This window comes from Mesocricetus auratus, unplaced genomic scaffold (assembly GCF_017639785.1).
Source record: "Mesocricetus auratus isolate SY011 unplaced genomic scaffold, BCM_Maur_2.0 Super-Scaffold_100027, whole genome shotgun sequence".
NCBI classification, from domain to species: domain Eukaryota; kingdom Metazoa; phylum Chordata; class Mammalia; order Rodentia; family Cricetidae; genus Mesocricetus; species Mesocricetus auratus.
In genome coordinates this window covers 6,218,626-6,506,983 of record NW_024429208.1, presented here as the reverse complement: position 1 = coordinate 6,506,983, position 288,358 = coordinate 6,218,626, and the positions used below count along the sequence as shown (strand labels likewise).

Here is a 288,358-nt window from a genome sequence, read left to right as displayed (position 1 = left end):
CTCTACTCATCCTCCACCCCTGCCCTGGGATTTCTCTGTGTGACAGTCCTGCTGTCCTGGAACTCACTCTGTAGACCAGGCTGACCTTCAACTAAGAGATCCATCTGCTTCTGCCTCCCAAGAACTGGGATTAAAGTCATGTGCCACCACCAGTCAGTTGACAGGTTTTTCTGGTACCACTGTCACTGCAGGAGTCTCTGAGGACAGTTAACCTTACTCAACTGCTCATCTTTCTGTATCTTCTCCATGTCTGGTATCCTCAAGGTGGTCTCTTTCCATGAAACATTGTGAGATCTGGTTAGATTCCGTCCCCCAGGGACCGAGTGGTTTTATTTGGGTACCTTATCAGACGCTTACTCATAGTTACCTGGGAGGACAGGGGGCTGTGATGCTCTGGTCCTCCATTAATAATCCCGAGTCTTAGTGAAAGAACCAGGTGTGGTGGCACAGGCCTTTAGTCTCAGCACTCGGGAAGCAGATCTCTGAGTTCAAAGTCAGCCTGGTCTACAAAGTGAGTTCTGGAACAGCTAGGGCAACACTGAAACCCTGTCTCAAAACAAAACAAAAGCTCCAAGAATCCTGGCGACGGTTGTCTGCAGAGAAACCTGTTATTAGAGCTATACGGTAAAGAGAACAATTAACTTGAGATTTCCCCTTATGTGTAATAGAGAATGACTGTTATTTGGTAGCAAGCAGAACTATGGAACAAAGAACCAAAGGGAAAGGAACTGGGCCTTGGGGACAGGCCTGTCATATTAGCTGCTCAGAGCCCTGAAAGGCTAGGGGTTCAAAAAATTTAAGACCTTCCTAGGGTTACCAGGTGAGAGTTGAAGTCCTGCCCTGGCAGCTTAGATCCTGCATCAAAAGGCACAGTAAGAGGGCTGTGAACATAGCTTGCCTAGCCCTGGGTTAATATCCGGAAACAATCACAGCAGCAGTAATTCTCTGCGGTAACCTTACAAAACTTCTGCAAGAATTTTCATTGACCATAATTGCAGGATTAAAGAAGACCCTAGGAATGGGGTTATGAAGTAGAAATACAATTTAGATACATAAAGTGGGAATAACAGAGCTGGGCAGTGGTAGCACTCTCAAAACAGAGGCAGATGGATCTCTGTGAGTTTGAGGCCAACCTGGTCTACAGAGTGAGTTCCAGGCTCCAAAGCTACACAGAGAAACCCTGTCTCTAAAAAACCATAAATAAATAAAGTGGGAATAACAGACCTGGGTTTTGATCGGGATCCAGGTTGGAATCTTGCATCACTCATGTGCTGACAGTGAACTTAAATAAGGTACTTACAGCCACAAGGCTCACATCTACCATCCGTATAATGTGAGGGGTGCCATCATGCTTGCTAAGAGGATACTCAGGTGGGTATAACAGACCAGACTGCAGAGCTCCTGACGTGAGGCCTGACCCACATAAGCATTAAAGAAACGTGGGCTCTCATGGTCATCATTGTTACTGCTCTGTCTGCCCAGCTGGCATCCACTGAGCACTGGCTCAAAGGGAGAAGCTGTTCCAAGCTTTGAGTGCAGACACTATTTAGACATGGGCACTACATTCAGGGTGCTCACTGCTATGGCTGACTAGAAGTATGTGTGTACGACTTCCTGTTCAACATTGGGATAGTTCATAGTTTGTGTAGGCAAAGACGGCTGAGACAGTTACAGATTTCACATTGAGAGGCTCGGATTCTGTTTTTAATTGAAGAAGCACACATGTAGAGTGTGTGGGTCACACATCTTTTGTGCATAGCTTGATGAATATTTACATGTTCCTGCAGCCATTGACTACCACTGAGATCAAAGTAGCACATCTCTGACCTTCTAGAAGTTGCCCTCATCCCATTTCCCAATCAATGCCTTCCTTAGAAGCTATTCTGAAACTGGTAGGTAAGCGTATTCTGCTTTGAACTTCATGTAAGTGGACTCATAGTCCATTGACGTCTCAGATGAGCAGAAAGAGAGCTCAGAGCAGAACCAAGGTAGTAAATTCCCAGATAATGACTGTTTTCTGGTACACTTGACCCTCACACACTTGGGGCCCATGTAGTTGAACACTCATTTAAATTTTTTTGTTTGCAAAAAAGGACACAGTTTTTTTTTCTTGTCAATTCCTTTAAAAATACAGAACAAACTATTTACATGACATTTGCTTTATATTGGGTATTACAAGTAACTTGAGGATAATTTGAATTATGAGGAGACCAGGTAGGCTGTTCATAACCCTATAAAAGGAGTCCTTAATTGGTCTAGATAATAAAAGGCCAGAGTCAGATATAGAGGGAAATGCTGAGAGATCAGAGAAGGAGAAAGTCACAGCACACCTTACCTCCTAAGCGTCTCAGCAGAGAAGACAGTGATTACCTCTTTGTCCCTGCTTATATACTCTTACTACCCAGCTACATCACTTCCTGCCTGTCTGTACAGACCTCCAGACCTCTATGGTTAGCTAGTAGAAAGTTCCATTCTCTGACACCCAGACAGGCCTTGTTTGTGCAAGAAAGATATCACCACATAACCCTGTAATCACAACACTTGAGAAGCAGAAGCAGGATTGTGGGCTCATTGGCTTAACCTACACCACAAGACCTTGTCTGTGGAGAATGTGCACATAAACATAGACACACATCTTTGTATGTGTATGTATCTATCTACCTGTGTGAATTTGTATTCATGTATGTCAGAGGTATGTAACTATATATGATTGCATAGATTTTTTATAATAAAATATATGTAATATCATGTCACTGAAGGACTTCAGTAACCACAGACTGGGGTACTAGGACTGGTCTCTCATAGACATTAAGGGATAGCTGTATTTCCACATCAGGTAATCTTACCACGGTCATGTGGAAACGATATAAAAATGAGAAGAAAGCAAACAGGGCAAGTGCTTGATAGCACCTGTTGGAAAGAGTCCCTGAGCAGTGTTTCTGGGTTGCCACCCTCAGCTAGCTCAGACGCTACCAATGACAGCTGGAGAACCTGAAAAGATGACACAGGACTTTCTCCCTCCTGAGCCCGTCTGAACTTTGCTGCTAAAGGGACAGAGGTTCCCTGGGATTGGGTGGCGAGTGAAGCAGACTTCCAAAGAGTGACCCAAAGCCTGACCCCAGCCCTTTCCTCGTGTTGTCATTGGGATTCACTTCCTTCTACAGCCTGGGTACAAGGTGGGACACAGGTCCAGTTAGGACGCAAAGATAATGTAGTGTTTTCTCTTTGTTCAGGTTATTACTCTGGGACTGTGATGATCGAAGCTACAGTTACTATGTTGAAGTTTCCACCAATCAGCAGCAGTGGACCATGGTGGCTGACAGAACGAAAGTATCCTGCAAGTAAGTAGCATCTGCTCACTGCAAGGGCAGCCCTGTGTGTCAGAGGCCCCTGGGAAGATTGATGCAGCCACCAGGGAGGTGAAGTACATTCCCATGATCCTCTGGTTCAATTTTGGCTGTTAAGAATTTAAATGAGAGTTTACTTGCCGTGCCCAAATAAGCTTTACCTGTGAACTGAACTTGAAAATGACTGACATGTCCAAACAGGGAAAGTAAGAGATTCCTTGTGCAGTCCAACCTCCATCCTCTGAGTCCCACACTATCCTTTTAGGAACTTTACTTCCTCAGAGAACTTAACTGCAGTGGTGAGTGTGGGGCTGTCTCTTACTCCTCACCTAGTGCCATTTCTCACAGCAGACCTACCTCATCCAGCCCTAAACTAAGGAAGGCCATGAGCCTTAGGTTCTCATGGCCTTCGGCACTAGGTGTCTAGTTGAGCTTACCTGGCTATGGGAACACCTAGAAAGAAGGGGTCTGTGGGATCTGGCCAGCCTTTAACCATGATGCATGAAGAGAGCTTGGTGCCTATTGGGGAAGAGTTTCTTCTAGGAGACAAAACAGCAGAGCCAAGATTTCATCTTTAAAAATCAAATTACCATCCCGTACTAGTCAGACCTCCATCCCCATGACACAGCACTGAGAAACAACTTTCACAGATGAAAGTTTCATCTGAGCTCCTGTTTCAGAGGTTCCTGCCCATGGTCATGAGCTTTCCAAGGGGCCTCTGGGGAGCTGGAGGAAAGGAGGTGCTGGGACCCCAGTATTACCTTCCAGGCCATGCTTCTGGCCACCACCTCCCAGGACCACAACACACACGTGACCAAACTAGCCTTTAGCACGGGCCTTTGAGGAGCATTTTACATCCAAATGATAACGCCTTCATGTGTTCTAAACTCACACTCATGAAGTATGCATTCACAGGGTTGTACAACCATTACTCACTGTCCAGTGTTGTGCAATGGTTTCAATAAGCCCTCCCCCAAATAAACCTGTTTCCCTCCAGCTGTTCCAACATCTAGTGATTTACTTTGTCTCTGGATTTGCAAACTATGGGAAGCCTGTGTAAATGGAATCATGTGCTGTATGATTTTCTGTCTTCTGTGTCTTCTCCTTGGTGTGTTCTCCAGTTCATCCTGGAGATGGATTGTGTCGTACATGAAGATTTTCTTTTGTCTGGGTGAATAATATTCTAGTGTGTGACCTTATTTTCTTTAGTTGTTCATCCAGACAGACATTTGAATTGGCTTTTTCCTCTTTAGCTTTAATGAATAAGACTGCTTTGCATATTCCTTATAGGAGAGTGTGTGGATATACTCTTTAAGTATTCTTGCATGTATACCTAGGAGCAAAATTGCTGCATGACATTTCTTGGTGGCATCAATGACAGTGTTGGACTGCTGTTAGACAAACTGTGCTTAGCTCTTTGAAGAACTGCTGAGCCACTTTGCTTGGCCATCAGCAGCATGTGAAGGATCAGTTTCTCATTCTTACAAGTCTTGTGAGCCACAGTCAGGCCTAGGGGAATGAATTGGGCCCCTTGAGGCTTTGATTTGTATTTCCCATGGCTGACACTGCTGAGCATCTTCTCCTAACGTTTATTTGGCTATAATTTCTTTTCTAATGTCTCCCTTTGTGGTTGATTGGTTGGCTAGTTGCCAGAATTCTGCTAGGAAGTTGTTCCACTAAACTATGCAGCTGGTCCATGACTTCTTAATGCCATTGATGACAGTGTGTTAGACTCCATCAGTGTTCAACACCATCAGCACTACTATTAGTTACCACACAGCTTGTTTTATGGTGAAGTTCACATTCAGGGCTATAACAAATAAGCTTCAGTCTTTAGCCAACTTCATGTAACAGTGTGATTAGCAGTCCACATGGGTGTTCCTGCTTGTCAAATGGCCTCTTCTTGTGGGTTCCTCATTGCTTGGGGGGGGGGTCATCACTGTCTTCTACATCTAGCAAATACAGGTCATGGAAGCAGAAAGAAAAGTGACAGCTGGTTCTAAGAAGCTCTGGCTTGTACAGTGTGCATTCCTTCTAGTCACACGCCACTAGGGACAAAAGCAGCCTCTCTGGTGTATCTCGACCACCACTTCTGAAGGGAGCATGAGTCCTGTGAGCACCTTGGCCAGAGTGTAGAGAACAAGCTGTTTGCTAACTAGCATTCCAGCACTTTCCTATATTGTATCTCATTGTCTGGATACAAAGTGCTTAGTGGGCTGTTGCCCTCATTTTATAAAAGAGAAAATTAATTTGGAGAGAAGAAGCATCTTTCCCAAAGAACAGAGGTCAAATTTAATCCAGGACGCCTTGCTACTTAGCACATGCTGTACAGAACCCAGGTGTTACTGAAGAACACCAAACCACCTTGGGTGGAGAAACAGGAAAAGGGGACGGGGGATCTTGTTCCCAAACTGCTGGAACCCTTTACAGACAGTGGCAAGTCTCTAGGCCCCATGAGCCACCTGCCCCATTCCTTTCTCCGGAGCCAGCTGTTGAGCACAGCTCACTTGACAGTCCCCTCTGTCACTTGTACTTTTCTTTACAATCTCCATCCAGGGAGCTCCTCAAGCCTTCGTCAAGAGTGCACTCATTCTGCACAGATGCCTGCCTGCCCTGATGGTTTGTATTGAGCTCACTGGGGTTGTGTGCCTGGGGGCTCTTCTGTGTTCAGGTTGCCTCCATGCCTTTGCATGGCCATCAACATCTTATTGGTTTGTTTCCATTAATTGATGGACTTAAATAATTGACAAGATTTCTACTTCGATTTTAGCACTCAGGTTCTCCAGGAGCATTTTACATATTAATAAGCTATGGATGAGTCATCAGAACAAAAGAGAAGGAAAAGGAAGGCAAGATTCTGTCCACTCCATTAGAGTCTGTGGAGCCATTGGTTATGATTTTACATTTATAGATGTACCACCACACCTTTAAGCATAGTGCTTCAAAAGATGTGCAAACAGTTCTCTTCACTTACGTCTCAGAGAAGATGTCACGGGGAGGCTCTTTAACTTCTGGGACTGTAGCCTGCTTGTGCTGAGAGGTAGCATGGGTAGGGGTGGTCGGGGTACACAGAGATCTTAGCCCTTGTATGCTTGGCCCTACTCTTGCTTGCTCTCAAGGTAGAGGATTATTCCTATTGTGAGTAACCATGCTTTGGTATTGACAGTTTTAAAAAAATGTACTACTTCTCAAGGTTTAACCTTTAGTCTTCAGCTCTTACATTCGAAACGTGATTCTCTTCCTCTGCTCTCCTCCAAATTGTTGAACCCTAATCTTTTCCAACAAATGCAAACAGCACAGAGAACATCAAGCAATACCAGGGGATGTAAGCAGAGAGCAAAACCCGACCTTCACATCTTCCTGTGCACCGCTCAGAGGTAGCTGGGGCTTTTAACTTGCTTGTAAGGCTTTTGTTTTGTTTCCTGTTGACTGCCATAGTATCAACAGTATCTCATTCATTATTCATTTACCAGCTCCATTAACCTCCTACTCATTTCCGGGTTATGTTTTCTTTTTAGCTCTACTATAATGCAGTTTTTAAAAAATAAACAATATACCTGATTTGTGCTTTCTGGTCCCTCCTTTAAGGACAGAACCTCCTGATTTCCCACTATGCTGATGAAGAAATGGATACCCTGTGCATGCTCTTTCTTTCCTACTTCTCGTTTTTTGTCAGAGGACAGCTTGCATGAAGGAGTCCATGGAGGGAACCCACCATGTAGGGCTGGGGGATCCAGCTCAGGTCCCTAGGCTTGCCAGCAGGTTCCTTTACCTGCTAAGACATCTCACTGGCCTAGTTTGCTTGATGTGGACTCTCACCAGGTAGGTCTCCCTGGCTAGATTGGAACTTACTGTGTAGACCAGGCTGGCTTCAAATTTGTGGTGATCCTCCTGCCTCTTGAGTGCTAGTATGACAAATGTGAGCCACCATGCCTGGTTTCCCTTTGTAGTTCTTTGAAGCTATATTAGAGGCTTTCAGAGAAAAGTAAAAATGTATGTAGTGTGTGTCATCTTGCATCTAAAGTCCCCCAAATGCTGCCTGGCTCCCTTGGGGTCAGCTGTTGGTAGTCCAGTGCCTTGAATTGCTTTCTGTCTTTTTCTCTGCCTAACCTGTCACACAGCTGTCTTACTTCCTGTTGGGGTGTATTTCTCAAGTGCTGACCCTATTGTGTCCACATTGTAACCATCTCTTTGTCTGACAAAGTAGTAGTGACCTTAGCCATCTCCTCTCTCCCAGACCAGTGGCTTGGCAAGCATTTTGGCAAATGGAAAAATTATGTCTTATGAATTGAGCGGTGATGGGAATGGTATCTTGTCATTGACAGGAATCTGGTTGTAATCTGGGACCCCTGGCCTAACTCGGGGGCACCAGAGTATTGTCTGCCTGCAGATTGGCTGCCCAGCTCCCTTCTGAAAGGGTTTTCCAATGTAAGAATTCGTTAAACATGGTGTTGCAGAGAGAAGCGGTATACACCAAGGATGATAAAGCAGAGTTCGAGGAGTGTAATCAGAAGAAGGGGAAGGCGATAAAAACCCAGAGGAACCATGCCACCACGGTGACAGTATTGCCCTTCTGCAGATGTTATGGAAACTATCTCTAATTTTTCTCTATTTTGACCAAGTCACACATATTCCTTGGAAAAATACTTGTAGAAAAAGCTACATTTGAGGAAACGTATTTCTTCTTTTTGTTTGTCCCCCCACCACCCCCTTTTCTCCCTTTGTGTTCAGAAAGGGCAAGCCTGCCATGGATAACAACAAAGCATGGCCCATCAGGTTGCATTAGGACTAAGCTCCTCCCCTTTTAAGCATGGCCCATCAGGTTGCATTAGGACTAAGCTCCTCCCCTTTTAAGCATGGCCCATCAGGTTGCATTAGGACTAAGCTCCTCCCCTTTTAAGCATGGCCCATCAGGTTGCATTAGGACTAAGCTCCTCCCCTTTTAAGCATGGCCCATCAGGTTGCATTAGGACTAAGCTCCTCCCCTTTTAAGCATGGCCCATCAGGTTGCATTAGGACTAAGCTCCTCCCCTTTTAAGCATGGCCCATCAGGTTGCATTAGGACTAAGCTCCTCCCCTTTTAAGCATGGCCCATCAGGTTGCATTAGGACTAAGCTCCTCCCCTTTTAAGCATGGCCCATCAGGTTGCATTAGGACTAAGCTCCTCCCCTTTTAAGCATGGCCCATCAGGTTGCATTAGGACTAAGCTCCTCCCCTTTTAAGCATGGCCCATCAGGTTGCATTAGGACTAAGCTCCTCCCCTTTTAAGCATGGCCCATCAGGTTGCATTAGGACTAAGCTCCTCCCCTTTTAAGCATGGCCCATCAGGTTGCATTAGGACTAAGCTCCTCCCCTTTTAAGCATGGCCCATCAGGTTGCATTAGGACTAAGCTCCTCCCCTTTTAAGCATGGCCCATCAGGTTGCATTAGGACTAAGCTCCTCCCCTTTTAAGCATGGCCCATCAGGTTGCATTAGGACTAAGCTCCTCCCCTTTTAAGCATGGCCCATCAGGTTGCATTAGGACTAAGCTCCACCCCTTTTAAGCATGGCCCATCAGGTTGCATTAGGACTAAGCTCCTCCCCTTTTAAGCATGGCCCATCAGGTTGCATTAGGACTAAGCTCCTCCCCTTTTAAGCATGGCCCATCAGGTTGCATTAGGACTAAGCTCCACCCCTTATATTAAAGGCTGGACAAGATACCCAGTATGAGAAACAAGTTCCCAAAAGTCAGCCAAAGCATTAGGGACAGCCCCGCTCCCACTGTTAGTCCCCTCAGTAGGCCAGACTATACAACTGTTACATATATGTAGAGGGCCTAGGTTAGTCCCATGCAGGCTCCCTGGTTGTTGGTTTAGACTCTGTGAGCTCCTATGAGCCCAGCTTAGTTGATTCTGTGGGCTTTCTTGTGATATCCTTGACCACTCTGGCTCATACAATCCTTCATTCCACTCTTCAGTAGGATTCCCCAAGCTCGGCCTACTATTTGACTGTGGGTCTGTCTCTGCATCTGATGAAGCCTCTCTGATTACAGTTGAGCTAGGCACCATTGTATGAGGAAAGCAGAGTATTGTTACCATCATTACATTGACATCCCCACCCCCACCCCTGTAGCATTTGGTGCTATCCTAGGTCTCTAACCTGTCCAGCCTCTGGATTCTAGCACCAGAGACGGTGTCAGGGGTGGGCTCACTCTTGTGGAATGGGTCTCAGGCTGGACCAGTCATTGGTTGGCCACCCCCACAGTCTCCGTACCTCCCTTACCCCAGCACATCCCCTAGGCAGGACAGACTGTAGGTCAAAGGCGCTGTGGCTGGGTTAATGTCCAGTCCCTCCTCTGGAAGTCTTGCTTGGTCACAGGAAATGGGTAGTTCAGGCTGCATATCCACTGTTGCTGGGGAGTCTTCGCTGGGGTCATCCTTGTAGATTTCTAGGAGTTTCCTTTGCACCAGGTTTCTACCTCACCCCAAATGTGCCCCCTTTCCAGTCGTCTCTTTCAGTGTTCTCCCCTCCCTCCCCTGCCAGATCCCTCCTGTTCCCATCCCCACCCATTCCCAGTACACCGTGAAATATATTCTATTTCCCTTCCCAGGGATACCCAAATGCGCTCCCTTGGGCCCTCCCTGTTACACAGCCTCTCTGGGTCTGTGGATGTATATGTAGCATGGTTATTTCAGTTTTTCTATATTTTTGACCAATTTATGCATGTTTCATGGAAAAATATTCTCAGAAAAAAACTTCATTTGAGGAAACTTTTGTTCTTGCCACAGACATAAAAGCTCGGTAGCCGTGTGCTCTTGCTGGCATTTGCATAGCCTGGGCTGGCAGAGCAGCCTGCTTTCCTCTCTGTCAGCACTAAATCAAGGAAGTGGGTGTTGTGTGAAGTTCCATCCCAGCAGCTCCTTGGGTCCTTGACACCAAGGGCCTAAGTAGCACCCTGCTCCCAGACCTCCTGGAGGACCGGCCAACCTCCAGCCTGAACCAGGCTTGAGCCTACAGTTTGTACAGCATTCTGATATGAAATCTTCTCCATGACTTCCCCAGTGAGCGCCTCACAGTCCCTGTGCCTTGCCAAGACCTGCTCAGGGCTCCCCTGGTCTGCTCCCTGCTCTACCATGTATGTGATGGTACCCACAACTGAGGAGCTGCATGCCCCTAGCTGCAGGTTCAGACACTCAGACCCCAGGAAGCACGTGCCTGTCAGGGCTGTTCCTGTAACTGCTGTGTGTTCACTGGGTAGCTAAGAACGAGGAATTTTGTTTTTTTCTTCCAAGTGCTTCCCTGGCTGAGGACAACAGGACGTTTTTGGGTGGAGAGTTACAGCCTCAGAGTCTATTTGAGAGCGTTGTAAGAACCGAAAAACTGCTCATTTCAATTTAGTGATTGCCTTCAACTTGCTTTTTCTGTATCATCTTTCCCATTGTTGGTGACAAAGTTTATAAAGCAATTTCCCCACCTATTTTATCTCTTAGCCAGAACTCAGCATAACAAAAGCCTTGAGTTAGTTCTAGGAAGTCATGGCTAGGCATGAAATTTGGAGTTGCATATAAAGTGCTCATTGCCACAAACATACCAAAAGATGGGTGTTTTGTTTGTTTGTTTGTTTGTTTTTATGTGTTTGGATGTTTTTCTTGCCTGTAGGCATAATGTATACCTTGTATGTGCCCAGCTTTCTCAGATCAGGAAAGGGGCATCACATCCCTGGAACAGGAGTTATGGGTGATTGTGAACCACCATGTGGGTGCTAGGAACTGAACCCAGGTTCTCTGCAAGAGCCAAATGTACTCTTTGCCACTGCAGCTGACAAGTGGGTTTGAAGAGGGTAGTGTCTTCACCGTTCCTGCTGCTGGTGAGATGTTCCCAGTCAGTGCCAGGTTCAGTTTTCAGGGAAGGGCTGTTACTGAGACCCTGTTGAAAGTCCAGGCTCCTCCTGCTTCTCATTCCTGCAGGATGTGGACTGGGGAGCTTGTTTACTCCTTCCTGAGCTGGGAGCCAATTAACGGTTGCCGGTTGTGTAATTGTCAGTTTCAAACAGCTAGATGAAGATTTTGTTTTTCTCTCGTCATACTTAATTCCATTTTTTTTCACATTTTGACAATGAGAAAGCCAGTCATGTTCTTCTTTTTCGTTTTTTAAAGGGCAAACTCCAATGTTAATCTTTGTCAAGACTTTAAGATCTTGGACAGAGAAAACATATCCTTGTAAGAGGAACACACCCCCACCTGTAGCAGGTCTAGTTTCAAAGGGGCAGATTCCTGAGCACTGAAGCTCATCTGTGAAGAGCCTGTGTGCTCACAGACTCAGAGGCACCTTTGAGCCACACATCTTCTGAGAGAAGAAAGGACTGCTTCAGAGACGGAAATACCAACAGGCAGGCAGGTGGCCACACCTGTGCTTTTAAAGAGGATTTTTTACATAAAGTGTTTGTGTAAAACTTCATCCGTACGGTGGAAGACTTGTGGGAAACAGATTGGGGGCTGAGTATGTGGAGTGCCTGAACACTCACTTGGGAGCAGTCTTCGAGTTGAGATGAGAACCCTCCCTACCCAGAACGTTTGACAGCCCAAGGAAATGGAAGGAAGTGGTCATGTAGAGTAGTAACCGAGCGTCTCCACGCTCTCGTTCTTAGCCACAGAGCTCCATTATTCTGTGAGGATGATAACTTTCCATATGCCTCTTATTTTAAAAATGAAGCATACCTTAATGAAACATTCTTTATGAGCTGTGTGAGCATACTTACAGTGTGCATGATCAGAAAGATGCTTTTGTCATGGGATAACTGTCATATTAATGCTCTATCTCAAGTGACAAAAATAAATCCAGGTCACACTAGTTCAACTGCCAACATTCCCCCAGCTGACTAATTGGTCTCCCCACTTTTCTTGTATACTCTCTGCAGATAGACTCCACGTGCTATAGGCAGAGTAGACTTCCCAAGCACAGCTTTATCGTCTTCCCTGCGCTGGAGCCTTTGTTCTTCCGTAGCTGGGGCCCTCTCTATTGGTGGGCTCTCCCCCGCCTCTCCACCCACCCTACTCCCCACCCTCTGTTCTGTCTCTAGCTTCCTTTCCGTTCCCATCACACAGCGTGCTCTGTCCTAGCTCAGCTCCCTTGTACTTGTGGTGATGGCCCAGTCTGGAGCCCACGCTGTTGCCTTTTAACTGGTTCATCACCGTGACATAGTCAAGACTCTCCGTTTCAAGAAAAAGCTGACTTACCACCCACCAGATGACTGAGAGGTCTCGTAGCATTCATTTGCCTGTAGTTAAATTGCTGCTGTTCTCCACTAGACAAGCTCCAAGAGAACAGATCTAGTCCCTTTCCTCACTCTCTTATCCATTAGCGCTTAGCCATGACCTAGCACTCATCGAAGGCCCATGTTTTCTAGTCTGAGTGAATATATGTGGAAGTACCGTCACTGTCTCCCGATCTGCACACATACTGGCTTCATTTGCATGGCTATACTATCTCCACACCCTTTAACTGTCATCTCAGAGTTTCACCAGAAAGTCCATGCGTCCCAGTTCAGAAGCCAACAGGTAGAGCAAGATGAGCTTGTGGGAGAGGGTAAGAATGGCCCTGAGAATGTCATTTTTGTAGATTTGATAATCTCACCAACTTCTCTTCCATTGTCCTTCTGCCGTCTTTGATTTGGTGGCAGCCAGTTCCCCAAACTCTATTTCATTGTTGCAAGGGCTCAGTATTCTCTGCTCCCCACATATATTCATCCCCTCAGTTTATGACTTGGATCTCCCAGTAACAGTGTTTCATTTGAGATCAGTTATGGGCTAGAAGTCCATTACTTCTCTCTTTAGCTACTGTTAAAAAAGAAAAGTTTCTTATGGGAGGCCAAGTGCTTTTAGAATTTGTGCCAGCTGTGCCCCTTTCTCTTCAGAGATGGATTTGATTTAAAATCCCAACTTTGTCAGGCTAATAGATTTCAATGGTTTCTCTGAATTTTCAAAGTAATAGGTTTAAATGTTTTTTTTTGTTTTGTTTTGTTTTGTAGAACACTGACCTTGACCTCTGGAGAGGGACTCAAAGCCACTCAGGACATTTGTGTGCCTCTTCTTTCACAGTAGTTGGTTTATTTGTTTCTTTGGGGGTGGGTTTTGGTTCTTGTTTTGTTTTTCAAGGCAGGCTTTCTCTGTGTAGTCCTAGCTGTCCTAGAACTCACTCTATAGACCAGGCCTTGAACTCAGAGTTCCACCTGCCTCTGCCTCCCAAGTACTGTGATTAAAGGTATGAGCCACTACTGCCTGGCTAAATAAATAAATCTTTAAAAAGATATAGAGGTATGAGTCTGAAGTGGACTGAGTTCTAGAGTTGCAACAAAGGCCACAGACTACAGAAACCTACCTACGTTTTTATATGATTTCCTGTCTACAATCACTATTCCTTCTTCCACAGAATGTTAATTTGTACAGCCTAATAGATGTATCATAATTCATATTTTGAAACTGGCATTTTTAAAGTACAGTAGCTACACCAGTATTTAAATCTGGATCACCCAGGGGTTCATTATCCAGGCTTTACAGCATATTAGCCACTGTTTTTCTTACTTTTTCTAACTGTTACCTACTTTAAAAAAATCATTACACTGTTCATTAGGCCATTTATTAAACTATTTCCTCCCACTGAGTGGGACTTGCATGTGTGTTTTTCCTTTTGTTTTAAGCCAAGACCCATAAAGCATATTTCCCCCACAGTTGACATTTTCTTTTCATGATCTCTTGGAATGGAATCTAAGTGAATTTCAGCGCCTTGTTGTAAATTACGCACTGAGTATCAGTAATAAACATTTCTTACGAAGTTTCGAGTGTAGTTTCGGGGTGGTGATCATCTGGGATTGCACACATTTGCCAGCTGCTGTGGGTGCAGAGTGGGGAGGCGCTCTCTTCACAGACCGTGTTTTCGCTCTCTTACCCAGATTTATATAGCAATACAGGGCCCATATTACAACCGTACACAGTACAAAAGAATGCCTGTGCCCTAGTGACATGGCTTGGCTACCTGGACCTGCTGAGTGGCCATTTAGTTTTTCCTTCTCCCTCCAGACATCATCACACATTAAAATTGCCCCGGAGAGCCCATGCCGTCCACACCACCAACAAGCCATCTTCATGACTCCTACTTGCCATCTCTGGTGCTCAAAGCCTCCCTCGGGTGGCTCTGCTTCAGCACAGGGTGTCTTGCAGGCTGGAGCAGCACTGCATGGCTGTGCCAGGCCCGAGCGGTGGGTTGGGTTTGCCAGGGAGCTGCTGCATCTTCCGACTGAACAGCCTTCTCCTCTAGGGTTCTCTGAGAGTGAGGCGAGGAAGAACCCTGGAGCCTGCTTATTTGTCTTCCGTTTCTCAATCTTCCCAACTCAGGGTTTTCTAACTAAAGATCCAGTCTTGTGCCAACCTACTGTTGAAGTCACAGGTTTAAGCAAACAGGACTCAAGTTCATGCCCCCACAGCGCCATTATAGCCCCTGTTTCCAAAGCCTCTGCCTGCTCTCAGCGGGTGCTCTGGCAGGCAGGCTACTGGCAGCCCCCGTTGTGCAAAGATGACTCTGTTGCCCAATGACCAGAGAACCCTGTAACACCAAGCAGTAGTCAGGTTCTTTGGAAGGAAAAAAACAGCCACAATCACAGAGACATTTGTGGACTTGTAGTCTGATTTCAGATTTATAACTTCATGTCACAGTGGTATGATATTCCAACATTAATATTAATTAACTATAAATATCTGAGGAGATTCAAAGGGACTAGAAGACACAGCCCTCTTAAGACTTTCACATTTGGGAAGAGAACTGATACTGCCAGGCAGTTTTTTCCTGTTGCCACTTTCTAATTAACATTATAATTCAGCAGATACTGACTGAGTCTCTTCCCAGGCTAGGAACCCCAGTCAGTGAGGCATGCGGCCCAGGGTAGCTCAAAAGTCTGACACTAACTTGGCAGATGTACTCTGCCATTGCTTTAGGTCAGGCACTGAGCTGGCACCTACCCTGTGGGCTCACTGCTTAGGCACACTCCAGGGTTAGGACCCTGCCGGAGTAAGATGCCATGATCCAGGTGCAGTTGGAAATTTTGTGATTTCAGACACACAGGCAGGCCGAATCTTCTCAGTTGAGTCTTGAGGGGTAAAGTGCATGAGTAACCAGGAATTGTGCATGCAGCACAGGCAGGTGGGCTTGGCCTGGGCAGATAAATACAAATCATCACCTGTCTCCTGCAGCTTGCTAGAGGGAAGTTCAAGTACGCCTTTGAGTGCCCGTTGTTCCAGAGATGGCAGGATTGCAGCCTGCACTCTGCCATTTGGCTTTTTGTTGGTTTGTACTGAAGCTGTTGCTCAGCCATGGGGAGGCTCAGTAATGGATGGTGTTTGGTTACACTCCGGCCCACCATCCTGGCTGCCCTTTCTAACAGTCCATTTGTAATGAGCACTTGTACTCTATGTAAACTGTGACCCTGTGATAAGGAAGATGCCATTTTCCACTTTGCTTGAAAACAAGGGTGTTCTGCATGACTTTAGTTATAGCCGAAATGTGGGTGTTTTCCCTTCACAGCAACATGATATAGTTTCATAGGCACATTTTCCCCACAAGATAGATTGACAAATCAGCTTTCCAAGTTTGTCCAAAATGTGTAATGGTTACTCTTGCCCCAAACTGTCAAAGGCAAATGAAACAGTTCTAGAATAGCCACATGTAGTTAAATGACGCTGGGCACTGTTGAGCTGGCCTCCACTGTCTCCTGACTTTTCCTCAAGGGATTAGTGTTTCTTGAAGCTAGCTCAATAGCTTGGATCATAAAACTGTCAAGTCTCAAGTTATTGTTTTGAATTTCCTCTAAGAGATTATATCTTATGTGTAAAGGGGACTTGTCCCAGGGACTCAGCACCCTTCCTGAGAGAGAGAGGGAAGGAGGGAGGGAGAGGGAGGGAGGGAGGGGGGAGAGAGAGAGAGAGAGAGAGAGAGAGAGAGAGAGAGAGAGAGAGAGAGAGAGAGAGAGAGAGAGTCTCTTCATGCCATGTCACATGTTTTCAGGACTGGATGGGGTGATCGCACTGATTTTAATTTTCTTACCCACCAGAAAATACATTTAAAATGTAGACAGAGCTTTGTACAGTTCCCTTCCTCACCTCTGTGCCAACATGTCTTTGCTTTCCCTTCCTGATCTCAGTACCATAGACTGCACATCTTTCCTTAGTAATCTAAGCTTGCCTTCTCACTTAGTGCCTGTCTCTCCCCTTTCTGGGGTAGAGCTCATATCAGTTAGCCATGCATTTCCTTCTGGAGGTCTCTTGATGGTTCCACCCTGAGCAGGACTCACAGGTGATGATTTTGTGATGTCAGAGAGGGCTTGTGGATCCCTGTGGTGGAGCCCTGGTGTTTCTGTGGTCGCTGGGCACCGTTGTCTGACAGAACCTTCCTGCAGACGTCTGTCCTAGTGCTCCCCTTCCTTTGTGAGAACAGTTGCAGTGAGATGCAGAAGTTGTAGCTGACAGCTGATTTAAAATGTGACCTCACGCCATCTTGCCTTTTTGGCCCAGTCAGTCATATTTGTTCATTAAGAGAAGTTGATAACCTCTATGTGCTGGAGGAGCTGTGAAGAAACGGGAAGATAGAACTGTCTGAGGTGCTGGTTCCTTTTCTGTTGCTGCGATAGCATACGTGAACAGCCCAGAGAAGAAAGGGTTTCTGGTTTATGGTCCCAGAGGGACAGAATCCTTCATGGCCAGGACACATGGCATGGCAGCAGGAACAGAAAGCTAGCTAGCAACATTTCACCTGTTTCCAGGGAGCTGAGAGAGAGCAGAAAGCAGTCTGAAGTTAGAAACCCCAGAAAGGCCGCCTCTCTGATGCACTTCCTCCAGCAAGGCTGCACCTTCCAATGGTCCCATGACCTCCTCAAACAGCCCCGCCAGGAGGACCCAGGGTTTCAAGTGTGCGAGCCCATGGGGGACTGCCACACTTTCAGACAACATGCACTTCACAGAAGTCTCCTGCCCACTGCCCCTTCTTAAGTTTCACCTCACAGCAAACTGGATTTGAAGTGATCACTCCTAGTGTCCAAAGAGATTGCAAGGTCAAGGAGGATGGGGGTGATGTGGGGGTGAGCTCGGAGAGACCGCGAGGGGAGAAGACAGCTTCTGTGTCTCCTCTCATCCAGGGATGCAGATTTAAGCACACAGAGAGAGCTGGAGAACATGGAAGCAGAAGCAGGAGAGAGCCTGAGAGGGGGAGGAAGAGGACCTGCATTATTAGGGGAAGGAAGGAAAAGCGGTATCTCGCTCACAGGATAAATGAGTAGATTTACAAAGACAGCTATGAGAACTATAAATAGTAAGCAGATTGTGGCTTTTCGGGGTTCAGCTGCTGAGCGGTGGGGTGGGATGGGTGCCCCATGGCACCCGTGATTGCATCCAGCATTTGCAGGGCTGCTCAGGGATGTGCTTGCCATCCACCTGGCCGTCCCTCTCCGAAGCGGGACATACCATCTCAAGACTGGGAATCTGCTCTCCGCCGCACATGCCCTGACCCAGGTGGAAGCACAATTTTAATCAAATGTCCATAGAACAACTCATTTGCTGCCAGGTCCCGAGAGTCCTAGTGCTGTTGGTAGCCACATTTTCACTTGTTTTCTGAATTTTGATTTCTAGCCCAGCCTGTTGCCTTGGGGGGGAGGGTGCAGATCATTTGAATAACATTTGGGATTTCCAGTACGGTTGTTTTGTGTTTTTTTGTTTGTTTTATTTTGTTTTTACCTCTTGAGGCAGAATTTCACTGTATAACCCTGGCTATCACGGAACTGTCTCTATAGACCAGGCCAGCCTTGAACTCACAGAAATCCACCTGCCTCTGCCTCCCAAGTGCTGGGATTAAAGGAGCGTGTCACCATGCCTGTCTCTAGTTCTTTTTCTTAAAGATTATTTTTATTTTTTACTTTATATGTAGGGTTGTTTACCTGCATGTATATCTGTGTACTGTTTGTGCCTGGTGTCCGTGCAGGCCAGAAGTGGGCACCAGGTCCCCTGGAACTGCCGTTACAGACAGTGGTGAGCTGCGGTGTGGGCACTGGGAATTGAGCAGGAGTCCTCTGGAAGAGCAACCAGTACCCTTAATTGCTGAGCCTTCTCTCCAACCGCAGTTCTTTTAAATATTTCTGTCTTGTGTGTGTGTGTGTGTCTGTCCAGCTGTCTGGGTGATTGTGTTCACACATGTGTGCACATTCGGAAGCTAGAAGAGGGCATCAGGTTCCAGGAACCAGAGTTACAGATGTTTGGGGCATGCCTGGCTTGCTGTAGTCCTCACAACTGCAAGAAGCCCTCTTGCCTGTTGCTGATCTCCAGTGAGAGCCCCATAACACTGCGGGTAGCGATGGAGCCAGCTCAAGCCAGGGTCTTTCTTCCAAGCAGGTGGGGGGCATTTCATTTGGTCTTGTTAGGATGTGGTTTTCCAAGTTGTTCAAAACTGTCAGCATTCTTCAGAAACAGCTGAGTCATGTGGTTTGTTAATGGCACTGCAGAGGGAAAGTAAGGAGACACTCTGAGAAACCTGTAATTCTAGAGAGGACCAAAGGGCCTGAGGAGTGTGTCCCCTAGCCCCCTCCAGCCCCCCCCCCCCGTCGGCGCCACCCCCGGCCCAACCACTTGTAGGTTGCCTAATGTCACTGCTTCCTGAGCGAGGTCCTTCTTCCCCGCCCAAGAACATCTGGCTCCACAGACTCAGGTTCCTGGCTGATGTCCTGTCACGTGCAACAGTGTTACCCAAGTGACAGGCCTGTCCTTCAAGTCCCTCAGGGCTCCTGCTGCATCGCTGCGCCTGAGATGTCTATGGACGCGTGTATTTCGGTATCATTGGTTTTCCTGCGGGGCTATTTCTGTGCATTTGAAAGCATTCTGAAGAGTGTGTAGAGTGTGTACAGGCCTCTTCAGACATCCAGAGAGATCCCCAGCACTGCAAGGGGAGACCTGCAGGTCAGACAGATGCTCAGCCTTGGATGAAGCAGCAGGTGTTGGCCCTGGCTGTCTATGTGACTGTCGTTCCTTTGCATGACTTTCCTGTGACGTTTTCCGTATGTGTGGATATCTGAGGTCAGGAGCTGTTTGCTGTGGAGATGAGCACGCCAGTCTCATTTCTGTCACTGGCCTTCTGTGGTGTTCTCAGTAGTTAACAGTGTGCTGAGAGCCACATGGTCTTCATGGTGAGACAGCCTTCCCACATGTCTGGTTTCAGTCATTTCTCTCCAGCTCGGTTGCAGCGATCCTCTGGAAGACGCAGTGGCAGTGAGCCCACACTCGCGTTGAGGTGCACTCTAACCCCAGGGACGGACTTCCTTTTAGGACCCCTTTTCTGCCCAAACGAGAACTTAGTGCCTCGCAGTGCTCTGTCCGCCCAGTCCACCTCAGAGTGTCCACCATGAGGTCAGCTGTGCCAGACAAATCCTGACCATCACGTTAAAGAGCCTGTGGGGGGGGGCTGAGGTTTGCAGCTGCCTGTCGACTATGATAAAGTCCAGGCTTCCCTTCGGAGCAGAGCTGTGCAGCCCCCCTGTGGCTGCGGATTTACTGTATATCTCCTTATTGCACAGATGTACAGATAGCCACAGACATGTATGCTCCATGTATGTGTACATGTGAACATTAAACACTTCCGTGTGAGGGAGAACACACTGCTCTCTCCTTATCCCCATGTGTGTACCTGAGCCCAAGCAGCAGCAGGACCACAGAGCAATGCTGCAACCCCAAACAGAAGGACAAACGTACCAACATTAAACACCTTGGTTCCTGAAATGATGGTGGAAACTGAGAGTCAACTAACAACCCCAAACAGAAGGACAGACTCACCTCCATTAAACACTTCGGCTCCTGAAATGATGGCGGAAACTGAGAGTCAACTAACAACCCCAAACAGAAGGACAGACTCACCTCCATTGAACACTTCGGCTCCTGAAATGATGGCGGAAACTGAGAGCCAGCTACAACAGTGCGTACAGCTGCCAGCACACAAGGTGGAGAGCTTGCTGTACAGAGGTCAGGAAGGTCACTCTGTCCTTCTGAACTCACAAGGGCAGCCTCATGCCTGGCTGCTGTTTTCTAATGAAATATTAACACGCAGTAGGTGTTGGGTTTGCATTATAAAAAACGTCCTAGCATGTATATTTTTAGCTGGGACACAGTGGTATCAGTTAAAATAATTAGCCCCAGCCTGTAATCTCAATGCCTTATCTCTCTACTCTTGCTTTTTTAGAAGGCAGATGTTTTAAAACTGATTTGAAAATCAAATTTGCCCTTCAGTGATTTCATTTGGAAGAAACAGAGAAGTAAACATTATAAAGAAGGCTTCTGGGCACATTATGCATGCAAATGTGTCAGCCAGTCCTTCTCCAGGAGAGGTGGGTGACTGCTCAGGATGGGAGGTTGAGTTGTTTAAATGAATACAAAGGTCACCAGCCCTCAGAACTATGTTCTTCTGTCACCGGTAGCGGCTCATGCTTCATGTTAAACTCCACCTGCCAGAAGGAAGCAGTAAAGGCTTCAGCAGGCGAGGGAGGTGTGAGGAGGGCCACTTCCGCCGCCTCACTGCTCCTGTCTGATTAAAGCCTGCTGCAGTCTCTCCCTGATAGACTCCAAGGTCTGTCTGGCCTTTCTTCAAGGGTCAGTTACGGACTGTCTGTGCAGCCTAGAACCGCGGCGCCTCCCACCCCACAGGCTGGAGTGTATTAGGAGCTGAACAATAATGTCATGAAAATAAATGAACAGTTAAACTGAGGAATGAACCAGTGAGTAATTAGACTTTGGGTACTGTTTTGTCTTTTTTATGGAGTTGCAACATGGATTTTGTCACACTAATAGTAAATTAGATAAAGGTTATTGCTGTGGAAGAGTAGAAAATGAGATTTACGCTAACCCAAACTAAATTCATGCTCACTATCCTGAAGATTGGAAATCGGAGTCGTCTTTCAGGTCTGGATAGAAGGGCTCTGTCACTAAGGACACTGACTGCCCTGCCTGAAACTGCCCTCCTGGTTGGGCAGCTTTCCAGAAGGCCCTGGAGCTTCCCAGGCTGGCTCGGCATTCTCGGGGAAGGCTAACTAGAGAGAGCCAGCCAGCCTGGGCTTCGAGAAGAGCTGGCCTCTTCATGTGGTGTTAACCCATACTCTCAGGAGCCCTGGTAAGGGAGGTGCAGCCTGGAGCCTCCGGGGAAGAGCTTTATGCAACAGTACAGTTCTTGGGCATGTTTCCCTGTTTTTCCCTTTGGAGATCTTCATCACAAGGTCTTGATGCATGCGATAAGAACTTCTGTGGGCTCTTCTGCGTTCTCCCTTCCTTCCCAGCCTGGAGACAGTGCTCTTCAGGGGGGAGCATGTATTGCAGCCTGCATACATGAAACAGCTCACCTCTGGTTAGAGCCGCTGCTGCTGACTCCAGAGCATCTCTGACTATGTCTAGTAAGGCTATCTATTTGTATGCCTCTAATCACTTTCACGGAGAAAAGGGCTCTTCTCCTTCCTTAAGCAAGCGTTTGAGCGCCTGCTGGAAGTCAGACAGTCAGCACCGCATCCATGCTCGTGCTCTGCTTAGGCTCAGGTTGAGTACTTGCTCGGCTCAACTATTGAATGCTGGAAAGTGAATTTTCTGTGCCATCAGCCACCCTAGGAAGTCTGTGGAAGCAACAGTCTAAGCAGCCACTCATGGGGAAAAAGTAATTTAACCAAAATCATAAGTGATCTCTGGCTGTCTTAAGAGTATAGCTGTCTAGCATCATGGGCGAGGTATTGGGAAGAATATAAAGAGCTGGAGACTGTGAAACAGTGTCTTCTGGACATGGCATGGCTGTTGCCTCCAGGAGTCCGCAGCAGCGATGGTCTTCTGTGGTGTAGCAACTGGCCAGTTTCCTGTTCTCACGGAAATGGCAGCAGCTGCACTCACACAGGCAACCCTAGCACAGGCAACTTTAATTCAATTCATTTGGCCAAAAGGGGAGAAAGGCATGAAACTCAGACAGGGTCTCATGGGTAAAATGGGATCCACAGGGGGAGTGATGAGAGAGGATAATGTCTTGGAATATGAGCAAAGAACGTTGTATGTGACATTGTGAATGACTAGATTATTTTTAAATTTTTAAAAAGAACACAACTATTCAGGCAAGAAAGGGGCAGAGGAACCTGAGGTTTACCTGTCCCCCCATTCCCAACCCCCTTGTGGAAGACAGGAAGAAAGTATGCCAGCCTCACTGCACAAGCTCACATGGAAGACAAACGGGTCTGCTGCAAATAAGAAAGCATGCTGGCCCCATGCACATGTGCACGGCCTTCGCCATGATGGCCCCAGGATGGTAACAATTCGGATGTCCCTGGATAAGAAGGGTAAACAAAACATGGTATGCCTATCAAATATTATCTGGCGACTAAACGGAATAAAGGACCAGTGTGTGCTTCAACACGATGACCTTGAAAGTGTTTTGCTGAGTGACAAAACCCACAGTTATAAAAGACCCCTGACTGACTCCATGATTCCCTGAACACAGAGCATCCAGATTACTCTGCAAGTCCAGGAGAGGAGAGCAGTTTGCCTGTGCGCGGTTGGGGAGGAGTGCCTGTGACCGACGACTCAGTACAGACTGTTTTCTGCCACAGTGTGAAGGTTAAGCTTCTGGAATTGCTTGTGGGGATAGTAACAAGCTTTAAAAAAAAGTGGTGGTGGGGACATAAGAGTGGGTTTCATTGCATGTGAGTTAGATTGCAGTTCTTACTTAGAACAGACATGCTCCAGGGCTGACACTGCCCTGCAGAGACAGCCTGTGCCAGGGATCAGGGCAGCTCAGGCCACATTTGATTTGCTGTGTGTGTGCTGGATATTTAAGGAGAGCTCCTCCCCTGCCTGCCCCTTAGTCCCCATGATTTTACTCCTCCAATGTGAGTGACAGGGTTCCTTCTTACACACATTTCACTCCGTGTTCAGATCCAGAGCTCTCAGTCTGCTGCGTTTGGGTGAGGGGAAGGCAAAGCATAGGCCCCTATGCCCTCCTATCATGGAGCTAGGCTGCTCAGTGAAATTTGGCACATGCCCTGCCCGCCTGGCTCCTCGTGGCCTTTGCAGCCCCTTTTACAGCCCACTTTATGTGTTGGCCAGTAGATTATTGGTGTGAGCCCCCACTGTAAAGAGAGTCTTGCGCTGACATTGTAATGGTATTCTAAGTCAATGAAAGTCAGATTTTAAAGTCAGAGCGAGCTGCCCTTGGTGTTACACTGGGCATAAATGTATATAAATGCAGGAGTTGGAGGCATTTGCATGAGCTTGGCCTAACTGAGCAGTAGCTCTCTTAAGTAGTTCTTTTGATATGAAAACAGTCTGATTCTTCAGCCACAGAGCTGTACCAGCAAAGTAAAGGTCCTTTGAATGTGGTTATAAATGGCATGTCTGGGTTAGCCCACATAATGCAGCTTTACTACCAAGTATTGTCTGACCTAACTCGGTGCAGGTAATTCAATTTTATTCCTTGATGGCATCATAAAATATTGATAAAAAGTGGATAATAATAGTGGCATAATAGTTGGAACCAAGAGCCATTTTTATTAATGCCATTGAAGTCCTAGATAGATTTGAATTTTACCATTCAAATTCTCACCACCATGCATTCATTCTCCAAATAATCATTGGGTATCTGCTAAGTGTTGGGCACCAGACAGGACAGACAGTACTGTCACTTTCCTAGTTTACATCTAATGGCAGAAATAACCAGATAAACTTACGGCTATTGTTAAATTCTATGAAGCAAGTAAAACAGCAGATAGAGAGTGACCAGGCAAGGATGGGCAGGGCCACCTTAGTCCATAAAGGCCCCTCTGAGATACTGGAGCCAAGATGAGTGTATTAGGGTTACTATTGCTGTGAAGAGAACCCATGACCAAAAGCAACCTGAAGAGGAAAAGATTATTTCACTCAAACTTCCATATAACAGCTCATCATCAAAGGACTCAGAACAGAAACTCAAGCAGGCAAGGAACTTGGTGGCAGGAAGGGTGCTGCTTACTGGCTTTCTCAGCCTGCTTTCTTATAGAACCCAGGACCACCAGCCCAGGCATGGCACCAGTCATGATGGGCTGGGCCCTCCCCCGTCAGTCACTAATTAAGAAAATACCCTACAGGCTTGCCTCCATCTGGGTCTTATGGAGGCATTTTTTAAATTGAGGTTCCCTTCTCCTGATGACATAAAACTATGCAGGACAGTCAGTGACAGACACCAGCCTTTCAGGGCTCAGGAAAGAGCTTCGGGTGGGCTACAGTCCTGAAGCAAGAATGAGCATGTCAGGACAGCGTGGAGACAGCTGAGGCTAGGAAGCCAAGGGTGACATGCAAGCCAGGGAGCAGTCGGATCCAAAACAGCATTTAGGTCTTGGTGTGAACTAAATTTTGTTCAAAGAGCAGTGGGGACTTGGGGTGGCAGTATGTGAGGAAGTGCTCTTTTGTTTGTTTTGTTTTGAAACATGGCTCCCTTTGTGGCCCAGGATGGCCTCAGACTCTCAAGCCTCTTCTTCAGTCTGCTAAGTGCTAGGATTGCAGGCATGTGTTGCAATGCCTAGCTTAGTTCTGTTTTCAGATTATTGGTGCGCGGGACAGAATCCAGGCCCCTGATCCTTATTAACGTATGTGTTCTAGCCCTGAGCTATACACGCAGCCTATTTTGTCTTTCTAAAGTTGGTTGTGGTTGCTGTATAGGGACTGTTTGGATGGGGCTAAGTGTAGAACTGGGAGCCCGTGAAGGAGACGGTGGACAACCTGTATAACACATGATGGGGTTTGGGCAAAGGCAGTGATGGTGGAGATGGTGGAGGAGTGTTTGCCTGTGAAGTACACGGTGCTAATAGGTTTGGCAGTCCAGGCAGGGGTCCAGCAAGGAGAGAAAGGTCTTGCATGACTTCCTGCCCTGTCCCTGGTCCTGAACGTTTTATTGTTATCCATGCTCAGAAAGCATGTCCCTCAGGGTTCTGCATAAGACAGGTTGGGGTTGGGAGGGGGAGTGGGAAGGATGAATAATGTGGTAGATGACAGATACGATTTTCAGAATGATCTCTGCAAGCCCTGAAGTGGGACCAAAACAACAGGATGGGGCTTAATGGGGATAAATGTGGTGCCTTCCATTTAGGTTCAGAAAATCAATTCTCTAAGTACAGGATGGGGCAGCAAAGCTGGAGAGAGGTTTATAGGCAAAGAGCTAGCCACAAATTCAATATAAACTAATAGTTGCCATGGGCTGCCACAAACCCTGAGTAACATGGTGTCCTTGTACCCATATGGCTTTCCTGTTGGACCTTTGTATGGATTAGGACACACCTGGGCACCTGTTAAAGAGCAACATGGAAGGCCAGATGATGAGAATTCAGTACGGAGATAAGATCCAGGTAGGTCCCCCGAAGTGTTGTAAGGTTATGGCCGTTAGCTTTAAATGTGTGTAAAACTACCATATGGGGTTGAGATCCTAATTCTTTGTAATAATCCCAGAGGCCAGGACCAAAATTTGTTAGTCTCACACCTCAGCACACTTAGGGAGTGGCCCTCTTCTCTGTGCTGGTCATTGTTTTGTTTTTGTGTCAAAGTGAGCTGAACATACAGTAAGAAAACACCTCCTGTAATCCCATTATCAGAAGGCAGAGGCAAAAGGGTCTCAGCTTCCAAGTCAACCTCAGCTACATAGCCAGCCTGGACTACAGAGTAAGAGTCCTGTCTTTTTAGGAAGCAAAACAAAATCTAGCATGTAATGCTTCCTTTAGAGACGGCTCTTAATAATGTTAGGCTTACAGCAAAAGCAAAGACAGATTTCCTGTATCCTCTGCCTTCAGAGCAAAGCCCAGCCTTCATTCTGCAAGTGCCCACTGTGAGCAAGTGAGCGAGGCCACTGTTCTGTCTGTCTGCTGATCAGAACACGAGGTGCCACACCTCTCAGCGTGGGAGACTGCGTACCTGCACCGCCTTCTCCATTCCTCTCCACAAATTGTGCGTCAGCAGTAGGAGTTGCAGGCATGAAGAAAGCGATCCCGCATTTGCTCCTGGGCTGGAGCTGCAACCTTCAGCAGGCCTCTCTGAGACACTCCTGAAACTCTTCCTCTGTGTGATAACTCAGCCTGCCACTGGGCCAGCCCAGCTGTCAGATCGCTTTCCTTCCCTGCCATATCAGGGCAGGGAACAAGGACAGGAGTGGGATTCTTTGCCGGATGGTGACAGTCAGTCAGACTGCTCTGAGCAGCCCCACAGCTCCAGCTGGTTTTAAAAGGCTCCTTGTTTAAGGCCTTCAAAAACCCTCAGAAGGCACCTGAGGAATTTGAAACCAAGATGCTGCGGAGCAAGAATGTCATCTGTGAGTCACCTGATCACCATGTGTCCCTAAACAACACCAAGTGGCAGCTCTAATGACTGCTGCCAGGACTTCAAAGTGCAAAGCCCCAAAGTGGGCTCATTTGGAGAGAAATCCAAATCCCAGAATTCTCAGTAAACTTGAAAGGACATTTCTCTGCCTCTCCAGATGATGCTCTGCATCTCCTTGCAGTAGAGCCTTTAGGTTCCCTGATAAGCAGCTTTGAACCAGGGAGACATAGGGGCAGGCTGCATGAGAGCCACTCTGGGGCACTCGTGTTAAGTGGTAACCCTCACCTTGCCCCAACCTCTGTCTGAGCTGTAAAATCCTCGGCCAAACTGTGGTTACTAAGTCGATTGCTTCCAAAACAGCCTTGCTGTCTTTGAGTTGGGGTTGCTCTGCCAGCTGCAGGCTCTGCTTTGATAGGCCACAGCAGTGCGTTTCGTGTCTAACTAGTGTTTTAATGTTTATGAAGAACTGTGGTTAATTGGATCCCCATGGTACCTCAAGTGTCTTTAGAAGCCCCTTGTGCCAAGGAAAAGGGTGTTGTGCTGTGCATGCACACATGGAAGCCCTCTGTCTGAGCAAGCAGCACAAGGTTTACATGGTCTTGGTGATGAAGGGAATTTGTTGTTGTTTTAAAGGGCGAGGCTCACAGTTTGAGGGGGTTCAGTTTATGGTTAGCAAGGTCCATTGCTTTGGGGCCCAAGGTAGGAAAGAAGCATCATGGCAAAGAGCATGTAGTAGAGCCAAGCTGCTCACCTCCTGGTGGTCAGGAAGCAGAGAGCGAGTTAGTTTTAATGGGTATGTAATAATTGGGAACAGTGTGGTATTTCAACATGTGTATGTTATATAGTGATCAAATTTGCGTATTTCGCTTGCTTATACCTCATGTATTTATCATTCCATGTTGAGAACATTAAAAATCCTCTCTCCTGATTATTTTGAAATAGTCAAAGCAATTTTATTAACCCCCACAGCACTCTAGGATACCCACCAGCATGTAGCTCCCCTCAAGTGTGACTTTGTACCTACTGGCCTATCTCTCTGTCCTCTCCCCAGTGTGGTCTCCTTTCTCCTCCTCTCTGCTTCCGTGATATCAGCATCTTCGGGTCCCATACAGAAGTGACGTCATGCAGCATGTGTCTTTCTGTGCCTGACCTGTTTCACTTTCATGATGTCCCATAGGTTCACCCATGTTGCCATGGTTCCATTTCTCTTGTGGCTTACTCTAGTCTATTATGGTCTACATATAATCCTAATACTTGTTTTTCCAAACTCCAGGTCTTGGCCTTTCTCTGCTGCACTCCGGGTGAGTGGAGCTGCCCAGCTAAACTCGTGGTCTTTACCTGCTTTGCAAGCACGGCTGTCAGGGTCATCTGCTGTCCTCGTGGCTGTTTCCTGGTGACTCCTCCTGCAGAGTTGTAGCACACACACTTCCATCTGTGTCCAGGAAGACCTGTCACACTCTCACTCCCCTGCTCCATCTTAAAAATGGTACCATAATTAGCTATGGTCCCCAGGTTGCCATGCTTTGATCGTCCACACCTCTGCCCCTTCTTTGAAACCAGTGTCAACCTATTCCTGGTAACTTGAAGGTGCCTGTGGTTGGGGCAGAAGCTCAGAAAAAGCAATGTCAGATAGGTGGTTTTTGAGACAGTAGTGAGGTAGTAAGAACTGAGCGCTGGACCAGATTACACTGAGGGACCTCAGGCTCGGGGTCCCTGTGAAAGAGAGATGTTGATGGCCTCAGCATCCATCCCAGGTGGTAGATACCTGTCAGTCATAGCTGTCAGTGAAGGGAATATGGCTATGTCTGATGCATCTGCAGCTCTTAAAGTCCATGCTTGCCTCCCGGTTCTCAGTGGAAATCTCTGATGTTCCATGAGTGACTCTCCCCAGCCAGACAGACTTGGTCAGTTGTCCTCAGCGCTGTGCTCTTTGCCGTCACTGCGGCTGTCTGTATTGGTAACCTTACATTGTTTTTAACCTATTTCATCCCCATGAAAATGGAAGCCACAGCTTGTTCATATTTCCCTTCTCGGCCCTCCATAATGTCCGGTAAATATGAAATCATCGTCCTAAATGAATGGCTCCTGAGAAGGACATCCATAAACTGTCCCCGTAGATCTTACCAGGCCCTTGAGTCGTCACCATTAGGTTCTGTGTGGCCAGCTTTCTCACTGTCACCTGGACATTCTGCCTCTCCCTGCTGGTTACATGGCTCAGGGGAACCTCAGTTTGTAGGACACACCATCAGGCAGGAAGTGGCACCCTCCCCACTTACTCCTGGTGTGGTGGAAGAAGGGACAGGTGGCCTTGGGACCAGATGCAGAGAGATGGGCGTGTGGCATGACTGAGTACCTCTGCTCTTCAGAACGCTGGTATAAAGACAACGGTGTCCTGGGATAGCCACGGAGGGTCACTGCCGTGTGTGGTAAGGCATGTCAATGTCTCACAGGAGAGCCCATTCAGGCATCATCCACTGTAGGCGGCAGAAATCCCACTGGAAAGTGGTTCCTTGATGCTCCATTTGCCTTTCTCGTCTGTTTGTGGGTCTGCCTGATTAGAAGGTAGAACTGTACTTGTGTTCAAGGCATTGCAGTTGTGTTCTGAGGACCAAGCCCTGGAAATGAGCTCGGTGTGAGCTGAAGCTCTGCGGTGAGTAATGCTGGGATAAGTGATTGAATGTGTAAGCATGAAAATCCACAGTGGGAGTACCGGGTCTGCCCGAGCATCAGTATGCTGCTCCTGGGTGCGCTGTGGAACTAGCCATCTCTTGATGTTCTTGGTCTTAAGCGTTTCCCTTTACACGTTCCCTTTCAAGTTCTGCATTCCCTTCTGACTCTGACTTTGCAGTAGGCCAAGCATCTCCATCACTCTAGTTTACACATGGAGTCTGCATGGCTGGTAATCTCTAGAAAGCCTTTGTGTGAGGTGTTGAACTAATGCACACATTCAGTGTTGGTTTTGCCCCAAGGATCCTCTTCCCCCAGGCAGTGGTGTGGGGTTTGGAGGGTCTTGTTCTCTCCTCACAATGAGATGGCCTCATGCAGAAGTGTGCATGTGTCCCAGCTGAGCAGACAGCAAGCCCAAGAAGTTCCAGGCCACGGGACTTGAGGTTCACCCTAGACGTAACCAGACCTTTGCCTGTAACGAAGCTGCGGTTACTGCAATACTGCGCAGAGCAGTAACCCTGGTCAGTATTTCCAAAGGCAGGCGAGTGCAGGCTAAGGCTTGGGGAAGTTGTTGGGATTGAATGTGACCAGGTTTCTTTTTAAAGAGGAGGAGAAAACAACAAAGGGAATCCAAGAAGACGCCTGACAGAAGTGTGAAGCTGATGAGCATGTGTGGTTTGGGGCGGGCAGATCTGCTGACCTAGGCCCCGCTTCAGCTTCTGTGAAGGACTTGGGTTTGCTTGTTTGAGATGGGTCCACATCTGCATCCCTGACTGGCCTCAAACTCATGGTCCTCTTTCCTCATGCTGGGATTACAGACACACACGGTAATTGTGGCCTGTCTGGTGTTTAAAGGAAGGTCATTGGTGCCCTCGTGGGACTGACAGACCTGAAGGGGGGGTGTTCAGTTGCTTGCTGTGGTCTTTACCTCCAGATCTAAGTCAGAACCTGAAGTTCGTTTCTGCAAGCTTGTCCGAATTCATTATTTTTTCAAGAGAAGAATAAGTTTAAACAGTAGCAAGATGGGGGCTGGAGTCTTCTTCCAGAGAGAACCCTGTGGGCATCCTACCACGTGTCCTGAGGTCACCCACCTATGCCCCTTGTCCATATCTGTCTGGTGACCTCTGCATCTGAGATGTTTCCATTTCTGAGGACAGCGGGAACCGTCAAGGCTGTGCCACAGCACCATGTAATCCACCCCCTTATCTGTGAGTAAACGAGAAAGGTAGCAGGGCTAAGCTAGTCTGTGCTAAAGCTCCATTCGTGTGATTTTGGAAGCATTAAGAGCGTTTTCATTTGTCTAAGTGTCAGGTGTGTCTATCTGCCTCGTGCTAGGTGCTCAAGCCAGCTCCTCCGCCCCTGATTCATTTCTTCTGGAATGCCCTCTCCTCTGTAGGGATGTGTGAAGGACAGACGAGGCCATCGCTCTAACAGAGTCGTCATTGTTGTTGTCTCCCAAGCGCACCCACGTCATGCCTGTGGCACCTACTCTCTGGACACAGAGTCTGTGCCCTGGCTGTGCGCAGGGCCCACTGTGATTTGGGCAGGGGGCAAGATGGTGGTGATGGCTTCCTGTGGGGAGACTTGGATGGAAGAGGCCGAGTAATCCCAGGAAGGCAAGTGCTGATTTACCTGTTTGCTAGTTTATTTTCTTTGGGGAGTCAGTGTTCCAATTTACTGCATCCCTTGGAGTTTTGACATATCAATTAGATATTATCGGCAGTAATAGAGGGGCAGTTGCTGTAAATGTGAAGTTTTTACTGGTAGGCCATGAAATGACACCCCAAGGGACTGTAACAGAGAGGCATGATAAATATCATGTTACCTAAGTGCCGGCAGAAGGCCTGATTAATAGGGGAGGGTGACTCTGTCTCCAACACTAAAGTGGTATTTATTCATTTGCTGTCAATCAAACCTTCTGTTCTAATTGGCTGAAAGGCTAAATCAACAAGATCTGCTCATAAACCAGGTTAAGGTAGGAAGAAAAGCAGAGGTAAATCATAATCAGTAGCTTGTTTATTTACTGCAGTGGTGCATCGGGATGACCTTGAGAGCCGCTTGTACCCTGCAGACAGAGTAGCAGCTCTGACCCAGCCTGAAGCACGGGTGGGGAAAGTGCAGGGAAGAGACGGCGCCACGCCCGGCAGCACAGGCGACCCGGAGACTGGGCCCAGCCTGCACGGCAGTGCCTCCGTGAATTAGACCACCGTGTCTCTCTGCTGTGTTCTTAATGCGCGACTCTTGTTTTGCACGCACTTGTAAAAGGAAGAATTACTTTCGAAAAGACAAATATATTTCCACACTAACAGTTTTATAAAGATGTCAGCCAATAAGTAGGAGCGTCATTAAATCACATTTTAAAGGCAGACACCTCGTGATAAATCTGCATTATCAGGTCTCATTTCTGAAATGAATCATACATTGTAAAACTTTATGAGGGTTGAGGAAAAGATCACTTGTTGGCCAGAACGGTGTACATTTTTAACCACACAGGATGGATAGCATCAAACACCACTGAAAACACGAGACGGGGACACCCTTCCTTAGCGGCAGTGTGTCAAGAGCAGGCTTATTCGGGGAAAACGCCAGTAGTAAATTCCGGTACAAGAGCTTTCCATCCTGCTTGCAGTGGAGCAGCTGGCAGAGATCAGACTCTGGGAACCACAGTAGGAAGGAGCACACCGACCCTTTAGGACAGCTGCCTATGGGCCAGCCGCCAAATGCCCGTCTTCCTGCGCTCCGGCTCACCTGCAGAGCACTTGAGCTGGGCACGCACCCCGAGGTCACCAAGCTCAGAGCCGTGGTGCTCCATTCTTACCCTGAAGCTCAACCAGCACACAGCTCGTGCATCTGCCTGCCATACTAAGCAACACGGACACCATCGTATTCCATCATATTAAAATACAGTAGCCAAAGAGGTCTAGTTGTCAGCCCCTCGAGAGAATCTCGGGGACAAGGACAGGAGATGGTGGGGAGTGTGGGAAATCTTGGGTCATTGGAGTGTAGAACGGCAAAGTAAATGTTCACAGGTGGTTTTGGTGGCAAAGCCACACTGAGCCTGTCCCTCGTGTGAATGCTTACCTCACTGTGCAAAGCCACGCTGAGCCTGTCCCTCGTGTGAATGCTTACCTCACTGTGCAAGCAACACTCCCTGCACCATCGACCTTTCCTTATGTGTGTGCCTGAAGACTTCCAGAGGGTACTGTTGTGTTGTGCAGTAAGATGGCAGGTCACCAGAATCCTGGACAGGGCGACATGATGGAAGAGCCAGAGGTCAGCAGATGGGGACTCCGGGTGGCTAATTCAATAGAGAGAATGATTGGCCTAAGAAAAGTAAGAGCCAAAGCAATGATGAAATCCTGTCTCTCCTCACCCTGCCTCTAAGGCAGTCTCACTGTTCTTGGCAAACCAGACGTCTTCTTAGATGCTGTACAAAGGGCTGCTCAGCCTGGAGAAGTGTTGTCAACACAGGGCAGGAGTGGACAGTCTATCTAAAGTCATGCTCAGTAAGGGATGACTTTTCCACACCAGATAAAACCCCGTTTACCACTAGAAATGGTCACTAAGTTCTTGTGCTAAGAAACACAGTTTATTGATCAATTTGTGTTCAAATTAAGGAGTATTAGATGAAGCCAAACCAGCACCATATTTCTGAAATTGCCCTATAGTGTCTTCAGTTTTTGCCAAGGTCTGACCCTGCCACACTCTTAAGCTAAAGGTCCTTGGTAGTCAACTCCAGACCAGGAGAGTTGGGACATAATGGTTGGGCCTCTCTATGGGGACAGTCTAGTTTCTGTATCACACAGGGCAAAAGCAAAATAAATTGTCCTGGGCAGGGAAGCCTGCCAGGGTCAGGAGTCTGTCCTAGAAATAGCACAGCCCAGAGACTGGTGCTCCTGGAGAATTCTGGCTAGTTGTGGTCAGAACATGAGCTTGAGACAAGACCCTGTCTCAAAACACACATACCAGACAGAAACCCAGCTACGGACTGGAAACCCAGGGCAGGCTGGAAAAGCTGCCTTTGATGAGTGTCCTTCTGTTGCTGTGAAGAGACACCGTGACCACAGCGACTCATAAAGTAAAACATTCAATTGGGGTGACTGGCTTACAGTCTCAGAGGTTCAGTCTACTATCATCATGGTGGGGAGCATGGCTGACTTGGTGCTGGAGCTGAGAGTGCTCCACCTTGACTCAGAGGCAGCAGGGAGTTGAATGACTGTCACACCAAGTGAAGCTTGAGAAAAGACCTCAAAGCCCGCCCCCACAGTGACACACTTCCTCCAACAAGAGCACACCTACTTCAACAAGACCACACCTCCTAGTAGTGCCACTCCCTTTGGGGGCCAGTTTCTTTCAAACCACCACAGTGAAATTCAGGGTTGAATGGAGCCAGGACCAGAGCCACCACTGTCTCCATTGTACAGGCCCTAAGCTAGGATGGTTTTTATATTCTTAAAGGGTTATATAAAAAATTAAATAGTATGTGACACAGACCTTTGTGTCCTTCAGAACTTTAAATACTGGCCCTTTGGGAGACAGTTTGCTGACCTGGGGGTAGACTTAGTTGTAAGTATAGAATGATCACTGCAACCTTAGAAAGAGCCAGATTCTACAGACCCAGCTACCCAGGCAGGACCCAGGCCGAGGCCCAGCTAGTGACTGTGTCCCTGCTGTACTCTCCTAGAAGAGCCTGGGGCAGGATTGGCACATTAGGGACGTCATCTGGGGCTGGCAAATGCAGGCTATTCTTCAAGGACACAAGTGGGTAGCAGCAGACATCTAGAAGCACCTCGCCTCCCGTCACTCATGACTGCCTGCAGGAATCTAGGGATCACGTGACTCAGCCTATGCAGGCAGCTATAGAGGGGGCAGATCCTGGGCCAACACCCACGAAGACTCTAACCCTGATTCCTCTCCTTTTCCACTGCCGCTTCCCATCCCAGAGACCCTGAGTGGACTGACCTCCACACTCCACCAGGAGTTCTGCCTGCATGCCAGCGACCCAGCCGCTGTACTAAGGTGCCTTCCTAAGCTTTGACTTCCTGAGGCAATGCCTCCAGCTTCCTCCTCATGGGCATGTCATGTCAGGCTCTGCTCTGTTGTGGACTAGGTAGAGCTTCTCAAACTATGCCCTCCAGGCCAATAATACCAGCTAGGAGCATGCTAGAAACATGCCACCTTTGCCTCTTCTCCAGCCTGTAGTGACCACTGTCCTCCCCTACTACAAAACCAACCTTTTTTACTTCACATATGAGAACAGCCGGCATTTGGATACTGGAAACCAAAATGCAACCAGAGAGGAGAAAGCTGTTGTTGTGGTTGGTGGGTTGGTTGGTTTTTGGTTTTTCGAGACAGGGTTTCTCTGTGCTTGAACGCACTCTGTAGACCAGGCTGGTGTCAAGCTCACAGAGATCTGCCCGCCTTTACCCATCGAGTGCTGGGATTAAAGACTACCACCGCCTGGCTGATAGGAGAAAGTTGAAAACAACAAAGTGTATGATCCCAGCCTGCAGTCCACACCTGTGTCTGAGGGTGGAACCGTCCATCTATGTCTAGTACACCCTCCACATTGAGCCCCTCCCCCTAAAGCTTGAGCCTGAGGCAACATCAGAACATACATGGCATTAATGTACAAATGGTCCATCCCAGGGCAGTGGGAAGGAATCCCAGGCTATACAGCAGCACCAAGGGACTCTCTGTGGAAGGTGGTTACTCCTCTGGACATTCTTGTGAAGTTCACCGGCACAGTGGACCATCTCAGGAACCCGTAGGGACTGGACTGCCACGGCGAAGCCTTCCATGCTCTCGTAGGTGCCGAGGCACTGTGGACTCTGGAGAAATGCCAGCACTCAGGTGTATGGAGCGTAAGCCTGCTACAAGCGTGCAGGAAACTCTCCCAAGGCACCTGTGTGTTTGCTCCATCCATGGATAGGAAGTTTTTGTTTGGGGCCCTGCCTGTTTTGTTTTGGTTTTTTTTTCTTTAGTGTTTTATTTGTAGTGATGGTGTAAAGCCTCCTTGGTATATAATCCCACATCTAGACAGCTGCTGACTTGGGGAAAGCTGAGCTGTAGAACTGCTGAAATCCATCCGTCTGTGTATCTCACACCCACAGGCCTGCAGGACCGCCCAGAAGGACCCCCACTGACCCTGGCGCCGCACAGCCATGGCCGGGGCCAGCAACATCATCTGGCCGCTTTAGGAAAGTCTACTTTGTGCTTTCTCACACTTGGTTGAACTTTTCAAAAATATTGACTAAGCAACTTGCCAGCTGTGATTACCAACAGCTCTATTTGACAATCTTTGACAGAAAGCCAATGGGCGCATTCGACGTCACCCAGCACTAACGGGGCCTTCATTAGCAGCTTTGGAGGAGATGTGCGCTCTCCTCACCCTGCAAGAGTAATCGCTGTCCCCTGGTGCTGTTCACTGGGGCATTGGCAAACCGTTTGCTTAGCGAGCTCAGAGGCAGACATGCCACCCGCCTATGTGTCTCCATCGCTCTGAGAGTTTATGCTCTGATCTCCAGGAACACAAATAATGCTCTTTCGAAGCTGCTCCCAAATGCACGTGATAGGACATATCATGGCAAAGGTGAATTGCCAGACAGTAAGCCCTCATGACCGAGCGCTCATTCATAAACCGCTGACAAATTTATTGCACACATTCACGGCTGCCTTTCTGACATTAATAGCTGATGTATCTGATTTTAGGGCCTGACAATAGAATCAGAAAGAGTTAGTGGTCAGTCTTCTCACACACCCCTTTACCCAGCAGCCCTCCTCTCCAAGAAATAATGCTGAAAAATAAGCTGATTTAGCTCCAGCAACAGCCTCACAGTGTTTGGTTGCACATTTCCATGTGCCAAAGCTGACTTTTAACCTTGCTGAATACAACTTGACTTTTTGGCATCTGCCTTCAACTCTGGGCACCCCCAGGGCAGGAGGCTGGCGTGGTTGCAGGGCCAGGGATAGACTCAGAAGGAAACCATATTTCTGTGCATCTTGTGGCCATTTGCTTACTGTGTAGTAGTAAAGAATTCATTTTTGATGTCTTAGCCTTGAGGGCATCAACAGATCCAAGCAGGTGTTGAGAAATACATTGCATTATATCTTGGCACACTCACAAATGGGTACCCCAGTGTGCAGAAAAAATGGGGAGTCTCTGAGGTTGCCAGCCCAAGGGATAGGATTTCTTAAAAAGAACAAGGCATCCCACGCAGGGTCCTTAGGTGGAGAGAAGCTGGCAGCCCTCTAACCTATACATGTGGTCAATATGAGAAATGGAGAACCTAGCTAACCCCCACCCCCAATCTTGGCATCTGCTTCTGTGTCACAAGTTAATTTAAATCATTTAACTTTATTAGCATGCCATGTTGTTGCCTGTCCACAGTGTCTAGATGCGTTGTGAACTCACAAGGAGCCAGCAGGCTGCCCTGGTCCTTCTTCGAGCTGGCATTGAGAACTGCAGGCAGAAACAGTTTCCGAGAAGCCAGTTTTGGCCTGTGGCTAGGCAGTGCCAGCAGGAGCCTGGGAGCAGCTGGGGATTGGTTGTGAGCCAGGTGCTGGCAAACAGGGCCCTCCAGGGGGGCAAACCTGGGCCAGCAAAGGGGTGACCCAGAAACTTGGGTGCACCAAGGTTGGGGGTAGGCATGTGGTGTTCATTTGTTTATTTTCAATAAAGTGTTTGAAAGGAAGGGGAGATTGAGATAGGGCCTTAGTTTAGGGGAGACTAAGGTAGAACTTAGTGATAGAGCACTTGTTAGCAAAAGCTCGGCCTGCCTTCCACTCCAACACCATGAAAAAGGGGGCAGGTCTGTCTTAGAGTTAGGCCTGGGTTGCATCCCCTAGTTTGTAGGCCGACCTCTGTGTTCCATGTTCACATTTGCTGCCTTGCCTTAACTGTGCCGACTGTGCCCTTAAACAGTTCTGGAGGGGCCGTTATAGGACCTGCCTGGAAGACTTGTCACCCCTTTACTGCCTGGAAGACTTGTCACCCCTTTACTGCAGCACTAGGATTCTGAGAGCCACTGCATCAAATAGCTCCAGGCTAATCTATCCCTGCCAAGAGGCATAGTTCTTTTCATCATATAGACACATTCCTTGGACTCCAGGGAATCAATCTTGCGCTCTCTCTCTCTCTCTCTCTCTCTCTCTCTCTCTCTCTCTCTCTCTCTCTCTCTCTCTCTCTCTCTCTCTCTCTCTCTCTCTCTCTCTCATCATTCTCCTAGTGCCTCCAATTTCTTTCCAATTAGTTCAGCTGCAGATGCCTAGGTCCTTAGTAGCCGGGGAGTCTAATTTTACGCTTTACTGACTGTTCTTCATGTTAGGTGCTGAGCACTAGGGTGTCATCAGGCCTGGAGTACCCACAGGGCCTTTGTGTAATTTTTAGTTGTAAAATTGATCAGGATTGCTTGTGAAAAGGCCTGGCAGTCTGTTTAGAAGACCTCTTAGTTGCTTAGTGGGTGTGGTCTGGGTGGCTCCTGAGCTCTGACAGAGTTTTGTTTGGCCTGGGCTCTGGGGTGTGCCTTCCCATAAAAGTAGTACTGTGTTTTAAAAACCATAACTTGGGGCATTTGGTCCTCCCTGTGCTCCAGATCCCTTCGGTATTTAAAAAGCTGGGAAATGAAATTGTCACATTTGTAACATTTAAAACTGGCTCCTGCCCAGGTTCTCATACCAGCCTGAGTTTGGGAGAGGGTGTGCCTGGGAAACCAGGGGTGGTGCAGGAGGGGAGGGAGGAGGAAGGGAAGGGGGAAGGCAGTCATCAGAGACGGCGGCCTCTTAAGAGTTAGAAGGCAGAATAGAATAGAGGCACTGTCATCACTTAGTCAGAACCTTGACTGAACACTGTTTGCCAGGGACAGCAAACTCACTGGGCAACGACAGACTAAATTTGTTCTCTCCCTTCTCAGTGGGGACTGAGACCCTGGCTGCTACTAGATTTCAGGCACGTTTAAGCAAGACCTGGCTCTTCCTAGGCAGGCAGAGGGAGCAAGCCTAGGACGTTCCTTCCTAAGTGGCATGAAGCGGAGGAGAGGTATATGGAGCCCTGCTAGGCCCAAAGATGCTGCCTTGCCCCTCTCCAGCCACTGATGCTGCCCGGTGTGGGCCTGGCTCAAAGTGTGTGTCCCCAGCAGGGACTTTGCACATGGGAAAGAAGTCACAGCCCAATGGGGCTAGAGTGGGCATACCTCCTGGTCATAAGTCCTGGTCGTCTTACCTAGCTATCATGGCTAAGGAAGGGGGTTGATTACCTACAGCCTATGTCATAGGGGAGAGCCCTCGGTCTGAGGAGTTATTCCTGGACTCTGCTTTGCTTGGAAATAAGAGTCCATGACCTCTTCTCCTGCTCACTACCTTGAGTGGTTCCTAAGTTTTCCAGGGCAGAGATTATAGCTCATACCACACATCACTGGTTTCCCTTTTCTGCCCATCTGATGGGGGAAAGTCCTGTGTATATGTCAATAAAGCATTGTTGGCCAATAGGGAAGCAAGACAGGTGGGACTAGGAGTCCAGGAGGACTCTGGGTAGGAGAAACACAGGGAGTCAAGATGTAGCTGTGATAAGGGTAAGAAGTTCGGAACTATTCTCCGGTAAGAGAAATACTTAGATTAACAATTATGGGATAAATACTTAAGTCAGAGCTAGCCAGTAAGAAACAAGCAAGGCCAACAGCTTCATAATTAATATAGCCTCCTGTGTGTTTATTTGGGACTGATGCAGCTCTGGAACCAGGCTGGCGGGAAGGCTTCTCTTTACTCCCATCAATTAGTTTTAGGCCAACCATGTGAGCAGTCATGTGAGAACAGTCAGACTGGGTGGTACACACCTGTCATCCCAGGCAGGAAGATTGCACATCTGAGCCCAGACCCCAGGGTAGATAGCAACACACTCTCAGTAAACCAAGGCTTAGCCCCAGTGGTAGGGTGCTTGCCTACATGGGTTGGATAGACCAGCACACACCCAAAGGAAGACCAGACTAGCATTGTTGGTGGCACAATGCTGATTCACACACTGATTTCTGGAGTGTCGAAATGTCCCTTAGTTTTTAGTGACACACACTCCTGTTCCAACTCTTAACTGTCCCACAGTACAGGATCTGCTTGGTAGTAGCATTCTTTGGAGGGAGAAGGAGGAGTTTTAGCTTCTGTGTTCTGCTGACATAGCGGGTGACTTGAGTAACAGCAAGTGGATAATCCTCAATGTTGGCAAGGTTGAGCCAACAGAATTTTTTCTTGTTGTTTGGAGTTTTGTTTGTTTGTTTGTTTTGGGTTTTTCAAGACAGGGTTTCTTTGTGTAGCCTTGGCTGTCCTAGAACTAGCTGTATAGATCAGGCTAGCCTCAAACTCAGAAATCCACCTGCCTCTGCCTCCCAAATGCTGGGATTAAAGGCGTGTGCCACCACCCTGCCAAAGGGAATTTTTTTATGCAAAATCCACATTGACTGGAGTCTTCTAGAGCTCCAGAGACATGGACAAACCCCAAGAATGCAGTGGTGATAAGGTAACTCTCCCTTCCATCACTGGGCTTTGTAAATTGTTTCTTGAGATCTGTTTCAGACCCTGTCTAGATCCTAAACCCTGAAAAAGACCAGCTTAGGTGGAAGCCATCCCTGGTAAGGATGTGTGTGAGGGGCACGTGTCTGCATGCATGTGGGGGTCAGACACCTCAGCTGTTGGTCCTTTCGTTCCAGACAGTCTTCCACTGGCCAGTGAGCTTGAGGACTTTGCCTGTCACTGTCAAGCTAGTGCTGGGAATGCTAATGCAGACCACCACACCTCGTATTTTATGTGTGCTCTGGGGATCCACACTCAGGTTCCCATATAGTAAGGCAAGTGTTGACCACCTGAGCCGTGCCTCAGCCCCCATAGAAGGTGTTTCTGAACTCCTTTTCCCTTATTCGTTCAGGATCTTCTTTGATGTCTGAATTTTACAACATATATCTGAGAGAGAGCTCAGCTATAACGAGTTTACTAGAAATGCTGAGGAACAAAGTCCTGAGGTCTTCCTCCTCAGCTTACAGGTCTGTGTGGGGAAAGGAGAGCCAGCCTTTAGGTGGGAACTCAAGTGGCCTATGATGTTTTAGTGGCCCTGGGACTTGGACGAGTAGTGGTGTGTGTTCAAGACACACAGTCCATGGCAGAGTCCCTCCTTACCTGACAGAGAAACCTGATGACAGAAACGCTCTGACGAGTGTCTGCTGACATGTAGGAGTATGTCAACAGAACTTGGTGGTAAGGAAGCCGCTAACTTTCTTAGAAAGAAATTCAAGACCAGGAAGGTGCTCTGCAGGCACTCATTTGCTTGACTAGATTGCCTCTGTGTTTGTGTCTCACAAAAACTGCTTCCCAGGCAAGTGCACACATGCACACCCACATGCGCACACACACACACTCCCACCGCTAGTTTTACACAGACGTGAATGTGCAGACAGAAACAGAACTCTTTGCGGGCACCCCCCCCGCATGATACTCCAGCTCACTGCACACTCACACAGCTGTGGCTGCAGGAGAGGGAGGCCCTCAGCCCAGCGTCTGTTTATGTGTTTGAGCCGAGAAAGTGATTTTTGTAGCAGAGAGCTCTAAGTGAGACAGACAGAGTCAGAGAATAAGAGAGTGAGATAATTATCTAAATTATGTTCGTGCTATTATCGAAGACGAATATAGTTAAAATGTAATTAAATATGACGGGCTAGCAGGATGTAAGCCAAGCTTTGGAATGCTAATCATCAATTACCACATCCCCTTAGGGGAATCAAGGAGTGCTCTCTGGTAGAGTGGGAGCAGGGAACTGGGGGTGGGCAGCTGAGTGAGATATGGAGTATGAAAACAGACACCCCCCAAGCTCATTCAAACACTCCTTGAATGTCCCTGGACACTCCGTTTCTGAAACTGCCACAGGCGTTAGGAGCTCTCAGCGCAGGTTCGTAGGCTGAACTGGCAGGAGGGTCCTGACCTTTTCTTTGAGAGGAAACGCCTCTAAAAGGGAAAATTATGATCTGAGCAGAGGAGGTAAAACCCAAGGCCAGTGTGTGTTAGGGTAGTGAGTGCGTGTGCATTTACAGGCAGACGGCATGCTCACCCAAGTCTAGGAGTCCCTACTGGGGCTAGCTCCAAAGATGCCACTTGTTTCTCCCCTGCACAAGGTCCCTCCTAGGGCCCCTCCACCCTGTCTGCACATTGAAATTCCCTGAGGAGGTGAAAAGGACACCCCACCACCACCACCACCAAAATACAACCCCCAAGGACTCTGAGCTTTATTTGACCTGGCTTTGGTGCAGAATTAGCTTTTGGTATGTGACCAGGGTGGTGAATGGTTGGTCTGGCTGAACCCAGCTTCAAAGCAGACCTCGAGACCAAAGAGCTGGCCAGTTCCATGCTTTTACCAACTTCACTGCCCGTGCCTTGAGGCCAAGAAGAAAAAGGGGGGGATAGGGGAGCATGTACACACACAGCACACATGCATGTGCACACACACAGACACACATGAACACTCTTTATTAAGAAAGCTGAGCTATGGTACCTTGTGGTTGTAGATGTCGGATGTTTGCACTTGAACCTCTCAGCTGAGTGTCTGGATGCCTCCTCAAACGGTGACTAAGAAAATAAAGCAGCCAGGCTCCAAGGTGAAAGCGCCACAAGCCAGGGCTCATATGCAGCTTCCCTGATGCTGCGTCTTCTAATTTTCTAAAACTATTTGAGTGGAATGTCTCCCAATTTATAAATGGATGCTAACTCAACCTGTAAAATTACCCAGGAAATGAGGAAACTAGGTCTGTGTACTTTCTCCACTCCTGGTGAGCACAGGCCTCAGAGCAATTCCCTGCCACCTGGGGGTCTGTAGTAGAATCAGGCAGATTCATCCCAGTTTTCCTCAGCCTGACAGCTAAAGGCTCTTAACAAATAGTTGTTGAAGAGACAAACAGGGAGGATGGATGGAGGCCAGAGTGCCCAGGAAGTCTGGGCAGTTGAGATGGCTGTTACATCAGTGGAGTGTCAAACAAAATAGAAGCCCTTGAGACTTAGACCCAGACCTGCCCATGAGGCCTAGTGTTAGATAGTGTTGGACACCCAGGCCTTGGAGCTCTCTAGAACGAGAGCTGTGGCTCGGTGTCTGTGAGGAGGACACATTCTCCAGTGTTGCCTCTGCAGAGCCAGTAGGCACAGGCATGCAGGCCAGTGAAGGCTGATGGAGCAGGCAGATTCCTGCTTCCCCCGTTGTGGAAGGGCTCTCTCTTCCTCACCTCACAGGGCCGTAGATCATCTCTAGATACGATTAAAGAGAGGAAATGCAGTCCTTGGCCCATCAATAGCCAGACAGTAAGCACCATGTGTGTGAGGACTGGCAGGCAGCCCGTGGGGTCAGCAAGACACACTCATGAAGAACTGTCAGAGACATCTCCCCCTGAGTCTCCATGCTCACTCTCAGTCTTAATACCTGTCACATCTCAGTGCCATCGGACTGGGGAGGGCACTACTGTCACCACCGGAAGCTCAGTTGACAGGGGGACAGCCTCTATTGTTTCTTTCCTTTTCAAGAATCTTTCCCAAAGGCTCGTGGTTGCCTTCTAGCCCTGCTCTCCAAAGCTGTAAATAAATGTTTGTGCCTTCCTGGTCCTCGTCACCATTGCCTGAGCATCCTCTCTTGACCCTGCTAGTTTTTGTTTTGTTTTTTAAATTTTCAATCACATTTGTACATGTCCACAATTTTCTCATTCAGTCAGAACCCCAGGACTTAGCAAGCAGAAGCAGCAGTCACCCCTCCTAACCCCAAGTCTCCACAAAGGAGACTGCTTACCTTTTTCCTGTTTTAGAAGACCTGTACTATTTTTAAAGGTGATGTATTTAAAGAAAGAATGCATTTTAAAACAGCTTCAGAATAAAAGCTCACCCATCTCCTGCCAGAGACTTAGAAATAAGTTCGTGCCCCCCATTTCTTTCTGCCTGCTGGCAGCTGCCTAGTCCTTGTGGGGAACATGGATGCACTGTGATCCACTTAGCCAGGTTGTTCCTGTCCACCAGGGGGAGCACTGCTTTCAGAGTGGGAGCCTGCCCTCTACTGAGGGGTGGGGCCACTAGCTTGAGGGACCAGTGCCAATAACTAGCGGGGGGCCTTCGTCAGTTCATATTTCTCATCCTTCTGATAGCACCTCAAAACGCTTCTGAGCCCCCTTTGTGCAGTGTCAGCTGTTGTCTCTGACCATCAGATGGACATGTTCATTCCTGCTATTCTTTGGTGCATAGTGTGACATTTCTCAACTGACAATGCAGACTGGAGCATGGTTCAGAAGGTAGCGTGCTGGCCACTCGTGCAGAGGACCCAGATTCTGTTTCCAGCGTCCACATGTTGGCTAAGAACCGTCTGTACCTGCATCTCCAGCAGATACATGTGGTACACAGACATACATGTAGGCAAGAATCTCATACAAAGAAAATTAACCAGTTTTTTTAAAGTATTGATCTGCTTTTCCTTCACTGTCAAAATTCTCCACTGCCTTCCTGCTTCGGGAGTTACAATTCCCTCTGTTGCCCTTCCTCCCTCTGTCCCTGCTGCGTGAGATGCAGCTTCACTGTCTCTGAAGTCAGGTTGGCGCTAAGGCCCGCAGCTGCTTTGAACCACTGTGCTAACCCTTTCTCCCGTCCTTGTCCTGGAAGTAGAAGTTGCCTACTTTTCTGTGCCTGTCACCCACTTGTTTTCAAGGCACTTTCCCTGGTCCATCCACCTACCATTGGTATGAACAACACCGGTTGCTTCTCTCGAGGTCTTTGGGGAGCCTTCCCAGAGTAACCCTGCTGCACAGCACTCTGGGGACCCCCTGCCCACCACCCACTCCCTCTTCCTCTGCCTTGTGACATACTCTGTGTTCTGGATCCCATGACTTTGCACTGTTGGAGCTGAGTTCTTTGGCTGAGCACCTTTTTCTAGTAGCTTGCTAGTAATTCTTGGAGTACATTGTCTAAGATGCACGTAAGGAACATCGTTCCTTCTCACACTTGCCTGGCAGTTTGTCTGGGAACTGGCTTTTGTCAGCATGAGGAAGAAGTGCCCCTCCATCCTCTGACTCAGTCTGATTCCATCTCCAGTTGACCCGGGTGTCAGTGTTCAGGTGTCTGTACTGGCCTTTTCTCGGGGTCCTGACAGGACACGCCCTCAGCTGCAGCCACTAAGAGCACCACTGTGCACATTCACTGTGTTCCCTTTTAAAAGGGCCCCGCCCACTCCCATCCTTTCCTCTCTCCGTCCTACTCTCTCTCCCTCTCTCTCCCCCTCTTTCTTCTCTCCTCTCTCCTGCTGCTCCTGTCCCCCCTCACCTTTCCCCTTTTATGATCCCTTTCCCTAATTAAAAAAGACCCTCTGCTTGAACCCTGTCTCATGGCATCTTTCTCTCACACGCTGCTTTTCTTCAATTACAACACTGGCCTCACCCCAGTGTCTCTGGAAACACTGGGGAGGTTCTCAGAATGGTAGCATGCCTTGGTGTGGTTGCTCCTCATTTACCTTGTGCTATGGGGGACTCGGCGACCTGGAGACCTCTGACCTTTGTGCCTGGGGAAGACCCTGTGTATCTGTACCTTTCCCAGCTGGTATTTTCCATTCCTTCTCACAGGAGCATCTGACTTGAATAGCGACTCTCCTCTCTGTCTCTGTCATCCTGGGACCTTTTTGTTTATTTCAGCTGGTGGTTTTAATTTTTACAGCAGTGTTTTGTTGTTTGTTTTGTTTTCAAAAGGCCCTTTTCGTATCATTTTATTATTTCAGAGGAGTAATGTTTATTTTCTCTATCTGATGATAACAGGGCTTTCCGCCCTCAAGCTTTGTCCTCCGTATTAAATTGTGTCCACACCCTCTGAGTCGTTTCTTCTGTTTGTTTTCAGCGTCTGTGCTGGGTGCCACAGTCTATTCTTTGCTGATGCTTGGTGGGTTAGTCACCTTTAAATACCTTCCACTGAGAGGGCGGAAGTTCTCTGTCTGCAGATAGGTTTGTGGACACCATCAGGCAGGGGCTACTGCGTCACTGGGAGACCCCTGCCACCCAGTCAGGATAGCACATCACCGCCTCCCTGTGGCTTCTCACTGGAATGCTCTTTGACATGCACATGACCTTCTCCATTACATATGCAGGGTTAGGTAGCTCAGCTGCCTCTACAGGAAGACCCTACTGATCCGTGTCATCTACACAGCGCCCCTCTTAGTTCCTCACACTGGTGTACTCTGCCAGTGGCACACCTTTAACTGGGATCACCTCGAATGTGTTGCACGAGTTCTAGCTCCTGGAGGACAGTACCCATGAAACAGTGTTTATAGGAGGGAAGAATAGGGAAGAGAAAATTAATTGGGTAAGTGATTCTAGGTCTTTACTCCAGACTCACGCTGATGTCTAAGTCCAGATTGCAGGGGACTGACAGCAGAAGGCATGAAGAGGGCTCCGATTGTCACCACTGGGTATTCACTCCCAACCTCTGGCCACCAAGGATCCACCCTGTACTGTGTCTGTAGAACAGAGGCTATGGAGGGGGAGGAGGGGAGGGAGAGGGAGCTGGGATTGACATGTGAAGCAAGCTTGTTTCTAATTTAAATAAAAAATAAAAATTTTAAAAATTAAAAAAGAACAGAGGCCAGACCTCTTCTCCTCAGGGTGAACTACATCTTCTGCGAAGGCGGGAGTCTCTTCTCCACTGTGCGGGAGAAGTCTGGAGTCTGCCTCTGTTTCTTTCACGGCTGTCAGCCAATCTTCTGCCTCCAGCTCTCCCAGCTGGTCAGTGACTCAGGTCCTGGGCCTGCCATGATTCTGAAGTGTAATGGCAGCTCAGCCACTGCGTGCGTGTGTGTGTGTGTGTGTGTGTGTGTGTGTGTGTGTGTGTGTGTGTGTGTGTGTGTGCGCGCGCGCCCGCACGGGTATGTGTCTGTGAGATGTGAGGTATACGTGACCAGCTTTTTTACTTCCTTTTAGTGGAAGGAGCAAAGATTAAGCCATTAGTTCTCTGTGTTGTGTTACACTGCCAGTCTGGCCATGGCAAACTCATCTGAACTGTGTCCACAGGTCTCACAGGCCTGCTGTAGAAATCGCTGCCTCTGCTTCTGCTTAGACCAGAGCAAAGAAGACCAGGTACCCTTGGCATAGGAAGCACCAGGGACATCTGGGTGGAAGTCCTCTTAGTGTCTCGCCCAGGAGCAGCAGCACCTAAATCGTGCATGTAAATAGAACCCCGCCCTCCACACCCCTAGAGTCTTTTCGAGGCAGGGTTTCTCTGTATTGTTTTGGAGGCTGTCCTGGAACTCGCTCTGTAGACCAGGCTGGCCTTGAACTCACAGAGATCCGCCTGCCTCTGCCTCCCGAGTGCTGGGATTAAAGGCGTGCGCCATCAACATCCGGCTCCCCTAGAGTCTTATATTTGCAGCTGAGTTAATTCCACCTTCCAGCAAGTTCTCTTTTACAGAAATACAGATACTGTATTAAGCCCTTTCTCTGTTTCAAAAGCTGTTTAAAATACACAAAGAGTAAAAAGTAATATAATGTTGGCCTCCATTCTCATTGCTCAGGAGTGAGCGTTGTTAATATTTCTCACACACACTTCCAGATACATTTTAGTTTTAATCAGACATGAAATACTGCAGTTAACATTGACATTGCCTTTGCTCCTGTCACTAGTCCCCTTCTCTGCTCTCTCCAGAGAGCTCAAATTTAGCACATGTATTTCCGGAATATTTTAAAATATTTAAGAAACATGCACATTTTCATGGATCATGTGTAATCATTGCAGCTCGGATGGAAAAGTATCATGGCATTCGGGGGCCAAGGAGTACCACAAAGTCACCATAAACATAGCGTACAGCTCACTCCAGGGAAAGGTTTTCCTAATGCAAGTGTAACGACTCTGTCACCACAGGGAGGGGTTTCCAGCAAAGTAGTTACAGCTGTGCTCGGCTGGGCTGGAGAAGTGTTACAGCTCTGTTCAGGTCGCCGGAATAACAGCTCTGTCCCACTAAGGGCGAGTTCCCCAGCGAAAGTGTTACAGTCTGCTTCACTTCACTCGCTCTGTTTGGGCAAAAGTTTTACACCTGGACTCCACTCCAGCAAAAGCGTCACACGCATCACTCAAGACATTTATTGGGAAGGAAGAATCCAGGAGGGCGGCTGCCTCTACGGTGAGAAGCTGCAGCAAACTGGACAGAGCACAGAGCTTATGTAGGTTTCTTGAGGGGAAGGAGCTTTCCAAGGTGACTTGGGATTGGTGGATTTTTGTGGTCCAATTCTGGGACAAGCTCAGGGATCGGTACAATTTCAAGTTCTGGTCCTGAGGTCAAGTCAGGGACAGGGTGTTTTTCCTTGGCCCTTTTCACCCTACGTCATGTGCAGCTTTCTTGCTGGTGGTGAGGGCTGAGGGGGTCTCAGAGTTCTTTAGTCATCATTTCACAATTCTTGTCACCAACAGAAAGAATTCAGAGACAGGCAAGAAGCTGAGAGAAAGGAAGTGTTACTACATAGTAAAAGTTCAAAAGGGTGAATGTGAGCTCTGGAGAGAGAGAGGCTGCTGGGAATGTGGGTGTCTCTGCACATGGCCGACTTTAATAGAGGAAGGAGTCTGTTGAGTTAAGTGAATGCTAGTTGAGGTATTCGAGGAGTAGGCTGAGGCTTTTCTCAGAATAGGGTTCCCTTCTACCTCTCCTCTATGGGGTCTTAGAATGTGTCATGGCAGCTTCTGCCTGATGGAGCAGCTAATTCCACAAGGCTAATGATGTGGAGATGCCATTATAACAGACAAAGGACAGTTGATGTGTGGGCCCCTGCTGGTTTGGGGTATATTGTTTCCTGTCACATGGCAATACTGTTGTGCCAGTACAGAAGCCTGTAGACACTGTGTAGTCTGTATATATCCCTGTGTCTATGCATGCTACCTCAGTCTTGTGTGTGATATCACACCCGATATGCTACCTGCCTGGGCCTGGCTCGTTAGGGTGCTTTCTGGCCTTGGATCTGGCTCTGACAGTGCTGGCCTTGGAGGGGGCTACAGAGCCTCTTTAGTGAGCAGAGAAGAAACCACGGGTAGGGCTAGGGCACTGTCAGAGGGGAAGCCATTGCCTGACAGCCGCGGGTCCAGCCCTAACTCTGCACACGTATAAACCAAGAAGGCTTGCTAATAATAGCCGACAGCCACTGAGCTTTGATCTCCTGCCACACTGCTAGTTTTCGAGGTTGCACACACACAACCTTAACGGTAAGTGCTGTACAGCAGTCGCCCATTCCACATAGTAAGTGAGACTTCAGGGGGAAACTCTTTCCTATAGCCACCGTGGGGTCCACTGTATGTGCATGTGTGCACACGTGTGGGAACATGCCCCATGTCTCAGACCTTATGATCTCCAGCACTGGCGTAGTAACACAGCTAAGTACAGTTCAGTAGCTTGGGGGGGCCCAGGAATAAGAGCCAGGAGGACGCCGGTCTCCAGCCACAAAGGTATTTGGAAGTCTCTATTGTGCCCCTGGGTGAAAAAGACTCGCTGATTGTCGTTAGGTCCTGCTTCTGTTGTTGACCCTGCATTGGCAACCAATGAGGACACATCACAGCCTCCTTACGCTGTCCAACCTCCCCTTCCTCAGCTCCATACTGGGTTCACAGCACCGCCTTGTCCCCCAGTGACTCATGTCAGGAGCCAGATGAGGTGGAGGATGGTGACCCACACTTTTCACTCCGTGTGTTCCAGCTTAGCTCTGGCTTGGTGCGCGTGGTGGGTAGCAATGCTCACTCCTTAACGGGCTGCGGAAAGATTGCTGTAGCCCTTGTTTGGCTGACTCGTTTAATCACCACTGTGGTGGCGCCATCATCATGTCCCCTTTCTAACACTTCATATATGTAATGTTTTAGCCTAATAGTGAGTGTTGTGGCTGAGCTTGGGAACCTCATCAAGATGTATAGCTCTGTTTGATTGAAAAATCACCTTCAAGTGTCACACAAGTTATGAGGGGACTTTTAGAACACCAGTTTGTGCGTTGGGACCTCTGTGCTGTTTGTATTGTTCTCTAATTAGTGTGTGGAAGGATGTTAATCTCCCCCAGTGAAGTAATAAATGCCATAAGGGCTGCATTGTCTGTGCATGGGTCCCTGGACACCCAGCAGGTGCAGGCTCAAGGATGCATTCATAAATACATTTAGTTCCTCCGAAGCCCAGCTGCTTGTCTGCCTCAAAGGAGGGGGTGCTGATAGGAGTAGCCTTGGGCATCCTGGTGCCCAAACTTGAGGGTTCATAGACAAGGCATAGGGAAGCAGTCTGTCTTGCCCATGTTCATCCTTGTTTAGGATTTAGTAAAAGCTAACACTGTCCTGGGTGTTATGCAGTGCTTAAGTCCTCATAGACATGTTGTAGACAGCTGTCATTATTCCCACTATGTAGATTAGAAGGCAGGCCGGAAACTTACTAAAAGTTCAAATTGAGGGATGGGTGTGGTGGCGCATGCCTTTAATCCCAGCACTCTGGGAGGCAGAGACAGGTGGATCTCTGAGTTCGAGGCCAGCCTGGCCTAAATAATAAGTTCTAGGGACAGCTCATATGGTTAGGACTACATAAAGAGACCTTGTCTCGAAAAACAAAAACACCAAAACCCAAACCAAAAATATTCAAGCTGAGATTCAAATCTAGGTGCCCAGCTCCAAGGCCCAAATCAAGCTAGGGTCACCAGCAAGCCTCTGTGCTGGAGACAGTACATATGGTGACACCGTGGACGCCACATACGGTGACACCGTGGAGTGCTCTCACTCTTGTGTCTTCCTGCCTCGTGGCCTCTGTTAGCTCCTCCCAGCAGGCGAGGTAGATGCCTGATTTTAATGGGTGTGTATACACACTACCAACTGTACACGAGGTAGATGCCTGATTTTAATGGGTGTGTATACACACTACCAACTGTACACGAGGTAGATGCCTGATTTTAATGGGTGTGTATACACACTACCAACTGTACACGTGTGCTGCTGCCACCAGTCTGTGTCCAGTGCTCATGCAAAGGTCTGAGGACAGCTTGCAGGAGTCGTTTCTCCCCTTCCTGAGCTGCCCGAATAGACGGTCTTGATCACCAACATGGCAGTCACCCCATACTTTCCCTGAACACATAGGAATCCCATGCAGCCCCCCAGAGGACAACACTGAGGCCTCATTCTGGTTGTGTTCTCAAGTGAGGGTTCCGAGGACAGTTGGGAGACGTGTGCTGTGTCTCTGTGGAGCCTAAGGATGGGTTTAGAACTGCAGGTGTGGGTGGGGTTTATGACGTGTAGTAAATCTCAGAATGAAGACGGGGTATCTGCTTTTGACCTTAGTGCTCCTGTTCAGATCCTTCAGCCAAGCCTATACAACTCTTGGTACCATCCTAGGGAGATCTGAACAAACAAGCGTCTCCTCAACCTCACACAAGCCCAGCTTGGTGAGCCAGTGAGTTTTGTGGGGTTACTTAAGCAGCATGGATGAGGGTTACTTACAGGATCAGAAATGACTCAGACAGCCGCATCACCAAAGCCCACCCCAGAGTGTGTGGCAGCTCACAGAAGGGAGCTTGGGGACAGTGCAGTCACAGGCAGGTAACAGGCTAGAGAGCGTCCTCTCAGATGCCTGAGCTGGTCTGAGCCTCTTCCAGGCAGCTGAGTCTTGTAGTCTGAGTGTCTGAGCAGTCCTTACTGATTTTAAATACTTGGGGAGGGAGGTGCCTTTTGAATCTGGTCAGTTTCAAGGATTTCCTGGAACCTTGGGGTTGTTCACTTCCTGAACTTAAGGCCCTTCCCTGAGAATGAACTGCCTCACGTCTGTAGAACCTAGTGTTTTCCTCATGGTGAAGGGTTACCTTGGAAGGGACTGCTGCCCATCAGCCTGGCTTGGTTAGGTAGGCTGCCACCCTGGCGACACCTTGACCCTTCCTGAGATGTGCTTCGCAAGGTGGCCATTGAGCAGCCGTCTCTAAAGCTCACAGGAATGGTCGTAGCCTTGGCTGATACGGCATCCTGGTGCTGGCTTTCTTGGTTATGTGAGGGTTTATTCCGAGTATTGTCCTGAGTCATGCAGCAGTTATGACGAGCAGCTCAGATGGCGTTCCAAAGCTCTCCGTTTCCTCACAGGACATCACTTGAAGTGGTTTTGACAAAGTCTACGGAACACACTCTGGGGAGGGGTTGGGGTGGGGGTGCTCATCCCCGAGTCCAGGCAGCTTCCTCCACTCTGCTCTTTGGATTGGTGTCTAGTTCTGTTGGAAATGAGATCATATATTCAACTCTCAGGCTGTGTTAGTGAAAATGAACTCTAATGTGATTAGATACTAATGCAATGTAATGGAGGATCAGTATTAGATTGAGACCTTCTGATCTTATTACTCCACAAACTCGGGCTCTCTCCTGCTCAGCTGCTGCCCTGCCCCAAGCCCCAGGCCAGGCAGAAGCCTCAGTGGGAGAGAAGAAGCCAGGAACCTGCCAGGAGCAAGACCTGTGTGCCAAGAGCACTCCAGGGGCAGACCCACTTACAAACCGTGGCAGAGGCGGCAGGGCCTCAGGCCTGATGGTGGCCTGCCCACAGGCTTAGTGCTCTGTGAGGCCTGAGAGGTCTCCCATGGAGTCTTACCTTACATTCAAAGTCTCTTGAACAGTGACCGGTGCTGGCTAGAAAGCCCCCTGCTCCGTGTCCCTCCCTCCCTGGCTTCCTCTCAAACCTAGGGATGGTTACAGGCTCCTGTGTGTCCCCATTCCTGGCATGAAGACTGAGTCCTGATGCCTCACACAGTCTTCCACAGCCTGGCCTGTAGAACCCCCACAGCCTGGCAGACCTCCCTGCCCACAGACTGTCTCCTGCCTGGCAGGTACCCCAAGAGCAGAGGTCTTGGAAAGTAGGAGTCGCCCACTGGGAAGCAGGGCAGCGAGGCATGCATGGGGGATGGGCAGGTGGGCTGTCTCTAAGCGTGAGTAATAGTGTTTTCACAGAGAAAGTGATTTTTCTTACTCTGTTTTCAAAAACCTACTTCCGGAGGCAAGCCTTTGTGCACAGGATGGTAATGACTTTTTAATGACCTTAAGAGGACTGGTGTCCGGGCAGCGGAGCATCAGTCTCAGTGGGAGGTGCGTAGTGAGAAGGAAGACGGAGCACCTGAAGCCAAATGGAAAAACAAACTGCAGACACATGTATTTCCTCTACTAGCATTCCTTGGTAATTAGACAATTACTGGAAACAGCTTCACAGCAGCTGCATTTCTACAGTGCGGGAGGAGGGAGGGACAGCGCAACGGTGAGCTGCTCCCATGGACTCTAGAGGATGGTCCCGGGGTTCGCAGTCACAGTGCACGCTCTCGAGCTGAGGCGAGCCAGGCCAGGGGCAGGGCTCCTCCTGCACCCATGTGGGCTTCTAGGTGAGCTGGCGCAGCCCAGCCCGTGGAGGAGCACTTGTCTTGGGAGTGTCGGGGTTGCAGCTGGGGCGATGGCTCAGTGGGAATCGCCGTGCAAGCTGGAGTGAGTGGGGTTTGGATCCTAACACCACTTAAAGGGCAGGTCCCGCCCCAGTGCTGCTGCAGGAGGGGTCCGGAGGCAGGAGGATCTCCAGAGCTTGCCAGCCAGCTACTCTGGCTGAAAAAGGCATGCTCTGGGTTCAGTGAGAGACTTGTCTCCGGGTTCGACGAGAGATCTTGTCTCAAACAATATGGTGGAAAAGTAAAGGAAGATACCTGGCATTGACCCCTGGCCTCCCCGTGCACACTGTACATACATGGGGAGGAAGGGAGAGGAAAGGGGAAATAAATTGAAATAGAGATTGCTTTGGAAGCCACTGAGAGACGGGCCAGCCCTGAAAGGAAGCCTACGGTGCCTGCAAGGGGCCAGCTCTGCTCCAAGTGACTCCTGCAGCTCCAAGCTCAAGTATAGGACCTGCCTCACCCTCCCCCACCCAGCCACCCCACTGCCCCGGTTCAAAACTCTCCTCCCAGCAGCTTCCGGTGCAGTTGCCCACCCCTGACTCGGGTTTGCATTGTGTTGACTCTCCTGCCAACCCTGCCAGCAGCCCGATGAGCCAGGCCTGCCCAGGTGTAAGTGAGGACACCGGCTGATGATGTCTATATCAGGCACACTCTTTGCACCGGGCACGTGCGGTCCATAGTCTTGCTTTGCTTCTCGATGGCATTCTAAGAACCCTGAGTCACAGTTACACACAGTGGTGGTGCCTGCTCCCAAGACATCATGGGGGAAGCCCCATCCCACCCCAAACTCATCTCCCTGTCGTCTGGGTCTCCTGGCACAAGAGCCGACATGACCCATTGCCAAACCGTCAGCCGGGCCAACTGCACCAGCTAACCAGGAAAATTGCTGTTTCCTCACACACAGGTCCTGGCAATCGGTCACTTTTGAAAGACAGCCTGCCTCCTTCATCCGAATCGTTGGAACACACAACACAGCAAATGAGGTAAGGGCTCTGTCTTGAGACGTGGTACTTCATGATAACCAGGTAGCCATGGACCCCCGTCCTGGCTAAGTGGATCTCTCTGCCCTGCCTGATAATGGCTTGTTGTTACTGCAGTTCATTGTAAAGAAATCCGCGCTGTTCACTGGCGAGAGACAGCCAACAGCTGCTGCTTGGATTCTTCCGCCAGCCTGGGTGGGAATAGCATAAGAGACCCTGAGAAATCGGACGCCCTTCTCTCCTCAGATAACAGTGCTGTGGCAGCATCTAGGAGGTGGCTGTGATGTTGGCGCTGTGTGCTGTCACCGTCTTACCGGTCCCCATTACACATTAGTACATAGTTCTGAAAGGCTCTGGTTAAAGACAGACAGCGAGGTGGAAAATGAGAAGTGAGAGATAGTGACTGAGTTATACCACGCCATGGCCTTTTCGGCTTCTTCCAGGACTGGTTCATGGGTGTGCCACCACGGGGGCCTCTGTGCTTGGGACGTAGCTAGTGTGCTCTGAGCTCCTCCTGGAGGTGTTTGGTGTCTTCACTGTTGGTTATATTACAGAAGGGAACCCTGCTGGCATTAGACCACGCCAGTGCAGCCTACGTGCTGGCCTCCTGCCCTTTGCTCTCAACAGGGTGACTCATGTGAGTCTGGGTAGGGTCCTGGAGAAGGCCAGGGCTGCAGTAGCCCCAGGCTGTCCCCACATATGAAGGAGAAACACATTAGGTGGCAAATTGAAGAGCATGGCACTTGAGAGACTTGCTGGGGCAGAGGGGTACCCTCTGCTTCTGACACACAGGCCTCTCCTTTGGTCACTGCACCTGCCCACATGGGGAGAGCTGGCCCAGATGTGCCACTGGTTTTTGTGGTGTCCTTTATCCCAGAAAATATCCACGTATGCCTTGTGCTTCAAGAACAGGTTTAGAAGTGGAAATGGCATTGTAATTTAGATCCATTTTGCCTTTTTATTTCTTTAGGACAATAATGATTCATACCTACAATGTGTTTCCTATAGGGACCAGCTTGTAAATAGACCCCAACCGTTTTCTCCTGCTTCCAAAACTAACTTGAAATTTTCAAAATAGCAAATCAATGATACTTTTACAGACGTCTAAACTTCGGGTCATAAGCAGGTATGGTGGCCAACTCCTGAAACCCTGGCACTCAGAGATCAGGGCAGCAGAACAGCTGTGAGCCCAAGGCTGGGCTGGGGACATAGGGAACACCAGGTAAGCCAGGACTGTCCCAGCGGGACTGTCCTTAAAATCCTCAGGCCACTTGTCTTGGTGTTTTATCAAAAACAAATTTGAATTTGCATTTAATGTTTTGTTTGCAAATTAATAGTTTTTAGATTTGACCAATAAGTTCCAATTGCATGTGAATACCTTCAGCTGCAGGTAACTGTACTTCGAGGCAGTTGTGAGCTGCCTGCTCTGGGTGCTGAGAACTGCACTAGCTTCCTCTGGAAGAGCAGGAGAGGCTCATAACCACCGATCCCCCATCTATGCAGGCCTGAGTTCCAGTATTTCTTACCAGTTTACTATCTATACCAATAACAAAACTAAAATATTTCTATTCAAAGTCTTTCTAATGCAGTGAGCCCCTACCCCCACAGGAAGTCTAGTCTTCTGCATAAATGCCTAGATGGAGCTCCATGACGAGGTGTTATAACCAAGGGGTTCTCAAGTCGGGCTGGAGGCAGGTGCGGGGCTCTCCAGGCACACAACAGCACCATCAGCGCTCTGACCAAAGCAAGGGAAAAGAACCTTGGACATGGGATTTCAGAGTGGTTCTTTCTCAGGCCTTTCCCACCACAACGCTATAAAACAGGGTGCAGGGTGCCCCCCAACTCTCTTGGATCACCTGGCAGGGCCTGGACAGAGTGTTGGTGGGCAGCCTGACATGGTCGGTCAGCTGCCTCATTTGGCTGACGAGAACTTCCCTAGCTGCTTTCCAGGGTCACTATTGACTGAGAAAATAAAGCCTTAGTAGCATAGTGTTGCCAATTGAAAACATCTTAAATCATAAGATACATGATGAACAGGGCTTCAGGATAGAATCCATAACTGTCATTCCCAGAGTGCACTGGAGAAATAAGCAGGCTGCATCTCCCTGGGCGTGGATGATGTGGCAGACTGCCAGAGAGAACGTCCCTTGCTGTCCCCGCTGGGTTTTGGATATCTCTGGAAAGAGGATATGACTGGCTGTCGCTTGTCAGGACAGAGGACTCAGGGCTGGGTGGGCAGAACACCTGGGCGCAGCTCTGAAGGAGAACTGATGTCCCAGGCAGGAGTGTAGAGCTGACGCGTGGGACCCGACCAGGGAAAGGGAGCTGGGATGGATGTCCAGGATGTTCTCTCGGCCCACGGGAGCCAGCAGCATGCTGTCATAAACAGGGCTGAGGAGAAGCAGCGTTTCCTCAGCTGCCGCTGCTCGGCTGCAAGGCGACTTCAGTGGCATTCCTAGCCCGCACTGCTGAGGCCAAGCCCCACCAACTGCACGGCTGACAGGACGGACACTTGTCTCTCACAGCTCAGGGACTCACCTTCCCGGCCAGGGTGCACACCCTCTGGCTGGTGGTCGCCCTTCTTCCTTTGCGTGTCTTTCTTGGAACACATACCTGGAAGGGAGTCGATGAGATCTGGTTCCCCCTCCCACAGGGCCCTGGCCCACGGTCACGTTTAAACTAGTAGCCCTCAAAGCCCCTACCTTCTAGTGCGTGGCACTATGACCTGGGGACCTCAGACACGCGTTCTCACAGTGGCCTTCCTGTGAGAACAGCTCTTGTTCCCTTCAGCTGAGTGCTTGTACCCCCGGCTCATGCTGCTGCTGCGGCTGTCAAGTTGCGTAGGAGCGCCTGGCTTCCGTGTTTGTTCTGTGTGTTTGCTGGTCACGGAGTCTACAGTGGTGTATGTAGGAAGGGAGCACGAGCGCTGCGCCGTCCTGCCGGGGAGGTCTGCAGAGCAGGACACGGAGAGAGGGCCGTGGGGCGCCCACACGGGCTCCTGAGAGTGGGAGAGCATTCGCGGGGACAAGGTGTCCGAGTCGGGGTGCAAGCGGCCACTCACGCTGCTTGTTTACAGCCTCTCTGTACTCTCTATAGCCTGGAGCCCAAGGTGACAGCTTTGCAACTCTGTGCTGGATTCTGCCATGACATCCAGTGACCGGCTGGCTCAGGGTAACAGATACCAGCAGGGCTGGACGAGGCTTCCAGGCCCAGGCAGGTTAGGATTCTGTGTCTGCTCAGGCTCTGCTGTGTCCAGAGGGCTAGCATGTGTCTGCCGTGGTTAGCCTCTCCTCCCTCAGATCTAGGCCAGCTGTTGGAGCACTCTGATTCCTCCACCTTCCCTGCTGTCCTCTGGGAAGTGATGCTCCTAGAAGCGGGGCTCCTCCTCCCTGTCGGGCCCAGTGCTCACTGCCCACAGAAGAACTGACAGACTGACAGACAGCAGGGCGTGTCCCATCCGTGCTGGGTGTGCACCTTAGTGTGTAGGAGGACCCTTTACACACGCTTCAGACCAGGAGAGATGCTGCAAGTGATAAAACTACGGAGGGAAAGGGCCAGGGGTCAGGGCTGTCTCAGCCAAACTGGAGTTCCTGGGGTAAGAAGGCTTGGGTCAGGCAAGTGGAGAGTCCTGCTCTTCACCCTGGCTGTGGCTAGGTGTAAGTATTCTCACAAACTGCATATACCGTTACATGTAAAATGTGCCACCATGGAGCATATGTACCGGGATACATATTTGCTGGCTTCAGGAAATCCTCACTAGACTACAGAAGCTCTCAGGGCTCCTGCGCCATGATGGTGAAAAGCCATTTTCCTAAAGGTAGGGACTTTAAGCTGGCTCTTAGCATCTGACTCTTGTGTCTCCCAGAAAATTGTGACAGTGGTGGGGGCTACGTGGGCTCTCAGGCCCATACCTCGGGTAATTGCATCACACTCTGGTGGGCTTGCTTTGTGCTCCAAGTATGCTGGTCTAGGAGAGACTGAGAGAGACCCCTTCCTTATAGGGACTGCAGCCTCTGCCTGGCAGTGTACCCCTCGAAGAGCCCTGTACTTCAGGTGACATTTGTACCTCTAAGTCCTGTGACATGGCGGATGGCGGTTCAGGGGCAGCTGAGATGACCCAGCGTGGGTGGGGCAGGGATGGTGGAGGAACAGACTTTGCTCTCTAAAACAGCGTGTGGAGGAGGGGCATGCAGACTGTTCCACACTCCGCCAGGTGTCAGCGACTGTGACCAGCCACGCTCTTGCTGTACAGGCCAGCGCCAGCAGAGCACGATCTGCATGTGAGTGCTTGAGCTGCCTAACATGCTGAGGTGGGCTTTCCTCACAGGCTCCATGAGACAGTGAGTGATTCTGGGATCCTAGTGCCTCCTCGTTCCCATAGCAACATGCAGCTTTAGTGGGAAATTAAAACCAGGAAAACAGACTCTGGAAAAACTAAATAAATGCTCCTTGCTGGCCTGGAGTAATTATTTTCCAGACCCCCTGTGGAGTGTGCCCTGACCCTGAAGGACTGTCCTTCCATGTTCTCTCCAGAGACATCAGCTAGGCCCAGAAGGTGTCTCGGAGCAGCCTGGTCTCAGAATTCCCAGGGCCACAGCAGACATGCACCAAGCAGCAGGTGGTTACAGACTCAGAGAAAGGAGACAGGACCAGGGACAGCTCCCTTTGCAGACCGCTCTGCTCCTGGGGCAAGTCTGGCCCTCCTGGAGTGTTGTGTCTCAGTGGCCAGGGAAAGAGACAGCATGAGCTGACCCCAGCACACAGGTCTCCTGTGGCACCATGGGCAAGGTTCTGTGGGCTAGGATAAGTTGTCGGTCGAGACAGACAATGGTGTAGATGTTGGGGAAGTCCTGTGCATTTGTCAATAAAGCACTGTCTGGCCAATAGGGAATCTAGATAGGTGGGACTAGGAGTCCAGGAGGACTCTGGGAAGGAGAAACACAGGAAGTCGAGATGTAACCGCCATGGGGTAGGAAGCCCGGAACTATTTTCCGGTAAGAGAAATACTTAGATTAACAATTATGGGGTAATTACTTAAGTCAGAGCTAGACAGTAAGAAACAAGCAAGGCCAACAGCTTCATAATTAATATAGCCTCCTGTGTGTTTATTTGGGACTGATGCAGCTCTAGAACCAGGCTGCAGGAAGGCTTCTCTCAAGAAAAAAGCCTCTCTTTACAAATGGTGTCCGGAGTGGGATTGAATTTCCACGCAAAATAACAAAAGATTTAAAGGAATTTTAGAAACAGAAGAACGGAAAGAAGCACAGATTTTTGGTAGCAGCATTTTCTCAGGTGGGCTCTGTTTTGCTATCGACAAGCCAAGATTCACGTGGCTCGCTTACTGGAGTCTTCCTGACTCGGCATAAAAAGCAGTGGCCGGGGTGCCCAGACAGGCTTGGGCAACAGTCCCAGCAGGAGGATTTGACCCAGTGCCCAGTCACTGTAGCGAGTGAGGGTGGAGGGCGTGGCACGGCACACAGCAGCCTTTCCACAGGGCTCCAGGAGTCAAGGGAGTCCGCTCTCAACAAACACTATTGACAAGACTAGGAGCAGAGAGCACATAAGCCTGTGTGTCCCCTTGTCCTGGGGGGAGAGCTGTGGTGCTTGTGAGAAAGTTCAGGGCTGTGTAGTGGGGAGGAGACAGGGTGGGGAGCAGCCGCACGTGAGAGAAGTTCAGCAGACGTGAGCAGTACACAGGCGTGTGCAGTCTGAAGAGGATGGCGAGGCCTGGAGACAGTAAGAACACTGACGTGTGACAGGGAGGAAAAGACAGACCACGGCCACCTTCACCTCCCTCCACTCCAAGACCCCAAGTTACTTCACCTTCATCCTTTGTAGAGTGAGCCCGGATTAGGCCACGTCTCCCAGGACTCAGGCGTCCTGAAACTGGGGAGCAAGGGCGCCCTCCACTTCTGTTCCATAGGTTGGGTTTTTAAAAGAACTTGGAATAACCCTGCCAAACTCATAACAAACAGACCCTCCTAACTACCTGTGTCAGTCAGGATTTTTGTGTCCTCTGCCTAGGTGTTACGAGAAACCACTCCACGCCGGGCAGTGGTGGTGCACACCTTTAATCCCAGCACTTGGGAGGCAGAGGCAGGCAGATCTCTGTGAGTTCGAGGCCAGGCTGGACCAACAGCCTCCAAAACAATACAGAGAAACCCTGTCTCATAAAACAAAAATAAAAACAAAAAAAAGAGGGAGGGAGGGAGGGAGGGAGGGAGGGAGGGAGGGAGGGAGGGAGGGAGGGAGGGAGGGAGAGAGAGAGAGAGAGAGAGAGAGAGAGAGAGAGAGAGAGAGAGAGAGAGAGAGACCGAGACCAATCCGCACCCAGAAGGACCGGTGTGGAGCCTGGCCACTTGGCCATGCGCACTCACACGTGGTGGCAGGGTGTTCGCGGTCAGGGTGTGTCACTGCTTCCCAGTTAGTCCTGTCTGCAGAGCCTTCACAGGCACACTGAGCTTAGATGTGCCTCACCAGTCTCCTAGGTGACTGATTGTACAGCCAGTCAAATTAGCAGTAACAGTTAACTCAGAAACGCACACGCATTAAAGACCAACCAAGACAACATAACAACAACAAAAAACAAAAAGGAAATTCTAGGGCCACCTAGGGAAAGGTTTTTTCTGAAACTTTCCAGACAGAGTTGTAGTTATGAGGGCATTAAAGTAGTGCCAAGTGTGTAAACATTGTCACAGATAATCCCATGCCTAGGGGGAAATACTCATGAAAATAGTACTTAGCTTTGTAATACTGAGGTGTGCGCCCGTAATCCCAGCACTTGGGTGGGAAGTAGAAGCAGAAAGATCAGGAGTTCGAGGCCATCCTCAGCTATATAATGAACTTGAGGCCATCCTGGGCTTCACTGTACAGGCTGCATACTTCCCAAAGTGTCGGGACGGCGCACATTTACTGTATGGGCTCGCAGAAAGGAACATGCCAGACCATTTCAGACACGTCCGGATTACAGCTTCTACAGAGGCCTGGGCAAGGCGATAATAAACAGCAGCCACAAGAAAGGGTATGCGGGCGTGAGGAAGGCTGGGTGTGAGTCATGCACATGACTGTATTGCAGATTGGCCGCCCCTCTCGGGGGAGAGATCCTGTGCTGCTGAAGATGGCTGAGCGAAGGGGCCCCTTCGTGAACAGCAGCAATCAGACGGGCTAATGGGATACACGGCTGCCTAAAGCTAAGGGAACACCATGTGCAGGCCATGCTAATGGCTCTGCATAAATGAGAAGTGGGGCTCTGCCCCGTGTGTCTCATTGGCGTTTGGTCACATCCTTTCCGAGGAGTGTTGCAGTCTGGGGAGGGTTCAGAGGGGAGAGATGGAATCGCCAGCTCCCAAGCAAAGAGGAAGCAGGACTCAGCCATTTATCTCATGGGAGCCCCTAAAGCGCATGGTAGGAAGCGGGCAGGAGAGGATGCAGGGAACGGTGGTTAGCAGGGACGTGTTCCTATGTGATTGTCACACTCCCTCAAGCCCTTAGCTTCCTCCACCAATGTCCATACAAGCTGCAAAACCAGAAGGCCACCTTCCCTTGGGTCTCGGTGAGGCCCTGACTGTAGGCAGCCTCAGGTCCAGCATGGCTGCCCTAAGTGTAGGGGTTTCTCCTCCATTTGAGAAGGGAGGCCATCAACTAGAAGCCCTTCCAGAGGTCCGTGTACAAACTGGAAGGGGTTTGGGGTCAAAGGGAGGGGCCCTGCCCTGTGTATGGCGATGCTGGACACTGCAGGCCCCGCTGTGTTTACACAGCATCAGTAAGCATCTTGGGTAGTGCAGGAATTGTGTGCATATGACTTGCCCTGGGCTGGGGGCATCGCTGAGGTGACTGAGCCAGGCACACTGTTCAGAGAGAGGTGACAAAACCAGGAGGAAAGCAACTGCCTGGGTGAGATTCTAGGGCTAGACCTGGAATCCCCTCTGTCTCCAAGGCCACTCACCCTGTCTGCCTCCCAGCTCTCTGGGGCCTGGCCTGTGAAGTCTTGTCTGCTACAGGGAGCATTTCTCTGGAGTACTCCCTAAGGTCCACTCCAGGCACCGTGCTCCTGAGGCTGCCTCAGTCTCAGACCCTGTATGTGGTAGGCACCCCGTGAGCTAGGCAGGTTCCCCTCTCTTCGCCGTGGCGAGTGAACACGCCCTGTGATGTGTGCTGTGTGCCGCCCTCGGCAGGGCCGCTCTGGTCAGCTGGTGCTCAGTAGTTGCTGTGAGCATCTATGGGACCCTTGGAGAGGGACTGGGGGGGGACTGTCTGCAGGTCTCTCAGGTCCCACAGCTTGCCTGAGAGTCCGAGGGTCACTGCAGGACCAGTGGCTCTCTGTCAGTGTCTCCAAGTCCCTGTCCCATGCTGCGGGCTCCTTTCTCTCTTCTTCTTAGTTTGCTTTAAGTGTGACTCCTTTCTACTGATGAATTGCACATGGCTGCGTTACCTCAGGGGACCCAAAGGTTTGTCGTCTGCTTTCTTTAAGCATGGCATTTGAATTTGTCACCACACGTGTGTTTCTTCTGCAAACTTATAGAAGTTTGGTTTGCGGGAGTCTGCTGTGGCTAGAAGTTTCTGGCTGCATGCAGTCCTGCTCCAGGTCAGGGACTGCCCATCTTGTCAGCCACTTCCTGCGCCTCAGCCCCAGAGCCCCCGCTCCATACACGCAGTTCCCGGAGCTAAGCAACAGCGGCCAACCTCAGTCCTGTTTGTCATGCAAGGCCATTGTCCTTCCTGGCTTGTGCTGACCTCCTGGGTTGCTGGCTGTGCGTGCCCATGGCTCCTGGACTGTCCCAGTGATCCCTCACGCTGTCACCCTAAGGCATATGTCGCACTCTCGTTCCTCTCTGACCTCCGTCACTCATTCTGAGCCTGCCTACTGCCACTTTTGTGTCCCCCCCCCCCCCGTGGTATTTCCTCTCGAGACCGTGAATGACATCCTGTATGTCATCCTGGCCAAGGCAGCTTTCACCTGTGTGGCTCAGGGTGTGCAGAGAACAGCTGGGGTCAGGGGTCACAGACTGCAGGGTCTCTCGGAAGCCTCAGTTCTTCATGTCTGGTGACTGGGCAGGAAGGTTCAGCCTGGGTCTTTAACTCAGGGGCTCACATGACTTGTGTGGCCTGGGGAGAAGTGGGTGTGGCCTTTGTGGATGAGGAGTCCTGAGGGAAACAGCCCTGGGTGCTGACACGTGACCTGACGGGGTAAGACACAACGTGATGCAGGGGTGAAGTGGAACCGGGGTGGGGGCAGCGATCATCGGGGAAGCTGGCAGCTGCTGTGCCGCCCTCCACAAAGTGCGGGGTCCAGCCTTCCCCGCCTGGGCAGAGCCACTCCCGGGTCCCAGTTTAGGGATGAGTTGTTTTCCTTGTAATTACTCCTGTCAGGGCAGGAGGGCTGCTCGGCACGGGGCTGCAGAGCCTGGGTCTTTGAGTGCAGTGGGAAGTTGTCTGTCCCCAGAGAGGGACTGAGGGTCTCCCTGACCTGAGGGGAGGCAGGCAGAGCAAGAGAGGCCAGGGGGAGGAGGAACGAAGTCAGCTGGGTCAGGGATGGCTGTTCTCACTCTGCTGAAAGGAGGCAAAGCTGCCCGGCCCGAGATCCTCCTGCCTCAGCTTCCTGAGAGCTGTGACTGTGGGTTAGGTCAGAGCACCTGGCTGAGAAAGAATTTAACTGCCTTATGAGTGAAGCAGCCAGAACCTGAAGCAATTATGGAAAGGTTTTAGCTTGGACACTTGAACACGTTTTCATAATTCTGGAAAAATCTTATTTACATTTAAATAAGAACTCACTGTGCTCTCCTCCCCTCCGTCTCTCTCCCCCTCCCTCTCTCTCCCCCTCCCTCTCTCCTCTCCTTCTCTCCCCTCCTCTCTCTCCCACTTCCTCCTCCCTTATAAATATTTTTAAAAAGAATGGTTCCTAAGGGAGGAAGAGGTCGGAGGAGAAACGCCAGTGCTGAGCGCTCCATCCTGGGCACTGCTGAGACACCCATGTTGGGCGTTTGTAACTTTGGAATCATCCGTCTTTGTGCATTCGCCATGACTGACCACCTGCATCCAAAGCCTTGTTGCTTTCAGTACCTGAGACAGGAGCGAGGTGCCGCTGGGCGATTGCCCACACTTACCCAGCATTCCAGGGTGTGGCATCGTCTTGGCGCCAGGCTGAGCCGTCTCACTGGTCTTTTCTTTCTCTTCCCAGGTGTTCCACTGCGTCCACTTTGAGTGTCCGGAGCAGCAGAGCAGCCAGAAAGAAGGGAGCAGTGAGGAGCCGGGCACAGGGGACCCCAGCACCCCTAGTCAGCAGCTCGACCCTCATGCGCTTCGAGCGCCCAGTGCCAGCTCACAACCCCCGAGTCCAGGTCCCAACTCACGCTCACCCAACCAGCAGCACCAATAAAGGAGGCAGAGGACGTGGTGTGACTTGGGTGGGCCTGGGTGGGGTAAGGGTGTGCCCTCCTCCATCCCCTGGAGGAGCAGACCTGGCTGCAAAAGCCACCCCTACCAGGCTCTTTCCCTCAGGGGACAGGAGGGCACCCATGCTCTTCCAGCCTTCAGGAGTCTCCAAGGGCAGGAAGTGGGTCTTGATTCTTCAACTCCACCATCAATTCCTACCTCTAATGTTACCAAGGTACCAGGCCCAAACTCAGTACAAAAAAGAACCCTAGGCCTTGACCACCAGAAAAGGGCCCAGGCCTGGCTGCCTGGGAGCCCCAGCCCTGGAGTGTCCGTCTGCAGCACCATTGCCCTGGCTCCTTGTGGTTTGTGGTGTGTAGTCGTCTCCGTTTGCTAAGTCATGGGTGTCACAGGCTTGTAGAACTGCTCCAGCCCTCCTTAGGCGCCAGTGCTTGCGCGCAGACAGCGCAGAGGCCGTCCCTCCTCATGAGACCAGATGCAGCTCCTCATGGCGCTTAGCCTGGCCAGAAAACCCTTGCAGTCCAAGCAGACACACAATGTGCAAGCCAGCCCTGTGGACCCCGGAGTTAATAATTGGTCAGACTGCCGCTTTATTCACCCGTCATTCCTGATGTGTGCGAACCTTCCAGCCTGGGAGGCCGGCGTGGAAGCAGCTCCTGTGCCAGCGGCTAAACAAGCAGTCAGAGGCTGTGTCACAGGACACCGCTCAACCCTAGGCTGACCCCGCTGGGTCTCATGGCTCACCTGCCCTGGTTCACCAACAGATGGGGTGTCAGGAGCATGCCCCCCCACCCCAGTGTCATCCCCCCGGGACGGTGACCAGCAGCTCATAGGAGCTTTCATCTTTGACTACTGCAGCTCCGCCCCCTCCCTGTCACTTCCATGCACAGCTCCAGCTTCCGCACCGCCCTGCAGCATCCCGAGGCCCTGTGAGGTCACCTGAGCACTTCCTGTGAGGGGGTGGGGGCTCCAGGTCCGTCCTGTTCTAGAAGTGAAAGGATGGACTTAATCAGAAGGGGTTGTCCACACGGAAAGGTGGCAGCGTGGGGCCTCCGGCTGCAGTGGAGGTGACCTCCCTGATAGTTCAGGTGTGTCAGCTGGTCCTGGGCTGACCATTTGTGTGTGCAGCTGTCTCTGGTAAGAGGCTCCTAAGGATGGACAGCAGGGTGCAGCCACTGTGTGTGGTGCTGATGTTGGCAGCATCCCGCCCCGCCTGTCAGCCTGGAGAACTGCCCAGAGCATCTCCAGTCAGCAGTGCACGAGGAACTCAGTCCTGTGGAGACTCGGTTTGTATCTCTGGGAAGGTAGTGAGAGCTTGTTTGTTTCGTTCTTGTTCAGCTATTTGCTTAAGACAGAGCCTCCCTCTGTAAATACCTAGGCTACACTCACGGCAATCCTCTTGCGACAGCGTGTGAGCACAGCCAGGTGGGCTCAGCGTGGCGAGTGTGGCTACCACGAGATTCAGCCTCTGCTGCCAGCCGTGAAGTGACGCCTGCTCCCAGGCGAGCTGTCCTTTGATCATGTCCTTTAGGATGGCAGGTGTCCTCATTGGGGCTTTTGGAAGAAGTGTTGAGTGTCACCCGTGGACTCCTGGGGGACCATTTGGGGTGCTGGACAGGGCACTTTGGGCTATGGGGTGGAAGGCAGCTGCTCTCTGTATAGCAGTCACAGGTGGTCTCTCACTCAGGCCTGGAGTCTCCTCAACCCTCGGTACGTCTCCTGTTTGGATGTTAATGGAGTTACAAGCCCATTGTAGAAGTGGGCTCTCCTCAATGGCTCTTTGAACTGTCACTTTTTCACTCTTATTAAATGAAGTGTCAATCCCTGACAAATACACACGAGTTTTTATTCCTAGAAGTCTTAGGAAACGAAGTCTTTGCAGCGTGAGGGGTGGTGTGTTAGGCTGATTCCTTGCCCTCCACGTGAGTCTTGAAGCCATCTCCACAACTGTCAGCCCTCTGTGTGCACAGCTAACCCAGTGTGCCGTTCTCTCTGGCTTAGAAGATACGGGAGGTGTAACCATGGCCCCTGCAGGGCCGTGGGAAGGGGGTGAATCCACAGCCAGCGCGGGGCATGGCACTGCGGTGACTCAGCCCTGCCTGGGACTGCAGTGTCCTCTGGATGGGAACAAAGGTGCCGGGGCAGAGGGCCGCCTCCTCTGTGAGGCTCCTTGTTGAGCTACTGCTGTCACCGTGCCTCCCGTGTGGTGAATGGAGCCTCAGCAGTGCGGAGGTGGCCCGAGCTGTGGGCACTGGCCATGCCCTGGTTATTTTGCAGTACGATCGGCCATTGATTGTGAGTGTTCACCCTGGCAATGACTCTGGCAGGAGGTGCACGATTCTTAGTGGCCCCAGGCACTACAGTGCCCTATGCTACCAAGCAGAGCGCCCATGCTCAGGGTCCTGGGCTAGCCAGAAGGGAAGGAAGTGGCTGAAGTAGCTGTGGGCTGCTGGAAAGCATCTAACTCTCCCTGGATGGGGCTTTAGGCATCCCTGTCCCCCACCCACCCAGTGTCTGCCCCTCCCCCACACCCAGTGTCTGCCCCTCCCCCACACCCAGTGTCTGCCCCTCCCCCACGCCCAGTGTCTGCCCCTCCCCCACACCCAGTGTCTGCCCCTCCCCCACACCCAGTGTCTGCCCCTCCCCCACACCCAGTGTCTGCCCCTCCCCCCACGCCCAGTGTCTGCCCCTCCCCACGCCCAGTGTCTGCCCCTCCCCCCACACCCAGTGTCTGCCCCTCCCCATCCTGTTTCTCGTCCCTCACTTTGACAAACGCACAGGAATGAATGCTCATTCCAGAACACACTTTCAGTCTAGCAGAGAGCAGGACTCTGCCTCTGGCCGAGCCACTCCTGGCCTGGGTCTGTGGCATCTCATTCTCTTCTGTCCCCACCCCGTACCATGCTTCCCAACCTCTGCCACTAGAGGTCAGACTGAGTGGACCTTCTGGACAGACAGATCCCACCCAGCCAAGGACGGTCACCCCTCTAATTTAGGTTAACGTCCTCTTGGCACTTGTCACCTGGGGCTGGAGTATTACAGCCCTGGGCAGTTAGCAGAGGTGGCCTGGAGCCCACCTGTCCCCGCCATCGACTCCAGCCTCAGTCTTCCCAAGGGCTAAGAATGTCACCTTTGAAAGCAGCAGCAGTGGCTCTTACTACTTTGGGGGTGGCAGAACAGGGTCCCCAGCCCACTGGGGGAGACCAGCACCATGTAGAGACCTGCAGGTGGGGTGCTGGGACAGGTGTGCTCAGAGCTGTGGGCAGATGTAAGCCGAGGCTCCCCCACAGCCCCCGATGGCTGCGTCAGGTCCGTGCTCCACCCCCTCCTATTGCAGCTTGACACGGGGACAGTGCTGGTGTCCAGCTGTCACAGGGTGAGTCCCTCTAAAATAGGCTTCAGGCCACACAGGGAAACTCAGTCAGGGCTGCTGGGGTCTTGGGAAGCCAGGGCTAGGGCAGCTGTCGGTCTCAGGATGGCCCCTTGTCAGACTATCCTGGGACAATGTCCCCAAGGCCATTTTATAACTTCACACCTATCCCAGTGCCTGGGAAAGCAAGGTGATTGGCTTGGGTTGTGCCTTTAGAGTAAGGACAGGTGACAGTACCCCATTGGTGTGGCAATGGACAATCCCTGTGAGCCACTCTGACCAAACTTGTACAGACTGGATTTTCCAGAGAGGAGGCACCTCCCCGCCATGGTCACCATTCCTGAGCCTGTGAAGATGGTGAGTGCTTCCCATCCTCCTCCCAGGGTCTCTTGGAGGATGGGCAGTAGGGGTCACGCTAGTCCTGGGCATATGGCTGAGGTAGTTCCCAGGGCAGTGTTTGGAGTGTGTCCCTGCAGCGCCAGGCTGTGCTGTGTGTGCGGTGCCACCGTGGGCTCACCATAGAAATAAAGCGGTGACTTGTACACCCGAGTTTGTGCCTTGCTTTCTCCTGACTCGCCCTGCAGCTCCCCAGGATCCCTAGCCTTGTCTTCGCCACAGAACCCTGTTGGCGTCCTGGTGTCCCCCCCAGCCCCCAGCCCAGCAGCAGCAACTTTCAGGGTGCAGTGACCCCTCCAGCTCTGGGGCACCTTTTCTGGCCGCCCCGTGGCCTAACTGATTCTGTTTTACCTGTCACCACTCACGGGCCCTCTTCTCCAGCACCAAGGGACATCCAGACCCTTGCAGAACTGAGGACGGGCGTGGTCACAGAGACCTCAGTGGGAGTCATTGGACGGGCACCACTTAGTGCGTCCCTAGGGACCCTGTACTCAGGTGAGTGCCTGATGGCGTTCCTCGGGTTGGCCTGGCAGTGTGATCTGGTTATACCCAGGCCCGGGTGGACTCCCACAGGTGACTACTGAGCTTAGCTGAGTGAGGTCTAGAGGCAGGAGGAGGCCCCGCCTGGCTGATCCCCAAAGTGGGGGGCAGGGGCACCAGCCCCAGTGTAGCAGATCGCCCATGGGTCATGCCTACACAGGTCACTAAAGGGGACAGGAAGGGCCCACTAAGAAGCTGTGAGTTTGTGGGGGTACACCCTGCATCAGCTCAGAGGGAAAGCAGACCAGGAGCCCCCTGAAAGCGCCAGACTTGAGGGGCACCAGCAGGTACTTCCGGGGAACCACAGGGATGCTGTGTGTGGTCAAGTTCACACTGAGGGGATGGAAAACTCACTTCCTCAGGTTACTCATGACCAGATGCTGCTGCCAGCCTCCACATAGCGTCAGACGGAGAGTTCGAGTTTGCAGAAAATGATTGCCTCCGTGCCTTGTCAAGTTTCCGCTTGGGCCCAGTTGCTGCTTCCCGTAGGAGTGCAGCCAGGCAAGGCTTCCGTATTGTTTCTGAAAGGCTGGCATCACCCTTGCAGTTCATCCGTACCAGCAGAGGCAAACCGCAGGTGAGCCCGTGTCCCATGTCCCCACTCATTACAGCCTCAACACAGTTGAGAGCCCACCCCAGGCCGGCCGAGCTGGGGGTGCATGGCCGAGAGGAGCAGGCAACAGAGAGGGACACAGGCTGAGCCCTGCGCGGCAGCAGCTGGAGCGGGACATCCTCCAGCATTTTAAGCGTCACTTGCTATAGGGCAAAGACAGGGTTTGAGTACACAGCGCTCCCCTGTGTTGGTCTGGATGAGGATGTCCCTCATAGGCTCCTGTATTTGAACGTTTGATTCCCAGTCGTTGGACTGTTTAAAAAGGCCTAGAAGGTGTGGCCTTGCCGGAGGCGTGTTACCGGGGTGCACTTTGAGGTTTTAAAGGCCCTTGCCAAGCCCAGTTTCACTTACATGTCACCACCGATGGATCAGGATGTGAACTCTCAGCTACTGCCCCAGCACCGTGCCGGCCACCCTTCCCGGCTGCCGCGATGGACAAGGCCCTCTGAAACTGTAAGCAATGCAAGCCTCCAACCCTGCTGCTTTCCAAGTTGCCTCAGTCATGGTCTCTTCGCAGCATCCAACGCGGCTGTGACAGAAGCCGGTAGCAGGCTGCAGGTGTTGCTGTGACAGCCCTGACCATGCTGCTTGTTTGGAATTAGGAATGGATTTGACAGCTGCTAAGTGGGGCATAATAGCCATGCTAGTAGGAGTGTGGAACTGATGCTGAGGGCAGCGTGGAGGGGCCCACATGGGCACCTGGGTAGAGACCATTCCTGTGATATTGTGGCAGAATGCGGCTGCTATGGCCTTGTCCTAATACGTCTGCTTGAGGCTACATTCCAGAATTCTGGGTTAATGACAATGCCAGAGGAGGCTAAAAGCTTAGTTTTGACTGTGTCACATGGTTATTAGAAGTTACTCTTATGCAGATCTATAACGAAAAAGAGCACATGGGACAAAAGATAAAAATGTAGTTTGAGAATATCTGACTTAGCTTCCTCTCCTGGATTTGGGAGTCGGGGGCCATGGAGGAGAGAGGCTGGTTGGTAGGTGCTATCTGTTAGACTCCATGAGGTTGTGCAGTATTTGTCTCCATGCCTGGCCTATTTCACTGAATGTGACACAGACCCATCCATATAACCATGAGCTCTTGGGCGCTCATCTGCAGATGGACACTGGTTGGTACTGGGCTGTTGCAAACGGTGCCCCAAGCACAGGCGTGCAGGCAGCTCTCAGACACCAGCTTCACTGCAGCAACGTCTGTCTGCAGGGCTGTTTGCACAATGGCTGTACCAACTGGTGCATCCTTGTGGTTTGGGTTTGCATTTCCATCATTTTCTCACCCGTTGGTCCTTCTACATCTTCTGAAAACCATCTAGCCAGGTAGTTCACTCATTGAAAACAAAAAGCTGCTACTGTTTTCATCTAAATTTGACATTAAAAAAAAGCCATCAAGTAGCCTCTGTCTATGGGGCCACACATGCATCTCGATGGGCCACGTGCGCTGAGGTTTTGAATGAGAGTACTCTATTCCTGCAAGCTGAGCATCTCCCATCCAGCTGGCACATTTGTCAGCATCATGCCCTGCTCCGCAGCTTCTGCTTTTGTTGCCCTTGATTGTGGAGCATGCCTGGTTCCAGCTCTTCAGTTGTGCTGGCTGTGAGGCTTGCTCCTGCTTTCACGGGAGACCATCCTTTCTCTGGCGGCAACTGTGTTGAAAGTCTGAACTGTGCTGTGTTGTGGTCGGGGCTGAGCAGGAGTTTGTCTCAGCTACACTTGCGGGCGCTGGGTTGCCTCGCTCCCCACCTGTCTGACACATGCCCTGTGGGACCTGTGTCTGAGCATGCTGGCCTGCAGTGGCAAACAGTGAGATTCCCAGAACATGAATTTCAACATTTAAAGGGACAATCCAGGAGGCCCTGGGTCCCGCCTCAGCCCCACATGCTCACACAACCCACTCCCCCTGTGTGTCCACCAGGGCTGACGCATCCCCACAGCTGCTGACTGCAGCTCACCACCCTGCTCTGGGTGGTCTGGGGCTGCTGGGCCACGAGGGAAGCATCCCATTTTTAGCTGCGTGGACACTTTGCATCTAGTTAGCCCTCAGCCCTGCAACTTATTTCCCCTAAAAAGTAACTGTCACCACCATCCTGGAATGCGGGGTCTAGATGGACAAGGGCGGCAGTGGCGGGAGGGGACAGTCTGGACTGTTTCTTCCTCTCATCTGTTTCCATCTCCTCTCTCCCCTGCTACTTTTCTGTTCTGTTGCCCAAGCAAGCCTCCTGCCTCAGGGCCCTCCTGAACAGCTGGTGTGTGCCCAAGTGTGCGTCCCATGCTCCTGCTATGGAGTCCTGCCCCAGGCAGGCTGCTCCAATCCATAGTACAGGACTCCATTCTGATCTGACACAAGGAAGGACGTGTTCTAAAAGGAGGGCGTCTTCATGACGTCCCGTCACCCACAACAGTGCTCGCCCATGCGACTGCTAGAGTCATCCCCCTGCTTCCTGCCTGGGACATGTTGCTAGCTAAGGAGGTTGTCTTCCACTCGGCAGCCATGCCAACCCCCACCCCCCCACCCCGAGTACCGTGAACCCAAACCATTTCCCAGGTGCCACAGGGCCCGAGGTTCCTAACAACACAACACTTGGAGCCTCTTCAGGAAGAGTAAAGGGGCTCAAAGGCCCAATGTGTGCACAAGACCTGGGGGGGTTCAGTCCTTAGAATAAAAAGTGAAAAAAAGTCTAAAACTAAGTGAAGCCAAAGGTGAATGAGGAATGAAATAATTCACAAGTTAGTTTAAAAACGTGACAAACATCCAAACGGATAAAACTGAATAAAGGCAAAGGCACATGGCTTCCACATGTGCTGCTGTGTCCTGTTGCCTGGCTGTGTCCTCCCATTATGCTTCTGACTTCTGGGCTAGGTTTAGAATCTAACAGTTGTGAGCCCCGGGCATCCTGCCAAGCCATGTGTTCAAAACTGCTGTCCAGGGTAGGGCCGTTCCCATGTCCCTGAGCACGCTTCCTGTGGGCTGTCATGGGGCAGCAGACATACTGACTGGAGTGGACTCTGTACTGAACATGCTTCAACCCTCAGACCTCCCCACACCTGGCAACTGCAGAAGCCGCCAGCTCCGGCCTGCAGCTCTGCTTTCCCAGGCTTGCTGCGGCCTCTCTGGAGGGGCTCAGGGTCAGGTCTCTGGTTTTAGACAGAGCCCTCTTGGGAGATCTACAACATATACCACCACGTAAAGAACTAGGGGACGGTGGTCACACAAACACCGAAGTCACTGTTTGCGCTGTGTCTTCTGCACACCTGGGTGATTAACATCAGGTCCCAAGTCTGTTGACTGCCACACCCTTACCTGTGTCCAAATGGATAGGGAAAGGAAGGTGGGGGTTGGCCCCAGTGTGTGTGCGGGGGGGGGCACCTTTGGCTCCTATCACACCAGCTGGCCAGGAGGGAAGGTAAGTGTTGGCAGACAGCACGAGGCCCTTCCCATTCCCATAAGGGTGTCTTCACACTGGGTACAAACACAGGCGCTGTAGCCCAAGCGGAGCTGTGGCACCTCCTGTGGTTCTCAACTGCCCATCTTCTGCGCCACAGAGCACCTAGTGTTTGCACTCTCGAGGCTGGGAATGGGCTGGTCCCAGAGCAGGCAGGAGACATCCCTACCTCTGCAGAGGCCCCAGACCTCGCCAGATCACCATGTGCACACTGTGGAGTCATCGCACAAGATGGAGGGGGCTATAAAACCGTTTTACTTAATATTCTGCATATATTTCAGGATCTGTGACTTTCCCTAGACCTTCTCAACTGGAAGTACATTAGGTGCCAACTCTCTTCAGCTCAGGACCTCAGAACTATCTCCCTGCCCCCCTCCCCCTGGCAGGCAGTCGTGAGTGGACCAGCAGAGGGACGAATCCCAGTCCTGAAGACTCCTTGTGTCTCTGCAATGCCGGGGGGGGGGGGGGGTTCTCATAGCTTTTCCAAGTCTTTCTCCTTCCGCGGCCATCAGAAAGCCTGGCCTGGCCTGGCCACACTCGTCACCAGACAAAAGTCCTTGCTGCCTGCTAGCTTGTTTCCGGCTCCGCACCAAGCACTCTGAACGTCCTGAGCATTTTCTCATCACTCTCTGGAAAGTGTGAGGTGTTGGGTAGGTGCCATTCTTCTGTCTGACATAAACCTTTCACAGAGTTTGTGTACACTGCATGCCAGAGCCGCACGCTCACCCGTCCAGCTGCCCTGGAGGAGTGGGCGGCATTCACCCACCTGCCCTCACCAGTACTAGACAGATCCAAGTCCCCAGGACCCAGGCACCCGACCTTCCCTTACCTGGGGTCCTCAGGGATGGTTCCAGAGACACACCACCCCCTGCAATACCTGCACTAGAGCCTCCAGACCTCAGACCCAGGGAAGCAGCTACTCACTGGACAGATCACCCAAGTACCCAGCAGTCACAGGCCAGGGCGCGCTGCGTTCATTTCCTGGCCATGGGGGGGGGGTGCTAGGAGAACCACCAAAATAGACAAATCAAATGTCTGTACGATTGGTTTAATTTTTTTCAGCAGGAGAAAAAAAAGAATAAAGTTACAAGATTCTTTTAATATCTTCACAATGTTAAACTAAAACTGAGCTCTAGGCTATGTGTGTAAGTCAATCTAGGACACAACGGGTTAAATAAGATTTCCTCTTTAAAGATACAAGAATCTCGGCTTCCCTTACATGTAACAAACTTCACAGAACAGACACTGCAGGGAACAAGCCCTCCCTCCCTCCCTCCCTCCCCAGTTCTCCCAGGAGGCTTGAACCTGGCTGTGATCCCTGGGTGCACGGTCCCCAGCACCCCCTCCCAGTGCTGGGGCCCTGAGGGACTAGGAAGGGCACGTGGCGCCTCGCTGAGGATGGCCATGCGGCCAGAGGGCTGTGGCTTAACAACAGTGGTAAACGCTGGGCAGACCTGGCCCCTGAGCCCTGGGCTGCCCTAGAGGGAGGCGCTGGTCTGGGTCCTGAAGCAAGAATTAAGGCTGGCGATTGTGCCGTGGGTCCCGTGGAGGGGGGTGGGGGGAGGGGTGTGGGGGAGGGGTGTAGGGGGGTGAACATGATTTCCTATTCGGTATTTTGGATCGAGGCATTGTACCTGCAGATGCACGGTTCATCTGGAGAGTAGACCTTGCTCAACTACACAAAGGAAAGTCGCTGGGTAAACCATTCATCAGCAGACAGGCATGGACAGCCCTGTGCCAAGCCACGGGCTGGGACAGATGACGTGTGTGTGTGGCAGGCACTTAGACCTGATCCAGGCTTTCAAGGGAATCCCAGCATCTACGCAGCCCTGCCCACCTGACTGCTAACAGTTTCTAATCAGCCCCACGTACCTGCTTCATTCAGGCCCCGGCTGACCGCTGCTTCCCACCAGACATTCTAAAGACAGCCACGCCTCGGCCCTGTGCAGCCCGCCGTCTGCCCTCCCTGAACCTACCCTGAGGTGGGCGGCCTGCTCGTCCTCAGACTATGGCTGCAGCAAAACAAGTGGACACTCCTGCCGGGAAGGGCAGCCCCCGGCACCCACTGATTCTTGTGGCTACGAAACACCCTTTTAAGAAAGTCCAAATGCAGAAATCTGGTTGCCAAGGCCCAGGTGCAGGGCTCAGCCGCAGGGCTGTCAGGAGCAACACTCCTGCCCTTGTCAAGCTGCAGCCAGAGCCGGTGGGCCATGGCCACGGATCCTGTGCAGAAAGGGTGGGGAGCATGCGTGGACTAATCTTGAGTGGAGCTAATTTTAAAGTGAAGTTGTCTTCCTGTGTAACGAGTTTCCCCATAACATCAGGCAAAAAGCTTCCTCCATTAGAATCGGTCCCCACCCCCCACTCCCAGCACTGAGGGAGAGCCAGGCCACTGCCCAGCCCAGCCACGTGGCCAGTCTCAGCAGCCTCCCGTGGCCAAGGCACACGTGGCCATCAGGTCCTGCTGGGACCAAGCAAAAGTGAAGAGGTGAGAGGCCGGACACGAAGAGTTCCTGTCAAAGCCGCCCGCGGGGCTGAGGCCTACGCCTCCTCTAGTGACTCAGTCCGGTCTGGACACTTTCCGCTTAAGGCTTTTGTAAGTTGGACTCCAGCAGTGACAGGTATGTGTTGTTTTAAATCCACTAGCCATGCTCAAAAAAAAATATTCTTCATGTTTTAATTTTATACAATGGCTAGCAGGCACCTTAGTAACCAGCCAGAAATCAATTTCATCCACCATCAACCCCTAAACTACAGTACCAGGATGGCTGGCTAAAGAAAGGAAACGGCCGGCTGTAGTCTGACGCGTGCCCAGTACAAGGTGTCTGGCTGACTTTGTCCTAATAAGGCTAACATTAGTGAACTAAGAACAGCGTCGTGTGGTGGCCCTGCTTGGCCTTCAGGAGCACCCCTCCCCGATGCGCTGGCAGGAGCGCCCCACTTTCCGGTCCAGTTTCACCATTTTCATGATGGCTTCCTCACGGCCGCGGCCCATGTGGTCGAACGTACAGTCGTGCTGCTCAGGGAGACGGTGTAACATACAGAACACGTAACCTGCAGGCAAGGAGAGAGGGGACAGGTCACTAGGGGAGACACAGCAGGCAGGGGGTGTGGTCTGTGTGCAAGGCTTCATGCTGCTCGGTACCCCCCCCTTCCAGCATGGGCCCAGCACTCCCCCGCACAGCCTCCTGGTACAGTGAGAACTGCAGCTCGCCTATCTCCTGGGCACGGTGTAGGCTCTGCCCTTGCCCAGTGCAGCAGGTGCCAAGGTCAGGAAAGTGGCTTGCACCCATGCCAGCTCAGAAGCCCTGGCAAGTTGTGGTCGTCACCACAGGACAGAAGGAGTCTGCACAGCTAAGGCCTGGAGGAACTGGCTTGGGGAAGAATGGGGTGTGTGTGTGTGTGTCTGACTGTGATGTCATCTGCAAGGACCCTACGCTCTAACTCCCTGAGAGGCAGCTGTAGTTCCAAGGGAGACCCAGGTCTGGCAAAGAGAAGAGGCCACAAGAGCAGGGTGCACGAGTAGACAGGGTGCTCTCCGGGGATGGAGGCGGCAGCCTGAGGTCAAGATATCAGCTCCCATCATAAAGGAGAAGTCAGGGTATGGAGCCAGCTGCTCCTCCACAGTGAACTCCAGAAAGGCTGAGGTGTGTGCAGTCCTCTCCAGAGTCCGGAGGAGACTCCTGCAGGAGGACTACTGCCCTTCTGTCCTCATCTGCACCATGGGTGTAGCCACGCCTCCCAGACCTGCGGGCCTCGGCAGATGGCAGGCATGCCCTGATGGGTCCCAAGGCGTCCCTAACCTGTCCTCCCTGTGTCTGGAGCAGTGTTCGGCGGTCGCCCCTCAGCCTCCATCCCTCTGCAGCTACAGAACAGCTGAAGCTAAAGACCAACTAACTGGCCAGAGAGGACAAGGCCCTGCAGGGGGAGGGGTAACTCAAGGTTCAGTGGCCCTAAATGTAGCGATTCACCTCATTCAGGCAATCTTGGGGGGAGATGTGTGTGGAAGGGGAGGAGGAGTCTTTAGACACGAATGACCGTCCCCCGCCTGGCAACTGCTTGCTTACACTATGCACAAGGGCATGTGCTTCCAGCGGGTGGGTGAGGGGTACAGCCTGGGCCATCCTCTGTTGGAGAAACACATTGTTAACTGCTTCCCAGGGAGAGAAGGGCAATGTGTTTGACTCTAAATTGGGACTGGGTTTAAGGAAAAGAACAGAGATGAAATCTTTGTCTCCCGAGAAGCCGAGCTCCCACTTGCTGGAAAAGCAAAGTTAAGATTAATGAGCTTGTGTGTTAGAGTTGCTGATAAGTTCATTACTTCAGATATTGGACACTAGTTGTCTGTCTCCTGAAATCCCACAGCAGAGCCCGTGCCCTCGGCACACACCCTCCATGTAGCACGCCCAGTCATCTTTCAGGGATAAAGCCTCACCTGTGAGGGGAAGCTGCTGCCAGCCTGGGGCACCAACGATATTTCTGTCACTAAGCCATAGCTCTGCATACTGCACCTACAGAAGGCAGGGTTCCTGCTGCCCCTCTATCAGGATGGTGGGGTTAGTCAGCTCTCCTCAGCTGGTGGAAAGCAGGAGCAATCGGGTCACCTGGAGCCTCCGGGCTAGCTCAGACCCCTCACCCTCCTACAGGCGCCTCCTGCCTTCCTCTGGCAGCCCCCTGTCCACCAGGGTGCTCAGAGTCAAGAGTCCATTGCACACCCTGGAGCACCTGTCAGATGCAGCCGAGACCTGGCTCTGAGCTCTGCAAACTGGAAACTTGGTGAGCAGCAGCTGCAGTTCAGGAGCACAGGCAACACGGAGAAGGACCTGGGGAGACGCATGGCCACTTCCCATAGCCACACCGAGGTTATCAGATGTACAGATTGTAACGGGTCACTTGTCAGTGGAAATTACAGGCTGGAGATGCCCCTGATACTGTGGAGGCACCAGTCACAGGCAGCACTGAATGCATGCTGGTGTTGGTGTGAAAGCGCATCCTGCACTGTGGACAAGCGCTATCTGGGAATAACTAGTGAGTGGAATTCTTTTTTTTTTTTTAAACAAAGGAAAGCGGAAAGTTTATTACAAGAAAGAACTGCGGATGACGCCCAGGCAGAGCAGCTAGATAACAAATCTCCACCTTCCCTTCTTGGGAACGGCACAGACCTTTCCAGAAACCCCTGCAGGGGTCTCACACTTTGCATTACTCTGGAGAAGGATGCTCCTGAGTGACAGACAAAAGGACTTGAGGTCACTGCCTGCTTTCGGCTTGTAACTTCTCTAAGTCATTCTTTAGAAACCAAAGGACGGGGCAGGAGGGCTGCAAATTCTAGGAGTCTCAGAAGCCGAGGGAGGAAAAGCAGTTTTGGATTCTTTCTTGAAAAGGTCAGAAAGTGGCAACAGAACTGTGATGCCATGGCTGTTACTCCCAGGACGCCCACCACACAATCCTTGTCCTCTCGGCTCAAGTGAGACTCACTTCTGTTACACAGAGCCCTGTCCTCAGCAGCAGGGAGTTTTGAAAGCAATTTCAGTGTACTGGCTTATTGTCACTATAGTGTAAGTGCTGAGAGGGACTGGAGCGACTGAAGATAGTTGGTGCTCACCCCCAACAGAAGACCGAGGACAGTGTTTGTAGACACGGCCTGAAAGTGCAGTCCAACCCCAACATGCAGCAGGGTGCCTGTCCTGCTCTGCAGAGCCCAGGAAGGGGAGCTCCTTGGACAACAGCTTGAAGCTGGCACTCCTCCAACGGCCTGAGCCGTTTTCAACAGAGCTGCACCAGGTGCTCAGGGGCTCACAACCTAGGATGTGAGCTGCCGGGTGTGCAGAGGGGCTGGGCAGTCCTGCTCTCAGCTCGAGAACACTCTCAACTCAGCAGGCAGCATGGGAAGATGAGTGGCCACATCATGCCAGGGTCTGCCCAGACTGCAGCTGTGGGAGGGGAAGCTCGAGAGGACAGGAGGTACCAGAGGCTCGAGGCAGAAACTTCTGTCTAGAAAGAAGCTTGCCAGGGCGTAGACAGCAGGGGCCATCAAGTGGGAGGAGATGGAGGCTGGAGTGACGGCTCATACTGCTTTTCCAAAAGAGGATCAGCAGCAACCATGACGGCTCGTAACTGTCCACAGTTCCAGGGGATCCGATGCCCTCTTCTCAACCCCAGGAGCACCCGGAATGCGTGTGGCAGACAGACACATGCAAGCAAAAGGCACCTTTTTTTTTTTAAGTGAAAGGCGATGCCAACGGAGGCCCAGGTCTAGCATATCTGGATTTTTACACAGGACACATGGCTCCAGCCAACCCTGTGCTCCGGATGTGAAAACAGTGTCCCATGACTGGTGTGAGGACGCCATCTGTTAGGAGGCCAAGTTCTACTCTGGCCTCACGGCCTTTAGCGCTCACAGATGAAGCTCACCCAATTAGTATTAATTTGGGGTGCTCTTGGCCACAGCTAATGTTCACAAGGGGTAAATGTTCTGAGCCTGGGCACTGGGAGCATGCACAGATGCCACAGTAGGCAGACAGGCCATGGTGAGAGCCCTTGTTAGAAGAGTTTCCAAAGCAGCAGAGTAGTACTCCCTGCGTCACCCTGAGCAAAGACTGACATCTCTGAGGACCACCCAACAGTACAGAGGTGGCCTAGGGCAGAACAAGGTAGCCACCTCACAGTGTGTGTGTGTGTGTGTCGTTCACAGGGATGACTACTACAAAAAGGGCAGGCAGGGCTGGGAGCCAAGCCAGCATCTCCTCCTACCCTAGGATCTCAGCAAGGGTCAGTGCTATTTCTCCTTGGGATTTGCATTTACCCCACACCAGGCAGGAAGGCACCTACTGGCCTCATCTGGGAGTGAGCACACCATTTCAAGTTGGCAAAAGCAGGTAGCTCCGAACTCTTGGGTTTTAATTAACTAGGCACTTGCTTTCCTGCAGGCCCCCACATGGAGCCCCTCATGCTGTTTCATTAAGACCAGGACAGGACAAGCCTCAACTGCTCAGTGTGTCTACCTTACTTTCACACTTCCTTCCTCATCTGAATTTCAAATTGTTAAAGGTTCAAGCAGATCGTAAAAATACTGACAAGCCGGAGGACAGAAGCATGCAAAAGCCTCTGCTGGCGTGCAATCTGAGGTAGCAGTGTGCAGGCTGCCCACACAGAGTACACGCCCACGGGTCCCCAGACCATAGTACAGCACTGTGGCTACGCTTAGGCCATGCCATCCAGTTGAGACTTAAGTCATCCTTACATGGGCACAGCAAGCAGAATCTGTGCAGGACCCCTCATGCTCCATGGGGCCACCTCCAAATCGCAGCACAGCATAAAACCAAGCATGGTGGCGCATGCCTGTAATTCCAGCACTAGGAAGGTGTAAAAGGATACGAAGTTCAAGGTCATCCTTGGCTACATGAGACCCTGTCTTTAGGGAAACAACAACAACAAAAAGAATCAACCAAAGTAAATGCCCCGACTTCTCTATCTAAAGTGACCAGAAAGCTCCTTGGAAAAACCAAATCCCATTTTTGCAGCAAGGGAAAGTTTAAGCCTCAGGAAAGCTCACTGAACCACTAGCTCATGTGTAAGTGCATGCTGGGAACATCAGCTGGTACAGCAACACTTGGTGGAAAGCATTAGCCACTTACAGTCCACCAGCAGAAATTCCTAGATTACACCACATCCGCTCACCCAATGCCCAAGGCAGAATTTGTAGCTGAAATGCATTAAAGGATCTCAACGCATTTATTTCATCAGGCTCCGGCACACGGGAAGCAGCTGCAGGTGTTCGGGGAATGGAATGTGTCTGCTTTACATTCTCTTCCACCCCTGGCTTCACACGGTTGAGGGAAAGTCATTATCCAAGAACCAGAACTGGGGTCCAGCTCAGTGAGCTGGGCCTGTGCCCGCCTGCAGAAGAAAAGCATCGGCTGGCCAGGCGTCAGCTGTCCAGAGCCCTGGAACCAAAGCCCCGATGACCATCGAGCAGTCCTCCGAGGAAGGCCACCAAAAGTGCTGAGCCCCACTGGGAGGCTCTATAGCAGAGCCATGCACCTGCTTTCCCCAAATCAAACGCCTGAAATGTACAAAAAGGGATTCGAGGATGAGGAGACAGACGCCTGAACTCAGCACAGGCGTGCACTGGGGGTGGGGGGTGGAACCAGCCTGGCACATTCATCTCAGGCCTGAGAGTGCCAGCAATGGAGGCAAACTGTCCGGGCCAGCTGGGTAAATATTCATTTGAAAACGGCAAGCCCCACCCCACTGCTGGCTATGGCTACTGCTTCTCCACAACTCCAGTCATAAACCACTCTCTGCCCTGTCTCAGCAGCATCCTCACCGTACCTGACCCGTCTCTGACCTCCACCTGCCACCATGAGGGAGGGGCTGAGTGGCCACACCATGAAGGATGCTGCTGCAGCTCATGAAACCTTTCCTCCAAGCAAGCCTTTTGGTCCCCATGCACAAGAAGGAAGGGGCTATGGGGCTCGGGCGTGTAGAGCTGAACGTTTATCATCAGGCATTGGCTCCAAGAAATTCCTGCCACAGGAAGTGACTACCTTCTCCAAGCCTCTCAGGAGCGGGGGCATTAGCTCTTGGAAGCTCTCACGTAAGGTGGTTATTCTCTCACCGTGGCCTGTATCTGGGCCTACAGTAGAGCAATGTAGGTTTGCAAGAAGCCTACTTTGGGGTGACCTACTTGCTTTCAGTGGGCGCTGATATGCATCATCTCTTTCTGAACCTCCTTGTTTCCACAAGACAGTGGGTACAACAGCTTCCACAAGGCTGGCTCCCAGCTGCAGTGCAGGTGAGCGGAAGTACGACCCGTCTAGCCCAGACCCTGTCTTCCTGCCGACTGCACTGCAACCGTCAGGACATCCCTCATGGCTGCCTGTCACACACTATTCTAGACAAGTGCCTCCCACATGATCTTCCGCTCACTCAGGCCTCTGCTGCAGGGTCTCTTCCTCGTGAGAATCCCTAGATTCTCATGGCATCTCAAACTACTGCAACTACTTGTTACAACTGTAATTTTAAAGCTACTTTTGCAAATGTTTTCATTTCAATGGTCTATCTGGCTAGACTTCATGAAGCCAGGGACCATAGTTCCGTATTTCCTGCACACCAGGGCACCTCAGATAGTACTTGTTTCTTTCAAAGTAACGAGGCTGGACAAAGGAGCAGAGGTCACAACAGCACAGTGTCCTCTCAACCTAAAGGACAAGCAAAGGCCAACCCTGAGTTTGAGGGGATGACTGTGTCCGCACCCTCTCCTCTCAGCTGGCTCCTGGTGTATGTGCTTGTCCATGCTCTGTCACCCCAGTCAAGCTGGCCAACAGGAAATGCCCCCGTGCCATGCTCAGGACAGAACCAAATTCTCAGGCCTACACTGACTGACCTACTCTTCCCTGCTTCATAAATGGCAAATCCCCACCTAGCTGCAATTTTTGTCAGATCCCAGATTCCTCTCCTACCCTTATTATCTTCAGGAGTGGCTTCTTCAGACAACCTCTAAGTCATGCAAAGCTTCCATGGCAGGAACACACACAGCAGACTGGAGGAATAGGAAAAGGGGGCTGGAATGCAGAGAGGCTCCACCATGGTCTGCCAGAGGCCCCCCTCTTACAGCATTTAGAAGGACTCTGGGACATACTGGTTGACATTCAGTGTAACTAGGCTGAGATATACTTGTTTAATATTTGTTAATTCCTCTTTGGATATAATAATGGAATATATTAATATAATAAACTTGAAATTGTATAAAATAACAAACACCAAAAAAGTCATCTCATTTTCTGTTACCCCTCCCTAGAGGCCAAAGCCACCACAGCCATCAGCCTGTAAGTATTCTTGAGAGCATACACACACCATCATTTCTGCTTCTCTCCCACAGTGGTATTTTTAAAATGTAAATCACATCATGTCACTCTTGTGCTTAAAACCCTTCAATGCTAGGAATAATAAACTTGCCAAGGCCAATAAGCCCCTAGCTGGGCACTGCCCCCCCCCCGTCCCACGAAGGCACCCTGTCTTCCTGGCTCAGGGCGTCTCCTACCACCCACCCTCGTCACCCTTACCATATGATACCTTGATGACGTGTCTACTTGACAGAACGAGATTGACCACCATGTCTATCCCGTGCCACACGCCTCCCCCAAAGAGTAACAGCATAAGAGGCAGACAGAGACTCGCATTCCATTCTTCTGAGGAACCGAACAGCAAATAGCTTTAACAGATGACTCATTAAAAACAGGAAGGATGACTTCTGCATGAAGGGACGTTCAATGTTACCGAAGGTGCCCTCTCCCACTCCGAAGAGCAGCACAAGCACTTCTAGCTCTCAAGTGACAGGTGCAGCAGGCACCACTACTGACTGATATGGGCGTGTGCCTTTGTGCACAAGCAGATTGCTCTCCACTGCTGTGACTGATCCCAGCTTCTACTCAGATTCACACGTAATAAAGAAGGATGGCGTGAGAGACTCCCAGGGATCACAAGTAAGCGAAGAACTAACCTCATCACGGGCTTCCACTGATGTTTGCTTCTCCCTCTCCCCAGTATTTCAGTTAGTTATTCCAGATTCAACAGAAAATTAATCCTGGTACAACAGTTCAGCTCCAGGGAAGAGCAACTTAATTGAAGCAAGAGTATTAACATAAATCTGGGCCCTTACCTTGTAAATGTAGAGCCTTCCCTCTGCTCCTGGATAAATCTGTGACTTGGCAGGGCACAGTACAGAGGCACCTTGCCCCATGTACCACTGACAAGGACGCAGGAGTCTCACCATGCTGACTCAGCTGTCCCCTGCCAAGGGCCAGGGATGACACAGATCAAGGAGAAAGGATGTCGGAAAGCGTGGGACAGCCTGGTGATCAATGAGAAAGAGGCTTTTGGGGCCTCACTTTTAAAAACCCCACTGGTAGCTGTCATCTGCCCCTGGGGTCCAAGGGCTTGTCTTTAATTGCAGCACCCCCACACAACCTAGAGCCAGCCATTTCCTCCACAGCAAATGTGGGTATCCTGACCACTAAGAACTCAACAGAAACTTCTGGCTTGAGGAGAGCATTCAACGTTGGCATGGACCTGTCCCCTACAGCCCTGTAGGACCTTCCTAGAAGACATGCCTGAGTGAGTAAAGCCTCTAGAAGGCTACAAGAACAGCCGGGGGTCGTCACAGACCAATGTGAGCTGACTTCCAGGCACTGTACAGTAGCGTGTATGGGTGACGAGACCTCTGATCAGTCTGACAGTAAGAGTCTCTCTGTAAAAGCCAACCCTGGGGTACTGGTGACACCCACACTGAGCAGCTATCCTGCATGCACTGCTCTGTCCGCAAAGCCTCCTGGGAGAAGAGGAAGAGGGTAACCCTGTGCCCATGGGTGTGGCAGGGAAGGTGCTGAGAGGCCAGCTGCCCGACTGTTCTGAGTAGTTCAGTGAAGCACAAAGCTGACACAATCACTTACGCTTTGTCTCAGAGCTCCGCCGTGTCAAGTCTCTCAGCAGACCTTCCCCATCAGTTAGGGAGAAATGCAGCTTCCCAGCCACCCCAGCCCAACCCTCTCGTCAGGCTCCAGAGTCTCAGAGACAAAACAGCTGTAGTGACCATAACACCCGGCACCATGAGAGCCAGCAACCCAGGGACACGTCACACAGTGATGGGACTCAAGTTCATGGAAGACATACTGGCCTTTAAGATGCTCTCAGGGAAAGCACTTTCTGCAGCTATTACCATAGGATGGTGCTCTGTCTCCTGCTGGCAACAAGATGGGAAAGCTGAAGTGGCTGCCTCCTTGGAGTCTGTGTCTCCAGGACCTATGTGTGTGACCTCAAGACCTTGGTCTGCTTAGGTAAAGGCAGTTTCCAGAGTAAGACATGAATTTCACTGACACTGACCTCGAAGGGAAGGCGGCAGCAAATATCCCATCTAACAAACAAAGGAGTCAACAGTGTTTACTGCCCAACTGCACACAGCATCCATGGTCTATGCTGGCTGAGCAGAGGGAAAAGAAGCCACCACTTCTTGTGGCTAAAGAGCTCTGAGATGCATGGAGGGAAAACAGCTTCCGCTCATGGGAAGCAAACCAAGACACCAGCTGCAAATAGAAGCAATACAGTCAGGCCATGGGTAATAAACCAGGGCATCCAAGGAGGTCAACCGCACAGGTACCCTGCAAGGAGGTCAACCGCACAGGTACCCTGCAAGGAGGTCAACCGCACAGGTACCCTGCAAGGAGGTCAACTGCACAGGTACCCTGCAAGGAGGTCCATTTTCATGGGCAGCGAGGACATGAACCAGTGCGGGGAAGAACAAGAACACACAACCCCAGATGTGGGGGAGGGGGGGACAAGAAGGGCAATGATATAGACCTTATCCTCCAAAAATACTGTATTTAGATAAGGTTTCAAGAACATGACTTAATAAACAGCATGGGAGGGTGGGGTCTGAAGACATGACTCAGTGGTTAAAAGAAGAACTTGCTGTTCTTCCAAAGGACCCAGATTCAGTTGCCAGCATCCACATGATAGCTCACAGCCAACTATACCTACAATGCCAGGGGATCCAACAGCCTCTTCTGGCTTCAGTGGGCACCAGGCACACACACAGTGCACATACATTGTGCAAGCAAAACACTTATACAGGAGGTTGTGGACACCACATAGTCCAGCAGAGACCATGGGGCCGTGGACACCACACAGTGCAGGTCCCTGGGGATTTCAGAGGATGGCACAGGAAGAGGAAGGGGACAGAGGAAGGGAGGCTGATATTAAGCCAATACTCAGGAAGCAGAACTTACTCCAAGTGAAAGGGAATAGAAGCGATCAGTTCCTCCAAAGTTCATGCATGGGAGTGATGAGGGGGAGTAAAAACTCATACTGGAACTTAATCTTCAAACTTACACATTAATGTTACTTTGGAGAATAGATGTTTGGAACGCGGATCATTCCAGGCCATGAGGCTGGCCTAGCAAATGAACCAAGTCAGAACTGATGCAAAAATCTCATGTATTAGATTTCTACTCAGTTGAAAATTCTAGAAATTGTTTCAATTACTTTTCTGTTTCCTATGACACGATGAGCTTACTAAGTACACTGGGCTTTGAATGCATCAGGATTACCTCCCCAGGAATACATTGCTCTGCTGAGGAGAGTAACAATAAGAACACTGGAGTAGCTAGTAACAGATACTCAAACTAGCTTTAAATACACACAAGAAGCCCTGGAAAAGATACCTTGTAAACATTTATGTCATTAATCTGTAAGAAAAAGAAATTTATAGCCCATTATTTTTACAAAATATGATTTCACACACATATATGCGTGCGTGTGTGTGTGTAGAGTAGCTAGGTGCTGGCTGGTGTTATTCTGCTGCAGAGACCACGTACAGGGGTCCTGGGTCTAAGCAGAGATTCAGAGAGACTAAAGGGCACGACTGAAGAAGACACGTTGGGTTCTGTGTGGACAGAGGGAAGGAAGGGGTAACATGGAGGTGCACTAACAGGCTGAAATTCTGGTTGAGGGCAAGAGGGGGCACTGCCAGAAGCAGTCAGCAGCCACAGTGTAATCCAGGAAGTGATCATCTTCCACAGACACAAGTGAAGCCTAGGGCTGGCAAAGCCCGCCTACACGTCACATGGTCTCCTCTGCTAAGCCATCTGCTGTTGCAGGCGCTGTGAGGGTGTTTCCCACACTGTCCCGGACACATTCCTTAAGTACAACCCCTAATGCTCACTATGGTGAGAGAAGCTCACCTTACTCATACTGAACCCTGAAAAGAATCAGCTTCAGCCTGGGACAAGGGGAGCAAGGGCACTGGAGATGCACACTAGCATTTCACCGCCAGCTCCCTCCTGCACATCTACTCAAGACACAGGAAAGAGATGGCGCCTAAGGCTCTCAACTATGTGTGTTGCATACACTGAAACAAAACGTAGGCAAATTCTGCTTTTCTTCTTGACCGTATATATCAGGCCATAAAGGTAAAAATTGTAGTTGTATTAGTTTAGGCTTACTCACGGTTTTCTTATCTCTATTTTTATTTCCAATTTTTGAAACATGGTCTGAGAAGAGCTGATCTGTGGGACAGAGGTGACCACACAACTTACATGAATTTACAAAAACTTTCTGGAAAAACAGTCAAAATTACTTATTATTAGATCAAAAGTATAAAATATCAGTAACTCTTTTTAGAATAATCCCCTCCTGTCTGCAAAATGCAGTCTAGGGTAAGCTGTCCAGCAGGCTCTAATACGCTGTCATGGTGTTGTCACTGTTCCTAGGACTACCACAGAAGTAACTCAAGCTGCTACTGAGAAGGAACCCTCCATGTCAGGAGATGGGGCGCCAGCGGAGAGAACAGGCAGGTGGCACAGGCGGTGCTCTCCTCCTCCCCTCCTCCTCCGGGGTCTGTCTCTTCATGGCTTTAGCTCCGTTCTGTCAGCTACAGTACCGCACTGTGGTGCTGGCTCGGTGTCCCCCAGCTTCTCAGTAAACATCATCTGACTCACACATACCCCAGACAAGCTCTCCTCCACCTTCTGTAGTGAGCCTAATAGGCATCCTATAGAAAATACTCGACAATACCCTGATGCCCTGCTTTCCTCAAATGCCTTTGAGAGGCTAGGCACTGTGGCAGGGCAGTGCAAGAGGCAGAGACCTCACAGGGTCAACAGGCACAAATGGGACATGGGTGGTGCCCTGGGAATGGCTGGCCTGAGTTCCCTGAAGTAGGCTTGTGCTGCCATGACTGCCTCTGTCTGTGTTCCCAGCAAACAGTTTACTAAAGGGAAGGCTAAGTCGGTCACAACTAGCTTAAATGGCTCGGGGATGGGGGGGGAGTATTTCCAAATAGAGCTGAAAACAAGACCTGGGTACCACTGCTAATTTGTTTGGAGGGGCCCAGAGAATCACTTTTTGAAAAGCTTCGAAGACTGAGGGGTGTCCAGAGTGTCATTAATAACCACCTGGGACTTCTTTCACTAACTACAACCTCTGAGAGTGGGCCAGCAAACATGCCCCGACACACGGCACAGCTAGTTCTCACGGGCACCACACAGAGCCCCAGACTATGAGCTCACCCTGTGTGCCTCTTACTCCTCACACAACTTACTAAATGCTTTGAGAACATATCAACAAACACCTGTTACTCTGGTCTGACAGTGAGTGACAGAGGCAAAATGACCACAGAGGTGTGTGAAGACAATATGCTGCAGAGGCCCAGCACAGTTTCTTGAGTTTCTGAAATAAACAGGGAAGTTACTCTAAAGACCATGAGGTCATAAAAGCAGCACTGGCCATGTGGAGTTGCCTAAGCCAGCACATACTAAAAACATGCAAAAATGTACCCAGTTCTTCCACTAGCACCAGACTAACTCTGTTGAGAAGTAATGCACAGCAACCACGAAGCCATGCTATGACGCCACACACAGCATTCAGGTACTGTGCATGGTCCAGTGACAATGGTTGACTTAGAACACCCTCTAGTGACCTTAGGAGACAAGACTCCGCCAATGGGAATGATCAGGTTTTGTCACCCTGTCAGGTAGAAATGAACAAGCAAACCTACTCTATGTGAGTGTCTTCCGTCCCGAGAAGTTAGGCTGAGGAAGACGCTCTAGGATGCAGGCCCATCCCACCCACACCACACGCCTTTTCTAACTGGCACGCAGGAAGATTGCACAGGAAAAGGGCGTTCCTTTAGTATTGTTGACTTAAAGGTTATCTAGTCACAGTGAGGCAGAGGAGAGAACTCATCTTCAAAATTCATCCCCTTATGGAAAGCTCAGGGAACATCCTGGCAATTAACAATTCCTATCACCTACAGCTGTCCTATGTGAGAAGGCTCAGAACTCGCCTTACAAATTGCTCTTTTGAAGATCAAAGGGAAGCTGAATGTGCCTGTGTGTGCTCTGGATGAGACTGTAATTTAATGGAATTTTTAGAGAAGGCTTTGCTAGCAGAGCTTGGATGACAGCCCCCAGGGCAGAGGATTCAGGGGAGCTTGGCCACTCTTCCCTTTGGAACGTCTCCTCTGCCTTTAATTGGCACCTCATTAGAAATTAATGAAAATGACATCCTCTGTTCTTCCTGCTCTAGGCATTGAATGCTACAAAAAGGCCCATCACAATTCATAACACATTCAATTTATATAGCAATGGCTCTTAAGCATTATTTATGAGATGTGAATTTCTTGTCAGCAGTTAATAACCTGTGCAGAATGGAAGAGAAGATTGCAAACATATACAGATGAAGACTTTTTTGCAGTGGAGAAGTGTTATGTTTTGAGTTCAATTGCTTTGAGTCTTCACTTTCAGTAGTAAATACCATGTTTCCCTCTAACACCTTCCAGGATAGTCAGCATCTTCCCGACATGCCATGTGCCCTTAAAAAAAAATCAGCACTCAGCCACCCTTTCCTAGACGCCTAAGCAGGCAGGCAGGAGGGAGGAGCACAAAGCAGTTTGTCAAAGCCAGCCCCAGAGTGTATGTTCCCCTGCTGTCCTTCATCGTTTAAACAGTGGTGGTCGTATTTTTGTATTTTGTTTTGTTTTCCTGGCCTTGTGGTGTAAGTTCTGGGTGAACCAGAGTGAACTCCAGCACTCAAGGAAGGCTTCCTCTGAAGAGACTTTGATCTTGGAATTGGACAAGGGACTACATGTTGTTAGGTAACTGAGAAAGAATGCAGGGCTACAGTGAGCCCTACTTAGAGACTCAGTCTTGTGACCAGGAGGTGAAGAGCTTGTGGCTTAACCAAGACACTTTCAGGGTACAGTGAAAGGGTGTTAGGACCTTTGGAGACTGAGTGGTTTGCATCAATGTTGCAGGGTAAACACAGAGATCTAGAGCTCCGGAACTACTCTGAACTCTCCCTTGCCTGCCTGAGGAGGAGAGGAAGCATTAGTCAGAGGCAATCAGCAAGAGCCCCATGGACCAACTGCTTCACCTGTCTCAGCAAGTCCTGCATTCTACCAAGGACCCAGTTCCTTCTGAGGAGGAAACAGGAACATTTCTACCATTCTACCCGAGAAACAACCAGCCTATGTAATAAGGACAACAGAACAAATGGCCAGGGAGGATTCTCACCAGGGCTAACAGGATGAACCACTGGAAGTCACCACAGCTGACCTCCACACAGAAGCAAGAAGCAGGAACATACAGACCTTTCAAGATGAAATGACGCCACCAAAACTTCCTTAGCTGCCACAGAACCTACCCCGTCTCACCAGAGCACACCACAGGCTTCAAATATAAGCTCAGTCTAAAACCCAGCAGACAGTGTCTGCTCTCGCCAACCCCAACTTTGCTCTTTATAATTTTCCATGCACGTTTCAGAGCATAACTGAATGCCATACCCCACATCCCTGGCCCCACAGCTGAATGTATACCAGGGAGGGAGGGAGGGAGGGCGGGCGGGAGGGAGGGAGGGAGGGCACAATGCCAGATACAGCTGTTCCAACCTAATGTCCACGAGAAGCCACCCCCCCCCCCGCTTTCTCATTTCCACAGCACAGAAGACAGACAATGCCCCCAAAAGTGCAACTTTACAACCACAAGTGTACCGCACAGCCCCCCGTGCCAGCAACCATAACATAGGACAGTCCAAAAGTGAAGGAAGGTTAAATCCACTTTCTAGAATAGAAGATGGAGAGTTCTCAGAGGCTAAAGCCAGGCTCAGAGTCTGCCAGATGACAGCTCTGTCCCATTGACCAGCTCTTATCAGACCATGTTTCAAAAATTGGAAATAAAAATAGGGATAGGAAAACCGTGAGTGAGCCTAAACTAATACAACTACAACTTTTACCTTTGTGGCCTGATATATACAGTCAAGAAGAAAGGCAACACACATAGTTGAGAGCCTTAAGAGGCGCCACTACGCTGAATAGAGGAGGGAGTGACATTCCAGCTGCTTCAAGGTGTTAACTCGCCAGATCAATGAGGGTTCCAAAAAGAAAGTCCTCTCACCAGACTATAACTGAAAAGGGCTAGGGAGAAAGCATCTGTTATTAAAAGCTCATCTGAGAAGAGTTTAGTCTCTGAGTTTTATGGTACATAGCACAGACTCTTGCTAGCTTGGTTGGAAGGCAGCAGAGTGGAGAGTAGGGAGGCAGTGGAGACAGTCAGCCATGTCGAGACAGCAAGGCATCAGGCGGTGCCTTAGGCAGGGTGCTTACCACAGCGACAGGATCCCAGTTCCTGCTGCACCAGTTCCAGCTTGGTCTGGCACTGGAAGCACCTACGCCGACTCTTCTGCTTCGACCGGCTGCTCTCCTCAGGCCGCTCGGTGCTCTCAAGTAGTCTCGGTCGTTTCACAGGTGAAGCCTCGTTCTCAGACTGTGAATCTGACCAAAATAACACATTTGGGGGTCAAGATCAGTGCCTGACTGGGCAGACCCAACTGTCCAGAGTAGTGCCGAGCACATTTCTGCCCGTGGTATGCTCCTGCCCAGCAACCACAAGAGCTGATGTGAACAACACTGGGACCAACTCACACCTCAGAGCTGGCCCTGGCAAGCCAGCATGAGTTGAGGGGAGCAGTAGTTCAAGAAAAAGCAACTCTTATGCTGGATTTCTGGAACTAGATGTCCTCCCCAGGAGAGCATTCCAGATAGAGGTGGGACCCCGCTTCACAACACCCCACTTCACCAACCCCAGTGCTCACCTGTACTGGCCAGTGCCCTATTCTTGGGCATTTGCTCGTCCTCAAGTCGGCCACAAATTTGCTATGCATTAGAGCAGTGGTTCCCAACCTTCCTAATGCTGCAACATTTTAATACAGTTCCTTATGCTGTGGTGACCCCACCATAAACTTATATCATTACTACTTCATAACTGCATTCCTGCTACTGTCACGAATCATGATGCAAATGTCTGATATGCAGGATTTCTGTCTTTCAACCACTGTGGGGGAGAGGTCAAAGGAGTCATGACCCACAGATTGAGAACCTCTGTATTACATGACCTTGGACTTTGACCCTCTTAGTGCTACCTCCCGAAGGCAAAAATTATAGACTCATGTAAGTTTATGCAGAGCTGCAAGACAAATCCAGGGCTCTGTGTGTGACAAACACTCTCTTAACTGAGTTACTTCCCTGCCCCCAAGACAGCAATTTTTTAAAGATTTTATTTTAAACTGGGGGAGTGGAGGGCAGGGAGGGGTTGCGCATACCTTTAATCCCAGCACTCAAGGGGCCATGGCAGTCAGATCTCTGAGTTACCCAAGACAATCAGGGCCACATAAAGAAACCCTGTCTAAGCCTGGTAGTGGTGGTGCACGTCTTTAATCCCAGCACTCAGGAGGCAGAGGCAGGTAGATCTCCATGAGTTCAAGGTCAGCCTGGTCTACATGAGTGCCAGGACAGGCTCCAAAGCTACAAAGAAATCCAGTGAAATTATTTTAATTATTGGGGTGGGATGCACAGGACTGTGGGTGCCCATGAAGGTCAGAAGAGGGTGTCACTTCCCTGGAGATAGAGTTACAGGTGGTTGGGAACTGCCTGATGTAGGTACGGGGAACTAAATCCGGGTCCTCTGCAAGAGCAGTGTACAAGTCTTTTAATCACTGAACCATCTCTCCAGCCTCAAGACTGTAACTTAAAAAAAAAAAAAAAACCGCCACACTATGCTTGTTTCAATCCCAACGCCTTATAGTAATTCTATACTCCTAAATGACCTTTTATGGGTGAGTGGTAACCCATTCTAGTGAAGTTTCTAAGCACACACCAGCCAGGTTCTAGTACTGATGTATGCCCTACTCGACAGACAGGAGTTCTGCTTGTTCAAGAGCAATGTCTCTGCCTGCACTGGGTGGGAAAGGGGCTATAGAGGCACAATTTGGCACCACAGACCTATGGCAGCTGTAAGAAGATGTGATGAATGACAGTTTTATCCTTACATAACCTCGGAAAGTAACTAAAATGCAGCCAGGTTTACATAGCTCCTGTCCTGGGCTCAGGCCGGCTGGTCAGAAGTCAGAATCCGCTCTGGGGTGCACACTTGTTCCAGTCATGTTGCCCCCACACAGAGCTTCCTGGGAAGGCACCTCTGGTCAAAGCTCCCCGGGAGTGCGTTCTGTCAGCAGACCTCACCTACTTGCTGTGGTTTAAACCAGCTGCTGCACCCAGCCTAGACCATCAAGAACTTCCCTGATACTACCAGCCCCCCCCCAAGGGCAACGTCTAAGTGTTATCAAGCCCCCAGGTGCTGCACAGCTGGCCCTTCAAAGCTCTTTCTTTCCCCCACTGGGTCTTGCAGCTTTCTTCCGGTGCCCCACCCCCATTTTCTATTCTCTCTGCACAACACTGCTCACCCAGGTCTACATAATCCCTTTACATCTCTGCTCCTGAATTATCACATGTGGGTCATGTGACCTTGTAGACCTGACTGGATGACGGGGATTAGCCCAGCACACTCTGGCTGTGTGTGTCAGGCAGCTCAGACGATCTTCACTAACAGTTCTGTCCACTGTTCAAACTGTGGAGACTGGGTGAGAAGTGGTACAATTGTGGAAGACAGGGTCTGGCTACAGAAGGAGGGGGGCTGTGTCCCCGTGGGAGTACCTTCCCCTGGACCCTTCCTGTCTGCCAGGATATGAGCTGTTCCACTGCCCTCCCTCCTGCAACAGACTGAAACCACGAGCAAACTAAATCCAAGAGTCTTGCCTGCTGGATGTCTATCACAGGAATGAAAACCAAACATCCCTTAGCTCTTCTGGGGTGGGGGACACACACACAACCTGTTCACCTGCTTATTGATGGACAAGCCTCCCACTGCTACACTAAGCACTGATTGGATGAGTGAATCCTCTCCTGGCAGTTCCTGCTTTCTACTTGAAGGGACTTTCTGAGAAGCTGCAGCATGGTGGTATGTTGGCACAGGCTATCTCTGTGCCTTCCCCCACCCTGTTCGGTGTGGAATGGATGCTGAGCTTTACCAGAGTCTCTGGGCTCCAACAGCAACAGGAGGGCAGTGTGTGGTTCCAGCCCCGCCAGTACAGCAGAACAGCAGTGTACAGACGCGCTGCACCATTCCTCACAGGGCAAGCTTCATTGCTCATCTCCTTCAGTTCTTCCAGTCCTGTATGATATTTCCCCCAACACAAACCAACTAAATAAGCCCTCCAACAAAAACAATTGAAAGCATGTTCAGTCTATTTCCTAGCTCTGCTGAGTGAAGCTGTCCAGACCCAGTTAGTGTGGTTACTAAGGTGACCACACAGGCTAGCTGCCCCACCCCCCTTCTGTCTCCACAAGAGTAAAAAGCAACAATCTAAATGTAAATCATTGTAAAGCAGCCAGCCAAAAAGAATTCACCTTGCATGAGCCGCACTGTTCTCCTGGGGGTCCTTTCCCACAAAAATGGCACTATTTGTGATAACAACCCTATTTAGATACCTAACAAAAACCTCTACTGCTTGTCCTATTTGAAGTATCTTTTTAAGAAATGTCTCTTATCCCGGGATGAGAGGTGTGGTCCATACAAGATGGAAGTTGAAAGCTTCTATATTTTAAAATTATTTTGAGGGGGGAAGAGGCAGAGAGAGAAGAGGGGAGGGGAGTGTGTGTCTCCAAAACTACATGTATGTAGACGCTCTTTGATGTCAGAAGAGGGCATCGAACTCCTTGGAACTAGAGTTATAGGTTAGAAGTTATATGCTCCTGTATGGTCTTACTGACAGGGTCTTCCCTGAGCACCCACCTACTTTAATAGGGTCCCTTAAAGTCAGGATGGTCCATGCTGGATCTCCTTTTCTCTTAATTTCAACTAATCAGACTGTATGCATGCCCAAGAGTGTCAACAACACCACTAGGGAACAAATCTACACGGATCATTCTACTTTGACCACTGAGAAGTTAGTTATATGCTCCTGTAGGCAACAGAAAGGAGGTATTCTTGGAATAACAGATCTAAGGGAAGCCTCTGATGCTACCAACAGTTTCTGGCTACAATGCACTGGCCAGAACTAGTTATTCCTTTGAGGGTCTGTATCCCAGCATCTGCATCCAGTTGTTTAATCCCAAAGGGGTCGTGACCCACAGGTTGAGGACCACTGCTCTACACTAAGATGAACTGCCTAGTAGACTGAGTATTCTCAGATTAGGGATTTCCCAGATACTAAGAGTTTCAGTGTTAAAGCTCTGGAATACATTGACTTTCTCTGCCCTCACTGATGGTCTGCGTTAAATGGAAAGAAACCCTAGAGTTCTCTAATGTTCCCTAATGTGAGGAGTGGAACGAAGTTCCCCAAACTGTCTGCTGCATGTTGCCATCCAGGTGACTGAGCTTTATGTCACTTCTTGGTGAAGCAAGTCATTCTCTGACATTTCCTCACAGGTCAACTTGGTGTTTTAATTAGAAGCTAATGAAATAAACAGGAGTCTATAGGCTCAGCATCGTGCCTATGGAAGAATTTTATCTCCTCTGCTAATTATTTAATGATCCCTTGTGCCTGGGGTGAGTTGCCTAAATAAGAGAAACAGATGTCTAGTGTAGGGATTCTAATTACATAATAATGAACTAAATAATTCAACTATTCAATTATAAATTTTCAGTCAGTTAGAAAAAGACTACCAAACATGGTTTAACATTAAAAGAGTCATCTACTGCTCACCTGGAACCAACTGTGATTATTTACCATCTGCTTCTAAGACTGGGCCCCTCTAACTTGAAGCATTTTCAGTTTGGGGAACAATGACAGAAACCATCTAATTAATCTATTTGCATATGCTGAACTTGGGCAGTAAGGGTTAAATGTGGAGAGCAAGGTGAACAGAAATAACTCTCACACTCAGCTCTGACTGTCACAAGACACAGGTCCTATAAAGGAACACGCTCATTAGCTGCAGGAGGAGTTGCAGTGGCAAGCTACGCACAGCTCCCACCCCAGGAGTTAGCAGTGACTTCTAATTAAGGCCCTTCATAAAGAGCCAACAAAGCACATTTTTTTTTCTTTTTCAGAGTGCTTCCTCTTGAGAACTACTCCAGGCTGGGTATACCCACACAGGCTGCTGCACTCCCACGCCAGGCTCCAAGATCTCAGCACTTTCGACCCTCTTTCTCAGTGTTTAACATTGACAAAGACACCATGCGGGATCTTCTAAGGAAATTTCACCTATTTTACCTGTGTCCAATTTCTTGGTCTGAAGAGAACCACTGCTCAACATGTGACAGAGGAAACAAGCACAGTGTTTTTAAAAAACAAATATCTACAGAGAGAAATTCCTGTAATTGGACTTTGCTAGCCAAGTGCAGACAGTAACTAGCACTGAGTCTTTCAACTCAGGAATACATTTACAACGGAAGCCTGACGGCAGCAAACAGGGCTGCTGCTTCTCGAACTGTTTTGTCTCTGACAGAGATCCGCGTTTGTTCCTTACTGTCACTGTTCTTGTCTTTATTACTCATGTTCTCTCCTGAAATTTCCAAATGAATTGTGTCAGGCCTGTCAAAACTGCAATCCGGCTCTCTTACTCTCCTGGCACTGTGTAGCTGCTGGCCCACGCCCACCCCAGGCTGCTGACATCTCAGGCAGACACGCACCCTCTGCTCCAGCCAGTCCTCAACACAGAACCCCAGAGCCAAAGACAAAGTGCAACAAAGAAGCAAGCCTAGCCCAACCCCTCCGCCCATGCCTTCCACACCTCTGAAAAACAGAGGAGCCCGTTTAATCTCAGGCTCGGTGGCAGCTTTTGAGGTACTCTATCAGTTTTTTTAGAACCTATCACAGTCTCTTGACAGACTGGCATTTATGATCCCAACAGTCTGTGCAAACATCAGTAAGAGCAATAATTAATGAACCCTCACACATCACTGCTGTCTCTCTTACCATTTAAAGGAGCTTAAGCTGATAAAATCTCTGTCCATGCAAGCCACCACCCTCCCTGGAACACTAATAAAGAGAGACTTGAAAAGGTCTGTTTTACAGGTTTCTTCCTATACTTTGCTCTTGGAGCATGTGGAGGGATTAGATTCACCTTCTCCAGGCATTTTACTCTGTGTATCACAAAAACTTCAAATGGGACTTTCTTGTCCTTTGTTATATTTCTAATGACCTTAGAATATTTTCAGAGTAACAAGTTAAAAAAAAAAGTCAACAAAACAAAAACATTGCACAGTGAGAGAGTGGGATTCTAGAGGCTGATGACTAGAATCTTGTAAAGAATGCTTTCATCTCTTATGGAGATGATAACAGCTCACAACCTGCTAGGCAGCACAATGTTTAGCCGCAAGCCCCACCCACCTTCCAATCTCACTCCTCACTCCAACCTATTTTTTCTGGCTATCTATCTCCTATGCTCTTAGGTGCACAGGGTGGGCTCATCCTTGCACACACCTTATAAACTGAACACAGACCCCTGATTCTCCTCCTTGCTGGTAACAGAAGATGGGGGAATTGGGTGGGAAAGCATCAGTAGACTTGAGAATGCACCAAGCTTTGAGGGTCTCCACCCTCAGGATGACTAAAAACCAAACCACAAGAGAAATCTTCTAGGGGGTAAATGCTCTCATCTAACTGTCCACATGGCAGCAATGTGGAAGTGTTTCTGTAAAAATGCTTTATTATCAATAATACCCCTGAACATACTAGAAAAGCTCTATCATTAGGCTGCCCCATACTGCCCCCAGACTTCTCCTGACTAAAAGACATCATTTACAGTAGCAGCACACAGACTTTGTTAGTTTTTCTGTGGAATGTGCCACATCCCAATTCATTTTGTTTATGAACCTATATAGGATACTATCAATTAATTTTTAAGAAAGGAGATTTTTAATTATACTTCTTCTCTATTCACATTCAAAACCAAAACTAAAAAACCCCACAAATCTCAGCATGTACTCAATAAGCCTCAAGAGAGCGCGCAAGGAACCACCCAGGTCCTCTGGAGTCCTGACACCCTGAACATGGGTAAGGAAGGATGTAACAGTCTTTATGAGCTGACCTAACTACTAGCACTACTTACTCATCATTCCTTTCAGTCTGATTGTATTCTCTGTAACTAATGTTGACCCAGGGAGCCATGCAAATCATTCTAAGTCTCCCCTTTCACTTGGCCTGTGGAAGACTGCCGTTCCCCTCCTAAGAGAGGCAGAGGCAGGCAGATCTCTGTGAGTTTGAGGCCAGCCTGGTCTACACAGTGAGTTCCAGGACCAGAGAAACCGCACCCCCAAAAACAAAACGAACAACAAAAACAAAAACATAAATGGAAAGCATAACAAAGTTCATTCTCAAGAATTACAATCTCATTCAGCAAAGCCCCCAGTTTATTTGAGCTGTGTAACTGATCAGGATTCTAGACTAATGACTTGACCACTCTGTGCAGGCTATGACAAAATCAACAACCAACCATCCATCCATCCATCCATCCATCCATCCATCCATCCATCCATCCAAGTAAATGGTTATGAATATATGAATAGAGTGCTAAGAACACAAACAGTAGAAATCCTACACTTGAGTGAGGGAAATTGATTAAGGGAAGAAAGGAACGATCAGAAAAGGGCATCTCCTGAGTGAAACCTTTAATGTGATCAGGAAGACAGGTAGTTTTGGTTTCCATGTATCACCCTGGCCCTCTTCTGTTAATGCCTACCTAATGCACTATTATCCATAGTGAGCTATCACTCATCTTCTTTTTATCATAACATCTAAGTGGAGTGTTTCACAGAGCCTGGAGAAAGGCACTTGTAGGACACATCGGAGGGATTTTGCATGTTTGTATGTTTGAAATGAAAAATGAAAGTTTTGGTTCTCTTTTCCCTTTGATAGACACCACCTAAGTTTAGTACCACCCCCATCCCACTCCCGGAGCTTCAGGCATCTCATTCAGTGTCAATGGTCAGCTCAACTTTCCTTCTGTGATGTTTGACATATTGATCTTTCCACACAGGCACATAAATGGGTTTCATCACCAGTTCTTCTCTATCAATACTCTTCTTAGACCTTTTTACACAGTTGTAAGAAATAATAAAATGTCAATGTACTCTTTCTTCACCCACTTTCCCCAGCCAAGCAACTGATGTAGATGGATATTTTCAGACATGCAATATTTCCATAACCATAGGAACCCTTCACGCAGCTTGGTTTTCTTACAGAATTTCTCTGTGTTGTCTAAAATGACCTCAAACAAAGGGCTGGAGTCACAGGCATGCGTTACTCCACCAGGCTCAAATTGCTATTTTAGAACCATGCCTACTTCCAAACCCCCTTGCCTGTTGTCTTATTATTACTTATCTGTCCTCCATTTCTATATTTCAGTTATTTCAAGAATGCTTCCAGACATATACACATGGGCATCTGTCCAAAGCAATATTTTTGTTTTGTTTGGAGACAGGGTCACACTGTGCAGCCCTAGCTGGCCTCAAACTTGCTATGTATATATACCATGTTGGCTTTGAGAACTTCATTTACAGAAATTCACCCATTTCTGCCATTTTCATACTGGAATTGAAGGTGTATACCACCACACATGCTTATCCAACATAATTTTTAAAACCATTCTAAGTAGGCAGATACATGACTGAAGTGACTGCTTTTGTTACGTTTCTGCAATAACAGCAATCAAATGCTAACATAAAAGAACATACATGGACACATACATTCTGAACATTTAAAATTTTTTACTTACATTAAAAACAATCTTATTTTACATACTGATCTCAGTTCCCTCTCCCTCCCCCTACCACCACCCCACTCCTCCTATCCACTCCTTAGGGAGTGTGAGGCCTCCCATGGGGGATCATCAAAGTCTGTTACATCATTTGGGGCAGGACGTAGGCCCTCCCCCATGTATCTAGGCTGAGAGACTCTTCCTCCATAGGGAATGGGCTCCCAAAGCCCATTCATACGTTGGAGGCCCCAAAGCCTGCCTAGGCCCCCAACTGACAGTGTTCTGAACGTTTTGCATATGTTAACTCATTTACTTTCTGCAGAACTTTAAGGTAGGCATTACTATTTCCTGAATCTCACAGATGGGGACACCAAGACACAGAGTAACGGAACTTCCCAATTCTTAGCTGCAACTCTCTGTATAGCTGGATTCTGAGGCAAGGAAGCCTGTCCCATAATCATTATGCTATCTCGCACAATGGATGTTACCCACGTAGACTCTACGTTGGCTCTTCCATAGGGCAACACCACACGGATGAGTTTCTCCTACTCTCAACACACACAAAGGCCCAGTGGTCCCTAGAACAAAAGAGGGAACAAACTCTGGCCCAAGAGTGGAAATGAAGACAAGCTTCTCTCACTGTTTCAGAAACCTGACCACTGCCATCATCAATACTCTGAGATAGTTATCTGTCAAGCAACTCTGTCCACTGCTCTGAGAATGCGATTCATATGTCTGTCTCTGTTCTTCCCACACCCGCTAATGACCCTCTGGATTTCTGTAATTACATACAGTAACTTAATTTATATAAAATCATCTTTCTTGATGTAGTAACTTGTACTATCTGTCATATCTTGGCCTTAATAACGAATTTCAATCAATGCCATGTTTCTGTAGGAAAAAAAATCCACAATCATTCTTTACTGGCTGATTACTTGTAGAATGGTGTAAAGTACTCAGAACCAAGTTAGGTAACTTCATTTGAAATTCTATTTTAACAGCCAGGAAAGGCAAACCAAGTCACCGCAGCCTTCCATGACTCCCCACAAATCAAAGGTGCTTCAACTCCCTGACAGCTCTTCCAGCTTATATACCAAATGGCTTATAAACACACACACAAAGGACAGTAGCCCACAAATACATAAACTCCTAGAAACCTGTGTGTCACCATCTTGGTCTGTGAAGTGTCACTTCTATTTACTAAGAGGGCATGATCAGGCACTAAATCCCAAGAGGGGGCTAGTCAGAAGAGTCCATGAGCCAGCAATAAATACAGAAGTCCTCTTCTGGGGCTGGTGCTCAGCCAAGCACCACTTCCTGATTTGGGCATCTTCATTAGCAAAACCATTCCTGCCAGCCCAACTGAACCTATATTGCCATAGATTCCACACTTCTTATTCAGACTACTAAATAGCCCTCAATATACAATCTTTTCTTTTTATGACCTACTTGGGTATCTTACAGTTTTTAATGATTTTTAAACAACTATCAGCATAGTAGAACACACCGCAGAATAAGGAACACTACTAAAGAGATAAAGACAGAGAAGAAAAACTGAGACACTCAAGAAGCTAGGGACATAATTCAGTAGAGCGTTTTCATAGGATACACAAAGCTCTGGGTTTGATCCCCAGCACTGCATAAACCCGGTACAGCAAACATATCTGTAATTTTAACATTCAGGAGGTAGAGGTCATAGGGTTAGGAGTTCAAGGTCAGCCTCAGCTATATAGTGAGCTTGAGACAAACCTGGGTTACATGATACCCTGTGTCAAAAGGAGGGGGGGAAGAGGGGAGGGAGGGAAGGAGGGAGGAGAGGGGAGGGGAGGGAAGAGAGGTTGGAGAGATGGTCCAGCAGATATGAACACTGACTGCTCTTCCAGAAAACCCAGGTTTGTTTCCCAGTACCCAACAGTGGCTCACAAGCATCTGTAACTACAGTTCCTGGGGATCCAATACCATTTTCCAGTCTCCTTGGGTGCCAGGCATGCATGTGGTACACAGACCTACATGCAGAAAAAAAATAACCATACATCTTAAAAAATTAAAGACACTCAAGGGAGCTGGCTATGGTTGCCCAAGTTAAGAACCCCAGCATTCAGGAAGTAGAGGGAGAAAGGGAAAGGTAGAAAGGGGAAGGAAACCCCAAGAGGAAGAATTACTATGTGTCAGCCACATTCCTAACTGCTATTTTTTTTTTGCCTACAAATCAGGGACAAGGATGAAAATCCAAAGACCTGGATTCATGAGAAGAATCATCTTCAATTTCTGCTCTGATATCTTCTTCAGTACTACCAAAAAGTAAGATTCTTTAATCTTCATGTATTCAAGGAATAGATGCATCCAGACTTAACTGTCATGTAATTATGTACAGGGTAAATAATACTGTTTGCATTTAGTTTCTCAAAATGCAAATTTAAGGACTAAGCTTCCTAAAAACGTGGAGCAAATCTTCTATGATCCAATCCCATTAAGTCTAGAGGTTTTCATAGTAGGCCTCTTGAGTTCTGTAACTCTTTTCAGATAGTGGGTAATTCTAATAAATACAGCTACTTCCTCCTATTGCTGCCTATTTTAAGAGGGCTAGAGGGTACAGACAGAAACAGGTGTCTTCAAAGATCACACCCAGTATCTTGGTCTCCAAAGCACCAATGACTTGTCTTAGGTGTGAGCCTAAGATGTTTTGTTTGTTTGTTTGTCAAGAAGACTGACAACCCATCTTTTATACAGAAACACTGACTATAGGAGTTTGGTAAATGGATGAAGATAAATGAGATACTATACAAGTTTCATGAATTATTAACACTTCCATTTAAACCATCTCACTTTTCCTTCCGTGGAGGGCTTTTACCTATTTGCCTTACAATGCAAGGTTCCAGGTAAGGTACAGCATCAGCTACACTGCTGGCTACATTGGTGCACAAAAAGCAATAAGGAAGGAAGAGAGGGCAATGAAGGAAGCGGGGAGTTGACTTCTGTAAAGGCAAGTTCCTCATGATGGCAATCTTGTTATGAGAAACTGGCATCCAGGAGATGTGCGCTACAGGTTTATTTTGCTGTTTAAAGAAAATCAGCCTGAATGCATGACTGAGTGGATGCTAAAATTAAACAGCTGATTTGTTTTTAAACTATTTTTGCTTCCAATTTAGCATTGAGCTGAATTCAGTTCAGTTCCCCTTGTAACCTATCAGCTTCTTCTACCCCAAATCTAGTCTTTGACTCATTAGTGTCAAGACAAATCCTTAAGTCTATAAATAAATAACCTAAGTGCCACATTGTAACAACTTCTGAAGACAGGCGACACTGAACCTAACTTCAGATTTCTCCCTTGTGCCCAGAAAGAACATTGTAGCATTTTCTCAATCAGAGCAAGAGGAACAGGTATTCCATATTTGGGGTTGCATCAATGATGGGCTCTTCCAAAGGTACCAAGGTCTTAGGAGAGCTGGAGAAAGCCACCTTAAAAAAACAAAAACGCCAGTGGTGATGACATCTTTAATCCTAGTACTCAGGAGGCAGAGGTCAGCCTGATCTACAGAGTGAGTTCCAGGACAGTGAGAGTTACATAGTGAAACTCTGCCACAGACAGACAGACAGACCGACTGAATGACCAAAACGACAGTTTGTAAACGAGAGAGAAATAACTCCATATTTTAAAAAATCTGCTAGGAAAGTAGAGGTGAAGAATTAATAAAATTATTATTATGAAAATTGTCATACATATTTGAAACACGAGAAGACAAAATGACATTTAACCCTCATTTCAACTGACTGATTCTGCCCAACCCTCTTTGATGAAAGATTCATCCAGCTGGTCCACACTTGGAGCAATCATACTAAAAATACTATGTCTTAAAGTTAAATTTTAAGTTCTGAAAACTGTACCATCATCAATTCTTGGCTTTAAGGAAATTATACATTAAAGATTTTGTATGAAAGCATATTTGAGTCTGTGACTTACTCTAAAATAAGGGATATGGATGTATGTATAGAGACAAACAGGTAGTGGGAGAGTCCCTGTGGCTAAAACGTTAACTCTGAAGAACTGTATGCAAGGTACTTGAGAATTTTACACCATCTTCTAACTTTTCTGCTAACCCTGAAATTATGTTCAAAAAGAGAATACCACACGTAATTTGAGCAGAGTAGCCAAGCTTGCAGATGACTGGCAAGAGAGTCTTCCGTACTTCTTCCCAGAAACACTGACCCCACTTATGGTCTGATGGTAAAATCTGTGACAGACAGTTGGGGCGGATAATCAGCAGGGAGACTGAGACTCATATCTTCCTAGGTTTGTGAAGCCCACTCTTACCCCTAAGTATTCTTTATGATGTCAGACTTTGATAGGTCACTCCAAACCCAATAAGGATCAATTTTTAATTATGTCAATTACTGCACCTGCTGTTCTAGGAATAAGGATGGCCAAGACATTACAATGTGATTTTACTCTTCTACAAATGCAGTTATCAGCAGCTGTCATGGGGATATGTGGAGCTGAATCTTGTCAGTTACAGGAACTACCAGTTTGTGCCAGGATAGAAACAAATGCTACGGTGAGTACCAATCATTCAACTGTGATTGCACAAATCTCTCCCCAACCATCTATCTTTTAAAAGCCACCTTGTATATTTAGACATGGAATTCAAACTATGATGTAGTACCATTATCCTTGGAGAAGAGTTCAACAGCTGCCAGTGCACTTTCTATCAAGTGAACGTGTGCCACATTCAAGGTAAAAGTCCTCAAGACGGTGTTACATCCTCTGCTCTTCTTGGAGTAGCAGAAAATGGACACACTGAACTCAATGCTCTACTTCTAGCTTATACATGTATGCATTTTTAATAAGTTCTGAAAGGGCAGATGAATGTGGGAAATGTATAACAGGTAACCAATTCCCCCATCTGTAGAGCTAATAGAGATGTGGTTTATTTAAAATTCCAAGTTGTGGTTCTGCTATTTGGGAATGGCTTTCTGAAACTCTGTGGGTGGATAGTGGTAATGAAACAGAGAATTCAGAACGGCAGGGAGCATAAGGGCAAACAAGCTTTTATAGCAGAGTATGTGCATGTACCAAAGATAATTATACATGTACAGTGGGAGGCTGGTTAACGGGGTCCACAGTGGCACTTGGCTGTTCAGATAACTAATCACAATATGAGGGCCCCCACTGCAAAAATGTCTCCAAGGTTAAACCTTCTGATTTTTCAATCACAAACAACCAAATTTATTGGCTAAAGTGTTTCTTCGTGTTGCTGGTTTGTCTTCTTTTAAACCATGACTTTAGCCACACAAAAATGAGTAATTTTCGATGGGCCCTAAATTGTGATGAACCCCACAATAAAAGAGAAATATGCAAGTATACATAAAAAAAACCAGAGCCCGAGAAATAAGACATATTTATCATTGAAGAAGGCAAGCTTGTGAAAACTCTGAAAGAATTGCTTTTCATTAATATATGCAGTAAAATTAATTTTTGTTTCTTGCTTTTGTTTTTCTGAGACAAGGTTTCTCTGTGGCTTTGGAGGCTGTCCTGAAACTAGCTCTTGTAGACCAGGCTGGTCTTGAACTCACAGAGATCCACCTGCCTCTGCCTCCCAAGAGCTAGGATTAAAGGCGTGCACCACCACCGCAAGGACAAAAAACAAAAACAAAAACAAAAGCAGAACACAATAAACAAAAACCTGTCTTAAAATTAAAAGCCATTAAGTTGGGGATATAGCTCAATGGCAGAGCACTTGATGGGGCAGTGTGACTGTGGTGACACTTTGTTTATCATCTACAAATAAAGCTTGCCTGAAGATCAGAGTGCAAAGCTAGCCACACTAGTTAGTCATAGAGGCCAGGCAGAGGTGGTACGTACACACCTTTAATTCCAGCACTCAGGAGACAGAGGTGGAGGAGACCTGCTAGTTCAAGGGATACACGAAATCTATCCAGTCTAAAAGAGAAAAGGCTCACACAAAGGCGATCCCAGCCCTTGGAGTGATATGCCTTTAATCCCAGCATTAAGGAAGGGAAACAGTTGGGTGGAAAGAGAAATATAAGGTAGGAGACAGGGGATCAGGGAAGTCTGAGACAGCAGTCTGGGGCAACAATTTCAAGACAGGACTGCCCCTTTGGTCTGAGCATTGGTAGGGGTGAGAACTCTCTAGTAGCTGGCTGCTTCTCTGATCTTTCAACTTTTACCCCGATAGCTGACTCTGAATTTGTATTATTAATACAATTACAATTAAAAGCTACAGATGATGATACGGGACAGGACAGGGATGACTACCATACAGCCAAATGTATATTCTGCTTCTTTCTCAGATAGAATCTGAAAAAATTTTTAAAAACCCACAAAGAATGAATCAATTTCAATAAAATAATTGTATGTATTTAACATTTTAACAGGCAGGGAATGTTTTTTAAGTTTGTATGTGTAAGCCTGCTTGCTATCTACAAGTGCCCACAGAGACCAGAACAGGTAGCTATGGGCAGACGTGAGCTCCCTGACAGGCTCCGGAAGAGCAGCAAGTGCTCTTAACCATTGAGCCATCTCTCCAGCCTCAGCAAAGAAACTTTAAACAAAGTTCTACAGATGTTCTCAGTGGGTTACAAAAGAGATTACAGCTGACCTTGGTGGCTACAAGTCACTATGAACAAAGAAAGCTCAGAATCTGGACTCAGAAAAGGCAGGAAGGGGTAGAGATGGGGGGGGAAGTAGGGCAGAAAGCCAGGGAGCCACTCCAAGTGCTGTCTGCAGAAGCACTGTGTGAGTCTGCAGTGCTGTGCTGGCACCCAGCCCGCTGCCTGGAGAAGCTCTGGAGAGGCCTTCTCTAAAGGAACTGAGCGGGCAGAACAGTGTGCCTATGGTCTCTCAGACTCCCATTCTCTTCCTCAATGTGAACACCTAATTCTGCTCGTCAACATACGTCCTCTTGGTACACAACCCACCCTCTGCACTAACTCAGGCCTCTGTCTTAGATGCCAATGAGAACCAGACCATGCAGACTAAGGTAAACTGAAAAATGTCCTCGAGACAGGTCAGCAAAAGAACAGCTGCTACCAAGTGCAGAAGGGACTGTGTGATCAACTATGTCATGAACAAGAACAGAGCACTACAAAGAAGCCTCAGAAAACCCTTGGCAAGCTTACCAAGTGTCCCAAGTATGATGACTGGAATAAAACCCCTAGAAGGGTTGAAGTATAAACAATTGACAGTCAGCCAACACAGAATGGAGAGAAAGGTAATCAGCCAGCCACCCCAACACCTAAATTGTGAGTCCCAGAGAGAGGACAAAGCTGGAGTTGGGGACTATCAAAGACATCCCAGAGTGGAAGAGTGACACTGGACTTCATATGAGCAAGCTCTCAACATCTAAAATTAAACAAAAAAGATAGCCACTAGGCATTTCATTATAAATTCTGACACTAAAGATAAAAACACGACTCTACGTATTATAAAGTGATAACTTTCCAGATACATTACTTGTAAAAGTTAAGGCCAGTACCAGCTGACTTCTCAGTAATAATATGAAATGCCAGGAACCAAGGAGGCTGCAGTCATGGGGTGTCAGGCACGCTCTCTAGGGTAGCTGCAGCAGGGAGGACACTGCCCAAGCTCCTCTGCTGCCCGACCTCGGTGCTGTACTGGGGCACATAAGGGGATGAAATGGGGCAGGAGCACGGATAGCAGCTCAGGGGCAGCACACCAGGCTTGAAGACCACCACATCCAGGCAGAAGCTAAAAGGCGCAGAGCTCTAGAAGGCGGGTATCCGACAAATGAAGAAACAGACTGAAGAGAAATCTGGCCTGGTTTCTGAGGAAGTGATGGAACGTAACAGCGAGGGTTAGGTTAAACGTTCTTTTTCAAATGTACAGGTACTATAATATCAGAACTACAAAAAATGAAATGTATTTCTGGTATATAACCTGGTAGTCTGACAGGGAACATTCAGAGAGTTACAACTATGCACATGATGACATTGACTGGATTTACTGTTTTATGAACAATCTGTGACAGCATGGCCGATCTGCATGTGGTATAGAGCTGAACACACAAACACACATGCACATGCATACACATTCACGTGACAAAGTGCAGGGAACAGGGCTTCTCTAGTCACAAGTACAAACGGGCTACAGAAGATGGAGCTGAACTTGACAGGTGATTAACCAATAAATGGAAGAAGGAGGGAAGGCAGAGGAAAAGAGTACTACACTATAAGCACCAGGATGAGGACCAGTGCAAGCTCAATGTCCACCAAAGCAGGGCTGGAAGAAACATTTCTCCCCAGGTTGTAAGGTTCTCTGCATATGCAGTAGTAACACACAGTCTCCAGGAAAGACAGGCTGGCTGTGCAGAGTAAGACTGCCTGTAAAATGTTGCTCGCTCTCCTGATTAAAACGCAGAGGCACGTATCCATGTTCCTCTCTCTGCTCCTTCTTCTGGGGAAATGCCCATTTGGTTTACATAACTTACATCACTGAATCACAGTCTGGACCAGCTACTGCTTGGAGATGTTTCCCCACTCAGTCCACCAGTGTTTCCTGTAGCTACTTCTTGGTTGATGGTTCTGTCTATACCTTTACTCAGAAAGGAATGGTCATGGACAAGCTTTGGCTTCCCATTATACCAGACAGACTTCTTTCTGTCAGTCCATCCAGTGGTCTGTGAACTGTAAGAACAGATTTCCCTAGTTCCCTGCCTCATGACTCTTTTCATGAACCTTTCCCAACCCTTAGAGAGCCCTTTCCTTTCTCTGTCTTCCTTAACTCTCTGACATTCTGTCCTTAGTCCTTTGTTCCTTGTATTCATTCCCTTAACAATCTGCATAGCTTAATTATTGTTCTAGATTGATAATTCCTCAAATAGGCCACTATTCCTAATTGTATTACTATCTACAACAGTGTTTCTCAGCCTTTCTAATGCTGCATGCAACCCTTTAACACACTTCCTCATGCTGTGGTAACCCCCAACTATAAAATTATTTTGTTGCTATTTTGTAACTACAATTTTGCTACTGTTATGAGTCATACTATAAATATCTGATATGCGACCCCCAAAGGTGTTGAAACCCACAAATTGAGAACTGCTGATCTACAATTTATAAGAAACCAAAAAACAATACCAACCATTTCCCTTTGCACTGTCTCCCAGTGCACTGTCATCAAGCCCAGTCTTTCCTTGGTTCCTGAGTTTGCTTTACATTCTTTATCCAGCCAACTCTTACCACCTGTCAAATCTTGTCAGTTACTCATAGAAACATCTTTCCCAGAGTCATCACCCTTTCTTCATTCTACTGGCCACTACTCAGAATACCCAACAAATTAGGATCAACTCATGTTTTTTGACAAGTAAATTTTATGGTCTGTTCTTTGCTTTTTGTTTTTTGTTTAAATAGGGTCACCCAGGGTGGCCTCTAATTAATTATTTAGTTAAGGGCTGGCTATGATCTCCTGATCTTCCTGCTTCAACCCTCCAAACGCTGGGATTGTAAATTTCTGTCTCCAGGTTCAAATCTTACTTTGTATAGAAAAGGGAAAATCTACATTTGCCCAATGGCAAAACATTTGTAGACTGAAGGACTCACCTATAACATTACTTCAAAGTTTGCTTGGCTTCTAACTATAGGACTGTCATATATCAAGTGTCTTTACCTACTCCATAGCTTAAGGCATCAAAGAAAAAAGTGACAGTGTCTCCCTTCAGCTTGTATTTATATAACAAAACTACAATTTCTCCAGCAGCAAGAAGTCTCCTGGTTGTGACAAGGAGTTGAACAACCAGAACACTTGAACTCTGGGATCATCCTGGGAAGCCCTTCTCAAAAGCACTCCTTTGTGCTCTGTGCCGTTTCCATCACCAGGCTCTGACTGCTGTGGTTGGGGTGCTCAGAGCTGAGCACCACTGCATCGTCTCAATTCCTCAAACGCAGGTTGCTTACACAACACTCAGAAGTGCTGCTGTGCCTCAGGTTTCCTATTCACACAAACCACATCCCTGCCACTAAGTCTTTTGACTGTACATTCCAGGGCTCTGAATGCTAAGACTTTCCCAAGGAGAAGTCACCTCTTCAAAGGTTACCTCACATTATGCTTGCTCCTGTGACTGGCATAATCTCAGTCCTCACTTAAACACTATCTTATTTTATGTGTGTATGTATGCAGCAGTCTGCAGAGGCCAGAAGAGGACATCTGATCCCCTGAAATAGGTGTTAAAGGTGATTGGTTCCCAGCACCCATATTGGGTGTCTCACAAACTGAGGTACTATGCAAAAGCAGTCAAGAGATCTTGATCACCGAGCTATTGCCCCAGCTTTGGTCTGCTGCTCTCTAAAGCTGCAATTAGCTGTATTTGTTTCTGAATTTAACCTGCTCTTTGTGGGTGGATTCCCAGGGACAAGCAACATCACTTTTTTATGTTGCAGATTCAACTACGGGACTCTTGTCATAGTGGTTGTTTAATAAAGCGATAAAGCCCTACCGGAACCTATATGCCATAGAAACACCCTTTCTGAAGATGCGCTCTACCAACACCACAGCAAGAAATCCAGTGAGATCACGGTGTTAGTTGGCCGCAATGATGAAGTATTTCCAAAGGTGTTTATCTCATGAAGGTGATGTTTTACAAGTATACACAGGCACGAGGAGTTCAAGACAGCCCATCCACTGGCAGGAGAGGCAATGGGACTGTCTCCTTTGAGATAGATGAGCAAGTAGGAAAACAGATAACACAACTTGTCTTGAAAGCAAGCAGCAAGATGAAGCAGTAAAACCCCATCAGCATCCATCATCCTCTCATGGCCCAGTGTCATCCCAGCCTCTATTAGCTGCTGCTGCACCAACGCAAGTCCCACACACTTTATCCTGTTTATAATTGCTGATGAGCAGTAATAAGGCCTCCATGCCTCAGCTCCGTCCGTTCCACTTCGGTACCCACCTATTAGGTAATAACTTTTATTTACAGCCTTGCTTGATGTGCTGTTCTATTAGTATAGCCAGGAACCGAGTAGGGCAGGGGAAAAAAAAAAAGTCTCCTTAATGGGCAGTATCATTGCCAGGCGCCCAAGATTTATACCTCAGCTTTGTGGCTGTTCTATGGTGCTCATTCTGGTAAGAGTGTTGGAGCTGCATGGCTACAATTCCTGTCCTAACGCCTTCTAACAAGCAGCACCTGAACAGCACTGCCTAGACCAGGCAACACCCAAACAAACACAAAAACACCAGAGGAGGAGTAAGGTTGTTAGGCTCAGGCATCTTGTACCTGTGGAGCAATAGAACAGCCTCTTTTCTCCTTGGTAAACGTGCAAGCTATGATGAAATAAAGGACCATAAAAGTTTTTTTAAATGTCCTAAGTGTATTCATGAGTATGAGCAAACTGAATTTGCTCAAAGCACAGGGACAGGAAAGGTTCAAATTCAAGGGCCAAGTCCATCCCATCCCTCATGCCATTCTAAAACAGCAACAAGCCACATCCCACGCTAAGATAAAACACAGACACATGCAACTGGTGGCAAGAGGATGTTGTTCCTATTTAGGAGGAAAGTCATAAACAAGGAAGCATTCCTGGGCCTTTTCTGAAATCTGTAACCATATGTGGCTTTCAAGCTCAAATGCCCAGCATCAAGTCATCCCCATAGCAAGTACCTTAGTCCCTCATTCCATTCTCTAACACAAATAACTGAGGCACAATGACTAACAGAAAAACAAACCAGTAACAACCAATACAAAGCAAAGCATAGACCATTTCCCTTTCCCTCCTCAGCTATGAAACCCACATCCTGGCAGGAGTCAGCCCCTGTGACATACCATCATAGATTTCAGTGGGAAGTACTTATTTTATTGGGCAGAACATGGCAACGTGGTGCCTTTTCAATTAGGAAAAAAACCTGCAGCTTTGTCAAATATTTTATATTCACTTTGCCCACCCCACCAACTCCAAGGATCAAATGAACTCCCTGTGAAAGACCTAAGATGATGAATGCACAGGGTAAAAATTTTTAGTATTTTTTGCCTTGCCATGGCAGATTTATCGTTTTGATCTTTCTTCTATGGTTACATTAAATGCAAATAAAAAAGAAAGGTTTATATCTTCCCTAATATTCTACTGATGGGAACTTGCATAATACATAAGTAGGTCAAATTTCTAATTTTCTGTCTCAAATGCTGAGACTGCAGACTTAAGGACGAGCTCTATCTGAAGGACCAACAAGAAAGAAAAAGTGAGTTACAGTTGAGCTAACCCTGGGAGAGGAGTGGGGGGAGGAGGAGGAAAACATGTATTTTATAAGTCCCCCCAGTTACAAGTTTGCTTTCTGTCTCAGTTTGAATTGTGTTGACTCTGGTAAGTCTGTGGGGGTCTCTGAAGTTGGACTGAATATGTTTTAAATTGTAGGCTGGTTATTGTCTTTAGGGACGATGCTATGGCCGCAATCTGAAATGTACCCTGTGGGCTCATGCTTTCCAAAGTCTCCATCACATGTGCTATTTGAAAGCTGTGGCAACTATTTTAGAGTATGGGTGCGGAAACCAGTCACAAGTAGAAGGCCTTTGAGGTCTTGCCCACATCTGCTCCTGCCGGTCTCTGCCTTCTGGTACATACTATGTGAACAGGCTCTTCCTCATATCATGGCTTCCTTGCTATAGTGGACTGAAAAGTTTCTGAAACCGGGAGCCAATATAAATCGCTCTTCTCCTAATCTATTTCTGTCAGATATTTTGATAACATTAAAAAATAACTACTGCAGTTATAAATAATACAACAATGGACAATTCAACATCTACTATGTGAGCTCTTCTTACATTGAAGAAAACAACAACAAAAAAACACACATTATATAAATGGCTAAAAAAGCCAGGTGGTAGTGGTGCATCTCAGGATGCAGAGGCAGGTGGACCTCTGAGTTCAAGACCGGCCTGGTCTACAGAGTGAGTTCCAGGATGGCCAGGGCTACACAGAGAAACCCTGCCTCAAAAAACAAAACCCAAAACAACAAATCGGAAAACCTAACCAGGTTTTAGAAATTGTATTTTTAAACTGCATTACTAAACACGGTTTTCCCAAACTTCAATCAATGACATACTTTTCTATTATAGGTGGTGGGGAGGGAGCATACACTAAAAATGTGGTACGTAGTAACGCGATATAATATAATACAACAGGTCTTTAGCATCTGTAGGACTGGCATTCAAGTCCTGTCCACACTGCTCATGAGCAATCTTACTCAGGAACTCCACTCGAGTACTGAGAACCCACCATCATTTCCATCTATGAGAGAAGAATGAGAATCATCTTGCAGAACTGGTCTCCCAACCTCCCACTAGGCAATGAGGACAATGGACCTCACCTATAGGGCAATTGGTCTGCACCTCAATCAGGCAGAGAAATGTACAGGAGTAATGACAGCATGCCAGGACTGTCACATACACCTGCCCCAAAGCTGGCCATCAGGAAGAAAAGGGTAAAATCCAATTCTTTAAGAGTTCTGCACGAAGACAGCCTACACAAACACCCACAGCACCTGTTGGGATTTACAGGAGCTAAGGCTCTAAAGCTGAACGGCAAACTGTTTCTGCTGCTGATGTTTCAGAGTTTAAAAGGACTGAATTAAGTTATGAAGACCATCTCAACTGTGACCTTTAAAAACCAATATAATGTGAATACAAACCTTGAGATATTTTAAACAGCAGGTAGCATTACTAGAAAGGCAAACCATTTTAAAAAATTAAGCTATAGGCTTAGGGAGCAGTGGGCATTACAGAACTGCTTTTTAAAGGGCTACAAGGTTCATGACTTGGTGTTTAATAAAAATGTCACAGATGCAAAGATGTTTGGGGCACATCCATCCGAGAAGACAGATTTCAGCAGACCCTAGGATTTTAACATCAACACGTAATTTCCCAAAACTTGCAAGATACTATAACAAGTCAGTACATATGAATGTTTCTTTATGTTTTCATCATTATTTAAATATTGTTTTTAGGAGATCAAGGACTTAGACAAATGGGCAATACTCTGCATTTCATACTTGTTTTTAAGTCTTAACATCCTTGTGATATTAGCAAGTTGGTAAATGTTGCTGCCCACTTACTTGGAACTAGTTGCCAGCAGTATTCAGTCAACTTGACTCCTAGGAACATCATTCTCACGTCTATCCAAACTCTACCCAATCCCAAGTACAAAATACATCATTGTGCAACTGATTAAAAACAAAAACAGAAACTAGACAATCCCCTGGGCCACGCACACCAAGTAAGTTAGAGACGATGGCTAATTTCTGGAAGCACTCAGGTGAGGATGGAGCACATACCTGCCCCACAGGGTCTTTTGGTTGGTGTGATCAACGAGACATGAGCTGCATCTGTGCATGGCCCACCTAGAAACAAACACACAAAAACCAGACCCATTAGTCAGGTACCTTCCACATGCCCATAGCTGCCACCACCAATAAGAAAGAGGAACCTACAAAGGACAGTATCTTCCTGCAGATATGCTGGGAGTGACAGCAAGAAGGTGATAACCGTGCATGGATTCCTTTAAAGAGCCTGTAGTTTCGCTTAGCAATGGAGTCCACAGAGTGCCAGTCTTTCTACAGAGTAATGCACCTTTCATAAAGTACTCTTAAGTCTCACACAATGCTGTGAGCCTAAAAATAAAAATTTTAGCCAGGGAGTGGTGGCACATGCCTTTAGTAACAACACTCAGAGGCAGAGGCAGGTGGATCTCGGAGAGTTCAAGGTCAGCCTGGTCTACAAAGATAGTTCCAAGACAGCCAGTACAGTCACACAGAAAAATGCTGTCTTAAGAAACAAAGCAAAACAAAAATTTAATTTGAATTCAGATCCAAGAGAGAAGAAATTACCCAAATTTTGAGGAAATGAGTTCTTCCACTAAGCAGCCAGGCAGCCATGTCTTTTTCAATCTCGGTGGTTATTGTACTTTGAATTTACTGTCAGGCTGATCTTACTTAAAGAAGGGCATTCCCTAAGGAATAGCAAAGGGCTTATCAGAAGAAACAAGGACTGCTTTAGTATATTAAAAAAAATACTGCTATCAAGGAAGGACATTTAGTTTCTGCTAAGAAGCATGGATGAGTGAGTCTTCATGGGATCTTGGCGGGCTCAGAGATCTGATACACAGAGTATGAAGAGTTTAGTTAGTAGATGGCCCTTGAAAAGCAGTATTTCCATTCTGCAGGATAAGGACTATCAAGACAACATGAAGTTTATACTGACCTTCCTCACCAATGACTATGTCCCACCTTTGAAAACAGGAAGCTGCTGTAAGATATATTTGCCAGTAACTCTCAACTTGCCCTGAGAAAGCAGTATTGGTGACCACAAGGAACAGAGCACACAGGCCAATGTTAGGTTATTCTGAAAAGGTTCTTCAGGTGACAGTAGCAAAGGAAAACAGTTACTTGGAGGCATGTTCTATATCACCTATGACAAGACTTTGTATCACTGAAATTACCCATTGAAAAGAAGTAATGATGAGAGAGCCCTGAGACCTGTCGCTGGAAATGACCACTGAGACATGGGAAAAGGGACTTGAGAGAAGCAACCTAAAAGGCCTACTAACAACCCATTCTTTCCTAGTCCAAGGCCATCGTGACAACAACCTTACACAGTAGAAGTCACATAAGGAATATACTTAAGGAAGGAAGAACCAAGTAAGGGTGCTGTAAACTTCCAAAGGCACTTGACAAATACCAAGGTGTGCCACATAGGTTAGTCCCACAGAGTTTGCAATATTATTAGGACAGGATTTGTGTACGGAAGAATGATACACAGCAGCAGTAAATGGCTGAATGGAGAAGAATTCAGGGCCAGAGCATCAAAGAGATAATGAATGTCACATGCAATCAAGAGGAAGGACATTCATCACTTGCCAACATCACCTGGAATATGAAAGAATTTGAAAATGAGGCTAGAAAAATGCAAAAGACCTCTCAGAGGGCAGGGTATTTCAACTGAAAGTTTATTCCTACAAAGGTCACCTTTCCCCAGGGAAGGCTTAAATATAGTAAAATCTGAGACGCTTAGACAGAAGGGCAACTGATACTTGAAAATAAGCAACATGCAGGGGCAGTGAGCCAAGCTGTACATAGAGCAGACAGTGGCCAATTTCTCTATACTTCTGGACCCATGGCTCCCCACAATATTGTGGCTCCTGCTTCTGTGTACTTTGTTGTTGTTCCTAATGACAGCACTGCTGTTTCTGGGACACAACAGGCTTTTCTCAAAGTTGACAGCTGCCATTCCTATTTCTTACACAATAAAAAAACAACAGTGACGTTGTCACTAGCCAAAGGGCTCATGGACTATTTTGGTAAAAAGGCTTCATGAACTGTGAGGCTTTCTGTTGTATATCATCACATTCTTATTCATCAAAATACACTTGTCATCTGTCACTGTCATCTGTTTTGTCATGACTATGTGGAAATTGGGCATTTAATTAGGGAAGCAAACAGATTTTTAGAACGTTTTAATGGAGGTATAATATAAAGGGACTGCAAATAATGGAATGCAGGTTGAGAATCCTTAGGATCAGAACTGCTTTGGACTTGGATGTTTTTGGTGGATGTTAGACTGAACTTCATACTCCATTATACTTCACTCAGACCTTGTACACATAACCTGAGCTAACCACACACAGTATCTTTAGTGGCCGGGATATGAGATCAAGTATGGAAGTGTCTCTTGTGTCTCCCAAGTGTCTGATTTCGGAGCACCTTGGGTGTTTGGATTAAGGGCACCGTTTTAACTAGTTTTGTCAAGTTGATACAACCTAGAATAATTTAGGAAGAAGAAACTTCAGCTGAGAAAATGCCTCCACCATAACAGCCAGCAGACAAGCCTGTGGTGCATTTTACTGATGGGTGATTGATGAGGGAAGGTCCAAGCCCATGATGTGGACCCCCAGTCCTGGATGGTCCTGGATGGTATAAGGAAGCAGGCTGAGCAACCCATGAGGAGCTAGCCAGTGAGCAGCATCCTTCATGGCCTCAGCATCAGCTCCTGCCTCCAGGTTCCTGCCTTGAGTTCCCTGTATGGTAAGGGGCTCAAGCTATAGCATGAAATAAATCCATTCCTCAGGGGTTTTTGGTCATGGTGTTTAATCAGAGTATTAGAAACATAAATTACCACAGATGCTCAAGCTGTACTTGAATGAATTATATAATAACCATCAGACTAAAATATTACAACATCTTCTGAGATACTGGGGCTGGAGAGATGGCTCAGGGGTTGGCAGCACTTGCTGCTCTTTCAGAAGACCCAAGTTTGATTCCCAGCCAGAGGATCTAATACCCTCTTCTGGCCTATGTAGGCACTAGGCACATATACAGTGCTTATACTTATATGCATGCAGGCAAGTCACTCATACATACAAAACAGTTTTTTTTTTAAATATAGGCACTAAATATGGAATCCTTGATGGAATGAGACAAGGTAAGCAGGAAACTTATGAATATTTTTAAGTCAGTTGGATACACCATAAATATTAACAGTTCAGTGATTTATAATGTATGATAAATTTTTAAAATTTCCTAGCTCAGTATCTGGCCAGGATCAAGGGTTCCCACAACACAGTGTGCTGTGGAGAGGAGTCAGTGAGAGTGCTTCAGGATGCTTTCTTAAAGGACATCAATAAGCCATCCAGGAAAACAGTGAGGAAGAGATCGTGGAATCAAATCAATGAAAGAAATGTCTGGAACTCATGGATTAACACCCCATGTCTTTGAATGCCCAGGTAATTAACAAATTAAGGAAATTTTACCTCACCTGAAAGTTAGGAGTTTACCCTTTAAATTTTTTAAAATTTAATTTCTGCAGGCTTTAGCAAAAAAAAAAAAAAAAAAAAAAAGCAAATAACCTTCTAGCTACAGAGCATAGCTCAACATGCATCACCATACAAGTGTTCTCCAGAGGCTTGTTAAGCTGGCAGCCTAATCCAATGCATTCGCTCCATTACAGTGAAGTACAAACAGAACCACAGTTGAGCCAAGAAAAACTGACAGCAACAGTAACTGGCAATGATAATATACCCCAGCTTTGATAATTAGGCAATATTATGGATGGATAACTTGGAATGAAGTTACTGGCAGACAGTAACCTATGAAACACTTTAAAACACAGATCAAAAGCTGGTGACTACCACTCATGCATCCTATATTAATTGCATGTCATCCAAACCACATACTCTTGAAGGAAAAAGTAAAAATAAAAATATCTGCTCTTATACAATTAATTCTAAATCAACTGATAAAATGAATGTAGGTAACTATGGGAAGTGCTTCTGTCAAAAACAAAAATATGGTATGTGTCCCATATGGTTCCAGTAAACAAAATGGTATTGAGAACTGATGGCAAGGGTCAAAATGGAGGTGTCCACTCCACCAAAAGCAGGACCAGTGTTCCTGTCTGGATTCTCTATGCCTAAGAGAGCCACCACGTGCACCGGCAGCACACTGGGAGCCCTGCTCCGTTCTTGAACATCTTTACTCCCACCAAGAAGCAGGATAGACTAGTAAAGAGGTGTGGCTGGGTGGGCGGCACACGCCTTTAATCCCAGCACACAGGAGACAGAGGCAAATGGATCTCTGTGAATTCGAAGCCAGTCGTGTCTACACTGCGAGTTCCAGGACAGTCATAGAATGCAAAAGAGAAAGGTGAGGAAGCAGCTGCATGACTGTGAGTTACATGGGTGAAGATGGGAAATACAGAAAATAAATACACCGTTAAGCAGAGGAAATTGAAACCATGATGCTGTGAACCACAGAGGCTCAAGACAACTGGTGATGCCAAAAAGGCATTAATTAATTAATTAATTAATTAATTAATTAATTAATATTTTGTGCTTACAAGACAGGAAGTCCAGAGCGTGTCCCACTGAGCAGCTCAGAGGACCCTTTACAGGTAAAGGAGGAGGTTTAGTGCAGGGCACAGAGCACCTCTGTTGTAGGAAACTCAGCATGCTGCTCTCTGGGAAACCAGGAGGCTCACAGAATAATCACCATGGTACAAGCTGCAGTCACTGCCATCAAGCTTGTGTCACATATGCAGCCTGGATTATGGCAACTTCAGAAAGACAACATTTTAACTGTGCCTATATTAAAAAAAAGAATCACAAAATTTCTGGTTTAATATGTTGGACTCTGTGCAGACTAGTTTTATGTCAACTTGAAAGGAGGGAACCTGAATTAAGAAAAAGCCTCCATAAGACCAGCTATAAAGGTATTTTCTTAATTAGTTATTGATGGGGGAGGGCCCAGCCCACTGTGGGTGGGGCCTTCCCTGAGCTGGTGGTCCTGGGTTCTATAATAAGAAAGCAGACTGAGCAGGCCAAGCAAAACAAGCCAGTGAGCACTACCCTCCATGGCCTCTGCATCAGCTCCTGCATCCAGGTTCGTGCCTTCAGTGAGCTCCTGTCCTGACTCCCTTCAGTGATGAACTATGATGTAGAAGTGTAAGTCAAATAAACCCTTTCCTCCCCAACATGGTGTTTCATCTCAGCAGTAGAAACCCTGACTAAAACAGACTCTCGGGGAAGCAAATGATCCCCAAGCTTAAGGAACAGCACACACCCATAATCTCAGCACCTCTTGGGAGGCTGAGAAAGGAGTGTCTCAAGTTGGAAATCAACCTAAGCTATATACAGCAGACCCTGTCCCACAAAAGCATCCTCAACTGCCTTTCGGCCAATCATCGGGTATGTTCTTTGATTTCTTTTGCTAAAGTGAATAGCTAATTTTTCCAAGAGCCTTCATTATCCATAAGTGTCTAATAACAGACTACCACACTGCATTTGATGCTATAGTCGGAGGCTTCCTTTCTAAAATGCCATCTTTCTCAATTTACTTGTGATTTACAAATGAATAATGCTTGGTGGAGCCTGTGATTTATAACCAGAAGTCTGCATAGTCTTTCTGTTTTTCCAGGCTGTTTCTATGCTGGGACTAAAGGTGTCACATGTAATGAGGGCCACATGTGAAATCTCAAGAACACTATGAAATGCTATTCTTCAGCTGTACGCCCAACAAGCAGAAACTTTTTTTTAAGTAGCAAATCCAACAGAGCAGTGGATCTTCCTGGGGAAACTACTGATTTCAGCTCTGTGAGGTTGAAGACATGCAACAAATTTGCATAGTCACTTCCCTGTAACCCAGTGATTCTCATCCTTCCTAATACTGTGATCCTTTAATACAGTTCCTCATGCTGTAGTGACCATCTCCAGCATAAAATTATTTTTGCTGGTATTTCATAGCTGGTAATTTTGCTACTGTTATGAATCGTAATGTAAATATCTGGTGTTTTCCCATGGTCTTAGGTAACTTCTATGAAAGTATCCTTGGATAACTTCATGAGGTCATGACCTACAGGTTGAGAACCACTGCTGTAACCTGTAAAAATCAGGACTACATAAAAGTATGCCATTAACTATCAACATTCACATTTCATTTCAAAGTGAAGTATCAGAATTCTGAATTTTTTCAGTCTTCTATAGTTGTTGAGCATCAAAAGGCCATGCTCAAGATATCACAAAGTGCAATCAATTCCACAAGTGAGCAGGCTACTGAGACTCAGGGAAGAAGATAGCACTGGCATAGAGAATAGCTACACTTGGACTAGCACTGCTCTCCAGAACTCAAAGCCCAAGGCAAAACAAATATGAAAACTAGCATTTATCCTTTTCCTTCAAGTAGAGAGCAATCTACTCTAAAAGGTTTTGTTAAAGCAGCTGCCATGGCTGCTTTATTTGGTCCTGCTCCCAACAAGCCTTCATTGCCTGTAGTTAAACCATGTGCTAAAGCATCGATTAGAAAAAAATGGACTGTCAACGAGTCAGTCAGCTAAAATTGCCAGAATCTCAATAATCAAATATTCTACTATCGTCCTTCCAAGGTAACTGCAAAACATTAATACACAAAAATAGGCACTCCTCGAGCAGATTTACAACACTTCAATTTTCTTGCTTAATTAACATGACATTTACATAACAGTATCTAATTAATTTTCAACCAAAGGCACTGTGGGCTTATTAGAAATGTATCATCCATTTCTACCCAGCTGGTCAGTTTCACTCAGTCATAATCCACACACTATTTACTGTGTAGCAGCTCACTCTTTCAGACTCACCATTCTAAAGGTGACCTCAGATAGCTCCAACAGCCACATTTCTCTCTTATCTGAAATTCAGAACTGCTTGCTGATGAAGCCTTTCAAAGAGGTACGGGGACCTGAGCAAGGCAAACACAGACCTGTACCTTTCTGTGGTCATGTTAAAAAACTTCAAAAATACTCAAACAATCTACTTCTTGAGTAATAAAGTAGTTCCTCTCTGAAAGCCTTCAACTTGTATGCGGTGATTTTAAAGTAGCAAAGAACAGATGGTACTGACAACCAGGGACAGACCAGGCTGCAGAAGAACCACTCACCTTTTCAGAGAAGATGCTCCCACCTTCCACAATCATCCCCCACCTGCAATTCATGAGTTAGCAAACACCGGGAAATGTGTGTGCAGTTACCACTGTGCTTCCTCACTAGAAATAAAAATTTCCCCACAATGCCTTCCCATGGAGCAGTGTCAGGAGTACAGCTATGTTGGGAGTGCTTCCCACGTGCCCAGACTCATGGATACTCCAAGGAGCATTAAGGGCAGCCACACTAGGATCAGAGGCGCTGTAGCAGGACCACAGTCTCCTAACCTGAACAGCACTGAGGTCGGAGCCTCACAGGCAGAGGTGGTCTAAGCCATCTCCATTCAAAGTGTTCAAAGACAGTTCTACACCAGATGAAAGCAATCCAAGATAAAAACCATGGATCAATGGAAGGCCTGTCATACTAATTAAAACAGTTAATTTTTTTTACCACATATACATGCTAATCTAACATGGCAGATCCTAAATTTTCTGTCCTCGAGTAATCTTTTCATAATTAAAATGAATGAAGATCACAAAGAACTTTGATTTACATGCACCATATTGAGTGATACAGTTACCTATCTGAAATCAAAAAACACAAAATATTCTCTCACTTAAATTAACAAAACAGTTACACATGAATATAAGAATATCTTTTATGAAACACAACAATTTAAAAAAACTTAGAATCCCAGGTTATAAAATGGCATTCAAGGTTTGCACCTGTATCTACAGCACATCTGCTGCAGTGTCCCTGCAAAAGAACACACTCTTACACAGACCGGTAAGGAGTCACAATGACCTCCGAGACCCTGGGAGGGACACAACAGGTTCTCAGACCCCAGTTTACATCTTCTGGAACAGAAAACAACAGTGACCCTTAAGGTTAACAGATTTTTCCAGTTCACCCACATTTCTCTTAAGACAGCCCTCTCAAATTACTCTTGGCAGAGAGTAATCCACACTTGCAGTGTAAGTAAACTATTTACTTACTCTAAAACTATGTTGACATGTAAGTAAACAAAGTCAAGAGACATAAATCCATAGTCACCATTTTCAATCAGGGCACTGTTTTTGCTGTTTACCTAGGATGGCTACAATGTTTCAGGGAGCTCAATTTGTTCTATGTAGGCAGCTACATGTGTTCAGTATCAGATCTTCAGGGTGAGAATGTGACAAGCCTAAGAAAAGAAGCAGTCAATTGAGATGTCATCTTGGGGATCAAAACCATAGCCCCTTTAGGAAAAGTTTTTTAAAAAAGTAATTTCTAATTTTAGACACACTTTTTTGTTTCCTCATGACAAAGCACATCTAATATGGATATGAAATCAGGGACTGTCACCATCTAATTTGGGCTTCCATTCTGACTATTTACAGGCTCACCCGAGGCCCAACTGGGATCTGAATATTTGCGTTTCTATCATCAGCACAAGCATGATTTTCATAACACTGATGGAGAAAGTTGGCATTGGGAGTTTTTTTTTCCTTAAAAAAAAAAATCTAGCCGGGCGGTGGTGGCGCATGCCTTTAATCCCAGCACTCAGGAGGCAGAGGCAGGAGGATCTCTGTGAGTTCGAGGCCGGGCTGGACTGACAGCCTCCAAAACAATACAGAGAAACCCTGTCTCGTAAAACAAAAAACAAAACAAAACAAAAAAAAACAAACAAACAAAAAATCTAACAGGCTGAAAAAATTGCTCAGAGCTCGGAGGTTAAGAGCACTTGTTGCTCTTGCAGAGGACCTGGGGTTTGGGTCCCAGCACCTCCATAGTGGTTAGTCACGACTTTCTTGTTAACTCCAGTACTAGGGCTATCTGATGTCTTCTGGCCTTCACAGACACTTCCATGTACATGGTATACATGCATACAAGCAGGCAAAACACTTAAACACATAACATAAAAATAAAGAAAATATAAACATAGGTAGTAAGACTCTTCTCATAAATCTTGTCTACACTGGAATTGCAAAAAGTTGCCGAGTCCTCCTCACAAGAGGACATGCTTTGTGTGTATTCTTCCTAAGAGGCATCAGGAAGAATGCTGTCCCACGGAATTTGAAAAAGAACCAAGTACACAGGGACCCTTCTCTACCTCACTGCTCAGTCCCTCCAAAGCACACTGTCCTAGCAATAGCGGTATCAAGAGGGACATGGAACGAAAGGCACCACACAGTTCACTGACAGGTCTTAGGGAGTTTTTCTTTGTCACGAGTGGCTAGAAATGTCATAATTTGAATTATGTAGTCAAAGGGTTGTACTGGTATTTTGAAATTTTGCAAATCCTTGAAAGTGGTATCCCTGGTGATGAACTGAAAAGTGAAATGCCTTATGGAGGAAATAAATATGAAATGTAAAGTGATATGGTTAGGTTTTTTTGTCCTGACAGGCCTGAGCTTTCAGAGAACTGCATAAACACAAACTATGTTTCTAAACAGTTAAAATAATTACTTTTAACATATTCAAGTAGGGACCTCTCTTATGATTTTTCAGCCAAATATTTTGCCACAAATAAAGCTGGGTTTAGTTTAAAGTTACCAGTGTCGTCCATTTCCTGTACCTATACAAAACAAAAACATGTCAACTGCAAAAGATAAGCTGGTGTGACATGACACGGTGTTCACTCTGCCCTTTACCTTGAGACAAATGAAGAGCATTTGCTCTAGGAGAGGACCCTCTGAGTCTGCGTGTGAAGAGCTGCTCAGTGGCAAGAGCACATCAGCACTGAGCCAGTCTCACGGTCATCAGGGAAGACTATGGAAACAGGCCTCAGACAGCCTGAACACGAGTATTAGAAGCTTGCTAGTTTTCTCTCCTGCAGAAGAGGAATCTAAAGGGGGCAATTCAGAAGACAAAAGAAAGACCCCTGAGCAGAAACTTCCTGAGGCAGGTGGCTACCCACACAGGGTGAGTCAGGCAGAGACACTTGTTACTAATACTCTGAGATGAACTGACGCATCACATACACAAACTTCAAACTTTTATGTCTTCAGATTACTTAATTCTACCATTAAACATTAAATGTCATTATATATTAATACATTAAATAACAGCTATTTAAAATTCAAACAGTGAGACCTCTAATGTATCAAAACATAAAGTAGGTTTTTGTTCGTTTGTTTTGTTTGAGACAGTGTTTCTCTGTGTAGCCCTGGCTATCCACCTACCTCTGCCTCCAAGTGCTGGAATTAAAGGCATGCACCACCACCCAGCCATATAAAGCAGTGCTAAGAAAATACCAAATTAACAATAAAGCTTCTCTACATCTTTAAAGAATTGACCGAGCACTGCCTGGACAAACACCACATGAGGCCCTCTGAAGTTGAGTAGAGCAGTATAAACAGAGGCTTTGCTGCTGCAGAACCTGAGACTTTAAGCTGGTAGAGAGAGATGAGAATCCAAGTCTGAAAGGTAACAATAAAGACAGTTTGAGAGCAAGTGTCACAGATAAGTGCTCCAAGAGTTTCTTAATGGGAACAGTCAGGGTAAAGGAATGATTCTGAGCTGGACCTCAGGGAGCAGGAGTGGAATGGCTCCATGAGTGCCAGGCGGTTTCTGGGCAAAGAAAAGCTCAGAGTGGTTCACAATCAAGCACTAGGTCAGTCACACTGAGGCTATGGAGGAAGACGTCTGACACAAGATTAAGACTCTGAGAGGACATGAGTTTGGGAGGGTGATGTATTGGGAAGTGGAAGATTTGGGAGAGGGCAAAATGAGAAGTGGGTGTGATCAAAATACACTACATGCATGCAGACAATCTTCACAGAATAAAATATTACTTTAAAAAATCTGGATGCTCACACTGGAAGCAGTAAGTCAACAAGAGAACTTCCTTTTCTAACATGACTACCACTGGTGAATTCATCTGGCAGGTTGTTTTGTACTGGGAAAAAGCAGAAGCAAGAGGAGAGATTCAAGATATAATCCTATTTAAAAAAACAAAAACAACAACAGAGTGGCAATAGCAACGTCCCAGACTTAAAAATTTTCCAGTCAATCAACTACTTACAGGATAATAAACAAAGGCAAACTAAAAACCATAAACAACACTACAGGCAACTTAAAATTTAGGGCTGGGGAAATGGGTGGTTCAGTAGTTCCCTAGCACCATTTAAAAGTAGGGTTGCCACAAGAGCTTGCTTATAATTCCAGCATGCAAAAGGCAGACACAATCCTTGGATCAAGCTGGCTAGCTAGACAAGCAGAACAGGTGAGCTCTGGGTTCATGACTCTTGCCTCAACATATAAGACAGAGCACAAACTGAAGATGTCAATCTTGGGTCTCCACATGTACCCCATCCACCAAGCACCCAAATATACCATTTACCCATGTATCATGCAAGCATACGCCGCCCCCACACAGTCATCTGTAGTTTGTATAGCTGTTGTAATAATATAAAGTTTAGAGTACCTTTAGTGGAAGAAATTTTTAAAAAGAATAACGTAATTTTTTCTTGATAATTTAGAAACCTAGATAAATGGACAATGTTGTATGTAATATAATAGTCCCTCTTATTTGCAGGGCTATCCTTATAAGATCTCCCAAAAGATACCCTGGAACTGCAGACAGCATCAAATTCTATCGCTGTGTTTTCCCTATACATATCCACAGTGGAATTTAATTCGTAAATCAGGCCCAGTAAGAGAGTAACATATACTGGCATATTGCAAAAGAATTGCCAGTACAACTGTAATCGGTGCTGTGTGGCTACCAGTGAGCACACTGAAGGCTACTGTGGCATAAGCACTAGTCCACGTGATAAGCGGGCCTCGGTGCCTACAGGAGCAGCGCACAGAGCATGGTCAAGTGGACAAAGAAAGGACTCCCAGGCAGGAGAAAGTGGGACACAACAAAACACACAATTGGAGAACTGTTCACTTCTACAATTTCCATTTTTATATTTAACAAAGACTTATTATCCAGACTATATGAGGCATTCCTACACATGAGCAAAGTAGGGGTAGCTAAATAAGCAAAGAATATGGACAGGCAAATTAGTCATTTCTGTTAACCTAGAATTTAAAGATGCTGTCATACTTCATGAGACTACTTGAAGGCAATATTTGAAGATGAAGAAGAGCATCAGGTGAGGAACTTGAAAATGATGGTTTTGCTTTAATTGGGCTCTTATTTTGACAAGTTAAAGGTCAAATGATACTGCAGGTACATGAACAAGGTAGAGCAGAAACCAACAGTCTGTATAAGCAAGTCCTGCATCCTGACAAGAGCTAACTTACAGATCATCCACAGCGATTCCTGCGTGAGAGCTATTTGATTCAATAAAGCACATAATGGACATTACTAAACTGCAATGCAAAGTATCAATCTTTTCAGAACAAGGCCCCAGTGAAAGCAGCATGCTTTGTAGAACCAGCCTTAGGATTAATAAATAAACACACTACAGAAAAAAAGCTTTAAATTAAAATCAAGAGACATTTAAAGTTTGGGCATTCTTTATTAGGGGAGAGAATCTTCCACTTTGAGACTATTATATATCAGAAAAGCTCCATCTGTTGTATAATTATCTCTGATAAACGGCTTGATGCTTGGAGCTTCATTAGAGAAACGGGAAGAGAAAAGGCACACACAGAGAGAACTGTAAATAAATCGTTCCTCCATATTTCACTTAAAACCAGCCCAGCAGGAAGTCATAAAATATTTTTAATAGGTAATATTTTCCAAACACATTTCTGGAAGCTCCTAGCCTGTTCTGCCCAGTATCTGCCCTCCTACAAAAGCCAGTCTAAAAAGGGGCACACTGGCTCGCTTTAGAGATCACTAGAAATTTAATTGGAAAATCAAATAAAAAGCTTATCAACTTGGTGGCAGTAATACTCACTTTGTAGAGAGCAGATCAGGCTTCCCTAGAATCAACAACAGACTATAAAGGATATGGTAAAAGGCATTACAACCTAGGAATGATGATTTACCTCTATAGTTCTAACACTCAGGAGGTGGAGGCAGGAGGATTGCAAAGAAGAGACAAATCCAAACTCAATGGTGATATTTGACGACTCCCACCCCCATTTTTTAATCCCTGGTGAGCTAAGGCATTACCAGAAACCAGTTTCCAGGGAAACAAAGTGCACCCTGCTCAACCAAACTACTTTAGGCACAACTCAAGAATGTTCTCATTGGCGCATTCTGGGAATTGGTGCCATATATTAAAGGAAAACTCAAGAGTCTAAGACCAGTCTGGGCAACTTGTCTTAGTTTAGGGCTTCTACTTTTAACAAACTACCATGACCAAAAGCAAGCTGAGGAGGAGGAGTTTATCTGTCTTACACTTCCACATTGTAGTTCATTACTGGAGGAAGCCAAGAACTCAATCAAGCAGGACAGGAACCTACAGGCAAGAATTGATTCAGAGGCCATTGAGGGTGCTGCTTACTGGCTTGTTCCCCATGGCTTGCTTAGCCTTTCGTATAAAACCCAGAACCACCATCCAAGGGATGACTCCACCCATAATGGGATGGGCCCTCCCAAATCAATCAATAATTAAGAAAATGCCTTACAGCTGATTCTTATGAAGACATTTTCTCAATTGAGGTTTCCTCTTTTCAGATGACTCTACCTCGTGTCAAGGTGACATAAGACTAGACAGTACAGCAACACAATGAGATCCTGTCACACAGCAAAGCAAAACAAAACTCAAACCATATGAAGACATGAATCAAACAACCTGGCCAGATAACTTAAGGAGCTAGAAAAGCAACAAACCAATCAGAAATTATTAAGGAGAGGAGTAACCAAAGCAGAAACAAACTTAAGGGGGGGGGGGTGGAGCACAAGAAAGTAAAAATCAACAATATTAAAAATAAGGGGGAAAAGTATAACCAAATAAAATCAGAGACAATAAAAGGACTTTTTAAAAAAATTACTGTAGGGATGAGCTCCATAAAGCTGTCCGCCCTAGGTGCGAGGATAAGGAAATTTAGGATAGATAAAAGGAAGTGAATGAGTAAGGACTCTCTCTTCTTCTCCTTCTCCTTTGGAAGAGGGACGCGCTTCTGACCCTCAATCCTTTGTGTGTAAGTTCTTATTCTGGTAAATAAAAACATTATATTCCCTATTGCATTGGCCTCTCTCATCATATTACAAATGATGACCTACAAATACAAAGGACTACTAGGAGCCATTACAAGTAACTATTCACCCACAATCTGAAAAACCTAAAATGATGGATAAAATTCTAGATTAAACCATGGAAAAAATAAAATCTAAGTTAACCAACAATGAGCCAGCAAAATTTATCAACAAAAAAGAACTGGATAGCATCACTGCTCAATTTCTCCAAACCTCTAAAGACCATAGCACCAAACATTCTTAACACACTCCAAAACCTTAAAAGAGGAAGGAAATCTCTCAAACTCCTGTATAACATTATATTACCTCAACACCAAAACCAGAGAAGGGCACATACACAAAAAGTAATGGCTATGAGTTCTCATGAACATAACCTGTAACCTGGGGTGATCTTACTTATGATTTAATAAAGCTACTGGAGATCAAAATGCAAAGCTAGCCACAGCCATTAAAGCCAGACAGTGGTGGAACACACCTTTAATTCCAGGACTCGGGAGACAAAGGCAGGTAGAGCTCTGTTAGCTCAAGGCCAACCTGAGCTACACAAAATTGATCCTGTCTAAAAGAGAAACAGCCTACACAAAGGAGATCTCAGCACTTGTGATTCCATGCCTTTCATCCCAGAGGTATTTAAGATAGGAGTGGGGCATTCGGGATTCACTCTCAGAAATTTAGTCTCCAGTCACACTGAGGATAGTACAGCCCTTTCAGCCTGAGGTAGAGGAAAGAGCTAGTGGCCGGCTGCTTTGCTTCCTTGATCTTTCAGCTTGAACCCCAATATCTGACTCTGGGTTTTTGTTATTCGTGTTACAGTAAACCTTCTTAATACTAGCAACCCCAACCCAACCCACAGCACATCAGAACCATAACCAAGACCCAAGCTCTGGGTACAGAAGGTTCCAGATGTGCAAGTCAATGAGTCTGTACATCACGCTAGCAGAACAAGGGACAGTAAACAATGAAAAGATAGTTAATAAAATTCAACATCCTAACTAGGCATGGTGGTTTACTGATGGAGGACTGTTGTGAGCTTCATTAGCTTCAGATCAATAGGGTTAGAGAATGAGCCTCTGAAAAGAACAACAAAAATTATTTTCCACAATAAAAGCTCTGATTAATTACACAATACAATTAAGGTCATGTGTACCAAACACACAGCCCAGCAAACAATATAACCAATGGAGAAAAGTCAAACCACTTCCCCTGGGATCTGAAGACAGACAAGGTGGCTCTCCACTTCCACCTCTCCATGGACCTGTAAGCTCTAGCCAAAGCCATTATGCAAGAGAAAGACAGACCATCCAAACCAGAAAGGAGGGAGGAAAATTAGATGGCATGACCTCAAGCCTTCATCCAAACAATTAGAATTGATAAATTCAATAAATGTTCATGATACAAAATCAATTTTTAAAAACCAGTAGTGATTCTGCATCAATAAGAAATTTGCTGAGAAAGAAAGCAATCTACTCACAATAGCTACAAAACAAAACAATGTAAGATCTAGAAATAAATTTAACTAAGCATGTGCATAAGCTCTACATTGAAAGTTATAAAACACCAATTAAGGAAACTCAAGAAGATACACAGAGGAAGGAGAGAGAAAGAAAAGACACCTCCTCTCAGAGAAAGATACCCCATATTCATGGGCTGGAAGAGCGTTGTTCAAATAGCCACACAATCTCTCCCAAAATACTAATGGCATCTGTTTCTTCACAGAAATAGAAAACAAAACCAGAAAATTCATAAGTAATTCACAAAGTATCCACAACAGTCAAAGCAACTGTAAGCAAAAAGAACACCTGGAGGTACCATATACCCCTAAACCACCCACTCCCCAGTCACATGTACAGGCACAGACCAACAGGACAGAATAAAGAACTCAGAGAAAGCACACACGGCCAGGTAGTTTTCCATTGTTCAGAGAGAGAGACGCAGGGTGATCACTACTTTTTGCCATCCTCTGATTTAACGTAACAAATATATTCAATGTTCCTGCTAAATAATAAATCCTCTACAGATCTTCTTTGTTTTACATTCTCAATATAACTCATGAAAGGATTTAATAAAATATTTGCTCCCTTCTAACCCTCCCCAAATTAGTACACTGGATAGCCTGATCTACCACATCTCTAAATATTCATTAAACTTGAAACACTAAATTTCAAAGCAAAGCATGAGAGGCAAAAACTGCTATGTCATAAAATCTTTCTAAATTTGAACAAATATTATGAGTTACAGTTGTGCCCCAAAAGAAATAGTTCTACCATTATAAAGGCTAAACAGTATCTACATATCACAAACAAAAGAGTAACAAGAGGACCAATGGTATGGCTCAATAGATAGAGGCACTCATTCACAGGCTTAACTAAATGGGTCCAATCCCCAGGCCCCACAATCTAACAGGACAGAACAGTCATGCCGGCTCCATGGGTCCTCACATTCTACATGTATGCACGTACTCACACAATACAACAGCCACCAAAATATTAAACAAAAATAAAAGAAAGCATCTTCTACTTTCTTCACAAAGCCTGTTTTTATTATCCAAGTTAAACACTAGTCAAGGCCAGTTAGCAGAGGCAAAGTTCAAGCTAAGGCCCCTGGGTCCTAAATGCTTCCTATCCATTAGAATTCTCTACCAACTTAAAAAGCAGAGTCTCTGGGCTTCCTTCCATTTGGACAAATTACATTAAGCTCAGGGAAGATAATAAAGACAAAGTGTTCTTTAAACAGCAGAGAATGTTGTGATAGCCCAGTGGGTCCAGGCACTTGTACTAAGCTTCAGTACCTGAGTTTTGCTCCTGGGACCCTGGTGTAGGCAGACAATGGACTCCTGAATGCTGTTCTCTGCCCTCTGGGTGCAGCATGGCAAGTGTACCCAGACACACAAATAAATCTTTTAAAAATGTATTACTCGCCGGGCGGTGGTGGCGCACGCCTTTAATCCCAGCACTCGGGAGGCAGAGGCAGGCGGATCTCTGTGAGTTCGAGGTCAGGCTGGACCGATGGCCTCCGAAACACTACAGAGAAACCCTGTCTCGAAGAAACAAACAAACAAACAAAAAAAAGTATTACTTTTTTTTTTACACTCCCAGCAGATTCCAGGTGAGTTCAAAAACGTCATGTCCTTCTGTAAAAGGCTATTTCCTAAGACCTTACATTCTATGGAATGCCTGACACTTCTTCTCGAATCTGCTGAGCACTAAACAGAACCTAAGGTTAAGCACTCATGCAAAGTTCCTGGGCTATTCTATGACTCTTATGTCTAGGGACTTACATTCCTCTTTACTCGGTGACGTTACATTCAGTTCTGTCGGAAGCGACTGCTGGCTGGGACTAAGAGTTGGCGTGGTTATGGAGGTATTGCTGTTGTCACTGGTGGTCTCTTCAGAAAACAAATCTGATTGGCTGTTACTAGTACTTGGGGCGGAATCATCGTCTGGTTGTTTCTTTTGAAAATCTAAAGAGAAAAGAAGGTAAGAAAGCTGGTTTAATTGAGGAACTTACAAAGTAGTCACTAGAAACATTTATGTTAGTATCAAAGTTACGTCCACCAGCAACAAAGACTAAATGTGGGTAAGTAAAAGAAAAGCATAGAAGTAAATTATCAATTAAAAAAACAAAAATATAACCAAATGCACGATTTGTAGAGAGTGACTTTAATTTCTTGTTAAGATGACAGTAGGCACTTATTTCAATACTGAGCTTTGAAAACCAAAAGATGCATGATAGCATTTCAAGAGTAATCAGTAGAAAGGAGGAAAAAAGCATGAAAGTGACTGACACTAACAGGTGAGAGCAGAAGGAAGATGGCAGTACAGAAAACAACGCAAAACCCAGAAAACCCATTTAAAATGGCAGGAATTGGTGAGTGCATGTATGCTATCAGTAATGAAGATAAATATAAAAGAAATAACATAAGAGCAAAGGAAATGGGTTCCATTCAGTTTACAACAGACACAAATACACAAGGAGGGTAGTTTTCTAATTAGTGATCTCTTTGATTTTTTTCAGTTGAGATGGGTATACAAATGTAATTGTTACACTATTCTCTGTATATGTTCATGTAAGTAGCTAACTCTTGTATGAAGTATAGACTGCATTTATCAATTTGAAGACATGACCTTCAGAATTCCACGTGGTCTTACCTTGGAAGGAGAGAAGCCACAGCTATCCGGTATTTAACCTTATCAGGACTACTGCATCTTAACTTATTCTTAGCATAACAGCTAGCATTTACGACACAATGAGTATGTCTGCACACTACTTAATCTGTAAGCAGTTAACAGCAAGTGCAGAGCAGAACAATTTGAGCTGAAGACACAGCACAGGGTAGACGGAAAGCACAGGCCCAGACCAGTCATGCCCCACCCATTTCCAGTACGGTTTCTTTTATTTCTCCTAGTCACTTCTCTTATTCAATGTTTTGACATTTCCAAAATGATTATTTATCTCAATATTATTGTATAGCATTTATCAAAAAAGTGATATAGGTAGAATAAAATATTGTTCCTTATATTTTATAACATAAAGTATAAAAAAATTTATACTATCTCATTTGTAGCCCCCTGCTATGTCAAAGATTACTGTGCCTTTTCCACAACTGTGTGCCTACCACACAACTGAGAATGTTATAAGGCCTCAAACGCATGAAATAGAATCTAGTACATTGAAATGGAGTCTGGTGCATTCCTCAATTCCTCAAGACACCAGCTCACTGCAGCACAAGCCCCGCCCCACTGGTTAAGCATCAGTTCTCCCTGCTGGCTCCATGCCTGCTCAAAGCATCACTTTGCTCATTCATTTCATCCAGCACCTACTTTCTCCCAAATGCCAAGAGAAAGCAGGGCTGGAGCAAGGGACTCAACAAGCCCAGAAGTCCACTCCAAAAGGGAAGGGGCAGAAAAAGGCAAAAAGGGAAGGAAAAGTCAATTGAGGTCAGAGACTGCCTCCTAGAGTTCTGTGTGAAGGCAGTGAGAATGAAAGGTCCACAGACTGCTGCTACATCTAATCAGGGACTAAAAGTATGGTTCACTTGTTTTTCTAAAATTCTGAAGTAAATGGGAAAAACAGAAATCTCCAATACAAATCCACTGCAGTACATGAGAAATAATCAGGAGTAACTACCCATGCTTTACTGTACTGTCAACGGTGTATTCTCTAAGCAGGGAGAGCATGTGGCAGGAGATCAGCTGGGAAGGAAGGAGGCTCGTTTTTAAAGGTTGATATATGACGTAGATTCTCACAGCACAGCACCCTGTGAGTCCCCACAGCCCACCACACCCATGTATAAGAAGCATGGTACTTTTCTGTCATTTATCAGCATGACAGAAATACTCTGTTGAGTAATTGCTGAGAAAATCCAAAGTTCAAAAGGAAACACTAAATTTGCACATAATGCAAGTTATACACAAGCTTTGATGGGAGGATGGAGGAGGGAACCTGAACAAACCCTTGGACATAGATGTACGATGACAGAAGTCTCAGCAAAACTGTGCCTCCTGCCCCATTTTAGGCCTAGGTCAAAACATCATTAAAATTATTTTTTAATGATCTTTTTATATAATTCTTTTAAAAGATGGCTTTTTAGTCAACTAAGTAAACTGAGCTTAAATAAAATAGCTGCAAGACACTGCTTCTTGTGAGTTTACAATCATGTAACTTAAAAAAAAAAAAAAAGACGAGAATCATGGTTAGACCCATCAGTCTTTCACGGCTTACGGGGTCACAAGACAAAAAATGGGGCTTGAGGAATGTCAACTACCTAAGTGGACAGTCAATTGAGATTCTCCCCTTTCCTACCTCATCACTTCCCTTTGCCTTTTCCCTCATCACGAGTTGGGCAGCTCAGGTTGCATGGTAACGTAGTGGCCCACTGTCAAATATTCAGTTTCCACTAATGTTGAGTAGCAGGCCAAGAGTTGTCTTTAAAAGGGAAACTAGTTGAATACAGATGATGGCAGAACCTTGCTCCAAAATCCCAAAAGTGTGTTCTGTGAATAACCATATAAGGGTCTGGGCTCAGAAATCTTAGGAGGGACTTTCTTTTTGACGTTTTTCACTGCTTACTCACCGAATCTACTACCTTTATGGGTTGCTGAATAGGTTAAGTGCTCTCGATTCCACTTCTGTGGTGCTGGGAACACACTAAAGGTCCTGTGCACACTAGACAGGGACTCTACCAGCTGAGCTACATCTCTAGTCCCAGGACATGTCTCAGGGCAACATCAGTCTTCAGCAGTGTTCAAGAACCTGAAGCTCAACAGCCCCAACATGAACTTGAATGGAGAGAAACTCCATTCAAAAAAGCTAGGACTGGAGAAATAGCTGAGCACTTAAAAGCATTTGTTACAATTCCAAAGGCTCACAAACATCTGTAACTATGGTTCCATGAGATACAACACTCTCTACTGGCTTTAGCAGGCACCAGGTACACACATGGTGCACAAATATACACACAGGCAAAATACCCATACACAAGAAATAAATCTAAAACAACATGCCACTATTGGGTCACATTTAAAATACCTATCAGTTATTACTGTGAACCACTAACAATTCAGTGTGCCTTTATAGGCACTCCTAGTTTCTTTTGGGTTAGCATTTCTACACATGAATGTGCAAAGACCATGAATCTCTATTTCCATCATCAACAGAGTTGAGAAACTCACTACATCATTCCAAGTTACTCAGTGAGATAATCTGGCTTGCTGTTACAAGGCTTCTACATCATCACTGTAGACTCTAAAACAGAGGTGGTTACATTCATTCTCCTAATACATGGGACATGGTGGGGATGGACAGCTAGCTGCGAGTAAGTGCTGGAGCTGGGTCTTGGACCGGGCTCACCCTCGACAGCAGTACCACTAGAGAAACCAGAAATGCAGTGCTTACAGGAGGGGTTCTGCACATTCCCACATTTCCTCTCCTGTCTTCAAACCTTAACTTCCCTTCAGCACAGACCGCATCTTACTATTCCCACTGGAAGTTATTTTGTGGTTATTTCATAACATAAAGTATTTCATGTTTCAAGCAGTTAATTAAAGAAAATAACAGAATGCTGCCAAGAGTTTTGTCTCAACTCACTTACAAATAAAATTCATTTCCTGTATCTCAGAAGTTTGGTTCATGCAAAGCACTGCATAAAAACTTCCTTTAATAGAGCAGAGTTCTGAGCTTCCTCCCATCTTCCCAGTTTCTATCGGAGGCTAGAGCCCTCATGCACTACCAACTTGGGTGTCTTACTTTAAAAAGGTATAAAACCGCCCAGTGTTGGTGGTGCACAGCTTTTGTCCCAGCACTCAGGAGGCAGAGGCAGGTGGATCTCTGTGAGTTCGAAGTCAGCCTGGTCTACAGAACCGAGAGTTAAAAACAATAGTTATAAAACCTTGCAATGTAGCCACCTTGTATCCTACTTAATTTAAAGAGAAAACAGATTTTACTGAGGCTGGGCTCATTTAAGTGCCTTCCACGAATAATCTCTTATGACTTTGTTAATGATGAAGAGGGAAATTCTGGGCCAGATTCTTACCTTCTTATGCTGATTAATTTCTCTGTTTCCTACAGAGGCTGTGAACCTCAGAACAGACTAAACAAAGCTGTTTTGCTTTCTGCAAGCTTCTAGAAGGGTTAAACACATCCTACACAACCACACCCAGAGAGGAACTAAGGGACAGAAGCAGGCAGGCAGGCAGACTGATATTGATAAACAACTCCTGTGGTCTTTGTGGGGAGCAGATCAAGTATTGCATGAATATGTATTTTTGACATAGACACAGCCATGTCTAAAAGTTCACTGCCTTAGATCCAAAGAAATGGCAAAGCCTTCCTCTGGTCTAAAAAGATTGACTTTTATGTGTGAAAACTAGCAAGTGCAGCTTCTTTCTTCTTCCCAGGTACCTGCAACTTGAGAGTGCTTCCCTACAGAGACCACTATGCAGACCAGACAACCCCTCCTCTTTATGCTGCACTTAACAAAACACTGGGTTCTGAGCATCCAGGACACGCAGCAACTGCCCTCTGTTAGAGGAAGCATAGCCCACTTCATTCCCACTTTCTGTATGCTTGTCTGATCACCTTACACTCTCACGTCTTCATTCCCACACTGTGCCTGCCCTGTTTCCAGACCAAGTCACATAGGACACAGCAGGTCCTATCTGTGCACTTTCTCGAGAACTAAAATTAACTGTTTTCTCTTCTTCCTATGGTCTCATGGAACTAGCAACAGCATTCACCTAGAGGCTGAACACAGAACTCTCCTTCTCAAGGCCTCGTCATTCACAACTGCTAACACTCTTGACCACATGTACGTCTCTATTCTGTCCCAATATCTCACCTGCCAGATTCCATCAGCTCAACTTAGCAGAGATCTTTGTGTCCTCTCTGGGCTCACTGTAACCCATTCTCCACAAAACAATCAGAATACTTGTGAGAAACAAAGAAATAAAAACTCCCATTAAAGCCCAAATTTTGATGTCATTTCTGTACCTAAACGCTTGAATGCCCCTCTCCACCCCTCTTGCCTCTACATTCAAATCTAAACATGGCTAAAAAGTGGAACGTCCCCTCAAGAGAACACTTGTGGGGCAGATGAGCTGGCTCGCAGGTAAAGCATTGCCAGGAAAGTCTGGTGATCAGAGGAGCCTGATTCCCAGAGTTCCCCGTGAAAGGAGAGAACTGGCTCCTAAAAGTTTCCTCTGGCCTCCACACATGTACTGCGCCATACAAACCCAGTGGCATAAGCATGCCCCCACTAACACATCTCACTTGGCACACAAAAAGAATATAAAATGTGAGGGAAAATGGCTTCTGGCCACCTTTCCATCTCAAGCTATAGATATCCTCACCTATCCCTGCCTTTCCTCTGGCTTTGGTTTTCTCAACACTCTAAGCTTTCTCCACATGGCATGATGGAAACCTAACCCAGGCATCCATACTGGCACCCCCCACTTATCTTTAGCACTCCACACAAGCACTACTTCCTTGGAGTCCTCAGATCCCCTGTGGAGGATGGTAATATAGCTCAAGGTGTAGTCTTATCTAGCCTCCACAAGCCCCTGGTTACAAACTCAGTGCAACCGAATGTAAAGGTTTTAGCCATGTGCAGAAGGCACTTAGACAAATGCTAGATAAATGGACGTCTCAAGCACTGGAGACCCAGCCCGTAGCACATTGCCTGACATATAATAAACAACCTAGATTTGTTGAGTTTAACTTACTGGATTCTGGTGAATACAAGTTAAAGAATATTAGTTTTCTAAGACACTAATGGATTTTAAATTGCTTATAAAATTTATTTATAGGAAGCAAGAATGCTTCCACAGTACAAACATTAAGCATCCCTGTCAATAAGCAGATGTCTAGCTTTACAAACTATTCCTGCCCAACCCCCACTCAAAAAAATCCTCAAAAAAGTATTCCCAAGTACTCAGTATGGGTAACTGGTCCTGACAGAACCCCAAAGTTCTCTAAAGCTGCCTCCTGTGTGCTCAAATTCAAACACGAAGCTGCAAACTTGCATTGGAGAACAGAGATAGCATTAGATTTGCTCTCAAAACCAGTCCTCAAACGCTGTTTTCAAAAACAGTCAACAATATAAGAGGCTGACAGAGTTTGTTCAAGTGATTTTATAATCTGGATTAATCACTGAAATTATACATGCCAGAAATTGTTCCCATCTAGGCAGGAGAGTTCACATCGAGGCAGGAGATGTGAACTACCACAAGTGTCTGCAGGAAAATCTGCTCCTTACACAGGCATTTACTGTATAGACTATACAGCTTCTCATTTACAAGGCATAAATTAACATGACATTACAGTCCATTGGTATTATTGTAACATACACCAGAGATACACTTACCTCTTGGTTTAAGAAAAGTATGTACCAAAATTTTTGTAGGCATTGAAAATACAAGTTTTGACTATTAGGACATTAACTTGGTTTCAACAAAGTAATAATATATGGATACTTACATACAGCTCAACAACACACCAAAGGGTAAAGTAGGAAAGTTAGTAGAAATGGTAAACAGTCAAGGTAAAATCTTAAACTGCTGTGTTTTGAGACTTTTGTTTAGTACTGAGGATGTGGCTCAGTGTACAGCACTTGCCTTCATATGCAATGCCCTGAGTTCCATCCTCAGGACCAACATCCCCTCCAAATAAATTATTCATTTGTTTTCTTCCTTAATCCACTAGTTGACATCATCATTAGCAATTGAAATGGCACAAGTGCAGGATGACCTAACAGCTGCAGAGGTTGGAGCCCCAAAGGTTTTTGTCAGCCCAAGCCTAAGGCTTCAAATGTACCACAAAAAGTGCTCCAAAAAGAATTAGGAAAGCATTTGGGAATAAGTTAGAAATGAGAGGTTAGTCCTCTCTGCATATCAGTTTTTATAACTGTATTGTTAGCCTTCATTCTGATAGAACTTTATTTTGTTTGCTTAAGACAAGGTCTTACTCTGTAGCCCAGGCTCTAGAACCCAAAATACAGTCTTGAACTCAGCATCATTTGTCTTGCTTTAGCCTCCCAAATGCTGGAATTAGACATGCCACCACATTTAGCTTAGCCCTTCCTTCATTTGACCATGTACAAGTGACAGGAGAACTAACAAAGTAATCTCCATGGGTATGTCCCCTTCTCTGGAGAGGGAGGTGGTGGTAGTAACAGGTATCTGCAGGTATCCAGTATCTGTTCACTAGTGCCTCCTCTTTACCCTTCATCCCTCTCTCTAAGATGTGGGTCTTGACTTGAAGATCTCCATTCTCAGTCCCTCTTCTACACCAGTGCCACAAGACACATCTTCAGTCTTCTCCATCCCACTGGGGCCAGCATTCTCATCTACTTCCCATGAAGTGGTGGGTACTTCTGACATGCACTGCCACCCAAACTTGTGAAAAGTTCAGCACAAATTACTATTCAAACATGACCAAGCATGGTATACCTAAGAACAAGCTTTTTTCCAGAAATAAATAGGCCAATTCTGTTTTAAACTGAAAGAAACTACTTTAAAGGACGAAATGTTATGTTTGCTAACAATTTTCCCCATGCTCTTATTTAGAAAGTGAGGGACAGTTTTATCTTTTATTATGACTATATAGGTTACTGGGGTTTGTTTAAAAGAAAGCTACCATGATTTTCACAGTACCAGGGATAACTGTGTTTTACTAGTGATACCAAGGTGGCAAAATACATAGTCTATGAAATTCATAATCCCAGCAAGTATCTAGTAAGAAAGAGTTCCATTGTAGTTACAGAGAGACAGTAGCACAGAAAAAGAAAATTGTCGCACCTGCTGTGCGGCCTGCATCCGAGAATGTAGCAAGGTGGTCGGGATAGATGACACAGAGACCGGTCGGTTGCTTTAAGAAAAACTTTAGGCTTCCCAAGTCAGCTTAGGAGGAGATTCCAAGTCAGCTTAGGAGAGAGAAGGCTCTCCAAGAAAAAACACTTCCCCTTTTTAAGGACTTCTGCCTTCCATCTACATACAATTCTTTCCAGACTTCTCACCCTCCTGGCTGGTGGTTTAATCTCCGGCCCCAGAATCCCCCAAAATCGGGGAGACACAGCAGGGGGGACAGGAAGAAGCATCTAGCCGTAGGGGGGGTCAAAGTCATGGTATTTCAGTGAGCAAGCCCTTATCTGAGCCCTATCAAGAGCTTTATAGCACTGAATTGTTTTCAGTAAACATTATCCCACAGCTGCCTGCTCCCAGGCCGAAGGGGAAGTGGGTTTCTGCTCAAGGTCTGGTGTCCCCACAGAAAATGTGAATTTTTTTCAGCTGAACAGTCCATACTTAAAGTGGTGAAGAAAACTGGTGTACAGCCGGGTGTTGGCGGCACACGCCTTTAATCCCAGCACTCGGGAGGCAGAGGCAGGCGGATCTCTGTGAGTTCGAGGCCTGGCTGGACCAACAGCTCCAAAACAATACAGAGAAACCCTGTCTCGTTTAAAAAAAAAAACTGGTATACAATTATTTTACATCTCTCTGCCCTGAAATGGTATTTAGGAATGTGGAGGCAAGAGTTCAAAGCCTAGTTCTTCCTCTCCAAAGCTATGTGTCCTCAGGTAAAGCACTGAACTTGCTGTCTCGGTGATCTTCTTACCTGAGAAAAATCACTATGAGGGGAAGGTGGGCCAAGCATGAAGTGAGAAAAGTCTTCTGGCTGAAGTAGGGGTGTATATGGACAAGCAGCCAGTGTTTTCAGCCCAGGCCTGCTTTCTACAGAGACTCCTACAAGGATCAGCTAACCTCCCTCCCCATGTGCTGAATCTAATACACACAACACTGAGGTTCCAGTGCTGGCAGGAATACCCTCTGTCACAGGTGGTACATCCCACCTGATCCCATCTTCCCTGTGTCTGTCCTTTCCTCATTCCCTCACCACTCCTAGTCAGTGTTCTAGGACCCAAGCTCCCAATGACCAGTACCAAGTACCAAAAAAGTCATTTAGGTTTTGAATGTCTAAGAACCCCAAGGTTCTTACAGCAGTCAGTCTAAGCTAACTTAACAAATGACTTAAAATACAGGAGTTTCCTAACAACAGTGGTTTGTCACTGATGCTCGTATCACAGACCCACAGATGGGGACAGAAGTTCTACTGTCTGCAGTCTAGGCCAGGGAAATGAGTGTTCCGATCAGAATGTTCTGAACAAGGAAAGGAAGACACATGGGACCACACCATTGCTCATGAGGTTTCTGGTCTTAAGTGACATATGGGCTTCTCAACTCAACTTTACTGCCCCCTCCCTCAAAGGTCAGTGCTAGTGATATCACCATAATTTACTAAACCAACAGAATCCCTAACAACAATCTCTAAACATGTGTCCTATACCCACAGATAAGTGTAGTCTTCACCCCTCATCAAGAAACTTCTCTTGGTAACAGACAGAATCAGTGTGTAGCTGTGGAGTCCAGGCCCAACAGACACATCTACAACACATCTAAAGTTCTGGGACATGGTGGGAAAGGGGGCAGAGAGGCTCTAAAGAGCCAGAGGATCAGGGACTTTGCTGTGAGATTGATTCTATCCCCTAGTAACATCAGAAGCTGTACTGGTTAAAGTCTCATCAGCATGGCCGTCCAGATGTGAGCTGAAGAAGGGGAAAACAATGAACTTGCAAAACTGGAGGCGGGGTAGGAGGTGCCCACCAGGCCCCAATCCTACACAAAGAACTGCGGGCAACTGAAAAAAGCCGGGGGCAGGAGGGGAGTCCCCACCAAGGTGAAGCACACCAACTGGCTACCCTGTGCCAAATGGTCAGCCCTGAAAGCATACATGTAGGTAACATTACACTGACTGAACAGGTTATATTTGGGAATATATATGTATAGATAAGTCACATGTCCAGACCTGATGGTGAAGGCCTGGAGACGTGAGGTACTGAGAAGAGCAGCAATTACAAGGGAGCAGCAGCAGCACAGCGACCTCTGCAGAGTCTGAATAACGACTACACACTATGCTGTATGTACATGTAGGCACATCTTTGACTGTTCCATGATGTGTGGACAGGAGGATCATTAAGTTCTATTATGAACTTGTAACATCCAAGCATGTGAGTGTAGTAACCCCATACTACACCAATGCTTGCTCACTAACAACGATGTCTCATTTTCAACGACTGTAGTGTCCAGGCAAAAAAGAGCGTGTTGTGAAGTCTTATGAGTCTGTAACTGAGAGCCTGACTCTAACTCTAACTGTGTGCTTTAGCTTTAGTCTAACTGGCTGTTCAAGCTTCTAAATGCATGCATTAAAACAGTCACAGTTCACTGTAAAAGATAAGCAGGCTGTCAGATGCCTTTAGATACTAAGGACCTTATCCCATCACATAATCCAATCTCGTTTATCTAAATTTCACTTAAAACTACTGAAGTTTGGTTAAACTAGTACTTGGGACCATTATTTTATTTGCAAGAATGGACAATATACTCTGACTGGGAGAGAGAAAGGTAGATGCTACCCACCTGAAATTATCTTTAAAATATTGGTGGTGTGTAACACAGGCAAATTCCTCTTGATGCCAATGGTGCACAGAGTGACTGTATTCTGTGCAGGTTGAACTCTCAGTATCTCTCATTCCTGCTCAATGCTGCCCAATAGCTTAAATCTTGCATCAAGATACAGTGCTTAACAGTAATTCTGGCTAGAGAAAAGTAAGGTGCTTTTCAGTTCTCACCATCAGTCCTTAGCGTTCACATACAAGGCCCCTGGTTACTAATGAGGGATGGCATACAGTGCCATTTGAAACAAGTCATTTGTTGACTGTTTCTAAAAACAAATGTTCACTACTAATCTCTCTCTCTTTAAAGCTCGCACGATGGTCACATCATTAAAGTGTCTGCTTTTGCTCTCAAACCTGGGAAGCTCAGATGTCAGCTTGCACTAACCCTGATGATTAGACAGACATCTATGGCATGCATTTCTGAGTCAGAATCTTCTCTTCATCTTGTGTTACATCTGAATTTTCCCTTTGTGCAGCAAACTTCATTTAAAAAGAAAGTCATTGTTCTCACTCACAAACATATGAATCACATACATATACATTTAAGTATTTTTTTACTTGTTTTAAAAACAGACTGTGATTTCACAGAGGAAAGCATCTAAAATGGTCCATATTAATACCTGAAACTATATTTAAATGGAGATTAATGATGAACCAACAACTGATCCTGGGAACAGCCTTGGAGCACCTACACAGGGGGCCAGGGCTACACAGTCCATTGTCTCTTCCAGAGCAGAGCACACACACAGAATTAACAACTAGGGTGTTAGGATTTCTAAGGAGAGGCCACAGTTATGGGTGACTCTTCAATGTACTTCACATTTCCAGGCAAAGAGTACAGGCAGAAGCAGCATCAGCTAAATAGAACTGAGTAGGTTTTGAGTCAAGATGTGTCAGGTTAAGTTATGGACTCAGAAATGGTCTGAGAACAGTGGACACACAACTCCAGGGCAGCTGAGCAGTGCAGTTCCCTGCGCACAACCCTCTCAACTGTCTCGGCACACATCATAGACATCTAAAACATAATTACCTTTGCATCTTCAAATACCAATCAAAAGAAAAAGAAAACCTCCCAAACACAACCAGTCCCAAAGCTCCATCTCATGGATGATTCCAAGTTCACTTGGCTGTGTGTGAATAACGCTACAGGGCAAACTCAGGGGAAAGGGCTAGCTAGCAACATTCCCAATTTCCTTTCTAATTTGAATTTATCAGTTTGATAAATTCTATTCATCTTTCCTCTTGAAAACTAAACAGAGAATGGCAAGGAAAATCACTCTCTCTTCAGCAAAGTCCTTGCTATATCATTAAAGAGTCAGTGAACTGAGGCTAGACCATTCAAGTGGCTAAGTCCTTCTGAGAGACACCCAAAGACCAATGTCACTTAGTTCAGACAGAAGACATGTCACCCCACAAAGCTAATGGAGACTGCTTATCAGCCCAGATCTTAATCAAATTAAAATTGCAGCAATAATTTTTAATGTTATCAATCATATGCACAAAGCAGCCATCACAAACAGGAGTGTAATACTGTGTCGTGTACCAGGCTGGCTTAACCAGCAGAGTTGGCAGTAATGTGCCCTTGGCTAGCCTGTGTGGCCATGCAAGCTGTTTCCTGAGCCACAGAAACACACAGGAGTAAGAGTAAATGAGAGGGGCCCCCTTAAAGACTTTGAAAGGGAATTTTACACTACTGGTTTTTGTTAAGATGCCCAAATTATCTACATATTAAAAGTTTTTATGACTAGCTGTCTGACCAAATGATTTCAAAAAATATTTTCAGCAGATTCTGAAGCAAGTAATTTATAGGATTATCTACAGCAGTGTCTTAGTTTGGGCTTGGGGTTTATTTTTAATCTAAAAACATTATGGAGAGCACCATCCTCCTTTTAAATAAAGAGAACAGACAGAGGGAGAGTAGAGAGGTGTCTTGCTGGTTAAGAGTACTTATTGCTCTTGCAGAGAACCCAAGTTGGCATGGTAGTTCACAACCACCATAATGCCAGGTCTACGGATCCAGCACTCTCCTCTGACCTCTGCAGGCAACAGACATGCATGCAGTGCACATACATGCATACAGGCAAAGCATTCATGTTTTAAATCTTAAAAAAAATATTAAGCGAGTAGGACAGAAAAAAGTGTAAAAGTGTATTAAACACGAAGTTCCAATTCTGTTTTGAAGTTGTTGTTTTTTTCCAAAGATTTATTTATTTATTATGAATACAACATCCTGCCTCCATGTATGTCTGCACATAAGAGGGCACCAGATCTCATTACAGATGGTTGTGAGTCACCGTGTGACGGGTTCCTGGGAATTGAACTCAGGTCCTCTGGAAGAGCAGTCAGTGCTCTTAACCTCTGAGCCATCTCTCCAGCCCCCTGTTTTAAAGTTTTATTATGTACTTGAAGTGGTTAAAAATAAGACAGCTTTAGCATCAAATAACAAAACTGTAATGGATCATAACCAAATAAAACAGAAGCCTATGGATTTATACTGGTCAAACAAAAAGTTCTTCCTTACTATCAAAAACATACTAACAAATAGAAATTGTCTGGCTAATAAAATGCATGAGTGGTGCTAACACTAGTGGTAAAATTTCCATGAGGAAGAAGGTATGTGCATGAGCTCAAAATATTTTCAACAAATTTCTTGTTAATTAGAAAATCAATGCAACGGCTTCACAAGGTAGGCCTTTGTGGATGCCGCCTTAGTCATATGTCTTCTGACATGATGCCCTTACTCTTTCCTATGAGAAGTCAAGAACAATAAAAATAAGCTGAGGTAACACTGCATTTAAAAAGGTTTACAGAAAGATGACAACTGAATACAGCCATGGACACACGCAGAAAGGATATTATGGAACAAGTGGTAAAGCTTATTGACAGCAGAATTGTACCAATATTTGATTTCTGGTTTTGATGCCTATACTGTGGCTGTCTAAGAGGACCCCTTATTCTTTAGAAAATAGAAAAGAATTAGAGATAAAATGACATACCAATATTTGATTTCTGGTTTTGATGCCTATACTGTGGCTGTCTAAGAGGACCCCTTATTCTTTAGAAAATAGAAAAGAATTAGAGATAAAATGACATGTCTTCAATTTATGTTCAAATGATCAGGAAAAGATGCCTCTGTGTGTGTACACACAGGAAAAGGAAACAGTTAAAAAATTGCTGAGCCTGTATAAAGGAGGTATAGGAGGCAACTTGATGGGTTTCGTTGTTTTTTGTCACATGGAAGCAACTTAAATATCCATTGACAGATAAAATAAAAACTGTTACATACATACAATAGAATGCTGAACAGACCTAAAAGAAAAAAGATTGTGTTCTATGCTATAATGACTGAACTTTAAGTGAAATAAGGCCCTCCCCCACCACCGCTCCAAAACACACACAGACACACGCTCGACAAATAGTGAATGATTCTGTTTACAGGTGGTACCTAGAGCAGAGAAGCTCAGAGGTAGGAATGATACCAGTCAGGATCCTGTGAAAATAGAGTAGGGAATTGTTTGATGTGATGTGATTTAGTTTTGCATGGCAAAGTGTTCTGTCGGCAAGTTGCAACATGCTCTGTTAAGATGACAAATTCATCTTTAAGACAAGTAAGCTTTTGTTTATTTGTTTTTAACATAAGTCTAACAACATTGTCTTTAATGCTAGCAACCATAATGTTCTGTAGAAGAGGCAAATAGGCATGCACAGAAAATGGCAAAGTAGGAAATGCAGGCTTACAAAGCACTATCTTTAATATACTACTTTTGAAGGAACAGTGCTTTCTTTAAAGTTATGTGATGACTGAGAGGTTTTTGTTGTTGCTATTCTTGTTTCTAAATATGCATGGTCTTCAATACTATTTAAAACCAAAACAATATGACAAATATCATTTGTCCACAACCCAAAACTAAACCTGGTATCCGCCGTATTTGGAAGGTACATATGCACTGTCAGAAAGCTGTGGTTGCCTTCCCTAGTACAGCCTTACCTTATAAAAGTCATTACCGTGACTTTGGAATGTCTCCCTGTAGGCCATGTATTTTAGCTGCATTATCTTGCACTTTATTTGTAATGCAGACATTTTACAGAAATGGTATTCTACTGCATGTTGCTCACTAAAGCTAGCTTTCTTCAATGCTGGATTTTATATACATGTGTACTAAAACAATACATAATTTAATATACTCAATTTAATTCCATTTCATGAATTTATCACACTCTTCTTGCAACTTCTGAAGCAAATCATTAAGAAAACTAAAAAAAAAGTCCTTGACAAAGAAAGAATAAAAATATGTATAAAGCCAGCGGTGGTGGCACGAATCTTTAATCCCAGCACTTGTGAGGCAGAGGCAGGTAGAGCTCTGTGAGTCTAAGGCCAGACTGGTCTACAAAGCAAGTTCCAGAAGAGCCAGGGCTGTTACACAGAAAAACCCTGTTTCGAAAAACCAAAGCAAACAAATGAAATGTAAAGAGTGAAGAGGCCATTTAAGTCAGCATGGCCTGTGTATGTTATGAAGCTGGTTATAGACTTTCAGGTTTCAACTTGCTAGGAACCAATATCAGACAAAACTCTGAGATTCTACAAACTGTTAGATCATGCCATTCTTTCCAAATAATCTCTATTTGTCCTTTCATAAGGAAGTGAATTTCAAAAAAAACAGTGTACTTACAAAGGCAGATTTTTAAAATCCTCTTTTAAAAAAAATATAGTTTAACACTATATAAAGAAGCAAAGAGAAATATGTAATCGGCAAGCTCTGTGAAATTTAGAGACCTAAACCATGGAGCCTGTTGATCCCAGACTGAGAAACTGGATACTTTTTTTCCAGCCTGCCCCAAAACTGTCACTTTAAGCTCTATGGTTTTACATTCACTCTAAAAGCAAACTTAGCCAGATCAAAACTGGTCTGATCTTCAAACTAACCAATTCTAAACTAGGATGTGACCTGGGCTTCAACAAACAGTGTGAGCCCAAGGAGAGCATAAGACTGTTCTGTGGTCTGCTTCACTTTCAAGACCTGCATTGAGAATGACACCTAGAACACTGAAGACTGCTACTATCTGCAAAGATAAGCAGCTAACAAGATCTCTACTGATATCACAGAGGAACCACTGACAGTTCTACATCTTGTAAATCATGCCAGAAATTATTCAATTAAAACATCAAATGGGGAAATGACTTCCAACTGACCTCTCTCAGATGAGATTCTTTGGAGACTGTTCAGAAAACCATCCATCCTAAGAGCCTAAGTTTACCTCTGTCATTTGAAAATATCCCAGATTTCTAATTTCTCTGCGCAGTCCTAATTAAAATGGTACATTTGCTTAAGCTTCAGTTGGAAAGATTCATTTCAAGTTGCTCTGTTTCTCCACTTTGATTGCAATCAAATGGCTGCACTGTTATCAACTTTTACCTACAGGAAACAGCAAAGTCAACAGGCTAGAGAGAGACAGGCTCCTTCCAACAGTCCCCCTCTGAGGATCCTATGGATCTTCAAAATGACAAAAGGAAAAATGGGCAGGATGACAGGTTAAAACCAAAGCACCTGGATATAGTGACTGACCCGTTGAAATCCAGTGTCACTGATTTTTAACTGCCACTGAACTGTTCCACCACATGGACTCCGCCTTTATGCCCCAACCTTTCTGTTATCTTGCACTTGCAATGTCTCCTGTCCTCCCACACATCCCCTAACAGCTAATACATTTAGATCTTATGAGGAAAACCCACCCCTGTAAGCAGGAATAAAGTATATGCACCCTATCTCTGATTCACTCAATGGTTGCAGTTAAGCATTAAAGAGCTGAGCGAAAGGCTGTTGTCAATTAAACACACTTTGATTTGGTTGTTGTTTGAGACAAGGTCTTACCTATCTCACCCTGGCTGTCCAGAAACTTTATATAGACCAGGCTGGCCCTTGAATGCTGGGATTAAAGACACATGTTACCACACCTAGTCCACTTGCACAGGCATATGGCTAGTCTCCAGAACAACTACAAGAACGGCTGCACGTCCACCTCTAAGGATGTGATTCTTAAAAGGGCTCAAGAAGTGTCAGCAACAGATTATCCCCTGTGGGAACCCTATCTGGATCCATCCTAAAGAAAGTCACAGTGGTCTAGATATGGATGATTGATTCCTTTATCAAAACTAAAGTTACATATCTTCTACCTGCCTACTGTAGTCTTTCAATTATTTTATCAGTATCACTCAACTTCACTATTTGTTAACTCTGTGAAGCTGTGTTAGCGTGCCTGTCTAAAACACCTGATGAGCTGGGCAGTTTGGCGCATGCCTTTAATACCAGCACTTGGGAGGCAGAGGCAGGTAGATCTCTGAGTTCGAGGTTAGGGTTATGTCTACAGATAATCCCTGGTCCAGGACAAGTTCCAAAGCTACAAAGAAAAACCCTGTCTGGGGGGGGGGGGGGTGAAGAGACAACCAACACCTGATGGTCCTAATAAAGAGTTGAATGACTAATATGGAGGATAGGGAGGTAGGAGCAAGAATAGGAGGGGCTGGCAGGCAGAGTGTATAAGTAAGATTACAGAAGAAAGAAAAGGAAAAAGCCCAGAGGCAAAAGGTAGTTGTGATAATTTAAATTAAGAAAAGCTGGCAAGAAACAAGTCAAGCTATGGACGGACAATCCTAAGAATAAGCCTTCATGTGATTTCTTTGGTAGCTGGGAGGCGGGCCCCTCAAAAAGCAAAGAGAACAAAAACAACTATCAACCTGGATCATGAAAAAAATGTATCCGAAGTTATTCAAGGGGGCAGGAAGAATGGCTCAGTCGGTAAGAGGATCTAGGTTCGATTCCCAGCACCTACATGGCAGCTTACAACTGTAACTCCAGACTCAAAAAAGACCAGTTGGCCTCTTCTGGCATACTCATGGTGTACAGACACACATGCAGACAAAACACTTATGTACATAAACTTGGAACTTATCCAAATATCCACCTTTGAAATGACATGGGTAGTGGCTACGATGCTTGTTTAAAAAAAAAAGCACATCATTCTTAAAGCAAAAGATGTAATTTCTATCTGTAGATTTGCTATGTATAATTATTCTAAATTCCTGAGGACAAATGAATATTGGACTAGCTTTAAAAAGCAGGGTCTGTTTGTTGTTGTTTTTAGGATGAATGTTTGGTATAATCTGTGCACCACAGTAGGACATAGTGTTGGTGGCCTTTAAGTTAAGTTCATAGCTTATTCCTGCACTGTGGGTATGTTTATCCTCTTTAATGGGCTAGAAAATACCAACTGCACTCACCCTGCTCAGAATGACACACATTGCAATTTGATAACCCCAAGATGAGAATATGTTTTGTTTAATAGCGTTTAGATGACATCCACAGGGGTGCAGAATGACCCTCAAAAACTGGTAACATGAAGACTCCACAAGGCTTGGTTATAATTCAGACAACACCAAAAGTACTTTCCTGATATATTGTGTTGTAGTTTCTTAGAGATTAACCCTGACAAATGTTTAGGGTAGAAATGGTCATGAGCTACTTACATTTTCTGTTCACTAGCAACTGAACACACACACACAAAAAAAGAAATATGCTGAGACAGTAGGACACTCTAATTCTTCACTCAGAATTTGGAGTCTTCTCCTTAGTTAAGAATTCTGTATTTTTATTTATTTTTGAGACAGGGTTTCTCTGTGTAACAGCTCTGGTTGCCCTGGAACTCGCTCTGAAGACCAAGCTGGCCTCAAACCCACAGAGATCCACCTGCCTCTGCCTCCAGGGTGCTGGGATTAAAGGCATGCGCCACCACTCCCCTGCAAGAATACTGTATTTTTTAAAGCTCTGAAAAAAATTAGTCTGTCATATAATACATACAGCTAAATGGAAAGGAAAAAGGTATATGTATGTACAAGAGAGAAAAGGTTGTAATATATTATAAAGAAGATCAATTCTGATTTTAATTTTTGGATATTTTATGAGGCAATTTATAAGCTTTGGATTTTTAAGTTTTCATAGTAACTTGGTTTCTGGAGTCTCAATTTCTTTTCCTCTCATTTTAATAATGCTGTTATTGATGCTCTGTATTTCATAAATCACTAAGCAAACCTTGCTTTAAGCTTATTTATAAGTGATATAAGTATGTCACTTTATAACTGCTGTTTGTTCAAAGTGCGGCACATCTGCACTATCTCAAGACCATTCTGTTGTCTGCTTCTTCCTTGGCAGCCCCTCGTGGCATAGAGTCTCTGCCTTATGAACTCACTGGAGCAGCCTGTTCATTGTGGGACAGGGTGTGGTCCCCTGGCAAGCACCCAAGGCAAGAAAGCCCCATTCTTCTTTGCAAGGAGTCTACACTAGCCCAGAATAAAGCACGTAGAGTGTAGAGATGCTTTTGGTCCCTCCTAAGGTATTCTCAGGGTTAGTCAGTAGAGAGAGAGCCCAGTGTACCTAACCTATGCACTCTCCTGGGACCCGCCTTTCCACAGCTTGGAGCTGGTAAGGGGAGGCTATGTAAATAGAGTTCTTGATTGGTCTAGATAATAAAAGACTGGAGGCAAATACAGAGGGAAACACTGAGAGATCAAAGAGGAGCAAGCCAAGCCACACCTTACCTCCAAAGTGTCTCAGCAGAGAAGAGAGTGAGTTCCTGTTTCTCCCTGCTTATATCCTGTTTCTGCCCAGCTACATCATTTCTTGTCTGTCTGGGCAAACCTACAGACCTCTATAGTTAGCTCGTGGCAAGCTCCATTTTCTGACCCCCAGTTACGCCTTATTTGTGCAAGAAAGCTAACAACACAAGGCTACCGTTCAGATTCCCAGGCTCTTGCTGTTCTCATCACGAATGAACTAAGAGTTTCTCCATTTGTTCCAGTCTTTAAAACAACTGCTAGAGACTTTGCTTTGTTGAGATAATTTTCAGTAAATGGTTTTCAGTAGGAAGAAAAACTATACACCAGCATTCCAAAATTTTCACACTCAACTACCTACTTCAAGAAAATGAAAGCATGGGTCTGTGGTGGTAGAACCAACATCTTCTGTATACTACCAGCTTGTTACAAAACCATTTACACTGAGAAGGAAGGAAGGAAGGAAGGAAGGAAGGAAGGAAGGAAGGGAGGGAGGGAGGGAGGGAGGGAGGGAGGGAGGGAGGGAGGGAGGGAGGGAGGGAGGGAGGGAGAAAAATCTGTATACTTTTACTGTAAGAAAATTATGTTAACAAGGAACTCCTATATACTAATTATAAGCAATGCAAACTGAAAATGTTATCTGTCTAAAAATAGACATTGATAACCAAGAATGTGGGCACTACTCAGCCCTTTTGTAAAGATTTTTATGGGTTTCAAAGCTAAGCTACACAATCACTAAAATACTATATATACACGCCTAGTCACGTATCATCTTGGTTGCTTAGAAACCAGATCTGAATAAGCAGAATTATAACAGCAGAAGGAAAAATCTTTGTTAAAAAGAAGTTCAAAGAAAAATGCCTACACTGTGATTATCTGTTTTAAAAATGAGACTGTAAAGTAAACAAACATAATGAGGTTTAAGATGTCAAATTTGAAGATGTAACCCAGGCCAACAGCACTTTAATTCTTCTCACTGCCCTGCAGCTGTACGCAATACTCATAGTTCATCGAAGAAAAAGAACCTTAATGTGTGTGTATAATCCCATGCATCAACCACAGAAAGGTCAACATGAGACATATAAATGTAATCTCCATTCTACTCTATTTCATAATACTGATCAGATGTAAAGCAACCATTAAATATACATACTTAAGAAAAATCTTAATCTGAATAAAAATGTAATTTTTAAAAGCCTATAAATAATGTAATGCCTTTTATCACACCTAAATGATGTCTGGGACTGGTTCTAGTCTTTATACTCATGAATATATTAGGTGACAGATATCTAAGCAAAATATGATATTTGGTAATGAAGAAAATTCAAATTCCTGTGTTGGGCAGTGAGTGAATCGGCCTTTTAGAATATACATAAGCCCTTGGTCTAAGTGCTCAAATTACTGAAAAATAAAACTAATTTTAAAAGTAATAAACTCTAAAAGTGAATGTCTAAAACATGACTTTCTCACAATTTCCTGCTCTGTAACCTTTTTAAAAGAGAAGGATAAAATTATTTTTTTATGACTGACAATGGCTATAAGGGTAAAAAAAATTACTTAAGAAACCAGTGAGAAGTATCATATAGAATTCAAAATTTTCCCAGCTTGTTCTCCCTTTGAAACTCTATGGTTCATTTGTGAGCTACAACTTTGTGAGATTTACACAATCTGCAAGCAGTTACATTTCTCAGTGAGCAGCAAGGACAGTGCCCTCCAAGTGCCATGTGTCGGTGACCCCCTGTACTGCTGTCTTGATACTCGTACATCTGCAGCTCCAACTGCTTGATGTTCTCTTAAAAGCCACAGTGAGCAGTTAAAAATCTCTAAGAAAACTCATGTTTCCTTGAGTCCTCTTCAGCTTAACTGAATTCAAGGACTAAATAGGCTTTATTTAGGGTCCTTTGAGTTACAGCAGACTCAATCAGTGGGAGCTACTCTCCTCATCTTTGTCCTGTAGATGACCCCCCTGACACGGAGTCATCAAACACTCCCACCTCATTTCTAGTGACATTTACCCCGTTCCACTTCAGCTAACAATTCCAAAGACAAGGATGTGATTGCTCAGAATCTTCTGAGCTCCACTCTAACCATGCTCCCCCTCCCCCACAGACAGAGCGCTCGCCTCTCCTTACCTCCAGCTGCTCCCACTTCTCTCTCCCAGATCCCTAGTGAGCCATTCTTGCTGTTCTTACTCCTTGTGTACATTCTTTATGGTCCATGTTTGGGCACTGTCATCAGTCCCCACTCCTCTTCCAACCCTTTCTTCTATTCCATGGGCTCTAAAAAGAACCCCGCAAACCTACATCAATTCTGGTATCTGCTACTAACTTTGATTTCAAAAATCTGTTAGAAAGATCTGAATGAGTGGGGCCAATTCAAGCCAACAGGCCCCTCTTCCATCTCCACTGCTGGAGCTTTACATATACTTCAGTATATATAAAGTACATATGCATATACTTTAGTACACACATACACTAAAAGTTTCCCAATGATTCATGTGTGGGGCACTCTTTGACCCTGTCCCCCAACTATCACTCACCCTCTATTCAAGATTCTGAAAGTAAACCCTTGCTTGATTTAAGAGGTGTACCTGGTACTACCAGAGAGAGCGATGCTTGCATGGCAGGGATTAACGGTATAAGACAGTCAATCCCAGCTGCTCACATGGAGCATACCTAACAAAGCAAGCATGGACTGAAGTGTTACTGGGAAGTGATTTCCTTAAAGCTTTTGTAGGGTTCAAAGAGGATTAAAATACTCAATGTGAGAAATTCCTCCACAATACTGGAGGAAAAAGGTTCAGAAAGCTGAGCTCAGTGTTGGTTTCAAGGCACAGATTTGGCTTAAAGAATGTAGTAAGTATAACGTTCAACTACTGCACTTAATTTCCTTTAAGAATTCTTGGGCTCTGGAGATTGCCTCACAAGCATGAGGACCCGAAATCAACCCCTAGAACAACAAAAAAGCCAGTTACTGTGGCTCACACTTGTCATCCCAGCACGGGGGGACAGACAGGCAAACTCCTAAGGCTAACTGACCAGGCAACCTAGCCCAAACGGTGAAGTCCAGACCAGTAAGGGATGTGTGTCAGAGGAGGTGGGCCAGGGCTCCTGAAATGGCATTTAAGCCTATACACAACACATAGAACATAAGATTCAAAATTGTAATGTGCTGTGTTAGTTTCTCATTCTTTATAGTTTGATCTTCAAATTCGTAACATAAATTAAAGCAGTCATTACTATAATTTGTTTAATCTAAAATGGTTAAAAACATTTGTCTTCTTTCATTAAATATCATAAATGTAAAATAAATACCACTTGGTGAATAAGTTATAATTCTTGTTCAATTTCATTCCTCCTTTAAAAATGTCTAGATCACAGAAGTGATCTTAAAGCACACACCTTTAATCTTAGCACCATGCAGGCAGAGGCAAGTGGCTTTCTGTGAATTCCAAGTCAACCTGGTCTATATAACAAATTCCAGGCCAGCCAGGGCTACACACTAAGACCTGATCTCTGAATTTATTATTTTTTTCTTTTTGAGGTTGGAGGGATGGATCAGTGGTTTGGTTTCTAGCACCCACACGAGCAGAAGCACAACCATCTGTAACTCCAACCTCACAGGACCCAAAACCCTATATTGCCTTCCTCAGCACACCTGCATATCTGAAGTGCAAGCACGTACAAACACACACAGACACATAAACCTTTTTTTAAGGACAAAAAATGGCTAGATCATATTTAAGTGCCTGGTAGAGACACTATATTTTGAAAATCCTTAGAAGTTGATCGTTTTTCACATAACTAAAGTTCCCACTTGCAGAAAAGATCAATTGTCAGCTTTTGACAACAAATCCTTTAAAAAATGTTTTCTTCTGATTTTATTTCACAATAGTTTTTAAGTCATAATAAAAAATAAAGATTTTTTAAAAGATTTTGGTGAGAAACCTTTAAAAATACACTGTCTAGCCAAGCATGTGCCACCACTGCTTGTCTAGACTTGGCAGGCAAAGGCAAGTGGATCTCTATTGAGTTTGAGGCCAGCCTGGTCAACAGAGTGAGTTGCAGGACAGCCAGGGCTACACAGAGAACCCCTGTCTTGAAAACAAAATAACAATGAACAGCAACAACAACAACAAAAACACAGTCTATAGTTTTCAAGTTGCCCTCATAAACATTGGATGTGCACCCTCTGCTGGTTTCACAAAAATTCTCTTGAAGCTCCTTTGGATTCATAAAGACATAAATACAAATATGCTCTCCTAACCAAATGGCTACAAAAGGGTGACAAATCCCATTGCAAGATACTGGACAACCTCCAGGAAAGCAATATAGCAAAAATCTAGTAGGTTGGTCAAATTGGACTCCCCCCTCCATCTGGGTTACTCTTACACTTAAATATTTCATGCTTGCACAGAGGCAACACCTCTACTAAATGAAAATAGTGCAGAGTAATCTGGAACATTTGAGTTCCAGCAGAAGGTAACAACTCACAAAACACCACAGGATAATTCAAACCTGTGCAAAAATAACAAGTAAGAACCTGAAAGGGAAATCTTGTTGTTTTTCTATTAGTTCAACTTTGAATTAGTGGTCTTTCAGATCTAGCAGGACAAAAAGCCAGAAAACTAATGCACAAAGTAATATTCTTCCATTAAAAGCTATTCTTTTAAATTTTATATCCTCCAGATCAGATCTTTTTTTTTTCCTCCTCGGCATTTAAAGGAAGAAATTGTTTAGACCCCTTCCCCACTTTTGGGTAATTACGGTTCATAGCTTTCCATGGTTTGCTCTGTCATTTAAGGCCTTTGTCAGTGTATCTCCATGACTACTGAGCAAAGGCCAAGTGGTATTTATGATACAATGTAATTGTTCAAAGATGCCCTTTACAGTATTATTACTATTGATGAAGTTTTCAAACACTTGATACACTAGGCGACAAAATGATTAAATGTTAACAAATCTGCACCTTCAGAGTTGGAGGACCTGCCTGGCATGTGTGAGGCACTAAGGTGGAACACGCAGGAGGGAGGGTGGGACCTATGGGGCTGCAGTATGACCTAGTATTAGAGTTTCCAAAAATACGCAATGCCCTGGGATCAATCCCGATGAAGACAAAATGAGGGAGGGAGTGGTAAACAAAACATGGTAAGACCTGGCCTATAATCCCAGCATTTGGGAGGCTGACAAAGGAAAAATATATGTCCCAGGCTGGTATGGGTACACAGCAAATTCTTGTCTCCAACCCCCCCCCAAAAAAACAATGAAAGAACATCTTCAAGGAAATTATCTTTGCTGTAACATATAACTGTTGTAGCCGCTACATTACAAATACACTTTGAGTATTACTATAGTAACATAGAATGACCATTATATACAAAAAATAAAAACTCTAAGTAGAATACAAAACTATAATAGGAGTCCAATGAAGCAAAACACACATAACAAAGGAGGTACATTTCTGTGGATGTGTTCAAACATCCAAATGGGAAATCTTCAATTAAATGTGATTTAAATTAAACTACCATCTTTGGAGAAGGTTATGATTATCTTAGTTCACAGATGAAAACACTCAAGTTACAATGTCAAGAGACAGGTTTGTAGGCAAGTCTTGAACTGAAAACAGGAATGAATGTGCTAAATAATCTATTTTGTTGTTGCTGCTGTTTGTTTCTAGAAAAGCAAGGTGAAATATAGAGCCCACTAGCATAAAACACAGGTTTGCTAAAGGGCCAGAAATGCATGATGAGAAGAGTAACTATGAAAGTTGAGCATCAAACTTTATTAAGTACCAAGTAGTAAAATAATAAAATTTTCAGTAAATTCAAGTACATATAGATTAATGTAGATTATTCTTAGAGACCAAACAAGGTGACAACCAGAAGCATAAAGCACGCAAAAAAAAGTTAAAAATAATTTTAAAAAACAAAACAGTTAAAAACTAGCAACTTGAACTATGGAAAACTTGAACTACACTTGATCTCGGCTACATAACCCTTTCCACTAGCCTTATTCTTGATCTGTCACATTCTTAACTGAATTTCTGTTTCAATACCATTCCAGGTATTTAGCAAACTATGTGTACATGCACTGCTCCCCCTTCCTGTATGTTGCTGTCATCATTTTAAATGAAAAGGATATACTAAAATTATTAATTTCTGTTCCTCTTCCTCATTCCTTCTACCAACTTATCTAGCATTCCCCTTCACTTGAGATTTTTATTTGAAGGCTGGTTTGGGGAATTTGCTTGTTTCTTTTGATATTTTTATAAGCAAATCTGCAGGTGAGAGGATGCCTCGGGTTTTATTTGCATGAACATACCCTTTTCTTCTTTCATTATGTTTGAATTCTAATTTGACAATTGCTTTAAAGACGACATCTCACTGACTTTTTGGATTTCATGCTCTTGAATAATCAGTTGCTGATCTTATTGTTTTTTGAATAAAATTTGTCCTTTTCTGTGAATGCTTTATTATGATTGTTTTGAAATTCCCTGTGCACATCCCCAGTCTCTGCAATAAGTTTTCCTATAAGCACTGGTGTATATTTCTGAATAGTTCATATTTTGATGGCAGAGCTATAGAAATTACCCAAACTGGATCAAAATGAGAGGGAAAGACATGGACAGCAACATTCAAAGGCAGCTAGAGAAGGTGTCTCATATATCCACAACTGTCCTTACAGGAAAGCAAGAAGAAGCAAGGCAGAAACAGTATCTGAAGAAACAAAGACCTTCCCGAGCTTACTAACAAGACACCAAATCCCAGTCCAGCATGCCAAGAGGACATAAAGCAGGAAAGATACCAACAGTAAGACAGATAAACAGATACACTAGTATGTGCAAGCACACACAAAGGGTGTGTGTGTGTGTGTGTGTGTGTGTGTGTGTGTTGGGGAAGTCCTGTGTACAGACACACTAGTATGTGCAAGCACACACAAAGGGTGTGTGTGTGTGTGTTGGGGAAGTCCTGTGTGTGTATATGTCAATAAAGCACTGCTTGCCAATAGGGAATCAAGATAGGTGGGACTAGGAGTCCAGGAGGATTCTGGGAAGGAGAAACACAGAGAGTCGAGATGTAACACCATGGGGTAGGAAGCCCGGAAACTTCTCCGGTAAGAGACATACTTAGATTAACAATTATGGGGTAATTACTTAAGTCAGAGCTAGCCAGTAAGAAACAAGCAAGGCCAACAGCTTCATAATTAATACAGCGTCTTGTGTGTTATTTGGGGACTACAATGTGGCAGAGCCCAGGCGACTGGTGTGGGGGGGGGGGACACCAAGCAGAGACAAGGAAAAGGCTTTCTCTTTACATTGTGCTTATGTCCCACCTAAAAGCTGAAATTGAATTAAAAGGCAGCAAGAAACACTGAATAATAACCTAAGAAGATGTCTTTGTTTGGCATGTAAGCAGTGGGCCATACAAAGTTAAGCCTCTCATTCAATGCTAAAGACAAAAACTGTCACTTTGTATTCCTATAGCCAAATAAGATACACATTTTAAATATCAAGGATACATAAAGACTGCAAGTAAACTTGAAGAAAAAAATTAAAGAAGAATGTATTGTCCACAGAAGAAGCATTTTATAAGAAATGCTGTTCCAAGGAGGGGGTGATGATGTAGCTCAGCAGGTAAAGGTGGCAGCCCCCAAGCCTGACTGCTTGAGTTCAATCCCCAGAACCCAGATGGTTGAAGAGAACAGGCTCCTTCCTGCAAGCTGTCCTCCACATACACAGCATGACATACATACACATACATGCATAAGCACACAACTAAATAAAGGCAGTATTTTTTTTTTTAAAGAATGGTTAAAGGAAGTTCTGCAGGCAAAAGGAATTTGATGCCAGATAGAACTCAAATCTACACAAAGAAATAAAGACTCCCAAATATGGAGCAATGTAAGGTAAATATTGTTGCTTGTATTTGCTCTGATGGCATTATTAGTTACCTTCTTCAGTGCTGTGGCCAATGCCTGACTAGAGGCACCCTAAGGAGGAAGGGTATCTAAGCTTATAGAGTCAAAGGCCCAGTCAGTCCATCAAGGCAGCCAAGCCAAAGAGGAGCTTAAGGTCATTTGGCATCTGCACTCAGGAAGCAGGGGAGCACTCTGGCTCAACTCCTTTCTCCTTCTAATTCAGCCTAGGACCTGAAGCCCATGCAGAGTGGATCATCCTCGGTTAAATGGCTTGGAAAAACTCTCAAAGACTCACCTACTGGTGTGTTTCCAACAAGCTGACAATTCAGCAGACCCTCACATAGATGCAAGTGATGTAAGGATACTCTCTTGTGTTCAGAGTGCTTAGGGATTGTTGTTATATCACACCCTCACCAGCACTTCATTTCTTCCCATCTTTCTGATGACTATCAATTATTCTGCACATGCTTAGCCAATTAGATATCATCTTTTGTTAAGAGTTCACATCTTTGATTGTTTATATAGGTTTTTTTAAAAAATAAAGATTTGTACTTTTCTTTGAAGTTTTACTTATTTTTTAATGTATAAGTGCTCTGTCTGCCTGTATCCCTACAGGCCAAAAGAGGGCATCAGATCCTATTACAGATGGTTGTAAGCCACCATGCAGTTGCTGGGAATTGAACTCAGGACCTCTGGAAAAGCAGCCAGTGCTCTTAATTGCTGAGCCATCTCACCAGCTCCCACAGGATTATTGTGTGAGCAGAGGCCATGTCAACATTTAAATCAATACACAGATATTCTTTATATTCTAGGTCTGTGCCTTTACTCACTGACAAAAAGATTAAGCCAAACTTAACCAGCATGCTGTCTTTTCCTGGTACTGAAGAGCCAGCCAAATGAATATTTAATAAGTGAAGTAAGAAATCACAAGTAAGATACCTGATTTCTACTATTTACATATTAGTTCTTAATAACTCATAATAATGTAAAGATAAGTAAAAGGTAAAACTAAGCCAAATTTCAGCTGAGTTCAAACAGCTGAAATTTTGTAAAAAAAAAAAAAAAAAATCAACTTGTGAAATGACTGTCACCCTAGATACCCCAGAGCAACAGTGAGGAAGGTGGCCTCAACTTACAGTGGCTTGTGAATACACCTCAGATGAAACAGTTCAAAAACAAAAGCACTGTTCATATTTGAAGCTGTCAAAGGATAAATAAAAGATCTTCTATTTTTAAAAAATGTGCATTGTTGAAAGATGATCTACCATAACTTTACAAGGTATAGGTTGTATGGCTCTGTGATCCCAGTACATAGGAAACAGCTGCAGAACAATCAGTTTCAAAGGCATCCTTGGCTACATACCAAGTATAAGGACAGCCTTTGCTACATGAAATCCTGACCCAAAGATGGAAACAGAGAGAGGAAGACGATGGTAGTGATGCTAAGTAAAGAACCCTGATTGCATTTCATGTGTTTTCTACTAACTCTAATTTTTCTCTAGGGTAGGAGTTCAGGTCCAACTGAAATATCTATGTGGACCCAATACTAAGGGCCTACTGACTCCCTATTCCTATGACTGTCTAAGGCTCAAGGACAACCAAGAAAAAGAGAATGAAAGTCAAGCCCACTAAAAACACATTCTAAGTCATTAAAGTAATTCCTTACCGACAGAAAAAGAAGGCTTGAGTGTATTCCACGTTTTCTTCAGAGGAAGGAGAGCAACTGAAATATATCCCATATAAGCCAGAACAAGATTCAACTGCACACTTCAGGCCAAAATGAGAAACTGCAACTTGGAATTCCCTCACCAGCATCTTAACCTTGACATTTTGTTGCCTCACCACAAAGTGATGGCCCTGTCAGTGAGATTATTCACCAGAGAAGCTTAAGTTAAGACAGCCTTTAGTTACAATGAGATGGTACTTTCTGGGCCTAAACATGCAAAACTGTGGTTTGTGGAGGAAAATAACTCAGAACAAAGACATCTTGCCTAGAAAATAAACAGTGTGAAATACAAATAATATAATACAGAAAATTTCATGTAATGCGTTGCTAAAACTCTCTTAATATGCTTTCCATACAGACATTTAGTGCCTACAAACCCTGCTTAAAATGTATAAAGGAAGCTATAAAGTTATGTTTTCCAATTCACAAATGCCACTATCTTGTAAAAGGTTTGCATGCAGTGTGTGTGTGTGTGTGTGTATAAACTACACAACAGAGGAGGAGTCTTCCTGACTGAGACTGATGGCCTTTCTGAGATGCTGGTGAGGAGGACTCCCTCCAAAAGGAACTGGAGACAAATGCCTAGCACTCCAGGACAAACTTAAAGACCTAACACTGTGCCCTGGAGAGCCAGCCTAGCCACCTTTCCAAGCAGCCTTATTAGAGATGCAATGTCTTCAAGGCTGGAGGAACAACACAGGAAACAAGACTCCACAGCAGGAGTACTCTGCTCCAGAGGGATTAGCTGTGATCAGCCAGGGACTGGCTAGAGGCTCCCTAAGAACTTTTGCTGACTCAATACTGTGCTCACTCTGTCATGCCCCTGCCCCTCCTAAGACATGCAGATGGGTTTCAAAGCATTTGCTTGGAGCAACTGCCTTTCTGTACAAATACTAATATTTTATGACTACCAAAGCAGCTGACCATGAAGAACACTTTTTCTTCAAAATTTTGCTTGCTTCAAAATCCCTTGCTCCTCTCTCAAAGCTCCTGAAAGATAAAAAGCTCCACACACCCTGCTGGATATTTTAGAACTGTTATTAATACTTACAGACTCAATTCCAAAGCAGCTAGACAATATATTCTAAATTTAAAATGCTCCATTTAAGAAGAGGTACCATTTAAGAGGAAACTGGTGTCTAAAATATATTCACAAAAACAGGCTAACTTTCTGTTATTCAACTGTGGCTCTTTTGAAAGGGACCTTGAGGGTTCTTTGCATCCTACAAAGGCTGCTGAGCAAGGGCTGTGGGAAAGGTAACTGTCAACTATGAAGCATTCCAAGCACTGCTAGATTCAGAACTGGAAGACTATTTTCAAAGTAGTAGGAAAAGTGACATGGAAGGCAATCACCATGTTCTGCACTGCTAACCATTGCTAACCTTGAAGACTCAGAGCAAGAAACTAGCATGCATCTATACACGACTGCCTTCATCTTGAGGCAACTGTCCATTATGCATCACAAGGCTCTTGTCCTTAGAGCCCTGGAGCCTTGAAGAACTATTACCCTGAGCAGGGAAAATATGAAAAACAGCAATTCCCTATTTCCACAAAAAAATTAAAACAGCTCCCTACTTAGTAAACACTAATCAATTCAAACACTCAAACCTAGCACTTCATCTACAGTGAACACGCTAATGTTCAGACAGGAACTAGAGCTACACCTGCTTCCTAAGTATCTAGTATTATACTACTCACACACACACACACACACACACACACACACACACACACACACACACAGAGAGAGAGGGAGGGAGGGAGGGAGGGAGGGAGAGAGGGAGGGTGGGAGGGAGGGAGACATACACACACAGAAACACCATTACCATTATTTTATTAAAATGCTATAAGAGGTACCATACATGACAAATGTCCATAGTCAGACGTGAAAACCATTTTAAGTTCATCTCAAAGAGATGTGCTACCTCAAAACAATAGATGATAAGAAGCAACTCCTGAAAGCTAACCTCTGACATCCACACATAGCACAGTTCCCCTCTACCCCTATTCTCGATTAGTCTCTTGTCCCTTCCTTTTTTTCCTTCCCATGTGTGGCATTCCTACTCTCAGGTCTAAGTAAACATCAACCTAGTTTAGTTTAGTTGTTATAGGGTTATTTACAAAGGTCATAAAAGTGAAATCATACAGTATATGGTCTTTTATTTCTTCCTTCTCTGATTTAGTGCTTTAATGTTCTGTCACCTTTCATGCCAACATAATATTTTATCTGTTGGTATCACTATGGTTTAAACACTCATTCAACAATGGCTATATGGGCGGATGCCATCTTAGCTATCATAAGTGGCACTGTCAGGAGGAAGGAAGGAACACACACACACACCTCTACTGTTCAATTCTGTTGAGTGCACATACCTGTTAGCAAAACTGCCAGGCTGAACAATAACTAAAAAAAAGAGACATATTAAACACAGTGATGTCTTCAATTGGTGAATATCATGAAAACTTTAAAATGGAGTAGTTTGGACAACAACAGCACACACCTGAGACCAAAGGGGGAGTAGTGAGTGTGAGTGCTCAAAGGTAGCTACTACTTACTTAAAATGTTAACGCTACTTTTGTCTTGACCAACTACTGATTGGGGGGGGGGGGGGTTTACAGGTAGGGCTTCTCTGTGTAACAGCCCTGGCTGTCTTGGAATTTGCTTTGTAGACTAGGATGGCCACAAACTCTGCCTCCCAAGTGGTGGGACTATAAAGGCATGTGCCACCACCTCCTGGCAGACATTTTTCTTGTAGATGTATGAAACTCATCTTACATTTTTCCTTTTGCCCCCCCCCAAAAAGTGCTTCCTTGTTGACTATGCCAAAAAGTTGAATTACAGGGCATACATTCTAGATTCTAAACCTTCTGAATTTTCTTTCTGAATATTTTAAATTGAGAAAATTACATATTTTATCATATACAATATATTGTTTTGAAACAGATACGATATGACTAAATCAAGCTGATTAACATGTGTCACTCATGTACCTGTTTTTAACTTTTTGAAGTACTAACTTCCATGTTCTTAGTAAAATGTCTCAGGACTGTCATCAGTGATGCCTCATCAGATCAACTATCCCCAATGAAGAAAGGATGTCTAACTGGAAATATTCCTCACACACATGCACAAATCCCTCACCAGTAAAGTTTTCTGAATAAAAACAATAAAAAGAAAACCCCTCACCATCCGTGCAGCATCTGATTGGCTCATCAGCAAAACCCCTTCCCCTTACAGACTCATGGTGTGTGGTGTATGGCTAGGCTAATGTATCCTGCAAATTATACACCGTGGAGGGTGACACATATCTGCTGTCTACAGTCACATGGGAAATATAAGGTTAACAGCAGGCAGCAGCAGACCATGGCAGAGCTACCAGAACATTCATCTCCTGACAAGTTTGGTCTATACTTGATAGTGTCAAATTCATGCTGTGTCAAATAGGACCAAAGTAATGGTGACCCTAAAATCAATTATTACAAATTAAGGAAAAATATTTTCTTCTCACTTGCTCTTAGAAAAAAAACCTGACTAACTGGCTAAGGGGAAGAAAAGCACACTCCTCAGTCTTCAAATTCAAATAAACCAAATCTGAATTCAATTAAGACTTAGGAGCTATGTCCCTTTAACAAAGTTCCTTTAAGTTCTCTGGGCCTGCTTCCTCATTTATATATAATTTAAAAAAAAAAAAGGAAGAAGAAGAAGGGCTGAGGAAATAGCTTAGCGGGTGACGCATGAAGACCTGACTTCAATCCCCAAAATCCACATAAAAAATCTAGATGTGGTGGCACATGCTTCTCGTCCCCACAGTTTTAAGCCCAGTACTGAAGAGGCAAAGAGAGGAAGGAGGACCCTTGAGGCTTGCCAGCAACCCAGTCTAGCCTAATTGGCAAACGCTGGACCAAAAGAGGTAGACTGCACTCTTAAAGGAGACACCTATGGTTGTTTCCTAGCGTGCATTCTTGAGATCTCTCTCCCTCTCCACCCCCCTCTCTCCCTCCAACACCAATAAATGGATGGGGTGAGTTACTTTTTAAATTTAGTGTGCTCGGGACACAATAAAACACTCAATAAATGGTAGCTGTTGTTCCTAAAATGCCTACAAAGCAAAGAGCTGCCTTGTGTGTGCTGTAGGCTTGGGTAGAAGTAACTACCTTTGTAAAAAGCATCTCCAAGAAGGAGCAGAAGCAGGCCCAAGCAGCATGCCACTGCACTGACACTAAACTCACAGTCAGCAGGCATCTCTCCTGTTTTCGCTACAGCCTCTTGCTGGCTTTGGACAAAAGGAAAAGTACAGCAGATGCTAACTTCAGAAAAGCAGGCTGGTTCATTACAGAGCTTCTCAAACTCTGATGTGTGATAATTCTAAGATTTTGTTAAAATTCTCCCTATAATTTATTTGGTAGGTCAGAGACACAGTTGAGTGCATGCCTAATAGGATCCTGGGGAAAGCGGTGCTGCTGACACAGAAAGCACTCTGAACAAGGGTTTACAGGATGCCACACTTTAAAAAATGTAACAAAAAAAGTAATTTTAGTCTTGATAAGGGTACTTGACTTCCAAATCCCAACGCTAGCAAAGGAGGATACCACCCTAAGCCCACTCTGCTATACAGACTCATATTGAAGTGTTAATGGTTCATCAAATGCTCGCCTAAACTCATCCTTGTCTGCCAGGGCACCATAGCACTCGATGGTAAGGGTGCTACTCTCCCTGCTCCAACAGACACTCTCAAAAATCACAGGCACTTGTAACCTCATGAAGAAAGCAAGGAGTGTGTGCCCTGGACAGTCCGTGAAACCTAGGCTGTACTGGCATCCCCATCACCACCCCACTTTACCTGCGATGTGGTGTGTGCAATGGGTGAGGAAGTGAGGCACGTTTCACCCATGCATCTTCAAATGCCTGCTCCTAAAAGAAAGCTCATAGAGCCACAACCTTCCTAAGGAAAAGAAACGGGAAAAAGAACACTACAGACGGGAAGACAGAAGTGAGACTCTTCAATGTCATTTAAGGAGGCGGTTTCCTGCCAGGGTCTACCTTACCCTTGGGGGTATAATTGAAATTTAAAGCTGCCTTGGTTTTATCAAGGGAAAGGCGCTGTGGAATCACTATCATTCCCGCTTCTCTGACACCTCTCTCACCTCAACCTTTTCAAACAGGGCACTGAAGCAGCAGACTTAATGCTCACTGGCTTTCACAGACAAACCATTCATCTTCCCCACATTACTTATCACCACAGCTAGGATAATATTTGCTCTAATCTAACAGATTTTCATTTCAAACCCAATTGTAAAGCTCAGCAGGGTGCTATATACAACTTTAATGAGAGCTTCTAACCCAAGACTCCTCCAATATGTCCTGCTCAGAACTGTTGGATATTACTGGTTGGAAGTTGTGGAATGAAGCAAGGGAAAGGTTAACCAAGACCCAGAATTTAAACAGTTCAATGCCTTCCCTATCTTTTCTAGTTATGCAGGTATGAATCTCTAATAAAACTGACCCACCTGATGATAGGATTTACATTTCCCTTCTGTGCCATGTATGACAACTTGACCAACTCCTTTACAGATCACCCTACACCGTTACCCCATGCTCCCTATAATTAATGCAGAGCAAGGGAGCAGATCTGCAAAATCTGTGACAGCTGTTTAATGGGAGAGGTAGAAAGGAGTGGACACATCCTGGCAGAGTGCTTAATGGCTACACAAACACCAGTCATCAGCCTCAAGTGATTCTGGCAGAAAATTAACTTAGAGATACAAAACTCATTTGGCGAGAAGACCTGCAGCAATCTGCACAATATGAGACTGTGTAATGGGCAAAGAGGCAAAATGAGAAGAGGTGCTTTCTAAATTTCCCTTTAAGAAAGAAGCTTCCCCTTCCCACCCCCAACCCGCCCCATCCATTTTTTTCACATGTCACTGTGTGGCTCTCTTACCTTAGTAACAGTGATCTCCACTCTGGAAAACAGGTGCTACTACTCAATTGTAAAGACCGCCATCAATGACAGTGTGCAGACTTCTTTGTTATTACCAATGTCATGTAAGTGCCGTACTTTATGAGATAATTTGGAACATGCTTTTATCATCAACTTATTCTACTGTCTAAAATGTTTTTCCAATTTCTGTTAAGGTTACAGGAAGGAAAGAGAACTGATAGGCACTGGATCACAAATTATGCCCTGGCTCTAAAAATACAGTCAACATATATATTATCTTGCAATTTCCATATCCCTGGAGGTAGCACAATTATCCTCATTTTACAAGTGGGAAAATAAAAACACTAGATACATTCACATTTCCACCGCATGTAACACTTCACTAGCAAAGTTTTTATTTCTCTGTTTTTATCTAATTGTCTGCCACGTGGGCCACTCCATAATTAAGGACAAGTTTGGGGGTCTTTGAATTTCATTCCTAAAGGTACAGAACAAGGTACAAATACTCAAAAATGACATTGTTTGATCTACCTCATTCTAAAAGCTTCACTTAATTTGCTAAGATTCATGCTGCATTAACAAAGTGGCTTCTTGGGCCTTAACAGTGCAGCCATAGGTCCCCAAACATGTAGACTCCCAAGATCTGCAAAGAAGTCTACACATAATTTCCCAGGAAAAATACACTTGAAGGGGAAAACAGGATTAAGTAGTTGGAAGGAGAGAACAATGTTCAAAAGTAAAGATCCAAAAATGCTGACATGGAAGTCATTTTTTGTAATTTGGAAATAAGATAATTAATAATTATTTATATAAATCAAACAGGCCCATATTTTTAGCTGAAAGGTAAAACATAAAGGAGGTTATTAAACCCTGAAAGAGAAGAAAGAATGTACATCTAGAAAACAGGACTGGTTTTATTTGCTTAAATTAGTAAGGATACCTCTCTCCAGCAGGACAGAAACATCAGGTTTCCCCTTCAGCCAATCTTTCAATAATCAAATATAGAAATCCTAAAGATGTGTGTTTTCAGAACAGTTTACAGTTTAATACTCACAAAATGAAAAGACAGTCTCAACTAAAGTGCCATTAAGTATATGTGAACAGTAGTTTAGTGACACTAAGCAAATCAAGCTTTCAGACTTCATTTTAAAAACAATGAGCTAGCTCAGGAACTCATGGCACACTGAACACACTAATAACTAGCTTCAAATACCAGCTGAAATCATTGTAGAACGGAAAGGCAGTGTCTCTAACTGAATGCCAAACGCCCATGTTTGATCTGGTCCTTCCCCTGTGCATACACCTACCACTCACTCCCAGCCCTTGGCCTCAAGTTGTGAGTCACCTTAGGGACAGGTGCTTGGATCAGTTTAGTGAAAGGATATGGAGGAACACTGCTGCATCCCTACCACACAGCTGGGCTCAAAATCTTTACCATTCTCGACTGTGGACATCTGTCAAACACCATAGCTATAAAATGCCTACAATTCTATTTCTGGGGAGAACTTTTAAGATGAAACGCCAAGGGCTAGAAGTGATGGCTCAACAGTTGAAAGTGTGTACTGTTCTGCTAGAGGACCTGAGTTCAGTTCCCAGCCCCACATCAGGAGGCTTACAACCTCCTGGAACTTCAGTTACAGTGGATCTGATGGCCTCTTCTGGCCTCTGTGACCCTGTACGTACGTACGTATGTACGTACGTGTACACACACACACCTTTCTTTAAAAAATGAAATTTCTTTTAATAAAATTCACTTCATCACATCCACACTAGGTTGATGTCATGTTAGAAGAGAGAAGCACACAACAATAGAGGAAAAAGCAACAGTTAACAGTTCTACCCATTTGACTCCTGCCTGAATCTTATGCAAACAAGGTTTCAGAGGGACATTATGATCCTGTACTGAAAAATCGCCACTAGAAATGCTGCTTCACAAGTTTTCCACTGCCCACAAAACACCATTTCATTTCTTGCACCTACACCAGTTTTATTTCTTAATTCATAATGTTCACTGGATGTCTTCCTTAGGGTCTCTATTGCTATAATAAAACACTGGCCAAATCAACGTGGGGAACAAAGGGTTTGCTTCAGCTTACAACTGTAGTCCATTAACCAGGGAAGTCAGGACAGGAATTCAAGGCAGGGACCTGGAAGCAGAAACGGATGCAGAGGCCTGGAGAAAACACTGCTACTGTTCCCAATGGCTTGTTCAACCAACTTTCTTACAGCATCCAGAACCACAAGCTCAGGAGCTAGGCCCTCCCACACCCACCCATCACCAGTCAAGGAAATGTGCCATGGGCTTACCCACCTGCTAATCTGGGAACATTTTCTCAAGTGAGGTTTGTTCTCCCCAAATTAATTCTAGCTTATGCCAAGTTGACATAAATCGGTCTACACACCAGACAAGCCCACTAAAGATGGAGGCTTTAGTTGATGAAGACTGTAAAATAACTGATTTATTTCTAAAAGGGTGTTTCTTTTGGGGGTGGTGCTTAGGAAAGCACAGTAAGTTAACTTTAATGCAGTCTTGTAAGATTTTAATTGTAATTGAATCTGAGACAGATTCAGAACGCAACTTAAAAATGTCCTCTGAGTGGGTATGGTTTTGTATTTAGAAGTCTTCCCTTATGTAATCAGACAGAAAACAAGTTGTACATTTGTATGTGTTACACACTGCTGCAGTATACTGAGTTCTCACCTCTTTCAGCAGACTTGTCTCCACTGCTGTGGAACAACTGTTTTGTGCACTGTGTGAATATGTGTTGCTGTGATTGGTTTATAAACAAGCTGACTGGCCAATAGCTCAACAGGATACAGTTAGGCAGGAAAGCCAGACTGAGAATGATGGGAGGAGGAAAGGCAGAGTCAGGAGTTGCCAAACAGAGGGAGCAGGAAATGAACATGCCATGCTAATAAAGGCACCATCACATGGCAGAGCACAAATAAAGAATATGTAAGAATAAGAATAAAATGTAAGAGCTAGTTAGTAATAAGCCTGAGCTATTAGCCAAGCATTTACAATTAATATAAGCTTCTGTGTGCTAATCTGAAGGCCATTCCAGGATGGGAAAACTCCGTCTAGACTCCATTTTCACATCTCCAGACACATCCCTGGATTAGTATAATTACTATTTCAAGGATAAGCACATCAAGGCCCAAAATCAGTAGCTAGTAGGTGCATGGCTCGGGTTTGAATCTAAAACCTAAGTTTGAACCACTGCCTTCAGCTTCAGTTACCATTCTCTGTTCTATATACTACTGATGACCGAGTTTCTACAAAAATAGCATGACATCTACACCTACCATCCAGCTTTGCTCAGTCTCAGTACCTCACTCCATTTGCTTTCATGTCTCAAAAGGAAAGAATAGACAGTGGGACAATCTAAGGATCTTCGTATACTATCCTTCAGTCCTATTCCCTTCTCTTTTCCAGAAGGAACTATATCCTGAAAATCTGAGTCAGGACCTGCATTCCCATGTCTGGGTGCACCTATTTCTAATAGCAAGCATCCATAAACAGGCAGCCACAGAGATGACTCTGAATGTTTCTAAACTATGATGCAGTACATATGCATCATTCAGAAACGTTTTACTCACATTTCTAAGATGCAGTCCATGTAGACAAGCTACATGGTATTCAGTTTACAGATAAACTGACATAGTCACCTGCTGCTAGACAGTTTCCAACTTTTCCATGAATGCAAATCCTAATACAACATAAATAGCTGATATTGCCAGATATTTTAACTTCTGTTGATAATAGTGTGAAATTATCTAAGTTTTATTTTAATTTGCATTTCCCTTATTAGTAATAGATTGGGCATGTTATTATAATTAATAGCTGTATCTTTAAAAAAAAACACAAAGCCCAGTTAAGCATCAAGGGTACAGGTATAATATTAAATGAATTAATGTGGAGTTATCCACCCTCCTACAGACATCAAATAAAGTTTGTATGATTAGTCTTGGTCTCGTCATTGTATTGATAAAAAGGAAGAGATTAAACAATCTATGTTATTTACCATATAAACAATGTATTTACAAAACATCCAATCTCTTCTGTGGAAAAAAATCATACATGTATGAAACTCAAGGAAACATGGAAATACCACTATCCCTACACTCTACAAGGTGATGAAGGCAGCGCTCCTAACATCAGTTTCAAACAAACACCTTAGGTGTTTTCTCTTCTGAGGCAGCTGGGTAAAAACAAACAAAGACAGGAAGTAAAACATTTGAGACAGGAATGCAAACTACAGTTACTGTAGGCTCCCTGGGATGATGAGCCGTCTGACATTTGAGATGTTCATTAAGTGAAATGGGCTTCAGCTGGCAAGACTGAGATAGAGTGACTCAATATAAGGGAAGTACATTGGCAGAAACTCGAGGCCACAGAAATATGAGAGAGCAACTACTATTCCCTGAAAACACCAAAGGGGTTGAGTGAAACACAAGACACATAGTCTCTTCATGCAATCCAAAGCTGTACTTTAAGGACAGTGTGCAATGTGTTTAATAGTGCCTGGCACATACTGGTGAACACTATGTACAGCTTGCTTGCCTCTCAATCATCCTTTTTATTTCTTTTTCTCAAGAAAACAAAGTTTAATTGAATAAAATTTAAAATATGTGAAAAGTATAAGTGAAATAATCACCCATACTCCCACTCCCAACATAACTGATGCGGACATTCTAATACTTTTGCTAGTGCTATTTCACTGTACTCCAGGGTTTGAATTCTCTAGTACAAAATGGAATGTCATATCCCTCCCTCCCAAATGACAGGTAAAGTGGAATGTGGTCACAGTGGCCACTAGAGGGTGGCCATGTCTCTTACATGCAGCATCCTCCTTAGTCTGTCTCAAGGGTCCTTAATTAACATTCAAGTTAAGATTTTTACCCCCTAACACTTAATTACATAAAGACAAAAATCACTATTAAATGAAATAGGAGGTGCCTTCAGGTCAATAAAATGTAATGAATATCAAATTTGGCTGTTCCAATATTTTGCCAAATTTCTCCATCCAAGTCTTGAAGAGAAGATGCAGTTTGTCCAACAGGGATAAGAATGTTTGCACTGCAACAGCATGCCACAAGCTCCACTGTCCAACACTTCCTATGCCCAAATACAATGCAGATAAACCAGTTAAGGAGTTAATTACCTTTTTCCGGAACACTGATGGCTACAGACTGTGCCTCATACATACCCCAACTATCAAATGGCAAACTATCTTCTCTTCCATGTTTTAAAATTCCAAATTATACTTTCACCAAAAATCTAAGTGACTTATGATACATAACTATACATTTTTAACTGAGAAAAAACAGGTAAAAATTTAGTTTGAGTGGCTTTAAGGTCCTAGTCCACAAAATTCCAAACAATTATCTATAGTATATGCTCACATTTTAATAACAGATTTCTAGACATGAATAAGACCATTATAAAAGTGATTGTGTTACTGACTGTGAGAAGTAAACTAATGTTCAGAGAACATAAAAATTCAAGGAAAAAATTAGAGAAAAGCAAAACATTTCTATTTGATCCACAGAAATTTTTTGCTGGGGGCTGAGGAGATAGCCCAATGGTTAAGAGCACTGGCTGTTCCTCCAGAGGACTCCAGTTCAATCCCCAGCACCCACATGACAGATCACAACAGTATGTAACTCTAGTTCCAGGGGATTCAACACCCTCATACAGACATTCATGCAGGGAAAACACTAATGCACATGAAATAAAAACAAATAACATTTAAAATTTTGTTTTGCTTTTCTCTATTTTTTCCTTTTCTTTCTTTCCTTCTTTCTCTTCCTTCCTTCCTTTCTAAGAGTGTCTCTCACTATGTAGACTAGGCTGGTCTTGAATTCAGAGATTCACCTGCCTCTGACTCCAAGGCACCTGGACTGCAGATGTATGTCAAGGTGCCTGGCTCCTGTTGGTATCTTAACAAAACTGCCCTAAGTACAAATTCACATCTGTAGACTAAAATGTAAATTACGGAGCTAGAGGTGGCTTAGCAATTAAAAGTACTTTCTGCTCTTCCAGAAAACCATCATGAATGTCTGCATGGTCACAAAGGAGAAGATATACACATGCAGAGCACTTGTAAGGGGTTAAAAACAAAAAGCAAAAGCAAATTCACTGTCGACATATGGAGAAACATCCAGTCACTATTGCTTAACCACATTCCATGTGAAACAAGTCATAATGTCTGGGTTCTCATGAGCATCAATAATACATGGGTTAGCAATCAAACCTTAGAAACTAAGCTCATGTACGCCACACACTGAATCTAATCACTCCCCTCCCCAGGCTCTGCCCTGGCTACTGAGTTGAACAGCAAAGCAAAGCCACAACATGACGCTCATATTCCCAACGTTAGTCATTCCTTTCAGTCATTAATTACCTTCAAAAGACCCTAACTTACTGTGCAAATATGTGGCTAGGGATGTATACTGACTATGATTCACAATACAGTGTATACAGTCTTTGGGGACCCAAGGTGGGAGGTGGAAATATTCTGAGCTAAGATGGTGGTGATGGGAGTGACAGGAATCACTGAAAGCTCTACGTTAATCAAGTTTAGGAAATGTGAATTAGCTCTCAACAAAGTCCTTTGTAAAACATCAACCTAATTTACCACGGTAGTTTAGAGCTGAACACTGGACCCAGAGCTGTTGAAGTAGCATGAAGGCACAGGCAAGGAAACATGGTCAGTGCAAGGAAATTCAGGTACTGGGTGTCAAAGTGAGCACCAGAGTAGCAATGCAGAGGTCAGGGGAGAGCAGACAGCATGCACTGACTCACAGAAGAAAGGGCAAGCCTCGGGAAGTAAGATAGTAAGCAAGCTTCTAAAAAAGGAAAAGAAAGAAAACGAGGAGGTGCATCCCAGGGCTGGCAGTCATGAATATCCAATTTCCTTAATATAAACTATTAACATTATTGTTGCTTTTCCTTACCCAATGACTTCCTGATTTCTTCAGTTTTACTTTTTTTTTTTTTTTTTTTTTGGTTTTTACGAGACAGGGTTTCTCTGTATTGTTTTGGAGGCTGTCGGTCTAGCCTGGCCTCGAACTCACAGAGATCCGCCTGCCTCTGCCTCCCGAGTGCTGGGATTAAAGGCGTGCGCCACCACCGCCCGGTCCAGTTTTACTTTTTTATTCATCTACTCAAGTATCTTAGCCAGCTTCTTGATCTATGAAACTACCATTCAAATATCATTGTCACACAATATCAAGATACCTCAAACAACAATGTTGGCAACTCTTTTTAATAAAAGAAAAATATTAATGCACAAAACTGACATGTCCAAAGTTATTAGGTAAAAATTAGAACAGGTTTCTGACCTAATGCTACAGCCCTCCATAGACCATTTATCTTAGAATTTCAGAGTGCAATTACTTTTGAAAGCCACACAGTCATGTACAAACCCATGTAGTTCTTACATACAATATAGACACACATCACACACAGGTAATGATTTTAAAATCTATCATCCAAAGAAGTATAAAACAGTCAAATCTTATTTTAGGTACACCCAAGATACCCATGCTGTCACTCCCAAACCAGGAGCAAAGGAAACTTTGCTGGTAGGTTGCAGTTTATCTGAGGACAGCAGTAACATCTTAGTCCATATTCTCTTCAGGGTTCTGTGATAATCTTAAACTGTTAGAATATGTAAAACAGGCTGCTGGAAACCTCTATCTTAATGTGACCTTGCAGTTAAGCACTGACCAGCTATCTTTTATGTTCCCAATATAGTGTTCAGACAAATCTTTGCCTAAATTAACAGAGAAGAAAGAACTTTCACAATTTCTCATTCATACAGTTCCACTGCAGCCCAACACGGGTATAAAATACTAAGGTTTGCAGAAAAAAGCTAGAAGTACACTCTGAACCTGGACTGCTGTCATGTAGTGCATAAGGAGTCTCAGATAAGTCCAGCAAAGAGGCTTGTTGACACTCACAGGAAACCTCATTCTTGTCCTAGTTATCTGACAGAAACCAAAATCGGAATTTGCACTCTACCACACCACTCCTTGTGCTCACCAGGAGCACCAAGAAGTGGTAAGACATAAACTTCAAGTTTCAGAGAAGGTAACACTATTCTGGTTACACACTGTAACTCCCAGTCATTACATCTATTCTTTTAAAATGTATCCAGACCCAGGCAGAGAAGTCTCAGCACATAACACTGGCTATAGCAGATCAGATCTGGACCTGGAATTGTCTGGTATAGTCCCCACAAAGGAAACTAACCACATTCGTTTCCAAAACTGAATCTGAATGGTGGCAGTGCGTGCGGGGCTATGGCAGGATGCATCAAGAGTTCAGAATGCGTTTTTGGCACACTCTAACAGTCTAACAGATGCATGGGAGAAATTTAGAGGATCATTTTCTCTCCTGATTTAAGTATTTTCAGATATTTATACTGTGGGTGAAGGGTGGGAGGAAAATACTGGCTCTTTTATAACCTGATATCCAGCAGTGTTTAGATGCTATTTGCTGCTGAGAGGGGGAAAAAGAAATCAGATGTCTGCGGGAAATGAGGCCGACAGCACTTACCCCTTGTTAAAATGCCACCTAAACTTAGCACTTTTCTCCCCTTCCATACCATAGTGCTTGGCAACAGAGACCACACACTCCGAGTCAAAGAGGTTTGATTTTTTTCTTTAAATTTTAAGTAGTTATTCATTATAATTATAATTTATGGGACTAAAAATTCAAGTCACAAAAAGGAATCCAATGAAGACTCCCTTCCCTCAGGTCCTACAGTGACACAGTCCCTCCATAGAGGCACTTCAGTCCTGCTACTGATGATAGACAGCACGAGTGTCCAAGGAAACCAATTCTAGTATAAAAGTCAAAATTATATCCGTAGGCAAGTATCACCAGTCTTCTTAATTAATTATCATGAGACTAAAACCTCTGAATCCTGGATACAAACTTATAAGAACAATTATATATTTCAATTCCTATCAGTAGGAATTCCATAGTGGTTTTTTACAAATCATGCATTAACATATACCTGACAACTCCAAATCTGTGCCCTCCCCTTGGACCTTAAAGTGAGTCTAAGTACTGCCAAATTCATCAGGAGGCTCAGGACTTTGCCTGCCCCTCAGATGCTTAGCTAAGCTTCCAATGGTACACAGTGTGGGCTAGGGAGTGAGGGAGAGCAAAGCGAGGAGGCCAGATCTCTGCTTAGAGACTGTGGGGCTCACACGCAGAATCCTCTCTTGCATATTCACTTAATGACTTTGACAAAAAAAAAAAAGAGACAACTTTCCTGCTTTAAGAAATGTTTCTGTATTTGAAATGTACCTGCGTTTTCTTAAATATAAAACCCAGCACCAAAAAAAGTACACTCTTTTCTTTCATAAATTTTTTAAATATTTTCTTTATATTGTATGTGTACCAGTGTTGCCTGTAGGTATAGATATGACCACACAGTTTCTGTGGTGTCTGTGGAAGTCAAAAGAGAGCATGGGATTCCCTGGATTTTTTAAGATTTATTTATTTATTATGTATACAATGTTCTGCCTACATGTCAGAAGGTGGTACCAGATCTCATTATAGATGGCTGTGAATCACCATGTAGTTGCTAGGAATTGAACTCAGAACCTATGGAAGAGCAGCCAGTGAGCCATCTCTCTGGCCCCCCAAAATATACTTTTTCCAAGCCTTACAGATATACCAGTTTGTCTAACTAGAAAATTAAGAGTACATCAATCACATCCTTAATAATGTGGGTCTAAGGTTTCTATCATACTGCATCTTTAGGTTAGTTTTAATTGCCATTTTAAATATTGTTTCTTCCAACAATCCTGGTTTAGGGACATTTTTTAATTCATATAATTGAAGCCCCTGCTTTCCAAAAGGTTCCTAACCCTCTGTCTCCAACCTCAAAGGCACAGGAACGACCTGCACTATGACAGGAAAGCAGATTTTAACTTAACTGGCACCTAAGGCTTTCCATTTCCAGCAGCCCACATGATCCTACTGAAGCTATCACCTGGACCCAACATTTAGTTGCAAGGCATTTCCAGCAGCCCACGTGATCCTACTGAAGCTATCACCTGGACCCAACATTTAGTTGCAAGGCCTTAGATATTTTTCTAAAATTCAAGCAACCCATTCTACAATCTCAAGGGAAACACACTTCTGACAAGTCAAAGGATGGATAACACCTATCTCTTTTAAGTCTCCATTGAAATGTCGGAAACTGTTTTCTTGGTCATTTATTCCAAGTTTCCTATCTTTCCCTCTAGTTGTTGAACCTAGTACTAATTTTAACAATAATTTTACCATTAGCCAGAACTAATATAAAGCTAACAAGGCTGATACTTCAAATTTTTTATTTTACAATGTTATTGTCAAATTTAAGTATAACCATTTCATTGTTGACTCCTAAATCCTGAGCCAAGGACTAGATACCATTATATAACTATGTAAAGTTAAGGACACCATCATCTTTTCATAAAGTTGGTGCATTCTACATTGTTACACATGCTACTCTTGTTATATTTTACGTCTATAGTGGAGAGTTTCTTTTGACTGTCCAACTGAACAAACTGAAAGTCAGAAAGCCTTTGCTGGCCTTTCTCAAAAAGTTTTAGCTATTTAATGCTATACAAAAGCCTAGGATGCCCCAAATTCAAATTACCTTACACCCCTGTCTTCTCTCAGCTATGGACCCTACTAGGACCAGTAGGAATGTCTACATAATCAATGAAAACCACTGTAGCTTTTGAAATCCTCCCAATCCCCAGGTGTAGCATAATTTACTGAGAGCTACGTTGGCTCCAGTGTGTACAGCAATGAAACACTCAGGCTACAACTAAGTATTAATTATTATACTCTAACCTTGAATTTCAAAGAATCCACAGTTTCTTCCTCCCTTCTTTCACAGCAACCCACCAGAGCCCAAACCATCAGTCAAAACCTGAGCATGAATCTGTGTTTTGTAGTTTTGTGTGCTGTGAAGGAACACATAGAAGTGTAGCAGACTCTATGGTTCACAACAATGAAAAACTGCTTTAGCTGAGTACATTAATAACCTGAGAACAGCAGAGTTCCAAAAGAAAGCCAATTTTATATTTATTTAGAAAGAACAGCTTTTAAATCAGGTGAATTTCACATTCTCTCATTCTCCTCTCTCTCTTCTCCCCTCCCCCGCCTCTCTCTCACACACTCTGTATGTGTATAAAATGAAAATTATTTAGTGTGAAATAAAAATGGTGTGAAATTTCTTACCATCCTACATTCTATTACAGCAGAAGAACAGAAACAACAGCTGGTCAGTTTAACATCCACTGAACTCACTTTCTTACTGGGGCTATATATGCTGTAAATGTGCTGTGTGCATACAGAAGATGATCACTTTTCTCTGGGGCATGATGAAACCAAAGCAAAAGTAACCCAAGCTATGGATTCTGGTGGTCCTCCTTAGGAGACACTATGGAAGGCAGTTGCCACAGCCAGCTGGCCAGCCTTCACTGAGCTCACGCAACACACCCTGATGAGACTACTCTGACTCAATGATCTCTTTGATTTCATAACACCACTTCTACCTAAAGCTTTCAAAGAACCAAAACTACAGGCTTAACAAAACTGCCTAATATCTACACACATGCACACACCCTCTGTATATTCAGTTTAAGAGATTATAACATCCAAATAATCTACTTTTCCTGATATGTGCTTAAGAGCTATTTTTTTAATGTTCTTGAAAGCTAATCAAATTTCAAAAAAAAAAACCCTTAGCTGTAATAAAACTCACCTTTTGGCAAGTCACATGATATTACCTATGAAGAATGCAATAACTATAACAATTTTAAAGGAATATTTTGAAACCCTATCTCTGCAACTGAAGTAATTATTAATTTACTGTATCCAGATTCTTATGCTGTGCTGTATGGACAGAAAGCCAAGTATCCTCTGGCAAAGGACAAAGACTCGCTCATTTCACCATTTTGAGAAAGACAGCTTTGGTCAATACTTTCTTACCACATATGCTGTAATGTACATGATAGTGATTTATTTATAACCAAGGTTTAAAAAAAAGAAAGCACAGAGTTCTTAATGGAGTCTATATGCAATCCTAATGCACAGCCTTAAAAACATCTAGCAAAAAGACAGATATCTAGCACCAAGAAGGGAAGTGTCACAGAAGAGTAGTTTTCATCACACTAATATTTAACCTGTTAAAAATATACAGTGTGCAGCCCGACGTTGGTGGTGCACGCCTTTAATCCCAGCACTAAGGAAGCAGAGACAGGTGGATCTCTGTGAGTTCGAGGCCAGCCTGGTCTACAGAGCCAATTCCAGGACAGCTTCCAAAACAATACAGAGAAACCCTATCTCGAAAAACCAAACAAACAAAAAAAAACAAAAAAAACCCACACACAACACATTATATGTCTTTAATATACTCAGCACTCAGAAAGCAGAGGCAGTCAGATCTCTGTGAGGTCTAGATCAGCCTAGGATGTAATGAGACCCTAAATAAACAAGTAAATAAACGCTAGTGTACCACTAGAAAAATGCTTTAAATGTTTTTATCTTAAAAAAAAAATATATATATATATAGTAAGTGTGCAAGCCTGGCTCTTAATCCTTTATTTTCCTTCTCTTCCATATGTTTGTTTCTTCAGTCAGGACCTCTCTATAAAGCCTTGGTTGTCCTAGACAGCTCTGCTATGCTGAGATTAAAAGGTGTGCACCACCATGCCCAGCTCCCAATCCTCTTGTCTGAAGACAAAAAAGTACATGGGTAATTTTGAGGGATAAGGTAAAATCAGAACCCTATGGTTTGTATGGAACAATATGGTACAAGCAGAGCTCATGGGCTGCAACACCAAATATGCAATGTCTGGCTTTGTGAGACTCTGCTCAGTTTCATTAATTCTAAATCTCAAGAGTAGGAACTGTTTCCACTGGAGTTTTCCCCTCCACAATCTTAAAAGGAACTTACAATAATCTTATGGTCAAGAAATCCTTACATATTTTCAGCTTTAAAATGCAACTTATTTTTATTTCACACAAGAATCCTGTGGTTCAGACACATCATTACAGAAATAGACTACCTCTCAAACACATAAATGACTTAGCTGAGATCTGAAACCAGACAAAGAAAGATGGAGCCTTGTGGACCTTGCTTAAGAGCTGCTCCTCCTATATGACAAGATCTGATCTGGGAAAGGCGAGAGCTATTACAGTGTATTTTTGGCAGGCAATTGTTAGTTATTATTGGCAATGCAATAATGAATGCCTACCATCATTTTTATATACTGCCACTATAAAGAAATTAAGATTTGATTGCAAAGAATTATCCCTAGAAACCATCTGTCAATGTCTGACATCTTTTGATAAAGCTATTAGAGCCAATCTTTTGAGACTGAAGTCCCATCTTTCAAAGCATGCTTAGATGGGTCTATATAGTGAGAGTAGACATATACTATACATCCATAATACAACTCAAAATAAAAGCATCCCACATGGGGCCCCTGGGGCTGGAAATGGCACTAAAGACATTCTGAGCCAATCTGCTGAGCAGACTCTCACTTTTGATCTTGCTCGTATAAAGGATTCCAAGCCATGGAGCTTTCAGGGGCTAAGTATCTCACTGGAAGCTGTCCATCATGTCTGTTACAGGGCAAGCAGTTCACTGTTCTCACACCCCTACACACATTTGTGACATCAAGAAAATCACCAGCTTAGAGTTGGCAGAGTTCAAGCCTGTATTTTACAAGCTTTAAGCAAGCCCTGGTAATTTCTGAGAGAAGATCCTCAAAAGAAATGCCGCTCTGTGTATCTACAAGACTGTGATCTGCTATTCAGCAGCTTTAATGGGAAAGCAAAAGGTTTGTCTTTAAACGATTAAACAGAGGTTGTGAAGTACTTTTCACATCGTTCCCATTCTGCAACAATGTTTTAAACTAAAAATTTAAATATGGCAGTTACTAACACATTCTATACATTCAAATATTCCAATTGTAGCATACAGGGTAAGAAGTGCATATGAAGACAACTGCAGTTGCACAACACCGCCCACTCAGAGTGGACGCTTGCTCTTGTGCTGTGTCCCCTTCCGCACCCCAGTTCTGACCCAAAGACCAAGCTTCTGCTTTCTCAACGGGGCTGTGCTGCCACTGTCAAGTCACTGCTGTACCTGACATGGCCCCAACAGACACAACAGAAAGTGTTGGGAAATGAAAAGCTTACAAAAGAGGAGCACCATGCACCTCTAAGGCAGGTGACATGCTCTAAGTCACGTGCTAGAACCCAGATTCCTCCCTTGCTCAGACTCATACAAGTATGTACAGCTGGGCCTTTGACCTATTATGCTTTCAGTTACCCACAGCACAGAACTACTAAGTAAAAAGCAAACAGTTCCCGAGTCTTAAACTCTGTTTCATTCTAAGCAGTTCTCTGAAATCTCATACCATCCTGCTGTCATGATGCAACATGCTTTTTGTCCAGGACATTCAATAGAGAGCTAGCATGCTATCTTCCTCTATGCCAATGCAGTCAGAGATTCAACCAAAGGGTAAAAATGCTCTTTAAACGTGTAGTATCTAGGGCTGGAAACCAGGCTCAGTGGTTAAAACTACAAACTGCTCTTGCAGAGAAACTTCTATTCCATCACCCATATGGAGTGCTTCAAAACTACCTGCAAACTACTCAACTTTAAGGGGATCAGAAGATGCCCTCTTACAGCTTCTAAGTGTGCACGTGTGTGTGTGCACATGTGCATGCACACAGACATACATATCTTATTTTAAAATGTAGCATTTGTATTGAGTCTAGTATAGTTTTGTTACTAGTCCTTAAAAATATAATACAGTAACTACTTGTATAGCAATCAAAGATATTAGGCATCATAAGTAATCAAGAAATTATTTAAAATATTTACAAATATTTAAACTATAAATAAATACCATGCCATTTTAAATAGGAGAGGGCCTAGATCTGGATAACTGTGGGGGTATCTCATATATACTGAGAAAACAACTCTTTGTCTCATTGAGTCTTTGCATTGTTTTCTTTGTTTCCATTTTGTAAAGAGAAGCCTTCCCACCAGCCTGGTTCCAGAGCCGTAGCAGTCCCAAATAAACACACAGGAGGCTATATTAATTATGAAGCTGTTGGCCTTGTTTGTTTCTTACTGGCTAGCTCTGACTTAAGTATTTATCCCATAATTGCTAATCTAAGTATTGCTCTTACAGTAGCAAAGTTTCCGGGCTTCTTATCCCTATGGCAGTTACATCTTGACTTCCTGTGTTTCTCCTTCCCAGCATACCCCTCGACTCCTAGCCCCACCTATCTTGTTTCCCTATTGGCCAACAGTGCTTTATTGACATATACACAGGACTTCCCCCATCATCTCCTCTTTTCTGTCTAAACAAAAAGAAAGGTCTTAACTTTAACATAGTCAAATTATATATAACATAACAGTTATCAAGTAAGAACACAGTTACAATATTTGGTCTATCAACATTCAGCAAGATTTAAAGAAAATATCATCCATTCCATCCTTGTGAGTTCAAAGTTCTATATGTAGCTTATCTTTTATCGTAACTAAGGAAAACTATAATGATAACTATCTGCCTTCAACTCTATCAAAGACCACAGAAGGATAATATATAAACACTAGAACTGACAGAGACATCTCGCTTCCTTGACAGTCACCCGAAGTTTCTCTGTAATGTTGGGGCACCACTTTACTGATTTCAGCCCTCAATTTGTCTTCAACTCCTCTTGAGTGAGTTTCTTTTTGTTCCAGACCTTTCAATTGTTTTTAATTCAATAATGGGGGATTTATCCAGCTTCTTTATGTGGACATTTAGTGCTATCAACTTTCCGCTTAGCACTACTTTCATTGTGTCCCATAGGTTTGGTTATATTGTGAGGTCATTTTCACTGAACTTTAGAAAGTTGTTAATTATTTCTTTCTTGACCCAGTAGTGATTCACTTTAGCATTGTCCATTTTTCATGCATTTGTGGGCTTTCTGCAATTACTGTTGTTGTTGAATTCTAATTTTAAGCCATGGTGATCCAATAAGACACAGAGGGTTATTCCAAATTTTTTTTTGTATTTTCTTTATATGTTTGCCTTGTGGCCGAGTATGTGGTCAATTTTAGAGAAGGTCCCATGAGGTCCTAAGAAGAAGGTATGTTTTTTTTGTTTGTGTGGAATGTTTTATAAATGTCTACTAAGCCTATTTGAATCATAACATCTGTTAGTTCCCTTATTTCTCTGTTAAGTTTCTATCTGGCAGACCTGTCCAGTGGTGAAGAGAGGGGTGTTGAAGTCTCCCACTATTAGTGTGCGGGGCTTGATGTGTGATTTAAGTTTTAGTAATGGTTCTTTTAAATATGTGGGTGCCCTTGTATTTGGGGCATAGATGTTCAAAAGTGAAACTTTATCTTGATGGATTTTTCCTGCAAAAAATATGAAATGGCTTTGTCTCTTTTGACTACTTTTAGTTTGAAGTCTATTTTGTTAGATATTAGGATTGCTACACCAGCTTGTTTCTTAGGTCCATTTGATTGGAAAATGTTTTCCTAACCCTTTGAGGTAATGTCTGTCTTTGAAGTTGAGGTATGTTTCTTGTATGCAGCATAAGGGTGGCTTCTGTGTTTGTATCCAATCTGTTAGGCTGTGTCTTTTTATAGGTGAACTGAGTCCATTGATATTAAGGGATACTGATGGCTAGTGATGGCGAGTTCCTGTTAGTTTTGTTTTTGTTATTATTGGTATTATGTATGTGTTTCCCTTCTTTGAGGTTTGCTGATTATCTACTGCCTGTGTTTTTGTGGGTGTAGCTAACTTTCTTGGAGTTTTCCTTCTAGTACTTTCTGTGGGACTGGATTTGTGGATAGTTATTGTTCAAATCTGGTTTTGTCATGGAATATCTTGTTTTCTCTGTCTATGGTGATTGAAAGCTTTGCTGGGCATAATAGTCAGGACTGGCATCTGTGGTCTTTTAGTGTCTACACAACACCTGTCCAGGACCTTCTGGCTTTTATTGCTTCTGTTGAGAAGTCGGATGTAATTCAGACAGGTCTGCTTTTATATGTTACCTGGCCTTTTTCCTTTGCAGGTCTTAATATTCTTTCTTTATTCTGTATGTTTAGTGTTTTATTATGTGGCAAGGAAACTATTTTTTTTTGGGGGGGTCCAGTCTATTTGGTGTTCTGTAGGCTTCTTGGATCTTTATAGGCATTTCCTTCTTTAGGTTGGGAAAGTTTTCTTCTATGATTTTGTTAAATGTATTTTTCATGCCTTTGAGCTGGGCATCTTCTCCATCTTCTACCCTTATTATTCTTAGGTTCAGTCTTTTCATGGTGTCTCAGATTTCCTGGATATTTTATGTTAAGAATTTGTTGAATTTAAAATTTTCTTTGACCAATGAATCTATTTCCTCTATCTTTATCTTCAACACCTGAGATTCTCTCTTCCATCTCTTACATTCTGTTGTTTATGCTTACATCTGTAGTCCCTGATCTTTTACCCAGATTTTCCATATCTAGAATTCCCTTACTTTGTGTTGTCTTTATTGCCTCTATTTCACTTTTGAAGTCTTGAACCATTTCTTTCACCTGTTTGATTGTTTTATCTTGATTTTCCTTAAGGAATTTGTTGATTTCTTCCAATTTTTTTTTGTCTTTTCTCCATTTTAAGGGAATTTTTCATTTCCTCTTTAAGGGGCTCAATCATCTTCAGAAAGTTATTTTTCAGGTCATTTTCTTCTGCTTCATCTGTGTTGGGATGTTCCGGTCTTGCTGTTGTAGAACCACTAGTGTCTGGTGTTGCCATATGGCTCTGTTGTTGAGCGTACGCCTGCATTGTTGTCTCCCCATCTCTTCCCCCAATCAGTAGAGGTGGAGTCTATGCTTCAGGGGGTCCCTCCTTCCTCCACTTGGTGCAATTGGTGGCTGTGGCTCCGTTGATCACTACTCCAGGTGCAGGCAGGGCCACTGCTCTGGAGACCACTCCTCTAGGTGCAGGTGGGTCTGAGGCTCAGGTGGTCACTGATGCATATCTCGCATAGAAGATGGCACAGGATGCTGGCTAGGACACAGATGCTCCCCCCCCCCTCTTTATTCCCTTTCCCTCTCCCATGCTTCCTGGCTTTCCTATCCTTTTCCATTTACTAAGTTTCCAGCTCCAGGATACACATACAGCAGGATTAGTCTCTCCATGGAAAACAACGGTAACAACTACAGTTGTACTTAAATACACTTCCTGTGCTTTTAGTAGTCCAGGCTCCACTTATCTCTAGAGTTAAAGCCCCCTATCCTCTCCTTAGTAAGGTGGTTACACACAGTAAGGCTGATTTGTCACATGCTGCATCCTCAGATGCCATAATTTCCTAAATAATTTCTTAAATTTATGGACATCAAGGCTTACTCTCTGTATTTCAAGGTTTATGTATTGACAAATGTCATGTACCTGCCAATCAATGTCATAGGGAACAGCTTCACCAATCTAGAAACTCTACCATGCTTTATGAATTCAACCCTCTCCCCTCGACTCTTAGAAGTCACCAGTCATATGTAAAATAAATGGGAAAAAATCTTATTAAAAAAAAAGTCACTGGACTCTGTTCCAATGCTTTCATTTTCCATTTTCCACAATCAGATGAATGAAATCACATGAATACAGCCTTTCCAGGTCAGTTTCTTTCCTTTGGAAATCTGACATTAAGATTACTCTGTATTTAACCGTGGCTTGGTAATTAATATTGCATTATGCAGATATACTGCAGTTTGTGTTTATTTATCCACATTTTAATGGGCATTTTAGTTGCTTCTAGGATTTGCAGATCACAATAAAATTGATCTACATATTCAAATGCAGATTTTGGTATAGATTCTGGTTTTCAAAAGGTGTTTCAATGAAGCAGTTAGCACAAATTCTTCTTTCTGAACAATCCTTGTTACCCATCAGTCTCTCCTCATCACTATGGGACATCAGTTCAAGACGCCTCTAGCCTCTAGCTAGCTCGTACAGTTTTCATGGCACATCTGCCAACTACACATTTTCAAAATTCACCTGTTAATTCAATTCAATTAAGAAGCATTTACAGAGCCAACTATGTGCCAGGCACCAAGATTAAAAGGACAAATTAAAATGTGATACTGTCCCTCAATGAGAGAATAAAGCACTCCAAATGAAGAAGGCATTGGATGCACCCATACTTTGCCAGCAGCCACCCCTCCCTGAAGCTGCTGTCTTAACCTCAGCAGAAGAGGGCTTGTGTGTGTGTGGGGGGGTGTTTAAGAGCTGCCTGTGTGTTTTCATTTGAGACTTTTGTCTTCTCCACCCACTATGCATCTAAGCTGACTAATGCCAGGCTCTCTGGCTGTATGAATGATTAACCCTTTGACTCTTCTCACCAGAGTCAGCAGACACTCCTGCATGCTCTATCAGGACTATGAATTCTTTCTTCCACCTTGATTTTCTTTATGAGGGATGGACTCCTCTCTCTCTATCAGCTCTCTCCCTAAAAATACAGAACCCAAGACAGCCAAGACTATGACTGAATGCTAAAGTGCTTCTGTTTAAGAGCTGCCTATGATCTCTGCAATTATTCCCTTTCTCATTGCAAACAGGAAAACTATCACTATCTCAGCTCTTTATTATTATTTATACGCAAAGGACTACAAGATACATTTCTTTCTGCCCATTTTCTTCTCCTTATCTATGTTACATAATAAAGGTAACAAATTCCCATAACAATTTAAACAGTTTGGACACAAACTCGTATCAAGTTCTAAAGTAAATATGACCTACTTCCAGGAATTTACCCTATAAAAGTAATTCAACAGCTGAATATGGTGCCTCAGGCTGGTAGCACTGTCCTCCAGGGGTAGGAGCGTGGGTCCTGGGCCCTGGGTCAGCCTGGGCTACATAAGATCCTTTCTCCAAACATACGAATCCAAGAAATGTTCATTTGGCATTATATATAAAACGATAAAAATTTGAAAACAACACCAATGAAGGGAACAGATGATCAGTGTAGCCAAATGAGGCCAATAACATGATGTGTACCGACTCCAAATAATTTATAAACCAAATATGAACTATGCCAAGTATCTGACCCAAGATATCATAAGCTCATAATCATATTTATACACTGAAAGAATTTTTATACATAGAAGGGGAATATAATGAAACCAATTTCCCAATAAAAGGGTGTGTGTGTGTGTGTGTGTGTGTGTGTGTGTGTGTGTGTGTGTGTAGCAACCATTCACATAGAGTAAGTCTTAACTAAAAGAGCCGAGTTCTGACAGGAGTCAACACCTGCATAATGCATTCACGGAGCTAATAACCTTACACAGGTGTCTCTATCATTGTGATACCATCACCTTCCTGTTAGTTCCCACAGGTTCTCCAAATTCACTACCCCATGCAAAGAGCTACCCAACAGCTATCCATTCATTGACAAGGGCAGTCAGAACAAGGGGATCATAATCTCTAGGATCACCCCTTCTCTGTTAACCCTGCTTTGACATGTGGCCACTAAAATAAATGTTTTCTAGCCATAGAACAGCATCTGCAAAATATCTGGTGCTATAGACTCCTGTAAATCTTCATTGTTGAAATTACTCTAGGGAGCCACATGGTACAACAAACTGCTTAATCCATTCTGATTTGTAACTAAGCAGCAGTGCTTTATTGATGGAAATTGTAAAGTAAGAGCTACAAATCACATATTTACTATTATAAAGGCATCTACATGGTATTTGATAAATATAGACACCCTGAAAAAGTTTTTTTAAAAAGTACACCATACACCCTGCCAAGCACACAACGTCAAAACAGTGAAGGATGTTAACACTCCAACTCATAATTAGTCATTCTACTGCTGGGGTTAGTGACAGGCAATTTCTGGGGGAAAAGTAATGTCTGAATTTGTAATAAGCAGCCTCTCTCCATCACAGAAGTGGATACTTAACTGCTTCTGCCAGCTCATAAATATTTCCATTCACACACAAACACAAGGTGGTCTACCTAATATGGTTTAGTAGGAGCTACTGAAGGAAAACTAAGTTCCTTGCTCAACCACGGGGAAATACCTCTGAACACAAAGTAGGACTCCCTACCACCATGTCAGAAGAAAGGAACTCATGTGCTGAAAAATGCTAACACGGGTCTATCTATTATGACTGACGTCATCCAGGCACTCACTGCTCCAGGGTTCCAGTTTTTCTGTAGGCTTAATTAAGGCCAAAGTCTTGGAAGAGGATTACCTCCCCCCAAAAAACAAAATTCACACCAATAATTGGTGATTATGTTCTAAATAGAAAAGAAATTCTTGATTATCTAAAAATTAAATTCAAAAATTAGTGTGAACCCCAAATATTACACAGGGGTTAGCTGTAAAGTGGGGAGAGCAGTCAACTGAGCTCCGCTCTTCTCATCCCCTTACTGCTGCTATTTCAAATGCCAAACAACCCATCAATAGCAAGAAATGAAAAATTAAATGCTGTTGTGTGGTGGACAGCAGAGATATAAAAGTCTTTCTATTTTCATAAGCATAGAAAATGCTGTCTAGAAATACAAATCCAAAAGGCAGCTCTTGAAGGATGAGTGAATACTGAAGCCTAGTCAAAAAGAAAAAAAAAATCCTGAACCTTAATTTAAAAAAAAAAAAAACATCAATTTAAAGAAACCTAGTCAGGAAGGAAAAGGTCTTTAAAAACTGCTAATCAAATTGTTCATTATAAACTTACAGTAGCTATCACAGTACAGTACTATGAGCAAGAAATCAAGAGAGCCGATGTTCATCAGATGGGCAGAGAAGAGAAGCTGCCTTTTGGGGAAATGCATGAAGTTGCTTCCTGTATCTTGTGACTGAGAGCCATTTGCCTGGTCTGGAGTAAAGGGGGCTGTAAGTATAAACTACATGCAGGTTTTTTTTATGCTTGTATTTACGAATATATACCTATGGGTTACATGTGCAGGGGTCAGAAGACAAAATGTAGGAGTCAGCTGTCTCTTACCTTGTGGGTCTCGGGCACTGAAGTCACATGACACCTTCTCCATAAGCACCCTGACCCACCAAGTCCTCCCACCATCCCAAATACACCCAATAATAAAAGATTTCATTATGAACAAAAAAAAGTTAAAATGACCAAAGTTGTATTTGATTATATAAAGAAATCATTCATTCACCGTGTTAGATTAAAATCGTTAAAGTAAAAATTGCCTTCTTTTGCTTTTGCATCGGTTTCAACTGGATTACTAACAATATTATCAATGCTGTCACACATCTGGACAGTAGCAAGTTAGACATTCCAAAAAAAGCATGATAAAAGTAGCAGCAACTTAGCTGGGTGTTGGTGGCGCATGCCTCTAATCCTAGCACATGGGAGGCAGAGGCAGGTAGATCTCTGTGAGTTCAAGACCAACCTGGTCTACAGAGCGAGTTCCAGGACAGCTTCCAAAACAATACAGAGAAACCCTGTCTCGAAACAAACAAACAAACAAAAAATGGTGTAAAAGTAGCAGCAACTTATATTTCCTACAGGTATGAAGCAGATCTCAAAGTATGCACTATTTGAAATATAGCATTCCTCTATTCAGGTCTTCAGAGTGACACTAAGAAAATCATATCCAGGGTGCAAATTAGGGAAATTGTGGCAGGGAGTAGGGACATATAACAAAGGGCCCCAAATCACAGTTAGTATTAGAATAGGAATTTAACATAAACCTTTGGGTTCTGGGACACAAGCCAAGTCTACAACAGAGATTCTCAGTACAGTAGTCCAGGATTCATGCTGCTGCAAATCTGCTAGCAAAGACCAAACTCTGTAGGTAGGTGTCAAGAAGCGAGCCTGCATTTTAACAGGCCTCCAAATGATGGTGGCCCAGCACTGGCATATGAGGCTAGCTACACTGTCCTTCACTAGCAATCATCCAAACCCCCAAAGAAAGACAATGATGAAAGCCAGAGAAAAGCCGAGTTATAGCTACTGCAGCTTGTTGGTGTTCCACTAGGGACTCTATGTCCCAGCTGAAGAGTGCTGAAGCTCTGCAGGTACTACCTAAACTCTCCAATATTCCCTTCATCAGGCCCATCACCAAGAGTAGCATATCACTTCATCCAACAACCAGATTACAGATGTAAATGGAAAGGAAATCACCAACTATATATGAAATAGAAAAACTGCACAGTCACACACCCCTTCCATGGTAGCACCTCTCCCTTTAACCATGAGCTATTTTTCTCCATAGATATCACCACCATTAGAGGCACTACAGATTTGTGCATCGTGTACTTACGTACCTGTGTATCTGTTGTCTCACAAGAATATAGAATCCTTGAAGCCACAGACCATTTCATTTTCTGAGTGCCTTAAGGGGATACATGTTCAACTAGGTATCTACATAATGAATAAAAACAAGACATCTTAGAAACATGCAAATGAGCTGGAGAGAAGGATCAGTGGTTAAGAGGCAGCTCTTCCAGAAGACCTGGCTCAATTCCCAGCACCCACATGATGGCTCACAACCATCTGTGACTTTAGTTCCAGGGCATCAGACACCCTCTTCTGGCCTCTGCAAGCACCAGGCATGCAGGATGTGCAGGCAAAATAATTTATAAAAGCATGCACGATCACACACGCGCGCGAGCAAGTACACACACACACACACACACACACACACACACACACACACACACACACACACACACACACGAAAGCTATTTATGCTCAATATGCTTGACCCAAGCAAGAGTCCCTGACAAAGAGAAGACAATAAATATGGGAAGAATAGGATGTAAAAGGGGCTAACAAACTAAGCAGAGGCCAAATCCTAAATGAGCAGGCAGAACTATGGAAACAAATCAATATTTAATACTAAATATTTATTTGCCACTTAATGAAGCCTGGCTTCAAAGGCGACAAGGAGCTGAGAAAAGCATTTAGAAAGTAATATATTTCAATTTAAAAAAAGACTATGGACAGAAACTGTATTCAGAGAATATGAACAGCTTGAATTACATGGAGAAAACAATGTGGAACGTCAGGAATGGAGAGATAAAATAAGCATGTTTCAGAACAGTGACCTTTCAGGAGGGGGTGGAAGTGAGACAGTTTACAACAGAAGCAGCCAAGTGCCACAGGAAGGACAAAGTTTGGCAGGAATAGAAAGCAAAAAGGTCAAATTGCATACTGAGCACACGTTTATACAACTTACTGGGAAAGCAGTATTAAAGTTCATACTCAGTGATACAGAAAGAATTCTGTGTGCTTTTACGGTTATCAGAAAAAGCATTTATCACACAGTCCAATGGGGTAATGATACAGATGTGTGAAGGCAAAGATAATGTTACCATGGGAACTCTTGATTCAAGAGTTTTCTACATTTTGGCAAAATGAATATATTCACCTAATATGACATTTAAAGTGTGACAAAAATTAATTTATAGAATATTTTTCTGATTCCAATAACTTTTACCAGCCAGTGGTTTTGAACTCTACTCTGTATGTCAAATAGTACTCAGATAATTAGAAGAGTTCTGGCCTGGCCTGAGAAGCAGGAATTTACTCTATCAGTTTACACTGCTAAAACTGTGTGTTAAGTCAAAATTTTCAAAGGCATGCTCAACAGTATTAATACTCCTTCTTAAAGGAAGAGCAATGGACCAAGTCATGGGCAAAGGTAACTACATCTTTTTGCCAGTTTCCAGGCAGAGTCCAAATGTGAACTATCTGGACAGATTTGTCTGACTCTGTCCTCTCCTCTCACCAATCTGACACTGCTAAGGAGTAGTCTCAGAAGTTCTGCACTGGTATGGCACTGCCCAATGAGGGAGGCAGATTTAGATTCTCTGGAGAAGGACTAAAAGGCATTCAGTTTACTATACATTATAGATTACAGAGAGCATATGTATTTGGTTTATTTCTATAGGCAATCCAGAGCTACCACTCCAGATTGAAAGGGACAATTTCACTGGTATAATCAGTATTTTTTAGTTTCACAATCTGGCTGCTACATAAGAATATACTTACACTCTCATCATTATCAGAAGAATGTACACCAGATTCTATGCTAAACATTTATTCCATAAAATGGAATTGTTTCCTACTAACTTCTTATTTGATTATAAATATTTTGGGCAACAGTAGAACTAAAAGTAATGATAAATATACTGCTACTGCAGCCAGGCAGTGGTGGCGCACACCTTTAATCCCAGCACTCGGGAGGCAGAGGCAGGCGGATCTCTGTGAGTTCAAGGCCAGCCCAGCCTACAGAGCAAGTACAGGATAGACTCCAAAGCTACACAGAGAAACCCTGTCTGGAAAAAAATACTGCTACTGCACCGTCTTTCTGAAACTTAGAAACTTGATTCTCTGAGCGTACGATGCTCACCCTGATTCATCAGAGCTCCTCAGCTATTTACTTCTGAAGCCTCTCCTTTGTCTTGTCTTATAGCAGGTGAATTTAAACTTCACTGTAACTACCACAAAAAAAAAAAAAGGAAGTCAAATTCTACTCCAGTCCACTGATTCCCAAAGCTCATCTCTTCCCTACTACTAGGAAATGTAAGTTTTTCAAACTACACTATAGACTGGATACCTCTTATCTTTATATTCCTTGTGCCTTGAGCATGTAGTAAACCCTACAAGGTAATCTCATTGACAAAGATATGACTTAGACTTCTTAATAACAGAATAAATATGGGAGGACCTTTGTTTTTAACTAAATACTGTGTATTAAGAGACTAATGAATACAGCAGGAAATTCTCTCCTCAGTAAAAGATGCTCCAATAATGGGATACTTATGCTTTACTCAGCTATTTTTTCCTTTTCTTTGATAATTAAATCTTCTTGGATATTAAGAGAAAAAATAATTTCTCAAAATGACCCCAAAATTCTGAGGAGACAGAGCTCTGGTTTATTTTGCTTCATATTAATACATTAAACCCCTTATTAGTAACACTACAATCAGGCTAAGAACCCCTACAGATTGGATATAGAACTCTTAACACAGTATCTGTCTGCCTGTTGCCATGCTCCCCACCATGATAAAGGACTAAACCTCTGAAACTGTAAGTAAGCCCCAATTAAACGCTTTCTTTTATAAGGGTTTCGCTGTTTGTGGTGTCTCTTCGCAGCAACCAAACACTTCCTTAAACACCTTATAATTGTCGTATTGGTACACTGGATTCACTTTATACATCCACAGCACTATAAAAGTTCAGTCTCTTTAAAGCACGCTGACATTTGCTCTTCTGGTAGTTACTTTATCATTATAGGAAGATAAAGTGACAGTAAGACGGAGGTGACAAAACTGCTAGGAGACCATGTGAGAGAGAAAGACCTCATTCTGCAGCCTTCACTACAATGCCCACAGCACTGGTGTCGTCTTTCAAGGGCTGAAAGCAGCCTGCTGACACTGCCTCTGCAGTTTGCTTTTAGTTTCCAAGGAATAGCACTATATAGAATTTTTCATTATCTGCCCATGATGGCAAACAGAAGAAAAATCAACTGAGGTAGATGGTATGTAATTATTAGACAAGCAAAATGAATGCAAACAGAAAGCCTCTAAGACTAAAATGTGCCTTGCTTATTCAGTTAGACATTCACAACAACTCAATCACACAGCACTTCTCAGTATAGGAAGAGATCCCTGATTTTCAGTGAAACTACAAAAAACAGTATTTTCCATCTTTTTATGATGCTAGTATACCAAAATCACCCAATATAATTTACAGTTTAAGGAAAATTCCTGAAAGTTTTCATTGTTCATTACTCTTATATGAATATTACTCATAATAATTCATTAAAAACAAGAAAATATTCGGGAGGCAGAGGCAGGTGCGGATCTCTGTGAGTTCGAGGCCGGGCTAGATCAACAGCCTCCAATACAGAGAAACCCTGTCTCCAAAAACCGAAAAAAAAAAAGAAAGAAAGAAAGAAAGAAAGAAAGAAAGAAAGAAAGAAAGAAAGAAAGAAAGAAAGAAAGAAAATATACTATGCTCAGATGGTGAACCCACCAGAAAATTCTACATCTATTTTCCTTCTTTGGCCCCAACCTTTGTTCTCTTAAGGGCTTCTGTGATCTTTCTGTTGCTTACAAAAAAATGTATACAAATGGCTAAAAGAAAAACAAGCAAGGGTTTCTCTGTGTGTCCCTGGATGTCCTAGATCGTATTCTGTAGACCAGGCTGGTCTCAAAACTCACAGAGAGCCTCCTACCTCTGCCTCCCACGTGCCAGAATTAAAGGAATGTGTCACCACTGCCAGACTGTTTTTTTGTTTTTGTTTTTGTTTTTTGTTTTTTTGTTTTTGAGCCAGGGTTTCTCTGTGGCTTTGGAGCCTGTCCTAGAACTAGCTCTTGTAGACCAAGCTGGTCTCAAACTTCCAGAGATCCGCCTGCCTCTGCCTCCCAAGTGCTGGGATTAAAGGCGTGCACCACCACTGCCCAGCAGACTGGTTAAATTTTTTACCAATTAAATTAAGCCTTCTACAAAGAAGTTTAAACATAAAAGTATTTCCCTACACTGGGTGATGGTGGCACATGCCTACCAATTTAACATATATAAACATGCGTGCACACGTGTGTGTGAGAGAGAGAGAGAGAGAGAGAGAGAGAGAGAGAGAGAGAGAGAGGGAGGGAGGGAGGGAGGGAGGGAGGGAGGGAGGGAGGGAGGGAGGGAGGGAGGGAGGGAGGGAGGGAGGGTGGGAGGGAGGGAGGGAGGGAGGGAGGGAGAACACGTAGAAAGTACAGAAATAATTCCTATTTTATTTTCCAGGAAGACTCTACTTCACCAATCATGGTATTGCTTACCTTACAATTAATTTTAATATTGCAGCAGGGAATTTTTTTTCCTTTATGTTTTAATCTGGGGACAGGAGCAAATCCAGTAATAGAACGTCAACATTAATTTGAAGGAAGATGAAAAATGACTTAATAATACTGCAACAGAATTAATATTGTACAATAGATCATGCCACCATAAAACTTGACAAATTCATTTTTGTATCACTGTATATTCTTGCTAATAGAGCAGGGCATATCTGAAACGGTGTTAATACTTTACTGCACAAATGCCGACTAAATTGCAGTGCAAGGGGATGTGTTCTGCAGAAGGTAGGAAAATTACTGCCCTCAACTGTCTACAACTTGTACTTCAATACAGGATGGAGGAAGACAGAGGCCAAGTGATTTCAAGCAGAAAGCAGCCCTCGCTAGAAATCAAGTGGTACAATCCAGAAAATGAGTTGATGGCTCCCAAGGAATCTGCCTCTCTACTTGAAGACCCTTGAAGACAGGAATTAAAATTGGAAAACAGCAAATGATATGAGAGATTCTACTTCAAAGAGATCTAAGCAAGGTACCAAGCCAACTGACCAAATATGAAAAAGTATCTACTAGGGTCCTTAAACAAATGCACACTACAAATTACTGCTTCTGTGCAAGATTCACTAACACAAATTGGATTTTGCCTCCTGCCTGAGAAAACCAAATAACTCAGACAAGATACATGAGGCAGAAAGGAAGCAATTCCAGGACTTGGACATCTGGCAAAAAAGAAAATGAAGTCAACACTAAAAGGTGAGATATAGCTCTCCAACTGTCTTTGCGCACATCCTGGAAGACAGTTTCCAGGCCAAGCAGAGAGAAGAGAGGATGAGGTTGAGTTAGCAACAGATCTGCTTCACAGACAAGTGACCTGGCCAGGTACGAAGGGGCTAGGTTTCCAGGTTCCCTGTAATGTTCCGTGTGGCTCTCTTAAAATATGAAACAATTTTTGAACAAAGTTATCATTTTCATTATACTTTGGATCTGAAAGTTTATGGCTGGTCCTGCCCAGAAAATGTTCTCAGCTAAAGAAATAAGAGTCTGGTGAAAACAAAGAATTTATAGGACAGAGAAACAACGTTTCATATAGATGAACACAGAAATGCACCCAGGGCGGTATTCCTGAAGTCCACAGACTACAGATCACTGCACATATTTGAGAACACCATCATAGGCCTGGAAAAAAACCAAAAGGAGGATCTCACAGAAATTACAGCGTCTCAGTACAGGGAAACTGGCGATGCAGGCATAGTGTACTCAACAATCTGCCTCAGAAATAAGGGGCAACTAATACTTGGCTAAGCACCACTCACAAACTGAAAGCAGGACTCCAAAGGTGAAACTGTTTCCAAGTCTTTGCAGTTAGCTTTCCACAGTTTTAGGGCAGCTGTAGTTAACCTGCATCCAAAAGATTCGAAATTCCTCTAACTTTCTCTCTCATACCTTCTGCCATTTTAAAATCATTCTATTATTCACTACTGCTAATTTCTTACTATCTCCTTTATAAATTAAACTCTTTAAAACTAAGGTTAATAGGACACGAATATGTTTGGGTTGCATTAGTAGAAACTCTGGCTCTGACACATTTGGAAACATCTTCTCTTTAGTCCTACCTCCCTTACTGATGCTTCTCAAAAATAAGTAACTTAACGCTGCTTCGTTCAGCTTAGAAGAAAAGTGTGGGAGAACAAACTATCAGACAACAGTATTCTAAGATGTCAACAGTGAACTTATCAACACAGCATCCAAATGTGCTTAATCACATGGGTATTTTGTCTGCAGGCATGTCTCATTATCACAGGCATACCTGGTGCCTGTGGAAGTCAGAACAGAGTGTCAGAGCTCCTGGGACTAAAGTTGCAGGTGGTTGCAAGCTGGAAAAGAAAATCTGGTCCTCTGAAAGAGCTGCCAGTGCTCATTACCACAGAGCCATCTTTCCAGCCCTCCAGCAGTATGCTTTAACATGCCTTCAGGTACATTCAAGTTCAGGTACTACTGCCATGTGCATAAGCCCCAATTCTATTGGTCTAACTGGTCATTCAAAGATTATCAATAAACACTAGCTATGTGCAAGGATCTCAGTTGTTTAATGTGACAATGTTTTGAAACTAACTTTAGACCTTTTAACATAGCCACCAGAGAATATATATATATATAGAGAGAGAGAGATTCTTCATAACTGAGTCCAACACCAAACTCCAAACATCCCTTCAACTCCAAACACTGTTCCCAATTTTCTTTTTCTGTTCAGTAGCTAAAAAGCCTTAGTCACATTTATTGCTTCCTCTCTCAGTATGAATTCCAACAAAAACCCAAGGAATCTTATTCCAGGGTAATTTAGATCACCCTTGCTCCCCAACCTATTTCACTATGATTTAGAATTTTATACCATCTATTATATTATGTAAATCTAACTGATAACTTGCCCGGAGACAAATGGCAGAACCTCTCACCATTAAGCTATATTGCCATCTTGGAGTATATCAAACCAATGACCTTACTCAACTCTCCAATTAAGATCCTCAGTGGCTTACAACAGCTGCTGGATCACAACAGAATTACTATTTGGCTCTTGCAACCAAAATAAGTATTCCACTGACATAGCCAGCATGCTCTTCTCATGATTCATCATCACTATGCTTTCTGGTGTTGTACTTAAAAGATCAAATATTATGTCTTATGTTACAATATTGTTATATTATAGTATCTGTATGTTTCTGCCTGGTTCCATGGGAACAAATGGCACACACACACATCACTAACATAAGGGTCAGTGTCAACTCCTAAGACAGAATGGAATCCCTAAAATGAAAATGATAAAAGAAAGAAAAATATCTTCATTTCACTTGAGATTTTTCTATTTCTCAGAACTAAACAGTTTATCTAAGGGTGACCAAGAGGGCCTCCACCTCTAGCTAATATGGACAGAGGAACTGGTTTATCTCCCCAGTGTAAGCAACCAAAAAGTTGTTAAAAGTATATGAAGCCTTGTAAGTAAGGTATTCAGCAAAGTCTCGAAGTATCTTTCTCTATTAGTCTCCTTATTTTTTGAGATAGTGTATCTCACTTAACCAACCAGAACTTAGTGATTTCCATAGGCAGACATCTTTTCAGGAAGCCACGGAATCTGACATCACCAGCATTAGGGTTAGACATGTGCACTCCCCAGCTATCCACCCAGTGATCTCTGCAAACTCCATGAAGCTATTTTCAGACATAAAAGGCAATGATGCTCATAGATGCAGGAAACTGGTAAGGTGGATGAATTATAGAAAAAAAGGAAAAGGAAAGAAAAAAAGAAAGAAAAAGGAAAAAAAACGAGCAAACTCAGAGTTTAAAGGGCAGAGCCCCACAGAGATGGAATCAGCCTCAGTTTGCAGAACAGACAAGAGACTACACGGGACCAGCATGGGATCATTTTTGCTATTTAGCTGAGCACTGACAGGCATGTATTAGGAAAGAGCCTTAAACTAGAAAATGCTTTGAAAGAATGAGAGAGAGAGACCAATGACTGCCAAGTGCTCACACAAGTCCAGGAAGGGTCCTGCTGGTTCCCACAATATAGAGCTGAAACTTTAAAAGTTGAATAATTGGCTCTAAAATGAGAATGGTTCAAGGGCTGCCTAACAAATCTTAAAAAACAAGACTAGAAAAAAAATTGTTTCCAAGTAATTTTATTACATTCTAGAATAAAACTCAGGAAGTTTTATAGGAATATAAAAATATCTAACACCAAACAAAACACAATGTTGGTATCAAATAAAATTAAGGGGCTGGGAAGACAACTTAGTAAAGCCAGAACAAATGTCTGCATGGACAAGGTAGGTAGCCAGGAAGTCCAGGGAGTCAATGGCAAATGAAGCCTTCTGGGAGAGGGAAAGCCAGTTTAAGAGTGCTGTCAACCAGCTGTGACAGCACATGCACAAGTGACGACAACCTGGTCTATACAGCAAGTTCCAGGATAGCCAGGGCTATGCAGAGAAATCCTGGCTTGAAATCCCCCCAAAAAAGTATCACTGGGAAGTCACTCAACACTAAGCGAAGACCACACATCTATGATATATCGGCAGCACACACCTGATGTGATGATAAAGAAAAATAAGAGAGAACACAGAGTTGGGTGGATCTGGGAGGTCACAGGAAGAGGTACATGGTCAAAACCCATTATAAAAAAATTCTCAAAGACCCAATTTAAAACAATATATTCCTGCTTATTTTACTTTATAGCTACTGTGAGTGGGGCTGCTTTTCATTTCTTTTTTTTTAATTTTCATTATTAGCATATTTTTGAAAAGTCACTAATCAATGTTAATTTTTTCACTCAAACTTTATAGAATTCTAACAATATTCTGGCAAAGTCCCTAAGTTTCTCTATATATGAAGTCATGCTATCAACAACAGAAATAATTTTGCTCCTTCCTTCCATTACTATTTAAATAACTTTTAATTCCTCCCTTTATCTAACTGCTGTATGACTTGCAAGACTTTGCTGGGTAGGTATGAGACAAGTGGATCTCTTGGTCTTGCTCTAGATCTCCAAGGAAATGTTTCCATAGTTGGCTGTGACTCTGTTCTGTTGCACGATTGTGGGGCTGGGAGCACTACCTCTATAACTAATTCACTGAAGGTTTTTATCATGAAGGGATACTAGTTTTTACTACTGCCTTTTCTGTCCATCTAAGTCTGTCGAATGGTTCTTGTCCTTTATTGTTGTGACGTGAAGAGAAATTAGTGTGAAACCGGACCGACGATTCCTTAATCTAAGCTACCCTTGTGTGCCTGAGATAAACCCCTCTTGGTCATGAAGCTGATGCTTTTCAATGCACTGCCAGATTCAGTTTACTGGTGTTTCCCATACATACACCAAGGGTCTGGGCCTGTTGTTTTACTGTGCTGTATTCTTGTCTGGTTTGGTATCAAGAGTAATGCTGGTCCCAGACAATGTGTTTAGACCAGCATTGTGTTTACTTTATTCTTGAAGCTGAAAATTGGTTTAAATTTTCTAAGTTTGGTAGAATCAACAGCAAATTCATCTGATCCTGGGTTTTCCTTTGACAGTATAATGTTTATTACTGATTAAGTTTTGTTACTCATTATTGGTGTGGTTAAGTTTTCTGTCTTCTTGATATAGTTTCAGAATCTAGCCTTCTCCAGGCTTCCACATTGCTGAAGTATAACTATTTATAAGAGTTCACATAATTCACTATGATCTCTGGTATAAGGTGAGGTGTTCCCTTTCATCTCTGCTTTCATTTGAGTCTCCTTTGTCTCTCTGATGGTCCAGTTCAAGGTTTGTCCATTTTATTTACATTTTTTGTAAGAGCATGGGGATTTATGTTGGCCTCTACTGCATTTACTTCTGCTCTAGTTTAGTTTTTCTTCCTACAGTTTGAGGTTTCCCTGTTCTTGCTTTTCTAGTTGCCTTTGTTATCCCATTTAGCACACAGAGGTCATGCTAATTTTTTCTACATGCAGGCTGCTGCTCCGAGTGAAAAAGTCCATGTTAAATATAAAAACACAAACAACACATTTCAAGTATATAACAGAAAAGATATGTTGTGGTGATATTTTGTTTATGATTAACAAATAAAGCTTACCTTAAAAGCAGAGTTCAAAGCTAGCCACACTAGTTAGGCAGAAGACCACACAGTGGTGACACACACCTTTAATCCCAGCAACCACACTGCTCATAGAGACCAGGCAATGGTGGTACACACCTTTAATCCCAGCACTAGGGAGACAGAGGCAGACGGATCCCTGTTAGTTCAAGGCCACCCTAGGATTACACGAAATTGATCCAGTCAAAAAGAGGAACAGCTCACATAAAGTTGATCTTAACACTTGGGGTGACACACCTTTAATCCTAGCACTAAGGAGGTGGAGACAAAATGATATAGTTGCGCAGAGAAAAGAATATCACGTGGGAGGAGACAGAGAGATGTAGTCTGAGGGGCAGGGCCAGTCTAAGCAGTCTGAGGATGCAGGCTGAGGACAGGATTGCCACTTTGGTATGAGCATTGGTAGAGTTAAGAACTCCCTAGTGAGCCGACACTAGTGAGCTAGCCAGCACAGAGTCTTACCATGTAACCTGGTTGGCCTGAGATTCACTATGTAGGCCAAGCTGATCCTGAAACTCGAAGAAAACTCCTGGCCTCTGCCTCCACCTCCCAAATCCCAAAATTAAAGATACCACACACAGCCTTATTTTGATTATTTTTTTAAACTGTGTGTGTGTGTGTGTGTGTGTGTGTGTGTGTATGTGTGTGTGTGTGTGTGTGTGTGTGTGTGTGTGTGTTTCTCGGTGTAACAAACAGCTCTGGCCATCCTGGAACTTACTCTGTGAGCTAGGCAGAGGCCTCAAACTCACAGGATTAAGGATGTGTGCAACTACCACCTGGTAAATATAGTTTTAATGATACTTTAAAAATGTATTTCATCAATGTCATCTAATTTGACTCACAGTGAGGGATATATAATGGTCACCATGTGACAGGAGGCCACTAGGATGTCATACCCTTTCATGGCTTCAGAGAATGGGGCAGTAACAGATATGCAGAAAAACTGGGAGAGGGGTTGGCTTTCTGAAAAAAAATTCATAGCACCCTGGAAGTTGAGTGTGTTTATAATATACAGTGGAAGCAGGGTTAGTGCACATAGATGAACAAGGGGACAGGTTTAGCTAATCTAGGTAGAAGCAGCCTCTACAAGGAAGTAGTCTTCAGGCCATAAAATTCAAAGAAGAAAGCTACAGTGAACATTTTCTGCATGTACTGTCACAATTCACACTTGAATGCCCCAGGGTAGGCTTTACTATCCCTCTGAACCTCATCATGGAAGGGACAGGGTTTGATTTTTCCCATGGATCTGAGGTTACCAGGTCCTGGCATAGCTGTGCCCATGGCAACAATACACATGCACTCAAGACTTCACTCACTAAGGCTTCCTACAACACAGCTTCTCTAATTTAGTCACATATGCTCAGTCAGGCATCATCTACACAGATGAGCCAGGAAGAAACATTAAAAAATATTTTCTGTTATGAGTGTTATTTACTTATACAAGTGTTTTCAATTTTTTTCTACTAAGATGGCTTGTTCAGAGACTGTTTAACACTTTACTTGTGAATAATAAATTTTTAAAGATTACTTTTAAATCAAGGAAAATAAAATTATATTCAAAATACAAAACACTTTTAGTCATTTTTATTGTGGTATGTCTGTCACATGTCTAATGTCAAGATAATAATTTATCTTGAAAACTCTTTACCTTCCCAAAATGATACCCTGTATCTGTTAGTAAACCCCCATTCCTGCCATCTTCATGTGTCTATGAATAAACTAGTCTAGGTTCCTTGGGTACACTTGTCCTTTTGTGATTGGCTTGTTTCACTTAGCATTATGCCCTCCATATGTGGTGGCAAGTTTTTTATACTGTTCAAAGTAGCATAAAGATGAATTCCTTGACGATGCTGTAAGGTATAAAGTGATGACAAGTTAAGTGATCTTCCTTGAGAAAAGGAATACTAACTTTTTATGCTCTCCTTACCATGAATTCCCCTAACCATAACCATCAACACACAAAAGCAAGTAGGAGAGGACACTTTAAAGGTCCATTTTGTATATCAGGGAATGGAACACTTGATCTTAAGTTAAAATATGTATCTCTAATAAAAAGTGCTATTATATTTGAAAAGGAATTCTTTAAGGCACTGACATTCAAATCATCTTTTAATTTATGTATGTGATAAGATGCCACATAAAAACTCTTACCTGAGAAAACATTAAGATGTTAAAGAGTACAGCTCACGATTTTAATCCCAGCGCTCTTGAGGCAGAAGCAGGTAAACGTCTCTGAATCTACCACCCCTTTTAGATTTTCTTCTTGCCTGATAGAATCTAGAGATTTCTAGTGTTATCTTAAGATTACTACATAATATACTCATACAAGGAGAAAGGAAACTGATGCTGAAATATTTATTTTTAAACGATGGATCTAACTGACAACAAAAGAAGATTAAAAAGGCTGTTTTTCCAGCATAACCTTAGTTCACCTTCAACCCTTCACTCAAAAAAAAACCTGGGACAATCGCTGGTATTTTACACCTAAAGACTCTAAAATTCCTTTCTCCCGGGTAGTATGAGATCACCATTTAAATAGAAGACTCTAGACTTCCTAAAAGCACAAACAGTACTAGGCACTCAAGAGGTGCACTAAATGGATGGGCTGAGCAGACAGGAGCAGCAAGCTTTCAGCTGCCAGTAACTTGAGACTAGTATTCTAAGAATTCCTGATTACAACTCATGGAAACTAACAGCTTGCCACATTGCATGCCATGACTCAAAGGCACACCACTGTCACATAAAGCTGGCAAATCAGCAGCTTCTATAGATGTCAAACAATTTCAAACAAAATCATCTGCCCTACTCTGTTTAACATTGTAGTAGCCTATGGCTAAGCTGTTTATCAAGATAGAACAGACTTAAGCCTTGCTGTACATTCCCTCAGAAAACTAGTGAGATAATTATCAATAGTGGGTGTCAACATTCAGAAATAAACTGTGGGGCACTTAATAATTTCCTGCCTACCAGGACTCATCAAAACTTTAGTAGATGGGATTGGTGGGATGGATGGCTCAGGGGTTAAGAGAACTCGCTGTTCTTTCAGAGGTCCTGAGTTCAACTCCCAGGACCCACAAGATAGCTCACAACCATCTATAACTGTAGTCCCATGGGATCCAATACACTCTTCTGATGTGCAAATATTCATCAGACAAAACTATACTTAATAAAGCACATAAATAAAAGAAGTTTAAAAGAAATCAGTAGCACCTGCAAGATTTTCATAGGACACAGCTAGAAATATGTTTAGTTTAAGCCCAGTTAACTAGCTGCAGCTCATTTTTCTAGAAAGTTTAATACAGTCCTATGTGTTTTTAACTGAACTGTTCAGGAAATGCATTCTTCTTACTCTCTCCCATCATGGGTTAACAAACACCAAAACTCATTACCAACCCTTTACTTGTCCAATTTTTCTCTTGACATTTTTTTCCAAACTAATTTCTGCACAAAATAGAAAAACATATGCAACATTACTATTTAACTGGGTCAATGCTAATTTCTATAGTTTATTTGATATATCAGCCAAAAATAACTCTACTGTTTTTAGAGTACATGCAAATACAAAACCCAAAATATGGTCTGTCTTGAGGGTGAATTGGTAAATTATTAGCCTATGATGGTCTATCCAAAAACATCTGGGCTTTTAAATACCTGATAAAATTTGAAACTAGATTTCCAGTCTTAAGTCATTGATACCTAATACTTGGCCACTATCAGCTAAAGATAAAGTAGTATCCCAGAAATTCTAGGACCTCAGACTAATCATCATAATCTCACACATCTCAGGAAGACAGCATCTCTACTCCACTGAGAACTTTCATATGCTAGTATAATTATATCTAAATAGTTACTAGTTTCATATGCCCTCACTCTCCTAAACAGCAGCAGGCAAAACTCAAAAACTACAGCATTCATTGGTTGAATGTTTAGGAATTGAGAGAATTTTGCAACCCATGTCTCAAATGATCACAAAGAGAAAAGGGCAGATTTGTAATGGCAAAGCTTTAAACTAATGAAGTCACATGAGGAAAGTCACAAAACCACTCTGTGGAGGTAAGTCCTTAGACTCTTTTCCCCTAAAGTACTGATCTTTCCAGCAGACACCCAAATAAGCATCAGTCCCACTCAGCAGTACCATAGTTTATTTAAAATATATTCTATCTCAGTAACCACTTTGTTCTAATTGGCAAGGCAAAGCCAGGTCTCTAAAGCACATAGCTTGTTACATTCAGTTTGGATTACAAAAGCACACGACGAAACAAACTGCATCGAAATGTACAAATTAACAGCTCAGGAGTATGGGACAGGGTAGTGGAATTAGACTGTAATTCGGAACAAACTCCATAGGGAAGCTGGGGAACAAATCACTAGTGTCCTTATAAACCATACAAGGTTTCCAAATGAGCAAATACACAGCCAGAGGACAGGCTTTTCCATAACTCAACCAAGCTACTAAATATGGATGCAAGAAACCAGTTTCTTTAACACAATTATGCACATATGTATGAGAACAGGAATACCAACAAGGCAGTTTAACAATCAAAACCTACAGTTACACTGTCTAAATATGAAACTCATCTTTGCCTTGCCACTGACAACGCACCAACAAGCCCACAATTAAATCATATTTCCAAACCTTTTTTTTAATCTTTTGAGAGGCTAAACACAGGAGACTAAATTAGAAATAAAGCTTTGCTATGCAGTACAGAGAGGAAGGTTAATGAGCTAAAAGGCACAAGAAAGATGTTAAGAAATGAAAATCTCACCACAAAAATGGAAAATACTTTAGACCAAAAAAAAAAAAAAAAACACTCCCCTACCCCCACCCAACACACACACAAACTTCTTGAATTAGCTATCTGTGAAGCTTCCAGTAGGTTTCTCTGATTTTCCCTGGAGACAAATCATAATGGAACTCACAGAAGAGCAAGGAAAAGCAGGAACTATATATATGCTAACGCGCTGATATGGCTATAGCCTGCTATTCTGTTTGCTCCAAATCCACTTCACCGGACGCTGGCGTTCACACACCTAAAACCAGCCTCCAGTCTTCGCTCTAAAATCTACTGAATCTTGGATACATGAGCTGCAGTTTCCTCATCTGTACAATGACCACATGAAACTTTCCGAGATTAAATGAAGTGACACTGTACGTAGCCATCTTAAGTCAACAAACACTGTGGACTTCTGGTATCAAATTTTTTTTGTTTGTTTTTATTAGACAGGGTTTCTCTGTATTGTTTTGGAGGCTGCCGGTCCAGCCTGGCCTCGAACTCACAGAGATCTGCCTGCCTCTGCCTCCCGGAGTGCTGGGATTAATTAAAGGCGTGCGCCACCACCACCCGGCCTCTGATATCAAATTTTATAGTACAAAAAAAATCAAATTTTAGTTATGTTAGTAGCTTAAAGATAATGTCTTTTTTTTTTCACTTGATATCCCTTTTGCAGGTAAGAAAGATTAATTTCAAAAGAGCTATAACCAGGGAAAGTATCCAAAGACCCACAAGCTAACCAGATCAAAAGATACTTTGAGCAGAGCACCAATAGCTGTGTGGAGTCCAAGCCACAGAAGCCCACAGAAACAAAACCCCATGGCGCTCAACACCACCTGAGTCTGTCACCAAATACTCTCACATTCCTGTCAGACAAGAGCTTGTTCATCCTGCTACCTCACTAGTCCCCGAGTACACACACCACAGGAGATGTAGCAATTATGTCAGACTGCTCCTCGTGTCCAAACCATGCAGTTCTCAGACATGGGAGGTCACTGAATTTCTGTGACAAAGAGTGACTGGAGCCCCCTCGCATCCCTGAGTTAAAAATATTTACATATTCCTAGAGTGGACCAAGTGACGCAATGCTCACACCTCCATCTCCAAAATGTGTCCACCTACAGCCTGTGAATATGAACCCTGTTTTGAAAAAGGGGGTCTTTGTAGTTGTAATTAAAGATTCCTCAATAAAGCACAATCCTGAATAAGGAACAGCTCTAATTCCAATGTCACTTATCCTTAGGAGACAGAAGACAGACTCAGGGCAAACAGAAAGCCAGCAACAGACCGACTAAAAGCCAAAGAACATCAGATTACTGGAAAAACATGGGATGGTCTGTTTCTGCAGTCCTAGTAAGAACCAGCCCTTGCTGATACCCTGAGTTAGGCTTCAGCTTCCAGAACTGAGAAAAGAAACTGTTGTTTAAAGCCAAATGAGGGTCAATTGTTATGGCAACACTTTAACAGTAACATTTAAAATGGCAAAAGCTTGTAAAAGCCAACAGTAGTAGTTAAAGCAGAATGAACAGTGTGCAGCATCCTGCCATTGGAGGGCTCCTGCCTAACGTGTGAGGTCCTGGGTCTAATCTCCAGCACCCTAAGAAACGTATCTCTGTAAAATGCTTGCCATACAAGCAGGAGGCTTTAAAAAGCCAGGCATAGGAACACAAACTTGTAATCACAGCACTGTAAAACAGAGACAGGAGGATCCCTGAATTGGCAGGTCCCGGGTCCCAGTAAGAGACCCTTTGTTGTTTGAACAAGCTAGATGACTCCTGAGGATCAACACCCAAGACTGACCACTGGTCTCTGCACGTATTAATAGCACACATACACAAAAAAGAAAACAGATGAAACTGATTTTTAAAGAGTCAGAGGCTGGAGAACAGAGTGAGTTTCCAGGACAGACAAGGATACACACAGAAACACACCCCACACCACTCCCCACCAAAAAAAAAAGTTTTAGTTGCATTTTAAATGGGTCAGCTAGCAATCAGTAATTCATTAACTTACTACTTTCACTGTGAATTACCATCCCTCCATTATTTACTCAGTTTATGTCAATCATGAAAAAACTAAGTCAGGTTATTCTTAAATGGGAAATGGGTCTAAATTATCATTATCATTTAGCTGTGAAATTTTTCCTTACAGAGGCATGTGTTTGAACACTTGGTCTTTCATTGATAGCTGTTTTGTGACATTGTGGAAGCTTTAAGATGCTAGGTCTAGATCAGCAATTCAGACTATGGGTCACGACCTCATAAAGGGGAACAACTCTTTAACAGGGGTGGCCTCAGACCATTGGAAAACACAGATGCTTATAATTCATAAGAGTAACAAAACTACAATTATGAAGTTCAATGAAAATAACTTTATGGTTGGGATCACCACAACATGAGGAACTGTATTAAAGGGTCCCAGCGTTAGGAACATTGAGAACCACTGGTCTAGATAAGGAAGTGGGTTGCTGGGGGTGGACCGTATGATCAAGCAAACAGCTTCATACTCCAGCAGCTACCACATCATGCTCTCCCCACTGTCACGGACTTTAGCCTCACACTGTAAGAGGCGAAAACAAATAAGCCCCTTCTTTAAGTTGTCCCTGTCAGATACTGTCACATCAGTTACACACACTGTTTAAAAGAAACTGCCTGCTATGATTTTCTGGATAAATATTTTTCTCTTGGCCTGGAAATGGTGGGCACATTAGTGTTGATTTTTTAAACTTGGTTTTATTATTTTACACATATGGGTGTTTTGTATGTATGTATGTATGTATGTATGTATGTATGTATGTATGTATGTATGTATGTCTGTGTACCCTCAGAGGCCAAAAGACATCAAATCCCTGGAACGAGAATTAGATAGTTCTGAGTCACCAGGTGGATGCTAGCAATCAAATGCAGATCCTCTCCGAGAGCAGGCAGTGACTGCTCTTAACTAATGAGCAATCTCTCCAGACCCATACTCTTACTTCTTTTTTAGAAACACATTTTAAAAAGAAATGTTTTGATATCTTTTAAATTACGCTACCAGTACCTAAGAGCTATTCCTTAAGTGATTTCCATTTTTTAAAGTGTACATTTCATCTTTTGTGTTTGTTCTGCTTTGTTTTGAAACAGGGTTTCTCTATATAGCTCTAACCTGAAACTTGCTACATAAACCAAACAGGCTAACTCATAGATATCTGCCTGCCTTCTGAATACTAGGACTAAAGGCATTCACCACTACACCTGGCTTTTAATCAACATTTAAAATTAAAGTAGCTGTGGCCAAAGCAATCTTCATGCTGTCTTGTATACATCTCATGCCAATAATATATTTCCTATGTTTTTCTACCTTCATAACCAAACAATACACAAGTGTAGTTTTAAAGTTCAATGATAATTTTTCTTTTTCAAGAATACAAGTGGTACATGAGCAGGCAGAAGCAAGGTAATATAAGAAGAAAGGGCTTGACAACTTGAAAATATTCTTTGTTTAAAGCAGAGTTTCATGGACTTAAACTCGGGAAGCAGTCAAGGATGACTTCAAACTTCTCAATCTCTTGCCTCCACATCCCAGGTGCTAGTGTGTACCAGCATGTTCAGTTTATGTAGTTTATTAGGGACTGAACCAGTGCTTCATGCAAACTAAACAAGCTCTCTCAACTGAACTACATCCGGGCCCTCTCCTAGAACTCTTTAAAGGAAACCTGTATAAAAAGGATAGACACAGAACAGCAGCAATCAAGTTAACTATAGCCAAAGACAGCAGAACCATAACAAATCTAAACAAACATGAAGACCACAAACTGACTCTGTTGATGATCTTTTTAAACATTATATTCATCCGGGGACATGAGACAGTTCTTCATAGGTGTTTGGCATGAGCTACCTTATTAAAAGTATCTGGCCTTCCCAAGGGAAGATCACTACAAAGTACAATGGAGATCACTCTGCGGATAGAGCTACAATCTACTGCAAACTGCATCTGCTATGTTAATCTGTCCTACTAAAGTTCTCATTATTGAAGAAATATTTCTTTATATCTGTAATTACAGCCCTCCACAAAACCTGGCATAATGTGGTTAAAACTGGATGAGGCTTGATGCTTTTCTTTTAAAAACCTAACTGCTAACTTTAAACAGATGCACGCTGGTAAGTTTCCCTACCCCCCCCCACACACACACACACACCACCTCTCCTTTAGTTTAAGTGCAAATGTCAAGGTTTAAAGCTTGCAAGATGATCGTTTCTTTGTCCAAATAGCATAATGAATCCAAGACTAAAAGAACAACAACAACAACAAAGCAAAAATGCTTTGCCTAGATTCTTCTGAGCCCCTTTCTTGACTGGGCTTCCCCTTTGACTGCCCCAATATAAAGAGACTTAAACATTAACAGCCTTCTGAATAAAAAGTTTTCATCCTTGGAATTACCCCCACATACAACCACCCACCATCAAGTCTGTCTCTTCAAACCTAAAAAAAATGTATTCTTCTAGTCAACACTCACAGGCATGTCCAAAACATGCTCAGAGCATTTACTAAAAAGAACTTAAAATTATTAATTTTTCTATGTCCCTTTGAGATATATTATGTATCCCCTCCTACAACTTGGGAGTGTCTTTCTCAAAAACTTGAAAGCCATGTTTTTAAAATGTAATTACCAACTTTGCTCATCACCAGCTCATACAGAGTTGGCCTATCAGCAAACAGTTTCATTTCTGTCTCTACAGAATCTGTTTTACCACCCGTGCCCACATTCCTGAACTCTCCCTTTAAAGGCCTGCACCACCACTGTGTAGTCTGTTCTTGAGCTCGGTTTATGCTATACCATGCTGTCTGCTACAACAGTGTATCACTAAAACCTGTCCATAATACTCTATATAATATCCAGCTTTGCTTACTTTTGACAAATTAAAAAGAAACTAAACATATCTCATCAGTAAAGAGTGAACTGAGTTATGGAAGATCTCTGGCTATAAACTGCTTTTTAAGAAATTAAATTGGGGATTTTAAGTTCAGGAAAGAGTTATAATTCAAGGACTCAATCAGTATGTGGGGATGGTAAAGTACCAAGTCCCAATCCTATGTTTTACAAATGATGGATCTAAAGTCCAAAAAGATGAAGTGACTTACCCAAGATGATTTCAAGGAGGATCTGATTAGAAGGGACTAACTCAGCATGACTTGCTTCCTGACTCCAACATGAAAATATTCTTCTTGTGGTATTCTCATTGATAAAGCAACATTTACTATTAATCATTTAAATCAAGATCAGAGATTAATAGACAGGACCCTAAACCAAATACATTTTTGAAATTCCTCAGTACCCCAATAAACTGAGCAAACTGTATTTGATGCAAGGACACATGAAATTCCATTTCAGCCTGAGAGGCGAAGCATTATCTTAACCAGCATATGAAGCACCCAGTGAAGGGACTGCTTTCACGCACAAAGAAAACAAAGCCCCATGCAAAATCCATAGGAGGGACAAATGATTTAGATACTCTTAAAATAACCAAAAATAAATAAATAAATTGTTGGGAGAAAAACAAAATGAAAAACAAAACAAAACACCCAAACCCTTTTCTGCACTTACCAGCAAAGCATTTGGAACAGAGATTCATAGTCTTGCTGGACCTGGGGCAAAAAAAAAGAAAAGAAAGAAAGAAAAGAAAGAAAGAAGAGCTAAAAAATCCATATCACTCTAATCAAAACAAAAAATTAAATGCAGGCAAAGAATTTACTGGCCAGACAACTGCTCTAATAAGCTAATTAATAGCAAGTCTGGCCAGCTGTCCATCCCATCCCCAACAAAACAAAAGCAAACAAAACTAAAGTAAAATGCATGGGTTTTTATTTTTTACCTTTGCATGAGCCAATGCTTTATTTTATTTGCTGCAATTAACAGCTGGGGAAGCAATATGTTTAGGAGTACTGTAGTAGCCCAGGAGTCAATTTATCTCACAGTCTTTCTGTGAAGAGCAGAAATGTCTGCAAAGGAGTTTTTAACTTTCCCCAGAATCATAGGCACCTACTTTCTCCATCACTTTTATCCTCTTCTTTCCTCTCATTCAGATCCTGGTCAATTAAGGCCTTGTTTTAAACTCTTCCTTCAGCTGCTCCCAACCAAATTATTGTTTCATGTTCTTTCAACTGTTAATAATAGCTGTAATTCATGGAATACTAACTTGGATGGACATTTAACATACATTATCTTATTTATCACCCAGGCTCCCTCAAATGGATATTATCATATTGCCTGTTTCACTTTTTTTTTTAAAGTTCACATTCTTGTCTGTATAACCAGGAAACACTCTACAATTGGCCATAAGTAATGAATATTAGGAAATGTTCCCCATCTCCTCCAAGATATTCTTAAACTGAGGATGTCTATAAACGCCACAACACACTCTCTCATTCCCATTTGACCTACAAACAGCTGTCCAAAGACACACATCTAGAGACTGCAGATGGTTAGCTACATGAACTCCTGTCTGAGCTAACTCCAAGGCCATCCCTGTCATCCTCCTTTTTACAGCACAGCCAGCCAGGGACTACAAAGGTCAATTTACATGCCGGGTGCAACTCCCTGAGGCTTACCTGACCCATCCTGTTCCAAGCAAACTCATTCTTAGAGCTCCTTCCAAAGACCTCCGAGAATACGCTACATTGGGCAAGTTGGCCTATTTGCAGCTTCATTCCTAAGCAACTCTCCTCCCAACACTAAGCCTTGGCCAGAGCTGCCCTGACAAATAGAATAAGCCAATTTTCTTCTGTCCTGTACTAAATTTTACAGTTTAAGCCTAAGATCTGGGTGTGGTGGTGCATACCTATCATTCTACCAACTGCAAACAGGAGGCTGATGCCAGAGTAAGCTACACAGTAAAATCAATGGGCTACCTAGCAAAGCCTTGTCTCATAATGCCAACAATAGCAACTTTAAGAGGGGTGGGGGGAGATGAAAGGGAGCCTCCTACAGGAAGTACTTACTATTTATGCCAAAGATTACAGAACAGAAAACAAATGGTTCTCATGGAGCTCACAAGTCTGTTCTTTTAACTCTGAGAACAAGGGCTTCTGCTGAAGGGAACATGCCAACACCAGTCTAGCACAGCAGCGGCTCATGAGAATGCTCCCACAACTGCAGAGCTGGTCTGTGCCTGCAGGTCAAGTCTGCTCTCTGATAAAGTACAACAAACTCTGCCCTCCACCCACACAAGACTAGACTACCAGTATTCCTGCCAGCTGAAGCTGAGACTGGAGGATTCTTCTGAGACCTTTAGCTTCCCCAAAGAGTCAGGTCACTTCCTGGTTTTCTGTTCTTCACGAAGTATATAAAGAGCCAACTGCACAAGGTCTACAGGAGCCTTGGCAAGTCTGCACAGAGCTGGCAGGACCCGTTTTAAAATCTTGTTCCACAAACTGGCAAGGAAAAAATTCAAACAGGGGTGGGGGTGGGAGGACAAAATATTACTTTTTCCTCAGTCTCCTTGATCTCTCTTCAGATAGTTTATTCAAAGTGCCAAATCAGAACTCTCGCTATCTCCCAGAGTCGGCTGACCCCTCTTACGCTAACCTTTATAAACAGCAATACTTCTTCCTAGTTGCTCAAATCAAAAATCTCAGGTGGCAGCTTTAACTCCCTTCTTTTCTGCTGTTTTCTGGATGACACTCAGCAAGACCCACCAGCTCCACTTGCAACCGTACTTGTTACAAACCTGTATTTCCAACCCTCCACCCACCACTAATTCTTGCCACTGTAAATGACCTCTCATTGTCTCCTGCCTCCTTACAATGATTTTCCACCTAACAGTCAGGGTAATCTTTTAAAAAGTAGGTAATGCTTTTTTTTTTCTTTTTGGTTTATCAAGACAAGGTTTAACTGTGTAGCTCTGGCTGTCCTGGAATTCATGCTATAGACCAGGCTGACCTTGAACTAAGAGATCCACCTGCCTCTGCCTCCCAAGCACTAAGACTACAGGTGTGCACCGCCACCACCAGGCAGACTGGTTTAAAATCTTTTTTAAAGGCCTGTACATCCTCTGTGGTCTGGCTCTACCAACCTTCTTCTTTTTAATTTTCACCTCCGTTCATCATACTGCATGGGCCTTCATTCTGTTCTCAGAGTGTACTATGAGAGCCTTTCCATGCTGAGTCCAAGTCACTGTGAAGTGGCCCTACCTAGTGCAGACCTCTCAGATGGAAAACTACTTCAACTAGTTCCACTTGTCTTCTCTCACAACCTATGGGAGTGTATCTCAGCACTTGTCTTTTTGCTGTTTTGTTTTTGTTTTTGTTTTGAGACAGGGCAGTATGAGGCGCAGGCTGGCCTCAAACTTGCTGTGTAACTGAGGATGACCTAAAGTCCAGATCCTCCTGTTTCTTTTTTTTTTTTTAAAGATTTTATTTATTCATCATTATATAGTGTTCTTACTGCATGTCTGCCTGCAGGCCAGAAGAGGGCACCAAATCTCATTACAGATGGTTGTGAGCCACCATGTGGGTGCTGCGAATTGAACTCAGGACCTCTCGAAGAGCAGTTAGTGCTCTTAACCTCTGAGCCGCCTCTCCAGCCCCAATCCTCCTGTTTCTAACTTTCCAAAACTTTTGATTAGGTTAATGTTATTACATCTGGCTTACTGATGATCTTTTAACAATACCAAGTACCATAAGTGCCATAAAAGCAACAATCCTGTAGGTCACTTTCATTTGCTATTTTATTTATGTCATATTTTTTGTATGAGGACACACATGTGCCATGGTATAAGAGTTAAAAGTCAGTTCCTTCCACCAAGTGAATTCTGGGCATCAAACCTGGGCAGTCAAGATCGGCAACAAGAGCCTTAACCAGCTGAGCCACACCTCCAAACATAACAAGCATTTCATAGAAACCCATCAAAACTCAGGTTTTCGTTGTGCATGTATACTATTTCTGACCCACTTCTATAATGCTGTTATAGGCTACACAGCATTGTAAACACTCAATCTACTATGTATTCACACTATATTTAGTTGCACTCTTATATTGCATTCACTACCTTTTTCCCAGCTATTTTTCTATTATAAATACTACCACAGCAAACATTGTTAGACATAAATCTCTGGTAATGAACCTGCATCTGAATGATTTTTCTTTAAAATTGTCTCTGAGAGTGTACTAGATGAAAAAATGTGAATTTTGTATATGCTGTGTGAAGTTACTTTCTGTATAAGTTTTACATGCTTTTTTTCCAATACATTCTCACCAATCTGAGTATTTTTATATTCAAGTCTTTGCTTCATGGAAAAATGATAGTCTTGTTTGCATGGTGGGCTTTCCTCCTCCCCAATTTTGTAAAAGGAACAATTATATTCATCTGACATTGAGTTTTGGAGATATTAATTTTTGGACGTTAATTTTTCAACAAAGAAAAAGAAATCTCAAAATGCAGGTTGCTTTAAGACAGTTGTCTTGGGCACATTAAAGAAATGGGTCTTAGTGAAGAGTGGCTACTGCAGTTTCAACGGAAACCCCCTCGCTCAGGACTGTCCCATGGTCTGCAAATCTGCACGTGTCAATCTGATGCCGCTCGCTCTCACGCTTTTGGTCTGCTGTAGCTTTGTCTTTCTCCCTTGCTTTGGCTGCAGTGATTACATATCCCTGTAAACTGTGGTGTTGATACCAGGACTGAAATACTAACAAGTTGTTTTAAAGATTTTATCTATGTGTACGTGTATCTGTATCTGTCACATGTATGCAGGTGCCCTTGGTGACAGCCTGATGGAGGTGCTGGGAACTTAACTCAGGTCCTCGGGAAAAGCAGCAAACATTTCTAACCACTGCGTCCTCTCTCCAACCCTACAAGTTTTTAACTTTAAAAATAAAAAACAAAAAACAAAACCTTCAGGATAATTCATTGTGGGTAATTAAATAACATTTTCTAACTAGTTCTAATTCTAGAAATCTCTAAGTTATGTTTTTTATGAAGAGTACTACTACCTCTCAGTACCCAAAATACATACATACCATTGCCACGCCCTCCCAAAACTATCAGTATAAACACTGTAATCAATAATCTAGTCCCCTATGTATGTATTTCCCTCAACGGCTGTTCTTCCCTCTCACACTCGTCCGTAAGACAGACCTGGACACTAGAGCACTGAAGAACAAAACATGCCAAACTCGCTGGGCAATGCAGAGGCAGGTGGAGCTCTATGGCCAGTCTGGTCTACAGAGCAAGTTCTGAGCAGCCAGGACTACACAGAGAAACCCTGTCTTGAAAAAATCCAAACAAACGAACAAAACCGTAACAAGCTCTTCCAGTATTTGGTAGTAACTTTTCTAGGTTAGAAATGAGTCTAAAACAAGAAATAGGAAGATTCTATAAAGGGAAATATTTCTAGTTTTTGTTTAAGGGTTTTTTGTTTTAGGGTTTTTTTTATACTACTCTTTTATTGTATGTGCATTTGTTGTTTTACCCGCATGTATGTCTGTATGAGGGCGTCAGACCTCCTGGAACTGGAATTACAGGCAGTTGTGACCTACCATATGGGTGCTGGGAATTGAACCCAGGTCCTCTGGAAGAGCAGTCAATGCTCTTAACCACTGAGCCATCTCTCCACCACTCTGGTTTTGTTTTTGTCTGATCTGGTTTGGTTTTGGTTTGTTTGTTTTTTTTTTAAGATATTTATTATGTATACAGTAGTCTGCCTGCATGTATGCTTATACACCAGAAGGGGGCATCAAATCTCATTATAGATGGTTGTGAGCCATTGCTGGAAATTGAACTCAAGACCTCTGAAAGAGCAGTCAGTGCTCTTAACTGCTGAGCCATCTCTCCAGCCCCTGGTTTTGGTTTCTCTCTCTCTCTCTCTCTCTCTCTTTTTTTTTCCCCCCTTTTTTCTTTTTTCTTTTTTGGTTTTTCAAGACAGGGTTTCTCTGTGGCTTTGGAGGCTGTCCTGGAACTAGCTCTTGTAGACCAGGCCTGTCTTAACTCACAGAGATCCGCCTGCCTCTGCCTCCAGAGGGCAGGGATTAAAGGTGTGCTCTACCACCACCCAGCTGGCTTTGGTTTCTTAAGACAAATTCTCACTCTGTAATCCAAGCTGACTTCAAATTTGTGGCACCCCCTCCTGCCTCAGCCTCAGAGGTGCTGGCATGAACTACAGGCTAGTGAGATCTCTGTTAGACAGCAAGCACTAATCTCAAAGGATGAAAACCACAGATCTCCATTCAACCTCCTTTAACGCCTGGCAGGTGAATGAGGGGATGAGAGAAAGAGGATAGAGGACGAAGGACAAAGGATAAATGGTGCAACGGAACAAATGTGTTCACTCTAAAAATAATTTCAGTTGTCTTAGACTTGAGATTAGAAGATTAAAGACTGGTAACTGCTGCCTGCCACCCAAAACAGCACAGTCTAAATTCCTACAACAAACAAGCAGCAGCAAACAGCACTACTAAATTATCAGTCCAGTTCATTCCAGGCAAACAAGAAAAAGGTCAGTTCAAACAGATGGCATCCTAGCTGGGGAGGACAGGGGAGGTTTTCTACCTCTGACCAGCCTGCTCAAACTGTTGTACATCATTCAGTCATTCAGATGATGCTTGCAAAGTTTTCTTTCTAAAGGAATACTCAAAGGAAATGATAAATTTGTTAATAAGGGGGATTAGTACTAAACTGCAGCAACGCCAATCCTCATTTAAAAACTAATTCAAATTAAACATAGTGAGACACAAAGATCACATGCATTCATATTTATGCTAAGGCAGCCAAATTATATTTAAGGATTCCATGTTTCAACACATTTTTTCAATTACCTATCAGTCTCATCATGAATTTGAAAGAAAGACTTCTGCCATGCTTTCCCATGCTGAGGTAAACCAATGCACCATAAACCACAAGGGCAAAGCAAATAATTCCATATTAATCACAGACATTATTGACATAACACATCCTCACTTCACAGGCTTAGATGTAACCTTCCAAGACTCTATCCATAATTAACCAGCACTGTAGTGTGCAGTTTCAGAGATCCAGAGCAAAGAAACAGGCAACTTTACCAGAGCTTTAAAGAAAACAAAGCAAAACAACAAAAAAAATCCTACAAACCAAAACGGGGAAATCTGGTCTGTCAGGTTAATTAACTGGTCTATTACATGGGAGATTATTGCTGGGCGGTGGTGGCGCACGCCTTTAATCCCAGCACTCGGGAGGCAGAGGCAGGCGGATCTCTGTGAGTTCGAGGCCAGGCTGGACCGACAGCCTCCAAAACAATACAGAAGAAACCCTGTCTCGTAAAACCAAAAAAAATAAAAAATAAAAAAAATAATTTCACTTGAATAGTATAAGTCACAGTTCCTTCCACATTTCAAAATCTATTTTATAATCCAAAATATGCCTTTAAAATGCTTAATTTTCATTATCAAAAGATAAACAAACAGGTAAGCAATCCAATTAAATAGTAGACACAGGACTTCCACAAACATTTCTCCAAAGAAGACACTCACACGGAAAAAGGCAAAAAGCACATAAAAGATGCTAGATGTCATTAGCAAACCATAAGCAAAATACAAATCCAAGCAACAATGAAACAAACTTCGCACCCATAATAAAAAGTATTCACACCAAACAGAAAATAAGTGGTAACCAGAGTGTGAAAACATTGAAAGCCCTGTACACTGTTAGTGGAATCAAATGTCACAGCCACTGTGGGAAATATGATAGATCCTTGAGAGTTCAAAGTGGGGTCACCAGAAAGCTCCACAATTCTACTCCCAAGTGTCTAATCAAAGGAACTGGCAGCATGTGATCATATTAACATTTCTATGTGCATGTGAGTACTAATCACACAGTAAAATGGCAAAAGAATGTGAATGTCCAACAACTAAGAAATAAATAAATCAATATCCATACAAGACCTGGAAAGATGAATCTCAGGTTACTAGCACTGGCTTCTCTTCCAGAGGACCCAGGTTCAATTCCCCGAACCTACATGGCAGCTAACAATCACTATCACTTCAGTTCCAGGGGATCTGAAGACCCTTTTCTGACCTCTGTGGGCACCAGGCATCCATATGGTACACAGACATACATGCAGGCAAATACTCAGAAAGTAAACTTTAAATCTACTTAAGACACACATAAAAATGAACAGAGCAATGAAACATACTACAACATAAGAAACTTAAAAAACATTAAACAAAGTAAAAATAATGAGCTGGTTAATAGTTTGGTAACAAAGCACTTGGTCTTATATGGGGGAGGTGGGTATTGACCCCAACAATGCAAACAGTAAAAGCCACCTCTTATGACTGATCATACAATAAATCCATATAGGTAGACAGCAGGCTGGTGATCCCAGGGGTTGGATAAAGAGAGGGGTCAAAGAAGGGGAAATGGCCACTCAACTGGGAAAGGGCTTTATAAAATGATACAATGTTGTAGAACTAGCCATTTTCATTCAATTTAAGCCTAATTTTTTCTGCTGCCTTTATCTTTTAAAAAATCATTTACCTATATATAGCTTTGGAGGGGTGTGTGTGCCATGGTATCAGTCAGAAGACAACCTGAAGCAGTCAGTTCTCTCTTCTACAAATGGGTTCTGGGGATCAAACTCAGGTTGTCAGGCTTGGCAGCAAGCACCTTTATCACTGAGGCATTAAGTAGCCAGTCCTTTGGCTTGTATATATGCCACAGGTCATAGTGTGGGTCTGCCACATCATTTAACACTTATTGAGGACTTGCCACTTTGCTACAAAGAAAAGTACTCTGTGAGCTTTGGCTAGTCTTTAGAAACCTGTAAGGTGGGTAGCTACAAAAGCTCTTTTATATGTGTAAGAAACAAAGCCCAGAGAAACAAAACAAATTAACTAATTAGAGGCAGAGTTGGGAGTCAAACCCCAATATTTTTCAAGATTAACTCAAACATAAAAAGGGAATAAATTAAATAGCCTGTTAATACCTTTCTAGCAATAAAAGGATGAACAAGCTACATGAGAAGATGAAAACGCCATCCTTCCCAGCCTGTCCTGGTAATGTTTTTTTCAGTTGCATACAGCATTACTTCCTTCCATAAGGATACTATTATTTTATTGCTCTCATTATCACTTCCAGAGAACCAAATCAAAGATAACTGGCCCTACTCATTTCAAAGTCAATCAAAAAGGTGGGAGAAGACCTGGCTGTATAGAAACACCCAAAGAAAGGAGTTGTTTGTTGTTTTAATTACAGGCCATAGGCCCCATGCGGTGGCTTGAAAGAAAATGGCCCCAAAGGGCGTGGCACTATTAGGAGGTATGGCCTATTTAGAGTAGGTGAGATCTTGTTAGAAGTGTGTCACTGTGGAGGCAGGCTTTGAGGTCTCATATATGGCCAAGCCACGCCCAGTGAAACAGGTCACTTCCTGTTGCTTACAAGAAAAGATGCAGTATCCCCAGCTACTTCTCCAGCACCACGTCTGCCTGTACGCCATCATGTTGCAGAGATGATAATGGACTAACCCTCTGAAAATGTAAACCACCCCAATTATATGTTTTTACTTTATAAGAGTTACTACAAGGTCATGGTGTCCCTTCACTGCAATAGAAATCCAAACTAAGACACCCCACAAGATACATGTGAGAACTATGACTGGTATTTAGGAAATAAAAAATAAAAGAACTTATTTGCATTGCTCTGAAGTACAGGAATTCAGCTTTTTTTTTTTTTTTTTTTTTTGGTTTTTACGAGACAGGGTTTCTCTGGATTGTTTTGGAGGCTATCAGTCCAGCCCGGCCTCGAACTCACAGAGAACCGCCTGCCTCTGCCTCCCGAGTGCTGGGATTAAAGGCGTGCGCCACCACCGCCCGGCTGGAATTCAGCATTTATAATATAGCCATGATGTCATATGTTGGACCTTTCAGAGCACAACTGAAACCAAAATATACATGAGTATTTGCACTAACTCATGATACTCCACTATCAAACTGTACCCAACTCTGCATTTGAGCACTCTTCTATGAATCAAGACCAGCTTCCTGTGTGTATAACACACACACACACACACACACACACACACACACACACACACACGAAGAAACTCTACAAAACATGTAGGATGGTGCCTAACAAATCCAGAATGAAATAATTTCCCAATAAATAAGCCTAAGTAAACCCAGTAATTACCAAGACTTGAACTGAGCGCCTGGCTCTGTGAATACAGTGAGAATGAAAACACCCCCCTCCCCATCTCACTAAGCTCATAAGCCAAGACACCAGCCACTAAGTGGGCTGCTATGGAACTAGCTATCTCTTTTCATCACTGCCCTTATTCTACTTTTAGATATGAAGACTCTGCTTCACCCTTCCCTGTGGCATTATAGGATTATCACTTTGTCATTTCAATCCCTTAAAATTCCAGTTTTCATTTCACATGGAGAAAATGTACATCCAGGCAGCCTCTATTATTATTTCAAAGCAATTGGAAAATCCCAGAATCCCCATTTCCACTGGGCTGAGACCTTCCAATATGCCTAATAATGATACTTTATGACCTAGAAGTTCCAATGAATTGGTAGTAAGAAAACATTGATCTGCTTCAGTGGCATTGTAATTGGAATGGTGATTAAATGCATCATGTTAAAGTTACCCTGGGCCTTTTCCAATGTGGCAAATATAAAATGAGCTCTCAGCATCAGCAGAGCCTAAACTCTCTTTCCTTCTAAACTGATATTCCTCCTGCATGTCAAAGGTGATCTGTTTGAGTGTCCCCATTAATAATTAGGTGGCATAACATGACAAACTATAGAGACCCACATAGGCTTCCACACAATGTACACTCCCAACATACTATGCTTTATTTAGCAACTTAGGACAGCCTGTGTGTGTCAGAGCAGTGCGTTTGCACCACTATAGTTAATGGTCTGTCAGCATTTCCATTATAAAGCAATTTTCAAAGGTTTATTGCTCTGCTGAAGAATTTGCTCTGAGCTAAAATTTGGCATTCCAGAAAAGCAAAAACTGTATGTAGCCTGTAGTTGTTTATTCCCTTCCAAGTAGACCAAGTAGGTCGTTTTTGCCTTTTTTTTTTAAACTTAATCTAGTTATTTATTTTAGAATTTCCTCATAAAGCCCTATGGGAATATCAACAAAACAAACCCCACACCTCACAAAGGGGCTATTGTTCTGTAATAGCAACTTGTAACAACGTACAAGGTACAGAGCATAGATCCCAACTCACATATTAAAAGTAATTTTTAAAGAAGTATTTCTGATGAACTGCAAATTTAAAAAAGCTTTTATCCATCCTATCTAGTTATGATTAATTTATTCATGCTGTGACAGTATCTGACAAGAGATTTTTTTTAAAAACCAACGTATGCTTAAACATCTCAGTTACAAAGCTTCCTTCTTCCTTCCCACTCAAGAACCATACTACACTTGTCCTAAGGTGCATGGCTCCTGCTCAATTCCACCTTCAGCTACTAGTTAAAGTCATTAAAGGCTCTGGCAAAATTGAGAGAGCAAGAAAGAGCAGTAAAACAAGAGGGAGGCTCTAAAACAAACTGGAATATTTGGAAACCAGATGATCACCCTCTGAAAGACAAAGGCCAGAGAAAAACTGCAGTAATTTGTAATTTCGGTGCATTTGTGTGGTAAACTACTGATTTTATTCTTTGGAAACCTTCCTGCTAATCTGAAAGCTTGCCATGGTCAAAATCTTATAATCAAACAAAGAATAAATATCATCTATTCCAGTACTTTAGTTTCTGGCTACTGAACCTAACAGAAAACCATAAATACATATTTCAAACTACAGCATTTTTCAGTAACATAACCAATCCTGATACTATTCTACCCAATGCATATAAGACTTGTAAGCTAAGCACTTTTCTACAGAGTTGGAGGTTTACAGGGTCTTCGTGCCTGTCCAGCTCAAAGCCCCAGGTTTGCTCCTCAGCACCTAGGAGACTCTCTAGGCTTTTACAGTCTCATATACAAAGACCCTCCAGATTAAGAGACTGCTAACAGAAGCCACCTTTTAAAAGCACTTGCATTGGGCATAGTGGCTCATGTTCATAATTCCAGCTCTGAGGCAGGGGCTGAGGCAGAAAAATCACCCCAGATTGAAGGCCAGTCTAGGCTACAGAGTGAGGTACAGGACAGCCTGAGTTACAGTGTCACAAAAAGCAAAACAATCAAGATACAAAACAAATCCATTTTGTGAAGTCCAATAAAGATTTATCCTTGCCGATGCAAATACAGCTTGCTATACTTTCCCAACTTGTCACTAAGTATTCTAGTATGTCAAACTATTTTCAAAGTAACAAAAGTAAATTAACAATTCAGAACAATGTCTATACCAGTCAAATGGGACCCATTCAAGATTACACATTCTGTGAAGATGGGCATGAAGGCACGACAGAGAAAGAGCTAAATATAGTCACTGGAGTCACTGGATACGACTGGAATGGTGGGTGGCTTGCCTAACATGCACAAGGTCCTGTGTTGTGGGTGGGGTGGGTGGGTGGATGCTTTATAATCCTTCATATGTTACTTAAACAATCTTTTAATGCAATTCCAAATTTAGTCCACCTTTACCTTTGATGAGCATGAGACTCTCCAAACTCACAAATAAAAATGCTCAAGTGAAAAGCAGATGTATTGGGTCTGGAGAGATGGCTCAGCAGTCAAGAGCACTAGCTTCTCTTCCAAAGAAACCAGATTCCAATTCCAGCACCCACATGGTGACTCACAATCATCTATCACTTAAGTCTCAAGGTATCCAATACCCACTGTGGGCATCAGACACACACCTATTGCACAAACATATCTGGAGGCCAAACACCCATACATATTAAAGAAAATACATATTTTAAAGCAGATAATAAGAGAACAAACAAGAATAATAATCAAGAATGGCCCTCAGCAGCTATAAGCACTTCTGTCAACATTCATGGAATTACAGGTGCAGATAAAAAATAAATTCTATCAGAGTCCCCAGTAAGCAGATCCCTCCAGTGCTAAGCAGAGCAAGACCTGTGAACCCTTTGGGCTTGTGACGGAAATCTCATGTAAGGCTGAACTGGCTTGTTGAGATGCATTGGACTACTTCAACCAACTTCACTGCTTTCACTCAAAAGCTTGAGTTTCTCTAAAAGGCTTAGCTGCATATAGAGGAAGTTAGTTTTGATTGTTTAATTTCTATGCTCAAAAGACAAACAGCCTCATTAATAATTAAAGTAAGAGCAAAGCTTTTGTAATAGCCTTTCATTTCCCAGTCATTTGCCAATCAAATCTTTACTTTCTCAGGAAGCCCTTTTCCAGTAAGCTATTAGTAGGAAACCATTTAATATCTGCTCTGGCCACAAAAAGAAAGAGAATAAATCACTGAAAGTGGGATGGCTCCGTTCTCAACCTCACTTCTAGGGAATATCACAATAGCATATTCTGCAATAACACGTCTTTTTAAAAAAAATCAGTGTATATAAAAAGGTAAAAAATCAAAGTTATGACTCATTCCAACACTTGGCTGCTGGATACCCAGACACTGCCCTATCAAAGCAATCATTCCTTGTAGCTCCTTCCATGAGACACATTCTATTTCTGGATGCTAAAACTCACAGCACTTCCTAATTTGTCTTCTTCATCCACAATCACCAATCAGCTTGCCAATATTTATTTGTAATATTTTGTTTTGATCAATCAGCTTGCCGATATTTATTTGTAATATTTTCTGTTTTGTTTTTCAAGACAGGGTTTCTCTGTGTAGCCCTGGCTGGCCTGGAACTCCCTTTGTAAACCACCCTGGCCTTGAACTCACAGAGATTTGCCTGCTTCTTTCTACCTCCAAGTGTTGGGATTAAAGGCATGCACCATCACCACCCAGTTTTACTTGTAATATTCATGATTAGACAATATTTTATTCCTACTACATCACTACCTGAAACTAAAATAAAAGCTTCACAAAGAGAGTCTGTAGAGTCCTGCATTCCTAGAGCATGGAGCACTGCCCAGAACAGAATGCACCCCTGACATGCACTGGCCAGATGAGTTAACAATTTTGTAATTACAAGCACCAGTGCAGCTGTATGTAAGCTACCTTGTTTGACAGAACACTGGTACTTTTCCATAAATAGGTTAGACGATAGAAACACCACACTCTACTTATGGAGTTAAATAAATTTAACAGCAACTACAATTGTGACCACTCAATACTATCCATTATGTGAAATTATAAATTTTACATTTAATTTCAACATAAAAGGAAGTCTGCTCAAATATCACTTGTAAAATTATATTCCCCTAAGGCTTTATTGAAAATGAGACTTCTTCTGCAAGTCTACCCAAGATAATAATTTATAAATAGTAATTTATAATAGCAGGAATAAAATTAAAATGGTAGTTTTCCAGATCAAGGTACAAATAAACCACATAAATCAAAACATTAAATGTAGGTATGGTAACAGGTGTGGCACACACTGTAATGCCCGCACTCAGGGAAGCAGATAGAAGAGCTATACAAATGTGAGGCCAGCGCAGGCTAAATACCAAAAAACCTGTCTCTTTACAAAGTAATCCCCACATACATGCACAAAGGTGTATGATGGGCCTTTCTGTTTCCATGTTAAATTACTGAACAGTGAGCCGGGCGATGATGGCGTACACCTTTAATCCCAACCCTCAGGAGGCAGAGGCAGGAGGATCTCTGTGAGTTCAAGACCAGCCTGGTCTACAAGAGCAAGTTCCAGGACAGCCTCCAAAGTCACAGAGAAACCCTGCCTCGGAAAAAAAAAAAACAAAAACTAAAGTTACTAAACAGTGAACCACTAAGAGGTGAATCTGTTGGTGGTGTGTTTGCCTAGCATGCAATAATGAGAGTTCTGATCCCTAGACCTGAATAGAACTAGGTATGGTTCAGTACACATGTAATCCCAGCCAGAAACTCCAGGTCATACTTGTCTATGTACTGAGTTTGAGGACAGCCTGGGCTGTATCAGACCCATCTCAAAAATCAGTAATAACAATAAACAGCCATAAAGCAAGCCTGGCAGCAATGTTAATATCCGCAAAAAGACTGAAATGTGTTGAAACCACAAAGTATACATTGAAGCTATCTAGTTCTATTTACAATTATATAATTACATACATGCTAACATGGAGTAATCTATAATATGTATCACATGGTGTTCAAGGGTATGTAAAAAATATGATACATTATCAAGAAACACTGGCTGAGTCAATTTGACACATATTAAAAATATTTGAACTTTCATCATTATTCAATAACAAATATAAATATGTACAGCAAACCCAATGAAAAAAAAGCAAAAAGGATAAAAACTAACCACATAAAACATTGGTTAAATTATATTTTGTTAACATTAGAGAATAAACAAGCCAAACTGAGGTAAAGGCTGCAATACATATATAATGTATGTGGAATAAACTCAAATTCCTGTAACACTGTAAGAAGACTATAATCTCACTTTAAAATAGGCAAAAACCTTAGCCAAGCTCTTCACAATTGTGGGACATATGTGTAGTCAAACAGACACACGGAAACCAGCTCTACATCACTAGACATTAGAGAGTGGGGGTGCAGCTTTACCATAGAGCCCTGTCTAACATGAACTAGGCCTGGGACCAATCCCTCTACTAAAAGTAAAGCAATAACCACATCATCACACCGGTATATACCTCTACCAAAATAACTTTAATTGTTGGCAAATGTGTGCAGCAGAGTATCAATATACTGATTCTAAGAGAGAGGAGTGATGCAGTCATTATATAAAGCTAAACATAAATAGCTTATAGCTCACAAACTCATTCACATAAATAAATGAACACACACCTTTCTATCGAGAGGTACATACAGAGAGAGCATTGTCCACTGCAGCATTATCCCTAACAAAGGTTCAAAATCAATGTCCAGCCACAAGAAAATGTGTAAGCTGCTCTGCAGTCGCAATATGCAATAACTAGTACAACAAATAAAGACAAACATTAGTGAGATAATGCTCAACAACAACAAAAAAGTGATAATTCCAGGTGTATGTTTATAGTATATAAACCTAATACAGGGTGCCAGAGATTAAAACAGTGGTTATCTATAGAGAGATTTTTGAGCACAATTATCTAAAAAAAACAAACTAAAATTGAGACTAGAAAATCTAACCAATCTTTTTTTTTTTTTTTTTTTTTTTTTTGGTTTTACGAGACAGAGTTTCTCTGTATTGTTTTGGAGGCTATCGGTCCAGCCCAGCCTCAAACTCACAGAGATCCGCCTGCCTCTGCCTCCCGAGTGCTGGGATTAAAGGTCTAACCAATCTTATAATGTAAAAAAACATACTTTAAAGAAAATTAAATGACTTCAGGGGATTTTACTGGCAATTTCTACAAATAATGTAGTAAGTCAATCAAACACAAAGAGGAGGGGAAAGGGAAAGGGAAGGGGAAGGGGAAAGGGAAGGGGAAGGGGAGGGGAGGGAAGGGAAGAGGGAAGGAAGGGAAGAGGGAAGAGGAAAGGAAGGAAAGGGAAGGGAAGAGGGAAGAGGGAAGGGAAGAGAAGGGAAGGGGGAAGGAAAGGGAAGGGAGGAGGGGAGGGGAGGGGAGGCAACTCATTTGACGAGACCAGTATAATAACCCTGGTACCAAAACTCCACAAGGGCACTACAAGCATAAAAGGGAAATTTACAGACTTTATTTTCAGACATGGACATGGATGAAAAGAAAGAAAATTCTGAAAAACAAAACAAATGAACAAAAGGCCAACAGTCAGTGAGGTAGAGTTTATTTTGACAATCCAAAATTGGTCTAGCTGTAACAGACCAAATATTAACTTAATAAAGACAGGGTTTCTCTGTGTAGCCCTGACTGTCCTGGGGCTCGCTCTGTAGACCAGGCTGGCTTTGAACACACAGAGATCCAGGACACAAACTCTGAAAACTCAACAAAACTTAAGAAATGAACAAAAGACCTAACAGACATCCAAAGACATACAGTGCTGCCTAGTGTGTTTAAGGCTCTATGTTCAATCCAGGGATTGAACACTGGGTGGATGGTTTCACATGGCAAAAAAGCATATGAAAGGATACTCAATGACTTCTGTTAATTAAAACAATGAGACAACTCCACGCTTTATCAAAATGACCAAAATCCAAAACCTACAAGATACACACAAAGGTGTGGGGCAACACAGTCTCACTCACTACTGGTAACAATACAAAATGGTAATCTGGGAGACTGCCTGACAACTTCTCAAAAACTAAACATTACCATACAAGCCAACAAACATACTTGTTATTTACCTAAGTGAGCTGAGCTTACCAAGTCTTGGTTTCTTATTAAATGAAGTATGTGAGGTTTAAGCCCATGATGCTCAAAATGACAGATGAAGTCTTGCTGGTCTGACGAACGCTCAAAGACAAAACACTTAAGACATCTTACACTCCCTCACTACCATACTGTTCTATCATGGTAAGTCCACCATAAGCAGAAATTAAGAGAGAATGCAATTTTTTACCAAATAGAAAAGCATGTAGGTCATGTTATTAACCTACCTACAGAAGAAACTCAACAACATCTAAGAGAACACTTTATTTTAGTCCTCCTCTTACAAATGACCCCATCCCATTTTAAAGGTTATCTTTTTGTGAATAATTAAAAATATAGATTAATTTAAGCTAAGCATGGTAGCACGCACCTTTAATCTCAGCACTCAGGAGGCAGAGGCAGGTGAATTTCTGATTTTGAGGCTGGCCTGGCCTACAGCGTGAGTTCCAGGACAGCCAGGGATGTTATACAGAGAAACCCTGTCTTTAAAAAAAAAAAAAAAGTAGATTAATTTAAACAAAAATAAAATTAACATAACCTGAAGAATAGCATTGTGGTCTCCTGTCAAATTACAAATTTCCAAGGATCCCAGAAGAGTGTGGGACAAAAGAAAGGAGTCTAAGAAGCAGTTCCATACAAGTGCAATCCAAATGGCATAGAAATAGTATGCCTAAAGGAGTAAGACAGAAATGGGTGTGCCATTATGTGTTCTTACAGAATGTCATAATTTCACAACTACAATTCAGATGCTAACTCACTTAGAATGCATCTGACTTCATGAGACTATTTCACAGCTCAGCTCAGCTCAGCTGATCTGTGGTCTCCATGTGGTTATAGGAGGAAGCTTTCGGGGCTCATAACTTCATATCCTAATACCAGTACAAAAGGAGCAATTTAAAGGAAAATACAATTGTTAAAATTAGAAACAGTCTTCAACTCTTTATCTGTATCTATCTGTATCCCACCCCCTCTGCATTCCTTGCTTTCTCAAAATTGAAACATTTTTTCAATCCCTATGAAGCCAGGAACAAAAATCTCTATAAAAGCCCCAAAGGCTGAAAAATCCTTGTTTTTAGTGCTCTATTGTTTTATTTAAAAGCATACACAGTGGGTTCCTTCAGGCTAAGGAGGTCTAAAAACTGTATAGAGCTCCAGCAACCCAGCTACTTTATTTTCTAATTAGAGAAGAGAGAACAGAGGAAGGATTCACGACTCAGCTTTGCCCAGAGCAAACAGCCTTTCTCCAGCAGCTATCCTGCCTCTTGCTGGCCTAAGCAGAAAGACAGAGAGGCAATCACATCTAGCTCTCCCAGCATTAGCAATGACTGGCACTCTGGCCAGGCATTCACATAGCTCTTAATTTAAAAGCCACACAATCTCAGCCTTCCTTCCCCTGCAGACTATCTTTCATGAGGCACAAACACACAACAGTCAGAGATCTAATCGTGAACTTATCAAAGCATATATGATAAAACAATCAGTTATGGTCTGGACTCTTATGCAGCCTTTAAAAACGCTTTCTATTACTAAGTACATGCTGCATGAAAAATGCAATGTACACAATGTTCCTGAAGTGAGTCCTGAATAAATTATTTCCATCAATGTTTTTCCCAAGAGTTTTAAAACAGACTAGCCTCTTACAAGTTCAAACTCAGAGAAGGTGCTCAGGATGTGTTTCATTTAGTCTTCAGGTGTCAAGAGGCTCTGCATGGTCCACTCTGGAGCCTGTCAAAATCCTCCTTCAACTTCCTAGCAAGGGGTTCTGCTGTCTGATATTACAACATTCTTTTTCAGTTCCACAACAAAGTCATTTTACGATCAAAAGCACCTGCTGCAGCACCCTCAGACAATAGGACTGAGAAGCAGAGCACGGCCTGGGCCCGTCCCACTAGCTACTGGAGGTCTACTCTGGCAGCTGGGACATAACCCAGGCAGCCAGAGTGTTTGCTGCTCTTTTTAAATTAAATCCTTTTTTTTGGGGGGGGGGCATTTACTGTACTTTGAAAACTTAAAGAGTGGAGAAAAGAAAACATTTCAACTTAGTAAATGCTCTATTGACCAATCACCCGAACAAAAATAACCTATATCTCAAAACCTCCAAAAGCTTGTAGACTTTTTAAAGCTAAGTACACAAAACATCACACAAAAAGATTTTTCTTTTAATCCTAGGATACAGAGAGGTAGTCAACTAACGGCCTGCCTCCACATAGCAAGCTCCCTCAAAAGCCCCACAGAAAATCTCCACACCACCCTGACAGTGACAGAACACTCTGTTCAAAAGAATTAAAGTTCACACACATCTGTTTCTAAATGCTGTTTAGAATTTCATTCCCAAACACATGTTCTGAAGGATCTGTAACAGCAAGCTAATCTTTCACCAGTAATAAACTATCATCCATACTGAAAAAACAATGCTCACTCATCCCAATTATTTAATAGTCTTCTAAAATATTTACCAATGACAAAACAAAAGTTTGGGGCACATACTTCTATTAGTCCTTTGATGGAACAATTAATTCATTTTGCTTGGCTCTGGAATATGACCCTAAGTATAAATTTGTTACATACAGAATATATTTCACAAGCACAAAAACTAATACCCACAGTGCAAGTTATCCTGATATCATTTCCATTTCATTTTTTCCACTAAGATAAATATCCTATTTGCCCCTGTAAAGTTTTCTGCATTTGAAACAAAACTTAAGCAGTACAGCTGAAGACTGTTCTTGTCTGAGCAGACATGAACTGTCAAGTATCCTGCCACACACTAAGACAGTGCCATCGTCACCCCCACCCCTGCCGCCTGTGTTCGCACATTTATTTCTCTAGTGCACACTCAGAAAGAACATTAAAAATAAGAGTTACAAAGGTCACTTTTCTGAGGCTGAACATCAGCTACACGAGAGCTGGACATGATGTGCTTCCCTACATGGTTCCCAGTCCAGGGGTGACCAGCAAGGGCACGCATTACAGGCACGAGTAACACCAACCCAATCCCAGTCTTTACAAACAAACTCACAGGTGGCAAAGAGGTGCCTTGCACAGTGAGCTGACCCCAGGCAGGAAGGAGACACTTCCCTAGGCTACTTAGAAACAACACTGATAGCAAAGAGACTGGACAGCACAGGAAACCAAACTCCACGTCTTCCTCTCCTTCCATCCCCAGAGTTGCCAGGTGTCCCCTTCTTCCTTGCCACTCTGAAAAGCCTAACCAGCACTATTTTCAGAGAGTAGACAAAATTCAACTAGTCTAACAGCTTAATGCTGTTCCCCACTCTTTGCTTCCCCAGATGCAAGGAAATGGCCCACACACAGCAACAACCAAGGAAAGAAGCCATTTCTATGGGAAGCTACAGAACATACAGAAGAATCCTACACTAAGGATACAGCTGTGGCTCAGGGGCGGAGCACTTGCCTACCATGCACGGTGCTCTAGATTCAATACCCAATACATGCATGGACATATACAAATATACCAGCAGCACTAAAGAATTTTAGCCCATGAAACAATGGTCCCAAAAAAAGAAAGTGGTATTACCTGTTCATTATCAGAATAAACAATAAACCATCACTAATGAAATAAATTTTCAAAAAATCTTTAAAATATATGTTTATGTGTGTGCACATATATGTATTGTTGTACATGTATACGGAATTCTCCAGCCTTCCTTGTAAAATCATGGAGTACTTGCATAAATATACAAACACTAATATCTAGGATTTTTTCTAGAACCTCCCAAAATACTGCTACCAATTTGAGACCAAGTATTCAGCATGAACTACAAAGACCTTTTATTTTCAGTTAACATTTTCTTTTCCATCTTTCAGATGGCCTCCAGCATCTTCCCTTTCTTCTAATAACTAGGCTCAAAAACAACTACAACAAACCTATTTTCAACACCTATATTTAAACACCTGAGTGTAGATTAAGTGAGATGGTAAGTGCAACCCCCTCATTAAGCCACAAGAGATAGAAACTATACAATTCTACCCAAAAGCAGGACAAACAGATTGCAACAAGCAACCTTCAGAACAGCAGACAAGTGACTTGCGCTGCACCATGAGAGGACAAGCCACTATGTTAGTAGAACTTACGTAAGTGTGAAAGGATACAGACCGTCTCTTACAACTATCAGTGATAGATCTAAAGTTGCAATCACCAATGAGTCACTAAAATTCAATAAGCTCTATGGAGAGCTCTATCACATTATACAAGTGATAATGTATAAATTAAGGCTGTTTGCCTTCTATTATCAAAATACCAATTTATTGACCAAACACTAGAGTCTAGCACATTGAAAGAATGATAACTATTTGCATTAACTCCAGTTCCAATTTACAGAGGCTAAAAATTCCTAGAGCTTATTAGTTTAAAAAAAAATTAACCAGACAAGGTGGTGCACGTATTTAATCCCAGCACTAGGAAGGCAGAGGCAGGCAGTCTCTGAATTTGAGGCCAGCCTGATCAACAATGCAAGTTCCGGGTCAGCCAGGGCTGTTACACAGAGAAACTCTGTCTCAAAAAACAAAAAAGAAAAAAAATTAAGTGCAACCATTTGGTCAACTGTATGAAAGTGTCTGTCCCAAACGACATAAAATGTTAAACTCTGCGTGTGTAGTGTGTGTGCATATATGTGTGTATCTGTGTCTAAAGTGTGTGTGACACTCAAGTGTGGGTGTGGTGGTATGCGTGCATGTGTAGTTATGATGTATGTGTGCACTTGAGTGTAGAGGGGTAGGGAGGTGTGAGTATGGTATGTGTATATATGTGTGGTGTATATATGCATGTGGTAGGTGTAGGGTGTGTGTATGTTGTGTGTTTGTGTATATGTGTGCATGTGTGTGGTGGGGAGTGTGCATGTGGTATGTGTGTGTGTGTGTGTGTGTGTGTGTGTGTGTGTGTGTGTTTAATCAACTACAACATGGATATAATCCAAAAGCTATTCAACAGCAGAAGGGTGAACTATCTGTAGTAAACTCAGGCAATGAAACTTTCCAGCAGTAAGGATAAATATTCATATGCATACAATTTATAATAACCACCAAGACAGAAACTAAAATGCAAAGCATATGAATTCATATAATTCAAATATACGTTATCCATGGCACTGGAAGGTAGGACAATGGTTACTCTGGAGACACATGAGGACAGTGGCTGGCCAGCGATGTCAAATGGCTTCTGAGGACTGGTGATATTCTCTGTCTCTAAGTCATGTCAGCTTGGTGAGACTACCAGACAACTGAGTTATGAGAAAGTGTGTGCTACATGTGCCTGCACATTCATAACATACCATATTTCAATAAAAAGACCAACCAAAATAACTCCCACTTCTAGAGGCTAAATCCTAAGACTACTAGAATCTGAACTTAATACTCTCCTTTTGGATCAACTGTCCCATAGATAACAAGAAAAATATGGACAGAACATAAAAAGTAACTACCTCAAGGCACTGGTCAGCAAGCAAAAACAAGTGGAAACAATAGAAAAACTAACCATGAAAATAAACAACACAGAGAGAAGGGAGAGGGAGGAGGGAGGGAGGAGGGAGGGAGGGAGGGGACTACATGTTTGCATCTGTGCAGACCCTCATGCCAGTACAGCAAGTACTTTGTCAACTGAGCCACTTCCTCAACTCGGTTTCTTATTTTGTAACATCTGACTGATTCAAGCCATCTGAATAGGAAGGAATACCACTGACAAGAATTATCAAGGACAAAATTCAGAGTGACATCATCAGGTGGAAATGGAGGGGGGTGCTGGAGGGGAACATCAGGAAGATAGGCAGAGAGCCACAAAAAAAAGATTCCAAACTCTTCATACAAAGTTAACAAAATCAAACCACAAGCAGCCAGGGCTAAAATGAAGGTGCCGAGGGCTGACAGTACAGCTCACAGGTAGAGCACATGTTTCACATTTCACATGTGTGAGGCAGAACACATTTCACATGTGTGAGGCACTCAGCTCAATCTCCAGTACTGCACCAAAAAAGGACTACTGTGATGGTTGTACAACTCTGGATACACAATCCTGTGTCACATAAGGACATGACACAGACTGACTGATAAACCATCATTGGGCAATCTGACTATCGTGTGAGCATTATAGAGCATACTTACTCTTGAGGCTTGCATCTGAAATGTAGCTCTACCTACACAAATCCACACACACACACCACAAAGGCACCTGTGTTTGAACAACTGATCCCCACTGGGGAGCTGTTTTGGGAAGCTATGGGGCACTGAGGGTGAGCTTTTAAAAACTCTAACAGACCAGCTTTGCTTCCAAACTCTTATTCTTTGCTACACACCTGCTGACATGTGAAAAGGTCAGGGGTCACACCACAAGCTCCTGCCATCATAAACAGTATCTGCTCCTGCTCCACCACGACTTCCCAGCCACAATTGGCAGAAATCCTCTAAAACCAGGGACCAAAATAAATCTTCCTTAAGGTGCCTCTGTCACCATAATGAGGCAAACAATGAATTAACTTACACAAACTCTGATGGCACCACCTCTAAGTGACGGACTCTTAGGAGATCACTGTTCCATATGTAGTCCCATCCTTGCAGTTATGTGGGACATGAGTATATCAAAAGTACTATGCTGTACTTGAAAAACGTGAATTATAAGTATACAAAATTGTATCTCCAGAAAGTTACTCAAACAAAATAGAAGAAGGCAGAGCAAAAGTTCCAATAATATAAAGACAAATCCTAGAAGTCTTCTATTAACCAAAAAGTATCAGGAAAATGTGAAGAAACAAAATGGCAGGAATATGTAAAAACAAGTACTAAGCATAGACTGTGGTTGTGGCCCCTATTACTCTCAGAAATCAGGAGGCAGAGGCTCCAAGCCAACCAGAGGACTACACAGTGAAACTTTGTCTTTAAAAAAGGAAGAAACCATGACTATGGCATATAATCTGGTAGAGGAACGCTTTTGTATAAGGGAGGGTCTTAGTTTCAAATCCTAAACCACAACAGAAAAAAGGGTAAATCCAAGTTCAACCATACCAGTAATTACAATGCTAACTGATTAAACATTCCAATTAAAAATCTCTATTTTTTAAAGCAAAGACTACATACTTTAAGTTCAAAAACTCAGAAAGATTGAAAATTGTGGCTATGCCAAAGTGCAAATAAACCTAAGAAGGCTGACATTTCAGGAGAGCAAACTTGAGATTAATACAGCGTCTTAGTCACTGTTCTGTTCCTATGAAGAGACACCATGATGGAGGCGACTCTCGTAAAACAAAGTATGTAACTGGGGCTTACTTACAGCTTCAGAGGCTCAGTCCCGTATCATGGTGGGGGGGCATGGTGGCAAGCAAGAAGGCCCTGAGCATCAGTTGAGAGCCACTCCCTGATCGATGGACAGACAGAAACTCTGACATGCTGTGGGCTTCTGAAACTTCAAAGCCCATCACTCAGTGAGACACTTCCTCCAGCAAGGCCACACCTCCTAACCCTCTCAAACAGTTCCATTCCTGGGTGACTAAGCAGTTAAATATGAGTCTACAGAGTCCGTTCTTATTCAAACCATCACGTATAACATTGCTGAAGAGGAAAAGAAACTTTTTTTAATGGTAAAAGAGCAAATTACTAACAGCATGAGAAAAATAAATCATGAGGCCTTAAGGCTTCAAAATGCAAAATACAAAAATTTCTGTGACACAAAGGCAAATCTCCACAGTTGTGAATTTTAACACTAGCTGATAAAAGCACACCTACAAAACAGCAGAGAAAAGTCAGTGAGAACACAGCAGCCTTGAACTAGACATTTAAGCGGTTATGTGCTGAACCATGACCAGGCCTCACTGGTTCACAAGAGGGGGCAAGCTCCAGTGAGCCTGTGCTCCTCCCGTTCCCCTCTCCTCAGAACTGCACCTCAAAGTCTTCCCTGGGCCTGTCAGCTTGGTTTCATACCTACTGTCTCTAAAATTCCCACTGCTTCTTGAAACTCAATTGCAACTCTATCATTTCTATATTTTCTTCTATCCAACTATTGCTCTTAAAAGTCATAGGCTGGATTTTTTTCATCACATTTATAGAAAACCAGTATAATCACTTCAATAAGATTTTTAAAAATATAGCAAAAGTCAATACAGATTTGTCAAAAAAATTGAAAAAAAAACTAAGAACTGAGGGAAAGAAATACCTTCAACCTAAAAAGACATATAAGAAAAAAAAAATGACAGCATTACTAATCCAAAAAGAACTAAAATTAGTACAAAGGTTCAAGAAACACATGTTCATTTGCCCTTCACTAGTTCTCCTGGGAGCAAAGGGCAAGAAGGGAGGAATGGAATTGTTATTCCAACAGATACAACAGCAACTCTGGATCACAAGTGTGAAGTCATGTAGTCAACTAAGGAAGCGAGAAACAGTTCCTGGCTGTCATCTACAAATACCTTTTCAGTATAGTAAGCAGCCTCACCTTCAGAGTCAAGTCCTACCCACAAAGTGAATTTGGTAGCCTTGTCAAAAAGTGGGATTTGACCTGGCTGTCAGAACTCTTAGGGTTTCTTAGCAAGGTTTCTAGTTTAGATGACTACAGTAGATGCCTTATAAGATACTCAAGCATGCATTACTTTTCATTAATTGATCAAATAATACAGAATAAACTATTTTAAGCCCACATAAAGGACCCAAAGAAGAACCTCAAATATTCTTTCTCCAAAATAGCCACAGCCCACATAGAAGACACCTCCGTGGTTTGCCAGCCTTCCTTTCTCCAGTTAGATGCTGGGCAAACACAGACAACTCTGGACCTAACTCTCCACCTGCCTTCACTGAGCAGAAGCTGTCAGCTGAAGGTCAGGACCACAGCTCCTTAGCAGAGAAACCCAGGGTAACACAGAGACTTAGACAGTTCTGATTCATACCCATTTTTCACGTGGAAAATATGAGTATTTCCTTTAAATTTTTCCATCTGTGATACACCATAGCATGCAAGTTTTCAGTGGGGTTGGATTTGTTTCCTGATTGTGCAACAGGCTTCATTTCAAACCCATTAAGGGGAATGCACATCCTTCAAAACCTGTTAACAAACAGAACAGAAACAAAAAAAAGGCAGGAAGGCTTTTTCTTCTTTAAACTAATGCCTGTGCCGATAAGTCAATCATCTACACCTATCTATCCTTCCTTGTATTTCCTAAATTGTACATGTGGCTCTGAATCATCATTTGTCTAGAACAAAATTGAAACAATGTGGATAAACACAGTTCCCTACTAAAGGAGATGCTATCCCAGATCCTTAGCACAAATCTGAATATTTCATGGTAACACAGTGCCTGTACTGACAAGTTCCTAAAAGGCTTGGTGACTTCTGGTTTAACCTCACAACTCTTGAAAGTCAGTGACCTCAAAGGCATTTCTTACTGATATTTACAATGACTGAAGTAAATGGACCTCTTTGCTCTAAGTGACACATAAAATTCAAAAGTCAGATAACCCTAGTACCTCAGCTATGTCTGAACACAAAACACCTGCTTCTAACAATGGGGATAGCCTATAAAAAAATCAAATGGTGACTTTGTGGAAGAACTAAAATTTAATTTCAAGCTTCTGTGTAATTCCAAAAAGAATTCGTAAATATTCTTTATTGTTGTTTCAATACACAGCCTCATTATATGTAGCCACAACTAGTCTAAAACTACAAAGACCATGCTGGTTTCAAACTTGGGGCAATCCCCTGCGCCTGCCTACTTCCAAGTGCTGAGATTACACGAATGCACTACTACTTGGCTCCTAACAATACCTAAAATTAAAAGACCTTTTTAAAAATAAATTTATTTGTTTATTTGTATTTTATGTATGAGTGCTCTACATGTATTCCTGCATGCAAAAAGAGGGCATCAGGTCCTAATGTAGACAGTTGCAAGCCACCATGTATGTGCTGGGGATTTAACTCAAGACCTCTAAGTAGAGCAGCCAGTGCTCTTAACTACTAAACCATCTCTCCAGCCCAAAAAGCCATGCTTTGATTTAAATCTTTTCCTACCAATCATCTAAGAAAAAAACTGGGGTCCTATTAAGATGTGAATTTTTTCAAGCTCTATCAAATTAAGACATAACCAATCTAACTTCACAATACCACCCTCAAATGTATTCTCAAGAAGAGTTTTTTTTGGAGGGGGGGGATACCACAGAATCCTGTTATGAAGCCCAGACTGGACTCAAATTTGAGTTGCAATCTTCCTGTTTCTGCCTCGTAAATGCAGGCATTACAGGCATGAGTCGTCAGGCCTACCTTTTTGTTTTGTTTTGTTTTGCTTTGCTTTTCGAGACAGGCTTTCTCTGTATTGTTTTGGAGGCTGTCCTGGAATCAGCTCTGTAGACCAGGCTGGCCTCTAACTCACAGAGATCCACCTGCCTCTGCCTCCCGAGTGCTGGGATAAAAGGCGTACACCACCGACGCCTGCCTTTTAAACAGCTCCTTTAAACCCCTTCTAGCTGAACCTTCCAAGAAGCCGTGTCTCACTAAGGTTAAGGCAGGAGTTTCCATCAGAAACAGGCTGGGGTGAAGGCTCCACTCTAAGTTTTCCTGTTGCAGCAAACCATCATTTCTGTGCCAAGCTTCAGACTTCAAATGCCCACAGACCACCTCATCTGTGACCTGCCCCTGGTCAACTTGCCCTCTACTCCCAGTGGCATGTCTCTCCTATCTCTCTTTCTCTGTCTGTCTGTCTCTCCCACTTCCTTAGTACCCAACAAGGTCTAAACAAGGCCATTTGGTAAAATCAGAAATAGAAACTGGCTATTAAAAAATAATTTAAGCCTTAAAGCCAAAAATCTTAATTTTTAAATTCAGTAATAATGTTTAAGTTGTTGCTAATTGGCAAGGATAGTTGCATCAACTTTGTAAACCTGGCAAACATTTACCTTTAAATGACTTAGTAGAAAAAAGTAAAGTCTCAGGCTGGAAAGATGGCTCAGCAGTTAAGAGCACTGCTGGCTCTTCCAGAGGTCCTAAGTTCAATTCCCAGCAACCAGATGGTGGCTCACAACCATCTACAACGAGATTTGGTGCCCTCTTCTGGTGTGCAGGCACACATGTAGGCATAACACTATACATAATAAGTAAATAAATAAACCTTGTTAAAACCAAGAGTAAAGTCTCTGCCTTAGTTCTCAGTAATGCAGAAACTTTCAAAACAAAGTATTTTTACATGTTAATGCTACCAAATGTACGGACAATCCCTGATTCCCAACAGTTCTGTACAAAGATAGTAGTTGCACCTTGTAGTTCATGACAATGAACTACTAGGTGCAAATATTAAATACAAATTCTGAAGATACGAACCTAACTCACAAACTTTTACAACAAATAAAAGCTTGCTATGTCATCAAAACCTCATGTGCCATTCTTGCCTAACATAAAAAAAAACACCTTTATCAATCAATTTAGTGAGTAATATTATGATCAACAGGCTTGTGAAAAAATTAAAATGTTTATACCTGATGAGCTGGTTTACAATTGCCCACTGGAAAGAAAGGTGCCATGACAATGTTTATTCCAAAGCTTAGTTTTAGGCATATTTTATGCTGGCAAATTAATCACACCACTCATTAGATCACATCCATCCACAAATACTTTTTGCATGCCTATTATGTCTCAGACACTGAAAATACCGTACAAAACAAAGCCAAACAGTTCCCTCCCCAATGGAACTTCCTGCATGTTATCAAGCCAATCCACCCACACACTTTAGACAAACATGATGTGACAGGAGGATTTGGAAAATGATCCAAACACCACTTGTCCCATGCTGTTTAGTCTGTTGCTTCCCTCAGAACAGATGATTGACTAGTCCAAAGCCATGCCTCCTTGTCTATTTAAAAATATGTTTTTGGCCAGGCGATGGTGGCACACGCCTTTAATCCCAGCACTCAGGAGGCAGAGGCAGGTGGATCTCTTTTTGAGTTCGAGACCAAGCCTGGTCTACCGAGCGAGTTCCAGGACAGGCTCCAAAACAATACAGAGAAACCCTGTCTCGAAAAAAACAAAAAACAAAACAAAACAAAACAAAAAATATATATAGGCTACAGTAGAATGAGAAAACACAAGCAGGCTATCCGTGGCGCACACCTTTGATTATAGCAATCAGAGGCAGAGGCAGAGGCAGAGGCAGGAGGATCTCTGTGAGTTCAAGGACAGCCTGGTCTACAAAGCAAGTTCCAGGACAGCCAGTCAAAGAGAAACCCTATCTCTCAAAAAAAAAAAAAACAGGGGGAGGGTGACAGCTCAAACTTTTCAACAAGAATATCAAAATAATACCAAACCGACTCATTAAAATTTAAAAAGCGTAACATACCAAGAATAAAATTTAAATTCCACAAAATTCCTTATTTATTTTAATGTGTGTGAGATGCCACATACTTGTGGGTACCAAGAGACAGGAAGAGGGCACAAGATACCCTAGAGCTGGAGTTACAAATAGTTGTGAGCTACCCAATGTGAGTGTTAAGAACTGAACCCAGATCTTCTCAAGAACAGACAGGACTCTTAGCCACAGAACAATATCTCCAGCCCCACAGAATGTTCCTGTGTCACTCTCTCCTGGAATGCATTTTCCATAAGGAACTCCAGGGTTACAGGTATAGCTCAGTAGAGAGCACTTGCCTAATACGTACAAGTTCCATCCCTACTGAGGGTGCTCGTGTACACACACAACTCTGAAGATTCCTTCCAGTTACACAGTAACGCAGGAGGGACACAGAGAAACAAACATATACAACATAGTCCTATTCCCATCTCTACATTAGTATTTCAACAAAGCCTGAAACATCTAAGTGTTAAAACAACACCCCAGTTACTACACCTAATGCTCACAAAGTTGTACTTCTAAATATAGGACGAGTCATCCACACATCAATGCTTATGTGCCAATATCCAAGTCTGTACTTACAGCCAAAAAGGTGCAGACTCCCCTCACTTGCAGCCAGATGCATACAGAATACAATCTGCAGTTTTATCATCTGTAAATACAAAGCTAACAAAGCTTGAACGTCACAGGTCTCCCTTCTTTATCTGTAGAGTCCCGAGTCAGGGTGACATGGTTCATGATCAAGACCCGAAGCCCCTGAAGCAGTGCCTTTCCCAGCTCTAAGAAAATCACACTGACCACCTGTGATGTGTCTATCCCAAGCACAAGGGAAAAAGCCTCATGAAGTCTCACCTCCCCACACTCACCCTATAGCACAATACAGCACAGAGACTAAACTGCACTCTGGAAATAAGTGCATTTTAGTCTCACCCATGTGAATGAGACGATTTTTAAACAGGCACAGAAATAATAAGCTGTTCTCTTAAAAGAGAAAAAAAGACGCGTAGAAAAGGTGGCCCAGATGGCCCCTTTCTGATGCTCAATCATACCACAAGGACATATGCTCAACTATATACACAGCAGCATTATTTGTAATAGTCAGAACCTGGAAACAAGCTAGATGCCCATCAACCAAAGAATGGATAAAGAAAATGTGGTACATTTACACAGCAGTTAAAATAAAAAACAATGACATCGCCAGGTGGTGGTGGTGGTGGTGGTGGTGGTGGTGGTGGTGGTGGTGGTGGTGGTGGTGCACACCTTTAATCCCAGCATTCGAGGCCAGTCTAATCTACAGAGCAAGTTTCAGGATAGCCTCTAAAGCCACAGAGAAGTCCTGTGTCGAAAAACCAAAAAGATAAAAAAATAAAAAAACAACAATGACATCTTGAAATTTGCAGGCAAATGGATGGAACTAGAAAAAAAAAAAAAAAACATCCTGAGTGAGGTAACCCAGACCCAGAAAGACAAATACAGTATGTATTAACTCATAAGTGAACATTAGATGTAAAACAAAGGATAACCAGGGACAATCCACAACCCCAGAAAAGCTAGGTAAAAAGGGGACCTTAAAAGGGACACACATGGAGGGCCCCAGGAAGGGAAAATAGTACACTTGGTGCGGGGGAGAGAGGGGAGGTAGAAAGGAGAGGATGGGGGATGGGAACATGAGGAATCGAGACCAAGTTGGGGGAGGGGTAGAGGGGAGGGTAATGAACGATATCTTGATAGAGAGAGCAATTATGGGGTAAGAAAGAAACTTGGTGCTAGAGAAATTCTCAGGAATCCAAAAGGATTTCCCCAGCTAAGACTCCTAGCAATAGTGGAAAGGGTGTCTGAACAGGCCTTCCCGTTTAATCAGATTAGTGACTGCCCTAATTGTCACATAGACTCTACATCCAGTAACTGATAGAAACAGATGCAGTGACCCACAGCCAAGCACTGGGCTGAGCTCCTGGAGTTCAGTTGAAGAGAGGGAGGAAGGATCATATGAGCAAGGGGGGGTAAAGATCATGATGGGAAAACGACAGAGACAGCTGACCTGAGCTAGTAGGAGCTCATGCACTATTGACTGACAGCTGGAGAACCTATATGAGACAGTACTGGACCTCTGAGAGTGGGTGACAGTTATGTGACTTGATCTGTTGGGAAGGCCCCTGGCAGTGGCACCAGAACCTATCCCAAGGGCATGAACTGGCTTTTTGGAGCCAACACCCTATGGTGGGATACCTTCCTCAGCCTTGATATGGGGGGAAGGGTTGTCATGCCTCAACTTGGTATCCCAGACTTTGCTGACTTCCAAGGCCTTAACCTCTCTAAGGAATGAATGGGGGGGGGGGGGAGGCAGGAGAAGGAAGGGAGGAGGAAACTGAAGCTGATACGTAAAACGAAAAATAAAATTTTTAAATAAAAAAAAATCAACTAACAAAAAAAAACCCTAGACTTCTGAATATTGGTCCTGAAAAACAGGATCACCAATCTCTTTAATTATGGCATTACACAATCATTCCTTCTGCTTTGTACAGACACTCCATAAAGCTACTAACTCAAGTCCTTTTGAGATGTGGGCATATTCAAATAAAATATAAATGCATGCCCTCTTTAACTAGAAAAATAAACCAATATTAATCAAAATTCAATTGACAATGTTTAAAAAAAAGTGCTTAGCCAAGCAGTGGTGGAGCATGCCTTTAATCCCAGCACTTGGAAGACAGAGGCAGGCGGGTCTCCAAACGGACTGAGACACAAGGCAGTCACCATCTTCCCACAGTCACTATCTGCTCAATCCTCCCCTGTCACCAACAACATGCCCTGCCTGCAGGTTTCTAGGAATTGATACGTATATTAAAAACATAGCTGACCTGTTCCCACAGAAAGAGATTTTTTTTTTTTTTTTTTTTTTGGTTTTACGAGACAGGGTTTCTCTGTATTGTTTTGGAGGCTGTCAGTCCAGCCTGGCCTCGAACTCACAGAGATCCACCTGCCTCTGCCTCCCGAGTGCTGGGATTAAAAGCAAGCGCCACCACCGCCCGGCCAGAAAGAGATTTTTAAAAAACAAACAGACCCATGAATAAAATCATAGCATGCCCAACACTGGCCCTAGTAGCAAATTCATTCTATCTGGGTTTTCCACTCCACTACAGCTGGAGAGCATGGTTTGTCACCTCCTAAGCTCATGTTAGAGTTAAATCACTACGGTGAGGGGTTACAGTGGTGGGAACTGTGTTTACTGTGAGAGGAGGAAAGGTTTAGATATGGTCAATGGTATATAGCTGCCATGATCAAATGAATATATATGTGTCTTTAGAGAAAGAAGCCAGAAGATACACACGCCACATCTCTCCATATTACCATCTCTACCTCTCACACATGCTCCCAACATTGTAATGGCATCTAACAAGAGGTCCTTGCCAATATCAAACCATGCTAGCAGCCATTACTATCCTTACACCACCAGTGAGCTTTATAAAGATCTCAGTCTTAAGCATTTCTGTCAGTTATAGAAAACAGACACACTAGCAAATGCAAAAAAAAAAAAAATGTGATTACAAAAAAGCTAAGTAGGGAGCCAGAGAGATGGCTCAGCGATCAGTGTGAAGTGCTCGTGCAGACAAGAGTGCACACTGCTGCTGCAGAGGTGCTAGGCCCTGAGGGGGCTCCCAGCACCCACGTCAAGTGTTTCACAATGCCTGTAACTCCAGCTCCAAGGACACCTGACTCCCCTGGCCTCCAGGGGCACCCTCACACACACTCATACTTTTAAATGAATTTTCAATTTGCTCTCGGTTTTTTTTTAAGCTGATGAAGCATTAATACCTATCCCAAGGAATTAACACATGGTCTTCAAAGCACTACCTGAAACACTTTTAAAAATCGTAGAGATTTGAGATGGTTCAGCAGGTAAAAGCACTTTGTTCCCAATCCTAGGAATCCCAGTTGTCCTCTGACTTGCATGGACTGGTGGCTGTACACATCATGTTTAGACTCACTCTTGCCCACTAAGCAGTGACAATCGAATGTCTTGCCACACACTGTCACATGCCTCCTAGGAGTTAAATTCATCACCCTCCACACCCCCATTGAGAACCACTTAGCAAAACAGAGCTACTGAAGGAGTCAAAGCAGAACTTCAACACAGAATTTATACAAGCTGGTTAAATCCCTGTGTGCTTCAGTGCTTGAAAAAAGCTAGCTGAAAATCTGCTCCTTAAGTACCATGTATTTTTTTAACCTATCTTAACTCTCCTGGACAGAATGAAACCTTTACACAAGGTACTGCCCTCTTTACTAAGAATATCAAAGGTAACTTAACCTCTATTTTAAGACTCATTATGAAACGCATTCATAATTCTGTGGAATATTTACATGCCTAGCTTTGCAGAGTCCAAGCACGATGTGTGTAGCAACAGGTGGTAAAGGCTAAACAGGGTGATTAAAAGTAGATGAGGACTACGAATTTTAAACTCAGAAGAAGAACTCTGACCTATTTTCCAAGAAGCACAATGAATAAAACAGAGAAAAGACCTGGACACAGCAAGCAGCTTCAGTAAGAAACACAGGACAAGCCGGGCAGCAGTGGTGCACGCCTTTAATCCCAGCACTCGGGAGGCAGAGGCAGGCGGATCTCTGTGAGTTCAAGGCCGGGCTGGACCGATAGCCTCCGAAACAATACAGAGAAACCCTGTCTCGTAAAAACAAAAAAAAAAAAAAAAAAAAAAAACCCACAGGACAAACAGGAAGCAGAGGCTCCCTGAGCTAGAAGAGCAAGGATAGAGTCAGACACACCCCCAAGACCAAGTTCATGAATCATGGGTGGGAAATGGAGAGGCTGTAAACAAAGATGTCACTGACTTCCGTCTAAATACATGCAACCAAGATGGGAAAACAGTGTGAGAAACCCTACCTATGGGGAGTAAAATAAGCTAGATTTAGAGAGAATGTGTGTTTAAAGGCTTAATCTCAAAACACTATTAAAGTCAACTTTACTTAAGCAAATCATGAAATGTCTATTAATTTCCATCCTCAGTGAAATGGAGGAAAACAACACCTGGCCAACTTATACAGACTATATATATCCAACAGTAAAGTAGTTTGGGAGCTAGGGGCAATGGCACACACCGTTTATCCCAGCACTCGGGAGGTAGAGGCAGGGCGGATCTCTGTAAGTTCAAGGCCAGTCTAGTCTACAGAGCCTGTTTCAGGACAGCTAAGACTACACAAAGAAACCCTGTCTCAAAAAAGCAGCTTGGAAGAAAGCTATTTAGTAAGGAATACTTCTTTTCTATTGCTAACAAAATGGTCTATAAGTACACCTTTACTGGATAGCTTAATTTCCCTACCACAATGTCTAATCATCACCCACACTAAAGTCACCAATGGCCTCTTCCTAGCTACTTGTGTTGTTGTCCTTAGCTTTCACTGCCACTGTCACATTTACACACCTGCCTTGATGATTCTGAGGAATTTTGCACTTAAGACCTTGAACCTGAGTGTCTTCTCCATTCACACATTCTTCACTTCTACACACTGCTTCTACTCCATCCTATCTTTAACTGCCCCAGCTCCTTGTGGATGTGAAGGTGTGACTGAGCTGGCTGAGAGTGTGGTCACTAAGACAGCACATGCGCTCAGTATCATTCAGGAGACAAGCGCCATCCACCTTTGTCCACTCCAATCCCCACTGGAGAGGGGACCTCCAAACCCAATTAGTTTTTGTGGAGCAAGTTTTTCCGCACCCACAAAGAATAAGAGTGAAGGTAGACAAAAAGAAAAGAAAGAAAAAAGAGGAGGAAGAAGAAAAATGCAGAAAGAGGTATCTAGAACACACAACCAAGCACAGTTTTAAAGGTTCAACTAACTAGGCCTGGTTTCATCATCAGTACATACTTTGATACCCTTTCTAGAATAACCCCCATGAGAAAACTTCCAAATCAGAGATAAACATGGCATCCCCCTATGGTAGAACAAGATTAGAAAACAGACATGCATAAGAGATAAATCAATGAGAAAAAAAAAAATCCCTCAAAGAGGTGACTATGGCCCTGGTTCTCAAAGTATGGTTCCCAAGAAACAGCTGCCTCACAAGGGAATGTGTCATAAAGAGAAAATATCTGGGTCCTTTCTTGAACTGCTACCAGCAATCTGTTTCAACAATGCACTTGAAGCCTGGGAATCAATCAGGGATAAACACTTGCCTAGTGCTAAGGTCCTCAGACACTTCCTGAATTCAGGCCTACCTGGCAGACTCAAGCTCCAGCGTAAGAAGTATACTTGCAAGGCACATGATGGATCCTGCTCTTGAACTAGCATCATATCGCCCCATATTCTTAGAATATCTAGAATCTCTCATGCTCTATCTTCACTCCAACTTCCAGACCAAAGACTGCTCCAGTTTGCTAAACAGTAGGGATGTGGAGTCCAAGCTGATTCCGGTCAACCTTGAAGGCAGTTTAATCACTCAAATAACCACACAACACAAGCTTCAAGACTTCTGTCAAAGTTTTTGTTTCATTTGTTTTTCAAGACAGGGTTTTTCTCTATGTAGTCCTGGCTATCTTGGAACTCTATCTGTAGACCAGGCTGGCCTGGAACTCAGAGATCCACCTATCTCTGCCTCTGCCTCCCACGTGCTGGGATTAAAGATGTGTGCCACCATCACTCAGCAAAGCTGACTTTTATTTGAATTCCTCTTCCACAGAAAACCATGTCGATGAACATTACTTGTCAAAAACAGATCAAAGTTATAAAAGTTCTGTACAAATAGAACTTCAAAGAAGCTGACAGATCTACTGAGAGTTCCCTCATCTGTCTATAAGGGTTGTCAGTGTTCTTCAGAGTCTAATACACAAACTACAAGCTTCAAAACAGCAACACAACCTCATTCTTTAACACATCTTTTAAGATGGCTAGGTTAAGTTATGACATCTCAAGCAATTCTACTTCTAAATTTCCTAGCTAAAAACACAAACAAACTAGCAAAGAGTGATTCATGAGGCTACAGAGACAAAGGAAATACTCCACATAGGAGAATAACCAGTTTCTCCATTCAGTCTGCAGCTCCAGGAATCTAATGACTCTTCATTTATTCAAAAATGAAAACGATAATAAAACTCCCTGATGTTGACAGCAGGTGATTTTTAACTTCACCACTGCCTGACAAGCACCCACAGGCTTTACTTGGCCTCAATCTGTCCATGTTGGAAGTGCCAATTAGTAGCTTCTCAAAAGAAAATCCCAACGCAAGCCATTAGAAAAAAGTGCTTTCAAAATGCCAAATACAATGGGCTAGTCAAGCTCACCATGCAAGGACAAAGCCTGTACATCCAATCTGGGCGGAGGTTGTCAAAGCCAAATGACAAGCAACGAAAGGATCAACTTTTCAAACCAGTTCTAATACTCATTCTCTTAAATGCAAAGACTGGTACAGCACTTAACAGGTGTCCCCACTCCTCATCTGAGGTTACTCAGGAAAAGAACTAACACTGGAGGCACCAGTGAAGATTTCCTGTAAAAAGTTCAGGCCTTTGGGTCACCATCAACAGTGGTCCTAAGCATGACCTAACGCTTTAGTCACTAAGATTTGAGTTTTATGTAATTTTCATGGAAACATTCCCTTTTTTCAATAGGTAAAGATACTCCTTTATTAATTTTTTTAATTCTTAATTCACCTGCAGATTTGGCCCTGAGGGAGAACCTGCTAACATGTTTCTGAGGAATTACTTCCTGAGAAATGGAGAAACGAGGAAACAATCACTCAAATCATTTCATCTCCCATATTGATTATTGACTACTGATGAGATAGCATTAGCATGCTAAGTTGAACAAATAATTTTACAAGTCAAATTTTGATTTTCAAAATAATAGTATATTACTACGTATGTATGTGTAAAGAAACTTTTCACAAGCACACCATTGCTCATGGATAATATACATCATAGTGCTGCAAATAACCCAGGCAGTGGTGGTGCACACCTTTAATCCCAGCACTTGGGAGGCAGAGGCAGGCGGATCTCTGTGAGTCTAAAGCTAGCCTGGACTACAGAGAGTCTCCTAAAACAGCCAGGGCTATACGGAGAAATCTTATCTCAAAAAAAAAAAGCTGCAAATTAAATCGCAGCTAATATATCATGAAATAAATGAGATTGAGTGGTCAACCCTGAAATTAATATGCATACAAGGAATATTATATGGACTGACCAGATTGTATTTAATTTACTTAGGAGTGTGTGTGTGTGTGTGTGTGTGTGCGCGCGCGCGCTTGAGTGCACACACACGTACTAGATATAGACAAAAATATATAAGTAACAACAACTGAAGAAAAAGAGGCCATGAATTTGACAGAGAGCAAGGGGTGATACATGCAAAGGGCTGAAGGGAAGAAAGGGAACAGGAAATGATGATGGCAAGCGGTATGGAAGGTTCCTCGGGTATATGACCACTGAGAAATGGTGTGTTGAAGACACTCCTACCCCCTTCTGTAGCTTCTTTTAAGTAATGTGCTTTCATAACAACATGACACTAATTTCAACTTCCTGATGAGCTTGTTGTGGCTGCAATGTTCTCCATTACACACACATGTCAGGATTGTGATGCAAATGAGGAAGGGATGCAAAGATTCTCCCCATCAAAGATCATGCCAACACGGTATCAAAGGACTGTTTGGGGAGAATGCACAAGACCTGTACAAACTCAAGCCAGACAAAAGCCCAGAGTGGAGGGGAGAAGCAGTCACAAAAGTCCCTACCTAAGGAACTTTTGGTAACTGATAGCTGTCAAAATAGGGAGAGTTGATTCCTGATAGGCTGCCGAGGTAAGCGTCCATACATCCAAGAGTTACATAGGCAGCACTAATTGGACTTGATGGTTTAAAAAACAAAAACAAAACCGACATGATGAGAACACAAAGCTATGTAGGGATTGAAAGGGGATGGATTTGGGAGTTGAGAGAAGGGGGGAAGATTATGATCAAAATACACTGTATGAAATTATCAGACAATAAAAATAAATTTTAAAAGGAAAAACATAAAAATGACATTCTTCCAGAAGATCAACCTCTTCTCCTGCCCTGCCCTCCTGAGCAGTAGGCACACACTAAACCAGTCAGCTTTCTTATCTGCAAAATTTAGGTAACTGACCAGCCTGAACACACTTAGGAAGATGAAAGACAGACAACAATATATTGGAAAATGGTAAAAGTTCTAAATAAATGTAAGGTACAATTGAGTTTCTACACTACTAATAATAATTTCTCAAAACTAATCATCAGACAAATAAGGAAAAATTATGTAAGCAAGTTATTACTAAAAAGGAATTAAGACCATTTAAGAAAGTTTGAGCCGGGCGTTGGTGGCGCACGCCTTTAATCCCAGCACTTGGGAGGCAGAGGCAGGTGGATCCCTGTGAGTTCGAGGCCAGCCTGATCTACAAGAGCTAGTTCCAAGACAGCCTCCAAAGCCACAAAGAAACCCTGTCTCGGAAAGAAAAAAAAAAAAAAAAGAAAGAAAGTTTGATAGCATAAATGTTTTGTTAATACTGACTCAGAATAACTGTAAATCAAAATACTCCCAACTTGTTCCACATATCTTTTTTCCTCATCTATGCTCAAAGTAATAGGACAGACATTACAGGTGCAAAAGGCCCAGTGGCATCCTTGTAGGAATACTACTAAGCACTTACAAATCAAGGTTTCTAGCACTGTTAAGCAATGTTCTAGGCCCAGACTTGAATAGATATCAACTAAGTTATCTTGTAGATTTTATATTCCCAGAAAGATCACTTCACACCTGAGGACCTTATTATGGCTTTGAAAATAACTTTCTCCCTAATCCCTGTGGCTACTCAGTGGATACAACATGACTTTAATGTTAAATGTTCAAGTGAGAAAGAGCATCAGTTGATGGTACCTAAGAACACTGACTTAGAGCACTTCAATCTCTCTCTCCATCCCCAACCCCACTCCACCCCACCTATCGAAAGCTTGAACAGGACAGAGAGGCAATTTCAATTAAAATGTAAACCTACAGACTGGGACTTTACACACTCTCAACAAAAAAAAAAAAAAAAAAAAAAAACAAGTGAGTGGAGATTCCAAAACTCAAACCAAAGCCTTCATTCATTCACTGTTTACTGCTTAGGTATGAACTGCTCAGTGATGTGAGAAATTTAAAGGCTATGACAAAATTTTACCTTATAATAAGCAGGAAACTAGAACAAAACATGAAGCACATGTTAAATCCTTTGGCTGACTTCCATGGCCCCATGAGCAATTTCAACTGTACAGGAACAAAAACATAACAATATTTAAACGTGCTCTTCAATCGTATCTCACATGGCAGCACACCACATGCCTGGGTACAGCGGTGTACTCCTGTAGTCTCAGCTATGACTGGAAAACGCCCGGCCAGGACTCCACTTCCATTCTTACACCTTACAGTCTACACGCCGCTACCAGAACAAGTTTTTGAAACAAATATCATGTCATCCACACTTAAAATCGTTAAGTGGTTCCCAACTGCATCCTAATCACATTCAAGTACTCACCCCTCATCTGGCAGGCTTTATCCCGCCACACTCTGCACCAGACAAGTCAGAGTTGCAATGGCAATGCTACTCCCTGTCCAGAGAGCATTTCTCACATCCTTCACCAGCTAACTACTGCTCATACCTAGCTTAAGAACAACTCCCTCCCAGAGAAGCCCTCCTGGCTGCCCTCCAGTTCTAGTAAGGGTAGGCTATCTTGTCAATGTTCTCACAATACCTTCCCATGATCTCCCCCAACTTTCCTCCCAATGCTTTGCCTGTGTCTTCATCTGCCTCCCACTTTAGACTATGTGAGACGTCAGAACCAGGCATCTATCTGATGCCTAGCAGACTTCAAAATATAAAAGTGGTACTTAACAAATGATAGCTAAATCAGAACTGGTTCCAGACAACAGTCAAAAGGGCTGGTCAGAAACCTCACCATCTGAATGGTCTGAAGACCACTGTCAATACAAATTATCCAATGAAATCAAGATAGTTCCACATCTATTAATCTATCTCCAATACTCATTCACTCATGGATGCAAAGTCAGCCCTCAATAAATGTAATTGCCACAATCGGGCAGTTTGGAAGGAGCTTGACAGACATTAGAGCTCACTAAACCTCAATGTAACTCTCAGACACTCTTTTGCAAGAAATTAGGCAAATGGTAAACTCAGCTTTGGATCAGAAATCCACAAATAACCAATGAGCTCAGCAAATTTTCCAAAGATGGGAGAGTAACATTCATTTTACTTCTGGGAAAACACTGGAAGAACTGGGGTTTGATTGAAAAGACCTTCACTGGCCTCTTACATACATAAGAAAGGTCCTCAAGATTTTTTGTTGTTGTTGTTTTGTTTGTTTTTCCAGACAGGGTTTCCCTGTATAGCTTTGTAGCCTGTCCTGGAACTCACTCTGTAGACTGGGCTGGTCTCAAACTCACAGAGATGTGCCTGTCTCTACCTTCCAAGTGCTGGGACTAAAGGCGTGTGCCAACGCCCAGCTGGTCCTTAAGATTTAATATATCTTCCCTCACAACTATTCACCAGGAAACCTTTTAAAATAAAAATATGTCTACACAGTTGTTTTTCCAAAAGCAGCAAAAGGTAGGCAAGATTGTATTTAATTCTTCACCAGGATTGGGGGAGGAGAAATGAAGAAGGGGGAGAGAAATCTCCCTCATGGAAGGAATCAGCTGAGTAGTACCATGTAAAAAAAACTTTTTTTTGGCTAAGGCTCTTCAGCTGCTTCAAACAGACTTCAAAGTGCCATGGCAAGCACTGGAAAGGTGCCTCTCCACACAGCAGAAGGAAAAGCCCAGGTTTCTAACAGATCAAACACCGTTCCACTAAAGGACGCTGCCATTTCCACTACATGTCATGGAACCTGTACCTCAGCTTCACACTCTGTGATTCAAGAAAAAATAGGCTGTTTTTCTTTATTTATTTGGGTTTTTAGGATTAATTTATTTATTACATATATAGTGTTCTGCCTACATGTCAGAAGAGGGCACCAGATTGAATTGTTGATGGCTGTGAGCCACCATGTGGTTACTGGGAATTGAACTCAGGACCTCTGGAAGAGCAGACAGTGCTCTTAACCTCTGAGCCATCTCTCCAGCCCCTTACTTATTTTACCTGTTTTTACATCCCTACTGCAGTTTCCCTTCACAGTCTATGCCCCACCACCATCCACTCTCCTCCCTTCCCCTTGAGAGAAGGGCAGGCCTCCGTGGATAGCAAGCAGCCACCATATATCAAATTGCAGTGAGACTAGACACCTCCTCTGCTGTTAAGGAGGGGCAAGGCTTACTGGTAGGAGAAAAGGGTTCCAAAAGCAGGCAATAGAGGCAGAGACAGCCTCCTCCCACTGTAAGGAGTTGACAGGCTGTTTCTTCTATCACAAATACAACTTGTTCACCTTTGTTTCTGTAGCTATCACACACCTGACTACAGAACACGGCCACAAAGTAACTTAATTACTACCAGGCCTTTCCTTCTACCACCCACCCTCTCCCCTTCCACTTCTCTCCCTCGCCCTTAGTCCAGCTCCTTCCGGGTGACCTTTAAGCCCTTACCCCTGTAATCACCTCAGAATATTCACAAACCTGCCCAGCGACTTCTCTGAACCCCAAGTTCAAACAGACAAACAAACAAAATTCATTCTTCCTGTCCCTAACTCCACAAAAACACACATGGTAAATTACCATCCAAGTCAATTAGAGGGCTTTCTACAATGAAATAATTATAAGCAATTCTAGATACTAAGGGTAAGAAAAGCAGTCCGGGAAAAAAAAAAACTAAAACATCGAATACCAGCACCTGACAGACTGAACTAAAGTTCAAGAAAACCTAGGATAGACACATGATAAGTTTAAGGCTAGCATGTACTTATATCTAAGACCTTCTCTCAAAAACAATAAGGGCTGGAGACATGGCTCAGAGTTAAGGGCACTGGCTACTCCTCCAGAGGACCCAGGTTCAACTCCTAGAACCCACATGGCATCTAACAATGGTCTGTAACTCCAGTTCCAGAAAACACGATGCCCTCTTCTGGCCTCCATGAACAATGCACACAAGTGGTACACAGAAATACATACAGGCAAACACACATACACATAATTTTTTTTAATTCTATCCTTTTTTGTGTTCTGCAGGAAAGCAGCCACTGAGTGATAAAAATACAGATGGCTACTAACAGTTCAGAACTAAATCTTTAAGTTTTATCTGAATTTATACTGCTTCTTGTGGTGACTACCACAGTTGTACTTTAAAATATAGTCCATTAAAAACTTTAAAGTTCTTTAATCTCCCTTGTGCATGTAACACATATACACAAAATTCCTCGTGTCTAAATATCATTCAGCAATATAATTTTACCTTACAGGGTCTCAGCACAGAACAGGCTTGCTGTCCCACAAAACCCTAGTAAAAGTGACACCAGTGTCATTAACATAGTTAAGGTGAAGGCCCTCTTACAAACCACAGTGACCCAACAAGTCAGATCTGGATTTTCTTTGAAGTGTTTCATTAGAATTCATGTTAAGTCACTTCCACGCTGCTTTGCTAAGGTATCAATTTTAACCATTCTTCAAAAAGAGAAGCATGGTGTGGGTGTTGCCTCACACATGCAAAGCTTGGGGAAGCTGAGGCAAGCAGACAGCCTCAAGTCCCTGGACAGCCTGGGCTACAGACTGAGTTCCTAACATGATAGCCTTGCCTGTTACAGCAGGAGGTGCTAGGGGGCACATGGGGGGTTAAATACTGAACAGGAAGAGGGTGTGGGAAGAGCTTCATTAGGTTTGGCTTCCAGTCTTAGCCACAACAGCTCCACTGTTGGCCCACACAAAAGAAAACAATTTCAATCTTGATCCATCATTATTTTTGGATTTCAAAATATGACATCACTTTATGGCTTAGTTTAAACAAATCTTAGTTTTAAAAAACACCCTTCTGGCCAGGCATGGTGGCACATGGCTTTTCATCCCAATATTGAGAGGCAGAGATTTCTGTAAGTCTGAGGCCAGCCTGGTCTACACAGTGAGTTCCAGGCCAGCCAAGACAATAAAGCCAGACATTGTCTCAATAATCATCATCATCACCCTCTTAATACTTAAAAAAAATTATTATATATACAGTTCATTGCTTTTTCTACATAAGTATACAAAACAAATACCTGTGTTAATTAGACCTTACTCTTAAAAGTAACTGCCTGAAACCAACAGAAATAAATACCATGGTTTGGTTATTCTGTTTTGTTTTTAATTATCTCCTCACATTTCATCATGTCAAAGAAGCAAGTGTCACATTTTCTCAATGTACCAAATATAACCAGGAAAATGGGGTAGGTAGGTAAGTATTCATAGCGTGAATACTTTGTTCAGACCATGCTGCAGCCTTGGATCCCACTACTGCAGTAAATGCAGACAAGCTGTTTTGTGTTTAGGGGAATGTTTAAGGAGGTTTTATGACAGAGGGATAATCAGTGACACCACTGACACAAACATACTGATTACCCAGTGATGCACACTATGTCCATGGGGGTTACGATTATTTAATGAAGCAGGAGTCTAAGAGTCCCCCACAACACACACACCTTTCACTATCAGGATCCAAACATACTAGCAGACCAGACTGAGCAACAGTGATGGAGACAATGACATGATATTGTACGTTAACTGACAAAGAAGGACACCAGGGCAGGAAGAATATATACACACACATTAAATGTGTATAAATATATATAAATACATATATATTTTCTATTTAAACTAACAGTATCTTTGATTACGAAAAATAAGAAAAAGAAAATAAATTAGGTTTCAATCACTGTCTATTAGTAACTACTTCAAAAACAGATTTTTGGCTGGACAGGGTAGCACACACACCTTTCAATGCAGCATGCAAAGAGGCAGAGGCAGGCAGACCTCTGTGAATTTGAGACTAAACAGAGCTATATAGTAAGACCCTGTCTCCAAAAATAAGTAACTAAAAGAACAGACTTTATTTTCTGAATCATCTACCTAACTTTACTTAAAATACATCTGCAACCTATCACATCTAGTTCATACACAAAACACTTCAACAGAGCTAATTACAAAAAATGAATACAGTCTACTTCCTTCTAAAATGTCCTATGGAGAGGACAGCAGAAACTGAAAAGGAAGTGATACTTCTCACACACACAGACCTGGAGGACCAAAGGAGGCCAAGGTAGAGTGAAGGCACTAAGGAATGACCAGGGAAGGACTTAGAACCCACACACACCAGAACCCTGAGAACAACAAGGCCTTGGAGACAGACCACTAGCTCTCAACTCAACCAGAGGGCACCGAGATGTCGTCACCTTTTAAAGCTCAGCACAATGATGCCAGCAATTCACTCTGCAAGTATTCTTTTTATGTCTCATTTTCTAACATTTAATTTCCACTCCTGCACATGTGTCTCACAACAACTCTGCCTCGTGTACTGCTCAGGTTTGAGGACTCCTGTATGTCTCTTTACCAGTTTATCCAAAGGTATCGTCACTGTCCTCTTCATTCAGCCACACCCCACAAGTGGCCCTCTCATTCCTATCTGTCCTCCTTCCTCTCACCCTTAGCCCCTCCTTCCTTTTATCTCTCACTTACAGCCTCCCACACCTCTAAACGAGGCCAATTCTGGACCCTAACAGCACTCCGCCTTTTCTTCCCAACTCCCATCTTCATTTTTTCTGTTCAAAGTTGATCTAATACTTAATCCTTATCCTTACTCCCCTACTTTCCTCGTATTCCTGATCGTATTAACTAAAATCCAAGTGCACTCCATACAGAATTATCCATTGTTGTTTATCCTCCAACAGTTACTGAAGTCCAATGGACCATTACTAGTAATTGGGACAGTAGATATATACACAGTGTTAATATCAAGCAGTCAGTAAATAATTCTGAAATTTGTATCAGGCACCTGCAGTTCCTACACTGAGGAATTATTTTTGAACTATGCACTCAACTCTACCACATCCCAATTCTGCAGGAACACTTCAAAACAAAAGCATTCTGCTAAATAATAATAATTAACCATGTAAAGAAATAACACCAGATGTGTAAATCCCAACACTGTAACATAAGAATCACAAAAAGCCAAGATAACCTAACTCCTTCAAAAACTGCTAATCTCACTGCAATGGCATCTAGTCAGAGTGAATTTAACGAAATCCCAGAGAATGAACACAGACCCAGGGAGGATAGGTGACAAGGAAGTCATGTCTCCCTAGGAAGGGGAAACAGAAGAGATTTTGTGGGTAGGCTGGGGGTGGGTGGGGATGGGAACAAGAGGGATGGGGGTCAAGGGATTGTATTGAAAAAGATGACCGGGAAGGGGGTGCATTTTGAGGTAAGTTAGAAAGATGGTGCAAGGTAAGGGAAACTCCCAAGAATCTAAAAGATGACCCCAGCTGAGACTCCCAGCAATAGTGGATCTATAGCCTGAACTGGCCACCTCCTGTGACCCAGCAAGACTGGGACATCAACCCAGCCACATAACCTTTGACCTACAGTCTGTTCTGCCTATGGGATGTGCTGAGTAGTAAGAGTAGTACAGAGATTGAGGGAATAGACAAGCAATGACTGGTCCAGCCTGAGGCCCATGCCACAAGTGAGCTCACCCCTGACACTGCCTGGAGCACCAAGATCCAGAAGTTGGATGGCCCAAAGACCTAGGGGAGAAGTGAACATGGCTGGAGAAAAAAAAATTAAAATGTCAATGTAATGATGCCTGGTGATATTCTGCTATAATCATACATTGGTGCCTAGTCCAACTGTCACTAGAGAGGCTTCATCCAGCAACTGATGGAAAGAGATACAGAGACCCTCAGCCAAACATCAGGCCACACTCAGGGAATGCTGCTAAAGAGAGGAAGGACTGTAGGAGCCAGATGGGTCAAGGACATCATAAGGAAACCCAGAGGGACTGGAGAAATGGCTCAGCAGTTAAGAGCACTGGTTGCTCTTCCAGAGGACCCAGGTTCAATTCCCAGCAACCATTTGGGAGCTTACAACTGCAGTTCCAGGGCATCAGACATATTCCCCTCACACAGACATACATACAGGCAAAACACCAATGCACGTTAAGAAAAAAAAAATTTAAAAAGAAAGAAAATCCATAAAATCAACTAAGCTTGGTCCATAGGAGCTCACAGAGCCTGAACTGACAACCAGGGAGCCTACATGGGACTGACTTAGGCCTTCTGCATATAGGGAGCAGTGCCTGTCTCTTTACTCTTGCTGGTTTTTGGGAACCTATTCCTCATACTGGGTGGCCTTACCCAGCCTTAATACAAAGGGAGGTGCTTAGTCTTACTTCAACTTTGATATGCCATGTTTTGATAATATCCATGGGAGGCCTGCCTTTTCTGAGCATAAACAGAGGAGTGGATTGGGGGGAGGGGGCGCAGAGGAGCGGTGGGAGAGGGACTGGAAGGGAACCAGCAGTGGAGATGTAAAACAAAGAAATAAATTTAAAATTTAAAAAGTAAGCAGTTATACAACTATTTTAAAAAATTGTAAGAACGTTCCAAGAAAATAAGTTCTAGATTGAGAACACAAACAGCTGAAAGAAATAAGAAAGATGATGCAATAAATGGCAGAGGAATTCAACAAAGAAAAACACTTAAAGAAAACCAATATGGTCAGGAGGTGGTGGCTCACGCAGAGGCAGACAGATCTCTGAAGTTCGAGTCCAATCTGGTCTACAGAGTGAATTCCAAAACAACCAAGGCTACACAGAGAAACACTGTCTCGAGAAAAACCAAAAACCAAAAAACACAGTAAGTCAAAAAGTTGTACGCAGAGACTCACCAACAGAATGGCTCAAGGAGAAGAAAGAATTTCTGAGCTTGAAGAAAAGATAGAGAAACTGGATCAAACAAGGACAAAGATAAACTAATGAGGAGGTACCAGTAGGAATTCCAAGATATACATGACACTGGGGGGGGGGGGGGGGGACACACAAACCCAAGGATATTAGAGACTAAATGAAGGGAAAATAAAAACTTTCCATAATAAAAGCAGGTTAAAACATCATAATTACTAACTAAGCCTGTTCTACAAAAAAAGAAGAAAAAACCTGGAGCTGGGCGTTAGTGGCACACACTTTTAACCCTAGCACTAGGGAAGCAGAGGCAGGAGGATCTCAAGGCCAGCCTGGTCTACATAGTGAGTTCCAGGACAGCCTCCAAAACAATACAGAGAAACCCTGTCTCGAAAAACCAAAAAAACCTAGAAGGAATCTTTCAGAATGAAGACAAAAACAAATCCATTGGGTAAAGAATAAACCATACATGAATTAAAAGTTGAAGAGGGGGAAAAAAGCAAATAGTACATTCAACAAATGACAGGAGTCAAAACACAATTTTCAATAACAACTCTGAATATTGTCAATTGTGCTGGTACACACCTTGAATCCCAACAATTGGGAGACAGAGGCAGGTGGCTCTCTGTGAATTCAAGGCCAGCATTCATGATCTACATCAGTGGTTCTCAACCTTCCTAATGCTGCAACCTTTTAATACAGTTCCTCATGCTGTGGTGACTCCCAATCATAAAATTATTTTAATTGTTACTTCATAACTATAATGTTGCTACTGTTATAAATAATAATGTAAATATTTGTGTTTTTCAATGGTCTTAGGCAACCCCAGTGACAGGGTCATTCAAACCCAAAGGGGTCTTGACTCTTGACCCACGCCCACAGAGTGGGTTCCAGGTCAGACAGTGCTTACACAGTAAGATCCTGCCAATAAATAAATAAATAGATAGATATAGATAAATAAAAATAAAAGGGGAAGTACTGTTAATAGTCTCAATTTCCCAATCAAAAAAAACAAAGACTAGTAGATCAAAAAAGCAGAAACCAGGAATGATGGCTCAATCATTAGGAGTTCTGGCTGCTCTTCTAAAGGACCTGGTTTGATCCCTAGCCCCCACATGGCAGCTCACAGCCATCTAATTGTAATGCCAGTCCCTCCAAGGACACTGCATGCACATGGTACAGATATACATGCAGGGAAAACATGCATGTATATTACAAATAAGAATTTTCTCTCTTTTTTTTTTTTTTTTTTTTTTGGTTTTTCGAGACAGGGTTTTTCTGTATTGTTTTTTTGGACTCTGTGCTGGAACTCGCTCGGTAGACCAGGCTGGTCTCGAACTCACAGAGATCTGTCTGCCTCTGCCTCCCGGTACTGGAATTAAAGGTGTGCGCCACCAACACCCAGCAAGAATATTTTTAAAGCAGGTATTATCTGTATGTTACCTCCAAGAAACACAACTCACAAGACAAACACTACCTGAGAGTGAAAGATACTCCAACAGACACAGGAAATACTGAGGTATAACCATCCTAATATCTAACAGTATGTTTACAGCTGCACACTTCAGGAGCATGCATACACACCAAAGCTCAGGGAACATGACAGAAAAGGGAGAGCAGAAGGACTGTAAGAGCTCTGGATAGGGGAGGAGTCCTGTGAAATGCCACAGCAACTATGGTTAAAGGCACCAGATAACCATAAGATAAAGCCATTAAGATTAGTCAATATTCCAGTAGGTCGCAATGACTGGATTCAGTGGATTATCAAAAAAAATTTAAAAAAAAAAGAGGCTATGATGGTGAGGAGAAAGGCTACATGGAAGAGGTGAGGGCTTTCCTGATGAACTGAGTATATGATCAGCACACACTGTACATGTGTATGAAATGTGTATTGTCAACAGATATATAAAAGATACTTTTTACAATGTACTCACACTTTTCATGATTTTTAAAGTGTTTTATTATATTTGTGTGTATTATGACGAGTGTCATCACACACACATGTGGAAAATGGTTCTCTCCTTCCATCATGTGGGTCACAGGAATGGAACTGAGGGTACAAGACTTGATAGGCAAGTGCCTTCATGCACTAAACCATCTCATCAACCTAAGCTCCTTTTTCATAATCTTCAGAGTAATCAATAGCTTACCAAGTTAAACATTTAAGTCACTATTCCATAAATATCAGACTAAACTTTTATGACTGCTACTCTGCAATGTTTGCTTATTGAATACAAAGTACCTCACAGAGTTTCCATAATATTTATGACAGAGACTATCCAGTTGTGAAAACAAAATGTCAATAAGTAACTGGATTGTTATACTAAGAGTAAAATCAGGGGAGAAAATACTCTGCTCTTCTAGCCTAACTAACCTACTGTCCCAGAATATACAGTAGGGGGGAGAGAGAGAGAGAGAGAGAGAGAGAGAGAGAGAGAGAGAGAGAGAGAGAGAGAGAGAGAGAGAGAGTGTGTGTGTGTGTGTGTGTGTGTGTTGAGAAGCTCTGGCTGGCCTTTAACTCACTATGTAGAGCAGGCTGGCCTTGAACTTACAGAGATCTGCCTACCTCACCTCCCAAGTCCTGGGATTAAAGGCATGAGCCAGCACACCCATCTTCTGTTCAATAACTTTCTAAAATGTTTATGAAAAAAAATGTACCTCAGTAATTTGAAACAGATGAAAAATGCAAAATGCATTAAATTAATACTACTTGTATCCAAATAGTTTGAAAGTATTTTCAAGTCAAGTGTGACTGCAAACAGCTGTAATCACAGCACCTAGAGCAGCCTGAGCTACAATGAGTTCTAACCTAGCCTGGGCTACATAATAAAGCTCTGTCTGAAAAGAAATAGAGAAAGAGGAGAAGAAAAGGAGGGAAGAAATCAAGAGTGTTCACATTAAAGAAATGTACTGACAATTTTATTTCAAATACAGCAATTATCAGTAAGTGCTTTTTTTTTTAACTGATTACAAAAATGTCTATAATGAACCAAGACAATGTTTCATATTTCACTTAAATTTTTAGGTCCAAGTTACAGGGAACAAACTGCTTTAATCCTAAAAGGCACAGTATCTACTACATGAAGAACTTTCAAGTTCTATAAACAGAGCAGTCTTCAACAATCTCTAAGGGAGCAAGTTTCCCAATGGGGAGACAGTCCCTATAAATTACCCCAATCGCCCATCCCAATGACACAACATAAACCCACAGAGACAGAGCTGGAAACCGCCTGTTCTAAGCACTGCCGCATTTCAACTGTGTGCTCCTCCTGGCACTCTCTTTCCTATTGTGCGCCCACAGAAAGAGCTCTAAGCTCTCCGATTTGCCAAGCCCTTGTGATTGCTGTCCTAACTAGACAATGCTCAGCAGCAAACCCTGAAGCTTGAGTCACTGGAGAGAGCAGCAATTCTATAGGAACTCCCTTTACTCCCATGGTGCTAGAACTACTCTGCAGAGGCTCCTCTGCAAATGCTTGGGTGTGGGCCCTGGCTAGCTGATTTGAAAGACCTGCAACTTCCAGAGTGCTGTGCTGCACAACATTTCTTAGGAACATATCTTTCCCGTTTTCATGGAGAGACAAGACAAAGACGCTCCTTGATGACGTTCACATTTCTGTGTTCTTCCCAGTCAAGACATGCTCATGCCACTGCTGTGGCCAGTCCAGATTACTACTCCTGACAGGAGTTCTGTATCTACACATCTGGCAACATTCCATAAACGCTTATACCACATTCATTCAAACATACAATCACACCCACACACCTAACCGAGATCAACCAATAACCTTTCATATCAAAGGTCATCACATCAGGCCAAGCTCAAAGTTCTCCGAGCTCAAACTCGCCCACTGTACTCAGGCTATAAGTCCAAAGGCCTCAGCCCCGGTGAGCGGGGAGTGTCCTCACCACCTCTCTCACCTCCACAGCCTCATCCCCAGCTGACAACTCCTCACAACCCAGCCATGGGCACCCAGATCCTCAGGCTCTCCCTCACCTCCACCCGTGCCAGCCCCTCTGGCGCAGACACTGCTCCCTCCTACTCCTTCTACCCTGTGCCCTTCCTAAGGTCCTTGCCAAAGGTCACTCTCCAGGGTACTTCCATGGACCTCCACCTACCTGGGCAGCTGCCCCTCTCACAGCACAACCTGTCACCACCTCGTCAACTACACCAACTACTTCTTTGCCTCCCATCCCAGAGGACGTAGCAAGACTCTCGCCCACCATTACCAAAGACACTCAAATATCTGTTGAATACATTTTAAGTTTCCCTGATAAACACAGCACAATTATGGCCTATGCAATGATGAAAATAATTTAAAATCACCTATGACATGATGAAGACAATTTGGTTCTTTGGCACAAAATACAAACTACACAGGTGTCTACAATCACCCTTAGGAAAGCTTTTAAAAAGGTGTGTTAAAATGTGTTGCCAGATAATTACTAGCTTTGTGCTCGCTGCCTCTGTTAGGCAAACACCATAGTTCATAGAGGGGCCAGTCTGAAAGAGTCAATAAAGGAACCATGGAGGCTTCAGGCAAGCCATCTGCGGTCTGCTACCACCAAAGTGTCTCAGTCTGACTCAAAATCTGCTGGCTAAAGGCAAGTAGCTATTCCACTTAAGTCTCTAGGCCTGGATGAAAGCAAGGATTCCTTTTACTCATGACACTACTCCCAAGGACATCAAAACATGCTGCCAGGAAGCAGACCTCTGCTCTGCTCTGAGCATCACAGAGGCTGTCATTAGGAACTACTTTCTTCAGGCCACATGTCCCACAGTTAAATCACAATCTAGGGCTTGTAACAGTAGATTTTTCCAAAGTGATGTCATAAATGTGATGGCACTAAGGACTCTGAGGCACTAACCCACCACGCCCTGCACTGCCTCCCTACACCAAGGGGCAAGTTATCCACCCCCTGTATGGATTGCCCCAATGCAGTCAGTACTAGATAATGGTCCCTCCCTTGTAAGATTCCTCTGAGAGTTGGACTGTCCGTGCAAACACTTGAGCACTGCACAGACAACTCCTAACTGTATGGCCAAGTTCAATGAGCTGTGCAGTCTTTGGATCTGGTTAATCTTGGTGTGTGGTTTTTGTTTTGATCTGTGCAACACTTTTAATAATAAAGTTCAAGATAAGGGTTCTTTAAATCAAGTTAAAATGAAGACCCTACAGCTGAGATACTTTTACATCTTCAAAGTTTTTGGCAATGCTACAACTTATTCTTGACTAACGTCCTTGACTAATGAGAATTTTTTGAGGAGGATTCACTTACTCGAGAACTTCCACAGCAATCTACATTAAAATCCACTTTCTACTCATCATCTTCACTCTTAAACACGTCTTTAATGTCTGTATTAATCCCTCCTAGCATAAAGAATAGCCATTTCCTCCATAAATGCCCCAATACAGTCTCTAAGAACAGACAAGAGCCTGAAGCACAGAAGCTGTTCTTTCCAAGTCTCCAGTGTCCTGACACAGAACTAGTCATGAGGAATGAAGACAGCACCTGTTAGGTGACAATCTATAAACTCCCAAGTGTTCTAAGGACAACTTACACCATAACCTGGGGGAAGGGGGTCCCATATCTGTCTGTCTCTCTGTCTCTCCCACACACATAACCCACTCTAACGAAGTATGGAGTTAATTGTACGCTCTGTGTCATGAACTTCGAACATTTTCTTTTTAAATAGGGAAAGAGGAATTTGAAAGCCAATGAAGAAACCGGCTCTCACGTTCCACAAGCCAGGCTGGCTTGAGGTTCTGTTGGGAAGTTTCTGGTTTTGGTTCGGTTAGGGGGGAGGGTGTTTATTTGTTTTGGGGGTTTTGTAGTTGTTGTTTTTGGCTTTTTGTTGTTGTTGTTTTGTTTGGACAAGGAAATTTTTCCAGACTCCCTGATACGTGTTTTAGATAAACTTGAGACCCTCAACAATCCTACTAACTTTACTCTCCAAGCCCGAATTCTGGACTGTGGATTTGTACAAACGTATGACGTGTGAACAGCTTCCTAAAAGCAAATGGGGACTGAGATATAATTTAGGAAGTGATGATGCAAATCTCCCGGGGAGCAGCAGGGAAGGAGGGGAGGTGAAAAAGTCAGAGGAAATACCCTCCTGATGGCTGGGCACCAACTCATACCAAGAAGGGGGGTGGGGGAGGCGGACAGGCCTCCACAGGCCACGGCAAAGGGGGCAGCCCTGCCCGACCGCGAAGTGCCAGCACCGCCACCTCATCCCTCCCCCTCGCCCGCCCGTGGCCCCTCACCCAAAGCCGGCCTGGGGCCAGCGCGGCCCGGGCAGGCCGCCTCTTCCTCCTCCTCCTCCTCCTCCTCCTCCTCCTCCTCCTCCTCCTCCTCCTCCTCCTCCTCCTCCTCCTCCTCCTCCTCCGCCCACCCTCAGCGTCCCCTGCCCGCAGCCCTCCTCAGGCCGAGGCCGCGGTCCCCGCCCGCTCCCCCGAGGCCCGGCTTCCGCGGCCCAGCTTCCCCGGGACTCCGGCCTCCCTCGGGTCCCCCCCACCCCCCGACCCCGACCCCGAGGCCCGCGCCCGCGCCCCTGCCCCCACACTCACCCCCAGAAGCCGCAGGGACAGCGAGGCGGCAGGCTGGGCGCTTTGCTACGCTCGCTCCCGGCGTCTCCCATGGTGCTCGGCGGCGGCGGAGCTCGGAGGCGACGGCGGTGGCGGCGGCTGGGCCTGGGCCCCGCTCGAAGGAAGCGGCGGCGGCGGCGGCGACGGCAGCGGCGGGGGGCGCGGGCCGGGGGGAAGGGGAGGGAGCGGGCGCGCAGGCGGGCGCGAGTCCGGGGCTCGGAGCCGGGATTCCAGGCCGGTCAGCTGGAGGCGGGCGGCACCACTCGGCCTGAGGAGAGGGGGGGCGCGGCGAGGAGAGGGAGGGGAGCTGCGGAGGAGGAGCTGGGCCGTGCGGGTGAGGGAGCCCCGGCGCCCTCAGCCGCTCTCTCTCTCTCTCCGCCGCTCCCCAGCCACAGCGCTGCTCCGTGCGGCGGAGCTGGCGGGCTCGGCACTGGGTGGGGGAGAGCCCGGAGCTCCCGCCGGCTGTGGAGTCGCAGCGGCCGGCTGTGACGCCCGGGCCACGGCTCGCTCCGTAATTCCCTCCCCTTCCCCCTCTAGACTGTGCTGACCGGACAATGGCCGCTCCGCCCCCTCCCCTCGGCGGACACCCCTCCCGAGGCGGTGCGATGGTCTCGCCCGGGGGCGGGGGGGGAGACGCCGCCGCGGCTGGAGCCCAGCAGATCAGCTGGGATCGGGGCGTGCCACTTTGTTCAGCGCCTCGCCGGCGCGGGGCTGGGCGGCGCGTGCTCGGCCGGGCGGCCCGAGCGAGCGGCCCGTCAGACCTCCCAGAACTTTTTAAGATCGAAAGCTAGCCGGCGCTCTCCTGTCGGAGGGAGGGGAGCGGGTTTCGGAGTCCTGTGGGGAGCGCTGCCTCCCCCTGAGGGAGACAAATGGTACGCCCCGAGCGGGCACCGGAGCCGATTAGTTGTTTAGGGTAAGTTGGGTCGGGCCCCAGAGCGGCGGCGCATGCGCCTGGAGACCTCGTCGTCGACCCCGGAGGAGGGTGGAGCGTTTCCAAACCCGGAAGTTGTCCGGGTGTCCAGTGTGCCCTGCGGGTCCGCTGGGTCTTCAAGGCCACTGCTGGCGCTCCTGATCGATGCTGTGCTGTGAAGTGAAGCGTTTCTCCCCGAACTGCCAGCCGTCAGAGAATTCCCCCCACAACCATCCCACTCTTCCAGTTCCACCCGGAAAACTGACCCCCTCCCAGCATCAGTGAATTTCTGGAAAATGTATGCTACCTTACTCTATAGCAAGTCGGGGCCAGTGGGAACGTGGGCAAGTGTTTCACCCCGCTGATGTCTTGATCTGGAAAACCTTCCTTCTCCTTAGGGCAGATATGGTTGGTTTGGGCAAGACATTTGACCTTTTAATTTACATCTATGATGTATATTAATAAGTGGCCAAAGAAACAGGGGCCATTGAAAGATCCTTTCATAGTCCTTAAACACGATCCTCAGTTCTTTCTGTTCTCCAGTCAGTGGTGACCAAAATAGTTTGGTGCTGATCAGCAATTTTAACACAAAGTAAATTTCCACCAGAACTCTTGGAGAATTGACCTGGCGCTAAGGGTTTTGGAGCCAACTTGAAAGTCCAAAACTTCCGGGAGGGATACCATGTACCCTCTCAATCCCAAGGGGATCCAGCCCCAGGGAATATTATTTAGATTAACTTTATTATAAAATGATACTTCTTATTTCCTTCATGTCAGCCTGTGCATACTCTGGCCTCTAAATTTTTAAAAACTAGGAATCCCACTAAGTTTGTAATAATTGGAATGATGCTACTAAAGGTGAAGACAATGATTGCAAAAAATCAAGGCATTTAATGCCACGATGTTTAATTCTGATTGTGTGAACCTTCAGACACCTTTGATAACTACTTTCACAAGTGCATAAGAGCTGGGTGTGGTGGGCATCCCTTTTATCCCAGCCCTCCAGAAGCAGAGGCTATCAGATTTCTGTGGATTCCAGGCCAGCCTGGTCTAAATCATGAGTTCCAGCATAGCCAGGGCTACACAGAGAGATCATGACTGAAAAAAAAATGAATAAATATATATATCATTCCTTATCCTCATTGGATTCATGTTACCCTTAAATGTTCACTTAAACTGACATGTAATTGCCACACAATGAAAGACAGCCTTTGAGTTTAACAACGTAAAATTAAGTCCACACACATTTACAAATCTCTCTTTATTGGCATCTTCATGGTTGTCTTTTCTGTGTAGAAGAGAAAGGAAAGTTGGATGTATAAAATCCTTGTTTGTCATCTAACAAACTGCTTGCCCGTCTGTCTCAAGTGCCCAGAATGGTTTGTCCCTCTGAAGACCATAATGATTCGTAAAATGTAGCTTGCCAGCAGGTCCAAACTCCCTGCATACGGGAAGTTAGATCATCACCTTCAGTCTCCCTCTCAAGCGCCACAGGAAGTTAGATCATGGCTTTTAATCTTCCTCTCAGGCTCCATTTACTACTCTGCATCATGTGCCTGTGGTGGTTAGAATGTAATTGGCCCCCATAAACTCACAGGGAATGGCACTGATGGGAGGTGGAGCCTTGTTGGAGTGGGCGTGGCCTTGTGGGGGCGGGCTTTGAGGTCGCCTATGCTGCTCAGTGTCTCAGCTCACCTCCTGCTTCCTGTGGGTCAAAGCTGTAGAATTATTCTGGGTTCCTCCTCCAGCTCCATGTCTGCCTGAACATGGCCTTGTACCACTATGATGATAATAGACTAAACCTCCAAAAGCTGTAAGTGCCATCCCATTAAACGTTTTCCTTTGTAAGAGTTGCTGTGGTCATGGTGTCTCTTCACAGCAATAGAAACCCTAAGATAGTCCCCTACAAGTCAGCCGCTTGCTGACACTAAATGCACCTTGCTTGTCCATGTCTCCTTTCCTCTGTTCCTCCCATCCCCTCTGCCTCGAGTGCCCTACCTCCCTCTGGCCCAGCACATCCCTGTGCTTCAGGGATACGCTACCCTTCAATGCCCTCAACTCTGCCACAAGAAAATTGGGTCCTGCCGGGCGGTGGTGGTGCACACCTTTAATCCCAGCACTCCGGAGGCAGAGGCAGGCGGATCTCTGTGAGTTCGAGGCCGGGCTGGACCGACAGCCTCCAAAACAATACAGAGAAACCCTGTCTCGTAAAACCAAAAGAAAGAAAGAAAATTGGGTCCTTTTGCCTGTGCACATGATACAACAATCCAGAAATTCTTATCTAGTCTTACAAAATTGACTTCAAGCTGGGTGGTGGTCGAAAACACCTTTAATTCTATCACTCAGGAGGCAGAGGCAGATGGATCTCTGAGTTCAAAGCCAGGGCTACATAGGGAAATCCTGTCTCAAAAAAAAAAAAATCTGGGAGCTGGAGAGATGGCTCAGAGGTTAAGAGCACTGGCTGCTCTGCCAGAGGTCCTGAGTTCAGTTCCCAGCAACCACACGGTGGCTTGCAACGATCTATAATGAGATCTGGTGCCCTCTTCTGACCTGCAGGCATTATAAATAAATAAATATTTTTTTTAAAAATCCAAAAACAAAACTGTCTTCGAAAAGTGCAAGAGATTGGAGCAAACTTAACCTGTATTTGCTGAATGAAAAAACTAATTTGACAAAAACCCAGTCCTCGCCAAGAGCCTTGTCTTTGCAAGTAGAAAAATCACATACATTTCTTTGTGCAAAATCAATCTCTCTCCTCCCTCTCCTTTCCTCCCTCCTCCGTGTGTGTGTGTGTGTGTGTGTGTGTGTGTCTGTCTGTCTGTCTGTCTGTCTGTCTTTCTGTATGTATGTATGTATGTGTATGTATGTAATCACACACAGGCATAAAAGAAACAAGGATGTGGACCAGCAAGATGGTTCAGTTGGTAAAGGTACTTGCCAACAAACCTGATGACCTGAGTTTGATGCCAGGATCCACATGGTGGAAGGGGAGAAACAACTTCTCAACATTATTCTATGCTTTCCACATGGTAAGCCATGGTACAAGTGCACCCATGCATATACATAGGGGCACAAAATAAATGTAGCAAAAGATTTTTAATACTTTATTTAACTATATTTTATATGCAGATCCCCTGGAGCTGTAGTTACAGAAGTTGTGAGCTGCCATGTGGGTGCTGGGAATAGAACCCTGGTCCTTTTGGAAGAGCAGCCAGTGCGCTTAGCCACTAAGCCATCTCTCCAGCCCCAAAAGATTTTTTAAAAAAGATGTTGCATAGCAACTGTTTTGAAAACACAGCTCTAATTCCAGCACTCGGAAGGTTGGAGCAAGAGGATCACAAATTCAAGGCCAACCTGGGCCACATAGCAAAAAAGGCCATCTCAAAATCTAAAAATAGTAACAAGCTCGAAACAGGCCAGTCTCACACAAGGACCTAAAATGTCAACAGGAAGCCATGTGGCTAGTCCCTCAAACCCTTTTCTCTCTGTCACACAGTCTTTCATCCCTGCTTTTCCCCCACAAAGCTGCATCATTCTCTGCCGACCTGCTTCTCTGAGAACATACTCTGGGCTTTCTGACCCTCATGACAAGAGCAAGCTAAGACTCGTTAGTAGTGGTGGATTCCAATTTCCCAGGGAAAGAAACTGGTCAGTCCAGTTTACATCAGTTTGTCAGATCTTGGTCCTGTGCCACCTTGCACCAATATAACGGTGCGGCCGGGGCTATAGTGATAAAAGTGAGGTTGCCAGCAGCCCGTCCTCGGAGGGAGGCTTCCGTTCTCAAGAGGGTCAGGAGGGCCAGGTTTGTGGCAGCGCACTCCTTTAATACCAGCACTCTGAAGGCAGATGCAGGAGAAACTCAATTTAAGGCCAGCCTGGCTTGTATAGGAAGTCCCAAGCCAGCCAGGGCTACACAGTGAGATCGTGTCTACAATTAAAAAACAAACTATTGCAAAAAGAAAAGATCAGTAGTCTACTTGACAGAAGGTGTCCAGAACACACCAAAATAGGAAAAAACTGTAACGCCAAGTTCAAAAGCATAAAAAGCAATGGGCAGGATCAAGAATTTTCCAAGACTGGCTCCAATTTAAAGTACCCTGGGCCTTCATTTAAGTCACCATCCCTCACAGAAACCATCACGGACACACCCCCATGTTATATAATCTTACGCAGCACTCATTCCCCGGGCAAAACCTGTCACAGTTTACAAGAAAATATTCAGGAGTCTCCTCTACAAACATGGTATTTGTTTCACCCACCATGGTTTACCTAAAGCCAATGGCACATTTGGTTTTGCATTCAGTAGATATTTGTTACGGGCCTCCCACATGGCTCACCGGGTAAGGGCCCTTGCTGCCAAGCCTGACCCCCTGAGATCAGTCCCCACTTGACAAAAGGAAGAGAACCGACTCCCATGAGCCATCCTCTGTCAACCACTCTCAAACAACACAAATACAATAACAAAATTCTTAGGAGTGAGTCGTCATGAGTAAAATTAAAGGCACAACATTTGTTAGTCTGTGCAATATCCCCCACGAGGCCTGATGTTGCACACCTATAATTCCAGCTACTCTGGAAGCAGAACAGGACGATCACAAGTTCCAAGAAAACCTCAGCTAGGAGTGATGGCCGTCAGAGCAAAGGAAAAGGGAAGATGAGCACTGTCTCAGCACCTGACGTTTTGGGGACTGGGCCTCCTGTGTCTCAAAGGCAGGGCTGCACGAGAGTCCAGGAGACCTTACTTAACCCTGAAAAGCAACCACAAAGGGGCTTTAGGGGCCTGAGAAGAAGCAGATGATCCCCTGGTTCTAATCCATAACCCCACAACTCTAACCCGGCTTTAAAGCCTTTCGCTGCTGTAATTCACTCTGACCTGGTATCAGCCCAGTGTCCAACCCTGGGTCTTAACCCTAATCCCCATATTATCTGCCAAACCGAATCCCAGATTTCAGACCCAGCATCAACCCCGATCCCAGGCGCTTAACAGAGACTCCTTTACCTGACCGCTGACTGGTGTGCCCTTAGTTCCTCTTTACTGTGACCCCCACTCCCGGGAACAGGGAACCCCAGAATACCCTATGTCCTTGGGGAGATGAGAAGACAGTTTTGGCCATCAGAGAAAAGAAAAAGGCCCTGGCCTTCCAGAAAAGATGACATGGGGTATCGTCCTCCGGACCCAGCAACTGTGTGCCCTATGTTCTAATTCAGGGGCTGCAGAGGCCTGCAAGTCCAGGAAAGACACTACCCAGGTCCCCGTGTGACTCTGGTCCCAGGGGTACAGCTGACAGAGGGCAAAAGATTGGAGGCCCTCCTATAAGCAATGGTTTGTGCAGAGGAGGGGGCATCTGCTGTTGAGACCAGTTTGATCTACATGGAGAGTTTTGGGCTAACCAGGAAAACAACACGAGGATGTCATGAGATAGGGGGTTCTGCTCCCCCTTATTTGAGCTTGGTTTTCCTGGGTGGGGATTTAAAAAAAAAACATTGAACAAAACCCTGTGTAAGTTTCCTCCCAGCCTTGCAGTTTTCTGATGTGTGGTTGGCTCTCTGAGTCGCTTACAGCCCCGTTGGCATGGATAAACTCGCAGAAGCAAGGGGAAATAAGGGCGACCGCGCATGCCATCTCCAGCCCTTCTCCAAAAACTAAAAATAAATGAACTAAAGCGAAAGCTTGGACGGGCAAGGAAGGGAGGAGGACAGGAGGGACTGCCATTTCACACTCCGTTCCTTATGGTGGTGACATCACCACTCTCCCTGCTGCTCACACCCAGTCTCGGTGTGAAATTTGATTTTACTGACTTTTCAATTTCTTTACAAGAATAGCAATAATCATTTCTCAGAAATTCCTGACCTTTGTAGAAAGAAAAGTCCTCCCTAACACCACCCTCCCCCAACCCCAAGAGATATCCTGTACTAACAGCTGGTGTATAGCCTGCAGGCTAGGGATTTTGTACACAGTCATATGAATTAGATCTTACAGGACATAGTGTGCCCTCCAACTGATGTCACAGCATCTTCCATATCTCTGTACATAGGTTTACAGTATGGTCTTTTCATTTTTAATTATGTGTATGTGTGTGCATCTGTGTGTGCGCGTATGTGCACATGAGTGCAAGTGCCCTGGCAGGCCAGAGGAGGGCGTCAGAGGCCCCTGGAGCTGTCCGGTGTGGATGCTGAGAACCAAACTTAGGCCCTCTGCAAGAGCAGTGCACGCCCTTGACCCATCTTTGAAGGCCTACAGTATGGTCTTCAGGCTAAAGACATTAATTCTGGTGTTCCAGAGATACAGGAATGACTGGGGCGGGAGAGAGGATGAGAGGGGAAGAGGAGACAGGGAAGAGAGACTGAAGACCCTCAAGAGTTATCATCTAAAGGCCTACAACCAGCAGAGTCCGTAGTGTGAAGTTGCGGTCCGGGTCTGACGACAACCAAAAGAACGCTATCGGGACTCAAATAGCATCAGTCAGGAGGGATTGTGTCTTGTTTCATCTTTTTTTCCACCCAGGCTGTCAGTGGATTGGAGGAAGCCTGCCCACCTTGCCCACTGTGATTTGCTTTGTTTAGTCTACCAACTTGTTTCAGAACATTTACACTAATGTAACAAAACGGAATTCATAAACAGATTTATTCCTCACAGTTCTCTCTTCATGAGTGTGAGAATACATGCGTGTGTGTGTGTGTGTGTGTGTGTGTGTGTGTGTGTGTATGTGTGTGTGGTCATGATTTTGTTTCTTCTGCCACCTCAAAAATTTTTTTAATTATTTTTATGAATTTTATTATTTTTAATTATGCCTCTCTCTCTTTGTGTGTGTGTATCTGTGCACACGTGCACACCCCTTTGGAGTCCAGAAGAAGGGCATCATCAGGTCCCCTAGATCTACTGTTACAAGCAGATGTGAGTCACCAGATGTGGATGCTGGGAACTGAACTCAGGTCCCTCTGCAAGAGCAGCATTTGCTCTTAACCCCTGAGCCATCTCTCCAGCCCTGCTCCCATCCTGAGCTTTTGAGACAGAGCCATGTTATATAACCCAGTCTGGGCTGGTATTCTTTGATGTGTAGCCCAGGCAGGTTTATAACACTCCAATTGGCATTCCTTTGCCTTGGCTTCCTGAGTGTTGGGATTATAGGCATTATCAACAAACCTAGCTTCTTTTTTCTTTCCTTTTCTTTTTTTAAGATAGTGTATCTTGTCATGTTGCTTAGGCTGGAATCAAACCCTTGGCACAAGTGATTTCCTGCTTCCACCTCCCAAGTAGTGAAAACTGCAAATGCACCACCATCCCAAATTTTGGAACTATTTTCCTAAGAAGGAAAATAGTTGCAATACTGTTTCACATTCATTTTACGTGGCCAAACCTCCTATCAGAAAGTGTGTACCAATTTATACTCCCTCCAACAGTGAGTGTGAGGGTAGGTCTTTGTGATATCATCACTCTTAACTGTTACCAATTTAATCATAAAAGATGGCATTTAATGGCTATGTTTACTTGATGTTTGGGTTTGTGTGTGTGTATGTAAAGAGAAGCCTTTTCCTTGCCAGCGGCTTGGTTTCCCCTCCCTCCTGCCCCCCAGTCACCTGGGCTCTGCCGCGCTGTAGTCCCCAAATAACACACAAGACGCTGTATTAATTATGAAGCTGTTGGCCTTGCTTGTTTCTTACTGGCTAGCTCTGACTTAAGTATTTATCCCATAACTGCTAATCTAAGTATTTTCTCTTACCGGAGAAGTTTCCAGGCTTCTTATCCCTATGGTGGTTACATCTTGACTCCGGGTGTTTCTCCTACCCAGAGTTCTCCTGGACTCCTAGTCCAACCTATCTTGGTTCCCTATTGGCCAACAGTGCTTTATTGACATATACACAGGACTTCCCCCATAATGTGTACTTTGTTGTTGTTTTGTTTAACTCATTTTGTATAGAATTGTCTGTTTAGGACCTCTGTCAACTTTTCTACCCGAGTGGATTTTTTTTCCTTAAAGTTTCAATGTTGATGCAAAAAGTAGCAGCCCTTTTCCGTACATTGCAAGTGACTTCTCTGCTGTTCCTCTCGCCTACCCTCCTCACTCTGCCCTGGGATTTGAACCCAGATCTTCATATATTCTATGCAGGTATCCTGCCAATGAGTTACATCCTGACTCACTTTTGCATTTTATTTATTTTTAGAATGGAATCTCAGTAAGTGTGATTGTGATCCTCCTGTCTCAGCTTCGTGAGTCACTGTGAGTCTCCAGGCTTGTACCACTGGGCCTGGCTTTGTCATCTGTCTCTTAATTTTACCTAGGCTTTTGATTTTCCAGAGTCTAGAGCATGTGTTGGGGTGCATTAACCTTGGCTAATCTAGAGTCACTGATGTGGACACTCTGCCACCTAAAGATTAAAAACAGAAAAAGGGAAAGTGAGAAGACAGAAAATTGTGAGAGACAGGAGACAGACTGCAGAAAGGAATGTTTTACCCTTAGGCTGTCCTTCCCTGCCTCATGTCAGGCAGTCTGAGGCAAATGGCCAAGTCACCCAGAGGTCAGGACAGTCCCTTGGGCCCGGTGCCCAAGCTCCCGGAGGCAGGCTCTCCAGGACTTGTGCCCCAGACTTCCTGATTTCCTGTCTAGAGGTTTTCAAAAGCAGCCAAAAGCCATGACCTTAAAGCCGTGTGAGTCCCTAGAGACCTGAAGTTCCCCATCAAGTCCCTTCCTCAAACTGGCATAGATGGTTTCCACGGCATCGTGGGTGGCTGAGCAGATGCTAGGCTAGGTCAGCAGTAGGCACCGAGGATGCCAAACAGAACGGGGTTCGGGGAAATGGTAGGGAGAGGCTCAGGTGTGCAGGACGGTGCTGAACAAAGAGAGCTGGAGTCTTAGTTTGCGTTTTCCAGAAGCTGACACAAAGGCAAGAATTGGGAGACGTGAAGACCATGGATAGGGATAGCAAGGTGGTCAAGGCAGGGGTGTCGGAGAGCCAGCTGTCACTGGGCACAACCAGGGCTCAGTCCTATGGTGGGCTGCATAAACAACAGACCTTAAAGCCACCCATCCTGTCTGAAGAGCAGGGACAGTGACAGACTGAATATACATACAGCCAGGCGACATATATCACGGCACTTCCGCCTGGTTTGCGACAGAACCTTGGAGATAAGCCTCTCAACACACCTGTAGGGTGATCTTGACTAAGTTAACTGAGGTGGGAAAACTCAGCTGTGAACTCTACCTTCACCTGGGTAGATCTGGACAGTCAGAACATGAAGGAACCGAGCCGGCCACCAGCATGTCCCCCTCTTCTTCAGACAGGGGAGTGTGACCAGCAGTGACTGCTTCACACTCCTGTTGCCCTTGTCTCCACCCCCCACCCCCACCCCCACCACACTGGACTCTGCCTTGAAATGTGAGCCAAAATAAACCCATCCTGCCTTGGTCACTTTTGCCAGGGTGTCTCACCACAGCAACACACAAGTGGCTAAGACACACTCTGAGAAGCTATAAGGGTCAAGGGCCGAGACAGGATGCTAGTGAGTCCACAACAGCCAGGCAGTGTGTGTGTGTGTGTGTGTGTCTGTCTGTCTGTCTGTCTGTCTGTCTGTCTGTCTGTCTGTCTGTCTGTGGCATTAGCATGGCTTTCTCCCCAAGGCTGTGAGTCATTTCCAAGTAATACGCATAGGAGCTAGGAAGTGGAGTCAGTGTAACAGCGGGCATGACAGAATTAGGTTTCTAAACGTTCAAGGAACCCAGAGAGACTATATTTTCTCCCGCCTCAACTTACACAGAGGCCAGGTACGTGTCACTCCAAGGCAGACTAAAAGGACAGAGGCGGGCACGAGGGCCCTGTCTGTGGGAGAAGCTTGCTTCGTTCAGGATCCCCACTGCCAGCAGCTTCTCCCCACCAGCCAGGGACCCTGGCTAGGCAGAGGCTACACAGCTGCCATCTGCTCTCTTGGCTCCACTGCCTGGCAACTGCCTGCCTGCGTCTGTTCCCCGCCCTGGAGGAGGAGGCAGCCTCCTCCGTGGACCATCAGGCGGCGGTGGCCTCGCCAGGGCCCGGCCACATGATGGATTTACTGATCATAACTTTCTGATGTGGGGGCTGCTCAGCCATGTAGCAGACCCAATTCCATCTGGCGTGCGCTTCTTGAGAGAGCTGGGAGAAGGGAAAAGTCGGAATTACTGGCTGCTCACCCTGGGAGAAGTGTATCTTTGTGCAGGCAGGTGTGGGGAGGGTGTGCATGAACAGGCATGATTGCACACGCTGGTGGGAACCTGCAGAGGTGAGAACCTGTGCGTGTGGTGTGACCGCACGCGCTCACGAAGGTGTGGACATAAACACGACGAGTTCAGCACCTCTGGGATCCCATTGAGTTCAGCACCTCTGGGATCCCATTTCCTTCTGAAACCACTCAGCAAATAGGGTTTTAATAAATAATAATGCTACCGTCTCTTGTATACTGTCTAATGGCAGTAGCTGCTTTGCACACACTAGTTTTGTTTTTGTTGTTGTTTCTTGAGATAGGGACTCCTAACCCAAGCTGGCCTCCTCACACTAGCTTAGGTAGCCGAGGATGAACCCTGAATGCCTCCCCTTCCAAGTGTTGGGATGACAGATGTCACTCTCTTTGGCTACTGTAGTCTGCAAGAGAAACCTTACCTTCTCCACCCTGTAGATGAGGCTACTAATATCCTGGAAGCCGAAAGAACTGCCCAAAGATTCAATTTGTAAGCAACATAGCTGAATCCTGGATGGTGTTTCTCATTTCACAATGCATGATATTTCATTTCTATCCCCTTCCTAAATCTCATCGAATGAGAATAAACAACAAACTGTGCTGTACACAATAGGAATGATTCACGGAAAACAAATGTCAAGCAAAAGAAGCCAAGCCCCAAACAAAATAGCTACTGCCTCGTTGTTCTGTCTATGGGAAGGTCAGAAATGCCCAGGACTCATCTACAGAGTTGAGAATGGGGAAGATGAGCTGGGGTGTGATGGCTTCTGCCTGTCAGCCCGGCCCTCAGGAGGTAGAGGCTGGAGAATCAGGAGTTCAAAGTCATCCTCAGCTACATAGTGAGTGTGAAGCCAGCATGGGCTACATAAAACTCTGTCTCAAACAGAACAGAAGAGAGTGGTGGGCTGGGAATGCCTGCTCCCTGAGCTGGTAGGAGAAAGGCCCTAGCATCACCCCTTGGAGGCAGAGAGCAGAGAAATGGGTAACTTTCAGGAAAGGGCTAGAAGGGACCACCGAGGTCATTCTCAGGGGCTACTCACCGGCAGTATTTTACTTCTGGTCTGGCTGTTGGCTACACGAACATATTCAACTGGTGTGACTCCACTGAGACATGCATGTATGATTCATGCATTGTTCTATATGAATGATTTCCCTTATTCTATATGAATAATTTCCCTCATTCTATATGAATGATTTCCCTCAGTCAAAAGTTGGAAATGAAGATAAAAAAATCTTTCCAGAGAAATAAAGACAGGTACAACAGAGTCTACATTTAGGGGCTTCCCAGGCAACCTCAGAAGATTCTAGGCTCTGAAATGGGGGGAGGGCATGAGGCTAGCAGACTCCAGACTGAGTGTTCTGGGTGAGCTACAAGAAGAGGCAGTCTAAAGACTGTGGCAAAGTGCATGTGGGGCATGTGTGGGGTCCCGGGTCCCATGCCCAGCACTGCATAAGCCAGCTGTGGTGGCACACACCTGTAACCCAGACCTGGAAGGTGAGGACGGCAAGATCAGAAGTTCAAGGTCATCCATGGCTACAGAGGTCAGCTCTGGTTCCATGAAACCTGTCTCAAAAATAAACACATAGACCAAGTGTGGTAGTACACACATTTAATCCCAGCACTCTGAGGTAAATGTGAGTTTAAGGCAAACACGGTCTACACATCGAGTTGTAAGACAACCAGGACTACAGAGTAAGACCCTGTCTCCATATCGATCAACCAATCAATCAATCAATCAATCAATCAAAAGACAGATTAAACAGAAAGTGAAGAAAAAAGGATGTGACCACTGTGTCCTGACCAAGAGAAGGCCATGCCTTTTGAAGTCCAACAGACCTGGGTTAGCCCCTAGGACTATCCCAAGGTAGCTAGCTGAGGGATACTGAGAAAACGATGTAGCAACTCAAAACCTTGGTTACTTCTGCAACACAGTGGGGGTGAGAGCAGACCCCTACAAAGTTTGACCTCTACTCAAAACCTTGGTTACTTCTGCAGCGCAGTGGAGGAGAGAGCAGACCCCTACAAAGTTTGACCTCTACACGGGCTCTGTGGTGTCCACATGCGTGCGCACACACAACTTAAGTTTTAAATGTAATATATATGTATATTCTGAGCTGGTGGATGAACGACTGAAGAACTTCTTGAGTCATCTAATCGGAGGCCAACCACCGACACGTTTCCTTCCCCAAGGACCCATTTAGAGTTTCCCACTTCCTCTTTTACACCCCTTTAGCTTCCTGTATGGTGTGGCCCCTGGGAACCAGTGCAGGCAGACAGCCTTATTTTCCAGCATGTAACACAAATTCACTGCATACACACACACACACACACACACACACACTAAAACAGTGTCTTAAACACAATAGCCATTTATTTTGGTTTCCCTGAAAGAAGTCTATTAAAACATGTGTTACTGGGGACCAGAGAGACAGCTCAGTGGTTAAGAGCACTTGCCGCTCTCCCAGGGGACTTGGGTTCAGTTCCCAGAACCCATGTTGGATGGTTCATAGCCACCTGTAACTCTAGCTCTTAGAAATCCGTTGTCTTCTTCTGGCTTCTGTAGGCCCCTTCATTAAATGTGGGCACACACACACACACACACACACACACACGTAAATAAAAATATTTTAAAAACTTCGAATGTGTCTTTCAAAAGATCCCATCAGCGAAAGGCAAGGACAAATACAGCTTGAGGTGGGCAGGGAGGGCCGGACGTAGATCCTGTGTCTGATAAAGAACAGGTTTCCAAAACATATAAAGAGCTGTCGAAATTCAATAGCAAAAAGGCGAACAATACAATTGAAAAAAAAAAAAGGCAAAAGATTTGAACAGACATTTTCCCAAAGATTATGAGTAACTAGCAAGCAAGTGAAAGGAGCCGGCCAGCAGCATTAGTCATCCGGGAAATGCAGATGAAAACCACAGGGGATATTACCTCACAGCCACCAGAATGAGCTTTACCAGAGAGAGAGGCACAAGGAGTCTTTGCGAAGATCTGGAAACACCTGAAACCTCATTTGGGATTTACAAGGGGGTTCAGCCACGTTGGAAAAGTCTACCCTTTGGGGTATCTGTCACACAAGGGAGATGAGCAAGGCCCACACAATGTGTTTGTGTATGCAAACGTCTGCAGCAGCATTACCCGAAGCAGCCTCAAAGTGAGAATTTCCTATACTGAAGTACTAGTCACTGATGGGGGGGGCCGGGGCGGAGCACTGATGTGTGCCCCATCAATGGGAACAAGCCTCCAAACCACTGTGCCCAGTGCCAGACGCGGAAAGCTGACACCTGTAATTCGGTATACAGGGGACATCTAGGGAAATCTGATCTATAGAGGCAGGGAGTATGTTTGTGATTAGCAGGGTGGGGTGAGGCTGGGGGAGGGGAAGGAAACGCCTGATGGCATAAAGATTGTGATGAAGGACTCGAATCTCAGTAGCATTATAGATACTCTTGTTCCCTATTTCTGATCTTTCACCAAGGTGTAGCATGCGTACAGAAATGCACAGGGACCTTAAATGGACAGCTGGATTTATACAAGGACACACATGCTCACATACGCTCATATGCTTGCATACATGCTCACACTCGCACACATACATGCTCACACACTCTCATATGTTCACAGACATGCTCACACTCGCACACACACATGCTCACACTCACACATGCTCACACACTCTCATATGCTCGCACACATGTTCACACTCACGCACACACATGCTCACACACTTGCTCTCACACACTCACACACATGATCACACAAACCCCTAAATAACCACTACCCACATAAGGATCAAGAAGCTCCCGGCATCTAAGAAAGCACTCCTGGCCAGCCCCACTCCCCACAGAGCAGTCTCTCTGGGCGCCACGAACACAATCCATTCACTTCCCAGGTTACTTGGGCATTGTCTCTTCATCCCACCATTCTGCTGCTCCCCAGACACTGTGTCTCCTCCCTGAGGCCCTCAGAGTCCCCTCACATACTGCCATCGGTCGCTTTCACTAGAGAGTTGGGGAATCCATGGAGAGTGGCTCCAGCTCCAGGCGGGAAGGAAACCGAAGCCCCCTTGGTGGGCAGCTTATCACGGGATGACAGTGGCCATCTGCTGTGTCACTGGTGGCTCCTTCTGTCAATGCCCCCCCTCCCAGGGGAAATCCACGAACTCTGAGTCCTTCACAGGGTGGGAAGCAGCAGGCATGAGGAACATTCCAGCATCCCTAACGCTGCAGGGCCGAGGTTAACATGGCCTGTGTTCATCCTCATCCGGGGTTCACTCCAGCAGCTCCTCCCTCCTCGCTCCTGTTCAGTGTCTCTACTCCCACCATTAGCCCTGAGCCAGGCAATTCTCTCAGCCCAGGTCTCCTCTGACAAGCAAGGCCCTCCAGCCTCCTTTCCTAACCAAATCCTCTACCAGCACTTGACAAGCACATTTGTTTATCCTGCTCTCCTTTCACGTTAGAGCCTGAGAAGCTGACAGACTCTGAGAGCAGAAACTCCTTATCTTGACTCACTAACTGCCCCCACCCCCCTCTTTGTTTGTTTGTCTGTTTGTTTTTGTTTTTTCGAGACAGGGTTTCTCTGTATTGCTTTTGGAGCCTGTCCTGGAACTCACTCTGTAGACCAGACTGCCTCTGCCTCCCGAGCGCTGGGATTAAAAGCATGCGCCGCCACCAATGCCTCTCTTTCTTTTATGAAGCAATTCCTCAATCAGTCTCCACCTTAGTTTTGGAGTCAGCGACTCTGTGAACCTGGAGCTCATAGTTTTAGCTCGATTGACTGGCCTCCTAGGCTGGAAGTCTCTTTAATGTGGGTGCTAGATCTGAACTCAGGTCACAGGTTTTTGGGATAAGCACTTTACTGACCAAGCCATCTCTCCAGCCTCTAAACCCTCAACTGGAAGCTGAGCTGACTTGCAAGGCCCACAAAGGGTGCCTGGCTCATTCCTGTACAGCTCAGACTTCAGCAAAGCCCTTGGAACACGTGGTCAGCACTCAATTAGTACATGTTATATTCAGATCTAATTAAAAGATGGCTTTGGGTGAGTGGAGGCTTCCAGGCCTGGGAGGAGAAGGGAAGCTGGGGAAGGGGTTATTTAATGAGGGAAAGTGGGCAGCCGAGTGATTGCGGCTGGCCCTGTGGGCTCTGTCCCAGAGTGAGTGAGCTGCCCACTGGGCTTCCTCGCCTCCTGCCTTGGGGAGGCCAGTGGGGTGGGCAAAAGCTGCGGCCACCATGCATCACAGCTTGACAGCCCGAGGCAGCACAGGGCCCTTCCTGGAGGATACTTTCAATCAACTTTGCTTCAGTGTGTTCCCTCTAAATGACTCTGGGATGTAAATAAAATTAAATTAATGCTGCTGTTTGTCTCTAGCCGGGGTGGAAATGGACTATGGAGACGATGCCCTGAGAAAGGCAGTCATGAGAAACAGCAGCTTTGCACCCCGTCCCGTGGTCACCTTCTGTCACCTACCAGCATGGGTTGGACAGACAAGTGCAACATGCCACCTGTAAGACACATGTGCCCCTAGACATGTAGGATGATGACCCAACATACAAAACCAGCAGCATCACTGTCAACATCACCACCACCATCATATTATTATTATTATTATTATTATTATTATTATTATTATTATTTTGGTTTTCCAACACAGTTTCTCTGTGTAGCCCTGGCTGTCCTGGAACTTGCTATGTAGAGTAGGCTATCCTGGAACTACCTGCCTTCTCTGTGCTGAGATTAAATGTGTGGGTCAAAACTGCCCAGCTTTTAATACAGAATCTTAACTTTTTTAAAAAACATCATCAGATTTTAATGAGATTTTTAATATTTTGTGACTCAGTTGCATGATTTTGCATGACTCTTTTTGTTTGGTTGTTTGGGGTTTTTTGTTACTGTTGTTTGTTTTAGTTTTTTGAGAAACTCTCTCTCTCTCTCTCTCTTTCTCTCTCTCTCTCTCTCTCTCTCACTCACTCACTCTCCCCATAGCCATGATTGTTCTAGAACTGTCTATTTAGACCAGGCTTGCCTCAAACTTACAGAGATTTGCCTGCCTCTGCCTCTTGAGTTCTGGGACTATTGGCTTCAGTGGTTCTTGAAATAACCTTATCAAAAGGTTGAACATACCTGGTAGCCATCAGTTTGGGGGGCTAGGAGGTGGTATCACTACCAGTCCCCCTCTATCTCAGACTCACCCTGTATGAATTGCCTAATTGCTCTCCATGGATACTCCCAGACTACTGCTCCTTATGGAGTATTTAGCACTCTAAAGAGGGCTGGATACTGCTTCTTTTTTTCTTACCAACTCAAGAGCACACCCCACAGAGGCCATCTACAGGAAGCTATGCCCAGTGGCTCCTTGGCAGGATATCATCTGTGGTTCACCTGCCTCCCATCCATCTCTCCTCCCCTATGGACACCACAATCCTGGCTTAACTCCACATAATTCTTCGTTGTGAGGGACTGTCTCAGGCGTTGGGAAAGGCTTAGCGGTGAGACTGGTCCCTTTTCACTAGATGCTGGTACCTTGCCCCACCTCCCACTCATGAAAGCATCACTGTCTCCAGATATCACCAGGAACCACAAGGACCACTTGAGAAAGGAAGGAGCTTGTTACAGGGGTGTTGTGAGAGACAGAATCCTATAATACCTACATCTCCCCATCTCCAGACCCCCAGAACAGTGCCTAGCTCTCTGTTAGTCAGTTTTTGTTTTAGACAAGGTCTCATTGGATAGCCCTGGATGGCCTGAAACTCACAGAAATCCACTCTGCCTCCTGAGTGCTAGGATTACAGCTGTATGCCACCATGTCCGGTCCAATATAAGTATCTTAAAAATCTACTGAGATTGTCCTACCGTAAATGATAAATGACCAATCAAGCTGTGGCTAAACACCAATAATCCTCAGCTTCTTCCACCCCTCGGTTTACCCACCCCAGTCTCAAGGACCACCCCAAGAAACCAAATTGTTATGGTTTACATATAAAAAGTAGCCCCCCACACACACACACAGGTCCATGTGTTTGGGCACTTGATGACGATATTTGCAGGGGATCACAGACCCTTCATCTGGCAGGGCCTAGTTGGAAGAAGTGGGTGATATAACTGGTGGCTATGGCACACGGCTTTCAGCCTCAGGCGCTTTGCTGTCTAGTCTACGGAGATGTGAACAACCTCTCACGGCTGCCAGAAGTTCCCATGCCTTCCCCACCACCACAGACTGCACTCTCTGAATCCCACTGCCAAACCCTTCCTCCCTTCAATTGCTTCTTTTAGTTTCTCATCTTTATTTCTATGTCTCTGTGTGTAGCATGTGTATAGATGTCCACAGAGATCAGATCCCCTGGCACTGGAGCTACAGGTAATGTTGGCTGGGATCTGAACTCAGGACCTCTGGAAAAGCAGCTGGTATTTTCACTGCTGAGTCATCTCCCTAGTCCCTTCACAGGCACACACGTGTGTGTGTGTGTGTGTGTGTGTGTGTGTGTGTGTGTGTGTGTGTGAGAGAGAGAGAGAGAGAGAGAGAGAGAGAGAGAGAGAGAGAGAGAGAGAGAGAGAGAGAGAGAGAGAGAGAGAGAGAGAATCTTTCCCCAACCCTGCTTTGATGTGATCACATCAGGTGAAAGTCTCAATGGATTGTGAGTCTCTCTGTTCATGGGTCACTGACCCCAAACTAAGAGTCCAGAGAGAGAGAAAAGAAGAAAAAAGGAAGGAAGGAGGGAGGGAGAAGGAAGCTCTTCCCACAGAGCTGCCTCAGGTAAAGGCCTCACTAGATTGTGATTCCTCAGACAGGAAGACATGTTTGTCAAAGAGAGATTCCATGAAGAGAGACATTCCAGAGCAGAGGCAATTTTCCAGTAGAAACAGCCTCCACTTCTGGAATTTGCCCTGATGAGGGAGGGGAGGGTTAAGGCCCCAGCTCCCTGTCTCCCTTCACCTCTCCCTTCAGCCATCTGTGGGAAAGTGATCCTGTGATTTTTTTCTTTAACTCTATTTATAAATCTCTTCAGACTTTCATGTGGTCCAGAAGAAGGCCTGGCCAGAACATTCCAGATCACACAGGAAATCAAAGAACATGTTTATAATCACAGGACAAAGCCAGAGCACAGAAGTCTCCCAGGACCCTGGGGGTGGGGTGGGGAGTTGAGATCACAAAAAACATGGCATCTCACCTCCCATCCCTGTAGTCCCTCCGAATATGTTCGGATGTGCATGCCTAAGTCTGCTCCTGGAAGGGTTTCTGATATCTTGAGCCAGTTAAAAATTACAATCTCAAAGCGCATCTACAGCCTGGAGAATGCCCACTGCGGGTGTCCTGCCCGAAGGCTGTGGATGCCTGGCTGCTGAGTAGATCTGGCCTGACTGATCTGATGCTAAAGCCTTGGGCTCAGTTCTTCCCCACATCCCCCATCCCCCCACCCCTCACTCCCCCACCCCCCACAACCCCACCCCACCCCCCACACCCACTCCTGCTGACTCTGCCACACTAGGGCATCCTTGGGCAGACCTTACAGTCACTGACAAGGACAGATGGATGAGGGCTCCCTGCATTGTCACACTGAGCTTCCCACAACCTGGCCATGATTTCCCAGTGCAGCCTGCCCCATCCAGGTACTTGGAGCGGCTGCTTAGCCAGCCCACACTGTGTGTCTGTCACCTTGCTGAGGATCGATGGCCGCCCCAGAGACTCATCCCCTCCTCCAACGGAGCCCTCCAAGTCAGAATCACAGCAGGCCCCAGCAGATGACTGCCTGTCCTCCCTGCTGCAGCGCAGGGCTGGGCTTGGCACACAGAGATGGTTCCTGGGCTCTGGGCTTCCCTCCCACATTCCGGCAGTTCCAGGAAGTGGCTGGGAATGAGAGCCGGGGAGCAAGGGACCAGGATGGCTTTCCAGACCCTTCCATAGAGCTAAGGTTTACATCTTTCGTTTCCAAAGTCATTCGGGACAAACAGGATGAAATAAGACATTTCTCTGCCAGTGGGGCACCGCGCTCTCACCCTGACTCTCCAAACCCAGACCCTGCCCTCCAAGAGCAGCATTGACAACTTACCGAAGGCACCGAACCTGGCTGCTCAGCCACCGCGCCTTCTTCAGCTCCAATGGACCATAAACGATAGGGTAGGAGTGTGTGTGGGGAAATGAGGCAGACAGAAACAGATAGAAGGGACACCGGAGGCAGAAAGAGAGACACAGACACAAAAGCTCACCAAGGGAGCTGGAGAGGTGTCTCAGAAGTTAAGAGTACGGGTTGGGTTGCTCCTCCAGAAGATCGGGGTTCAATTCCCTGCTCCCGTGTGTGGTGGCTCACAACCAATACCTTTTTCTGGTCTCTGAAGGCACCGGGCTCACGTGCAGGCAAAACACCCTTACTCATAAAAACAAAAACAGTAACAACAAGAAAACCAAAGGCCCACCAAGACAGCAAGATGAAAAAAGTTGGGAGGGGACAAGGGTAAAATGAGATTTTCACCAAGACTTGGCAGAGCTAGAAGAGCCTCGGAGGTTGAGTTCTGTCATTTCTCCATACGGCAGTTTCCTCGTCTATAAAATAGGGACAAAGGTGGAACCTACCTGAACTGGGGCATTATGAGGGTCAAACAAATTAAAAGCCATGCCTGGCTGCTTTACTTCATTGAACACAAATATTAACTATTATTATCACTATATATTTGTGTGATCCCGGGAGGAGACGGCGCAAGTCCGGCGTTCTCAAAAGATAAGACCTTATAAAAATATATATTAGTAATTATGGATTAATAATTAAGTCAGAGCTAGCCATTAAGAAACCATAGCAAACGGCCAACAGCGTCATAATTAACATAGCTGCGTGTTCACTTGGGACTGACGCGGCTCTGGGACCTGGCTGGCGGGAAGAATGCACATACATGTGTTCATGTATTATGTTCACATGTGTGTAGAGTTGCATGTATTTTTTTTTAACATATTTGGCTGGACTGGCTGGCCAGTCTCACTTCCCCCGGCTCTGGAACTATATATGGGCCCATGCTACGGAGCCAGCATTTTACCTGAATGTCAGTCACCCGAATTCACATCCAGTTAGACAGGGGCTCTGCAAGATGCATCTAGCTAAAGTAACTAATGGGCCCGGGAGTGTATGGAGCCAGAGATGGGGTTGGAGAGAGTTTGAATTAGTGATAGAGGGCCTTGAACTAAAGATTCGAGGATGTCGAGGATGTCGTGTGGGCTCTGTTCTGAAATGAATGGGAGCCTCTGATGGGAGAGAGAAAGGTATAGTCTGAGTTAAGCATCCATAAATCGGCCCGGGGTGGGGGTGGGGAGGAGACTGGTGAATGCAGAGCAGCATTTTGAGCTCTTCTAGGTCATTTACATGCTGGTGAGAACAAGTCTCAAGTGCTTTCCCAGGAGCAGGTTTGATGGGGGAGATAAGGCATGGGCTTGGAAGGATTTGGCCTAAGGATGTCCGGTTTTAACGTGAGGATGACGACGGTAGGCCCTCCAGTGGCTGACCAGGCATTTCAGCCAGGCACTTTCTGCAGTTTCGCCCAGGCTGAATGAACGACACACTCCCGTGTCGTGCCACGCATGCGTGTGAAGCGCGGGTGACAGAGTGGGGGCAAACACGGCTGCCAAAGTGCGGTCAGACATTCCAAGGCTGAGTTCAAATCCCGCCTTCTAAACACACCACCGGGCCCAGAATGCATTGCAATGCGAATGGGACGATGGGGGGGGGGGGCCAAGATGAGGCAGTGCAGCTTGGGACAGCAGCCAGCGGCAGCCCGGGTCCTTAACACCCGCCACATGGGTCTTCCCATCATCACTGAGTCAATCCAACAGGACACTGGATTAAAAAATAAGGGCTCTGTTGGTCTTGGTGGCCCAGTAGCCCTCTCCTTATTGCCCGACCGCCTAGAGGCAGGTAAACTTCATTGTTCCCAGCCCCCCTCCCCAAGCTCCAATGTATGTGTCTCTGATCCAGTGGGGATTGTATTAGCGGTGGCAGGCTGTTCTTAGCTCTGACAATCAAGGTGAAGAGGGGAAGGGAAGGGGAGAGGTAGGGAGGAGGGGAGGGGAAGAAGAGGACGAGGAAGAACACAAAGCTGCAGGAGTTGAGTCAGACTTAAGCAGAAGCTGCTCCTATCTGTAATCTGAACACATTCAAGGCAAAGATCTTATCGTTTGGGGCCCAGCTGTGTTGGCAGCTGTACAAACCGCAAGCCAGAATGTGCCTTCTTGAGTGTAGTGAAGTTCTTGCCGAGGGTGCGGCTCAGAGCCGTGGCTCTTGCCTAACATGTGCAACCACAGGGGCTATCCCCAAGACTGCAAATAATGAAGGGGTAAACCAATGAGCAGCAGCAGCCAGGTGTGGTGGCACGCTCCTTTAATCTCAGCACTCGAGAGGCAGAGGCCAGGGGAGCTCTGAGTCTGAGGCCAGCCTGGTCCACAGCAAGTTCCAGGCCAACCAGAGTGACATCTTGAAACCTTGTCTCAAATGGATAAATCCATGGATTTTACCTTTTCTTTCTTTAGTTATTTTCTGTTGCTTAGGAGCAGGGTTCTCGCACACATGCTGTTGAGCATGTGTGTGGTCTGATTCATATCCTACTCCAACATACACACAGACATAGACAGACACACACACACATAGACATAGACACACACATATAGAGGCATACATAGAACACACACATACATAGACATAGACACACCCACAGACATAGACACACCCACATACAGAGACAGACATAGATACATACATATAGACATAGACACATACACATACAGAGACACACATAGATACACACACATGCACAGACATAGACACACACACATAGACAAAGACACACAACACTTTTTAAAACACACACACACAGATACACACACACATACACAGACATAAACACACACAGATAGATATACACACACTTACAGAGACACACTCAAATAGACACACACACACAGACAGATATATACAGAGATAGACACACAGCACTTATAGCATTTAGACACACACACATGGAGACACACACACAGATACACACACGCATACACATAGACAAACAACACTTAGATTCACACATACAGAGACACACTCAGACACACACACACACACACATACACTCCGATAGACACACACCTACACAGAGACACATGCTTCTTACTTTAGTCACCTGCCATTCGTCAGGGTCTGGCAGGGACTCCAGTAGCCAGCCAAGCCATCACATCTGCGGTGCAATCCTCCAGCTTGGGCCTCAGCCCTGCTGGCCTCCCAAAGTCCCAAACTGACAACCGTGCCTGAGGGCCTTCCCCGCAGGCGTGTAAGGTGTCATCTGGGCTGCCTGTCCTTTGGGCTAACTCTGTCTGCAGCACTCAGACTCAGCTCTTGTGTCCCCTGTACCATCGGGCCTCATTGGGCTCTCCCTCTCAGTCCAAGTCTGTCTTTGGTGACACCTCCTTCCTATTGTTGCTCTACCCAGCTGGCCCTCAGGGCATCTGGTAGCAGTCAGACTGGGCATGCAGTCCCGCAACAGAAGAGTAGTGGAACAAGGAGTTACTGAGCTCAACTCTTCTGTGTCTTAGTTGTGTGTGTGTGTGTGTGTGTGTGTGTGTGTGTGTGTGTGTGTAATATACAAGATATATATATATATAGTTATAAAACTTTGCAGTAGACTCTTCTGGTTTGGTTTTTGTTGTTGTTTTCTCTTTGAGACAGGGTTTCTCTGCATATTCCTGGCTGTCCTGGAACTCACTCTGTAGACCAGGCTGGCCTCCAACTCAGAAATCCACCTGCCTCTGCCTCCCAAGTGCTGGGATTAAAGGCGTGCGCCACCAACCACCTGGCTTGCAGTAGACATTATCCATACTCCACCCATCAGGCCTTGGAGACTTCGGGTATGTATTAGAATAAGTTAGATCCCAAGAGAAAAGTTTATTTCTCACTTATACAAAGATCCAGAGATGAGTGGTCCTGGCTGTAATGTCAGTTCTGCAGCGTTAAGTCTTCAGGACTCGTTGCTATTCCTACAGCACAGCCCTGTTCTCTGTCCAAATAATGGCTAGGGCTCCATCCATCACATATTTGCTCCTGGTGGAAAGATGAAGGCAGAATCTAAAAGGAGGCGCGGGGATGGGGAGGTGGCTTTGTGAGTAAAATGCATGCTGTTACAAGCATGGAAACCTGAGTTCGGACCCCTGATACCCACATAAAGCCAGGCATGCTGGTGTGCTCCCTGCAGTCCCAGTGCCAGCCAGTCTGGCAGGTTCAATGGAACACTGTGTCTTAAAACTAATTTGGAGCCCATGTGACAGTGCACGCCTTTAATGCCAGCACTCAGGAGGCAAAGAAAGGCGCATCTCTGTGAGTTTGAGGCTAACCTAGTCTTCATAGTGAGTTGCGGGACAGCCAGGGCTGCATACAAAAACCTTGTCTCAAAACAAACAAAAGCAAAAAAAAAAAAAAAAAATCCCCCAAACAAGCTAGAAAGCAATAGGGAGAGATACCAGAAGTAGAACTCAGATGTGCACATACTGGAAAACCTACTCACAGGCAGACATATACACATATGCACAACACACACACACACACACACACACACACACACACACACACACACACTCCAGGAGGCCATGTGCTGAGAAGAACATGAGAGGTCCCACTGCTACAGAGGAGCTGCAATAATGGAGGCATAGTAGCCCATACCTACAATCTAAGCACTTGGGGTAGTGAGGCAGGAGGATTGCCACAAGTTGGAGCTCTGCCTGGGCTGCATAGTTATTTTTTAAAATTTATTTATAATAAGTAAAATTAAAAGAAGATAGGCAACAGTAGCAGCCTTTGCCAGGAAGTCACCTGAGGTCCCATAGCAGAGGACCCAACACAAGTAGGACTTGAGCCCCCAACTGCAGGGTTTCAGCAGGACTTCCTTCTGCGAACCCACAATCACAAGGACATGGATGCACCGGGTGAGGCAGACACTCTAGGAGCTGCAGATAAGGGGAGTCCTGAGGTCAAGGTCAACACAATCAGAGTCGGGCCCTACAGGGATGGAGACCTCTGGAGGATTTGAAAGGCCGTCAAATCCCAAAATGTCATGGCAGCGTCTAGAACCGGGTTTCTTCTTCTGAGACAGTCTCCTGGGAAAGGATACGGCAGTCTGAAT

The 288,358-nt window shown here is 44.5% G+C and overlaps 2 protein-coding genes and 1 long non-coding RNA gene across 6 annotated transcripts in view; 2 read left to right on the top strand and 1 right to left on the bottom strand.

The window, feature by feature from the left end:
• Btbd9 (BTB domain containing 9) overlaps positions 1 to 66,005 on the top strand; it is a 340,103-nt gene extending 274,098 nt beyond the window's left edge. For all 3 annotated transcript variants that reach the window (XM_005070667.4, XM_021227473.2, XM_021227474.2), the window contains exons 9-11: positions 3,234 to 3,341; positions 53,706 to 53,784; positions 63,959 to 66,005. In XM_005070667.4, coding sequence (XP_005070724.1) covers positions 3,234 to 3,341; positions 53,706 to 53,784; positions 63,959 to 64,156 — 385 coding nt within the window. In that variant the 3' untranslated portion in view covers positions 64,157 to 66,005. The remainder of the gene's footprint in view (positions 1 to 3,233; positions 3,342 to 53,705; positions 53,785 to 63,958) is intronic.
• LOC110340986 lies at positions 24,478 to 30,980 on the top strand. The gene is made up of 3 exons (XR_005871387.1): positions 24,478 to 29,890; positions 29,975 to 30,577; positions 30,766 to 30,980. It is a non-coding gene; the product is annotated as an uncharacterized LOC110340986 (long non-coding RNA).
• A 7,568-nt stretch (positions 66,006 to 73,573) lies between the features above and the next one.
• On the bottom strand, positions 73,574 to 263,257 carry Zfand3 (zinc finger AN1-type containing 3). Of its 2 annotated transcripts, XM_040732436.1 has the most exons (6): positions 263,085 to 263,254; positions 209,617 to 209,657; positions 130,897 to 131,079; positions 113,425 to 113,490; positions 90,696 to 90,863; positions 73,574 to 75,595 (listed from the first exon to the last, which is right to left on the bottom strand). In XM_040732436.1, exons 1-6 carry the CDS (start codon positions 263,153 to 263,155, stop codon positions 75,441 to 75,443), a joined length of 684 nt encoding a protein of 227 aa, XP_040588370.1. In that variant the 5' UTR covers positions 263,156 to 263,254; the 3' UTR covers positions 73,574 to 75,440. The 2 variants fall into 2 exon arrangements, with proteins under 2 accessions (XP_040588370.1, XP_040588371.1); XM_040732437.1 differs by lacking the exon at positions 113,425 to 113,490 and having other exon boundaries at positions 263,085 to 263,257.
• Positions 263,258 to 288,358: the final 25,101 nt, after the last annotated feature.

What these genes read in the sequence shown, in the direction of transcription:
- Zfand3 (XM_040732436.1), bottom strand. Translation starts at nt 263,155, where the DNA reads ATGGGAGACGCCGGGAGCGAGCGTAGCAAAGCGCCCAGCCTGCCGCCT. An exon ending in TGTCCCTGCGGCTTCTGGGG is followed by an intron (nt 209,658 to 263,084) that starts GTGAGTGTGGGG and finishes TTTTTGCCCCAG; the next exon opens with GTCCAGCAAGACTATGAATC. An exon ending in CTGTTCCAAATGCTTTGCTG is followed by an intron (nt 131,080 to 209,616) that starts GTAAGTGCAGAA and finishes TTTTCTCTTTAG; the next exon opens with ATTTTCAAAAGAAACAACCA.